We start from the raw sequence: 288358 nt of genomic DNA on the forward strand, positions 1-288358 counted from the left end.
CTGCCCTGACGAATTTATAGGCAGTCACAAGACCCCCTCTCAGCCTTCTCTTGTGAAAGCTGAAGAGATCCAGGTCCCTCAGTGTCTCCTCGTAGGGCCTTGCCCGCAGGCCTCTGACCATACAAATAGCCCTCCTCTGAACCCTCCCAAGATTTCCAGCAGGCCCCCGGGAGCTGCATATGGTGGCAGAGAGCAGGGCCCACAGCTTCCCCCCGGCAAGTGTGCAAGTCCCGGAGCTACTTGTGAACCGTGGGGAGCCCCCCATGACGGGACCTGGCAGACCTGAGCTCCGCATTCGCACTGCCCCGGTGCGCGCGGGCCCCAGGATCCCACCAGCCCCATGCTCCAGCCCAGCTGCAGCTTCCCCTTGCCCCCCACCACCACTTCCTTCCCTGCTGCCTTGTGCAAATGCTCCAGCAGGGAAACAAGGAGGGAGCGCTGGGGGCCAGGCAAGCTGAGCAGGTCCCCCAGCGGCTGCCCCATCCAGAAGCCGTGCGTGCTGACTAGGGCCAGCGCCCTCCCGCACATCAGGGTGAGAGTGAAGTGCGCAGCTCGGGCTGGTACAAGTCCTTGGTGGATGCCTGTAGGCTGGATGAAAATCGCCTGGTGGGCCAAATCCTGCCTGCGGGCAGTATTTTGCCTGCCCCCGCCTTAAGAGTTTTAGGTGTAAACATTGAGAGAAACCAGCGGAACAAGGAAATATTAATGTCACAGAATGGAAGATTTCCAAGTTTCACCAATTTTTCTCTCTCTCTCTAAAGCTAAATTAGAAATCTTTATTTCTATTGACGGATATTCCTTTACTCTCTCTCACCCGCGGCAATAATACTGAATGCCGCTTAGAAAAACGCCTTCCTCCAAGTCATTTCTTCACGGTAACTAAGGTGAGTCCTGAAAGGTAAAGCCATTAGCCCATGCAGTTGGTAGCCTGACGCAGTCACGTTTAAAGAGTGGAGCAGGTGTCACAACTGTCCGCCACTCCATGCAATTATCAATGAAGAATCTATTCAGTCTCAGAGGCCAAACACAGTGTCATCTGTTAGCCTTTGTGTTCAGAGCTGTTGCTGGAAGGTTTTTTTTATTCTAAAAGAAGCCCGTAGGAAAGAGTACAGATTTTACAAGAGTTTTGGCCCTCCGTATTGCTTCAAGTCTTTGTCTGTCTCTTTGTCCTTGATTTCAACACTTCTTTATACCAAAGACCTCTGAACCAAAGCTGTAAAGAACTTTCTGAGCTGCAGTAAGTTTCTTGAAGTCTGTTAGAATTAATACAATTCATTTCCCTTCTGCTACATCTTAAGCATTGTATTGCCACTTCAAATGCAGAGCCCACTTAACTTGTTCTGGAAGACTTCAGATGTCAAGGCAATGAGGTTTTTGAGCCTCCTGTAGCATTTACAATGCAATTTCATTTCAAACACATCCTTTTAAACAATAGCTGTAAAAAAGAAAAAGTCACTGGAAAAAAAAAAATAGAAAATGCTTTCCAGGATGAATTAATAATGCGCACACAGAGCAAGAGGTTTGTCTGACAACTAGAAGAGACCAAAATATTTGGTACCACATAAAGAATTCTCAGAGTGAACCAGAGCTCACATCCAGCACTTTTGAACAGACATAAAAGCTTCATTTCACATAGCAAAATTTAAAAAAAAACAAACAAATGAAATGGAAGATGAAAGGAAAATAGGGAGACAGAAGCGAGGACAGTTATTTGTGTGGTGCCAACACTACATGAGATACTTCACAAAGAAGTGTGAAGTTCTCCCAGAAGTTTATAATGCGAGGCTGCTAAACCTCAATGTCAATGCATCTCTCAGAGCGGAGGTTCTCAACCTCCTTAGACTCAAGGCACCCCTCGGATAATACCAGCTCTTAGCTTTCAATTGTTTTTTGACTACAGAAAAAGAATAGAGCAATTCTTCTGTTGCAAAGACTTCAGGAAGACCATGATAGGTCCAAATGTTTTTAACACTATTGATACCTATTTGAAGTCGCTGGACTTATCTTGTTAATTGTCTAAGATCAGGGCTGCCCAACTAGCAGCTCATGGGCCACATGCAGTCTACAAGGGGTTGATGTGAGGCCTCCAGGCTCCTCTCTGTTCTCCCTATAGCTCCAGTTGCTGCAGCAGGATCTCAAGGCTCCCATTCCCCCAGCTTGTGATTCCTGCTCCCACACCACAGCCCACAGCACTGGGGGAGTCCACAAGGGTCATGCATGCATGTGGTGCAGCAGTGGGCAGAGAAGGAAAGCCTGGGGGCCCACAGCTTGCCCCAGTGTGGAGCGACCCATGCAGCATATGATAGTTTAGAAGTTGGACAGCCCTGGTGTAGGTGTTTGCACACCAGTAGTTTTCAGCTGCTGTGAATAAATGTACATATCTTGGCTCTGTTGTGACCAACAACTTGAGGCTGAACTGAATACTCATACTAGCAAAGCCGCGGGTATCCTAAGCACGCTGAGCAAACAAGTGGGGAACAACAACGAACCAATTGTCCAACTGTCCGCGTATATCATCACGCTCACGTCAACACTCTTGCACAGCAGCAAATCCTGGACCGCGTGCTCTAGTCAAGAAAAATTTCTCAAAAGCTTTCTCTTACGCTGCCATTCAAAACGCATCTAATATTCGAAGCCAGATTTGAGCTGGCAGAGAAACGTGGCAGTCGGTAACAACAACAGAACGTACCTGAGGCAGGTAATAGAGGCAGACAGAAGATATGAATTGGCTTATCAAAAGCACTGAAATGAAAAATATTTGGAGAAATTCTGCTTGACAAAGTCCTGCCACAAGGATATTTTAGAAATGAAACATTAAGTACTTTTTGGAGGAAGCTGGCTACATTTCTTGAGAGCCCCTTTAAGCTGAGAAATATTAATCACTTTTCCAACAAAGGGGAAAATTTCACTACGGGGTTGTCACTTAAAGCTCTTGCTATTAATTTATGACGTTACTAAATTATAGAATGCCAGCTGATTTTCAGCACAGACAGCACTGCCACAGGAGCAGGGCGTAGACGAGCTGAGATTAAAAAGCTTTGCATACTGGTTAAGTAAAGTTATTCTAAAGCAGCGATTTCTCCACCACGGTGCTGTGGGGTGCTGCACAACATTAGCATTGTTAGGTGGGCAAACACATGCATGATTCGCAAGGTAACCCCAGGGATTTCAAGCAGGAATCCAAAGCATCAGCATCACTCTGACCTGTTGTGGACTGAGCTCCTTGCAACAGAAGAACTGCTCTGTTCTTCTTTCAGAGTCAAAAAAAAAAAACCAAGTGAAAGTTATTTGGTCGAACAAGAGGTGCCTTCAGTCTAAAACAGCTGAAGACCACTGTTTAAAATAGAACTAGGACCTTATCATGAAATGGATACACTTGATCCTGATCTCCAGAAGTGCCTCTCTAGCTCTGGAGTCAACAGGGTATGCCTAGACTTCCTCCCCAGGGCCTCTGGGAGCACTGGTCTGGAGCACACAGTGACTGTCCCCTCCTGCCGTACACTCACCACCCCTGGAAACAAACCAGTGAAGCTGCTTCAGGAGCAGTCTCGCCACCTCCCTCGAGGTCTCTGCCTCCGGGGTGCTCCAGAGGGGGTATACCTGCACTCACGTCACTACCTCGTTCCCAACTTTGCTGCAGGAGAAGCGTGCATCTGCCTGTGAAGGCAGATCTCCGGAGCCATCAGTGCTTATCCCTTTGAAAACCGGACATCTTTGACCTACTTTAGTCATCAGTTAGACAGAAGATGGGGGTCATCATGCATTCCTCCCATACAGAAGGGTAGCGTGAGATTTAACACGGGTTAGGTGCTAAGTAAATACAACACATCAGGTCTATGGGTTGGAAGTCATTATAACCCCATGACAACTAATGGTTACTGTCCTGTTCAGAGCTAGGTGCAAAGAGGAATGGCAAGACTGTAGCGTAGGACCTAAACACAATGTTCCCTGAAATTCCTGGGAAGACGGCTGACACGTCAGTCCTCGCTGGGTCCGGCTGCCTGCAGGAGGACCTGGCTAGATCCATTCCTCCCGACATTATCTCCAGCTCCCAAGCCCCGTGCAGCAAAACCGTCAGGGATCCAGGTCCTACTGCAAAATCAAACCCTGACGACTCAATGCTGTTTGAGGCTCGTACAGACTAACAGAGCTTCAAAACACAAGTAGATCCAGCGAGGTGCATTACTTACATCATGCTATCTGTCCTGTATGGCCAATTATCCATCAACTAGTCGGTAAGTAATTTTTCTTCATTAACCCAACTCAAAGATGATTAGGAATTTTGGAAGTTTTTCACTTCCCTCCTACAAGACGCATTAACCCAAATTGCCGGGAAATTACAAAGCCTTTATTTAGAGCCATTCTAAATACCAGAACATGATTCACTCCTAACGAGGAGGTAAAGCGAGGGAGTCTACCTTTAGAGTTCGTATTAAAGTAATTACCAGAGCCACACAAGTGTTATTTCGGAGGCTGAAGGCCTCTGCAAGAAACCACTTAGACAAACAGGGAAAAGTACTGTATGACCAATTCTATGAAGGATAAGAAAAGCAATAGATTAAAAGCAATCTGCTTATGCCCTCCCTGGGCTGCACCTTTTGTGTGCCCAGAGAGTCAGGACTTTGGAAAGCATTTCAAAGCCGTTCAGACAGGATTTTTAAGACGTTAAACACGAATTCCTGTTCCCTGAATACGTGCTCCCTTAGGAAGACATTTAAGGGCCTAAGCTGTTGTCTTCCTCACCTGAAGATGCTCCGGCAGAATTTTCCCTGCGGGAAGTCCAGGCAAACGCAAGAAGCTGCACAACTTGCAGCAATGCCAGATTCCCTGGCAGTGCAAATGAGGGACGGCTCACGTGGCATTCAACAGCATCCTTATCCTTCTTACCAATGCCTTGGCAAAACTTCAGCTGTCCGCAAAAAGGGCTAATAAGGAGGAATAACATGTTGCAGAAGTGAAGGTCTCATAAAAAAGCGTCCTGAGCAGACACAAATTCTTCAGGAACGAGAAGCCCTTGTGAATTAGTTTATGGAAACAGGAACACCCAGCAGGAGCCAGACACTGGTAAAACATTTCTCGGAGGCAGAGCTTACGGCAGCACTTGAACTGCTCCTCAGGAGGAGAAACAGAGCACATCGTGCTGCTGTCTCCATGTTTTGCAATGGTTGTTAGGCAACAACATGGTGACTTACCCCGACAAAAGCTCTCGGCACAGCTACGGACTGAACGGAGTCCATCTGTTGCGAGCGTCTGACTTGTTATAGTAACAGGGTCAACACGTCTACGGATGCAACTCATCTCCTGCTGCTCTTGCTATTAAATACTTACGCCAGGGAAGCGAACCCAGATCCTGCAAGAAATGGTTTCTGCCTGGGACTTTGGAACTGGGTAGTGTATAAGCACAAAAAGGTGGTCCCAGTTCCCAATGAATTTACCAGCTCAGGCCTTGATTATAAAAAATATACATAGCAGCAGCCCTACTCTCAGTACATGAAGTTGAGCAGGTACATGTCTTTGCAGGATACAGATGACAAGCAGCAGATGAAAGTATGAGAGGGTGGCGCGCACTGCATATGTGCGGTTTGATAGTTTGATACCTACATACACATTTCGTAGGAATTAAACAGCTGGAAGGGACCTCAAGGATCGTCTAGTTCAGGGGGTGGCAACCTACAGCCAGGGGGCCGGATCTGGCCCACAGAGCTGGGACATCAGCAGCTAGGGCTAGCGGCCTATTTTCCAACCTAGCTCCATTAAAGCAGACCCCCGTTTCTAAAAAGTTGCCAATCCTTGATCCTAGTCAGACTTGACTCAAAAGCAGGATGTGCAATTCCAAAACTATCCCTATCAAGCTGCTTATCCAGCCTCTTAAAAATCTCAAAAGAAGATTTGGCTTCTTTGGAGTCACATAGATTTACGTTTTCCAACAGTCCCTCAGGCCATCCCGCACAGATGGGCTGATTTCTTGTAGGTAGCACAGAAGCGGGGCTTGAGAAAAAGCCTTCGAGGTGGAAAAGACCATGGTATAAAATCAGTGCAAGGATAAGAGACAGAGAGTAGCAAACCAGTGGTCAGGACGGGACTGGCAACTCAGCCCAGAGCAGGTAGGGAGGGAGAGCAGTCAGAGGGGCAGAGCCGCAAAGGGCACCAAGGCTCAGGCCAAGGAGCTTGACCATGAAAAGAAGCTGCAACCCTAACGCTGTTTGCCTAATTAGCTAGCATGAGGTTAATATATTGTAACATCGTCAAATTTGTTGTGGGGTTATATTGTTACTGCTGAGAAGCTTGGAGCCAAGGCTAATGTCTTTTTCTAAATCCATGCTTTGATACAGGAACCTCTTACTTCACGCATAATAAGAAAGAAGTTCAATTTACACCCTCACATCGAACCCACTACCCAGTATAAGCTACTCTAGCATTTCCCATCTGAGAAGAGCCTTGAATGTGCTGGACTTTCAGAGGGTAAATGCTTAATATGATCTTTTCAAAAAAATGGATCCCTTTACAATGGCCCAAGTAGGACTCCAAAAATTATGACACCCAGAAAAAAATTAAGCCCACTTCAAGGTTTCATTTGTTTTACAATCCAAGTATTACAAATAGGTGGGCATACATTTCAGACCTTTGCCCACAATCCCCGCTAGGCTTGTGCAAGAGCCACCACAGTTGCCTGGTTTCTGTAGCAGGGTGGTTAATGGCATTAAAAACCTGCTGCTGCTAGTGGGCAGCGAGGAGGCCGGAAAACACTAAATGGGCATTTGTGCACATGCTTGTGCCTTAGCGCCGAGCGCTTGGAACTGGCGCTGAGGCGCGTTTGTATAAATGGCGAAACGCGCATCAGCACTGAGAAAATGGCAGCAGTACACTTTTGAACTAACAAAGGTGTTTCAATTCAAAAGCACACTACCCCTATTTTCTCAGCCCTGACACATTTCGCTGTTTATACAAATGCAGCGCCTGGCACGTCAGCCCGCACGTGGAGAGACTTGATTAACTGAATCCGCTCCAACACGCTGGATCTCTGGTGTGTCAGAGCAGACAAATGTACGTGTATAAAGTGCTCAATGCGTTTTTCTGACCCAGACCCTGCAGGTGGGTCTTGCAGTAAAGGCCCCGGGCTACAGGACTTGGGATGAAAACCCAGGAATGAAGCAGCCAAAAGAGAAGGCCTGGATTGGATTTTCACACAGCTTGAAGCTTCCCTTGAAAATAAAGCCGTGAGTTGACTATGACTGGAACCAAGTAGGGAAGGCCCGTGCTTATCCCAAAACACGCAAACACGACAAGATCGACATTCCTCCTAGTTGGTGCAAACCACTAAGGTGTACGTGGGCTCCTGCACTTGGAAGGAGAGAACCAGATAGTAATCTTGAAAAGTTTCCATAACCCCCTCTAGCCTTTAACATGTCATTTGGGATCAGAGCAATGTTCTCAAAGCAGATAGCCGCTCTCTCCCATGGGACGGCCATCACTGGCAAACTGAATGTTTAGGAGAGGGATACAAAACATGAGACAAAGCAGAACAGGGAAAGGAAACGTTCATGCATTTCCAGGGAAAGTACTTCCCCTTACCTCTTCTGTATTCTTAAAGATGTAGCCTTGTGGTGAAAAAGCAACTCCAAATATAATAGTCCTTCCCCCCCCCGCCCCCCACCAACTCTTCAGAAAACTTTTAAAGCCCTTTAGAAAGAAGTTTCCAGGACAAAAAAAACCCTCGCAATATGTATAATACTCTCAAAATATACCTTTGCTATACCCTTACCAAGGTCTATGGATAGTAGGGCTGTGCGAAGCTCCAGTCGCTGATTTGATTCGGTGGAGATGCGACCGGATTTGGCAGCTGAATCTGAATTGAATCAGGAGACCCTTTAATCTCTCTGAATTGAATCGAAACCCTCTGAACTGATTTGGAGAGATTCGATGATTCAGACAGACACAGCTTTAAATGTTTTTTCTACATACCTCAAGGTACCCGGTGGCTCGTGAATGCTGAGATGCTGGGGCAGATGGAGCATCCCACAGGAGCACAAGGGGGTCCCCAGCATAATCAGCAACGGACACAGAAGTGGAGTGGAAGTACTTCTGGGTCAGCCAGGAAGCACGCTGAGCCCCCGGCTCAGCAACTGGTGCCTCTTAGGTCTGGGAGAGGGCACTACTCAGGGTCCCCCTGGGGCTGATTGCTGAGCCGGGGGGACACGAGAGGGTCCCCAACTCGCTCAGTGGCAGACCATGAAGTATTTCCAGTCCACTTCTAGGTTCACCACCAAGCACATGGGGGGGCCCCCTCCCACGCTCCCGTAGGACACTCCATCCGCCTCGCCATTGCACCGTTCATGAGCTGCGCCTGGTACCACGAGGTTTGTAGAAAAAATGTTTAAACCTGTGTCTATCGCCGAATCGCTGATTCTCCGAATCAGGAAGGAAACTTCAGATTGGGCCAAATCGAATTGGGACAGTAATCCAAATCAATGAATCAAATCACTGTCCCCGATACAGGCCAAATCCAAATCGAATACAGCCCATTTTGCACGCCCCCAATGGATAGTGTTAATAGGGTCCGTTAGAATCTGAAATGCCTGTGTTGCAGGAAATTTTAGCATTTAAAAAAATGTATTTTCTGCATTAGTAGGAAACCACTATGTTTCTCCCCCCCAGAAAAGAAATTCCAAGGATTTTATACAGAAACATCCCAGTGCCATTTTGTTTGGACTTCCAGGCTGCTTGCAGACTTCATGCCACGGAGCGGGATGGGTACAAGGCCTCAGAACTGCGGCTCAAGCCAAGGCTCCTGGGTCTTTCAGACCTGTAGCTCTGCAGAAGCTAGAGAGCCCAACCAGCACAAAACCCTGGAAAATGCACCTGGTTTCTAAAAGATCTGACATCAGTCAACCCGGTCCGATGGGACATTCAGATGGTCAACGTGGCATTTTCCTGAGAATACAATTTTGCCAAAAAAATTCTGACCAGCTGAGTAAGCAAACCAGTTTTCTCTGAACACTGTCAGAAGAAAAGCCTGACGAGGTGCAGGATGACCTCTGTGTTCTTAACTGCTTTGATTGCGTTACCAGCAAATAGCAGGCAATGAGCAAAAACACGGCTATTCAAGGAAACTCCAGAGAAGAGCTCTAGAAATCCGGCCAAAATGAAGGGGGAAGAAAAGAAGGAAGTACGGGTTGATTTTCCCTCGCCTACCACAACAGAATAAACAAAAGAAACCTATACAATCAGGGGCAGGAGGGAGAACGTGATATTCTGATTCTCTGACGATTTTAACCCCCCAGGTATTCTGCACCTGTGGATGGATTACTCTGTGGGTACAAATAAAAACTACAAGACAATGCCACGGGCAAGCATCAAACTCAGGAAAGAACTTGCATTTTTTTTTTTGCTCCAGCTAAGTACTTACTTTGGTACAGAGAAACCAGAACACGGTTCTTTTCCTCAAGCTTGATAGATTTGGCAACCATTTTAAAAGCCATGTTCAAATCACTGCAATTGTTTTTGCAATTGTTGTTATTGGCCTAACTGTCTCTGCATCACAGCAGTGCATCTGAAAGCATTTGGGTTTCCTTAACATCCCAAAAGGGAAAGAAAAAAACCCCCCTCTGGCATGTTATGCAAGAAGAGAAATCTATGCTTTTTTAACATTTAGAGACAGGAGGCTATTTTTTGCTTAAAATGTTGTTAAGCTGTAACTATGCAGCATTCACAGATCTTCATAAAGCATGCCATGTTTACAGAACTATAAAAAGGATTTTTTCCTCCCCAAAGTACTGGAAGCTGAATGCACACTGCTGGAAAATAAAAAGGTAGGCGTTTGATGGCATATTTTGAATAGTACTCCCCCTTTGTGCAAGCAGGGTAATGGGACCCACGGGGGAGATAAAAAAAAAAAAAAATCTGTAATTTGCAAGTCAATTTCAAAGTCAAATCTCAGGTGATATGAAACTCAGGGTAGGGTTCTTCAGAAAAATCTCCTTGGAAAAGGTACACAAGTCCCTCAGGAAACCTGGGGATTCGCCTCTCAACATTGCTAGGCTGTGCTGCCTTTTGACATTTTGATGTTGTTTACTCTTCAGAACTAATTTTGGAATTAAGAGACATCTCAAGCTATGTCCAAGGGTTCCCAGCAGCATTGCTTTGGTTGGTTTGGGGGTTTTTTGTGGGGGGGGCAGGGAGTGCAAGGTAGAAAGGATGCAGTGCTAGACTGTTACTTTATAACAAGGTTTCGATTCTTCTCTGGGTTATGAGACTTCTTTTGTATAAAACCAGGGTCCATATCTTTAGCTTTGTTCGCTTTGGCATTTTTGTCGATTTGGGGGCTCTTGGCCATCAGAAACCTTAACGAGGGATCACTATGTGGAAGTGGCTCTCACCGATCCCCAATTATAAGGGTGTAAATCCTACTAAAACACCCATTTACCTCCTTCCTTCATACTACTTCAGAAAGGTTGGGATGGCCTGCTTTCAATACTCCCAAAACTTTTACCTCTGCATTATGACAATGCTTATAATCAAACCTCATGCTTCAGGCTTTCAGGTAAGTTGGTAGCAGGGGTCAGGAAGGATATACAATTGGCTATTTTGTTTCTCCCTTCCCCCCCACAATACACATCATCTTCTAAACCATTACAGATTGACCAGAGATAGAGATGGGACATCAGACAAGCTGAATCAATGCTCTTCAGTAGTATCAAATTCTCTCTCCTGGCTGTTTAACTGGAGCGTTCACATATCCCAGTTCAGACTGACCATCAGATTGGGAGCTAAGAAGGAATTTTATGGCCAGATTAGAGACCGGAAGAGGTTTTTCGGCTTCTTCTACAGCATCCATGGCCTGCTGGGATCATCTGGACCCGCCACTGCTGGGTAGTGTTGACACCTCTTACCTGTTCTCTGTGCTGCAGTAATTTAGTCCAGCCAAAGTCCTTATACTGAATATAGGCACCTGGATGAAAACGCCGTGTATTACAATATTTTGGACTATAGAATCTAGCAGTCCGTCCTCACCTTAAACTCTCTTGAAATTCTGGGAGGACTTAGCCAAGAGTATTTATGTATCTATATTTACTGTTTGCACACTTTAGAATAAGAAAATCAAGAAATTGTGAGGACATCTCATTTGTCAGGACCCCTGTACCAAAGTAGGATTTCTGATGCAAAAGATAATGCTACTTGTGTTTTGCCATGTTTTGTAACCCTGATTATTTTGTTAACTAACAGGAATGACATCCTGGGTGTTGAGAATGCCTTTAATTACTACTAAATAACTGGATTTTATAAGCAAGAATATGCTTCTCTCTATATATAACAGTACAGGGGGCTCTGCCACATTAAATCCATAGAAAAAAAGATTTGCTCTGTCATTAATACAACTGTAAGGGCTTCATGGGCCAGCGAGTCCACTTTTTTTGACTCATAGTAGGTGACAATATTGGGAGAGGGCAGGAAAATTAGGATGACAGTTCAAATTCCTGGTTTCCAAAAATACTGCGAACACTGCTTAACAATGAAGAAGACTACAATCAATACCTGTCTGCTGCTGGAATGCTGAAGAGGCTTTCTAAGGACTATATTGATATTGCTGAGTCAAAAAGTAAAACACAGAGACAAAGTAAAAAGGGCCTACATTATCAAACCATGTGTATCATTCATCCTGGGAAGAACAGAAGTATACCGCAACTATGAGCATAATCAAACATGGTAAAAAAGGCACAAAAACAACAAAGACTTAATTATTATTATTTAACATGTTAAAAATATGGTCACATCAAAATAGGATACACAGTTATAAAACTGTTGCAGATGACGTAAGAAAATAGTGTGTATATATTTTATATATAAAAAAAATCTACAGTATTTACTAGTGTTGATACATATTTTGGAGCAGCCTTGTGCCGTTTGCACAAAGTAAATTGTACAGCTTTATTTATAATGTATCACAGAACCATGGTTAAACTTTGGGATTATTATGCTTAGCCATATTAATATATACAGACATTTCTAAGCTGCTATAAGCAATCAGAACTAAGGTAAGCCCAAATAATATTTAGCATCACGATTTCAATTTTAGAGTTTCAGTGTAGTGCTTTGCTACTGTTATTTCTCTGCAATTATTTTTTAAATATAAAATTGCCCAGTTTATTAAAAATTACATCAGGCTCCTTATATACACAAAAAAGTTTGTGAAATATCCTAACTAAAGATTACTTCCATTAAAAAAAATTACTTCTGTACCTTACAACTTAGAGAGCCAACCTGCAGCAAGAATAGGCACTAAAGCTCAATCTTTAAAGAAAAAAAAAGTTATGTTTTCTAGTGTTCAACGTTGCATTCAGTGTATACTGCTAACAAACCCTTCAAAACACCTCCCCAACACCCAGCCTGATTTTGATGCTGCTGTTTTGGTATTTAAGAGTTAGAAATCTCTTCTGTTAAGAGCCTGCAAGGGCTCAAACTCGCCAGGCTCTTACAACCTTTCACTCCCATTAGCTTCAATGAGCGCTCAGCACCCTCCACGTGGTGTCCAGCAGCTCAGAGGACTGCACCCTAAGAATGCCGCTTTTTCATTTCACAGTGGATGAAAACAAAAGGAAAGGTAGTTACAAAAGGCTGCAAGCACTAACCAGTGACATGTAAATGACAAGAAATCTAGGAAACTTCCTATTAACAGTCTGGGTTACTTTAGTATAAGACATTACACAAATTTTTCTCAACAGCCTAACGGTGCAGAAGCATTTGCCCAGCCATGGACATGAGCCTACTGGCTCTTTGGAAAAAGGAGGGCAAAACATAATAAGGTACTGACATGACAGAGCTTAAGAGGGCTGCATGTCTTACTCCTAACACGTCAAGGGGCTGGCAATTTTTTGTACCTATAAGAGGACTATTTGGCAATCCAGTAGTGTACCCTACAACTGACTTCCTAAGTCTGGCTCCTTGGCATGAGCATCATGCCAAGAATGCAGAATTACTTCTGTATCTGGCACTTTGCATGTTGTGCTCAAACACTTTGGAGGACTTCAACAGGGACACAAAGGATCACATTGTGGAACTGGATTTGGGTGCAAAGGTAGAAAATCTGTGCCAAAAGTTCACCCATACTCTAGAGACATGCTGTCCTTATAGACTGCCCTGATTTTAAAGCACCATTGTTGGCCAGATCAGACACCGTTTTTGGCTTCATGGTTTTCATGTGCCATTTTCTTATAGAAAAGGCAATTCAATAGCCAAAAAGGAGAGGAGATTACCTGGGCAATATCATCCCAGGTAAGAATACATTAATAATCCCAAAGCATCTCTCCAACTCAGATCAGATTCTGGGTTACTGAGGCAGTTGATACCTGAATAACAGGAAGAGCCCATTCAAAATGAATGGGTTCATTTATCAAATAAATTACACATAAAATAATTAAACTGAAAAAATACTTCAAATTTAGCCCAAGAGTAAATGCATCTACATTTTAAACTCTTCAGTTCTTCTCCATATATATATATATCTCTATATGGAGAACTCTTTAGGTCTTCTCCACATATGTGTGTGTGTGTGTGTGTGTGTGTGTGTGTGTGTGTACACATATACACACACACACACACACATATACACACACACACACACACAAAGTTTATGCATACAAGCGCACACATATAATTATACAGTGCATTGTAACGTCAAACTACAGCTTGAAAATGTGTTACATGTGTTAGGCAGATAGTTCATTTCTCTACACAAGTTACTTCAATTTAAGAAACAATGGTAGTATCAGCCACGTTATGCATATGACACTATTGCTATTGCTATGCTTATCTGCATTAGATCCCTTTCAATGGGCTCAATGCAGGTGTAAGCGCTCAACTAGTCTCCATCAAACTGTGAAACTGCTCTGAAATAGATTTCTTATTTCTCAGAGACTTGCATGAACTGTCCAAATTCTGTATAAAATACTGATCTGGATAATTATAAACACAGCAATATCTCTTTAGTGTTTTTGGTTCCTGTCTTTTTCAGTTAGCATAGATTAGTTTTCACAGAAGTATTGATTCATGCATAGACAACCCATCACTTCGGCTTCTGTGGGGCTGGACATGGGATGATGGGCTTGAATATTGATATTGTGGTGAACCATATTCTTCCAAGGTTGGTGAAGTTCTGTATCTTATTGAACCATCCACGGAAACAGTTGGAAGATTATGGTCGTGAAGAGGTGCTGTCTGAAAGGATGGATATTTCTGTAAGTTATCCACGTGGCTTCGGTTAGCATCTTGGTTCCAAGGTTGCCCATATCTTTCAGGTCTGTGCACATAGGGAGCATCTGGCCACACTCTGCTGGAATAATCCACTGGAGGAATTATGAATTTTACGCTGGTAGGTGATCTAGAGTTACTGGGATAGGCATCAAAAGGCAGAACTTCTATTCTATTAGGAGTTGGAGACAGAGGATTTTGGTGATTGGCAGAATAAGAGTTCATGTGTGATTTATCAGGAAAAAACTCTGTTGAAGAGACAGAACCATACGGTCTACTAGAAGGGCTGGTTCGATTCCCATGATTATACTGAGGAGGTATAAAACCAGAATTCATTATATTGGAGGCATGCTTTGGAGAGTTTCCATGGTAAGTAGGTGGGTTATTATAAGATGGCAGCGGTGGTTTTACATTCAATCCATGACTTGATCCATCAGATTGAGATGAATACCGTGGGGTTCTCAGTTGTGAATTGAAGGCATAATTGCTGGATAATTTTAGTGGACTAGGGATTTTTTCCACTTGCTTTCTAGGAGAATTAGAGTACATTACATTCCTGGGACTGTGCACGTGAGCTCTCTCGAGCTCTTCCTCAACAAGATGCTCATTCTCATGGTCAACATCTAGAACGTTGTCATACTGTGATGCATTAGACTCTCGCTTACCTTCATCAACATCCAAAACCCTCATCTTTTGCTTTACATTCAATGGCTGTGGTTCTCCGGGACTCGGTAGCATGCCTGAAACAGAATGGATTATTGTTCTACCTTTGACCTCAGTATTAAATCCGGTGGTCTTTTCAATAACTTTGATATCTGATGGTTTATTCCACTTAGGCACAAATTCCCTTCTTGGGTTTGAAGTAGCGTTCGAATTTTGGTTAGCAGCTGCATTATTGTATTGCCTGGAAGTGTCTTGTGCTGTTGGCTGAGGCTTTTTTCTGATATCTATATCATTCTTGGAGTTCCCACTCCGTGTATCCAGGGGCCCAGACTTCTGTTGTTTGAATGAAGGCCTCTTTTCCAAGGAATTCATTCTTCTCCTGTTATTTGGTGAATTTGCTTGAACTTCTTCAGAAGACGGTTTTCTCTCCGTCCTCTGTGCTGCCTGTGTACCAGTATTGTTCTGTCCATTGAGCATGTGAGTAAGGTTAAGCACACCAGGCTGTGGGTCTGGTGGAATTTGTCCCAATGGCTTCTTGGGAAGTTCATCATCTTTACCTAAAAAGAAGACAAAGAACAGTAACATTAGAGTGCATTAATTGTTTTTGTATACATACCCACCCACTGAAATCATTACTTTAAGTAATCTTTAATTCATATCTCACTCTAGAGCCTTGCAGCCAGATTCTGTTTAAATCTTGCTGATTCATGCTGCTTAATGGCTCAAAGATACAGCTTTCTGTATGTATCCACACAGCTGAAATTCTCGTTTAGGATGTCAGCATCTCACATCTCCATTACCGCAACATCTCTCCCCCTCTGACCTTGAGAAATGGAGCCTTGCTCTGCTCATATGCATCTAGAAGGCTGCAGCAAAGACCATTTTCCTAGCCTGTCACTTTTTCCATGTCACTGTTCTTTTTCTTTGCATCCCTCCAATGGCTCTGCTTTCTCTCCTCCATCATATATAAGCTGCTTCTCTTCACTTTCAAGGCCTTTCAGGCCCTAGCCCTGCCCTGTACCTTCGCTCTCATTTAGGAAATTAAGTCCAACTTCTAGCCAATCCATGTATTTATCATGGCTTTTGTTGCACTTGCCAACAAGACTTCCTATCATGGGTTTGTTAGACTTGCCAACAAAAACCTTCATGTTGATTTCCCCCACATCTGGGGAGAAGTCCCCATTGTTATTTGTGGTGACACTTCACTGATTTCTTTAACTCTTTGTTAAAAATCTTCTTTGCTGTAGTAATAAGAGACAACATCACTTGTAGATTCTTCCCAAGTGCTTTATTTATTTATTTATTTATTTATTAAGTTCTCTGCTGTTCTGCTCATAAGAGAATTGGTTTGAATACCAAAGGACTTATAGCCTCCATCATTATAGTATTCAAATATGAACACTAAGGGTAAAAAATAGATGTCGCATTTTGATTCTGATTGATCAAAACCTGTGAGCAGCAAAGTCCTCTGCGCACACGCAGCTTATCCCTGGAACGGATGGTAATTAACTCAAATTAGCTGCGATTGTCCTAGGAAAAATGTGTTCTTTTGGACACATGAAGTGAGATGATGGGCCTTTACTGTAAGATCCATGGTGCTGGGGGATATCAGAGGTCTGCTTTTACCATAACGTTTTTGTTCTGACTGAGATGCCATTAAATGAATAGCATTTGCAAGGGAAAGATATACCTGGAAGACGCTCTCTTTTGGTTACGAGCACATATCAGACCATATGCCATGCTTAATTGCCAGTCTCTTAAGAGTCAGTGCTAGTCCAGACTGCACCCATGAAAAAGAATTCTAAATAATGAACTGATGGCTCTGCAGTCTGTCTGATGATGCTTATATTACAATTCACACAAACCTTTCTGCCTAAGGCCAAGCACAGATAGACTGATTTAAAAATGGCAGAACCCAGTGTAAGATTTGTACCCCGCTGTTTATAGAAAAATCACGCAACTTAAACTGACTCTGGCTCAGGCTTTGTGAATGTCTGTACCTAGCCTAAGTCATCCTCTCCTTCCCCAAGGGAGGTATGGGTGACTCTTGCCATTTGCAGGGGGATATGTTCTCGTATCTCCCATGAAGGGCAAAATCCGCGACTAAGGCACTGTGTTCATGAATGGCATCTGCGTTCATGAACTCGGTGCCCCTGGCAGCTGGGGCGGGGGCAGGCTGCTCTGGCAACGGCGTGAGCCCAGCAGCAGCAAGCACAGAGCTCCTGAGGAGCTCCTTTAAGTGTACTACAACGTGGGTTCGGCATTCGTGAATATTTGAAACCGCGACTGCTGAGGCTGCAAATAACGAGGGTTTCCTGTATTTTCTCCTTGTAAATTAACCCACTGGCAAATAAATAAGCCTTTACTCATATGTTCAGTAATTTCATGATATAAGTAGAAAAAAGTCAAGTATGTTATTTTTAACCGTATTGCTCAAACAAAATGATTAAAACTTTTAGCCCACAGTTATTAAAGAATCAGACAGCGCAGCCCAACTACTGCCTTCTGTATCAGGAAGATAATAAATTGTTATGTAAAACAACTACAATACCTTGGAAAGGAAAACAAGTTTGGTTTTGCTGATGTATTTTGTAATAAGTTATAGAAAATTGTTAAAAGTGGAATAATTAGCGTTTTGATCCTTACTGCTTTGCTGGAGACAGGACTGCGTGACTCTCCTTCATCACTCAAAGTCTGAGGTTAAAAGTTAATAGCTCACCATTACCAGTTATATGTATGACCAATTTGTTCTGTGCGTCTATACGGGTGCATGTGAGCGAACACTCACACATGCTCCTCTCTCAAATTAATGCAGTGCTTAGAACTATTAAGAGAGTCACAGTAATTGCACAATCAATAATATGAGTTACATCCTTGACAGCTGGTTCTTGTTAGAGGCACACCAATGGATATTTGTTATGACAGCACCTAAGAATTACCAACGGAGATCAGGGCCAGGCCATGCTAGTCAGTATGTAGCCAAAGAGAGAGACAGCCTATGTCTGAGTTGTTCAAGAGAAAGGAACGAGATGAAGGCAGGTGGAATGACAAAGTAACAAAAGAGTCCTCACCAGAAATCAGAAGTCTATTTGCCACACTCCTAAATAATGCCAATGTCATCATTTATAATGATTTTCACTCTGCTCCAAACAACTTCTATACATGCTGTGTTAGTTCAGAGACTTACCACCTTCCTGAGGTATGGCTTCATGTCAATTCACAGCGGAACATAAACTTCAACCTAAGCTTTCCAAACACAGCTTGACCAGGTTTCTTTCCATGCTACCCTGAATAGATGGTCATCTACACCTCTTGTACAAAGTTTCTAAGCTATTCACACCACAAAATGGCAGTGTAATTTCTCAGCCTATTTTTGTAGGCAGGTCAGTCGATCTTGCTAATTGCTCACAGATCCGTTTCAGGAGAGGCCAGGGGGAGTTTTCAAGTAGAAGATTAAATTTTACATTGTTCGCCCTCAGACCTCTGAGAGAAGATGACAAAAAAAAAAAGAAAGGCTTGAAGAACTGGTTGGCAGAAAGCCCAAAAACATTTTGGAGGGCTTGATCCCACGGATGTCATGAGCAGCAGGACAGAAAATTCACCGGCTCATTTCTACAGTTCTTACCGTTTCTCAACCTGTTTATGGACCAGAAGGTACGGCAATAAGTGCTGAGAAATTGGCTGACAAAGTAGCCTTCCTAAGATAATACACTTCACACTGCATCAACCATGATGAGACTCGTCCTTTATTCTTTTAGTGTGGAATTCACCTTTTGCTGATTGTGGGGTTTTTGCTGCACCTGAGTCCCCATTTACACTCCCACACAAGGAGGAATTGAGATCTTGGCCTGTTCTTCTGCACAGGGTTGTTTTTTGCCTTGACTAAATATTCCCAACACTAAAACCATACACAATTAGTGCTTCCAATCTTATTTGAATAATTAAAAGACATCAAATGCGGACTATCATAAACAAAAAGTACTTCCGTTTAATCCTGAATGCTCTATTTTAATGATCAGAATTAAGTCTGATGTGAGAAGCAATGCATACAAAACACCTTCCAAAAAACTGTTCAGACAAATTATGCAGAAGAGCTTAGTTTTATAACTCAGTTTATAACTTCCAGATGATTCATGAGGAGCTAAATGGTGGTTTTAAGAAAATGACCTGTTATCAACTATAAAATGTTTTAATTTTCACCAAGAACATTTAACGTGTTTGTACGTAATAAATGTCTTCTTTAGGAAAAAACAGAATTCCCCTGCCAGTTCTGTCTTCCTTGTTTGAAATGCAGCTAAAAAGAAATTAAATACCTATTATTCCTCTATCTGCAATTTTTTTTTGTATTTGCATGTACACATTTAAAAGCATCCACCGCTCTCTCCAATCCTTTGCAGTCTTGAACAAATGTATAAGGAGCAGTCTGAACCTTTGGTTGAACAATAAGTGGGTTTGTTTCTTTTTAAAGGTAACATATTTAAGGTCTCTTAATTACCACTAAGCTTCCATGGAACCCAAATGAGAATATTTTAGACATTTTTATTGAATTCTCCATTACTTTAAAGATTACTTTCTGTCATCTTCCCCTCACATTTCAGAACAACTAAGGCATTAGCATTGGTATGTGCAGTTTGCTCGGTTTAGCTGAAATGGGCAATAACCTGAATTACTGCTGTAAAAAGGATGTCAGAAAAAACCTCAGCCGTCTATTTTGAAGCTGTTATATTTAGAATTCATTTGTGTACCAAACAGTAGCCAAAATATTTCAAAATAACAACTATTCATTAGCAAAAAACTTTTGCATTTTAATATTAGGATACCCGGCTTTTTTTTTTTAGCTTTGTATACACATGTGATACTGGGACTTAAGAGTCGGTACCGAAGAAGACAAAAGATAACACATGGGATGAAAACAGACAGATTTATATCTCAGTCATAATAAGGCTTTCACAGAACTGATAATCAAGTTGGCCTCGCAGTCAAGACACCAGAAGTCCTGCATAGAAGCAGCGTTTCAATCTTGTCTGGAGTAGCCAAGATCATTTACACTCCCAATATTTAGGTGCAGCTACTTTAGGCTCCATTATATACTTAAGTCAGTCAAAGCCACCTTGCACCTGAGTCCCAAGCTCAGCCATGCTTGAAATAACATGCACTCAGACTTGCTCATCTCCTGCCATAACCCAACAAGAACTAACAGCCCCATGCAAAACAATGGGGTTGCAGCATGAACCCCTAAAAGAACATGCTACCTCAAAGACATGTTATAAACTACTGTCATCTCCTAAAAGGAAAATGCATTTGTTTTAAACTAGAAAAGGCATATTTAATATCCACTAAAAAAAAAAAAAAAAATGGAGTATTTAGAGCTGGCCACTCCCAGTGAGTCCACATGAAATAAAACAGAATAATTTGCATACGATTCCCATGCATATTTAATACAAACACACAGCTCAAATTCACAAAAAAGCATGCAAATCATGTGCATGAATGTTATGAACAAGCCAGAGATAAAATACCAGGTGAGACTTGGGGGGTAGTAGCGAACAGGAAGACCACGATGTCGGGTGCTGGTGGGAACAGAGGAAAAAGAAAAAAGATTGGTTCATCCTCACCTCTATTTAAAACACAAGCAAAACGAGAAAAAATCATAAAGAAAAGCAGGGTGAAAGAGCAGGTGAGTAACAGCAGAAACAGACAGGCAGCAAGCATCTCCACTGAGGAAAGTATGCAAGAAAAACGCCTTTTTGCGACTTGTCGCTGAAGCATGCCAGAGTACTGAATTCCCTTGCAAGTTGCACATCATGTCTCATTCCATCTCCCATCACAAATCAGCTTCTGCCTCACCTGCAGCTCTCGGGCATGCCTGTGTCTTCAGCTGAGATTTACGTTACAGAGGCCCCAGATTCAAACATCTGGAAATTATCAGCAGGGTGCTTGGAATGGCGTCGTCAAATCTGGAATATGTCTCTAATATTGGCCCAAGGATGAATTTTACTAGCCTTTTGGACACGCCTACCCCGTTTCACTGCAAGGATGAGAATGGGGTAGAATGGGCTTTATTTTTTACTATGCGAGCAGCTATTCCTGGATGGAGCATCTTTGCATGTGGACAAACAATCAGCTGGTACAAGTTAAAAGGGACCAGAGGATGCATTGTAGAGGAGCTGACACGTGGTAACCGTCTGCTCTGACCCCATGAGACATGACAATAAAACTGAGACAGCTTATCCTTGAATGAAAGAGCTGCCCCTGTTTAGCTTTCACGTACCCTGGGGCGAGAGTAGACAGGTGGACATTTCCCACAAAGCAGTTTTGCCAAGGAAGCCCCTGCCCTATTTTAATTTACTGCAATTTGATCATCTGTCCGCTCCCTTGATTTAGTTGGCGCGGGTTAACCAACTTTTTCTAAGATGTATATTAGCAATGGGACATCTTAAAAACTGGAAAATGAAATAGAAGCTGTCAGATTCAGGTGATGGTTGCCTTGGCAACAAAGACTAGCATTATTCACTGTTCAAATGTGGCATTTTTGTTTTCTGGAACTTTCTGGGCAATAAGATCCTTCCCAACCTGCCACGCTTGGTGTCCAGTACCAGAAGGTCAAGCATGGATTTAGATTAATTTTCCCCTCTTTCAGTACACCAAGGCACTCGACAAAAGGTCTAAATCCCTCACAAGGGGATCTACACTAGCATTTTCAGAGCTGCCACTTAACTGTAGGACTTTTGGGGGAAAGAAGAATGTAATTATTTATCCACCCTGTACCTAAGTAGTAGTAGTTTATTTACAGCTTTTGCTAAAACAATACAATACAAATGACAATAAAATTATGTAAATCATAGTACTAAAACCCCATCGTTTACAGTTTTTGGTAAAAGCATATAATAAGATTATGCATTTTACCAGTTTAAATGAAATTAAAAGAAAACCTAATGCATAAGGATATAAACAAAGAGAGAAGATGAAGCACAGAGTAAATTAAAAAAATACGAACCAGGGAATTCGACTAGATTTTGACCCTTATTCTTTGCACAAATAATCCAAATACACCTGGTGAGTGCAGGACTGAATGCAGGTTGTTAGAAAGGAGCCAGGTTGTTTTTTCCTCATTAATCTGGTATTTAAAATTTTCCACTAATGGAAAGTACCATTTTCCTCTTATTTCTTTGAAGAATGAGCAAGACCACAAAGAGGGATTTAAATGTCATCTAGCTCATTCTTCCCACGAGAACATATCCCATCTGTACCCAGGGCCCAACACTCACCTGCCTATAACGACTGCAGATCTCATTAGAGTGAATTGCAGTCTAGTTCTGGCCTCTCGCTGTTTGTAGCTTTGTACTTCAGATAGGTAGGTTTCGAGGCCAAAAGAGCGCTTTATTAATGTCAGAAAAGGGAAGCTGGAGAAAGTCTCACTGCTTACATACCTGTCTGCAGGCTGGCACATCTTTCTTTTTAAATTTATATCTTGCTTTAAATACAAGGATAATTTTGGGTCGGTGACTGCCAGCATATTTCCTAACCCTGGTGCACTGGTTGTTCCCTCTCCCCCCGCTCCACCCATACTGGGCACAGGGCCGTGATTCTGGCACCCGCTCCTAGTCGGCGCCAACGCCCTCTTCCCCCTGCCCTAGCTGCACTACTGGCAGTCACTATTTTCCTCAGCAGCTGCAAGTTGGTTGTTAAACTTATTTTTACAAAACAAAACCCATGTTTCTTCAGGAATATACATGCGAGGGATTAAGCTAATTTTTTGGTCCCTATGGCTGCCAAAAAATGTCAATTATCTTTACTTTGCCCTGCAGCTGCCAGTTCCTCCCATACCCTCATTTGATACTGATTTTTCATTCCATTACTGTAACATAAATTTATTTTAACCTTCTTGCTTTGTTGGAAGCTGGCACAATCATTTTTTCACTTAATATTAACACCTAAAGCCTAGAAACAGCATCAAAAACAGGGTAAATCGAAGGGGGGAAAAATCAATAATGTACTTGCTTATGGGTGGTGCATACGTTGAAATATGAGTGTAGCAAGGATAGGGGTCCATACAAATATTCTTATGAAGATCTGAAATTAAAGTTGTATCAGAAAGGGTTGATCTAACAAGTCTTTGTCACCACCCTGTGGAAATCAATCTCAACTACAAGACTTCAGAGATTAATTGCTTCAGTGGGTACTAACAGCGTCTTGTATTGAATAACAGACATATAATTGGAGTAAAGTGCTTTAAGTGCTCTCTCTGGTGAATAATAGTCTTGGCCTTAATTTCAGGTTAGAATATATGCACTTTGACTGTTCTAACAGTTTTCAAGGATGGAAATGGCCAGAAAAACTACTCTTAAAATGACATCTTGGTATTTTGTGTTTCTTTTCCATCAGTGGCCTCCTGTTTTTCCTGTTCAGTTTACCAGTCAAAAAGGGGTTGTTTTTCTTGTTGCTGGGGTTTTTTTGTGTGTTTTTTTTAATTTAACTTCTTGCACTGTAAGATCAAGCTACCGTCTGAAAGTCAAGCTGTCTTTTTGCTCATTAATATGTCATTGTCAGCAAAAAGGATTCCAGAATCAAAATCTGGCCGGCAGATTTGCTGCACCACATACAATGAAGCAGAATACACACTGCTTTACTCTGGCTATGCTACGTTTGCAGTGCAGGTGACAGTACAAGGTTCATCTGATAAACATCTGTATTTAGATTAAAAACAATGCAGTTAAGGAACCAAATTAACAGACGTGACTGCCAATCAATCAGAAGCTAGTCACACAGTATCAGTGTGTCAGCAAGGTGCTTTTTTTTCAGTCACTTTGCTCCATGCCCCAAAAAAGGGAACTTGGGTATCTAACTGGAATTTAAAACCCATTTGCTACCTCATGTCTCATGGCAAGAGGAGGAATCAAAACAGCTAGTACACTGAGTGAGATGAGGACAAGATGACAATGGCAAACGCTGAATACAAAGTATGTCTGATATCCTATCTTTGCATCTCCCTGCAGCCCTGAATTTAGGACCTATGTAAGACTGGGAATCAGAGCCTGAAATCTGCTGGAGTTAGGCAGTCATTCCTGATGGGAATGGAGACCTGGCTCACTGCTCTTTTAAATCAATGGCCAAAGAAAAAAAAGGTAACAATGGTGATCTTGCTACTGGTCTTTTATACAATAACTCAGCATCCAAGTACCCAAACTGGAAACCGAGGCAACTCAAAACCCCAGCCACTTCTCAAAAGAGTGCCCTAGACACAGGGATCAGCCACACTCCACTCCTCCTGTGCAAGCCATGCCACTGCACAGAGAGGAGAGGAAGACCCATAGAGATCCACCAAGAGCAGGACTCTAGTCCCAGGCGCCTTCTGCTAGAAACAAGGAGTTCCAGCCCGGTGTATATATTTTCCAATAGGAAGTAGTACTAGAAATGGTCCTGGAAGCAGAGGACTTCTCCCATTCTCTTTTCTAGCTCCATGTAATACCCTTCTGCTTTCACAGGAGAGGTGAAAAGAGTACCCCATACCCCAGTCTAACCTCTAGTCTCGATCTGAAGACCTTCAACCTGAAGGGAGCACCAGCACAGGTCTCCAACTTGCTGACACCAAATTCTGAACTACAGAGCCCAGATGGGCACACGTTAGCAGTGATGGGAGGACAAGCGATGGCTATGATCATCCCTGTGCCACTGCTTACCCTGCTGCCTGAATGGCCAGAAGCTCCTAAAGGGTTAGGTATGTATCATATGGCTTGCACTTCTCGTTTTTGACTGTCTAACTCCCAATTTAGTCACTAATTGCTTTTTTCTTTTTTTTTGTCTGAACGAGCCTTTCTGATTATAACTACAATGCGTTTTGTACCACTAATTCTACACTTCTTCAGAACATTCTAAATGAGATTAAGAACAATAGCCAACACAGCCGGCTGGATCATAGCTTCATTTATAGAGGAAAAAATATGCAAACTCAAGACCTTCAAGCAATAAATAAAGATGATTAAATCATGCAGAACCAATACCTAGAACTGCTAAAAACAACACCATTCCATACACTTACATCCTTTAATTAAGCACTAAGAAACAGTCACATCACACAAGAAAAAAAAAAAGACAGGAAAAGTATTTTGGTTTAGCTGGTTAACAACTGAAGTGCAGTTCAAGGGGGAAAAAAAAAGATAAAAGATAGCTACGTGTTTTTTCTCCAAACATATAAGTGAAAAATCCCAAATTCCTCTGAAAGAAAACACAGCAGAAAAGTATACATATAAAATCAGAAATAAGAAAGTAGCTGCTGAGTGACATAATTTTGTTGGTTTATCTGTCGGCATCATAAGCCCTACTTCCCTGGCTACCATTTACAGCAGGCATCAGACATTCTTTGACAGATGATCAGTAAAGTTATATTGCATCCACTGCCACACATTTCATTGAAAAAAATATTAAATTGAAGACTAAAATCTAGGGAAAAAAATCGCTCTCCATTAGTTTTGCTGCACACAGCAGAAACTGATATGTGGATTCAACTAAAGTGGATGAGCGTCAAAGCTGGGGTTATTGAATATATAGTAAAATGACTGAAATATCTAAGCGGACAAAGAAAAATTCTGAATCACGTCAACATTTTTTTTGTATTACCATCAATGTAGATGTAAAAAATTCTCAGCTACTTTAAACTAGCGTAAACATTGCAAGGGATTCACAGGTGTAAGGAACTGGAAGATTTAAGTCCGAGAGCTATTTTTTGGCCACTTCGTGCTTCTTGGATCAAAATGGAGTGGGAGTATGCTGTAGGAGTGGACTGCAGAATTCTCCACTTTGAATTTTGCCCTGGCTGTTCAGTTTAGGACCGTAGGTTCAGGATCCCTTTTTCTGCCCCTACGGTTGTGTTTTAAGCAGCAGCAGGTCCTCTGGAAGAACACTTATTTTATTATTGGTTCTATGACTTCCCTTGGTAAGTGAGAAATGACTCTCATCAGCTGTAGGCATTTCAAAGGATTTTTTTGACACTAACCAAAGAAGGAATCTGTGTTAAGACTTTTTTTTGGAACTCATAGCATTCCGCAGTGCTATCCCTGCCATCACCCACTGATCTAAGACGACCCATAGTTCAACTGCAGGGGTCCGGGATTTTAAGGAGTTTGGAGACAGGCATCATGCAGATGTTGAGAGACAGGGAACACTGCCAGATTTGACAAGCTGTTTGACAAGAGGGTCTTGCTTTTCTGGTCAGGGTCATATCAATCACCACATATGTTGCCAGAAAGGAATTTTTTCCTTAAATTAGATTGGCACAGACTGTGAAGGTGGTTTACCTCGCTCTGTAGCATGGAGCAAGGCACTTTTCCTAGTAACTTTGGAATAGGTATTAACAAACTACTTCCCAAGCATTGCAGAAGCATGACACTGCTCTTATCTCCCCTGGTTTCATCTATGGCATGTCATGAAGCAGGGGCAGCAGGCTGAAATAACACGGCTCAGTACAAGGTGAGCTGGTGCTTCCAACCCAGCCACCACTATGCCTGCTTCTCCCCACCTCACTATTGCCACCGCATGAGCGACTTAGCTGTCACCAACAGACACAAAACCGCCCTGCTGCTGAAATGGCCTGGGCTTTGCAACCCAGATGAAATCACTTAGGTGGGCCAGATCCAGTTTGTGGGCTGCTGGATGCCAATCCCTTCTGTAGGTTGTTCTTGATGTTCCAGGTATTGTGCCCCATGCCTTGTAGTTGTGTGAAGGCTTGAAATGGTCATTTGGGAGATTCCTTGGGTAAATGATTGCTTGCAAGTACAGGGACTAGACTGAATGACCCAGGAGGGCCTGAGTACTATAGTCCTCAAATATTCCTAATTTGGACAACAGTATCCTGACAAATTACCTGGGTAGGGTCATGGTACTGCAAATGGAATGATATGGTTAGCTTCTGGAATATAGCTGTTCAGGTAAAAAAAATTAAGTGTTTCATCTGATTACATGAAGCAAAATATTCAACAAAGAGGGCGGGAAATCAAATACTTACGTCATTCCTCCCTGCCCCGCTCCCAATTCTGTATTGGATTCCCCACAAGAAACAGGCCAGAGAAAGCTCTACCAGGAAGACTTTTGCATTACTTTAATGCTGTGCAAAGTTAATACCTCTTTTGATATTCTACCAGTCTGTCCAACTAGTACAAGAAAATCTAAAACACCCGAACAGAGATTGCCAGATGGAGAATTCCACCAAGCTTAATTAGCTCTCCGCTATTCTCAGATGCCTGATACAACCCTCTGATGGCATCTTCTATGTTTTTATGTTCTTTAGAAATGATTTTTACGTCACAGTAATTAAAGGTGTTATGACTGCTCAGTACAAGAACCTAAAGGAAGCAGCACTCCCTTCCAATTTCAGTTGAAAAACTGCGATTTTTCCCAGATTGCAGTGTGCATGCATGTGTTTTGCTACATGGCAATAATGGTATGACAAGTTTATATAAAAAGAAGGAACAAAAAAAGAGCTAGAGATCATGTGGGAAGCAAAACCCAACAGGCAGGCGTGTAAGCAAGGTTAAATGTCTAGGGAATGCTGAGAGCCCGTAGAAAAATATTACTGCCTGAAGATAACAATTAGAAAAACTAAAATGAGCAGAGTGAAAAAAAAATAAAGGCTTGTGAAATTCATACGAAGAACAAATGAGGAATCAGACTCACTCAACTAAAGATAACAGCAGATAAATAGATAAATCTACCAACTTTCCCAAGATTATGATAAAGGTATTTTATATACATTTTGTGAAAAGTTGAGCAGCAGTCCAACTTCCCCCAGCAAAAATATACCATATGCACAGAGACTCTCTCAGGCTACTGAGAAATATATATATTGAAAAGAAAGGTCTTCTCCCCCAATCTAGCACTAAGATATATTTTGGGTTGTTCTTGGTAATCCTCCTGAACGCAGCAGTGGAATGCATGCCAAAAATAATCATTTTATTCACATCAGTGTTGATTTAGATATCTAAACACACAAGTCTCAAACCACATTAAAGATTTTGGCTCAGAGTCATACCATGAAGTACAGCTCTCCAAAATGTCTCCTGACAGAGATGCATGACTAGAAACAATTCCTTTTAAATACCAAGCCCACTATGTATTCCTTCTTCTCTTTTTTGCGGCAGCCCTCCTCCACATCTCAACCGCTTACAGAACAGACTTGCTCCATCCCAAGTGAGTCTCCGATTTGATACTTCACTTCCGTTTCTCTACTAAAGGGCAAACCTGGGTCTACCCTCGCAAAGCCCAAACAGTCTGCTTTTTAAAGTGATGCCCTGGAAGGTTTGGATCAAGTGATGTTCGAATTAAGTACATTTGGATCTAAAAACCAAGAGCTCCTACTACCCGAATTAAAAATCCCAGGGTGCATAGTTAATAGTGGATTGAGTCAGCTAGGTTTGTGTGCGCTAACAACTTGCAAAGAGTTGGAGCCACAATGGATTAAGAAGCAGAAAGATTACCCATTTTGTATTATCACAAGGAAATACAGCCTAGACAGACATCTTTCCATTACCATCATTCCTTCTAAAGAAGAAAATAATCCAGGGGAAAAGTGCCCCCTACTGGGACACACATGTGATGGAAAATCACCCTTAGCTCCCTACTGCTCCCCTGCAGCAGGAGGAAACTGGTATAGAGGTGAAAAGATCTGTCAAAAGCTAGTTCTTGTTTTCCTGAGCTGCAAGACAGACACAAACCACTGTCACTACAGGCCTACGATACTCACTGAAACTGCGAGAGAAAAAAATAACAAGTGTGCACACAAATTACTGCTGTGCTGTGAACCTGGGCTTCAAGGTGTGGAGGAGGTTAAGGGGGCTCCCAAAAAGGAGTTGTTAGCTTCTCAGTACTGGGCGCTCTTCTGGTTCTGCCAGTGCTCAGTGGCTGGGCAAGCAGAGAGGGCCCTTAATTAAACCCGGAAATGTGAATAGTGATGGGCTAGGATTACAGTGTAAGAGTACACTGTGATATGCCTGCCTCCAGTAACCCAATGAGAGCAGAGTCTCCCAATATCTTGAGGAGGGGTGTTGTGCCAGAAAGCTTGCAAAGAACTTTTTCTAACTATTCAGTTGGTCTAATAAAAGATATTGCAGAGAACCTGGCTTGCCTATGTCCTTAGACCAACACAGCTATAACCAACAACCCAGTAACCCACTAACTTCCCCATCTAACCTACAGCTGCCTCCATCACCCTATCATTAAATGAGTTACAGCAGAGGTGTCTAACTTACCTGGCCCTGTGAGCTAGATGAGGGGTGCGGGGCTCACCTGCACCAGAGCCAGCACATGGGGCTGATCTAGCACAGACACCCCCTGCAGTACAAACCCCAGACCAGCCCTGTGTGTCATGTGCTGGCTCTGGTCACACACGAAGCCAGCACAGGGTACACGCTGCATGAAATGTCCATGTCAGACCGGGCCTACACGCTGGTTCCAGTGCATGGAGCCAATCTGTGGGCCTGAGCTGGTCTGGCCTTGAAGCCAGTGCACAGAGCCAGTCCAGCATGGGGACTGCATGCAGCACATGCCCCAGACCACCATCATGTGCTGCATTCATCACCCACAGCACCACAGGTCCAGCCCCACACACACATGCAGTACACACGAGACCTAGTTCCTTGTGCCACATGCAAGATGTGGCACATGCAGGCCACAGCCCCACATGGTGGAATTCAGGAGTGGCCCCGAACTATTGGAAGAGGGCTAACGTGGCTTCCATCTTTAACAAAGGAAAGAGGAACAACCCTGCTAACTATAGACCAGTCAGCCTGACTTCTGTCCTGGGAAAAAATCTTCCAAAACGTTGCCAAAGTGGCCATAACCACAAGCCCGCAACTGGTGGGGTACTGAGAAACAACCAGCATGGCTTTGTCGAGGAAAAGTCATACCTAACAAACCTGGTGTCCTTTTATGACTAGGTAACTAACCAGCTGGACATGGGACAGGAGGTGGATGTCATCTACCTAGAACTCAGCAAGGCCTTTGATACTGTTTCCCATGAAATCCTCTCAGTTAAGTTGAAGAGTATTGGCCTAGAACAGGCTACAGTGAGGTGGGTTGGGAACTGGCTCACCAGCTGATCCCAACGAGTGACAGGGTGGCCTCATCCTGGATGGCTGTCCCCAGTGGTGTCCCCCAGGGATCAGTGCTTGGGCCCGTGCTCTTTAACATCCTTATCAATGACATGGATGAGGAAGTGAAAAGAGCAAGGATTAAGTTTGCGGATGATACCAAACTGTGAGGACAAGTGGACATGTCCAAGGATATGACAAAGATCCAGGATGACCTTGACAAGCTGGTCCTATGAGCTGAACGCAAGCAGATGAGGTTCAATAGGAACGAGTGCCAGGTCCTTCATCTGGGTAGGAAGACCCCTCACCATATCTATACAATGGGTGGTGGGGTCCACTGGCTGGCACTGAAAGGGATGTGGGGGTGACAACTGACCAGAGGATGAATATGAGCCACCAGTGTGATGAAATCGCCAATAGAGCAAACAGAACTCTGGTGTACATCTGGTGTACACCAATAGATCCAGGGAGGTGCGCCTCCCCCTCTATTCGGTGTTGGTGAGGCCACAGCTGGAGTACTGCATCCAGTTCTGGGCACCGCACTTCAAGAAGGATGTGGACAAGCTCAAAAGGGTGCAGAGAAGGGTCACCCACATGATAAATGGCCTGGGAGGTAGGCCTTATGAGGGACTTCGGGATCTGGGTTTGTTCAGCCCCCTACAAATATGTCAAGGGAGAACACTAGGATCTGGGAGAGCAACTTTTTCAGAAAAGCATCCCCTGGGAGGATGAGGACCAATGGGCACAAGCTAGTCAAGGAAAAGTTTAGGATAGACATATGGAAAAACATATTTTCCGTATGGGTAACTAGAATCTGGAACCCACTTCCAGAAGAGGTGGGGCAGTCGCCATCCCTGGAGGTGTTCAAGAGGAGGATGAACAAATACCTTCATTGAGCTTGTTTGAGCCCAGCTACCTCTGCTGCCCATGGTAAGAGACAGACTTGATGATCTTACAGGTCCCTTTCGGTCCTTCTATGATTCTATGATTAAGGTGCATGGAGTCAGCGCAAGACCCACAGGCTGGATCATAGGGCTCCATAGGCTATATCTTTTGACACCCATGAGTCACAGAAATATAAGATCCTTATTCTCCACCAGCACCTTTGTAGGAACGTCCCATTCACACTTCTCAGAACACCCTATTTCTAGCAGGGTTTCTCCCTTGCCTTATTATACCAGAGATACCAATGCAGTGACACTGAAGAACAGATGGTGGTAAGACAAGATGGAGGAGATTCAACATCTTGCTGACATCCACAATATGCATGGTTTTTCCAATGCCAAAGCCATCTACAGTCTGAGCACTCAGGGACAAACACCCCTTGAGACCTAAGGATGGAGGATACTCGAAGTTTCAGTTCCTGATTCAATTTGGAGATTTGGTGGCCAAATCTCTGAATCAAATTGGGAAACCAATAAAAAGGTCTGAATCGATTTGAAGCCTCCAAATTGATTCAGAAAAGGTTCAGAGAGATTCGAAGATTCGTGCAGTCCCCACTTGCCGCCTTAGGGAGCTGGATCCAGACTCCATGCCAGTAAGCAGCGGGTGGGGAGGAGGGGCTGGAGGGGACCACAGGGGACCCTTGCCAGGCCCCATCTCCTCCTTGCTCCCCCAGCCCCCACCTGCTCCCCCAACCTCGTCAATGGCTACCCCGAGGGGTAGACAGAAGACAAGTTCAACTGTGGAAATTACAGAGGGATCACCTTAGTATCCACCACAGGAAAGATCACTGCAGGAACCCTCCTGAACTGTTTACTTCCACTTGCTGAAGAGCTCCTCCTGGAATCTCAGCGTGGGTATAGGGCATCCAGAGGCACAACTGACATGATCTTCACAACTCACCAACTGCATGAAAAATGCCAGCAACAGCACATACCTCTTTATATAGCCTTCTCTGACCTCACAATAGCCTTTGACCGTCAACTGAGAAAAGCTGCGGAAGATCGTTTTGAAGTACAGATGCCCACCAAAATTCATCACCATTCTTTGCCTGTTGCATGACAGAATGCGACCAGTGGTCCTCAGTAACAGATCTACCACAGACCCCTTTGAGGTGAAGATGGGAGTTAAGCAAGGCTGCATCATCGCTCCAACACTCTTCTTGATATTCCTTCCCACAGTGCTACATCTGACCACCAACAAGCAGAGTGGAGTTAAACTACTGAATGGATGGTAAACGGTTTAATCTCAGCCAGTTCTGAGCCAAAACCAAGACCACCCCAACCTCAATCACCAAGCTCCAGTATGCGATGATGTTGTAGCCTGTGCTCACTCAGAAGTAGACTTTCAGGCAATCACCAACATCTTTACCAAGACGTACAAGAAAATGGAATTGTTGCTTAACATTTTTTAGAAGACTAAGGTCCTTTCATCAACAAGCTCTTAATGAGCTGTCCCCAACTCTGGTAATTCAGATTCACGGTGAAACTCTGGAGAGTATTTCCTGTACCTTGGAAGCCATCTCTCTCAGAAGGCTGATATTGATGAAGAAATCCAACATCACCTCAAATGTGCAAGTGCTGCCTTCAGATGCCTGAGGAAATGGGTGTTTGAAGATCATGACATCCAATCCAATACCAAGCTCATGGTTTATCACACGGTTGTGATCCCCATCTAACTGTATGGACCCGAGACGTGGACACCTTAGGAGGCACTTCAAGTCACTTGGAGAAGTACCATCAGCGCTGCCTAAGGAAGATCCTTAGAAACCAGCGGGAAGATAGATGCGCCAACATTAGAGCCCTCTTGTAAACAAATGCCACAAGCACTGAAACAACGATCATCCAACATCAACTGTGCTGGGCCAGCCATATCATTCACATGTCCAAATCCAGACTCCCAAAGAAAGTTTTATTCTCCCAGCTCAGTCAAGGCTTACGCTTAAGAGGAGGGCAGAGAAAGCACTTGAAGGACATCCGAGGCCAACTTGAAAAAAAGCGTTATAAACATTGTGGCAGAATGCCCTCCCAGCATCTCCCCAGACCCTTCTATTAGGTTTTTCCTTGCTATTGTTTTCATACCTGTCTAGCACTCCCATTGCTAAGCAACCAGCTCTGCCTACAGGACCTGGACAGGTAAATTCCTGAGGGAGGGGGAACCTGCTCCATTGTTCAATTTCCTGCCTCTGCAGGTCGTGTGACTAGTTCTCCAACCTGTCTGTCAACCTGGTTGCCTGGGTTACCCTAGCCCCTATTGTTTGGGCACTTACCTCCTGGCAAGGGGGCGGGGGCCGACACCATCAGGTGACCAGTATTGCTTTTAAACTGATTGGTCAGCATCAGAAATACCTGCCTGATTGGACCTGGAATGTTAGGTCACTTGAAAGCACCAGGCATTAGCCAATGGGGCTGCTTCTGGTGGGAACTTAGTGATGAGGTCATGACAAGGATATATAGGGTCCCCTCTTCCTGGCAGGGGAGAGCCATTTTGGGAAACCATGGAATAAGCTCATGGCTTCTGGGGCTCTGCTGGACTCCAGATGAGCAGAGAGCGCCATTTTGGACAGCATGGGAACAACTGACCAGACAGAGAGAAGGAGATCTCTCCCTCTCTCCCTTGAAACTGGGCCCACATTTAACTGCCGGCATCCAGAGGTGGGTGTGGGGAGCTGTGTGTGCGTGGGTATGGGGGCTTGTGGGGACATATGTGTGTGGGTATGGTATTGTGGGTATGGGAACCACGTGATGCAGAGTGGCCAGCAAGCAGGCAGAAAAGTGTGGGGAGCAGAAGCAAGCAGGTATATGGGAACACAGGGCCTGCACCAATGTCCCAGGGCCAGTGCCGGCAGGACCCAGAGTGGGGCAGTAGGAGCATGGGGCGCAGGCTGCCAGGGGTCTATGGCAGTGGTTCCCAACCTTTTCATACTGTGGACCTGCAAACTATCAGATTTACATCTTTAAATTTAATTTACATGTTTCAATTTAATTTCTGTGGCGGGGCAGGGTTGCGAGGATCAGACTGGGTTGGGCCACAGGGGGACTCTGCAGGGGAGGAGAATGTGCAGGCGATGGCCCAAGGGACCCAGCTAGGGCTGCCTAGAAAAAGGGGCTCTACTGCCTTTCCTAGGAGCAAGTAGCAGAGCTACCTACCCGTACTCTGCCCCAGGCATTTCCTCTGCCCTGCTCGGCTAGGCATGGCCATGGCGGCAGGAGCAGGACAGGGTACACAGAGCCAGCTGTCTCCCTCCCAGAGCTGCCCCACCACCCGCACGTGACTGCTGGTGGCAGAAGCCACAAGCTGGCAGCCAACTTACCGGACCGCAGCCCTGTGGTTGGGAATCCCTGGTCTATGGAGCTGGGCTGGACTATGCCAGCAGAGAGAGAGAAGGGAGCTGGCCAGGCTCCATAGACCCCCTCTGAGCCAGGACCCCACACTCCTGCCACTCCACTCTGGGCCCCGCAACAAACACTGCCTGGCAGCAGCTAGAGGGACCACTTTCCTCTGCCTCAAGCAGCAGTTTGAGCCCTGTCCACAGGCTGTCCTGCCTGTGCCTGCTCTCTGTTGCCACTGCTGCCCCACAGAGAGGCAGTGATGCGATGGAGCGGCAGAACAGACCCCACATGGGCTCCAGGAAGTTACAACAGGGAGCTCTGGCCATGGGGAGAAGGAGGGCTGATTTTGCCCCATGCTGAGCAGCAGTTTCTGCCCCCACCACCACTGCTCAGCCTAGACAGGCAAGCACAGGACACGCAGGGTCAGGGCTCCTCACACTTGCCCCTGCCTGTACTGTGGGGCTGGGAGTAAGCGGGCACAGAGAAGCCAGTGGCAGCCAGACGGAAGTGCAGGGCCCACGTAGGTGTCCCAGGGCCTGCGCCAGCATGGTCCAGAGCAGGGCGTCAGGAGCACGGGGTCCCAGCCAGCAGGGGCTCTATGGAGCCAAGCTAGCTCCCCTCTCCCCCTACTGGCACAGCCCAGCCCATCTCTATAGACCCTGCCAGCCTGCACCCGGCACTCCTGCCACCCCGCTCTGGGCCCCACCAGCGCTGGCCCTGGGACACTGGTGTGTGCCCTGCACTCCTGCACACCCGGTCGCTTCCACTCCCTCCTGCTCCCACCACTGTTTTCCCCACTTTCCTGCCCACCCCTTCTTACCTGAATTTCCCACTCCAGTGCAGGGAGGCAAGAACTGCCTCACGGTCCCAAGCCAGAAGCCCCTGCTAGGCAGGGGCTTCCAGCCAGCGGGCCTTGCTACTTCCGGAGCCTGCCATGGCTTTCCTTGGGTCCTGCTTCCCCTGGTTCCTGTTATCTTTGATAGGCAGCCAGGGGCAGATAAATATTCATTTTCTAAATTTTTTAAGGGGTCTGTGGGCTGGATAGAACAGCCTGGTGGGCTAGATCCAGCCCACATGCCGTATTTTGCCCACCCCAATGTAGAGGCTATGTAGACCAGCATTAGAAGAGAAGACAACACACTTTGCCAGAGAACACAGTAGGATAGGAATAGCAGAACTCAGGAATTGTGAGTTCACTTGAGACTTGAGAGTACCACAAGCCCTCCTACCTCATCCAATTCAACTTGTTGCTCTACCCTCTCCTCTGTGATCAGATGACCAAAAAAATGGAGCTGGAAGTGCCTGGACAAGAAGATTTGGAGCTATCTGTCAAGTGAACGGGATGCAACACTAAGCATGGACAAGGAGATAGGAGAGAACAGAATGTCTGTTCACGGTAACTGTGAGTGTGGGAAGAATGAGTACAGGGGAACAGATGTGATGAGAAGCCAGGACTTTGGCAGAAAACTGAAACAAAAGCAAAGGAGAGTGAAGGCTGGGACAAGAAGCTGGGAAGTGCACTGTAGAAGGCAACTAGGTCAGCAACAATCAACCTCCTGAGCAGGAGCAGCTGAGCCTGAACCCGAGCCTGCCGACTAGTTCCAAGGCTACTCTTAAGGAGGTCTTGCAGCAGCTGGCACCTGGTGTCTGCATCAGGCCTCAGCCTGCAAGTAGTTCTCATCCATGTGACTTCCCTGGTGCCTGTTCCTGCATTCTTGTCTGTGCACCCAGTCCCTGAACTTGAAGAACCCAGTTTGGCCTTGGCTTGCTTCCCAACATTCGCTTCTGGTAACCCTCTGGCTTGGCACACGAACCCCAGTTTGATCTCAGCTCATCTCCAGACATCTGCTTCTGGTATCCCCCTGGCTCAGTAAGTGAACCATGGTTTCACCTCTGCTTCTGGTAAACTGTCTGGTGTGGCATGTGAACCCTGGTCTGACCTTAGCTTGCCCCCCAACTATGGATGCTGGTAACAACCTCTGGCTACAACCACTAGGCCTCACGCCTCCATGTATCCCAACACAGAAGCACTAGGATCTGACTAGGAGTCAGGGTGGAAGGAAGAGTGCTCCATAATCCATTTTCTAAATATCTCAGAGAATAATAACTACCTGTCTTGCTACTGCAGAGATTAAAAATTATGGGAAGGAAAGGAAGCAGTGAATTATTCAAGACCAGGAAGGCCTATTGGTTATCAAGTATTCAACAGATGGATTTATTTAAAGAAAGCTAGTTCATAGAGTCTTCTTGCTTATACATATCTCCTTCTAAAAACCTTAAATTAATAAAGAAAGTTGACTCAGTTATCTAAATTTTTAGTGATAAGCATTTTCCCAAAACAGAGAATTAGGACTAACCATTTAAAAAAAGAAAAAAGTTAAATCATAGCATAAATTCTATTTTTTAACCCAAAAGTATCTTAAAAATGGTAAGCACTTTACAGCAATGAATAAACAAATATATTAGTGACATACAACTAACACTTAAAATAAAGAGCTATACCATAATTGTAACACAGTTCTTAGTGTACAGATCAACATATCTAGAGGAAGTTTCTTACCAGCAGCTGGTAGGTCTAACTTTGCTCGTTTCAGTTCTGACATCGAATTTTGAAGCTGCTCTATTACAACGTCATCTTCACAGAAGAAGTCCTTGGCTAGCGTGTCCTGAAGAAATTCTACAAGTTCTTCCATTTGTAATTTCATCAGATGTTCTAGATAATAACAAAATATTATGATGAACAAAAAAGTGTTTTAAAGGTATCATTCAAATACAAGTCAAGACCACTACAAAGGTGATTTTTTTTTAGTTTCTTTAACAGTTTCAAAACTGAAACATTTCTATAAATGACAAAGAACACAGGGATGACAGAACATTTTCAAAGTACACAAACTGCACATGCTCATCGACCCTATAAACGTTTTCTCATTTTTACAGTAACTGCCTCCCCAGCACAGTGTCTCCCAAACTTGAAAGGTGATATCTCTTCAGAAAACTGAAAGCAATAGTACCATCCTTCAGTCTCCCTGCTTTTATGTTACAGAGCTACAAATTTTCACCTGCATTTATATATTTTCCAGCTCCTGTCCTTCCCCTGGAACATGAAGATATAGGTCTTCATAACCTACCTCTCAGAAGAGAAATTAAGCTGTTTAAAATTTTGATACTTAAGCTACTGTCATTCATAACTAAGATAACATTCACAGGAAAGAAAGCAAGAGTTTACAAGGATTACTAGAATCTTTTTTAATTTTTATTATTACTTTTTTAAGAACATGGAAAAAGTTTTCATTAACCTCATTCTAGGAAAAAAAAGAACTGTTTATGACTAACATTTTCCAAATAATTCAGCCTGAAAAGCATCCCAACATGGAAAATCTCAGTCAAAACTGTTACAGCTTGGAGCCAATAAAAAGGAATGGAATACAGATTTTTGTAATAAAACGTCAGGCAGCTTTAATAACTGGCAGTGCTACCAGTCCTCCCCATAGAACTATTAAGGAAGAAATATTGATGAACTGAGGTTTAGGGGGCATGAAGGCACCAACCTTGTACTAATCAAGTCCCAATGTACCAGCAGTGACTGCCGTCACACTTCAGAAGGCAGACAAAGTTCTTCGGGTGAATATGATATCTTTTATCAGACCAACTTAAACAGTTGGGGGGAAAAATTTTGGAAAAATGTTTTTCCAACTATTTAAATTGGTCAAATAAAAGATATCATATTCACACGAAGAACCTTGTCTGCCTATGTCCTGAGACCAACATGGCTACAACCTACACCCCTGTAACACTTCAGGAGGTGATGTGATGAACAATTACAGCATAAGTGGCCCATAAGAGAAATTTCTTAGAGACCCTTGGCAGTTAAAAGTAGATTAAGTAACAAGCCACCAAGGTCTATGCACCTACAGAAGCTGGGACTATATGATTTTGGAGAGTAGGGGGATCTAAAAGAGAAAGCAACAGTCCTAAACAATTGTGTTACTGAAAAATGCCAAGATGCTTTTTCAGGCATTTTACCTCCTTTTCAACAGTAACAAAAACTGAGAATTCTTCAATATTATAAAATCAGGGTCTACACAGGCATAGTGGGGAAAGGGAGAGAAGGGACTGAAAGATGCTGTTAATATGAGTTGTTGGTAAGAGGGGAAAAAGCTTTCTGGGAGATGGAATGAGGAGGGGATCCAAGTAGTGTAATGAAGCTTAAAAATGAAGTTACACAACATAAAATTAATGAACCATATTGTAATAACATTAGGCCACTAGGCCACGTGCACAATAGGTATTGGTGTACTTCTCTGGTGGCTGAAGATGCATGTCATGGTTTTGCTGTTGTCTCTCTTTGTCCCCCAACAGCACATTTATGCAGACCCTGCTGCGGCTAAGTGCCATATTAACCTACAGTGAGAAACTGGATGCTATGAGGAAACTATCATATCGGTTTGCTCAAACGGAAATCAGTTTTATAACTGAATTTCTCTGAAAACTACATGTCACACAGTTGTTTTCCACTGCTTACAGAAAGCGGAGATATTGATTTCTTTTAAAATACAACCAGAACAGGGCAGTTGCATGCAAAGCCTGCCTGCTGTACCACTTTACATGCAGTAAGTGACACTCAGGATGCGTCTAAACTGCAGACAAAGAACTGTTTACACAGCAGTCTAATGCAGACATCCAAGCTAGCTCTAAAGCAGCTAAGTCATGTACCACTAACAATCAAGATGGATCGACAGAATACAACAAGACACAAGATAAATGTGTCTTTGGCCCTCTTAAGCCACTGTGGACATATTTACATTACGCTGTACTAACCGAATCTACAAGTGAAGACTCAGAGTTAAAAGGAAAATTACAAAGAAAATGGGTTTCATGGCAGATACAGGGAAAGACCAGCCTAAAGTGCGGATGCTCCTCCAAAAACTAAAATCAAGTACAAGGGGTGTGTACCCTGCTATTAGAGGCATGATTACAAGCGCTGGCAGGCAAACCTATATCGTGATGGCGGCACACACGTCACTGGTACTTCACCTAGCTAACATCTGCTCCAAAGATGAGATGGCACAGACCTACGCATGCACAAGTCCATTGCAAGTGCTTCTGAAAGAATGTAACTAGGAAAAGCAAAGAACACAAAGGGTTCAACCTGAACAAGTTAGCCCTTTCATAATCTGTCAGACCACTGTATTTCAGTTATCCAAACCATGAACCTACAGTGCTCCTTTCCTACCATTTCTAGAGGCCAGATTATTTATTAACACCGTTTAAATATTATTATTACTATTCAAATATACGGGGAGTAATTTAGTCTGTTGAACAAGGTGCTGGCTCACTTGTAAGTCACTTAATCTTTTCTGGAGGAACTGCCAAATACATAAAAGTAATCTGCTTTTAAGTTGTGCCATGCAGCTGGAAACACTCATCACCATATCCTCACAGAACCACGATTTCAGCAACAGACGTACAGCATGATCTACAACAGGGTCGGGCAAAATTAGAGATGCACCAATACATTAGTCCCATATCAGATCAGCACTAAAAAAAGAAAAATTGACTGTATCGGCAATCAGCTTTTTTTGACTGATGTGGCCAATAAATGTCATGTGCATGTATGCAGCCACAGCCCAGCAGTATGGAGAACAGCTGGGTCCAGCTGATAAGCCTGTTGTGGGAAAATAGGCATGGGGGGGCCGGGGGCCACACTGAGGCCCCAGCAGTGAGGGAGGGAGTGGGGCAAGGGCAGATGCTGCCCAGCCTGGGGAGGGCATAGGACTGAGTTGCACGCAGGGAGAGGGGGCAGCTCCTGCCACTGCGCACACCCCTGGGGGAGGCATGGAGAGCATGTCCCCCCAAATCTCTGTGTGGGGCAAGGGCAGGCTGCCACTATGGGCTGGGGCCCCTAGGTATGAGCCTCTCATGGCTGTGTCCTATGCCATGCCCTGCCCCAGTTGGGCAGCACCTGCCCATGCCCCACTCCCCCCTCCCTGCAGCAGCAGCAGGCAGGGTGCTCAGGGAACAGGTGCCCGGCAAGAAGCATCTCCGACCAGCGCTGCACATCACAGCGAGGGGTGCACCCTCTTCCAGGTCATCTGTATCGCCAGCACTCCCTGCCACTCACACACAGCCACTGTGCTCACCAGACACGGGAGGGAAGCCCCAGGGACTGGAGCCACCTGTCTTCCCGCCCAGGGCCATACAGCAGGGAAGAGAAGCCCCAGGCAAGGGAAGGCAGCTGCTCCGGTGTCTGGGGCTTCCCTCCCGTGCCCAGAGAGTGTGGGGGCTGCGCATGAGTGGCAGGGACCACTGGCAATACAGACAGCCTGGGGAAAGCTGCACCCCTTGTCGCAACATGCAGCACTGGCCAGAGCCTCGCCGGGGCACCTGTGCCTTGAGCACTCCACCTGCTATTGCTGAGCCATGGGGGAAGTGTGAGGGTCCCCATACACCCCTTCACCCTCCCTCATACCCCACAAACCCACCCCCTGCCTCCACAGCCCCCTACATACACACAACCCCCCAACATACTGTATGCCCCCCAGACACAGCAACACCCTTTCACAAACCCTCCCACACACACCCCATACACACATACCCCACTCACATCCAAACCCATGCACACACCCCACCATACATGCACAATATACAAAACTAAGAATTAATTTTTGAGTTATTATATAATCACCTCTATATACATTACACAAACATAAATTATGACAAAATATTTTTAGTAATAAAATTAATATATGTTCTAATAGGTGTTTGACTTTTAGTGTACAATTTGGTTTTCTCCTGGTCCTAAGATGGCAACCCCCACTCCCAAAAAGAGTATTCCTGGGGGCAAAGGGAGGGACTTCTGGTGGCAAGTCAAGGGGCAGGGGCAGGATGTCTGGTCCCAAGATGGTGACAAGGGGGCAGGGCAACCATCAAGGGGTGGAGCTACCCATGCAGCCCTCAACAGCTCACCAAAACTCATTAAGCATCCATCCACCTGAAATAATTGCCTGCCTCTGATGCAGAAGGCTGGTTACTTAGACAGCGGGCATGGATGGACATTCATTTCACAGAAATTCTGAGTGTCAGAAAAAACAGAAAATGGAGCGTACACGACTTCCAGCTACACAGGTGAGCTCTCCAGCCAGGGGATCAGTCCTTTAAGAGGAACCCACTCATCAACAGCCTGCACTCTCCCATACCAGGGAAGCGGGCGGGCTGTCAACAGGTAGTCAGCAGCTGCTGAAAAGCAGCAGCTGCCTCAGACAGGCCTGGAAGAATGCCCCTGCCCCCACCCCACTCCAGTCAGCTGACTGGCAGGACCACAGGGAGGGTACCATTCTCCTGCATCAGGAACCAGCCCCCCACCCCCCCACCCCCAAAAGGTTTGTGGCACAGAAGAGTGGCCCCTGATCCATGCAGATTTCTGAGTCAACAGAAAGTAATGAATGGAGAAAGGGGCAGATGCACTTTCCCAGAGCCCCGGGAGGATTCCAGCCCCTGGAGAATACTGCTGCCCCTCGAACCCCAGCCAATCTTCAGACTGGCAGGAAGGGAGAGAGCTTCCTCCCACAGTGGGAATCCTCCTGGGGCTGCAAGAGAGGGCCTCTGCCCAGGTGCACCAGTTCCTTGCCTATACACCCCCCTTGGGGTCACCCAGGAAGGGTACATGGGGTGGGAGGCAGAGGTAGCACAACTATAGACCCATCCCACAGAGGGACAAGTCCAGCTCCAGGAAATGCTCTCTGCCAATTCCCAGGTCTGGGCAGAGAAAGGAGGCAGATGACTGAGGCTTGAACCCCAGGTTCTAGCCTGGGCTAATGCCCCCACCCCCTTGTACCCACAGCGGGTCCCCACAGGTTTCCCTGCATCTGTTTAGCAGCTGGGGGGCCTTAACTCCCACAGCAGGTCCCCACAGGTCTCCCAAACAGCTCAGCCCTGAGCAGGCTATCAAGGGACCAATGCTCTCCTTCCCTCAGCTCTCCTTGGAGGGAGGGAGGGAGGAAGAGCAGAGCAGGACTGTGGGATACTGGGTGTCCTCATTACCTGAGATAAGTATACAGCTATTCAAGTTAGGGATGGTCCTGCTTTGAGCAGGGGGTTGGACTAGATAGCCTCCTGGGGTCATGCAACACCTATCTATGTCCTTAACAGATCACAAGGCTCTCCAAAGCAAACCGTGCAGTTATATATCCTAAGATTATGCTGTCACCAAGAAGAGTTCAAAATGGAAGAAAAATATGTCCAATTATTTAAAAATATATTAAGACAAATATTTTCTAAAACAACACTTAAAACCCTGACAAATTCCTATTTAGCATTTAAATGGTGAGAAATCTTACTCTTGTGCAGTTTCAGAATTGTGTAAGACATAGCTGTAAGCACACGCTCTCCTTCCAGTATGTAGATATCCCATATCCTGAGGTTTAATGTAAAAGGAGTCTGTAATAACAGAATCACACAGAAATGTCAGAACAGTTAGCCCCCACGTAAGACTAAAAATTGGAATATAAGGTACAAAGATACTCACACGATCAAGGAAACACTGAAAAAACCACTTAGTTGTGTAGAAGCTTGTGGAGATCTCTTGGGCATCCTGTCAAAAGCAAGTGTTTATGAATACTCATATAAGTTTAAAACAACAAATTTCCTGGAACATAAAGGCCATTTTGCTTACTCCTTAACTGAATTTTGCTACTACTAATGTCCAGGCCAGTATTTGACCATCTTCAAATTAAATTATTCTACTTTCTTTTAACAGCATTACTTCAATCTAAAATATGCTTTCACTCGCTTATAATTTTTCTTTATCTACTAGATCTTGAGAGATGTCCTCAAATGTGCATCTTCAGTTTCACTTCCGAGCAGGTACAGAATAAAGCAAAAAATATTGTGTTTCATTGCGTTTCCACAATGAAACACAGTGATACATTCTGGAGGAGCCAGAGATCAGTCTCCACGACAATTTAATCTTTCATTTCTCTGCTGACAAGGCTGCCAACAAATATAATGATTTTGTGACATGGACCCCTATCTACCAGGAAGAAGCTTAAGTCTATCAATTAATTTCACATGGGACCTCATGAAGCAATTAGAAGAATAATGAATTTCACTTTATAGTAACAGGGGTCCATTTGAACTGGGTACATAAAAAATGAAAGGTACTCTATATTCCAACAGCCATACACCTCTCAAGTCATAATGAATGCTATTTGTATCTACATACAGGAACACAGATAAATAGGGGGAAAAAAATCGCTATGAAGATATAATGCTTTTATCAGAAGCATTAGAAGCTGGAGGCAGAGAAACTTGACAAAATTACATTTTTCTCTAACTGCGGTATCATTGCCATTCCTGCCACTTCCTTTTCTCTAGTCTACAATATTAAAAGTCTTGGGAGACCAAGCTGTGCAACATGGTGATAACCAACCAATTAAGTACTACTGAAACCATGACACAGGGATAGAATAATTCTAAACTAATTTTCCCCACAATTTTCATTTAGCTTCTTCACAAGTCTCAGAAACTAAGTACCAAATTAACAAGGGTGTGACAGTACACAAGTTGAAAATCATCTGGTACACTGTAGCAAGGGCATCGCCAGAGGAGGCCATGAAGCCCCTGGAGTCCCCTTTTTGCCCTTAGCCACTTGCCCTCACTGAGCAGTTACCCTTTAGTCTCACCTGCCAAGCCTTGATGTTTCTTGTTATTTATACAAGGGAGGCTGCCCCAGGGCTTTCCAAGCCACGCACTCTCTCTCTAATCTAATGACCACCAGGTGCCTGTGGTCATCGCCTTAAAGGCTAAGTGCATGGCTCCGTTCCATCCCTACATCATGCCCCAAGCCTTGCAGGTGTTATTACCAGGGATCCTGGCTTTCTCTGTTTAAAAATCACAGATTCTCTGATAAAATTCCAAAATTCTCTGATTAAAAACCTCTAAAATCTGCATTTTTCTGCAATTATAATGAAACGCTACTATAGTTATAGCATCAGTTGAATGCAATGTTTTATTGATAATAGTTACAATTTTAGAGTAAATTTGGAAGGCTACAATCATTATAATAAGTACCTATATACTTTGGCATTTGATTTTAGTTTATTATAGAAAATCAGGGCTCCCCCTTCCCCCAGCAGGATGCAGGTCCAGTTATGATTGTCCCCCCCCCCCCCCCCCCCACCGCTGCTTTGTGGTGCTAAGCAGCCCTGGTCTGCCAGTGCCCCTCACTCCCAACCTGCAGCCCCCTGGACCTGCTGGTGCCCCCACCCCCACCAGTGTCCCTCACACCCTCAGCCTCCTCCAGCCCTGCTGGTGCCCCTCACTCCCAACCCACTTCCCCCTACTGTCAGTGTGTGGAGCTGAGGAAGGGGGTGAAGAAATGGGGGGAACATCATATTCTTGCCATATGCTCCACCATAGGCAACACCATAGGCGACACTGGGGGGGGGGGGAGAGATGGGGAATGTGCCCCCCCCCCAGATCTGTGTGCCCACAGTGGGGCACAGAGCTGCAGCTTGGCCAGACCAGCAAGCAGCAGGAGGATGTGACAGCACTCCTCCCCAGCCCTCCAATCCATTACTCTTCATGCTGCTGGTGGTACAGCATTAGTCCATGGCAGTATGACTGTCATGGGGGTCCTGGTGCAGGCAGCAGCAGTGAGCTTTCCCACCCCGTTCTTCCTGCTCATGACAGGACCTGCCCACTGGGCTGCAGCAACAGCTGCTGCCTGGCACCAGCCTGGTCAGGCTGCAGCCTTTTGCCCCGCTGTGGGTGCAGAAATCTGGGGGGGGGGGAGGGGGCACATATGCACCCTCATGCCTCCCTGATGTGTTGCTTATGGTGCCTGACCCCTCCCTGGCTCCTTGCCAGCCCCTCCCTCTCCCTAGATGAATCGTCTGTGGCTCTGTCCTGCTCCCCAGCCAGGCTCTGCAGCCACACATTCCTGCCCTGGGCATCCGCAGCCCCAGCTGCTAAACCTGCCCCGCTCCCTCCCCCACCACAAGGACTTGCCGCAAGTTGCCGTTGACACCGCAATAAGCCCCTCATCCCCGCAGACTTTCCTGCAGGCAGTTGTGGGAGCTACTTTCCACCATGCTGCTTTGCTGTATTGCTGCCCACATGTATGTATGCGCATGCCCCCTGCATCCAATCAGCCTCCTCCCACTCCCCCCAGCCCCAAGCAGCCCTCTGGAGGCTGGGACTCTGGCAGCCTGCAAGAGGAAACCTACCGTTTCATGCATTTTTCGCCTTTAAAGAGAAAATCCGTCTTTTTCCACAGCAGACAGAAAATCTAGATCCATGGTTATCACTAACTGATGTCCCTCCTCTCCACACACAGCCCCTTCTGGACTATGGGCCCCTGGCCCCTTTCCCCAGGCTTATCACCTCCAAAGCCTGCTTCCACTTGGAACCCCTCGGGTCCCCTCAGGCCTGTGGCTTCCAAGGCCTTGCCTCATCCATGCTCATCTATTCCAGATCCATCCGTGCCAAGGTCCTTTTTCTCCCTGGCTTGCCCTGCTCCCAGGCTCAGGCCTGCCCCATTCCTGGGCTCTATCTTGCTTGTCCCAACTCAGCTGTGCTCCCGAGCTCTGACACAGCCCTCCTGCCAGGAACCCGCTTCCTGCGTCAGTCAGCCCTGACTGTCCAGCTCTGGGTTTGGGTTTACCTCCTAGTTAATCAGCTCTGTGCCACGCCTGCCGGCTGGTTTCCAAGCTGCCTTTCCTCCCATAGTGGCAGGCTCACCAACTAACCTGTCCCATAATTAGTCTCCTGCCACACCTGCAGGGTGCTTTCCAGGCAGCCTCCTTTCAAAGTGACATGATCACCATGCAACCTGTCACACACTTCTACAGATTTTGCCATTCTGCCCCAGGCCGCTGTCACTGTACTAGTTAATCCTGGGCCAACGCACACTAGTGTATAAGAAACATCAGTTTCATGCAACCAGCATTGTAGCTGCTTGCTCATTTTAAGATAATGTACTGAATATACAACCACATTTTACAAGAGGTAGAGCACTGGAAATTTAAAACTATGCATGCTCTTCTCTGGATTCAAGCCTGTAACCCTGTGACAGAACAGTTAAACTCACTGGCATTTGCTCTATTAGGTATTATTTTAATATTTTCATCCATCTTTATAATGGTTCTAGTTTTTATTGTAAGCTGCACTGAGGCTCTTTTGGGGATGGTGACCGATCCAATCCAATGGCGAAATACATAAATACAAAGAAGTGGTGCAAGACAGACAGGAATAACAGCAGGTTAATTTTATACCCATTTTCAGATTATGTGATAAATGAAACTTTATAACCCACAACTTCTATTTGAACATACTTACTTGCAGGTACTATAAGTAACGTGTAGTATATCCATAGTGAGTAATCATAAAAATTAACTTCTAATACATCACATCTGAAGCAGTTTTAGAAGAGATGGGTTTTGTTCAGGGATTTCCTAGTATAACAGACTAAGCAACAATCTAGTAAATCAAGTACAGCAGGACAGACCCTCAGCTGCTGTAACCTTATGTAGAGCCATTAAAATCAAAGGCACTATGCTTGTTTTTCCAAACACAGGCATCTCTCCTGACACAATTAAAAAAAATTCCTTTGTCGAGATTTCAGCTAATCCTGCGTCAAACTGGCCAGAAACTCCATCAGGAAGTCATTGCTCTTTAGGATAATATAGATTAGGTGTCTTATTTACTTAATTAGCCAACTATCTGCAGATCTTTCTCAAGATTAAAAAACCAAGCAGCTATAAGCAGCGTAATTTCCATGAGTAATACCATATCAACAGAACAACAGCTCACCAGGAGTTTTTGTCACCTAGACTTGTCTTACCTGAATGCTGTCTTATTTCAATGTATTTAAAGCATTTATTCATAAACTAAATCCCAAGTGTATGCAAGTGTTCTCCACTGTAACCACTGAATCTATCCCAAAGTATTATAAAATTTGTGCCTGAAAAAATGAAACCCCCCAAAATTTAAAACAAAGCCAATCTGCCCCATAGTTCTAACCCAGTGTTCTCAACCCTTTTAGACTTGGGACACCTCTCATTAGACTGAAGACACCCATCAGAAAGTGCTAGCTCTTAGCTTTCACTCATTTTTAACTACAGAGAAATAAGAAAGCAATTCTTCTGCTGCAGACAACTCAGAAAGACCCTCAGTAGGTCAGAATGTTTTTCACACTACAGGTTTATCCTGCAATCTCTGGTTTTATCATGCAAATTACATGTAGGTGACTGCACAACTATAGTACAAATATTATGTGGCACTCTTAAAAGGATCTCAGGGTACCTAAGGGTGCTATAACACCCTGGCTGATAATCACTGATCTAGCCCCTTTACTTGCCAGGTAAATTGAATCCACAACTTCAGTTTCAAGAACTGCAGACCTAAAGAAGCTGTCATCCCTAAAAAGAAGTTTATAAATATACAACATACACCCATGACTTTGGATTGATCTTTTAATGTAATGAAGGAGTTCTGCATTATTATACTTTGTCCACTAGCCTGAATAAGTCTTAGCATGTTTTAAAAAATATAGATCAAACTTTAGTGTGCAGTATTAATATCCAATTGATTCCTGCAGAACCAGTGCCCACCACTGTCTGAATTTACATAATATTTCTATTAAAATATGTAAATGTGCATGTAGTAAATTGCAGGAGGCCCTAAGCTGGATGGGGTAAGCAGACACTTATGAGGACAGGATCAATGTTCAAAATAACCTTGATAAATTGGAAAAACAGTCAGAGATGAATTGAATTAAGTTCGGTAAGGACAAAGTGCAAAGTACTACACTTGTGATGGAACAATCAAATCCACAATGAGCTATGACTACTTATAGACTACAAGCTGAATGAGTCAACAGCATAATATCACTGCAAAAAATCTAATCATTTAGGAGGATGATAGGCAAGCCATCAGAAGTGACTTTTTCACTCTACTTAGCATTAAGAAGGCCTCACTTGGAGTGCTCCGTCCTGTCTTAGACACTGCACTTCAAAGACATGAACAAACTGGAAAGCATCCAGAGGAACACAACAAAAATCATTAGAAATCTAGAAAATATGACATGAGAAAAAGTTGGAAAACCTGGAACTATTTGGTCCAGACAAGAGAAGAAGGGATTTAATTACAGTTTCCAAATACAAAAAAGATTTTTATCACAGGAAACAGTAAGCAGTTGTTCTATGCAGATAGGGGACACTGCATATTGATACTGCAACAAGTTTTAGGTTACATACGGAGAACTTTAATTATGAGGATGAATAAACACTGGAAAAGATTACATCAAGTGGGTCAGAAATACCTATCAGGAACATTTTTTAAGTGCAAGATGGGCTATGGACAGATAGTATGTTTACAGTGCTATATACACACACCCTTGTGTAACAGGACTGGGGCTCTGACCCTGGAGTCTGACTCCCCGAGTGGTCAGATTTGTCTGCTTTGCTCTCTGGTCTCTGGAAAACCTTCAGTGCTAAATGTTATGATAAATCTGGGAGGCTGCATTTAGAAGTCAGAGTAGCCCCTTTAGGTTCTTTCCCCTCCTAGCACAGTCTTCAGGGCTTCTCTGCCCCCAGCACAGCCATCCGGGCATACCTCCTGCTTAGCACTGTTCTTAAGGTGTGCCCCCAACACAGACCTCTGAATTATTCACCCACCCTCGCAGAGTTATCTGGGGTACCTCACACAGTTATCTGGGGTATCCCCCCAGGACAGTTCACAGGGTGTGCCCCCAGCACAGTCCTTTGGGCTGCTTCACCTTCAGCACAGTCATCTGGGGCATGCTTCTCCCTCCCCTACCAGCATTCTGGCCCTCAGCACCATGCACCAGGGCCCTGGTCCTATATCTAGGGTAACCCCTGGGCTCCCACACCTGCCGTCAGCTCCCCTTTATTTTATGTAATGCAACACACACCAGCCAGCACAGTCTTCAGGGCACCCTTAGTAGCCTCCTTTACTAGACACCACATGCCTCACAGCTGGCACTTCAGTGTTTAGCTGACCTGGGGTATGCCCTTATCAGAGAATCATAGAAAGGTTTGGAAGAGACCTCAGGAAGTCATCTAGTCCAACTCCCTGCTCAAAGCAGGACCATCCTCAACTAGATAATCCCAACCCTTCCCTTGGCTCTCGCCCACTTAACTGCCTTTTCCAGGGCCCTTCCCACTTCTGTACCTCTCTCTATGCCAAGGTTTGTCTTTCCCTAGCTTCCCTCCTTTCCACCCAGCTTCATCCCTGCTGGGTGGCAACAGCCCTGCAGACTCAGTCCCATCTGAGCACATTTACAGGGTCACCCCTCAATCCCATCCCCTCCTGGTCACATGACTCTAGCTTTCAATTGCATCTAGCGATTTCTCATTAGCTCTACCACCGCCACCACTTAAATAGGGTGCAGAACTCCAGGCATCTATCTATCCAGCACCGTATCCTATTCCTGCTTGCTCCGGGTAAGTGGCTGGCAGCTTGTTACTGCCTTGGAGCTATGGCTCTTAACTCTCTCCTGTTGCCGGGGGGTGAGGGGCAGTGCTGGGAGGGGTTGCTACAGGGGGGCTAGGGTGAATTTTGGGGTGGCTATAACCCCCCTAGCACCACCCCTGATTAGGGACCTACCAAATTAACTAAAGGACTGGGCTGCGTAGCGGTTTCTTTAATGCTGAAGGTTCCCCTATGCGCCCCCCACTGTTGATTGGTGGAGGGGCCCCACTGCTCGGGGAGGCAAAAGCTGCTGGTTTTAAATATAGCACCGGTTTTGCCGCTTGCTGCTTATTGGCCGAGGGACCCTGGCGGCCCCGCTATTTGTTGGTGACCAGCAAAACTGGTTAGGCAAAAACTGCAAAATATTTAAAACAGCAGTTTTCACCTTCACACTGATCAGGAGCAGGCAGCAAGTATTAGGGGTGGGGAGGGTACATGGGGGAATCTGCAAAATCAGCAGGAATCAGCAGCTTCTTTGATGTTGCAGGTTCCCCCGTGCACCACCACAGACACGGAAGAGAGGTCAGCAGAATGCAGACAGCATCCCTGCACCCCACGCCTGCTACTGCACTGGGACTTGTCGCTGCTCCAGAGAGGCCAGAGCAGCAGCTTAAAAATATATATGTTTTTTAACATTTAAATGTTTTTAAATTTCCTTGCCATACCTGCCTTCTGGTGCCTAGGAAAAGATCTCCATGTGCCACTAATTGGTATGCATACCGGGGGGTTGCCTCTTCCTTGTCTAAAATGATTTAGATTGAGATGCTCCGTCAAGTAGGTGGCTGTACTAAGTGACCTCATGGGTCCCCTCCAGACTTATTTGGCATGATCTCTCTCCCTCTCTCTGGTTTCACATGCCTTGGAAGGTGGTAATGAAGGCAGTTATAAGCTGCCATCTTATTCTCTTTTGTGCAATCTCCTTCCCCTTTGTTGCATCTTCACCTACCCCTTCCAGATCAAATGTTATGCTATCTTTCTCAGTCTACCTCGAAGTCTGAGACCCTTCACCTCAGCTTCCCAACTCTGCCTCACATGCCTTTTCTCATCAGTTCTTGCAATATGCCCTGCCCATTACATTCTCAAGGCTCGTTTCTTGCTCAAGACAACAGCTCTTTTGTAAAGGGCCACAAGCTCCTGATTACGTCTTCTCCTCCATACTCCATTTTCATATTTTGTATGATTCTATGATCAATTTTTGTTCAGCCCGAATTCACTTCACACAGGAATGAAAAAACAACAGAAATATGGTCCCTGTTCCAAGGATCTTTTAATCAAGTAAAGAAATGTCTCAAAGTTTCCTGTATGCAAGTTCTAAAGAATCCTCAGGTGTTTGTTTCATTTTTTTAAATAAGAAATGCTCCTTGGCTGAAGAGGAATTTACTTAAGTACAAAGTCCTTCTTTCCCACAGGCACTGAATTCTGGTTCTTGATGCGATAAATTATTTTCAAAGATGTTAAATATCCAAGAGTTTACTAAATACCATCCATCCTAAATTGCACATTCTCAGGAACCGAGAATTCAAAGTACTGAGGTTATGAGTCTCGGCTACAAAACCCCAACTAATCAACCAACCTCCCAGCTCAGCCAAGACTCCCAGCAACTTCACGGCTCCTTTGCCTGTTTGAGCTTGGTGTCTCTCCCTGTAGTCAGTAATATTCTAAAAGAGGAGATTAAACTGTGGTGAAACAGGAATTTAATTAAATTAATATTGCTTTTACCTGGCATGACAGTAACTTACCAAATGTTGCTTAAGCTTTGACAAAAACTTCTTCAATATTTTGTCATGATGCTCTTGAAACCGCAACAGTTTTGGAAAGCCAGGAACAAAAAAGCCTAAGGGGGAAAAAATAAAACACACACATACACACCTCAACAGGGATATGTTCCACAAACTTCCATCTAAAATGTATTCATAGTGTTAACATGTTGGGTTTAAGTCTAGATACTCAAAACAGTAAGAATCAAAATAATTTACACAGTAGCTTTTGGCACATATATGCCAAAATAAGTTTAGTTTACTCTCCAAGACACCATGGTTAAAAAAAAAAAAATCACACCATCGTTTCCTCTGAAAAATGACCATAGAGAGGTACCTTCTTACTTAGCAAATTTGCCCTTCCGGTCAGAAAAGATGCAGACAGCTGCTCAAGCAGTTACATTAGAGAAGGTAGGGAAGGTTCCCCTGTTCAGGCCAAGTATCATAGAAGCAAAGAGGCATGAATCTGTACAGATATTATGTGTGAAAACAAAGGCACCCAGTTTTCCTGCCTTAGCTGAGTTTGCACTGCAGGCAGAGAAGGGGTAAACCAAGTAGGTGATTGGAGACATATGGGCCTTCTAAATATTCTGTTAAGAGTCTCTATTCAGAATAGAACCAAATTTTAAAACTCAAAAATGACTTCTGTCCAGGCTCCAGTTCAATAATTCAGTGCAATATTCACAGCCACTTAGCAGGAAGGGCTGATATTCCAGAATGAGATGGGCGCAACATGCCACAAAATGTTCATCAAAATTATGATTCCTCTATCCCATGAATAAAGAAATGTCTGCTAGCATATTAATTTAATTTCACTTGACTAGGCAAGCTTTTTTTTTTTCCCCCTTTACATAAACTCTGAATGAATACTTCAAAGCTAATTATGCATCATTAATAATGTTCAAAAGGTGCAGTTGCTCTTTCCATTCATGAACACTAATTCATTATCTTCAATCTGTAAGATTATGAAAATCCTGAAGGAAATAGCTTTCAAAAAATCTGAATCATTTTCAGGGTCAGATACCTATATTTTATGATTTAGAGACTTCGTGTCATACATAAAACATTAAGGCTCCAGTTCATCCCTTGATTTCAGCAGAGTTATACTAGGAATTAGTCTGGCTGGGTAGGCTGAGACATACTTGGCTGCACCAAAAAAAAGTCTGAGTCCCAGGTGACAGGTGGATGACAAATGAGACAGATGAAAGTGCTTTGTTTATAAGGAGGAACTTCAACTCTCCTACTCTTGGCAGCACCGCTTTGTAACTGAAGTTTCCCACTATCACTATCAGTCCCGTAGACAACCATTTATTTAAGAGTGCAATGCAATAACTCATATTAAGCAACAGAAGAGAGACTTTCAGAGTTGAGGAATCTTTCATCGGAGGTTTCCCAAAAGAGTGTACATAGATGTTCTTCTCTGATGGTTTATGAATAGTGCACCCAGCATCTATGCAGGGAATTGGAGAAGATGATCCTCAAGGTCCCTTCCAACTTTATGATTCTCTGTTATCCCCACGATTTCACTTAAAACTCATGCACGTCAATAATTTAGGCCCAACATAGTTTAGGTTTGAAATGTAAGAGTTTAAAGCTACTTTTCCAGAGAATAAGTGCAAATAGCAACTTGCATATATATCAATATCTAGATATATATAACATTCATAATCTCCAGTAGCATTTATCTTTCTATAAACTGATTTTAAGCATCTATACCTAAACAAAAGCAGAGCACTTGATCATCTAGAAGACTGCAGTCACTCAACAAATAAATTAAGAATATGGTAGCACATTATTAAGCACAAACCTCCTCCCTAGGGCATTGTGAAGCTTACTTTTAAAGAACTTAGCATTTTCCAACTGAGAACTACTAAGTAGTATTTTATCAAGCAGCTTTTATGTCTACCCTTATGAGAAAATTTCTGTACCAAGTTGGAACTGGTTAAGTGACAAACTTGGCCTCAGGGAGAATATCTTAACTGGATTTAATTTTAACACATTTCATTTATTTTTCAGTTTACACAAATGGAAGGAATAGAAAGAGGCGGTGAGGACCATGGTGCAGTAGCAGCAAAGGACTTTGAGTCCCCAAGGCAGGTCAGATTGCTCCAAACCGTGCTCTCAACACCCTTCCCCACTGATGCTCAGTAGCACCACTCCTCTCCTCCTTCCACCTGTGCCTAAGGCACAGACCCTGTTAATTATGCCTCTGGGCAAAAGAGAGGAGACCTACCTGTTGTTATCACGGTCTCTGGCTGACCCAGGGATGGGGGGAGCCAAGGGCTGTGGGGAGTAGCTACATAGGGCACTAAGCTCAGCTGGAGAAAGGGGGAGAGAAGCAGGTCCCCCATTTCCCATGCCAAGCTATATTTCAAGGAAAGCTGTGCATGTGTACTCAGGGTGCATGAGGTCCTCTACCCCACACAGGCTGCAGTGAATCTCTGCCCAGGGTTAGGGATCAGCAGTAGCTGGGCAAGAGCACGGAGTCACTGAAAGCTTGGCTCAAAATGCAAGGGCAAGGGGCTCCCTACCCTTCCAGGGCTGGCCCTGCCTGGGAAGTATTTCACTGAAGTCATGGGCAATGCTGCCACTCCCAAGAACACCTGCAACCCACCCTACACTTGAGCATTAGCCATGCCAGAGACCACAGCCCTCAGCAGAACCACATCACCAGCCAGGATGTCCCCACAAACTGCCCTACGCACCTACAGGGAAGTGGGTCTTGCCTACCACATATGGCCCCACAGCATCTCACCAGCCCAATCAGACTCTCCCACAAGCCACTGCTCTGGGCTCCTGCTTTAGCTTGAGGTCACAGCACAACTGGATCCACATCTCCTCTGCATCATAACCTGAGCACCTGACTGTGCACTGCAGAAGGGGGTAGCTTCCATACACCAACCACAGCTTGTTCCTCCCTCTTGCACTTGCTCCTGAACTGGCAGGGGACACCCGGGGTCTGGAACAGGAAGCACGCACAGGAAGGGGAACCCACCTGCTGCTGCCGCCACCGGAGCTTGACACCCTGCACAGCTGATCCCTGCACCCCCAAGCTATGGCAGGAAAGGCCCTGCTCCATCTCAGATACAACCCTTTACCTTCACAATGTTTTTGTTTTGGTGGAGATGCAATGTAGATGATTGCCACCTAGTAATTCATGCTGCAAGGAAGAAAGCTTGGGTATATTTCAAAGTCACAAGAAGAGAGAGGGGCCATGCAGCAACCAGAACAATTTGACTTTACTTTCACAGGCTTGCAAGAGCTAAGGATTTCTAAATCACTTATTTGCTATAAAAGAAGCTCAACCGACTGGAACTTGTGGGTACAGAACGCATAAAAATACTGATGTTTAAAAAATAAAGGCCACAATAATAATGAAAGTCACAAAATGTTTGGAACCAGGAAATCTAAGAGCCAAAGATAAAAGCCAAAAAACTCCCAAGTTAAGCCTAGACATAAGGTCAATTTTAACTTCAGAGTTTTCTGTCTGGCCAACTGGTACCGCAGCCACAACAGTTTTTTGTGCATTTTTTGGGAGGGATTTTTTTTTTTGGAGGGGGGCGGGGGGAGTTTATGTTTTGTTTTCATTATTACTACACTGCTATATAAATGTCTATATAACCAGCTTTCAATCCTGCAAGCCAAAGATCATAGAATCATAGGGACACACCACCAAGGGAAGTGGTGCTGGCTCCTACCCTGGGGGTATTTAAGAAGAGGCTTGATGCCTACCTGGCTGGACTCATTTGAGTCCAGTTTTTGGGCTGGTTTTTTTGTTTGTTTGTTTTTTGGGGGGGTTTCCTCCCACCCAGGTGGGGGGGGGTCGGACTTGAAGATCTACAAGGTCCCTTCTGACCCCACTTCTATGATTCTAATAACATTTATAGCTGAAGACACAGCACATACAAAGACACAAAACCTGACAATTCTAAAGGAACATTATAAACAATTACAATTCCCTAATTCATAAGGTCAAAAAAAAGAAAAGAAAAAAGAGCTTAGTCTTTGAAAAGGACAAAAAATAATTTAAGAGAAAAGAAATGGTCTAATTTGGAGAACACAAATCTACAAAAACTATCGCATGTAACTATAGATAAGCCTCAACCAAATTGATTAAGAAATTAATAAATATTATTTATATTGATGTAATATATCATAGTCCCAATTCAGAAAAAGGCCTCGCTGGCTTAGACATTGATCCACACAAGTAGACAGGATCTCATTTCTCAAAGAATTTGCAGTATTATGAGGATAAGTTTAAATGTAATTTGTGCGACGTGAGCTAGAGTTCCATACCATGCATAGCGTGCTTAGGACCCGAAAGCAACTTCACCAGGGCCCAGAAGGCATCTTCTTCATTCATATACATAAGGAGTAAAGCTGTGATCTGGCTCATTCCCTGACAGTATCCAACCTCCTGAAAATTAGACAGTAAAAACAGTAACAGCAAGAAAATCATTATGCACATGGTAAGTGTAAAACATTGTATATACATGCACACACCCCCAACCATATTTATTCAATTTTAAGACAAGGGTTTTTCTCTTCATTTAACATGGGAGGGAGCAAGACCACTGGAGGGAGCAAGGCGCCTCCCTGCAGCTTGGGCTGCAGCCTCCAACCCAGGATCAGGGCAGTATTTGTAGCCTGGCCCCTGCCTCGGCACCCTGTCACTAGTACAATATATTTCTACATTAAATACTTCTACAGATAAACATTTTTTAATAAATACATGGGCGTAAACCCAGAACAGATACTTAATTTTGTTCTTTGTTTTAATTTTGTACTTTTATTTAGTAAGGCCATCATACCATTCTGAACCAGTCAGTTTCCCAAGGTATCACCCTGCCCTACCTTCTACCTGACTTCAGACTAATACAGCTTATCACCAGGGATCCGGGTTTTCAGTTTGCCATGGAAAAGCATGGTAAATGTGGATTTTCTCACAGGCTCTGCTCCAGCAGTGCTGGGCTCCACACTCCAGTCCACTGGCAGCAGCTGGGGCTCGGGAGCTGCTGGGGAGTAGCAGCAGGCTGCAGGCCTGGGTTCCTGGCCCCATAGCCCTGGCAGCTGGGGGCCCCCCCTCCAGCGTGGCTTGGGGCAGCAGAGGCTGTGGGTCAAATTGAGAGGCACCAGAAGGGCCAGAGAACTGTGCATAGTGAGGGGCACCAGCAGGGCTGGTGGACTGTGGCTTGGGAGTGAGGGGCAATAGCACGGGCAAAATGTCGGCATATCAGGGCTGCTCAGTGCCACAGAGCAGTGGGAGGGGACAGCCACAGCTGGACCCGCATCCTGATGAATGAAGGGGGCAGAGGGAGCTCTACTTTTCCATGATAAAAAACCCCAAATCAAATGCCAACATTTATAGGTATTGACATTTATTTTATTATAGTGATTGAGGCACTGGTAGGCTTCCTAATTGCTTTGAAACTGTAAATATATCAATAAAACACTATGTTCAACTGATACCTAAATATAGAGTAGCATTTCATTTTAATTGTGGAAAAACGCAGATCTGGGTTGTTAATCAAAGAATTTGCCATTTTTAATCAGAGAATTTGCAATGTTTAAACCAAGAAAACCAGGATCCCTGCTTATCACCTATGAACACATGTATAAAAGCACTTGCTGAATGAACCATCATGTACATGTTTAGACATGGGTACAATGACAATATTTACATCATGTACGCGTTCAGTAAGTATCTTAGATGCTCTACAAGAGGGAATTTTCTAACAGCTAACATGAAGTCTAATAACCAAATTTAGGAAAGCATCCTCATATTCAGCATTTCAAAGTTTTAAATGCCAGGCTGGACTTAAACAAAAGTTTGAATGCACTCCTGAATTGGGGTCAAATCACTCAGGTTTCTGTGGTATTTTATGTACCTCTCAGCTTTAATAGGAGACATTGCTGGTTGTAAAGCACTGTGACCCCTAGAAGAAGGGTGGCATAGAAGCACAGGATATTAATTAGCTGCCAGTTTTTCCCTATGAAGAGCACCATCCTACAAAAAGAGTCTGGCTAGCTCTTTCCCCCTCCTCCACACCTTACGCCACCATTTTAACTTTGTCTTCTTTCTCTTTTTGTGTTGCTGCTTACCTCTCTCTTTGTCACTGCTTAGCAAAATATACTTGCTTTCTCCCCAGAAAGATGCAGGAAATGATGGCCCACTTTTCTTCCACAGATTGAACTGTTCAAGAATTACTTTGTAAGCACCCACATCTCCTCAAATTCGGTTCACACTGGTTTTCTAAAATGGACTACTAACATTGTTAGGTACTGTTTTTATCCGACAATCTCAGAGTGAGATAGTGGCAGTAGCTAGTGGTCCCACATAACCTAGAGCTCCCACAAAGTAGACAAGTCCCAAAAACCAAGCCCTTCACTTGTGTTGTATCCCTGATTACCAAGGAGAAACGCTTAGACTGGGTCTGAACTCCAGGTAGCCACGTAACAGTCAAGCTGAACTGGCAGCACTTCGGACTTTTATGTATACTGAGGTTTGGTTTCAATAATTTTTGTAGCCTATTTAAAGAAACTATGTTTAATCTTAAGCATATATGCAAGAAGACTTACCGTGTTATATATAGAATATGCTGCTAAAACATGGAATAAAGCCTGTTGCCTGGAGTAACAAGAAAAAAAGAAAAGCATTTAATATTGAGTTTGAAACAAAAAAAATGAAGATACCAATTCATTTTCTGGATAAGAACCTCCAGTTTAATTGGTCTCATTTCCAAGGCTTGGAAAACACAGTCTCACTGTCAAAACTTGGGTTTCAATGTCTGCTGTTGCATAAATGTTAAAATTATTGTGTTACTAGACATTAAAAACTTGAGTCTTATTTCACTAAAAGGAAAATTTCTGCTTTTTATTTTATTTAGTTTTTAATTGCACTGGCTGATTAAACCATGCTATAAAATATTCCTCTAAAAAAACCTGCTTTTAACTTCACCGCTCTTATTTTTTTTTATCCGGCACAGACCTATCTTACAAGGAAAAGAAGGGACAGTTTAAGAAAATCTGCCCTGGCAGATAGAGAGGTGGGCAGAAGCTCCATTCATATGTGTGAAGGCTTTATATACAGATTGTATTCTGCATTTTTAAATGCTGCATCATATTTCATTAACTCAGTGTAAGAATTTTAAAACAAAGAAGAACATTCAGCTTCCTCTCAAGATTTAATGTTAATGTATGGACAAAACATTATAGTTTCATATGCTAGCCTGATGAAAATTAAATTAATAGATTAGTTTAGAAAAAAATCTTGGTTGCATGTCTCCCAGGATGAAAGGAATGGGATTGAGCTGGATATAAAGGCATCTTTGATTAAACATAAAACTGGTCTTTGTAGTGTGAGGTTCGGTCTGCTTGCCTGCAGACAGATATACACTATTATTTCCCATACAAAACACACAAGGTTTCCTTCACTCTTTGCTCCCTCAGACTTTCAGCATACGCACAAACAAAATAATCATACAGTTTTGTTATAGTAGCTGTCTTAGTGATGAAATACTGAATATGCTTTTTAAACTTATGCCTAGCACACAGATTAAAAACTTTTCGGGGTTTTTTTTTTCAGGTACAGAAGTCAAACAAAATAATGAAGTGCATCTCATTTGGAGGTTTTCTGATTATTTAGAAAATAATTTAGAAGCCATGCGATAGTCAAAAATAATAATGAGTCTTCAATTAATTTTGCAGGTTTTTTGCATATATAGCAGAGAAAAGATTGGAGCATAAAGTGAAAACTAAATGGAAGGGGCAAAATACCACTATTATTGTTTATCATCAGGTTGTTTTCAATAACGTAACAATTTTATGCTATTTACTTAAAATGCTACCACTAGCACTTCATCATAAAACAGGATGAACATTCAGAAGAGTACAGAGTGTTGCAAACAAGCAATTTAGTTTCGGGGAGAAAAAAACTCAACTGAATTAAGATATTTTGGTACAATCCTTTCCCCAAGTACTCATAGAGATGCACACTATGCTCTACCAACGATATGGTTGTCCAGTTTTCTACAAAATTTCAAGTTTTCATTCAGACTCAAAGTTCTTAAAGGAACAAGCTATTTTCTGCATACCGAGTACAACATATGAACAATAAAACTATCATATATTCAAATCTGTAGCTGTTATGACTAAATATAACTTGTGCAAAGCAGATCAATGTATTGTCATCTTCCAGAGACTTTGGGGAAAATATTACTGAACCACTTACTGACAGACGAAATGTGCCCCACTCATCACAAGAGGGTATTGATGCAAAAACTGACAGTGTTGAACACTGATACAGTCAATTATTTCATTACTAAATAGGTAAAACTCCTGCAGGAAATGTAAAGTGTTAGAGAAGTAATAATTGTGTTTTGTTTTTCTAAACAAGGGTGGGTGGTAGAAAATCTTAATATGTTTAACTATTTTCCCATGAGGATAAAAAAAATCATTTAATAAATAACTCAGTTAACTCAGTATTTCCACACACTCTGGATCTGCTTTACGAAATTCTTGATTTTGAACAAGATGACATTTAAAAAACAGGGTCAATGCATATGGCTAAAAATAATCTAAAATTTCTTTTTCTTGCTTTTCAGTCCCCAAGCCTTGCATTTTAAAGAGATAAAGCCAAATGGTTGCTAGTCAAATACCTGTTTTTGAAATATGGAGAAGTAAAACCCCCCAGTAAAATTATGCACTGTAGTGTCTAATATCTGCATATTTTAATTCACAGCCCTGTCATAATTCCTGGGTAGGTCAGAGGAGTCGATTCTATTTGAAAGACAAACAACAAATAACTGAATTTAAAGTACTTTGATGTACTTACTTAACACCATATCTGTCTCTAAACATGATATGATCTCTGTATGTCCGGTTTACATCAAGATCAATCTGTCTGATATCCAGTGAAGACCCTCGTGCTCGATATTTCAGTTTCTAAGAGAAACAGCAATAAAGACTCTAACTTCAGTTAAAAATGAAAACATTTAAAACAGAGAAAAGAACCTGTTTGCAGCCACTTGGTTTCTGCTGAATTAAACAACTTGGAACTTCTCAGCTTAAACCGCTTACTATGGAAAAGTGTCTTAAGAGTGAACCATTTTCATAACCCAGCCTGCCCATGGATACAACAAATGCTATAAAAGGTGCGTGCTCACATCCACCTACCACAGAATTTATGCTTGGGAAGAGGCACAATGTACACTAGGCACCTCGCAGCACCAACAGCCACTAATACTTATGCTCAGAGCCAAGTTCCGACATTCCCAAGCCCCAAGTAGACTCAGGCAAGGTGTGGGCACGCATAACTACTAAACCAGTTCCCATCTGACGCAGTTCAGATGTCTGCATGTGTGCTCCTAAGGGGTCTAAGTTCAATGGTCCCCTTTTAGGCATTGCAAAGCTGCTGAACCATGGGAGTGGGAGTGCAGCACACCCTGCAGTGGCACATGGCTAAACTTTCCCCAGGATTTCCCTAGTGGGGGAGAAAGACCGCCACTGGCTGAACAGGGAGATGGGATAAGAGGGCATCACACGGACTAATGCTTTTGCATTCCTGCACGGCTGGATATTCTAGGGGCTACCCAATGCCTCTGTCTCAGGATGAGGATTTAAAAAAAAAAAACTTCACCTAGAAAGCTGCTTAATTAATTTCAGTTCATGCTCCCTATCGTGAGATCAGTAGGTAGGCAGGTGTATCCCCCCACACCACTCCCCCAAACTAGCCTGAGGGCTGTGACTCAATTGTTTCTGCTTCCCAGGGGCAGAGAGTACTGCAAAGCCAAATCTGCTGGCACAAGTTCTCCATGGGTACGGTGCTCCCGCCAATCAGACAGCGAGTCCAGCATGTTTGCAAATCACTTTGAAAGCCTATGGGGAAAGCAGAGAACTTAAAAAAAAAAACCCCGATGTTCAATCTAGCCCCAAAGTCAGAGTCACGGAAGACCTAAATCTAGAGCCTACTGAACCTAAAAGGTACCCAAGTGGCCCGGGGTCAGTCACAGGCAATGGAAATAATCGAGCAACTTTATACGTAAAGTCCTTTTAAAGCCAGAGAATGAACCAGAAACCCTGGAAAACCCAGAGGCATCCTCCCCATGTGACTTACCCCCGCCACCCTTGCCTCCCATCCCAAATCAGCCTTGGATGCTAAAGTCTGTGGTCGAGAGCAGGCAACAGAGGTTGGGGCAGGAGAGTCCTGTCTGTGCACCAGAGCAGCCAGCTGCCATGCAGGAGTAGGAAAGCTGGGGCGAGGGGAGGAGGTTAAGGAGTGACACAGCGTGCGATTCCTGGAGAACCAACCAGACACAAAGTTTGTTTTCCACACATTAGAGTGAACTGGTTCACTCTGAACTGGTTCAGAATAATACCTCACTAATACCAGGTATACTTCTGAGGTTTCAGACAAGAATTCTTGGGGGTGATATCTTTTACTAGACCAACTGCATGGGTGGGACAGACATAAGTAAGCTTTCAGGTATCCTTCTTCAAGCTGCACCACTTAAACTGTTTAAAACCAGGGGCTGGCTAATCTGTAGCGCGCATGCCAGAAGTGGCACAGGCAGTCTATGTATGGCATGACAGATCATGGAAGAGACAGCAGCAAACAGGGTAGGAAGCAGAAAACAGAGTAGGAATACAGATAGGGAGCACAGAATAGAGAACGGGAAGCAGAGTGGCCAGAGGAAGAGATCAAAGTGGTATTCACAGAGGGTACAAGACTAATTTATGGCATGCTGGCCAAAAACGTTGGTTCCTACTGGTTTAAGCCATTCTAAACTGGCTTGTATATCTTGACCGGGAAAGCATACGTAAGACTTGGGGCCTAAGGGAGGAGTAGGATGGAAGGTGAAGCCTAGTCAGACCACCACCTCCCCAGATGCATACCTATTCCAGCACTCCCCCAGCACTAGGCCTTTTGTTGCATCATGCAAACTAGAGGAAAAGTTCCTCTTTGGCAGAGCTTCATTATGCAACACTGCCTTCTTCCATGGGGAAGGAGTCTAAGTGTTAGCAGCAAAGCTACTACTGATCAGACATCATAACTTCAGAGCTGCTCTACACTAGACACCTTCAGGCCCAACTCAAAACCAATGGCATGGTTTTATACCCATCTAGTTAAACTTGCCTAAATTCATATGTGCACCCTCTCAAAATGATTTAAATTTGGCTTATATCTTGTACCACTCTAAATTTACACAAATTAATCCAAAGCAAGAGTGTAGGTAATAGTCTGCACAGGTTTGACTCAAATCTGGTTTCTAAAGCAGTTCAAAAGCAGCTGAACCACCTTGTGCATGTGGACAAAACGATATCACTGGACTTCACTTTCTTCCACTCTGCTCACTAAACCTGAAACTTGCATTTTTTTTTTTTTAATTAAATAGACAGGACTCCAAGAACAAACTCCTGAATTTCCTCTCAGAGTAAGATGGTGCTACTTCTATACAGTCATTTTTCACTGTAGACCTGCACTTAAAGAGTCTGTGAGGTGCTCTCTGGGGGAAGGGGCAGAGGTGGAATCAGATCAATTACATAAACTACAAAACCACAACACAAGTTGGTCAAATGTCAGGCCTGTAAATTACAAGGTTTTTCTTCCACGACAGAAAGGAAAATACAGTTAAATATTAGTTCCATTAATCCTATTGCTCAAGGTTTCTTATTTCCCAGTACCTGAGAGCTTACAATTCTTAATTCTACAGAAGATTTTTACAGACTCACATTATAAAAATCTTTCATTTCTTCTTTCATTTTAGGAACATCAAGTAGTAAAGACCAGACTTGACCTCTGAGCTGTAGTGGGATTCCTTTATAAATTCTCCTATGAAACTGAAAAGGAAAAAAAAGGAAAAAATTCTGTAAATGCCAACACAAGCAAAAAAATCCTGAGTTAATGGCATAAGTGCATCAAGCACCGAGTTCAAATAGAAGCCGCATAATAATATCAATTACCCAAATAAGGAGAACTATTCTACATATTTTGGCTAGTTTTAGAGTCTAGTAAATAGTAGTAAATAGTCCCTGATGGCACCTTTACTAGAGAGTGGCCAAGGACTGGATGGAAATGGAGACTAAACTAGAAAGGGCCCAGGTTAGGGCTAAAGCACATTGACATAACACCCTGTAGAAACTTGTAACATTTCTCCTAGACCATGCTCGTTCCACGGACAGAGCAAAGGGACTAAAGTTTTTGTGAACGGGAAAACAAAAAAAAGGCACCCCAGTAGAATAACTCAACTGCATTGAAAGTGAGTGAGTGCTCAATATCATTTTTGAGAAATTTCCCATGAGACTGAGCGTAAGGACACCAAAGAATAATCACAAATGCATGCAAGACCACTACCAATGCAGGAAACATTACATCGCAAGCAGACTTCAGGTCTGATACGCTGGTTGTCGTACTTGGATTTAATCCAATGGTTCTCAGACTTTTCAAGGGAGGGTACCCCCCTCCACCACTTATGGGAATGTGGCAGCATTACTGTTGCTGCCTCAGCTTAACTCAGTGTTTCTCAGGTGGGTTATGCTGCCTCCACATAAAATTGCCCTGTACATCTGCTGGATTGGCCATGGTACATGCACACGAGACTACTGCATTAGGGCAGTGATCAACCTAAAGTAGAAAGAATCTGCCTCATACTCTGCAGCCCTTCTCAGTCTGGCCCCCTTGATCATCCTCCCAGACACAGATGTTCAGGTAGAATATCCCACATGCCTGTTTCTGGGAGGAACGTGGGAAGGTCCAGACTGGGAAGGCTAAAGCCACGCAGCTCCTACCTGCTTTAGGCTGACCACAGCACTGAAGCAGCAGACGTGCACACGGCGCACACCTTGAGGGGGCTCATGACACCCCGGTTGAAAACCACTGATCTAATCAGTCAACTAAAAATGATCAAACAATTCTTCCTCCTTTTAATTGATTTACAAACTGCATACATTTTGTGGCTTTGATTCCTGAGACAGATCCCATATGGTAGCCAGAAGATTCAAAAAAATAATTCCACGCCACGAGTGCTTTTTAACTACACAATAGAAATTAAATCCCCACAGACACTGAAAGACATAAAGCAAGCACCGGAAATAGGCAAGAAAGTGACAAGCCTTGCACCCATCCTTCTAGTTAAGCAACAGAAGGATTTAATACCATTTAAAACAACAATGCTACTCCATTGTATTTTGAAGTACTGCATTTAAAACACGCTATCCTTGGGTTTGGGGCCAGGGTGATTTGGAACTTAGCAGACTAGTTTCTGCATTGATAAAAACAAAAATGTTATAATTAAGGTGAGTAAAATACAAGCTACATGTAGTAAGAGGGAATCAAAAGGAAATGATCCTCATCTCCCTGCCCCACAATCTCTTAATTCTGAAAGGCCAAATGAAGAAAGAGGAGTCTGGCACCAACCGGGACAAGCACAAGGCCAGACGTAAGGAGATAAAAACAAAAGCCTCTCCTGAATTAAGGGGATTCAAACACTGAAAGCAACCGTCCTCCTTACCCAAATGTGAAAGCAATTAAAACTATAAATCAGTGAGTCTCCACCAAGGTGCCAAGGCATGGGCAGCATAGATTGGATCTGTTCAGATCCTGGCCAGATAATTTACTGATCCAATAGAAAGCCCTCTGAGGGGGCTGAAAGGAGATGAAGACTAGGAACAGAGCATGCTTTCTACTCCTGAAACAAACTGAATCCTTCTTAGAAATGCTGCTTAAGAGATGGTATCTCCTTCAATAACACCGCTATGAGCCAGCGGTGTGCCCTTGTAGCCAAGAAGCTAACAGCATCCTGGGCTGCAGCGGTAGGTGTGCTGCCAGCAGGTCAAGGGAGCTGATTACTCCCCTCTACTCAGCACTGGTGTGGCCACATCTGGAGTCCTGTGTCCAGTTTCGGCCCCCCGCTACAGAAAGGACGTGGACAAAATGGAGAGAGCCCAGGGGAGGGCAGTGAAAATGGTTAGAGCTCTGGGGGACAGGGCTTGTGAGGAAAGACTGGGGCAACTGGGATTATTTAGTGTGGAGAAAAGAAGACTGAGGGCGTTTAATAGCAGCCTTCAACTACCTAAAGGGAGATTCGAAAGAGGACGGAGCTGAACTGTTCTCAGTGGGGGCCGACACTAGAACAAGGAGCAATGGGCTCACGTTGCGGCAAAGGAAATTTAGGTTAAACATTAGGAAAAACTGTCTCACTAGGCGGGTAGTGCAGCACTGGAACAGGCTATCTGGAGGGGTGATGGACTCTCCATCCTCAGAGGTCTTTAAGGCCCGGCTAGACAAAGCCTTGGCTGGGATGAGGTGGGGGGGCTGGTCCTGCTCTGAGCAGGGTTGGACTAGACGTGACCTCCTGAGGTCCCTTCCAAACCTAATTTTCTGCAATTCTAAAATGACGAACTGTAGGAAGCATGGTCAGGCACAGAAAAGCACCTCACCTACATACAGCAAGTCTGCATGCCACTGTGGCCAAGAGGGAGCCCTCTGAACTTAACACCACCAACGTACAAGTAGAGAAGCCGTTCTTGACAGGAGGCAACAACAATTACTAATCGGGCGATTCCGCTGCTTCTGAATCTAGCACAGTTTCCTATTCCCGTTGCATAAACTGTATGCTTCAGTGCTTGTACAGCTGAAGACATACATCTGACTAAGGGTGAACAGAACAGCTTCTTTGCAGTTCGTATAGATATTTTAGCTACCGGAAATTTTAAAATCTCCTTCTCTAATTAGCAGCACACAGGCTAGAGGTGAAGAAGTAAGAGTCTTTTTATTTCTCTAGTCTCAGAAACGTCTGTTGGGGGATCTGAGCATCTAAGGATTCTGCGGTTGGTTCATCACAAAAGCTAAACGGACTCGTATTTCCTTGCATCTAGCAGACTATATCACAATTAACTATATGAGACAGGATACAATATCAGCATAACTTAAAACAGATTTTTCTTTTGGAACCGATGCCAAGTTCTATAGCAACGTCATGAAGAAAAAACAGAATATAAACAGAACTAGACAGAATTCAATAACAGATTGACCGGGTTTTAATTTGCATTTAACATGCGCTGAAGTTTACAACAGCTCAAATGATAAGTTACAGGATATATAAAGGATTTGTATGAATTATGGTCATAATCGAGACAGCCTTTTAAAACAGCTACACCTGACCCCTGAAAAAAAGAATTTCAGTTTTTCGCAATGGACCTTACATTCTGTTTCCAGAGGCGAAAGGGAACGAGCCAGGTCTACACTATTTGTCTGGGAAATAGACTTCCCAGTGCAAAGACACATAATTAACTGGTTCAGACCCAAAGTTTAGATTTAAGTACATGGGAAACTGGAAGAAGACTCATTAGTCATATTATGTATGGATTTAAATACACAAATTTTGCAGGTGTTCCACACCCTACATTTCTATATGACTGTAAACTTCATGTACGTTAAGAAGCAGTTAAAATGCTCAGGTGAGAATTTTCTTTCTATAACTTTTTGGCTAAAATTTCATGTCTGTAAGAGATGCTAGAGAGACAACCCAGGAAGCGGCAATTCTGTTTAATCCAGATATGCTATGGTATGCACACCTGTGTTGTAAGACCTTGTCCACACGAACTTTAACTATTGGGAAAGAAGAGGTAGTTGGCCATGTTAACCTGAAGTGAAGCAAAAGGCAGGACGGGGGGGGGCACCTTAGAGACCAACCTGTTCAGAAATGCAGACACTATATTAGAATAGTTAAAATAGCACCAGACTCCTGATGCGGACAACGTTGCATCAGGAAATGTTAATTACTTCAACACGCAGTCATGCCTCTATATAGTAAAACCTGTCAGCAAGACCAAGCTGTGAGCTCAGAGGGACCCATCACCACATTATTTCAGGCCTGATCTTCCAGGACAACCACAGTGTAGCTCACGTAGACATCAAGCAGTTGAGGTAATATTGTTTTCCAAAGTGAGCACCCATCTGGCTATTAGAAATGGGAATGATGCAATTCTTTATATTGCAGGTTCAACCTTGGTAGCCTGCAAGTAGCACACTTTCAGGACCATGCAAGTTGCTAATCTGGTGATAATTATAAAACCACATCATATCTAGATAACTAGCTTTTTGCCAAACCATAACAGTGCTGTTGTTCATTCCCTCACCCGTTCCCAACAGCTACTCTCTTCATTAACAATGTGCAAAATGGGGAAACGCCTCCTACCAGTTTTATATTCTAAGTGAGGCAGTGCTGGGAGATGGGGAAGAGAAAAGCCAGCAAAACACTGAAGAGTTGTATTAGAAGCATTTTTATTAATCCAAGGCTTGCAATACCAAACTCTTTTTGAAATAAGACATAATCAGGTCATATCCAGAATAAATGAAACATCAGATGTGTAAGCATGACATTATTAAACAAGATACCCTTGGGAGAGAAATCTCCTTCCAGTTCCAGGGACTCAGCGAAGGTCTATCATCCCTGCCCTTGAGGCCAATACAAACAGTAAGCAGACTCGCTCTCCGATATCCTATTCAAAGGCTGAGGAAGGAGGTGACAAGAGGAGGACGGAGAATGGATGGAGGGAGTGTTGAAAACACGGTCAGCGCAAACTATGTGAGCAAAAGAAGTGAAACTGCATAAAGAAGAATGGGGAGTATACTTAAAAAAAACCAAAACAAACCACCTGCCAGGTCCTTCCAGAGCTATTCAAAGACATAGGATGATACAGAATAAAAGCAAACCTTTTCAGCTGGTGAAACAAAAAGGATTACAGTACGCATACAACACAAAGCCAGACCACATTCTGGATTTCCCCGCTGGCCCTAAAGATAGACTAAATTGACTTGCTCTCAAACCTATTGCTTGATTTTGGCAGAGTAAGAATCTCTCATTATTGAAAAATGTTACAAGATCCTGACTGGAAACACAACAGAAAACTGGATGGAGAACTCCCATTGTCTCTCTCAGGTTTCAGAAACAGAAAGTCTCGAGGATTGCCAAAAATAAAGACCAATGCAGCCCTACAAAGGAAAAGAAAAATTAATAGAAAGCTCTTTCTTTTTAAAAAAGAAAAACGTTATTTATTAATCAATGAATCCAACTTATACAACAGACCCAACATTCAACACATCCAATCCCTCAAAGCATACACAACAACAGATCCCAATCTCCCATCAACAGCACTGCCACAACCCAAATCGATGTCCTTCCTCTGCCCCCCAAGTCCGACAGCTCCCCAGCGCCGATCAATTTAAGCTTTTGTATTTCTTTATCTCTATATAATAATTCCCCTCTCCTCGGAAGAAGTCCGCATAAAACAGATCTTACTGGCCTCCACTCATCTCTACTCCCAAACTTCAAATTCATTCCCAATTTATTCCCATGTGTCACAGGGCACTAAGGTGTGCCTGCTCCTAGAAGAGCAGAGGCAGCTTAGCTAGGGAGCCCAGAGAGCTAGGCAGAGCCCTGCAGCTGCAGGCAGCCTTGGCACCAGACTAATCGGGGTATCAGCTGGCATCTGCACCCGGTCAGCTGACCACATATAAGCCCCGGGCTGGGACTGGCAGGGGGTTCGTTCTGTCAGCAGCCACGGGAAGGAGCTATTTCAGAGATGCTTGGTTGCCTATTCTGCTGCTGGTAAGACTGATGGCTCTAGGACCTCCTAAATTATCTGGGGCCAGGAGGCACACATTGAGGGAGAAGCTTTCAGGGAGTGACATCCAATATTATTGTTGGTGTTTTGTTATAGCCCAGGGGCTTGTATTTACACTGTTATTTGAGTCCATCTGGGGAGAAGGAGGCCTCATTTAGGGCTGCAGCACTAGAGAGGCTGCGGCAACCAGGGCTGCGGGGAGCCCAGAGCCAGAGAAGATGTGGTGACTGGGGGCATGAACGACTGGTGCCTCCTGTGACCAGGGGTGGCGCCATGGCAGCGAGCGGGGACCGCCTGCATGCAGCCAGTGGTGGCAGGGTGGCGATCAGCAGGTGGTGAGCAGGGATTACCCGCAGCCACCGCTGGCCACATCAACAGCAAGCAGCTGGCTCAGCAGCAACCAATTTCGGGGGGGGGGGGGCACGTGTCCCCCGTTTCCCCCCCCTATGCTTCACCTATGACAGGTGCCCAGCACTAGAGGGCACCACTACTGGGGCCAAGAGCCCTGTAATGACAGGAGGCCAAGCTAGTCTGCGGCCTCAGCAAAAGGGACATTTAAGTACAATCTGCAAGGCATGTGGCATGGTAAAGGGACAGTTTTGGAGCCAGGCATCTAGCCCATTACGCTTAGGGTGTCTTGGGAGGCACTGACTTTGAGTGAGACCCAGCAACGAGTCCATAATCAGCAGGGTCCAATGGGGTTCAGCAGGACTGTGATTCCACACATACAAGGGAAAAGAGGCAGAGTTTAGAATGGTGGGAAAGTCACTCGGAGTCATTTACGGACAGAAATGAACTTTTTTCTTGAATGCAAAACTTCTATAATGAGCCTTCAGAATGTAAAACTGAGAAGTGCTGCCCAAGACAGTGAGGAAGGCCACCAACTCAAAAAATAATCAGTCATGACAAGAATAAGAATCAAATCCTAAGGTCCTAAAGAAAAGTATGGTTCTAGTACAGTTTTTGGAGGTTTTTCCATGTTCCATGGGTTTTGCAACAAGAGGAGGGTGAAAGTCGCAGATCTTATTCTGAAATCTCATGAAGAGGACAGCAAGCCGTTATTCAGCCTTTGGCCACTGAACATAAATCAAACAGAGGTTTGACTTCAGTATCCTCTATGAATTCTAAAATAGCTAGAGTTCGCAAGCTATCTTTGCTTGGCTTTTTTTTTTCCTCTTTCCCCTTCCCCCTCTCAGGCTGGATAGCTTCTCAATTAGTGCTAAAGCCAGACTGCAAAAGGAAGTAGTACTTTGGTGGGGGAAAAAAATCAAATGGGAATACAGTAAGTGGCATTTTTATTTAATCTTTCCTGAAAGTTATGACCACATGAAGACAGGAAAGCTTTAATATCTGTAGTGATTGATGGCTCAATGTACCCTGGCTCATTACACAGCAGAATACAATTAGGAGGTAAAAGCATAAACTAGCAGAGCTGGTGCCAAGAGCTAGAAAATATCACATAGCAACACAAGAACTTTGTGACTTTATAGACATTTCCTGCATAAAAAGTTGATGCTGGAGGAGGCTAGAATTTCATTTTGACAAGCATCAGCCATGTAAAAGGCACAGGGCAGTTTATACAGTTTCACAGAGACCAATATGGAAAGTGCAAGAATAATTATGAGACTGCTGAAGAGAATAAGCATTTAGAAGCCAAGAGGTTTCATTTTGACATGCGTCTGTAGTTGCGTGCAAGTCGATTTTCATTAAAGCATCTTTACCTTTCGGTCATCACTTCCAGTCTGAGGGAGGCTAGGTATAGCTTTAAGGCTAAAGTGGTTTATTCACTGTCCAGTTCCTAGTGATTAGATAGATGTTCATAACCCGCACAACCAGAACCATTGTTAGCAGTTTCAGCATACAAAGAAAGCCCTATATTCACTTCCCTGTAACAAGGACTAGGAAGGTAGCCAACCCGGTAAGTTAAGCATCATGTCAGTGTCTCCTGATATAGACACTTTGCAATTTTAAAAAAGGGGGAGGAAAAAGGAAATTCTGGGTCCAGAACTGCCTTGCATCTCTTACAATCTCTGCAATATCTAGATCCGTCATTTCAGATTTAATTTAGGCTAAAAGTCATTTCTATCTCACCTATACACAGAAAAAGGGTGTGTAATGAATGCTTTCCCATTAACTCCTCCTGGAAAAGCTAAAGAGGACAGAATTAAAGAAGAAGTAGATAAGCCACTCTAGAAAAGAGAAATAAAAGGAAACTGTATTTTGTATTCAATCAGCCATTTGAAAAAAGTGCCAAAAGCCCAGCTGAAGCGCCTGCTCTATACAGATGTTGGACGAGCCGGGTCAAATTGACCCAACGCTTCTTCTAGGCACGTGCTGCTCTTGGCACAGGGGCGCACCGAGCTTAAAGTGCTGTTTTGGTTTGGTTTTTTCATGTCTGTAAACAGCTAAAGTTGCATGTTATGAAGGCTCATTACACAAAATGCTGCTTAAATGAGTATGCTTGTTCCCACATTTCTATCTTTGTTCTATCCTTCGGGGTGCACTTCCTCTCTCTTTCTGCATTCTTGGAAGAGATTATTACTCCATTTCCCAAGAGCTTCCACAACTACAATTATAACCCACAGCACTGCAGCAACAATAATAATCATAATTCGATGCCATTCTTTTCAAAACTGCTTTATAAACACTGCAGATTTCCAGAGAAGAGCTAACTGCCTGAAAACCACAGGCTTGCCAGGTAGGACGAAACCCTCTAAAGGTAATGCCTGTAAGTTTTCTCTACTAGTACTAAATCTAGCACAGACAGAAAGAGAAGAGTTACTCTAGCAACTGTTGTGCTTCTGTGCTTCAGAACAGCAGGGTCAAGAAGCTGCCATGGTCAGCACTCCTCAACACATCATCTTAGGGACAAAGATGGTCTCCATCTGAGCTCTGTATAACACTGAGCATCATCGTGAGCTCCAAGATGAATAGCAGTAAACACTCCCGCTTTCTTCTAAATATTTTGAGTGGCTCAAGTTCTACGCACTTTGTGCTCAGTTGATGCAGAGAAGAGAGAGCAAATGAAGTACATGAAGTATTCAATCTTTTCATTAATCCTTATACACAGTCAGATGACTAAGGAAGCCACTAGCAAAGTTCATTCCCATTCTGATTAAACCTGTTATCCATGTCGTTTGTGGTATTTCTCCACAACTCGTTAGATTTACTGGAGGATTCCACGTTGCATTGCTGAAGTCTATTCTAATGGCACCCACAGCGTCGATGGTCATTGTCTCAAATCAGACCTATCAATCATGAGGGGCACAAAAACACCCTGAACAACTACATATCTAATCGTCTTAGTGGGATTGGCATAGTAGGTGTTTGGAAAAAAAAAAAAATGTATGCCAATAAAAGGACTGCTCAAGCTCTATGTCCTACAGCCAGCACATTCATGATCCAGCTTGATTCATACCGAAGATAAAGTAGCAGCCAATTTCCTGTATGTAGAGCCACAATGTTCTGCACCCTTACATTTTAGCAGTCAAATGCCAGCAGCTGATTTCTTGAAAAACCTGAGTTGGGCATTGACCTTCTTTCCACGTTAAACAAGGAAACCCAGGTGCCTAGGACTGGGTCTCAGACACCCAAGCAGTTTAGGCAGCATGTCTGGGTATCTCTTTCAAACTTTGGTGCCAAAATATTGCTTAAATCTCATTTAGGTGCCTACATCCCTTGGGGCATCTTGCCTCTAGCCTCCAGAGTAACAATATACTGCATTAAAAATTTATACTTATTCTATGACACCTTTTTTCTGTTAATAATACTTGTCTTTCAAGAAATGCAGAAGTAAACTGTTCTTCTCCCAGATCAGCATTAAAATAGTGAGGTTCACAGTCTGAATTGATAAAGGTGCTTCTTACACAAACACCATCTCTATCTCAGTCTCTCTCTCAGAACTAGCTCCTGTACCACTTAAGGCTACTGCTGCTAAAGTTACTGGGTAGCCTTTTCAAATCACATATAGCTCTGCAAAACCTGCAGATAAAAAACAATACTCTTGGACAAGCCCAATTTGTGTACTGCCCTTACAAGTAGCATTAAAAATACCCATAAAGATGCATGTAAGAAGGAAAGCTAGTGGAGCTAAAGGTACATCCGCTATTTCTTTCTGGAGAGGTAACAGGACTGCAAGTAAAATTGTGTAAATACTTCAATGATTAAAACAAAACAGAGATGCACAGACAAAAAAGTGTTTCTATTTAAGGAAGTTCTTAACAGGAGCAAAGCAGCGAAAATGAAGGGCTGTATTCACGCACCCATCTAAAGACAATGATGGTGGTAAGCACACATTCAGGATGTGCTGGACCCAGCCCTCTCCACTGACTGAGGACACTTGAGATATTCTGCTACTTCCTTTGAAGCATCTCAACTCTGCGTAGAATACTTTCATCTTCGTTTAGGGAGTGAGCAAGTGTGTGCACATATGAGAGCATGATATAACAGCTAAGTGAGAAGGGCGCTCCTATGGAACTTGGGACAGTTCTTGTATAAAATTTCTGTTCATTGAAAGAATAACAGTATCATCAGAAGAGACCAAATAGCCGCACTTCGTATTACCCAGAGCTGTCCAACCGGCCTGTGCCCACAGCCCCTGGGGGGGTTAACCTGCAGCCCCCAGGCTCCCAGTTCAGACGCTGTTCCCCATATCACTCCAGCTGCTGATGCCACCACTAAAAATCCTCCCCCTACACAGCACAGCATGCAGCCCACGTGGCAAATGGCTAGGGGGCCTGCAGCCCCACCATAGCCTAATATAGAGTGGGCGATTATTAGGGCCCAAGAGCCACTTAGGCAGTTTTGGTGAGCTGTCAAAGGCCGAGTCAGCACCCCCCTGCAACAGCTCACCAAAACTCCCTAAGTGACTCTGCTCTGCACTCAGCCAGGTATCTGGGATTGGGCCAACGTCAGGCAGGGAGTAGCATCTGGGAATGGGATAGGCAGGCACGGATTGCAGGGCCATGATAGCCTGAAGCCCGGGGCAGAGCCACAATCTGCTCCCAGCATGGCCCTGCAATAGGTGACAGATCCACAGGCAGGGGCATGCAGGGAGCAGGTTGCGGCTCTGCCCCGGGCCTCGGCCCCATGCTGTCAGGCCCTGCGATCCTGGGCTCTACATGGAGACCTGTTGAGACCCGCATGGTCAGGTCGTGGAGTCAGGATGAGCCTGCAGGTGGGGAGCTGCATCCAGGAGTGGGATAAGCGGGCAGGGCCAGAGCCAGGATCTTGGGGTGGTGACAGCATGGAACCAGCACCTGTTGCAGGGATGTGTATGCGGAGGATGATGGCTCTACCCCAGCCCTAGCCCCGTGCTGTCACTGCCCCATGATCTTACCCTGTGACCCCAGCTCTGCCCGCCCATCCTGCTCCCAGATGCCACTCCCCACCTGCCCACAGCCCAATCCCATCCGCCCAGCTGCGCGCCCTGCCTATGTGGGTCCTGCTTCTGCATTGGGTACAAGGTGGCTGGGCTGGCATGCCTAGGTGGCAGGGCTGCCTGGGCAGTTGCTCCCAGCAACAACCATGGGAAGACATGAGAACTCAAAGAATAACTATTCCATTTTTCCTCCAGAGGATCAGAGTGTATTGCAGCTGCAAAAAGTCTGCAGCTTACTTCTTCACTCACACAAAGGTCAGCTCTTGCCAGTTGAGGGGCACAGCTATAGCTCTGCCTCATGTTCAGCCTTTTTCTAACACTTCCCAGCCACTTACTCAGGAAAAAGAAGGTAGGGGTGCAGTGAGAGTTCAGGGGTGGTTTACTTCAGCAGACCAAGAGCAAGGATCCAAGTCTTACACAGCCTTATGGGGACTGAGGAGCTGTTCAAAACCGGGGGAGAGGCAAATACAGGTTTCTTGACTCCCGGTCCAATATCTTACTAGTCTCCCTATATGCAACAGACATTTCACAAATAAATATGTACAACTAACTCCTCACTCTCATCACCTCTCAGGACAGTTGATAAATAAGTTTCTAATCACTTAGGCTTCATCTATATGAGCAGGGGCATGCATCAGCAGAGCACAAATAGCAGTGGCGCACATTTGGCCACAGCACACACCCCTGCCTGTGCACTTTGCAGCAGGACACATTGTCCCACTGCTCCATGTGCTGCAGGGGGGAGCTGTCTGGCCGCCACGCTGAGTCACCCTGTGCCCCAGCCAGCCAGGGAGTGGTACGTGGAGGGCTGCCTGCTCTCCTGTCTCCAAGTGTCTCAGTATGGGGGCTCTGCAGCAGAGCCCCTGCGAGGAGGCACACGGAGACAGGGAAGCAGCCAGGACTACCTACTCTTCCATCTCTGCATTTGTCCCAGCACACACTGCTTTGGTGTGCTTTGCACCACCTTCTTTTACCCAGTAGCAAATTTTGCCCCAGCATGGTTTAACATGCAATGTGTGCAGTTTGTGGCACCGCAAAGGTTTGCCATGCCACAGACCGTGCATGCCTGTATGTCTGGAACCTGCCTCAGAGTTATTAAAAATCCCACAGCAATTTTCAAGAGCTTTAGTGACATTAACATCAGAATCCTGAACTAAATACGAAATGGATCATTCCACCTACTTAAAACTCCCTGTAGCATCAAGCTAGACTGATTTTCTTCACTTTGTCCTGAGCTGCTATGTAGCACTGCTATATGCTGTTGAATAACTGCCATTGGCATTTCAGGAAATAATGACGTGATTCTTACGTACTAATTTATCAAAAATAGCCCACCAAGATGCAAGAAACACTCTTAAAATAGATACTACATGCACCATAAAAAGGATCTGCCTTCATAAAGGTCAAGGTGCCAAAAAACCTATTCCACTCAGGAAAATGAAATCACAACAAGGGAAATAATTAAACTGTATTTAGAGGTGCATTTTCTTTTCTTGTTCTATTACAATTTATTCTACTGCATCCCCACTCTTAACACAACATGATCACAGATCTTAAGGGACCACTTAAAGGACAGGCTCACTTAATATCCAGTTGCATATCACAATTTATGAGTAGTCATTCCTTGGGCAGTTACCTAAACCAATTTTATTGCACTAGTAACAGGGGTTGTCTTAGCCCATTCTACAAACCCTTGCCTGAAAAAGGAAGGCTGTTTGTCTACGTGACTACCTAACGAACATTACATAAAGAATAAAAGATTTGACATTTAAGAGCCAGCAGATCTCGTGAGACATATTCCTGTCCATATCTCATGGACATTTCTAATGCTACAAATGCCTTTATGGCACTAGAAAAGCTGATGGGACAAATGTTCATGCCCCCTGTAGTGCCACAAAATTAAACAAGTGCTACAAAAACAAAACCTACCTGTAGCAATATATTTTGTAATGCTTCATATCATGTCCGTACTATTATGTGTAGTGCTGCAGTGGATCTCTCAACTCCTGCATCCCACCATGCTCTACTATGACCCTCCAAAGATGCCCCCACAGCACTCTATTTTTACAGCTCTACAAAGTGCCAAGGCAATTTTTCCCCCCTCCGGAGTTTAGATTTTTGGATTCAGCTTCCCTCTGCTCAAGTCTATGAAAGCATTTTAAAACGTACATCAAATGTAGCTGCGTTTGAACTTAGCAGACCAGCTACCTTCCTAGTCTTCCTAGCTGAAGACTAGTAGCTCACTCTTTGTTTACCTACTCATCTTGCCACATACAGTACCTCTTGCACTTCAGAATTTAGGCTACACATACATAACTGTGTATGGCTCTTCAATCCTAGATATCCTAATCCTACTCCATGACAATAACGCAGTACTGGAATTCATACGTGATTATGGTTCGGAATATGTCACGTGGCCCATACAATAAATATTGTACATAAAAATCTCTTTATTAGAACAAACGTCTTTATTTGTTTGTTACATATTGCCACACCATGCAATTAAAAAAAAAGAGAGAGAGAGCTTTTGAATTGTATTTTGCTCACTATATATTAGGAAAGAATCACCATACTTTATTTAAGTGTTATACCCAACACGATAACTGATCACAACCAGGTGCAACTTTACCTTCTCACTGTTCTTGTATTTCTCCCAGCTTTTCAGCATTTTCAGCCATTTTGCGGTTCTTTCAATTTCAAGGTGCTTTTGCTGAAATAAAAGTATATGTCAATATTCTTTCAAGCCTGATTCCTTTAAGAGATCTATTCTAGAAACTTCTAAAAGTAATTAAAAACAAAAAATAATATTAGGCAATTATCTTCTACCACAATCCAATAGCAGGCATGATGCTTTGTCATGCTGAGCGGCATATTAACATCTGGTTGTATATGGATGTGTAGGTACGTGCCTATATGGTGCCAGACATTGCCAGCTAAGACACCGTGTACTAGCTTTGTGCAAAGCAGCTTCCAAAGCAGAAAGCTTAGAGAAACATTAGTGTGGCTACATCGCATTCAGGTCAAGAACTAGGACAAGTTCTCATGTTGGCTCAGCCATTAACTGTGCAGGCCTACCCATGTAAAACCACATGCTAAGGTACATACCAAAATGTCATGCATACAGCCCTTAATTGAATGTGACCTAGTTACTCGAGGAACTGTCACCTTGCCTGTGCAATTCTGTCACAGCTGTAATCAGCACCCAACATACAGGGTAGGTCTGCAAGGCAGACACTTTCAGTGAAGCTCTTAGGCTCTGTAATTTGCTATCAAATGTGGTCCTCCAGAGTTACACATCTTAGGTATTCAACGAAGCCCACACTTTTCTCTCTCATTCAGGTAGAAAGCTGATTGAGGAGGTGGGAACACTGTATGCGGTGCTGCTGTGAAGCGGATAGGTTGTCTACTGTTGGCACTGATAGTCCATTAGCCCTGTAACTGGTTTAACTTTTGTAAGAAAGGGTTTTCATTGTTGTAAGTCTTCCCGGCTGAGAATCAGTTCTAAAAAAAAAAAAAGTCAAAACAAAAACAGGAAAACATTCAAGTTTCTGGCTTTCTCTTCAGAAATAAATGTGGGAGAGATTTTGCTTTTTGATAAAACGCTGTCCTACACCTCTGACCTCAGATCTGGGGCTTGATAAGACACTAAGCATATTCTATTATATATGGGCAGCGATGCAACTTTGCAGATGGTATAAGGGAGTTTAATTTCAAAGCTCTGCAGGACACTGAAAACTGATTAATGCTTCCATTAACTGTGACTTTAAAGAAAAGTTGCAGAAAAAATATTAATGAAAATTACTACTTGATGTCAAATGGAAATTCTAATTTTACGACTCGCCACCTCCTATTTTCCAACAGATTGTGCGTATTCCTTCTGCCTCGTCAACATGGGAAAATGGAAAAAGCACCTGCCTAACTCAATGCCTTGAAAGCAATAAGCCTGAGCTAGAATACGTATAGCTCAACGATGTTACAGTTCTTCTCCACCTCTAATTCCTGGACGATACTGTCCATGAAATGTCCTGGAATGGAACTTGGTTTTAAAGCAGTTATTTTTACCTCCATCCATCTGGTCTAAGCCTGGAAGCAGGAACAGTCTGATGCCTGTATCTGATCTCTTACAGCTATGACAGCTATTGAGCTATCATACTGTACAAAAAAACCATATCCTACCAGAGGGCTGACTATTTCAGAAATGCCTTTAAGAGCCATACCCAATGGCACAAAAGGCTTAAGGTTCACACACAAAGCTTCCATATTCTTACACAAGCATTTTCCTAAATTACAGCATATAGGTAATTGCCACACAGGGCGTGTGAGACACTTAAGTGCCACTGCGTAAGCTAATGACAGCATTGCTCTACAAGGCTGCTGCCAGACAGAAACCATAACAGTGATTTTATAGCATTTCAGGACACTGTAATAGAGCAGAAACATGATGTGCATTAGAATAATTTTCTCAGGTTCAGGCTCTCACCTATGAAGGCAAGGTATCGTTAGTCAGAGTTTGATATTAAGAAAGAAACCTTTATGACAGCATTAGAAAAAATATGTGCGTGCTTGTACAATAAAAAACTGGTTTTATTTTAATATGTTTATCTGTAATGTCATAAATGTGCTCCTACTGTCGACTCTGCATGAATTTGTACTTACTTCTCAGACAACGGTTAAGTTCTGATAAGCAGAATTTATGTACGAGTAAAACAGACAGATACAACTACAGGCCTGGAAAGCCAACAGAAAGCATTAGGAAGCAAAATGGTGGCTAAAGAGCTTTTTCCATAATAATGACAGTGAAAAATGCGGTCACAATAAATATATGAATGCTATCATAACGTGACAATTGTGTCCGCATTTTAAAGTATCGGCTCTGACTACCTTATGGAATAAGGCATTTTTACTGTCAGCCTTACGTATCTGACTTTTCAAGTTGCAATTAATTGCCCCGAGGTTTTTGTAGAGTTTCATGCTGTGCTTAAGGAATCTTTGTGAAGTTTTCTAGGCAGTTACTGGCATCTTTGACTTTCAAATAGGTTCTTGTTACCTATTATATAGCTTTTAGCTTAAAAGGGAAGTTGTTGCCTTCTATTTTTATACTTGTAGAAAAGTTGCTGCCTTCTACTTTTTTTAAGTTTAAAATCACTGCTCTTAAATGTTTTCAGGTCAGATGGAAAAGCTACAGTACCCAATTTTAATATCCTAGCACCAGGGTTCTGTGTATTGATTTCTGTGGGTATAGCTTCGACTAAAGGACCAACCTGCGTACAAAGTTTCCAGTGCTGCAAAGAAGTGGGTTATTCAATTAACCATCAAGAAAAATAAAATCCCCATTTGACTCACATCCTTGATGCTGGACTTTAGGATCTATTTCGAAGATCTCCTACCTTTTCAGCTAGGAAAACATTTCAGGTCAAGGCTCATTCAGATCTCTTGTCTCCTACATCAATCTATCCTGGTTCTCAGGAGCTTCATTTATCAAAAATATCAATTCAGTTCAGCTTTTGAATAGGTTTTTTTTTTCCCCCTGACTTTTTTCATAAGCCGAGGGACATTCCCTTTCATGTCTAACAGGCAATGCATTGTGGGCTGCAGGGAAGATGGATGATGCTGTTCCCTCAGACAAGCAAGACCCCACATGGTAATCTCAAAAAAGATCCCTCATTCTGCCTTACGAGTTGATTTTAAACTTCGGGAATAAAACAAAAAAACAAAAAAAAAACCCAAACTGAACCTGAGAGAGTGTCTTACTGGAACTTAAAGAAATAAAAGTAATAATTTGAAAGGTAAAGACATGAAATTTAGCTAGCAAAGGTCTGCTCGGTGTATAGCTTTCCTTTATATTGCAAACCTAGAGTAGAAAGCTTGAGAAATGCCTTTGGTGGAAGACCCAAGCAACTTCAGGACCCCAGCGTGAAATATGCCGTATCAACAGAATAAGGGAAACTTAGGTGGAAGAATTTACAACCTAAATAAAGAGGAGAAATTAAACACAGAGAGGTGAAGCGACTTGTACAAGGTGGCACAGCACAGGAGGCAGGGCTGGCTAGAGAATCCCTGTCTCCTGACTCACAGCTTAGTGCCCTAATTTTACATTTAAGAACATTGCACAATTCATATGAAGTTTAATTAGTTTAGATCATGGGGTTTGGGCTGTTTAAATAACCTGGTAGCTAAGTTATGGAAGTGTAAAAAGTAGTGATTCTGGATTCACACTATCTCCCTTCTAAAGCATTTTACATTTTAGGTTCACACAGAAATGCAGTTTAGACTGTGCACTAGAATGTGTAAGGAGGACAGATAATGACTGAAGGGAAAAGAGATTGTGACTGAATAGGTGAGTAAATGCCTTGCTATATGCAACTATGAATTGGATGAAAATATCACTGATCCTTGTTTCTTGACATCACACAAGAGCAGAAAAGAAACCTATGCAGTCCCTCACTGTCAAATAACTGAGCTAAAAAGTTAGTGCCCCCCAAAACTTTGGGTTTTCTTTATTATTAGCCTACAATTAAAGAACATATCAACTGTCCTATGGAAACTACAGAAAAGAGCCATACACTATTAACAGAATTAATACGTAAGCCTCAGGCCAGTAGAGGTCAGGATATCACCAAAATGTAAAAAAGGATATACTGCACTTATTTAAAGCAATACATTTGCAAGTGAACACTGGAAAGTAAAATGATTCAATAAACACAAATCCTATGCAGTTGTCCTGTATAGCTTTAATGAAATTTGAGACAAAGTCACTATTTTCACTCAGTGAGTTATGGGTGAATACGTATCTAATGTAAATCAGAGCTTTGAGTACCACAAATAACAATGAAAAGTAACTGAAAATTGTCTCATGTTTGACCAGTGAACATTCATGCCTCAACACCCTGCCGGGTACTTCCAATGAAAATGAAACAATATATACGATCAGCATGCTATTAAGCACAGTGGAACAGGAAAACTCAATGCAACTTCAGAAAAAAACATCTGAAAAACTAAGAAGGATCAAGGAGTTCTTATTAAAAAAAAGAAAAGGAAAAAAAACACACTCAGGAATCCTTCATCCTTTAACAAAAGCACTGTCACCTCTCTAGCCCTATATGTTGATCTTTGTCAGCTTCTCCTGGTGACCCACATCTTTCCCAAAAGAAACAGTTGTTAAATGCTATTAGATCCTTTGTTTAAACCAAATCAACTACTCCCACTCCATGCACAAAAAGATAATCTGAAAGGCAAAGAAGCCAACAAAGACAGCAGCAGAGGGTGTTAATTAATAAAAAGCAATTGAACTGGGGGGAGGAGGAGGAGGAGGAGAGAGGCAAGTGTATCTTGAAACATTTAATGAGAATTATCTTTCGATGATGCGGTAACGTGAAGCAAGAAGACAAATTTGAACTTAATTCAACCAAGTCAGAAGAGCCTGCAAACAATAATAAAAAGTACGAAATTTTCGTGGGTGACCCAAGAGAGGAGTCAGTGGTTCCTGGGAGAGCACCCAGCCTACATGAACACACGTGCAGTATAACTCAATGTGCGATTTTAATAAGACTTGTATCCCAAAGGAATGTGCTGCCATGGACATGAAAATCAGAAAATGTAACTCAATACCCCCAGGTCTACAGCAATATTATAAACCAGACTGGCTGTCCTGCTGTATGTGTGCCAACCTGAGTGTGTGGCATACAGCATGTCAGAAAATGGACAGAAAGCAGCAGCAGACAGGACACAGAAAGCAGAGCAGCAAATCAGCTAGGGAGCAGAAAGCAGATCTGCAGACTAGGCAGGAAATAGAGGGCAGAAAACAGGAAAGGTAAGCAGATTAGGCACGGGAAGGGAATCAGAGTGGCACTCAGGGAGCATGGGGATAATTTGTGGCAAAATGGTTGACCCCCACTATTACAAACACGTCAGTTTTACAGAGCTAGAAAGTCATTAAACTTACCTTTTCTATTGCTGCATCGTGGATAGGAAGTTCCTCTGAACTAGGAAACAAAGAAAAAGCTCTTATTAGTCCTGCTTAATCATGGCCCAAATTCATCATCACCATACATTCAAAATCCCCATCGCTGCAGTAGTTGTATGTAGCAACTGAACCATCAGCAGAGTTCCTGCAGGTAATCACAACTGTATGCAACAAGGCTGACAATCTGTTTGCACTAAAGAAGTCCTGAGGTTTCAAAGAACAAAACAGGCCTCTAGATAAAAAGGAAATAGTCTAAACCAGGGGTGCTCAATCTGGCCTGCAGAGCTGTGTCACCCAGCCACAGGGCTTCCCATGAGTCCAAAAATTTGGCAGCAGTGGTGCAGTGGCAGCTTTAATGCCCACTCCCCTGCTGCTAAACATCCAGACTCCTATGTCCTAGGTTGGGGCAGCTCGGTGCGCAATCTGGGCACATGCGGTGGGACAGTGTGAGGCAGGGTCGGGGCATGCCAGGCCTGATCCAGGCAGTGCAAAACAGGGTTCAGGCAGCACTGGGCAGGTCAGGAGTCAGGTGCCAGCCATGCTGATCCAGCCACAGCCCAGCCATGTGTCATTCATGCGGCCCAAAGGAGCAAAAGGTTGAGAACCACTGTTGTACACCAACATCGAGTAACAGAGTTGCTTTAAGAAGATAAAACTCACTTTCTATTGGAAAAAGGTACTTTTCCCACAATGGAAACTCCCAGCAGAACACATTTTGAATTCATTGCCTTCTCTCCAGATGTACACAGTGCAGTTTCAAATAAGTAAAGCCTTTCTGATGAAGTGTTTTTCACACAAGTAAATATTTTCATCTTTGTTCTGTCTTAAAAGACTAGCTATTTCTAAAATAAAGCTTCTGGCAATCCTTACTCCATTCCATATGGTTTTCAATCAGCAACATTTCTGTTGAGTCTATTACTTTGAGCTAAAGCATCCACCGTATAGAAAGGTTTTTCCTCTTCGCTATTTTACTCAATAACGCGACTCAAGAGGGCTTGAAGAGTCTCAGCTACAGGGGAAAGCTCCATTAATTCAACAGCCTAGAAAACTCACTCTGATAGTGGGGAAAAAACCATGTCGGACATTCAGTAGGTTTCTAACATACAGCTTAGGTTAGCCAGCTTCCAGGTTTTATTCAATATGTACATTTTGCAGGACTCCAATTTACTCCATGCCCTCTCGCTCAAAGGAGGAGGACACAACTTGGTCTCAAATGATGTTCCCTTCCTCTGTATGCAGCAGCTTCAGCTTTTGCAGAATTCAAGATGGTGGTTTACAACAGCCTGTGGCACAGCTCAAATTAGAGTCCAACGGACAGACAGCCCTCTTCATTATGCCTGCAGTCAATACTGAACCAAAGAACACAGAATCTGACACAAAGTGGTAAAGTTGCATATGGTTGCACACGCTTCATGTAAAAGATTCTCAATTTTCAAATCTGCGGAGCACCTTTGCACTTGATACTGATGATATTAATACAAACCTTACCCCAGGCAACATATTCCATGAAGTTTGCTTGTTTAGGTCACACAGCTTACACCACACAGTAAAAACCTATCTTGAAAGCCTGAGCAATGCATCTTTTAAACAATGAACTTAGGCCCCCTCTACACATGCAGGTAAAGGTGAGATAGGATCGAATGCACTGTCCATGCAATTGCACCCTCTGCCATGCCACATGTGCAAAGCAGGAGGCGTGATTATGGGATTGTGCATGAGAACCCACTGAGCCTCACTGCCAGAGGGACTGGGCTCCTGCTGCACTGGCTAGAAGCAGGCTCCTGCAGCTGGGAGGCCCCTCTGCTGATGGGGCTCCCCCCTTGCACCCCCACAGCCAGGAGAATGCAGAGGCTACAATCTCCCAGCCATGGGTGTACTCTACAAAATCCCCACAGCTGGAGGTTGCAGCTGCTGTGATCTCCCACGTGTAAGGCACCCCACACACCCCTGGTGCCGGGAGCTCCAGGCAGCTCCCCACACCACACTGCCAGGACCCAGAGTCCACAGCTGCCAGGTGCTGCTTGAGCCAAGAGTCCGCTCAGCTGCTGGACTCTCAGCCCTGGCTGCACCCCATGCACAACCAGAACTGAGTCCCGTCAGCTGCAAGAACTCTCCGCCTCAGCAGCCGCAGGCACTGCTGCAGTCTCCCAGCACTGGGAGTGCATGGAGTGCCCCCACACCGGAGAGATCACAGCAGCTGCAATCTCCCAGCCATTGCCTGGAGCACTCCAACATCTGGGATGCTGCAATAGCTGCAATCTCCCAGCCCCAGGGGTACACTGTGTGCCCCAGCAGCTTGAGACTGCAGCAGCTGTGGTCTCCCCGCCCTGGGAAACTGCCTACACATGCAAATTAAAGCTAGACAGAAACTAGCTATAATGTTACTGCCCAAAAATGTGTAATTTTATAGCTGGTTGGACCTTTTTAAGGTGCCATAGTTAACTGGCACATGTGCAGCTAACCAGGTTATTGCATAATACATGTAACACGTAGAGGGCCCTTAGGGTGTGGACAGACATAACACTTAACATGTTCTGAATACACTTTCAACTGCAAAAGTCTAGAGATGAGGGCCACTTAAGAACAGTTTCAGCTTCCTGGAATGTTTTAAAAGCACACCAGGAAAATCAAGTACTACTTTGAGAGCCAGTCTTCTGCGAGCCAGCTCAGTGTTACGTGGGGCACAGGGCATTCTGCCTAATGTCTGGTCAGCAGGGCTGACCCTGGAGGGGTACGGGGCCCCCTTAACACTGCGCAGGGCCTGTGGGACCCCCACAAAGCCAGGTCTCCCCCATGCTGGGGAGGGAGTCACCGCACTTTTTCTGCAGCACAGGGGGGGCCACCATCACCAGGTGGGCCCCGCAGGAGGGGCCATGGCCACTCTGCCTGGCTCTGCGGGGCCCCCCAAAGTGTGAGACCTGGGACAGGTGCCCCAATTTGCTGTACCCTAGGGATGGTGATGCTGGTCAGCCATCCAAAAATCCTCAGCTGCATCACTACTCACCCCACAAAATCCATGCAGGCAACTCTAGGATGCAGCCAGAACTCGACTGCCCGAAGATCTACTGCATACAGAATAGGGGTAGGGAAGCGGAAAGCCTCAACCTCGGCTTCTCTTCCCTGGTAGGGACCCTGGTTGGGGCCCAGACTTTCCTGGGGAAGGGTGGGAGTGGAGGGGCTTCGGGTGCTGTGTGACCTCCTGCTTGTAGTGCCGGAGAGGGCTTGGTGTTCTGGTGGCCAACACCCACCAAGAACCCAGCTTTTTTTGTTCCTCCAAGACCTAGTCTGGAAACTCAGTTTTGCTTCCCTGCTATGGACTGTGGGTCGGGTGGGGAGCAGCAGTGACAGCCTAGACGCGGGGGACAAGAAAGGTCCTCCCAACACCTGCCTACCCCTCCTCCTGGCACCCACCGGAGCTTGGGACCCCTCCCCACCACCACCAAGATCCCGACCAGGGAAATGAAATGGGCACGGTGACTTTCCAAAGCAGAGGGAGGCCCCCAGAGACCCCAACCCCAAGAGCCACAGGCAGAGTGTCTCAGTCTCCCCCACCCCAGCACCTGGTAACCCCTCCAAAGCCTGCCCAAAATGGGCTTGGGACCCCACAGGGCAGGGTCTGCAACAGAGAAGTGAAATTAGTTACATGCTTTCTGGGGCAGGTCTTGTAAAAAAAAAAAAAAAAAAAAAAAGCAGTTCTTGGGGGGGCCTTGGAGTACCCAAGTCCCCTGAGCACCATGAGCAGGGGGCTATACAGCCCCTGACACCCTTCCAACCTACCATGTTCCTGTCCCCTATGAGCCTGGGACCCTGATGAGGGGCATGAGGGGGGACAGCCCAGCCCCAATTCAGCTGCACCAAGGGTAGGGCAGAGAAGCCCCTATCCAGTCACATGCGGCTTCAGGATTTGGCATCAGGGGAAGAGTGGCAGCATTAATTCCTACTGCTCCCTCATGGCCAGATTTCCTGACCTGTGGGGAGCCTCGCAGCTCAGATGCCATGGCTCCATAGGCTATGTTTGCCCCGAAGGCCTGGAATTAAGCATCCCTAATCTAACCTGTTCAAAAGAGTCAACTACCTTACGGATTACTTAGTAGAACTGTGTGCACTCGGTTACCACAGGTTTCTCCATATATCTCAAACTAACCTATACTGAAAGCAGATATTCCAAGTCTTCATTGTGACCTAAAGAAAAATATCGCAATTTTTTTTTTTTTTTTTTTTTTTTACAAATAAACAAAATATCTGCCCAAACTGGTCATTCTATGGTGTGAAAAGGTTTAGATCTTCATTTAGAAAGAAAAAAAATTAAAACCCTTGCTTTTGGTTCTTTAAATCAGTGGTCTCCAAACTTTTTTGATCGTGCACCCCTATCAGTAAAAAATTTTTGGGTATGCACCCCCAATATATGTATATTTATATTCACGCACCCCTATCAGTAAAACATTTTTGAGCACACACCCCCAATATAGGTATATTTATATAACTACAAATATAAATAGAAGTTCTAATATTTTCTTCCCGCACCCCAATGGATAGTCTTGCACACCCCCTGGGGTACATTCACCCCACTTTGGAGACCACTACTTTAAATCACCATGTTCATTTGGACCCAGAGACCATACAATTCCCACGTGGCTTGTGCAGTTGCAGACAAGGTTTGCCAGCACTGGGAGATACCGCCTCATTTGGATGGCAGTATCCATACAGCACAGTAACTCAGTCTGCATAGCCTTATGGATTATGCACTTTCCCACGTAAGAAACTCTCTTGGTGCCAACGCACATCACCACTGACAGCATGTAAGACAACACTCTGAAGACACCATATTCCTACAGATCTCATGTAAGACAGTGATTATACCACTGTGTGTCTCTCTTCATGTCCTGATTGGTCATGGAGGCTTATTCACTCTGCTGCATCTGAACAATATTGCCATACTTTGGTCCATGACACAAAATAATTCCCATTTTAGTGCCATCTGTTACAGAACCTGACTTACTCAGGAACTGAATTATGTACCCCAGCACGTCTGCACACACAAAGCCAGCTGGTCCTGATGAGCAGACAAAAGAAGGCTCCTTTCTCCTATGAAATGCACATTTCTCTGTTGATAGACTGATTTAGATAAACTGATGAACAAGTTAATCCTTTAGTGAGAGACATGAATGATAATACCCAACACTCATGCTGCATTTTTAAAAACATCCATGCTCTGCGTAAACACCAACTAATCCTCATGACACCTCTCCAAGGTGTTATTCCCACTTGAGCAATGAGAAACTGAAGCAGAAGTTAAGTGACTTGCCGAAGGCCAGTGACTCAGTAGATCAGCACTCAGCAGCAGTGGTGTAACAAGCAGAGTCGGCCCCCAAGGCAAACACTGCGGGGAAGCGGGTGGGGGGAGGGAAAGACGATACTAAGAGTGGGGAGGGGCATGGCTTTCCAAAAGCAGGGAGAGGGGCATTTGGCTTCTGCGAGCAGGGGCGCAGCAGTCTTACCCATGTCAGGAACAGCTGGACAGTCCCCAGCCCAGCTGCTGCTGCCGCCGTAACACCGTCTGCCCACTCTGGCTGTTGCTCTTAAAAGCAGCAGCAGCCACCAGAGACTGTTTTGGAGTCCCTTAACAGGTGTCCTACCAGGACATGGACTTCATGGGGGGCAGAGGCAATTCCAGCACCCCTCCTAACTGGGGCCAGGAATAGGTGCTCCTTTGCCCACACCAACTAAGTACAGACAGTCAAAAAGCCTGAGGCTGAATCCATTCAATCTTCACAGGTTAGTCTAAGCTGTGCAGACTGAACCAATAAGCAAGTGGACAGTCACTTTTGATTCCTGAAATGCAGCCACATGCTTGCAATGGCCCAGGCCAGAAGCTGGGGGAAGGACGCTAGAGTGCACCTCCCTGCTTGGCTGGGGCAGACAGCTTAAGCCAAAGCTAGCACACCAACCCTGCAAGAGGGGGTTTGCAGGGGAGGCACAAAGCATCCTAGGATGTTGTGGGACTGTGAGCTAACTTGAATCTGGAGCAGATCTAGGACAGAAGTTCAATAAACTAATCTAACCTAAATCAGTTAAGTCTGGTACTATATCCATCCAGGTATACCTTAAACCAGTTTTGGACATTTTGAAAGCAGTTTATGTACACTGAACTTCTGTTGTGTTACAGATTTGAACCAGTTTCCAATCACTTATACTGGTTTGTGTGTAATTTCTATCCCTAGCTCCCTAGTTACACTATACTCAGCAGCTCACAATTGCTAAACCTGTGCTCAGTATACTAGGTTACCTTGCCTGTTCACATATGCCCATACAGCAGGGGCGGGCAAAATATGGCCTGCAGGTAGGCCATTCTGTCTGGCCTGCAGGGCCCCTAAAAAAATTCAGAACATTAATATTTATCTGTCCTTGGTTCCTGTCAAAAATGACAGGAGTCAGGGGCAGTAGGACACAGGGGAAGCCCTGACGGGCTCCTGCAACAGCAGGGCCTGCCCATCTAGCCCCCCCAGCCAGAAACCCCATGCAGGGACCATGTGGCTCCTTGTGGCTACACCAGCATGGGAAACTCAGGTAAAAAGGGGGGGGGGGGAAGGGCAGGGAAGGACCTGGTGCTGAGCATGGGGAAGAGCAGCGTGGCCGGCATTCCCTGCTGCAGCCGCTCACAGCCTGCACAGGGCTGTCCTGAACAGGCACACGCAGCCCCGTGCAGGCTGCAAGCAGCTGCAGCATGGGGCGCTGGCCACGGGGCAGGGGCGGAGCTACTTTTCCCCATGCTCAGCTTGTAACCTGCCTTCACTGCTAGCCTGGGCCCTGCACAAGCCAGACTCGCCCGTCGGGGCTGCACTGCGGTGGCAGCAGCTGCTCAGCACGGAGGAAAGCAGGCCCTCCCCCACTTGCTGCGCCATGTTTGCTGCTGCTGCCTGCCCAGAGCTCGTGCTAGGTTGCGGTGAGGCTGCTACCACAGCCTCCGTGCTGCCCTGTACTTGGGTATAAAATGGTATTAAGCAGAATCACAAAAACATAGCTAACAGTCAACCTACTTTTCTTGTTCTCTTTTTTTTTTTTTTTGCTTTAAAAGGTTAAATCTTCTTTTTCCCAAGTTTGCGTGAAGTTACACAACAGATAAATAAGTATTGCCTACCAATAACATGAATCTGTATGTTAACATGCATGTGCTTCTTGGCTCAAAGAGACTATTTTCCTTTAAAAAGCTGTGGTGATATGCATATTTGGTTAATATGCTTTTAAATAACCACTACTTGATAGTCAGAAAGGAAGACAGAGAAGAAAGCTTTAGCCATAGAAAACTTAACATCTTCAAAAATAAGACTTTTTGGTAACAGCAAAAAAGAATTTTATTATTAACTGTGAAAAGGATCTACCACACTGTGCTGTACAGTTAGCTATATATGCAGCACATTTAGAACATACCTAGACCGTAGGGATTGACTAGGTTCAAAACTAGGGGTTCAGAGTTTCTGAGCTCAAAGCCTAGCTCAGAAACAGGTTTTGTGACATTGACCAAAACGCTCATTCCCATCAATAAAATTGGGATACCATCATCTCCCTGCCTTAAAGGTTTTGAAAGGATTAACTCATCTTTTAGAGTGCTGTGTACACTAGCATGCCAAAGTTAGGATTTATTTTTGAAGATCTGTGTGAGAGGGGAGAGAGGAGAACATACTCCTGGAGAAGGCGAGTATTGATTAGCTCTGAAGTAATGAGTGGATTGAGATCCTTGAGTCAATCCTAGCCTCTGCAGTAGCAGGTACAGGTTCACATACATTTTTCAAAATAATTGGTAAAGAGAGGGTTACATTGCTTGTAGTGAATATCATAAATGCTAACAATGCTTTACCGTGCTTGACAACATTATGACCAAAGGTATGTGGATTTGGTCATTACTGCAGTGAGCAACAGACTGTAATTAGCAGGCTCCAGTATCAGGGACAATCTAAACACATTTCCATATTACAAAAGAAAAAACAAAGTATAAAGCTTAAGACTGCACTTGTATACAAGCTTACACACAAATCCATGATTATTATTTACAGTGTAATTTTCTTTGAGCAAACAGCTTCCTCTATATACTTGAGAGAGATAAAAGAAAAGACACCTTCCACTGTCTCATATTATCTAAAACACCCTAAGGTTTATAACAAAATTTCACTGTCAATTTAGCTCAAAACATGTACTTTAAGAATGGATACCTTCCCTTCCTTGTAATTCAGAACTTCAATTTGGGGAACCCCAGATTTAAAAACCTCAAATCTGAAGGGATACTTGATGAGCTAAAAATCAGTTCTTGTACACTTACACTTCCTAAAACCTTAACTCCAAATCCTAAAAGGGTCGAGTCAATCTTTCACATGTCTAAAGCACATAAAAACAATGAACCGCACAAAGATAGTTATAGGGGTTTTGGGGGGGGGGGTTGGGTTTTTTTGTTGTTTTTTTGTTTGTTTGTTTGTTTGTTTTTGGGGGGTTGTTTTTGTTTTTTTTGTTTTCGTTACAGGCAGGCAGCCTAAAAGTGCCAAGATTATCCAATATCCTTGTGGAAAAACTGAAAGATTGTGGGCTTAACTGTTCAACAGTTCAGCGAGTGGAAAACTGGCTGCATGGTAGGACTCAGTTCTCAGGAACGGATCTGTGTCATCCTGGCAAGAAGTGGCTGGTGGTATCCCTCAGGGGTCCATGCTTGAACTGGTGCCTTTCAACATCTTTATCGATGATTTGGACATGAGGGTAAAAAGCTCACTGGCCAAGTTTGTGGATGACACCAAATTATCAAAGAGTGTGGCCATGCCAGAAAACAGGTTGCAAATACAAGCAGGCGTGGACAGGCTGGAGAGCTGGGCAGACCGGAACCAGATAAAGTTTAACACGCTGAAGTGTAAAGGGCTCCATCTGTAGGCAAACAATCCCCAACATACCTACAGGCTCGGTGGCGACGTTTTGACTTGTACCACAGCCAAGAGGGACCTGGGGTCACGATTGATCATCTCATGAACATGAGCCCGCAGTGCAATGCTGTGGCCAGGAGGGCAAACACCACACTGGCATGCATTAACCGCTGCATCTCATGCAAAACTAAGGAAGTGATACTCCCACTCTACTCCGCACTGGTGAGACCACAGCTGGAGTACTGCGTCCGGTTCTGGGCACCACACTTTAACAAGGACGTGGAAAAACTTGAGAGGGTCCAGAGAAGAGCCACCTGTGTGATCAGAGACTTACAAGACAAGCCATACGAAGAGAGGCTGAGGGACTTGGGCCTCTTCAGCCTACAGAAGAGAAGACTGAGAGGGGACTAGGTAGCAGCTTATCACTGTATCAGAGGACTACATCAAGAACTCAGTGAACAACTGTTCACCAAGGCACCCCTGAGGAAGACCAGGAGCAATGGATACAAACTCCTGGGAGGCCACTTCAGGCTCAATTCCAGGAAAAACTTCTTCAGTCAGGGCATCCAGACTGTGGAATAAACTCCCTCCAGTGGTGGTGCAATCGCCTGCCCTGGAAATCTTCAAAAGGAGACTGGGCAGTCATGTCTCTGGGGTCACTTGAACCAGCTGTCTTTTCCTGCCAAGTGCAGAGGGACTGGACCTGATGATCTACAAGGTCCCTTCCAGCCCTAACAATCTATGAATCTATGCATCTATGAATTTCACCTACAACACAATTGTTATCATCTAAAAATGTCATCAAAATACCTATAGCCCTCTTGACAAGAATAGGCTCAGATTTCCTCCTCCTGATCGTTCACCACCACTTCTATGCATCATTTGTCCTGGCTTTTTCTCATCCTACAGTAGTGTGCAGCATTATCAGTAGAGTCTGTAACAGATTTGGGGTCTTGTACGCTGAAAGATGCTTGCTGCACACATCCAAAGCTTACTCCACTTTTATTTTTAAAACAGTCAACTTCAAATGTTAATATCTGTTCATTTTAAGAAGTCAATACTCCTTTAGTGCTAACCTGTTTGTAGTGCCCAACATGAGCAAACGCGATCTGGTTATACATGAAAACACATGGACCACCAGAAAAGCTTCAAACATACAAAATGCTGCAACAGAACAGTACTTTGGAAAGAGGGATTTAATTTTGCATGCAAAATCTCTAGATGGGGCAAGCACCTTTTGGAACAGCCAGCTCCCTTCTCTCATGTCAGGCTGTAAACACACAGGAGGTCAAGCTCCTGCATTTGTGATGCATGTCTGTCATATTCAAAAAGGAAAATGGATTTGCTGCCGATACAGATTTTTTTTAAAGCATCTGAGACAACACAACAGCTAATTGCAAAGTATATGCTGCAAGTATTTTGCAGGGAGGCAACAGCGGTAAAAATTTCAACACAACGAATTTAATACAGCACTTCAAGATGCACCAGCCTACTGAATACTAAGATTTCCTAAAGATGACTACAGAAAAGAAAGAAGCAGGGCAGGAAAAAGCTGCGCCAAAGCAACTACCATTACACAAAGCACTAGAACACTCACAGAAATTTGGGAGTGGAGATGCCGGGGCTAAAGAAATGACTAACCATTTAGTGGAGTTTGTAACTCTGGATGAGCAGCCGTTTTCCATCATAAACAATACCGGATTCCCCCATTTCATTGAACGGAGCCTTGTTACACACTGTCCAAAAAGTTTATAGCTGAGACTGCACTGCCAGAGCTGTGCAGTGTTGTTGTAAAATGCATACAGATGCTGGTGGAAGATGATGATGCATCAGCACTCAGCTTTATGACTGATATTTGGAGATCTGATGTGTCACCTATGTCAATGCTGGGTTTAACTGCACAGCGGATAGACATGAATTACAATTTACAGAGGGCAGTACTACAAGCCCAGGAGTTCAGTGGTTCCCATATAGCTGAGGCTATTTCATTGGTGTTTGACAAGATGTTTGCAGCATGGAAAATCCCAAAGACAAAAGTTCATGCCATTATCAGAGATAACGCCAGAAACGTAGCAAAGGCAATGCAAGACTTCGGCGTGCCAAGCTTACCTTGTGTAGCACATACAATCCAGCTTGTTGTGAATGACGGTGTGTGTTACGACAGCGCAGCATATCTGACATACTGGCTATCAGATGGAAAATTACTGGGCACTTCAAGCACTCTCCATGGGCCTATTCTTGTCTTCAAGGGGTGCAGACTGAGCTCAGAATACTTCCCAAGAGGTTACAGCAGGACGTACAGACAATGCGGAACAGCACTTACTATGTGTTCAAAGCCGTTTGGAGCAGAAGCGTGCATATAGAGCAGGGGTGAGCAAAATGCAGCCCGGGGGCCAGATGTGGCCCACCAGGCCATTCTATCCAGCCCGTGGGGCACCTAAAAAATTTAAAAAATTAATATTAATCTGCCCTGGGCTGCCCATCATGCGGCCCTCGATGGCTTGCCGAAACTCAGTAAGTGGCCCTCTGCCCAAAATAACTGCCCGCCCCTGGTGCAGAGCGTACGCAGCTAACTATGAACTCCCTGCAACTCTCACCATAGATCAGTGGGGGGGTGATGGATAAAGTAGTGCTAGCTCTAGCGCCTTCTGAAGAACTAACAAGCGAACTGAGTTCATCCTTGGCCTCTGCTTCTAATGTCATCTGATTTCATCGTAGCTTTTAAAAAGGTTATTGAGCAAAGTTACAGATTCAGACCTTGGAATTAAAACTATGAAAGTTACTTTGCTGGAAGCCATGAAAATGCTTTGCTGAAATGGAATCGGAGCCTCTCTACGGCCTTGCAACGCTGCTGGATCCAAGATACGAGGACAGGTACTTTACGGATAATAACAAAAAGCTGCTGGCTACACAAATGTTGGTGACATCTGGAAAAAAATGCAAGCCGATAGGAATGACACAGAATAGACAGAACCCGCCACAAAGAAATCAAAGGAAGCAGATGACAAGCACTACACAACCAAGCTCCCTGTCTTTGATGTATGATGAGATGTTGGAGGAAAGTACCTGTGGGGTAGAAACTGATAGGGGAAAGAGCAGTGCAACACTTCAGAAACATACCTATCTGAGTGAGCCCACGCTTCCAAGAAGTACAGAAAAACTGAAATACTGGGAGAGCGACAATGGGTGATTTCCCATTTTGGCTGAAGCTGCACGGAAATTTCTCTCTGCCCCCTGTGGCAGTGTTGAGGGAACGGCTGTTCAGTGCAGCTTCAACACGCTGTGGATGGAAGGAGGAACCGACTGATGTGCAAACAAGCAGAAATGTTGCTTTTTGCAAGAAAAACCTTCCGCTTACCCACTTGCTATGTTCAAGTTATGAGTAAGCAATGAGGAAAGTATAAACGTGTCTTTTTTTTTTTACTTTACGAATGCTGTAAATAATTTATTATTACTACAATGGTTTCTACTACTACAAACTGTACCTGAAAAATTTCTTGTTTAGAATTTTTATGTCTTGATCTGCGTTTCTTGCAGGTTTATTTTGAAGCCAAAATTGCTATGATTATGCCATTTTTTCTGACTTGGTTGGGGTGATTTTTATTTTAAAAAATTGAATATCGAGTTTTATAATGACTTTGCTGTCAAATGAATCATTATGTAAGTGTATAAAGTTTATTCAGCAAACTACCATTTTAAAAAAGTTAAAGTTAATATGTGTTTGTTTTTACTTAGCTACGAAACGCGAGCGTGTGAGAGAGAAATGTGAAACAAACAAACAAAAAAAGGTTTATTTACGTCAGTAGTTTATAATGCCTCGCACTATTACTAAATAATCTGTTACCGGATCAACATCAGCCAATATGGTTGGTTAATCAGTACACCCTTTCTGTTTTGTTTAAATGTACTATTGAGCTCTGAAAACACAGAAGGTCCTTTTGTATGACAAAACTAATTTTGAGATCCATTCTGGTTATGAGCTGCTGTCTTGGCTTTACAAGCCTTGGGTAGACATTAAACAGCAGTAGTATCATCTCCAGACCACCTGGACCTGCATCTGGTTGGACAGTCTGGTAAATTTTATTCTAAGTAACAAACAGCAAGGAAGGAAACTAGTTCAATGAAATAAACAATGCATTTTTCAAAAGATTAAATTTACTACGAACAGACCCTTCCACTCCTCCAGCCTTGTTTTCAGTTACATAACTTAGTTTTACCCTACACCCAAAGTCACTGGAACTTTGTTACTGGCTTCAACAAAAACAGGAGTGAACTATTAACTTCTATACAAAGTTGTTAATGCTGGCATATTTCAGCATTGGTTTTAGGAGATTAAAAGCAGCTACTTGGGAGTTTCATTAAAATTCACAAACAAGTCAAAGCAATTAATTAGTATGTTGAACAGATAAGCCTATGCGCTATTCCATAGCATAGCAATTAGAAAATATGCTGCAAGGGGAAAAAAAAATCCAGGGCTGGCAAGGAGATATACTGTATGAGATTTTGTGAACTACATTTTTTTTAAATTATTTGCTGAATGGTGCCAATATGCACAGCACTTCACAATACTAAGAACATATGGTACTAATTGAGAAGAGCCTAAAATCAAAGTAAAACAGAAAAAGATTAAAGTAACATATACTGATTTTTCACATTCAGTTCAGTCTCAAAATAGTGAACTTTCATAAAATTACACTATTACTTTCGAAAAAGAAACTGCAACTTAACATTATCCCTCAAAACAAACATATGTAGGAAATTATTACATTTCTTTTGTTGTATAATTAAATCCAAGATTTCCTTAGATCCTTAGCAAGCCACATTCTGAATGCAGCCTTTAGCACTGTAAGACTGGCGTCAGATGATTTTTCAGAAGGATTATAATACTAAATAATATATGGGAAACGCTAATTGCATGTCACCCAAGTTATTCTGACATGAACCTCCAGATAAGCATATCAGGGTAACAAAAATATGTCATCTCTTTACATACCAAATGTCTTGAACAGAGGTCATTCAGCTCAGAATTGACTTCAACATTGTAGAGAGCCAAAAAAACACAAGCAACATACAGAACACACCTCTTACCAATGCTGTTCATCGCCATTCAAGATTTCCTTAACCATGTATGCACAGTGCTTTTATCAGGGCTGAACAATAGGTATTATGCAGATCAGTGATGCTGTGTATTATTAACAATCCAAGATAGAGATTTAGAACATGAAAGGACAGCTTCATCTATGCTAAAGTTCAGGGGTACACTCTATCAGCCTTCAAGATACAGTGTTCTGTCTAGCAATTTAAATATACAATTAAAATTGTATTATTGCTAAAATCTTCCTCTCAATTTTCCTTTCAACACTTCTCTAGTGATCAGCCGAAATGTAGCATCATCAGAGCATCAAGCATTTTCAGCTGCTCAGAGACTCACTGGTTCCTTTTAGGAAAATCTTGTTTTCCACCAACTGACCTTAGGTTGCACTGCATGTCCTGAGCCATCCAGCTACAACCAGTGTCTGGACAGCAACCCTTGATGATGACATGCAAAAATCCTACAGATAACTTGTGAGGAAACGCATCTGGTAATGCTAGAGAGTTACATATGAGGAGTGACAATCTCAAACAAAATACATGAAATACAATTTTTATTTTTTTTTTTTACAAGAATTACCAGATATTAAAGACAAACCTAACCGCTGTGGTTCCATTAGAATATAGTTTTGAACTTAAAAAAATGTAACTGGTGACTTTGCACCTACATCACAGAAGCTGTTCATATAAACATACAGCTTCTCCTGACATGGCAAGTTTACCTGCTTTAGTACCGCATTCTGCAATCTGATTTTCAGGAGTGGACCCTTATCAGCTTCAACAGCATCCTCCATGCATTTAAATAATGTGGCTCTTGCTCTGCTCGACCAACCGACCGACAGACCAACGTTGGCCCCAGTTCTCCTTTTAGAACCACCTAACTTCATACAGAATTGGGCATTAGCTGTGGACTTTTCTGCAGGGCCTGTTTGTAAAGATATTCCATTTTTTGAAAAGTGGGCTTCTGGACTGCAGAGGACAGAAGGTTGTTTTCAGCATGTGGAAGCCAGACTGTGACCGTATTGTAAGTAGGTTTAAAATATTTTATGGTTAAATAGTTAAGTTGTTAAATGCAAGCACTCTGTGACTGAATATTACCATCACAAGGTATGAGGAGTGAATGGATTTGAGAGCAGCCAGAAGATCTCAGCAGGTTTCACACGCCTAAACATACTGACATCAGCAAAAAATTAAGACTGCCAGCAAAATTATGGTTTAAAGGCAACAGGGAGGAAACATGGAAATGTTTCAACACAAGTTCTTGTTGCACGTGACTACAGTCAAGACAGAGGCAACAGGTGGTGCCTGAAACCTGTTCTTTTCACAACTGGTAAATGTTGGAGTGATGGGGTAGCCATGATAGTCCAGGAAAAAATGCAAGACACAAGGATTTATGCAAGTGATGTCTTCTATTGGACAAACTGTATAGTTGGGAGGGACCTGGACAAGCTTTTTGTTACCAAAGACTTGAGAAAGGTATTGTTATACCCAAAAACTTGTACATGCTCCTCCCAAATATATTACTGATCCAATAAAAGACATCACGCACAAAAATCCTTTTTACTACTGCAGCTCTACATGTAACTAATGATTTTACTAACAGTACTGAACCTGATAGGGTCCCAGCAGACTTTCAATTTTATTTTGTACCAAAAGGAAAAAGTGCCGAGGGACATGTTACAGACTAGAAGCAGCTCAAGTGCTAGTCTGTCAATTTTGCCATCCTGAAAAAACCCTAAGGAGAAACAGATTGAGGGTGTCCTGAAGAGATGGAAAGGCTTAAGTGTTTTGGCAACAGATTCCAAGGAAAGTTCAAGAAATGCCCTGCAAATCCACAAGCCTAGAAAATAGGCAAATTTGCACTATTGGCTTCAATTAAAAGTAAGCACAGAAAGCAAACAAACATCATCAACAAACCGAACATCATCAAGGACTGTACTGGACAGTAAACAAACCGTACATCATTAAGGACATCACAAGAAGCAAACCATACAAAGAAAGCCTATTCTGAGAGATTTTCTCCCATCAGAATAGAAAGGTAACATAAAAAAAAAAAGAGGAGCATCCTGAATGCTGCCCTGCTAACCCTGAAAGAGCCAAACACAGAAGCCCAGATCCACAAAGGCATTTAAGGGTGGCAGCCAGCACGCAGCAGAATTCCCAGTTCCCTATATAACGCACCAGGGGAGAGTCACGTTAGGCTGCTAGACACAGATTTACAACCCTCAGCACACTGGGTTGTCTTAAATAGCCAACAGGATGTGCTGCAATAAGGAATTTCTGTAATGTTCTCACAGACACAGGCAACAGGTGAGAAGGGATCCAAGCTTGAAACCCTCTCACTGGCCTTCCAGGTTGCCTCTTTGGGCATAAACGACAGACAAACATGGTTGAAGAGAATTCAGTGGTCCCCACCCCTAGCTGTTAGAGGAGTCAAAAAGAAAAGTGGCAAGCCTGGGTTCAATGTCCTCCACTTGAAGTGTATCAAACATGTCTCACTTTAGAAGAGTGCCATGTACTACGCCAGGACAGCAACTTAGAGACTAACTGGCTCAGAGAGGAAAAAGCTTCTTATAGGCAGCCTGTTCTGGCAGAGGTTATCAATGGACATTGCCATCACCCGGTCTACACTGGACACTGCCCTGCTTCCTGCCTGACTTCAGACTAACACAGCTAGCTACCTATAGATGACCAATTTAAAGACTAGGTGAGAGGAGGGGAACTCAAATCCTGGTGTTGAAACTGTAACACCATGCAGCCAAGAATGAAAGATTCGTAATGCCAGTGAGAAAGTGTATGCGTCTAGGGCAGTCACTCAGGTAAAGTCGTCCTGTGTTCTGGTCCCTGCTCTCAAGACAGCTTATGCATTTTGCACCAAATGGTCATTCACTAGATATCATGTACCCAGACAGTTAGAACAGACAAACTCTTAAAAGGGAGCTTCGGGAAAGGAAAAAGAGTGGCCACTGACTAATTCTTCACAGTATTTGTGACCACATTTCAGTTTGAGAAGCAAGTGCAATAACCAGTATTACCAGCAAAGGAAAGACAAAGAGCTGTGGCATGCACATCGAGGTACAACACTGACTCCCAACAAGGTCCCCATGACCCCCTGGGAAGTCATACGATCCTTTTAGGGGTACCATGCAATATTAACGCTGTTAGGAGTACAAACACCTACACATGATTCACAAGATAAACTCAGACATTTCAAACAGGAGTCCACCCGATCAAAACCATTCTGACCTGTTGTGGTCTTTGTGAGTTCTTCGCAACAGGAAAACTGCTCTATCATTTTTCCATATTCAAGAAGTGAGTGTAATCTAAAAGGCGGGATTTTCCCAGGTGTGTCTCAAGTCTAATAAGGTCAAGAATCACAAGGACAAAAGTTTAATATGTATATATGGAAAGAGAAATATATGCAAGATAACTGCTATGTACGAGTGAGTGTGTGTTCATTACCCACCATTGTGAAAAGCAGGGGTCCTCACCTGGAAGGGACAGAATATAAAATGGATGAAACTTATACCAGGTTCAACATATTGCTGTGTTATCTAATGTTTAAATAAAGCTAAAATTTAATTGTTAAATACAAAGCTCTCCATGCCTTAACATTGGAGCACCACAGCAATTTCACAATTTGAAAGGTCATTAATATCACTGTTCTCTGTGCCTCCACGGTTTAAATAAGCAGTAAATCTAGCTGAATAAATTTTTAAACAGGAGTCATAAGACAAAATTATAAAGAAAATGGCTTAACCTGAAGCGTGTATGGAGCACTCATAAATGTTTACTATATTGTTAGTCATGTTTGGATGCTGTCATCTGTAATCCTTCAAAGGCTGTAATTAAAATATTCTTTATTAAAAAAAAAAAAATCACAGAGTGCTTTGAAAGAAAAAATGGATCTTCTCAAATGCTAATAAAATGAATCTTGAAATGTTTTTTGCATTTCAATTACTAAACTAAAAAAAAAAAAAAATAGAAATCCTTCCAGCATTTCTCATTTTTTAAAAAATATCCTAAGCGCATGCATGGTAGGTTAAAAAAGGCCAAAAGGTTAATTGGAGCCCAATTTGCTTTTTAACAGCATTTCCCAACAATTTCGCTGGTGCTGATTAGCAATGTATAATTCTAGAGTAGAGTCTGTCTTGAAAAATGCATCACATTTTAAGGCTGAATTTGTGGTGTGCCGTACGTGAGGTTGTGTTAAGGGTTTATAGTGAAAGTTCTAATCTCAGGAGGAAAAAACACTCTGTGAGAAAGATAAAATGGCATATTAATGGATTTAATACAAAAGATAATAAAAATAAAAGAAAGACAGACACAATCTCCAAGGTTAGAGTTGCACTTTTTTAAGGTCTTGCCTTCGGCAGCTGCAGGACGGACACTACTATGGCTTCCCCAGGGAGGGAGGAGTCAAGTCACCATCCTGACAGACAGGCCTGACCCTGCCTCACAGACGGCTGAGAAACCAAAAGGAATGACAGCCAGCTTGGAGGACAGCTAGAAATACCACTATTTTAATAAAATCTGAATTCATAATCCATCTGTGTTGGGGCAAAAAAAAAAAAAAGGTATAGATCTTTCTGCACATCTTTGTGCCACTTAATGAGTCCATTAGTCCCTAAGTTGGCCTAGAAATTGAATGACATTGGTTATATGTCACCATGAAGTATTGCTTTTCGACCTTCCCTAACAATCTTAGTGTTCAAGCTATTACAGCTCTGGCATCCAGATTTATTTACATCTGCTTCCAAGATCAATGAAGTTGAAATTAAAATTCTTCCATTTTTATTCTCTCTTTCCTTGATACAACAACCGCAGCAGCCTCGCTCTCCTCCAAGTTACATTCTGCACAACTTGCACATGCCTCCCTGTACCTCACAAACACATTTGGTTTCCGAGAGCAGTCAGAGACCAATCCTATAAACCCAGTGAATCCCAAAGGGTGGCCCGGAGCACACAAAAGTGTGCCGGCAGATCCTCCTGCGTGAGGAGGTAAGTGTTCTTCTCCCCGGTACAGCACCATGCACCTGCCCAGCTACTCCAGCAGCATCTGTGGTTGCTCCTCTGGGGACTACTGCCTTCCCCACCGCCAAGCAGCCCCTTGGCTAGCCCCACAGGCTCCCAGCAGTACACTCTGCTGCAAGCGCTGCAGCTGCATTTTGCAGCCCGGCTTGTCCCCTCCACTCCTTTGCAGCAAGGACGACCAGGAAGGGGCAGACTATGGAAACAGTAGGGTGAGGTCCTGGCCCCGCTGCCCTAAAATGGCCCCAGGTAGGGTCAGTGATTCTCAACATGCTATATATGAAACAGTTATATATTTGTGATAATTTTCCAGGTACAGAATCGAATTATTGGAGGTTTGCCCCCAATCTGTCCCTCTCCCACTGCTATAGCAGGGACAATAAGAGTCAGTGCTGAGGGGGACTGAACATAATGGCCACTGCCATATGTCTCTCTCAGACAGGCTACAGCAAACCTATTCTTGGGGTAGGTTCCCATCAGCATTTCTGGCACCAGGGGAGGGTGTTGGACTTACTCGGGCCTTTCCAAGTGCTGCCCTGCTACTGCAGTACCTCGAGGCCCAATGCTCTCTCCCCCTTGGGGAAGCAACTGCCTTTTTCATTTTTTTTAAGGGCTGCACAAAAGAAAAATAAGAGGTTCCCATTAACACGTTTGCTCAATATAGGGCATGTATTTGATAGTCATACTCAGTGTTGACTGCATTGTACCAGTTTCATAGCTGCTTTCCATTACTAAAAACATGCTGCTTTTAAAAGCAGGTTAATGATAGTCTATGTACTTAATGAGGTTTCCTTGAATGCAAATGAAAGACAAGGGACTTTATTCCACATGCTAATTGGACAAAAACACATCATTTTTATTTGAGTAAATATGGTAGTTTAGGATGGTTTGGATAGGGATGATCCTGCCTTAGGCAGGGGGTTGGACTAGATGACCTCTCAAGGTGCCTTCCAGCCCTACTTCTCTATTACTCTGTGACTCCTTTTCAGATGTGAGAACGTAGTGTGTTTGTTAACTACTTTAATCTGGAAAATCCTGTGTTCCAGGTATCAAAAGCTTGGTAAACGTTCCTTTAGTCTCTGGCCTGGATGAACATTTACCTGGGTGGACATGTTCACAATCCTATTACAGAAAATGACACTTTTTGCATGAATAAGAGTTTGCAAAACCCAGTCATGTATCTGCTTCTGGACATCAGATGCTTTAATGTAAAGATGACATGAGATGTATAAAACAAAGCAGCAATGGTGTTAGAATGCGGCAGGCCATTGTTTCGGGTGGGGGGCCGCTTACCAAGTTTTGGCAAGCCTTCAAGGGCCACATGGGTAGCCCCGCCCATTGACAGGTGCCCCACCACCTGGTCACCATCTTGGCACTGGAAGTCCTGTCCCTAACTTCTGACCTTTGCCACTGGAAGTCCTTCCCCTTGCCCCTGGAAGTATTCCTTTGGGGAAGGCGGGTTGCCATTTTGGGGGGAGAGGGGGGAACAAATTACATACTAAGACTATTAGACACCCATAATAATATATTTAAATTTAAATCTAAAAATATATTTTTGTCCTGATTTGTGGGCATTCGTGGTGTGTGTACAGAAGTGATTGCATACGGGGGGTTGTGGGGATGTGTGGATACAGGAGCCATGCAGTGCAGAGTGGCTGGGCAGGAAAGTGGGGAAAGGAGGCCGGGGGGAGTTGAAGCAAGTGGGAGCGCGGGGCCTGCACCAATGTCCCAAGGCCAGTGCCAGCAGGGCCCATAGCAGGGAGGCAGGAGTGTGGAGCACGGGCTGCAAGAGGCCTGTGGAGCTGTGCTGGGCTACACCAGCAGAGAGAGCGGGGAGGTGACCCCGGCTCCACAGAGCCCCTGCTCTGGGCCCCGCTAGCGCCGGCACCAGAACACCAGTGCAGGCCCCGCGCTCCCACCCACCTGCTGCTGGCACCCACGTGCCCCTGCCCCGCGGTACAGGCGGGGAGCAGCGCGCAGCCCCAACGCCACATGCTCCGCACTCGCCCACAGGTTACAAGCTGGTGCTCGGCGCAGAGAAAAGCAGCTGCTCCCCCTCCCTGTGGCTGGCACCCTGTGCCACAGCCACTTGCAGGCAAGACAGCCCTAGGTGGCCTGAGAGTGGCTACAGCACAGGGCACCAGCCACAGGGAAGGGGAGCAGCCACTTTTCCCTGCACTGAACACCACCTCGTAACCTGTGAGCGAGCGCAGGGCGCATGGGGTCAGGGCTGCGTGGTGCACACTGCTCCCCGCCTGTACCGCAGCAGCCAGGCAGGAGTGCAGGGCTTGCGCCACTGTCCTAGGGCGAGCGCCAGAGGGGCCCAGATCAGGGCAACAGGAGCGTGGGCTCCCATTCAGATGGGGCTCTGTGAAGCCAGGTCAGCTGTCCCCTCTCCCTGCAGGTGCAGCCCAGCCGGGCTCCACAGATGCTGCCAGCTCACACCCCACACCCCTGCTGCCCTGCCAGCACTGGCCCCATGACATTGGTGCAGGCCCCATGCTCCCACTCACTTCCACTCCTTCCCCACCCTCTCTGGCTGCCAGATCCCACCTGCATGGCCAGACTGTGGGGCTCAGTAGGAGCCAGCCCAGCCCCAAGGACTGGGGTAATCTCCACAGTTCTCCCCCAACTTCTTACTCGACTTTCCCGCACTGGTGCAACCACAAACAGCCCCATGGTCCCAGGCCAGGGGCTTCTGGCTGGGAAGGGCGGGGCTGGGAAGGCCTTCCTGTTGCAGGAGCCTGCTGGGGCTTTCCCTGGGTCCTACGGCCCCTGGCTCCTGTCATCTTTGACAGGGGCAGATAAATATTAATTTTCTAAATTTTTTAGGAGCCCTGCAGGCTAAATAGAATGGCCTGGCAGGCCAAATTCAGTCCGCAGGTGGTATTTTGCCCACCCCTGTGTTAGAAGATCTCATTGTTTGAGAGACTCAGGACAATTTTCCAACAAATAAACTGAAATGAAAAAGAGGGACAAACCCCAAAAGCCACATGTGCAAACAAAACACAAAATCCCAATAGAAAAAAACTCCCACAAATTTATGCCTATCAAAGTGCTCCCTGCTAAAGCTATATGGGGGGGGAGGGGAAAAATCAATGGCTTCATTTTATGACATGTAATGGAATATCTAACAGCTCTTGATTGAAATCCATTTATTTGTTTCATTATTTTCATTTTTGCCCCATGCTGCAAAAATGCATTACACAGCTAATAAAAAGTCAATACATTTAAAGAATACAATGTGATAGAAAAAGAACAGGTAAGTATCCATTCCTCAGCAAAGGGAAGAGTACTGATCTCTGCTGCCTGATATGTGCCCCAGGCAATGCAATAATCTTAAGCACTAGCAAACTATTCTGAAACCATGTTTAGTATTTTAACAGAGTCTTAAGATATAAAGAATAAAACTACCAGCCACACTTTTCAGCTGATGTAAATTGATGCAGCTCCACTAAAATAATTAGAGATGCAATGATTTGCACTGCTTGATGACCTGGCCCTTTTTTCTTCTTTTTAAGGAACTCAGAACCGCAAAGAAGTCACATTTCTATATTCCAACAGCACTGGGCAGGTATTTGACCATACAGTTCTATTTTTTAAAACTGGAGAATAGACATGGTGCAGAATCAAGTCCTAAAAATGCTCAACGCCCACATTCTGGTCCCACAATTTCAATGCTCCAATCAGCGCATTCATACACGTTCAGGTTCCCCTCAGAGACAAAGTGATCAAAGACAGGCTTAGACCAAATCACTCAACTTAAACCACAGAACACTTGTCAATATTGACTGAAAAACATTCATAGGGCATGGGTGGAAAAAATACAGCTGTGTTAAAACCCCTGAAATTGGCTAGTGCACATTTCTTTAATGATATACACTGCTTGAAGCATGCCTTCTCCTTAACACATACAGATGCCTATGCTCTTTACAATGTATAATCCTGTGTTATTTATAAAGAGGACTATAAAACAATGGTTTCACCAAGTGGGTCATGGAAGGAGAAAAAATAATTTAAGACAGATTATAGTACATCATTTTGTAGTTATTTATTACATGCAGTACAGTCATTTCTTAACTTGCTTTTTAAAAACTACACTGACATAATGCGCTCTGCAAGTTGTCATGTTACTATATATATATTTTTTTTTTGGCTAATAATAAGGTGGGGGAGTTCACAGTACAGCACAGCCTTTTCCAATACATCCATCTCAGAATTACAAACAATTGATTTTTTATTTGAAGAGGAATATATAGGAATGGCCTTCAAGAGGTTCTCTCTCTCAGAGGAAATTATTATATATTATGATAGGTGACAGAGCTAAAAACACATTCACATCAAATATATATATATAAATAAATAAATAATGACATTGAGAGAGATGAGACAAATATATACAAGCCTGCAGAATAATTATTAATGTACAAATTCTCTCAACAGCTGGTTAAAAAGGAAATGGGTGAAGAATTTGTGATAGCTGTTACTTACAATTTTAATAACTCATCAGGTATACAATGAGTAAGTGCCAATCAACATATTGTCAGGCATCCAATTTGTAGCCATATTGGTCTAGAGCAGGAGGTCTCAATCCCCAGGCCAGCTGCTACTCGGCAGCCAGACTGGAAGTGGCCATGGACCAGCAAACCACGGCCCCCCAGAGCCGGGCGGACAGGCGGCGGCTCCTTCTGCAGCGTTTGCAGCAGCACAGGGTTTGGCCCACACTCCCACCCAAGGGTGGGGTTATCCTTACCCGTCTTCTGGCCAGAAATTCTAGCCACGGTCAGGTGCGACTGCTGGGCCGTGGCTTGCTGGGCCATAACATAAGAACTTTGGGAACCCCTGGTCTAGAGGAAAAAGCAATCAGGACTCATAGTAGAGGTGATATCTTTATTAAACCAAGATATTTGCAAAAAACATTCTTTAATTGCACGCTTTCTGGCACAAATGCCCTTCATCAGGCATCGGAAAAAAGACTGTAAAAAATTCTCCTGGGTAGAAATGAAAGTTCATATTTCACAGGATTTTACTGAGGAGTCAATAGATGAAATACTGACTCCTCTGGGCAGATGGTTCTTGGCTGGTAGGCATCTCTCAGCAATCTTGTGAGGCTCTGTGGCGATACGAAATCACCTTAAGCAAAGGCAGGGGCAGTATCTCAGGTTACAGGTGGTCAAAATTGCTTCATGCTTGGGAAATTATGAAGATTTCATTTTTTTTTTTTAAATCGGCTAAAATTCATTATCTTCCATGTGTCAAAAATATTTTTGCAAAAATCTTCTTGGTCTAATAAAATATATCACTTCTACTATGAATCAACATATTGGCATTCTGTTGAGTGAGGGTGGCTAATGAGCAAGTCCTTCAGTGATCTGGGGAGTGTAACATGGAGGAGCACAGTTTCTTGCCTCTGTGTTACCACAGCATGCTGAACCACTGCACTGACCAAGGAAGAGTCCCTTTGTGCTGTCCTGACTTCCCTACAAAGGGCCAGGGGCTGTATCTCCATACCACCCAAGGAAGCTGCTTACTCTGCTGTGTTTATATTAGTCTTTGATTCTCTCTAGCTCTCTGAATAGCCTGAAGATTATGAAATGGAGATGCTACCTTCTGTAATCCTATGCCACTGACCTTCAGGGCCAAGCAGGGCTGCTGCTTCTGTATCTGCTCTATGTTCCTGGAGCATGTGCAAGTTTACAAATAAATGAAAAACACATGGCAGCATAGGACATGTAGACTGGGATTTGCACAGGAACATGCAAGGACATAAGCATGCAAGTGGAAAAGAATTTTACAAAACTTGTTATGCATGTAGAAGAGGCTGGGGAATAGGTAATACACCATTATTTGAGTACCATAAGGTGGTAGTGGACTACTCATCTTTAATTTGAGCATTTCTTGAATACCTAAATGCTTAGATACTCTGGAAGAACATTCCTGTACTGGAGTTTTTAACAATAACTGGCAAAACAAAGCTCTATTTAGGTAACAAAAGAGAAAACGTGTTCCAATTCACAAATGAAAATCTTTTAAAAAGTGCTCAAAGGTGTTCAAGCTAACACCTGCGTAAAACTTTAGCCTATTTATAAAAACACTGGCTCCTTAAAAACAAGCCCCCACTCCGCGAAGCATTAAAAGTCTGAAGCCAAACAGTAAAGGAATATAGCCAGTTTTAAACAGCTTACAATATGTCCGCTTAATAGGTTAAGTCTTTAAAAAAAAATTCAAACATTCTTTTAGCTACTACAGGAATGGTAGGATGCAAAATCAGAGTCTAAAAATTTTCCAAGGATCACTGGTGACCTTCAGAGCAATTGCTTGTGGGCCGATGACATGATTCTAGCTCTCCTTACTTCCTGCTGCTAAAATGCATTAACAAATCAGCTACAATATTAAGCATGGAGTCCTGGCTCTAATGGCATGAGTGGGAGGTTGGCCAAGAAGGCTCAATCACACCTTTTCCTAAACTGACTGATCCCTTAAGTAATTGCTGAAGAACTATTAGGCAACTGCAAATGGGTGAAGTGTCCACAAGATAAGCTCCACAGAGCCAAGGTCAACAATGAAAAGTCTGGGAACATTTATACAGCCATATACTAAACTTAATTTAGGGCACTGGGCAAATGTATACTTGGAGGGGTTTCAACAGCAGAGGCGAAGCTGCTGTTCAGTAGCACAGCAGCTGTTCTGTCCTAATGGTTAAATGTGCACAAGCTGGGCATGATGCGAATGTGGCACAACTGCTCCAGCTTGAAGCACAACTGCAGGATGAAGTTAAAGCTGGAGCAGTTTGGCTACTCTTGTTTTTGTTCCCCACTTGTGCACATGTAACCGTTACAATGCAACAGGTGCTGCAAGGTCCAGATCAACAACTCCCCCTCCCCTACTAAAAACGCTCCAAATGTACATTTGTCCATACTGTAATAAAGCCAAAGGAAGAAAGTCACTGCTTTCCTCAAAGGAAACAGGGTTTTCTGAGCTGTTCTGTCCTCGTGACTCTCCCATTTGTGCATATGCAATCCAGCACCAGAGTTAGAATCTGTGACCAGCAGTGTCCATCTTTGTTCCGCGTATCCCCACCCCAATCCCTCGTCCCCAAGGAAGAGCCCAGCTCCTTCACCATCCAGAATCACAGTCTGTATGGCTCCACAACAGCAAGTAAATGAGGGGAGGGGGAAGATGAGGATGGCCATGAGAACTAAAAGGAGAGATCATATACTGTGAAGTGAGTAACTTCATTCTTTTTGGAGTTTCCATCCATGCCGGCCATGCTAGTGTTAATCTCCCAAGAGGGCAGGAGATAGCACAGGAGTCGTACTAAATCAGTGGTCTCCAACCTTTTTAAAGTAGGAAATCACTTTTGGCATTTAAAAACAACCCAAGATCTACCATGCGCAGCCACCACCCCCCGCCCAGCAGGTATGTCTGTGGAGAGGGAAGAGGGGGGAGGCAGATCAAAGCAGAGGGAGAAAAAATTATTTAGGGGTGCGCCTCCCCATCAGGTAAGTCTCATCTGGCTGGAGCCCCACTCAGCCTACCCCTGCTCCTGCAACTTACTGCCCTTCACCACAGGGACCTCGATCTAGCCCCCACTCCCACTTCTCTCTGCCATGGACTGACATGGTGGACTGGGGTGCACGCGTGCATGCCTGCAGGCACTCAGTCCCCCACCCCAGCCTCGGATTGACTTCAAGACGCTCCAAGATCTATTGCAAGAGGCTCCGAGATCTATCAGTGGATCAAGATCCACTGCTTGGTGGCCACCGTGCTAAATTAACTGTAGGAACCATCCTGGATCTCACTGGAATCAAAACAGATATAGAGCACATACAACTGTGGTTCTCAACCATTGTAGACTCCAGGCAGCCCTGGACAGACTCAAGGCACCCCTTGCAAAGTCCTGGCTCTCAGTTTCACTCTTTTTTACCTAAAGAAAAACAACAGAGAAGTTTTTCTGTTGCAAAGAACTCAAAACAGATCACAGCCATGCATCTCTGTTTGAAACTTCTGGATTATCTTACGGATCATGTTGGTAAGCTTAACACCGCTAACACTGTGTGGCACCTCATGTCATCCTTAAAAGGATCTCAAGGCACCTCGGGGTATAACAGCACTCTGAAAATCACCAACATGGTCCTAATCAATAATGTCATGCAACAAGCTCCAAGTAGCAGTCCTGCAAGTCTCAGACACAGAGATGCTTTGAGCATGCCCTACAAGCTGCCTACATTCCAGTCAAATAAGATTTGAGCCTGGGAATATCATCTGTTGAAATCATGAGTTCATAACACAGTAAGACTGCCACATAACAGATCATGTGCTCACCATAATAATTCAAGAATGTATAGTTCAGCCTAAACCGACTTTTCTAAAAGAGGAGTGTGATATTCCTGCTCTAAGTAAATTTCTACTATTAAGAAGTACTGCACAGCTAAGAATAATGTAAAAGAAATGATCTGGAACTAATTAAGAGTCAAGAATCATGAAACTGCCCTGATGATACCCATAGATGAGGGTAAGTTCATAAATATTTATGAACTCCACTCACAATGAAATGCAGCTCAGTACACTAGTGGATAGATAGTGAGGAGCTGTACTTTGCAAATACTTGAGTAATTTATGCAGCGTGTTATAAATCATTTACTTTGCATCCTATTGAGCTGCCTATACAGCAATGGGGGCCAACCTTTTTTGGCAGTCATGCCACAAATTAGCCTTGCACCCTCTCCAAGTACCACTCCAAATACCTCCCTCTGCTCTGCTGCTGTTTTCTGTTCCCCATTCTGCTCTGCCTACCCAATCTCCTGCTTTCTGCCCCATCAGCTGTTGTGCTGCTCGTCTCCTCCCACACCTGTCATGTGCCACACAGAGGCTGCCTGTGCCATGTGCCACAGGTTAGCAACCCATGTTATACAGTATCAAGTTCCAGTGGTAAACATCAACAGTGGAAAGGAAACATGATACTGTGATTAAGGAAGGGCGTTTCTACACTTCAGCATCAAAGCAGTGAATGCACTGTGGAGAGATATCAGCGGTAGCTTTAACCTACTTATATTGGGTACCAGTGTTCTTGACAGTTTAGCTGCATCACTACAGAGCTCAGCACAAGCTAATTTATCCTGCTGAGAAGCATTTCTGTGACCACAGCACAGATTTACTCTACAGCACTAAACACTACAGTTCACAGAAGCTGAGTTCCCCAAATGCAGAGTAACAGAAGAGAAAAAAAAGATAAAATAAAAATAAGGGGGGTGGTCAGTTCTCAGAGGTTAGTCAAGGAAGGATGTTAATTCAAATAGCAAGCATTAAAAATCAACTAATAGAAGTATAATAAGCAATATGTAAGTGCAGAATCTGTTTGCAACTCTTTTAAGGACTTGACTCAGCTCCCACCAAAATCAATGAGAACCTTTCCAGTGTCTTCTACGATCTCTGAACCAGGTCTTAGGAAACAACAAGAAATAATTCCCCACCCCCCCGCCACCCCTACTGCCAAGTATTTAATTTGCCTCCTTCTCATCCAAAATATCTGCAAAGTGAAAACTGTAGTCTACAAGATACAGAGTCTTTCATCCCAGAAGACTCCAATACAGTTTACAAATCATATGCACAAGAATCGATTACACTCACTAATGAAGTGAAACCATTCCACAGATAAAATCTGACAGCTAATTAGCACCATATGGCAAAATCACAACAAAGGCTGGCAGAAGTAAAAAAAAAGAGATTAGTATTAGCATATTTTTGTTAGGCATCATAAAAGTCATTTCTTCATCAGTCAGAGACCATTCTGGACTTCTCAACTTCTAAGCTTCTCTGAACTCTGATAGACAAATATTTAATAAAACCAAACAGTCAGTCAGAATGGAGTTAAGTTAGCCAATCCCAGCAAATCATTCTACATTAATTCAGTATCTGTAAGTCTCCTCAAAATATATCATTAAACCAATCTAGAACGTCTTAAGGAAGAAAACCAACTCCGCTGAAGACGCATACAGATATTCAAAACTTATTTATAGCTTGATCCAATAGTCAATTAAATCATTAGAAAGGGTTCACTATATAAACAGATGTCATTAAGAATGACTGCCAAAGAGAGTTGGAAAATAGCTCAGTTAAGATCACCTACATAAAGTCGATGCCACCTCCCTTCATACCTCCTTTATTCTAGTGGTCTTTACTCCCAATATCACATATTATGGACAGAATTTAATGATGTATTGTTTGACAAACAAGTTGTGATCAAATCTATATTGAAACACAGAAGCACCTGGAGGTATATGTATACTAGGTTCTAGCTTGTCCAACTGTTTAGGCAATTTTAGGCTTCAACCCTCCAATGATTTATTCGTGGGCTTAGTTTTATACATGATGAAGCATCTCAATAACTTCAAATGGGTCTACTCAAACCATAATGTTAATCACAGACACGTCTTTTAGGATCTAAATCTTTGTCTTTTATAAATGTAGAATTTCATGGTATTTCCTACTTTTTTTAAATTAAGATAATAAATAAAAAGAAGCTTCTTTCTCTGGGACTTTAAACATTTGCTCTTTGCAACTTTTAAGCATTTATTTTATCTATACTATTTATTTTATATACAATTCAAAATAAATTATAATGCAGCTGAAGTATCTCCTTTAAATTGCCACACCTAAACAAAATACTTCAAGCCTTTTCCTATTACGTATTTATTACAGATCAATTTCAATCATGGAATTAAAAAAGCTAGGAATAAAAACCCCAGGGCACGACCATTTAAAATGAAATTTGCAGTAGTTCTATTAATAGCAGCAATCGATACTTTCACCAGATAGGCATGCAATCACCAGACAGACATGCAACAAAAGATACAAGCAATCAGTGGCAATCTTTGTATCACCTTTCTTTTTCAAATTATGAACTTACTGTAGAAAACCAAATCTATCTGTGACTTTGTAAAGACGGTAGTCAGCATCTTCCCAGGGTTCAATCTGTGCACCCTCTCGTCCCTGAAATAAAAAAGAAAGGAGTTAATGGAGGTTTACATACCACCACAACGTAAGCTATGGCAAAGACTCAAAAGAAAAGCCCTAAGCTCTGCAAATGTTGTATGGGGGCATTCTGGAAGAGGAATATAGAAATCCCAATATGGCTTAAGAAGGAAGAGACAACACCACTCCACCAATTTTCACTAACTGCACTTCCATAGTAGAGGACTATAAACTGTCCCTTTTTAATAGTGATTTATGTCACTAACTAATAGCCTAATGATTGAGTTAAAGAGCACTGTGATTAGACAAAAACCAAGAAGCAGTGAAGGAAAAAGTTTTGAAAGGTTTTGAAGGAAACATCATCTTCAACTTGATTTGGTAGAAAGGGGAGAGACAGTAAAAATATTCAGAGGATGGGGATTCACAGGATCATACAAACAAACAAAGAATATTTCAGCAACTGCATGTTGTTCAGATTAAATTGAACCAAACTTGTCAAAGAGGCTGAAGAAGGAAAAACTACAGTAGTCAAGACAAGGAGAATGTGAATGGTCTATCGGATTGGGAAGAAAAAAAAAATGGGTCCTAGGTGTGTGAGAGAAAATCCAGCCATACGTTAACGCTTCCTAGATAGAAGAGATGAGCGAGAGGGAGAAGTCATGGATTCCCCAAAATTCCTCTTAGACTGTTAACCCAAGTGACAGAGATGATGATTTCCAAGAAATCAAAGTTTCCAGAGGTAGACACACTGCACACTTGTCAGTGACAACAGCAGGGATGTCTCCGTGAGGGCCTACCAGGACCACCAACTGGGGTAAACACAGTCTTCATACTCATATACTCAGTAATATACATTCTGAGACTGTATTGGAAAAATCTCCCCATCGATGTCTCCTTCATGTAAATTCTTGCCCATCAGAGACCCAAATACATTAGTGGATTCACTGCTGTAGCTATCATATTAATCTGAATGCAAGACTACTTTGAATTGAAGAGGACCTCCCCAATAATTAGATTCTATACATGGACATTTATAAATGGCATAATTTTCCGTGTATAGAGTCTAATTATTGAAGGGTCATCTTAAATGTGTTCCCCTGCACCACTGCAGCATGGAAAAAAGACTCCTGCCCCTTGTTTCCTGCTTGGCCCCCCAGTCACTTGACCCCCTCCTTGGCACCTGCACCCTGTCATCTGTCCTCCTTACCACTTGTACTCCCATGATGCCTGCCCCCTGCCCACCTGTTCCCCCATGCCACTTGCCCCCCTCGACCACTTGCTCCCCACCCGCCCCCACTACTGTTTACCCTGGGCAGCAGCTCTGGCCCTGGCCCTGTCCCCAGCCCCAGCCCAGTCAGGCACCAGAACCACCCTGGCCTCAGCCCCAGGTTAGAGGCAGAACCGGAGCCCTTCCCGTACCGCTGCACTGTCTCCCCCACACTCCTTCCCCTGCATGCCCCTCTGTTGTCCTGCCCATGGACTGTGCACGGTGTCATCTCCCCTATGCTACCTGCAGGCGCAGCCTCGGCTCCAGCACTAGGACTGGAGCAGCCGCAGCCACCCATTCCAAGCGAATGCTCAAATCCAGGAAGAGGGGGTTCCCCTCCCCTTTGTTGAAGGTGGAGGGGGGGGGGGGGGGAAACGTCATTTGGGATCTGAGTGTGGTGAATCTCCAAAGGCTCATAAGGTGGTGACAGCCAGAACTACTTCCACTGGCCATCATATTCCCCAAGTAACAAAGATCACTCATTATCAGGGATCCACATTTTCCCGGTCTCACAGAAAAACAAAGCAAAACACAGATTTCCCTCCTTACCAGAGTAAAATGCGGATTTCTCATTTTAGCAGAGAAACCTATGGATTTTGCAGTTTTGCAATGAGCTCTCTGCAGGCTGGCAATGTTCCAGCATGCAGGGGGCTGGGAAGGGGCGAGACAGGCACAGGGCGCCACAAATGGCTGCCAGGCAGCTTGGAGAGCAGCTGCCACGCATAAGTGGCAGGGGGGCACTGAGGCCTCCATAAGGAGAGAGGGAGTTGGGCTGGGGCTTCTGCCTAACCAGGCAGTGTGTGGGGCTTGGGCCCCGGGGTTGCAAAGCACGGGTGCAGGCCCCTGCTGAGTGTGGGACGGGGCCATGGGCAATTTGTCCAGGGTGGGAGACATGGGGTTGTGCCCCTCGCTGCAGCCCCGTGCACAGGGGACATGTCACCAGGGCAGTGCAGAGCTCACAGCAGCAAACAGCTTTCCTGCGTAGCCCCACTCCGCCCTGCAGCACTGGGTTGCCCACAACAGGCTGTCTCCAAGGGAGGGCAGCAGGGCAGGGGCCCAACCCCACAGTGGCCAGCCTGCCCCACCCCTCCCCCACACACAGATCTGGGGGGGCACAAGTCCTTCCTGACCCCAAAAGAGTGTGCACAGCAGGGGGAGCCAGCCTTCCCCGCCCCCACCTGAGCCCACAGCAGGCAGTGTGGGGGGAGCCAGACTCCACTCTGCTGTAGCAGCCACAGCCTCCTCCCAGGGGCAGTGGACCCAGGTCCCTGGCCCCATAACCCTAGCAGTTGGGTACCCCCCGCAGCAGGACTGGAGGGGGGCAGGGGGCTGTGGGTGGGGGGCAAAGGGCACCAACAGAGCTGAGGGATAGTGGTTGGAGTGAGGGCCATGACCAGGCCTGAGGGGGCTATGGGGAAGAATTAGGAGCACCAGCAGAACCGGGGGGAGGGGGGGAGAAGGGAGGGTACGTCCTTTCATTTTAATCATGAATTGCAATTTTTTTTTTAAATCAGAGAATTTGTGATTTTTTTTTTTTTAAATCAGGAAAAAACAGGATCTGCGCTCACTATTCACAAAACTAAATTGGACTTTTTAAGCTATAAGGCTTAGGATAAAGATAGCAGTAATATCACTATAAAACAAATGTTGCCAACAATAAAATGACCAAGCTCCCTCAAATCAGAGAGCTGCCACACTGTACTTTGTATAACATTATGTGCAATGCTGCCCTTAATTCTACAAATTTAAGTCAGTGATTGTAGAGTAACAGTGCCAATGACAATGCAATGGGAACATGCAAGTAGGCTGTTGGCATATTCATCCCAGTTGCATTTTGCATGGTCTTGTACTAGCTAAATGGCTTAAAGAACACGACATGGTAACTTTTGTTTATACGAAATTATTTACTATCAGAGTTCGATATGAGTATATTTTTGCCTTTTAAATTAGCACTAGTGATTTAAACATTCAATTTCTAGTACCATATATTAATGATCAACTTAAAAAGTAAATGCACAGGCATAAAAACACTGGTTTAATATCATACAGAATTATTTAGGAAGAGCTGAGGGAGACTATATTCCCATTTCTAACAGATTATGTTAAATACTACACCATTAATCAGGATGCTTACCCTGTCATACTTGGCAACTATCTCTGCTCGCTCTTGGGCAAGTTTGATAGCAGCATCCTGCTCGGCATCCGAGTCTGTGGAGGATTAAAACAAAAGGTTATTTAGAATTACTCTCCCTTTAACAGAAATTTGCAGATAAACACTGAGTATAAATCTCAGTTTCATAGAGACTCTCAGGCCTGAGAAGCACCAAAACGAATGTATCAAATAAATGAGACCTTGGCACTGCAATCTGACAAGTAACAACTTGAACAACTGTTTAGAACCATTAAAAATATAATGTCATGTTCCAACTGCTGAGTAGACATAACTTCAGCTCTCAAACCTGTGATCTAACAATATGTTCTGTTCCCACAGCATTATGAAAAACTACAGAACTAAAGCTTGCATTGCAGCAAGATACTGTATTTACTTGAATATAAGATGACCCCAAATGTAAGATGACTCCCCCCAATAATTAGATTCTATATATGGAACATTTATAAATTTGTTACATTTTTCCAAGTATAAAATCTAATTATTGGAGGTTTGTCTTGAATTTGTCCCCCTCCCACTGTTATAGCAGGGGCAAGAAACCAGAGGTGAGTGTCAGGTAGCCTCCTTTCCCTCTACCCACCCAACCTCTTCCCCCTGCAGCCCTTTCCCTCCCCCCCTTCCTTACTGTCAGCACATGGAAGTGAGGGGCAAGTTTAAAAACACTGACTTTGAAATGAACATACCAGCACTAATTTGCATACAGTCAAATTATTACAAGTGCCCAGAAAATTAGTTCCTCCAAAATGGATGCATTTTTACCTTTTTTGAAACTGCTACACATTTTAGCACAGGTAATCCATAAACACACTTTTAAGCAGCACTTTTATGCCTACTTGTACGCAGTACAAACCACACATGTTATTACTCAAGAGCCAAGAGGATCACGATCTAAAACATAGTTCATTGGGCTGGGCCCCAGCAGAGCCAACTGTATTTCAAACCATGGTGACCCCGCCGCTCAGCACATGCTTGTATTCTAGTTACCAAACAAAGGAGCCATGTGCTAATTAGCCTCCAACTCATGACTGGAACCAGGTGTTCTTGTCGTGGGATCCTCCAAAAATCTGCATGAAAATGATGCACAGGGCTCTACCCAATGGAGGGTGGGGCCACACTAATCATATGCAACAGGCTGAGGGAGGGTGCAACAGAGGGATTCTGAGTGAACCATTTAGGGCCCCATTTGGTGATGCTTGCCAGGCTTTTAAGACTGGTAAAAAAACAGGAACCACTGGAAATGGGGAAAAAGGCACAGCTCAGATGCGAGTGAAGAAGAAATTAAAATGTATTCAATGTAGTGGTTCACCATGACTTGAAAAAGGATTGGTGCTGAGAGAGGCTGCACAAATGGGCACTACCATATATCTTCTTCGGGCGGGCTGTACTACACTATCCTTGTGGTAGGTTCCCATCAGTATGGTTGCTCAATTGGGGTCGTGTGTTTTATAGTCATGCTTAACATTGGCTGCATTTAATCAGGTTCCTATTACTGAACATAGGCTGCTTTCAGCAGCACTTCAATGATAGACAAGGTATTTAATGAGATTTCCTTTTATACAAATATAAGATGAGGGGCGTTTCCCTCCCATGCCGGTTCAGAAAAAAAAACCTTGTCTCGTATATGTGTAAAAATAGTATGCAAGAGACTTCTAAGATATAACTGAGTTCTTGACAGTCATCTGTATTTTTACTACGTGCAGCATGCCTTCTTTGCTTATACCCAATTACTATATTAATTTCCATGCTGCCAAGCCAAACCTATATTCTTTTCCCTAACCTTTCCAGAAGATCACCATTTAAATGTTAAAAATAACCAGGACACCAAAGGTTACAAGGAAAAAAACTTCTACCTTTCTTATAAGGTACAGATATGGCAAATAATATTGTGATACAACCATCTCCAACTTAAAAACAGTCTAAAGTTAATAAAAATCCACACTGTGAGTGATTTCCAGGAGTCAAAAATAGCAGGATTACCATGCACATGTAGTGCTAAGAAGTGCTGCTTGCTTTACCGCACAGGTCCCTGGTTATTTACAAGAAAACACCGAGCAAAAAAATGGATCTTGTCAGGAGCTAAAACTGAGGCAAGTAAAATCGGGCACAAAGGCAATATCATGACACATCAGCAAGACAGAGTTGACAAGTGAGACAATTTGGATGGACAGGCAGAATGGGACCTGCCAGCCCACTGATGAAAAAGCAATGTTTCAATGCTGTGTTGGGGTTAGAGTAATAGAAAGGGATTCACTTGATTGAGAGGAGAGAAGGGAAAAATCAGAGGCAGACAACTAGACTAGCTTACTTGGCTGCACTGTCTAAGTAAAAGTATATTCATTCCTTAGTCCTCTAGAGACAGAGGGGATACCACATAAGATGAAAGGTAGTTAAGACATCATATCAAACAACATTTGACAATGAACTTCACTTAACTAATCCAAGAGAGGTTACAGCACCAGAATTAATGAGGCAAATCATCTTCAAACAATGGGAAAACTTTAGCCACTGTTTGCTTTCTATTGAACACCAATGCATTTTGGGGAGGGAAAAAAAAAAAAAAAAATCAATAATGCGTTTTAAAAGTACTAAACCTTTTTGATTATTTTGAAGGGAGGGTGAAAAGATCTGTTTCTGCTCATCATTTAGTCTTTGAAATGGCCATCCTCAGAGTATTCATGCTTTAGCAAGAAAACACTAACCATAAGGCTCAGGCAAAAGATAGTATTAGTGGGCTTTATATACAACTTATGCTCAAGAAAAGGCCTTTGAAACAATAACAAGACAAGAGGTAAAGTGCTGCTTGACCTGGTACTGGCTATGGGGGGGATAACCTAATCAGTGACCTAACAATCAAAGGGAAGTTGGGTGACAGCGACCACGAGCTGATCACCTTCACCATCCGCCGCAAAGCTGGCAAGTCAGTCAGCAATACAGAAGTCCTCGACTTCAGGAAAGCTGACTTTGACAAGCTCAGGAGGCTTGTCAGCGAGGCCCTAAGGGACCACAACCCAAAGGGGAGGGGAGTTCAGGATGAGTGGTTGCTCCTCAAGGGAGCGATCCTGGATGCACAAGCTAAGTCTATTCTGTCTTGGAGGAAAGGCAGCAAAAGGGCACAGCAGCCCCTTGGCTCTACAGGGAACCAGCAGACTTCCTGCATCTAAAAAGAAAGACCTACAAAGGATGGAGGACTGGATCCACCTCCAAAGAGGAATATTCTGCACTAGTCCAGACCTGCAGGGTGTGAACCAAGAAAGCCAAGGCTGCAACTGACAATAAAAAGTCCTTTTTTAGATATGTGGGGAGCCAGAGGGAAAGCAAGGCAACATCGGACCCCTGCTAAACCAGATGGGACAACTGACAACTGATACCCAGGAAAAAGCCAGCTTGCTAAATGGGTACTTTGCATCAGTTTTTCACCAGTCCCAAGGGGTGCCCCTGCCCATTACAGGACAGGAATGCCTGGGTGAGGGCGATTCCTTACCCTCCCATCAATGCTGCCCTTGCGAAGGAACACCTTGAGAGGCTGGATACCTTGAAGTCAGCCGGCCTTGACAGTTTACACCCCAGGGTACTCAAGGAGCTGGCAAGCATCATAGCTCAGCCCCTGCATGGATCTTCGAGAACTCCTGGTGCTCTAGTGAAGTGCCCGAAGACTGGAAGAAGACCAATGTGGTGCCTATCTTCAAGAAAGGGAGGAAAGTGGTTCCGGCAAACTACAGGCCCATCAGCCTGACCTGTATCCCAGGGAAGATCCTAGAAAAGATTATCAAAGAGGCTATTCTTAACAGACTGGCCAATGGCACCATCCAGAGGGATAGCCAGCACGGGTTTGTTTTGGGTAGGTCTTGCTTGACCAATCTTATTTCCTTTTACAACCAGTTGACCTATCACCTGGACAAAGGAGAAGAGATTGATATCAGAAGGCTTCTTTAAAGTCAAGATATATATCTGGTATCCCACAATCATCTCTTAGCAAAACTGGCCAACTACGGCCTTGGCTTCACTACGATCCGCTGGCTGGGGAATTGGCTCCGCAGCAGGACCCAGAGGGTGCTGGTCGACAGAAGTCAATTGTCGTGGTGCCCTGCGACTAGTGGGGTCCCTCAAGGCTCTGTCCTTGGGCCAACACTATTCAACATCTTCTTTAATGATGCGGACATTGGTGTCAGAAGCAGACTGGCCCAGTCTCCTGACAACACCAAACTCTGGGGTAAAGCGTCCACGCCTGTGGATAGAAGGGCAATCCAGGCTGGCCTTGACAGGCTCAGCAAATGGGCGGATAAGAACCAGATGGCGTTTAACACCGAAACATGCAAGGTTCTCCACACTGGGAGGAAAAACCTGCAGCATGTTTATAGGTTCAGCAGTGCTACGCTGGCTAGCATTACGGACAAAAAGGACTTGGGGGTCATGATTGACCACAAGATGAACATGAGCCTTCAATGAGCTGTTGCAGCTAGTAAAGCAAGCAAAACGCTGGCTTGCATCCATAGATGCTTCTCAGGCAAATCCCAGGACACCGTTCTCCCCTTGTTCTCGGCCTTGGTGAGGCCGCAGCTGGAGTACTGCATTCAGTTTTAGGCTCTACAATTCAAAAAGGATGTGGAGAAGCTTGAGAGAGTCCAGAGGAGAGCCACGCGCATGATCAAAGGTCAGGAAAATAGACCTTATGATGACAGGCTGAGAGCCATGGGACTCTTCAGCTTGGAAAAGCGTAGGCTCAGGGGAGATCTGGTGGCCACCTATAAGTTTATCAGGGGTGACCACCAGGATCTGCGGGAACGGCTGTTCACCAGAGCGCCCCAGGGGATGACAAGGTCAAATGGTCACAAACTCCTCCAAGACCGTTTCAGCCTGGACATAAGGAAGAACTTCTTTACAGTCCAAGCCCCCAAGGTCTGGAACAGAGGTGGTTCAAGCACCCACAGTGAACGCCTTCAAGAGAAATGTGGATGTTTATCTTGCTGGGATCCTATGACCCCAGCTGACTTCCTGCCCCTGGAGCAGGGGGCAGGACTCGATCTTCTGAGCTCCCTTCCAGCCCCAGTATGTATGAAATCTATGAAACAGGGGTTTTCTGTTTCTTCAACCCATATAGTATTACTATGACATGAGGAAAAATATTTCCCCAAGTATCATAAGAAGGTTAAATATTAGGAACAAATTTCTCACTAGGCAGGTAATAAAGCACTAGAACAGGTTACCCAGAGAGGTGGCAGAATTGTCATCTTTGGAGGTTTTTAAGACCCAGCTAGACAAAGCCTTGCCTGGGATGATCTAGTTGGGGATGGTCCTGCTTTGAGCAGGAGGTTGGACTAGATGACCTCCTGAGGTCCCTTCCAACCCTGATTTTCTATGATTCTATCTTCAAAAGCCTGATTATAAGCAATTTTCCACAACTAATATCATGTGTAGTTAGGTATCAGTGAGAAGAAAGCGTGTGGGATTGACAACGATGTTCTCTGATTTAGACGCAATGAGTAATAAACAAACATTAAGTACACCTTATTCAAGAGGGTGATAAGTAAAAAAAAAAAAACAAAAAAAACCCTACATGTCTAACGCATTGAAAGGCAATATAACTGGGGAAAAAAACCTTTTCAAAACTACGGTTTTAAATTTGAGGTCTCTTTTTTAAATCGCTGCTGGTATGATAAAATATGCATGCTGAACTTTAAATTGCAATTTGCCCTATTTGGGGGAAGCGGCCAGTTTTTTTGTTCCGTTTGTGTGGTAACACAAATGATATAAGAAACAGTATTCAATACTTCCAGTTTCCCAGGTAACGATCCATTTTCACGCAGGATTTTATGCTATGTTCATTAGCACCGTCTAGACAGGCTACAATAATCTACAGCCTTTAAAAAATGTTTGAGTGAATTAGTCAATCACCCTTTAAACAACATAAAAAGAAAAATCACACTTGACAACGAATAATAAAAGATTCCCGAAGCAGTTTGTGAAGGTTATTTGAGTAAATGTGATATACTTTATTAGACCAACTGCTAACTGGAAAAATTGACTAACTGGAAAAGTAGTTTGTTACATTAATGAACTTTATGTTATTAGCAACTGAAGTAGTCTGACAAAACTACCTCTTTAGAGAAAGAGGAGCTCCTATACACGAGCGGCAAGGCTGCTCCGACACACTGTAATTATAGCACAGTGGAGCAGACTCAAATCAATCATTAATGTTAATTACCACACTCCAGCAGCCTCCAGTGTCTCATGTACCAGCATCTCTGCACTTAAAAATGACACCGGGGCATTTCATCTAAAGCTCATTCGATGAGCGAGAGGCTCTGGGCACTTTAAAGCAGCTCCAAGAGCCACTCTAATTAAAGCGTCTTCTTCCCCGCCTCCACCCCAGAGCACCAAATTCAGCCAGGTCCTTGGAGTGCTGGTGTATTTTTGCTCTGTTTTCCTGTCAATTTTATTTCTTTGAAGCACATACTGAATCTGGAAAACAAGTCCTGAAAATCTAGAAATCTATTTCTGAACTGAAGTAACGTGCATACAGCATTACAGGGCGCACAAGGTCTGTATTTAAATGCACTACCCTTTACTAAGGGCAGAAGAATTTATTTTCATGTTACTAGAAGATGTTTTTCCATGCCTGCTATGGAAGGGGCTGCCCACAGTCATGATCTCCAAAAAGCTGTTCTCTACCGTCTCCCCTCCGCTCCTCCACATTGCAGAATACAAACACTGGCAAGGATGGGATTAGTATGAGCTAAACCAGAGGTTCCCAACGCCTGGGCCGCGGGCCAGAAGGGTTGGCTGCCGGAGCGACCACATACTACGGTCCAGCAGCCAACTCTTTTTTGTACTGAATATAAAAGAAGGTTGGCTGCTGGTCCGCAGTACTGTATGCTGCTCCACAGTTTCCCGGTCTGCAGTCTAAAAAGGTTGGGAACCATCGAGTTAAACTATAAAATCTTTGGGCCACGGAGCCAGACTGGTGCATTGTTTTCGTGTAATATAAAATCGCCTTATCTGAAGGAGGAAACAAAGCAAGACTAGGATTGCTACCTGCCAAAGCTACATATCCCTGTTCTTTAAACAGAGAGAGATTTACTTGTGAAAAGCCACGAGGAGAGTAGATTCATGAACCAGGACTGCAGCCCTTCACGCGCTGCATCCGGCTTTCCGGGGCTCGCCGTTCCTCCTGCTGCCTCGGCTGCTGTGTCCAGGCTGACGCCAACGCTTCACCTGTTCTCGTTCAGCTCGCAGGCCGGCAGGACAGGCGAGTCTGGATTTCAAGTCCGCTTTATTTGGCGCTGGTTTACAGCTTCCACAGTGGAGACCTTGTTTTCCTGCAGCCTCCCCAGCTAACCGAGCGCTGACCATGTAGACCAAGGCTTTTCCCATGCCTGCCCCACCTCTTCTAGAACTTTCTCCCCAGGGCTTTACAAAGTCACAATGCACCGATGCACGACAGATTCTAACTTCCCCGAGTGGATTTACAAATCGTATACTGCCTGGGCACCGATCATGTTACTGGGGAGGACTTTAATGCTGCTTACCCTATACTAAGCTGACATGATCCTCCAAAACCACCATCTACCCAACACAGATGATATATTCAAGCCACACGAGCTGCCTGGTACTTCAAAAGAACAGCAGAAATTCAAATGGAGACTGTCCGGATTGAAACACGGCCGCGCTTGACAAAGCAAAATCATTTTTTAAAAAGTGGACCTTTTACTACTTGTGATGTTGAATTCTTCTCATTCTGTGCAAATCATCAGTTTCTAACCCATTTTCTCATCTGACCATATCTGGGTTGAAACTCTCCAAGGAAAAGGTTTGCTTGCTTAATAAACAGTTCCTGCCGGACCAAAACAAATATTAAACCATTTCTGTTATTCCTAGATTGAACGAGCTTTTTTCCCCCGCCTCAAAACAAACTTTCGGCTTGATTTGATCCAAAACAGTACATTGACCTGCATGCTAGTGATAGTGCTTTTCATTAACAGAACCTGGAAGTGTTTCAGGAGAGCAAGCACATCCAAATCTTTTAAGGAGCTTTTACATTTGGGGGGGGCAAAAATCAGAAAATGAGAACTTCAAGAACTTGAAGAAAATGAGAAAAATCAAGAACTTAAGCCTTGACATCTTTTGTCTTGCATCAACAACATGGAAATCTAGTCTGACATGTTCCAAACCTCATGACAATTTCCAAAAGGTTTACTGTATAAAAACGATCCAATTCACTGCTTTCATGTCATCCTCCTCCCTTCTAGTCAATATTTTATGCTTTTACCAAGCCAAATCCAGATCACAGGATCATAGAAAAGCGTGGCTGGGAGGGACCTCATGCTCGAGACAGGATCATTCATCACTAAACTATCCCAGCCAAGCATCTGTCCGAACTGTTCTTGACAAGTTCCAAGGACGGAGATTCCAGTTTCTCTAGGCATCCCGTTCCAATGCTTGCCCACCCTCAGTCAAGAAGTAGATAGAGAATTTTTGGGCCGACAGCAATGGCCAATTTTTAACAAGCCATATCGGCCAATACTGATCTGATTCTGATTAACAGCCGGGCAGCATGGAGTGGCGCCCGGCTGGTAAGTCTGTTGTGCGGAAAGGGGTGAGGGAAGGGGCGCCTCTGTGGCGAGGAAGGGAGTGGGGCTTGTGCAGATGCTGCACAGCTGGGATGGAACGGGGACGGAGCCGTGAGTTGCTCATCTGAGAGATGCAAGGGTGGGGCAAACTCCTGCTACTGCACATACCCCAGGAGGGTGTGGGGGGGGGGGGCGGCATATGCCCCCAGATGTGTGCGCAGGTCAAGGGCGAGCTACTGCTGTGGACTAGGACCAGGGTGGCGCCAAGCACTTCCCAGCGGGGGGGGGAGGGTTGGCCCAGGACTTGTGCTTGGGGCAGGCAGCAGCAGCACTGAGAAGGGGCTATGGTGGGGGAGGGTTGCAGCCACCCCAAAATTTGCCATAGTCCCCTCCCAGCACCACCACCACCCACCCCAAACACAGCCCCAGCCCAACCCCCTGCCAGGAAGAGCTCAACACTACCCTGGCCCAGCCCACCCTAATCCCGCAAACAGATCCAGAGGTGCATGCCCCCTCTGCTCTCCCAGGGGGTGTGCACAGTAGCAGGAGCCGCTTCTCCCCCACCCTCCATGAACCACTCGTGGCTCTATCCCCAGATCCACCCCACCTGTGCAACACCTGTCCCTGCTCCAGCCACCCCATGCCCTTTCCCTCACAACAAACTTACCAGCCAGACCCGGCTGCTATCCATGCTGCCAGACAGCACTACTGGCTGCCTGTGTGCTGCGCTGAGGCTGCACATGCACAGGGCATTTATCAGTCACATTATCAGCCACATCAGCCAAAAAACCTGATTGCTGATACCGTCAATTTTCCTTATATTGGTGCTGATCCGATATGGGACCGAGGTATCAGTGCATCTCTATCAAGAAGTTCCTCCTAATCACTAGGGCTGTCTGAAATGTCACCAGGTGTTTCATTTCAAAGCTGTTTCGATGCGTTTCGAGCTCAAAACAGCAAAATCAAAATGAAATAAAAGGCTTCAAAACAGCTCTCTTAAAGATGGGCACTATGCGCGCCATTTTCCAGTCATTTGGGACCTCACCCAACCTCCATGACTTCTCAAAGAGGATAGCCAATGGCTCCGAAATAACCTCAGCCAATTCCTTCTATATCTTAGGGTGCATTCCATCTGGCTCTGCTGACCTGAAGGCATCTTGGCATCTCTTAAGTAATTCCTAATCTGCTTTACAGGCTGTTTGACTAATTCCCTGTCTTTGGCTGCCAACTGTTCATCACCTGGCACTTGTCCCTGTTTGCGAAGACTCAAGTAAAAATGCATAGAATATAATGCATAGAATATAGTTAAATGGCTTCTCTGAAGCATCCATAACTAGATTGCCTTCCACCCACATACAAAAGCTGGGAAATAGCTTGAACTGGGAATAACAAGTTATATTTTAGAAGATAAGGACACATATGATGCTCTCCATAAGAAAAATGTTGAACATTGTGTAAATTAGAAGTTTTGTAACAATTTGGGATTCAGTCAAACCTAAACAATGGAAACTGAAATAACATTTCCTCTCCCTCTCAAAAGACATTTCACCAGTCTACCTGAAAATCAAAATAAAAAGTTACACCCTCAAATCAGTTGCACTTCTTATTGGAAATAATGTAAGTGAATAACAACAACAAATGATTCAATTCTTTGTTACAGTATTCTTGTATAGATGCGGTATTCTTAAATTTTTGGTAGGGATGCACCAATAGAAAGTTTTCAGGCCAGTACTGATGGCCGATTTTTAACAAGCCATATCAGCCAATACCGATCCAATTCTGATATGCAGCTGGGCAGGATGGAGACCGGTGTCTGGCTGGTAAGTCTGTTTTAGGGGAAGGGGTGAAGGAGCAGGCAGATCAAGGGAGTGGGGCTGGGGCAGGGGAAGGCACTGCCCAGCCAGGGCAGAGTGCAGGACAGAGCCACGAGCAGCCTGTCCGGGGGAGGAGGGGGGGCAGCTCCCACTGCTGCACACACCCCAGGTGGGTACGGGGGGCATCTGCGCATGGGGCGAGGGCAGCCTGCCGCTGTGGGCTGGAGCAGCAGCGGGCTCTTCCCAGCAGGAGGCTGGGGCGGGCTGTGCTGTGGGTGGGCAGTGGCAGCATTAGGAAGGGCATCCCAGGGGGAGGGGGCTGCAGCCACCCCAAAATTCACCGCAGCCCCGCTCCTAGCACCGCCTCGACCCAACCCCTGCCAGGAAGATCCTGGCACCACCCCAGCCCCAGCCTGCAGTGGCAGCCCACCCTCACCCCACACAGATCTGGAGGCACCCCCCCCCATGCTCTCCTGGGGGCGCACACAGCAGCAGAAGCTGCGCCCCCTCCCTGCACCCCCCAGATGGGCTGCTCGCAACTCCATCCCACATCCTGTCTCAGCCCCAGACCCACTCCTTCCCACACTATTGGGGCCTCGATCTGCACCCTTCCCCACCCATGGCACCTTTCCTCATAACAGATTTATCCTGGCTGCTTTCCATGCTGCCGGGCTGTGCTCCTGGCCACCTGCATGCTGCACTGTGGCTGCGCACATGCACGGAGCATTTATCAGTGGCATTATTGGCCACATAAGCCAAAAAAAGCCGAATGCCAATACATTGTTCCCATATCAGACTGGCATTAATAAGGAAAATTTACTGCATCAGTACATCTCTACATTTTGGCACTGTGAACTATATGACTCAGTAAACAGTTAACTGCTAAAGCAAAGAAATGAAGTAGCTGCCGGACTATTATCTACTAGTTAAGTGTCACAGGAATCTGTTCTTGGTCCATGGATGACTTAAACATTTTATCAGTTATGGTGAAGAAAATACAAACTCCACGTTAATTAGGCTTGTAGATGACAGCGACTGATGGTACGATAAATAGCAAGCACATTCTTAATGCAGACAACTAAGATAACTTGAAAAGGTGAATGAATGGAAATGTAAAAACAATTTGCTTTTTAATACTATTATTAAAATATGTAGCAGCAAAGAATGTATACCATGCTTTCCGGTCTTGACAGTATCCTGAAAAACTCTAGGGCTATGTACAGCCAGTCAAAAACCCTAAGGCTGAACCTCTTCAATCTTTGCAGGTTAGTCTAAACTGCGTAGCCTGAACCAAGAAGCAAGTGAACAAATTTTCCTACAGTGGCTCAGGCTAGAAGCTGAGGGCACTAGAGCAAGCCTTGCCTTCCCTTCCCTTCAGCAGGGGCCAGAAAACTGGAAGCAAGCTGAGAGAACACCAGGCTTTTCTCATTCCCTGCCGGCCACACCCCAGCAGGCCCACTATGTACGATTGGGGTGGGAGGTTTAAACCCCCACCCTGGCCTACGTGTCCCTGGGGAGGTGGGGGAGGAGGAGGAGAAGCCCCTGCCAGGATTTTCCCCTGCTCCCCACTGAAGCAGGGGGAAGGGGAAGGGGATGGCCACGCCCCTGCAGAGATGGAGGGGAGGGGTTAAAACCCCTCACCCACATGGGACCCACCCTAGCAGGGGTCTGCTTGACAAGGACACAACAGCCCCTGCCAGGCTCTTCCCCACTCAGTGCTCAAGCAAAGAGGGCAGGGCACAACCAGACACCAGCCCTGGACCGCATGCTAAAGAGGGGGGCAAGAGGGGATTTAAACCCCTCTCCCTCCCTCAAGCAGGGAGCGAAGTAAAGCCTGGCAGGGGCTGCTGCACCCCCAGCAGACAAACCCGGCTGTGGTCTGGAGCCACGTTTCCCAACCCCAACCCCTTCTCAGCCAGCCAGAGCAAAGATAGTGCTCTGGCAATGGAGCCAAGGGCGGGAGGCAACCCTGCTCTTTGGAGCAGACAGCACGGCCTGGGCTGCAACGCATGCAGGGATGCTGGGGAACCGCGAGTTAACTTGAACCAGGAAGGGGTCTGGGACAGAATTTCCATAAAACAGTTTCACTTCAATCAGTTAAGTCTGATACTACATTCACCTCGGATTATTTTAAACCAGTTTCAGCCATTTTAAAAGTAGTTTATGTGCACTGAACTTCTGTTCTGTTACAGGTTTAAACTGGTTTCTGACTACTTAAACCACTGTGTGTGTACCTTCTGTCCCTAGTCTAGGTTTTTAAGAATCATTGTAGACAGACCTCTTCAGAGCACCCGCTGCCTGAGAACTCATATGTTTTCTTAGTTAGTTAACACAATAAACAGACTTACTTATCAGGATATGCAGGCATAAATTCTTATTTCCCCACCCAGTACTGATAAGAGCAATTGAAATTTATGCCTATACTTTCAAAAAGGTACTGAAGGGTATAAGGGAACTGAGGGCAAGAAAAGCTACAGGAATTTTATTGTAAACATAAGAGAAACCAGGACAGACTTAACAGAAGGTCCAGAAGTACCCTGACTTTCTAAAAGCCAATTTAAATCCACCCATGCTTTTGGGCTACATGTGGAAATCCTGGGGTGAAGTGACAGGCCTGCCCCTGATATGAAATCTAGATCAAGGTCTTAAAATAAAGGAGCTGCTGTCACCACCATTATTTGTTTGGCTCTGCAGTGTTACTGGTTGGGTTTCTATTAATTAGAAGATACTTTAAAAAAAAAAAAAAAAAAAAAAAAATCAGCTTAGCTAAAATACATACACCTTCCCTGAAAAGCAGACCTCCCAATTAGTTAAATGCTCCAAATCATGTAATCACTTGACACTCCACCCTGAGCACAAGCTTCATAAACTCTGTGAAAAAAGATATGGGATGGTGGAGATAGAAGAGCATGAATTTTATCTTAGAATTGAAAATATAGCAGTTCTCCTTGTGCTGTTTTCACATTGAAACCATAGACTGCTTTTAGGTAATGAAGGATGAACAATATGCTTACTTGCAGAGAGAGACAGGCAGGTCTGTAGAAAGAAGCACTTTATATCTACAGCAGGTTTCTAATCCTCCAAGTGCCCTTCAAACCAGACCTGAATAATACAAGAATTTTTAAACCTATTTAATCCTAGACCTCACTTCTGAGTTTACCAACAAGGGAGTCAATGGATGCTAACACTCTTCAGAGAGCTCACTTGTCCAAAACCATCTGCATTCCAATTACAAGCTCAGCTTTTATATATGGCACCACAAAGCAATAACATTACTTTTACTTTCGAGTCTCTACTGACCCAGGCCAAAAATAAACGTAAAATCCTCAATTTTTTTTTACTACTCTTTTAAACTGTTTACCCCCTTAGGATTTTTATTGTAGTATAAGTGTTGTCAAAAGTCTAACTTTTAAAGCAACCATTTTTTAGAATAACCTTTTTACAAAATGCTGAATATTTAAGCAAGCAGGAAACACAAGCCAAATTTTAGCAATGAAATGCTTACTATACCATCTCTCAATAAAGGTTTGCATCTTTTCAATAAGGTAGCCACAATTAAAGTGGTTCTAAAACTTCAGGGTTCTTGACCGTTTTAAACTGCTTTATGATGCAACATAAATGAGTATACTGAATACTGAAGCAATAAAAATCATCAAAATAATTCCCATTCAGTATCAGCTCACCATCTTTCATGTCCACTGGGGACTACTGCAAATGTAAGAGCTTCAGAACTGCATACAGGTGAGTCTTTTTTATTTTAATGTGATCTTTGCAATTAGTACAAAAGCTTTCAGCACTGATTGCTTTGAATGGGCCTAGCTGTTGTCTTGTCTACAGCTCCTCTACGAGTATTTTACACTAATTAGAGGAAACTCAGGCCCTGTTGCATTAGACAGCAGTGGAATGGCATCAGAGTAGGTATTATAGCAACCTTTTTCCATAAGCAAATTTAGCATAGTTATTACTTTATTTCTCCCCTATGTCACGCACTGAAAAGATCTTCTTGTTTATGGGGGAGGAAAAAAAGAACACCTCCAGTAGTAAAAAGCTGCTTACATTTTCTGGTGAAACAGGCCAAGAGGAGACTAAGAGCCCTACTGAAGACACACAAGATGCCTATTCAGGAGTCAAAATTTATCTTCTGTAAAATGAAAGCAAACAAGTTTTGGATCCAAGCATGATTTAGTAGAAATGAAGCCATAAATGAGTTTGGATGTCATCCCAAATAAATGTAGTACGAGATTTTTTTTCTGGATAATCAGCACATTATGTGGCAGTAAGAGAAAACAAATATTTTAAAAGGTTTCAAGGGATTTCTAAAAATCCTGAGCCTCCCTTAATTCCACTCTGCCCAGCAAAGCTCAAGAAAAGGAAAGTTTAAAACTAAAACGCCTCTAAAATTGACGTGCAACAGATTTTCTGTATGTAAAGGCCAATATTTTAATTAAATTCTAGCATAAAAGTAAGATTTCCAAGGCCACACTTAAACTCTCAAGTAAATGTGCTTATTTGCAAAAATTCTGAGTACCTTGAAGCTTTAACTGAAGGGGAAGGGAGAAACAGACAACAAAAACAATTGAGGAAAAAAAAACACTGAGAGATACAGTGAACCTCTGATGAAGGGACATTAAAAGATGCAATGAAAGCAACAAATCTAGTATAGAAGAAGAGACCACTTTTGTCTATCATTGAAATGCATTCATCTCTGGAGAGGAACAACAGCTACACAAGAATGCATCTCTAAAGGAAACTATTTTTTTCATAGATTTCATAGACATTAGGGCTGAAAGGGACCTCGGAAGATCATCGAGTCCAGCCCCCCGCCCAAAGGGCAGGAAGTCAGCTGGGGTCATAGGATCCCAGCAAGATAAGCACCCAGTTTGCTCCTGAAGGTGTTCAATTACAGGATTACAGATATGTGGACACCCACAAATGGGTAGAATCTCTATTTAACAGCTGTCCTTTGAGATCATTTTAAGTTAAGAGCAACTCATCCTTCAGACCAAATAGGTTTCTCTCTGAAAAAATATAAAGCTAGAGCAGGGCTCAGCAGAGTACCAAAACCACCTGCAGCCTTGACTTGTAAAATATGGCATGACAGGGGAGCTGCAAGAGGCCCAATCCTTGTTGTGGTGGTACAGCTCCAGCCACTTCCAAGACACACATGTCAATCAAAATGCCTTTGTGCACCCCACATGCGTGCTGGGGGTTGCCTACCCCCGAGCTAGAGAACAGTTCAAAAGCTCAAACTTTTCAGGCATAATAAATAATTAGCATAATCCTACAATCCTCACATGCAACTAAACTCTAATTGATACTTTGAATACCACATTTTATTGCATACACCACACAGCTTTTCCCTGAAAAATCAGCACCCCTTCAAAACTGGGGCACATGTATTAAGAGGAGAAGCTGATTTTATGCTGAGGATAGAAACACCCTGCTTTGATTCCCGCTCTATAGTGCGGAAGCAGTGGTTGGCATTTGTTCTAATGACTCAAGACAAAGTAATGAACTCCCATCCTCCCGGAGGCAACCAGGCCTCCCAAAGAACAGAAAGCCACTACTGCGATGTTGCATCTGGGAAAGCAAACAAAACTCTGGCTTGCACCCATAGATGCTTCTCAAGTAAATCTCAGGATGTCATCCTCCTGCTGTACTCTGCCTTGGTGAGGCCACCACTGGAGTACTGCATCCAATTCTGGGCTCCACAATTCAAGAAGGATATCGAGAAGCTTGAGAGAGTCCAGAGGAGAGCCACACACATGATCAGAGGGCAAGCAAATAGGCTTTATGAAGAGAGGCTGAGAGCCAGGGGACTCTTCAGCCTGGAAAAGTGCAGGCTCAGGGGGGCCTGGTGGCTGCTTATAAGTACATAAGGGATGTGCATCAGGATCTGGGGGAACGCCTATTCACCAGAGCTCCCCCAAGGAAAAACAAGGACCAACGGTCAGAAACTCCTCCAAGACCGTTTTAGGCTAGACTTAAGAAAAAATTTCTTTACTGTCCGAGCCCCCAACGCCTGGAATAGACTCCCTCCAGAAGTGGTGCAGGCACCTACTCTGGACTCGTTCAAGAAACGCTTGGATGCTTATCTTGCTGAGATCCTCTGACCCCAGATGACTTCCTGCCCCTGGGGCAGGGGGCTGGACTTGATGATCTTCGAGGTCCCTTCCAGCCCTAATGTCTATGAAATCTATGAAACAATGGAAGCTTGGGGCAGGTCCCACAGAGGACTATTCCATGACAGCCTGCATTTCCAAGGAACAGATAAGACAGGCTACAGTGGCAACCAGATTTAGATTAGCACCGGGAATCAAAGACAAAAAGAAGTCCTTCTTTAGGTACATAGGGAACAGGAGAAATACAAATGGGAGTGTGGGGCCGTTGCTCAACAACTCAGGAGAGCTGGTTACCAGCACCCAGGAGATAGCTGAACTCCTGAATGACTACTTCACCTCAGTCTTTACCAGACCATGGGGAAAACCACGCCAGGTAGAGTAGAGGATAAGCATGTAGGAATAATCACCTCCCTACTGCTGCCATAGAATTGGTGTATATGTCTAATTTTATTAATCAGTCATGCAAGTCAGCAAAACTGAATGATTTTCATCTGAGAGTGCTGAAGGAGCTGGCCACAGTCATTGTGGTACCCCAGCACAATTCTTCCACAACTCATGGCGCTCTGGAGAAGTCCCTGAGGACTGAAAGAGGGCCAGTGTTGTGCCCATCCATAAGAAGGGCAGGAGGGAGAACCTGGATAACTATAGGCCAATCAGCCTAACTTCTACCCTAGGAAAAATCCTAGAAAAGTTTATCTGCAATAAGCTTGCAGAAGGTAGGATTCTGAATGACAGCCAGCATGGCTTCGTTGTGGGCAGGTCTTGCCTTACCAACCTCATCTCCTCCTATGACCAGATAACTCACTACCTGGACACAAGAGAACAGGTTGACACGGTATACCTAGACTTCCAAAAGGCCTTTGATCTAGTATCCCATGATGTCCTCGTGAGAAAATTGGAGGATTGTGTGCTTAATTCCAAGACAGTCAGGTGGGTGAGAAACTGGATGCAGGATAGGACCCACAGAGTGATCAGATCTGTGTCATCCTGGCGAGAAGTAGGCAGTGGTATCCCACAGGGTTCAGCGCTCAGTCCAGTACTTTGCAACACCTTTATTAACAATTTGGATGTGGGGGAGAAGAGCTCACTGGCCAAGTTCATGAGTGACACCAAGTTACGAGGAAGGGTGGTCACACTTGAAGATAGGCTGCAGTTACAAGCGGACCCAAAACAGGCTAGCAAGTTGGGTAGACAACGCCAAGAAATGTAAAATGCTCCACCTCAGGATAAGCAACTCCCAACACGCCTACAGGCTTGATGGCACCAAACTGACTAGCACCACGAATGAAAGGGACCTGGGGGTAATAATAGATCTCAGTATGAATGAGCCGGCAGTGCGATGCTGTAGCCAGTACGGCAAACAATACTCTGGCATGCACCGATGCATCTCCAGCAAAGCCAAGGAGGTGACTCTTCCCCTCTGCTCAGCACTGGCGAGACCACAGCTGGAGTACTGCGTCCAGTTCTGGGCACCGCACTTTAACAAGGATGCGGACAAGCCTGAGACAGTCCAAAGAAGGGCCACCTGTGTATGATCAGAGTCTTAAAAGGCAAGCCGTACGAGGAAAGGCTGAGGGATCTGGGACTCTTTAGCCTGAAGAAAAGAAGGCTGAGAGGAGACCTGGTAGCAGCTTACTGCTACACTAGGGGAGTACATCAAGGGCTCGGTGAGCAATGGTTCACCAGGGCACCCGAGGGGGAAACTGGGAGTAATGGCCACAAACTCCTGGAAGATCGATTCAAGCTCAACATTAGGAAAAACCTCTTCATAGTCAGGGTGTCCAGACTGTGGAATAAGTTCCCTTCAGAGGTGGCACAATTGTCTACCCTGGAAATCTTCAAGACAAGATTGGACAGTCACCTTGCTGGGGTCACCTGACCCCCACTCAGCTTTCCTGCTTGGTGTAGGGGGCTAGACTTGATGATCTTCCGAGGTCCATTCCAGCCCCTTACAATCTATGAATCTTCACCTGCTTACAATGCCTGCTGGCTATCTACACCGGACAGACAGGGCTCTCTCTATGTGTAAGAGCAACTGAACACTGATCTGACATCAGTTGCAGAAAGACACGAAAGCTTCCACGGCTACTCCATCGCTGAGCTCAGGCTTACTGTTCTCAGGAAGAACAATTTTGAAAACCAGAACAGGAAACTGAGGAACAAGAAACCATCCCAAACTGGACTGTGTTAAGTATGCTTTAACAGGGACTATGGGTTCTTATCGTGTCACCTGGATTAGCTTTTTTGTGACCCCCTTGTTCCTACGGATGCTTGTTTAACTGTCTACTTCCCTCCCCCTCTCCCCACCTTGTCTTTTGTATTCTAATTTCTCTCTCTTTCGTATCCTGTTTTCTGCATGCCCTTTCAGAGCATCTGACAAAATGAACTTCGGCCCACAAGAGCTTGTGCTCCAATACACGATACAAAGTAACTTACTTTCATAGTAAAATCTTTAACGTGCTTAAAACAAGGTGTCTAGATATCACTGCCCATTTCATAGTTTCATAGTAGCTAGAGTCGGAAGGGACCTAGGAAGATCATCTAGTCCGACCCCCTGCCTTGGCAGGAAAGAGCACCGGGGTCAGATGACCCCGGCAAGGTGCTCATCTAACTTCCTTTTAAAAATCCCTAGGCTAGGAGCCTGCACCACTTCCCCTGGAAGCCGGTTCCAGGCCCTAGCCGCCCTGACTGTGAAGTAGCGCCTCCTAATATCTAATCTAAACCTACCCTCCGCCAGCTTGTGACCATTATTCCTGGTCACTCCTGGCAGCGCACGGGGGAACAGGGACTCCCCCAATACCTGCTGATCCCCCCCGACCAGTTTGTAGCAGGCCACAAGGTCCCCCCTTAACCTTCTCTTGTGGAGGCTAAACAGGTTCAGGTCCCGTAGCCTCTCCTCATAAGGCTTGCCCTGCTGACCCCTGATCATACGAGTGGCCCTCCTCTGGACTCTTTCCATATCGTCCACGTCCCTCTTGAAGTGTGGCGCTCAGAACTGGACGCAGTACTCCAGCTGCGGCCTGACCAGTGCCGCATAGAGGGGGAGGATCACCTCCCTGGACGTGCTCGAGATGCATCTGTGGATGCATGACAGGGTACTACGGTTGGCCTTCTTGACTGCCTCCCCACACTGCCGGCCCATGTTCATCGTGGAGTCAATGACGACTCCAAGATCCTTTTCCGTCTCCGTGCTGGCAAGAGGGGAGTTCCCCAACCTGTAAGTGTGGTGCCGGTTCTTCCTCCCCATGTGCAACACCTTGCTAGTTAGTACAGACTCATCTGCTAAAGAAGAATGCTCAAAACTTTGAGAACAAAAACCAAATCTTTCAAACCGTAAATCTGATTTTAATACAAGCTCCAGTTTAATAAAAATGACTTTTGTAAAGCTTCCCCAAGTCCAAACTGATTAAAATGTTTTCTAAATGTGATCTAGCCATTATTTGCTGCCATTGTTTATTTAGAGAAATTAGAATGTATTTCCCATTACTTCACTCACATTCTTGCTTGTTTGCACATGACATATACCACCGCACCGAGAGCTGTACTAGCATAAGCTACTGACTGCAGGGACTATCAACAGCTGTTCTACCTCCGCAACAATACATTCAGAGCTTGTATTCAGGCGGTAACAAAACATTTAAAAACCTGTGGTCAAAACAGAAAGTCCTCTTGATATCAAAGGTATTTGTTTCCCCTTCCTTTCCTCCTCCACACAAAATAAAATTAAAATAAAATAAAAAAATATATATCAGGATAGATTTTTAAAATCACCTCCAAATGCTGCAATGTGGGTAGCCAAGATTTAAAAGAGAAGAAAATATTACCATGATAAAGATCTACATCCAGAAACCTGGATAAACTCGTTCTAAACAACCTCGGAAATTATTAGATATGACTGCTGTATTTCTTTTCACTTCAAACTGCTATTTTTAAGCTGTGAAAACAAGAATTAAACCTTTATGGTTGGAAATTAAAAAATGCCTCTTAAATAAGACGCCTTTAACAGTAACGTTATTAACATTTAACTAAATTTCTTCAAATGTCACCATTAATCCCAAAGTCATATAATTTAACACCATTAAAATTCAAATCTTCACCCACCAGAAACTACGTAAGCAACAATAACAACAAGCCTCTCAGTCTTAAAGGATGGCATACGAAAACTTTGATATATATGAGAATTTAAACTTAAAAGTTATTTTACCATTCTTCAGATTTTGATTTCCTTCCCAGTCCTGGTAATACACAGTTTTAGTCTTCATGGATTAAAATTTAAAAGCTTCTAGATCATATTCTAAATCACCGATTCAAGTGAAGGAGCAAGAGAAAGTGTGTTTGAAGCTTCTTCCTCCTCCGCTTGGAAAACCCCACTTCAGATAAGCAAGCTACTATCTGTTGGTCCATGTTCTTACTGAAGAAATGATCCCACTGTAGCTACATGGACTACAGACATTCAAACAAAGACGTTATTTGTTCCAAAGAAGGGTCTTTCATGCTGCACATGAGTATTATCCACTGCAGCCTACAGCCTAGCATTCCAGCTAATAATGAACAAGGGGATTAGAACAAGCGGCTTCACAAAATGCTATTTTTACAGCACATCAGCACAATGGCACTCCTGGCTAAGAATTCTTACCGGCATTTACTAAGGACTAACAGGAAAGCATCTTCTATTTAAAAAAAAATAAAAATAAAAGTTTAAAAAAAAAGCTTTGGGGGGGAAAAAAAAAACCGCACACAGAATTTAGGCATCCTATTTTCAAATTTATTCCTTTAGGAAAAAAATGCAGTTTGAAATCCCTGTAGACATCATACAGGCCACCAGACTTCAAACCCATGCCATAGCTAAAAACAAATCTGGAAGTTCTTGATCAATCTTCCTCAGTCATGGTATGTGGACTAAGTTTATTGCTAGAACCATGCATCTCTCTGAAATATTTAATAAGATAAAGCTTTAGATAGTTGCTGGCAACCTTTTCCTGGACAAAATGGGCAAAACATATTATTCAGAATTGACAGAACTAATCTGTCCAGAAAGCCTGCAAAACGTGAGCACTACCAGGACTTGAAAGCAACTCCAGATTAAACATTTTCATGCACAGTTCTGCAAAGGAGGTGCAAATGGTGTGATGCATCACTGCAATTAATACAACACATACTTTTACTAGTTACAAAAGGAAACTAGAAGCTTTACTAAAATACCAACGGCCTAGGCTTATACAATTCAGTTTAAGACCAGAGCAAAACCAATGCAACTTTACTAGAAATGTGGATTACTTTGCTACATGATACATTTTGTATTAAAAAACAGAACAAGCTAAGCAAAAAATAATTTTAAAATACCGTTTCTTTAGTCCTATAGTCATTAGGATTAAATGTCCATCTCTCTCAGATTAACAAAACAAAATCTTGAGCATTTTGACAGTCCACCCAATACTTCACTGAAAGTTATTTTCATACAAATTAAAATGTTTCCACACCTCAGTTCATGTTTCTAGCCAGAGTTAAAAGCAGTCTGCAGCACTGTGAAAGAGGAGATATAATTTATAAGAGTAAGACTGCAGAATTGCAGAGAAAAGAGTATCTTGATTAACACCATTAAAAAAGAGAGGGACATTTAACACTCACAGAATGAGGAGCTTTGAAAGAATCAGGTAGATTATAATGAGCCATGAAGTCAAGTGACTCCCTCACTGCTGGATGAAGAGAAATGCTACTGCTAGACAATTTGTTTTAAATTTGGAATCAAAGGGGTGGGGGTGCAACTGCACCCCTCCCCTGGATCCACCCCTGTGTTTATGCATAGGTCAGGCTGCCTATCTACAAGGGTGTTTCTGAAAATAATGACAGTTTCAAAAATAAAACCATTTTGTAATCAACGATCACTTACTGGATCGCACCATTTCTCTATACAGTTGTAAACAATGATCTGACAATGAAGCTTTAGTCTTCCCTGCTGCCCTGTAGTTTCCCACTCATGGCATACAAAATGGTTTCATTTCAAAACTGCTGTTACTTTCTGAAATACTCTCATAAGTACATCTATTTTATTTTCTTAAACAAAGTTCTAGTTATTATCCAATAGTTGCAACTGGGGCCTGAAAAAATTGCCACGGACTGTTTCCGATTCACTACGGCTGGTCACAGACATGGGGAAAAGAACAGAAAAATTGCTTTACTGGAAGAGTTACTTCAACCTGACTCCGCAGCATCTATATAAATCGCACGCTTCAGCGGGGCTTTTTGGAGCTTTTATCTAATAGCCGATTCAAAAAGCACCAAAAAAGCCCAACTAAATTGCCTGATCTATACAGATGTTGGGTGAGCCAGGTCCAGCTACTGCAATGCCTCTTCTGGGCATGCACTGGGCTCAGCATGGGGATGCACCAAGTTTAAACTAAAGTGACACTTTGGGGGTGGGGGGGAGGGGGTTACATCTATAAGTATCCCATATGTGCCTCGTACATGAGATCATGAACCACTGTTTTATTTTTCTTACCCAACAGTGCTTCATACTGAATCAATTTTATTCCATTTTTTATTACAGCTCTGAATCTCCCAATAATCTTTAGCTCTTCGACTACACTGATAGAGATTTCGGTAGCTGATACCAGTAGCCATTTTTAAGGAGGCGTGTCGGTCGGTACTGATCCAATTTCCAATACGCAGCCGGGCAGCTTGAAGAGCTGCATGCAGCTGGTAAGTCTGTTGTAGTGGAAGGGGAGGGCAGAGGGAAGGGGTGGGCAGATCAAGGCCCCTGTAGTGAGGGAGGAGTGGGGTTGGGGCAGGGGCTACCCAGCTGGGCCGGGCCCAGGCACAGGATGGAGCTGTGGCTTGTCCGGAGAATGCAAGGAGTGGGACAGTTCCTGCTGCTGTGCACACCCCGGGAGGGCTTGGGTGGTGTATGCCCCCCCAGATCTGCACAGGGCAGGGCATGCTGCAGCAGTGGGCTGGGGGCTCTTCCTGGCAGGGGGTTAGGCTGGGCTGGACTGCATTTGGGGCGGGCAGAAGCAGTGCTAAGAGAGGGACTAAAGGGGGGGGGGGGTTGCTGCCACCTCAAAATTCACCGTAGTTCCCCTGTAGCCTCCTCCCAGTGCCACTGCTGCCTGTCCTGAGCACAGCCCCAGCCCAACCCCCTCCCCAGACGCTGGGAAGAGCCTGGCGCAGCCCCAACCCCAGCCCGCAGCTGCAGCTCACCCCACCCTGCCCCGCACAGATCCAGGGACACATGCCCCCCCCCCCCTTACCATCCCAGGGTGCATTAAGTGGCGCGAGCTACCACCGCCTCCCCCACACCCCTCAGACAAACTGTGGCTCCGTCCCACGCCCTGCCCCAGGCCACCTCATCTGGGCAGTGCCTGCCTCAGCCCCAGACCCACTCCCTCCCTCACCGCAGGGGCCCTGATCTGCCCCCCTACACCTCTTCCACCAAAACAGACTTTCTAATTTGAACACCGCTCTTCAGGCTGCAAGGCTGTGCTCCTCACTGCCTTTGTGCTGCACTCCAGCTGCAGGCATCCACGGGAATTTATCGACCAAATTATTAGCTATACCAAGCCAATATTAGACTGATGTATCGGTGGACCTCTATTTAGCTCCAATGCTTTTCATACTGAGGGTCTCTGTAAAATCCTCCGGAGTAGCCAATTTCTAGTGTTCATCTTCTCAACATGCTGTGTTGCTAAAAATATTCTGATAGAAAATGCTTTTATACTTACCATGAGGATATATGGTCCACCAACACAATGAGAAACTATAAAATGAACGAGAACTGGTTTGACCTGCTCCCCACCATTTCCCATGTTTGCTACAGGAAGTACTGTTTACTTATTAGCAACAGCCAACACAAACTGTTTAATCATTTTTCTATACAAGCACTTGTCTCCATGTTTCTCATGATAAACAAACTCAATCAGTCTCATGAAATTAATTATGTATCTGTTCCCTTATCTTGCAAGGTATCTTACAGTATACATGCAAAGCAAGGAAGTAGAAAAAAGGAATATCCAGAACAGCCACATGCTCTCATTGCATGGTGTAACTATGTTTCACAACAAAGATACCAGGGTCATGTAAAAATAGATCATATTGTTTGTTTAATAATTAAACATGTTCAAGCAAAAAAATGTATCTTCCGCATAGATAAAAGAGATCTAACAGAGAGAGAAAGGGATAGTTGGGGGGGAGGGGGTTCGCCTAAGAGCTTGAATAATTTCTCCAGAATAGAAGTCAGCCAAGAGAAAACCAAGAAAGTTAAACGTGTTTTTATATTGGCCCATGCAATTTATCTTCTAAACTGAAAACACTTTCAAGTGTGCAAAAATGTCTGGCATGAATGTTCAATGTTTCCTTAGTGTAGAAGAACCTGCTGCAGGCACGGTATGTTAAGAGAAACTTATATAAGATGAGAAGATAAAAGATTTAAAATTTGCCTGCAAGGAACTGACTGTAGCTCACCTTAATGAAAAATCCAATTTCATTACAGAAGTCGACTGACATTCTATAAGATCTCCTGGGAGATTCTGCATATTACAGGCTTCATGATAAGCTTTGTAATAAATGCCACTACTTCAGCAAATGTCATTGCTGAAGCATTTTTAAAACAATCCTTGAAAGACTCAAAATACTAGTTTAATATATTTGCCTCAGTTTCCCTTACTCCAGAGGCACTTTGCATCAGAAAGACGACTTAGGAGGTTATTATACAGTTACAAAGAATGTAATAAACTGCCATCACCACCTTGCTCTTAAAAAAGCAATTTATCCAAGGACCTAACACTACTTTATTAATATTAAACAACCTTGGAAATTCTTCTGAGGGGTAGCCAACAAAGAGCTTCTATAGCATACCCCTGCTAAAAGTATAATAATCCTGCAAAAATGTAAAAGTTACTGTGAAAACACTAACATAGACTCACAATTTTTATAAAACGAGTGAATACCTCATAACAAAATGTATCCTGGATATTTACCACATGCTGTATGTTTTCGGTTTGTCATAACCGGGGATCCTGGTTTTCTCCAATTAAAAAAAATCCCCAAATTTCAGGTTAAAAAAAGTAACCCAAAATCCACACTTTCCCATGATCATGGAAAAATATACCACTATATAAGTAGCATTTCATTTTAATCATGGAAAAATGTGGATTTTGGGTTACTTTTTTTAACCTGAAAATCTGGGATTTTTTTTTAATCAGACAGCCAGGATGTCTGGTCATAAATCACTTTATATTAGTAAATGCTTTCTAATAAGGGTTTTTTTGAGCAAGTAAAATGTCACTATTTAGTACTCATACCACATTTTATATAATTAACCAAATCCCACTTGAAAGCCATAATCTGAAATCTCTCTGCAGCACGGTACTAGAAAGTGTAGTTAAAGATTTAATAGTATGTGAATTATGAAATGGGGAGACCAAGAAAATGGAAATTAGCAAGGTTCTACAACATAAAGGGCAATAGAACGAGGATGGAGGTAGACTTTTCTCATGAACACAGGGGACAAGACTAGGAGCAACGGCCTCAAACTACAGCAGGGGAAATTTAGATTGGAGATTAGAAAGACCTTTCTGATTCTGGGGAGGGTGAAGCATAAGAACAGGCCACCTAGAGGACCTGTGGCATCTCCATCCTTGGAGAGTTTCAAGAGCAGATGAGATGCGCATTGGCTGGGACGGTTTAGTCAAGGGTGATCCTGCCTTGAGCACGGGACTGAACTAGATGACCTTGTGAGGTCCCTTCCAACCACAGGCGGCAGAAGTGGGGGGCTAACAGGGCTTAGCCTCCACAAACATGGAGCAGCCGTAGGGCTGCGAGGAAACTAGGCTGAGGGCTTCTGGTGGGTGCAGCAGGGGAGAGGCAGGTACTGCCCAGCAGGCAGCATGAGACTGAGTGGTGAGCAGCTCATCCAGGCAGCATGGCTCCTGCTGCTACACACACCCCAGGAGGCATGGGGGGGGCATGCCCCCAATCTGTGCGGGGCAGGCTGCTGCTATGGGCCAGGGCTATGCCGGGCTTCTCCCAGTGGGAGAGGATCATGCTACGCTGGGAGCGGCTGGCAGCAGCACTGGGAGGGAGGCTACGGGTGGGGAGGGCTGCTGCAGCCACCCCAAGAGTCAGGATAACACACCTGACCTCCCTTCCCAGTACCACCGCCACCCACCCCAGTATAGCATGCCCTTCCCCTCCCCACCGGAAGAGCCCAGCACTGCCTTGGTCCCAGCCCACAGCAGCTGCCCCGCCCTGCCCTGTGCAAGTCAGGGGCATGCACCCCCCATGTCTGCTGGGACATGTGCAACAGTGGGAGCCACGACCCCCTCCCCACGCCCCTGGCTCCATCCTATGTCCTACCCCATCCCGACTGTGCAGGGCCTGGCATGGTGGGCATAGCAGTCCTAGGGGCTCCATCCCCTCCAGCCCGGGGGGCACAGCTGAAGCTGCCCCACTCTCGCTCCCTGCTCCATGTCCCCCCAAGTGGTGTGGAGCCAGAGCCGAGAGGCAGCCAGGGGGCAAAGGTTTTGTTGGCGCCGGCACCAGGAAACAACCCTGAGTGCAGGGGAAAGGGCAGCCACAGCAGATCCCAGCCCCAATTCTGGGCCTTACATGGCTCAACTACCTCCTGACCCCTGCCTGGTCCCAGCCCCAGCCCCTTTCCTTCCTCCCCATCCCCCACAGACTCTCACCCAGAGGCGCACACGCGTGCACATGCTCAGCCCCTCCCCCCCCCAACATGTTCTCCTTCCACCTATGCTTCCAACCTTACTTTCCTATGACCCTGTGACTTTATACACCCATTTTATAGTAATGGTCTTATCAACTAGATGAGGCATAGGATAATTAATGTCCTAAATGTCAAATTACTGAAAATAAGTTGCAGAACCAAGACTACATGTTCACAAAAATTTGCATAAAGGATTAAAATTGAGATATTCATCCATATTCTGCTCAAGGGGACTCCTACCCCCAACACTACATGCAAATACAGGATTCTAGAAATAAAGTCCAAAATAGTTTCAAGTAAATATACTACAATATATAGACAGACTTTGGCTGGGTGTTACTTAGGGCTTGTCACCATCTGTGGACCAGTTCTGCTTGTGTTACACCTAGCTAATTGTGTGTGTAAGAATAGTACTCATCTTTGATTCTCCTTCTTCCAGAAGGGTGTAGTTAGTATCTGCCCTTATTAGTACTTTATTATGTTTTCGCAGTCTCACTGGTACGCAGGATTAGTGCTTTACAAACTGGTCAAGTAGCACTTACTCACTGCACTTCGAAAGCATTTCAGCCACAAAAAGTATAATCTCTACTCTGGCTATGTTACTAACAAATCTGCAACCACCTGCAAATGTGGTTATCAAAGATGACTTATTACTACTATTCAGTGAGACAGAAGAGCCTTGTTTCCACTAAATACTATAACCAGAGGCATAGAAACCGCAGAGCTGAAAAACAAGCTCCATACAAGGATACAGTATCCTCCTACTGAATAATTTTCATGGAGGATTATAAAACGCATGTTAATTTGACAAAGTTCGAATTCATGGAACTCCTACTCTCACCATCATTTACATTATTGTCACATGCTTGGAATAGCCACCGTGGTGACTCGAGACATCAGCAGACTTCAGTATGGATTTCATGGCTTTTCCTAGTTTGTCATAATCCCTACATTATCTTAATATACTAATACAGCAGTTAACCTACAGAGATATTACACAGAGTTGTTCTCACGCAAACAGTATTAAAATTCACAATCCCCAAAGTATTTCAGGCATTTCATAATAATCCTACTCTAAGCCAGTTCCCCACCTCCTCTTGCTCCCACCCTTTCATACCAGGTACTGTTTAAAGCGGCAAAAAAAACATCACAGGCATGGCTTTCTGTGGCCTTAACACATGCGTGTGCCTTTGTATCTCTCACCTACCCAAATTATCCCACTAATAAATTGACTGTATTCAACCACAGTCAGAGTTACACTTAGCTCTGGCTTTTATTCGATACCAATGCTCCTGCAGAATTAATATTCTTTTCTAGCCACTTACAGTTCTGAATTTGGCATTATTATAACCTATCATATTCACAATAGTTCACTGTAAACTATATTTTCCCTCATTGATACTCCCTGACTGTGAAGTGGAGATGGGGTTACCTCTGCTGTATATGTAATTTTACATTGGTTCTTGGCCAGGAAACAGGAGAGTCTCTCTCTCCCTCATTCAATTTACAACGGACTAGCTTAGAGTGCCTGGACAGGACTTTGGTGACACTGATTGAATACTGATGATTGTATAGGTGGCCAACATGTGGCATGTGTGCCACAACTGGCATGGGTGTGGCATGGGACACACTGACTGGTAAGTAGGGATCCTCATTTTCCATAATAAAAAAACCAAAATTATCCAATTAAAAGCCATAAAAATCCACACTCTCATGGTAGGCCCTCCCCATAAGGCTGACTGGCCAAGAGGGCTGCCCTTCAGGTGACCCCGCCCCTTGCCACTGATTGGTCAAGGGCTGCTGATTGGAGGGGACAGGTAGCATAACTGGCAACCGTCTCAGCCAATCGGCAGCAGAGGGAGGACAGACAGATACCACCTTGGCTGCTTCCCTGCATGCCGGTGGCTTCTCCTCTGCTGTGGATTGCCGCAGCAGCCATGAGAACCACTGGCTCCCACTGGGGACACTGGGGAGCCAGCATTTTATTGTCAGTAAGTTCCCCCTCCCCACCCCTAGCGATTCTAAAGATTCTCCGTACAAACATAAATTCCATGCTTTTCCACAGCAAACAGATCTCTCGAATCCCCGCTAAAGCAGCATGCACAAAATGTTTGTGTGTACGTGCGCACATACATGCACGTGCAAGAGAAGCTGATGTACATATATAAATCAAAACAGACACCTGCATGTACACACAAATTTCCACATAAAAAATAAGATTGTTACAGCTATGGGTGGTTGCCTCATAGGCTAGAAGCCTTCAGAGTGACATCATTTATATCATGCAAACATTTAACAGCACTACAGAATTAACAAGAAGGCTTCTAGATGTTCAGTTAGTGCACGGCACTAATATTTATGTAATATACAATCACGTCATCTAATTAGTTACATGCATTTTGTAAATAATGTATATTATTCTTACATTATATACTAGGTCACTGTTAATAACATTATTTGTGCGTATATTTAGAAGAGGCACATTAATTTACAAATATCCTCTCAAACTTTTCAAAATGTAAGTGTTTATTTAACATTTTCTTTTCGGAAACAAAATGGGCTCATTTTTCATTACATTTACTTTTACATTTATTCTAGTAGTCGATATCATCTGCAATTCATTTTACTGCATATTCTATCAGTAATAGGCTGTGAAGGCTTTATCATCAGTAAGATTTGCTGCATCATAATATACAGCTGTAACAGCAACCCAGTTCTAGTATTTCAGACTCCAGCATAAAACCCTGATCGTTTTATGTAAAAGGCAAACTATATTGATAGATTTAAATGCAAGTAGTAGGATTACGCATTGTAAGTATTCATCACTGTGTATCCCTACCAGTCATTCTTTTCTCTCAGCAGTAGCCAAAAGTAATAATAAAAAAGGATTAATGCAAGCTAGAAATTCATCATTTCTAGCGTCATTTCTATTTCTGCCTTAGACTTCGTCCATAACATCCGGATGAACAGAGGCAGTGAAGGCAATTGTCAGGGAAACGCTTTCTTTTTCTATTAATGAATTTGTGAAAGACTCTTCTCACAAACATGATCTTAGTAATACAAGACTGATCTATGACCATAAAATTCTACAGCACTCTCTCAACTTTCAGCTGTACAGATATCAAGAGAAAATTCAGAATCTGCTGTCAAAACTGCACATACAGGGAATGTTAAGGAAGAAAAAAAGAAAACCCACACTGAATCAAGTTACACTATTGGGAGTCTAGCAAGCACTGCTATACAGAAGAGTCGATTCCTTCCAAAAGTCTACCTGTGAAGAGTGGGACGTGACTGCACAGTCAACTTTGGGATCGTACCATACAGCACTGAAAACCAAATTCAGAGGTATAAAAAGTTGCTTTCATGCCACAGCAATGGCAGTGGCTGGACAACAACAGCCATCACCCATTTTACACGTCCTTCAAGTCTGGGCCTGGGGCTGCTCTGCTGGCCCACCCCTAGTTATGCTATTGACCAAGTTAATCTGAGAACCTGAAAATTTCTGAACTAAACCAGTCCAAAACACAGATTTTACTCTTTTGACATGGGGTAGGTGCAAAGAACTCAATGAGAACAAAGACCCTACCATCCAGAGGGAAACGAATACTCCTCCAACACTTTTGGCTCTACTACATAGAACTTATGGGAACTAATACATGACATGTATCACAGGATCATGAGAAAGTAAGGTTGGTAGGGATCCTTTCCACTGGAAGGGACTTCACAAGGTCATCTAGTCTAGGGCCTCTCTCAAGGCAGAATCATCTCAGACTAAATGATCCCATTCAAACTGCTCTTGAAAATTTCCAGGGATGCAGATTCCATAATTTTGCTAGAGTAGCCTGCTCCAATGCTTTACCACCCTCATAATCAGAAACTCCTTCCTAATCTCCAAACCTAAATTTTCTCTGTTGAAGCTTGAGGACATGGCTGCTAGTTCTGTTCCCTGTAGCTCCAGAGAATAATCTATCTACATCCTCTCTACCCTTTCAGGTATTTGAAGACTGTTACCAAATTCTCCCTCAATCTTTATCATCTCCAGACTAATAACTCTGGTTCTTTCATAGTAGGTCTGGCTTCCCAGGCTTCTAATATTTTGTCACTCTGCTGGATTTTTTCCAATCTGTCCACATCCTTCTTGAAGCGTGGGGCCCAAAACTGGACACAGTGCTCCAGGTCAGACTTCACTAAAGCTGAACAAAGAGAAAGAATCACATCCTTTGATATGCAAGCAATGCTCCTGTTAGTACAACCCATATACCGTTGGTCTTTTGTGCAACAAGAGCACGCTGCTGGCTCATATTCAGCTTCTGGTCCACTGTAACCCCCGGATACTTCTCTGCAGTACTAGAGCCTAACTACTCCTTGCCCAGTCTGTATTTTTGTATGAAATTATTCCATCCCAAAGGCACAATTTTGCACTTCTCCTTCTTTCAGGGATGTTGGTTGTAGCCATGTTGGTCCAAGGACATAGGCAGACAAGGTTCTTTGGGTAAATGTGGTATCTTTTATTAAACCAACTAAATAGTTGGAAAAATTGTTCTTTGCAAAGGTTTCAGGCACAAACACCCTGAAGAGTCATGCCTATCCTTCAGCATCATATCTTCTGTCAGTCTTTCACAAATGGACTTCTTGATAATTTTTTCCAAAATGTTACCCAGTACCAACATTCAAACTAACCAGCCTAGTTTCCCAGATATTCCCCCCACCCCGCCCAACTTCTTAAAGACTGGCACCACATTGCCACTTTCCTAGTCTTCTAGGACCTCTCTTGAGCACCACAGGTCTTCAAAAAGCTTTACCAATGGTCCCACAATGACTCTAGCCAATTCCTTCAGCACTCTCAGGTGTAATCCATCCAGTCCTGCTGACTTGAAGCCACACAGAAAGTAAGCTGTGTGGACATGGCCTATTATGGCAAATAGGTTGAGAATCACTGACTTAGAGGCCTATAGGGATTGCTTCTTGGGCACAGAAGAGAAGGAATCTGCAGTCACTTTTTTTCCTATGCTGCTTTCCTAGATTAAAGATCTCTGCTACTCCTTTCTCCACTACTCTAAAGAAGTACAACTGACCCAGAAAGAGACTCTGTAATATCCCAGACATCATATTGTAATCCTGGAGACAAAACTAAGCAGTTAATATCCTGGGAAGTTTTTCTACGTTTACAAAGTACTATTTACATGCATGGGTTAAAAAATAAATAAATCAGCCCATCGCAGGGCACTAAGGGCAGAAACTGCCTAGAGAGGGGGCCCCAGGAGCCCGACAGAACCTCCACAGCTGCAGGTTCCCATGGCAGCAGGATAACAAGGGAATTAGCCTACACCTGCACCCAGTCAGCTGACCAGAAAGCAGCAGGACCCTGGGCATATATAAGCCTCGGAGCTGGAACTGGAGACTGTTAGTTCCCCAGCAGCTACCAGGCAAAGGAGCTCCGGCAGAGAAGAACTACCCAGAGATGCTGTGGCCGCCCAATATGCTGCTTACAGGACTAATGGGGCTCCAGGAGCTCATCACGTACCCTGGGCTGTGAGGCACTTAAGGGTCAGGGAGGAGTTTGTCTCTTAAGGGACAGAATGCACCCTGCACTGTTTGTATTATGTTATAGCCCAGGTGCTCATATTTGGTTGTTGTTTGTACACTGGTGGACTGGGATGAGGCTATTTGGGGAGGAGAAGGCCTCATTAGGGCTGCAGCGAGCCCAGCACCAGCAAGGGCATGGAGATAGGGCTGCAGGAAGCCCCATACCAAAGAAGATGCCGCTACAGGGGCTATAGAGACCCCAGCACCAGAGAGGGCACCACTACAGGGGCCCAGGGCCTAGTGACAATGGGAGGCAAAGCTATTTTGAGGCCTTATAAAAACGGACAACATTTAATTACCACCTATGAGGCATGGAGCTTAGTAAAGGGGAGGTTTTGGAGCCACACATCTAGCCCATAAGGCTTGGGGTGTCCCTACCAAGAGCGTGGTCCATCAAGTGAGTCATCTACCAAGAGAGTGGGACCCATCAAGGAGTCCAAAAACCCACAGGGTTTAAAGGGCGTCCATCAGGACGGTGACTTAGCTGCAACTCAAGGGCAGCCTCCCTATTTATTATTTTCACCAGCAAGGCATGGCAGGCAAGATTAGAAGGTGCCCATAGCGTGAAGCCGGCATGGTCACGGAGCCCTAAGGACATCACGGCCGTCCCTGGGGACCCCGCACCATGACACAGCACAAGAGGGAAGAGTCAGACCTCAAGAAAGTGAAAGGAAGGAGAATTCCAATTTAATGTTTTTAATTCACACAGTTTTAACTTTAATGTTGTATTTCCTTGTACTACAGTGGTTAATAAGGCAGTCTACTTAGAGGCAGGAAAACACTGTTTACACATGTTCTATTTTTATGCCATTTATTTTATACCACACCATTTTTAACTATAGTTCAGTTGTTTTGTAAATGTTTGACAAATTGCTACATTACATTTACTTCTTATTCAACAATTAGCCTAGATAAAATGAGATAATTCTCATAATGCATTTCAATAGAACCAGGTCCCTATTTGTTTTTTCCCCAGTCAGAAGGAAAATTACCTTTCCTAGGAAGTAACCTCATTCTAGCTTGCAGTTAGCTTTCATTAAATGACCAGGTAAAACATTTATCAATTAAAAAATACAAATAAAAACGACCAACTGAGCCACTCTTCTTGCCCATTACTGATCAAATTAACAGCTCCAATTACTGAGAGTAAAACACTGGAGAAAAAAGTATGTCAGTCCATTTGACAGCACTATTCATAACTACCCCTTCTGTTTAGCAGCTGCCTGCTCATATGGCTGAGGTCTTTTACATCAACACTTAGGCTATGGACAGACATTCAGTACGAGTGCCAAAAATTTCTAGTGCCATCCTAACATGGTGGAAAGCTGTGGACTTTGTGAGCTCTCTAGCAAGGGAGTAACAGCAGGGTTGCTCCTTGACCCCCAATTCCCCTGCAAAGGTGTCCAGTCCTTGACAGCTTGCCTTCTCCCCTGCCAGGGAAGGAGATAGGCTGTCAATGAGCAGCTGGCAGCTGCTGAAAAACAACAGTCCTCCACACCCTCCTCATCCCTGGGTATTCCTCCCACCCCCTGCAAAAGCCCAAGGAGACCCAGAACCATCCACAAAACTGGGGGCAATGGCACTGCCATTCAAGTACTACCAGGGAGCCCTGGCGATATTCAAGGAGTGGGAAGCCATGCCACCACCTGAACAGTTCCGGGGCTTCTCAGGACTGTTCACGGGGACCAAATTTAGATTAGCATCGGGAATCAAGGACAAGAAGAAGTCCTTCTTTAGGTACATAGGGAACAGGAGGAAAACAAATGGGAGTGTGGGCCCATTGCTCAACAACTCAGGAGAGCTGGTTACCAGCACCCAGGAGATAGCTGTTTGAACAGTTCTGGGGCTTCCCAGGACTGTTCACAGGGGGCTTGGTGGGGAGGCGAGGAGGGAATGCCTGATACTCTTGAACAGCCCTGGGTATTGGCACTGCCATGTAAACAACCCCAAGACTGGGAGTTCTCATGGCAGTGGGAATTGGTGCCAGTTTGAACAGCCTAGGCATTGTTTAAGTGGTACAGCAGGGTCTCCTCGGGGCTCCTTGACAGCTCACCATCCAGTAGGTTATATGGGAACCAGCACTCTCCCTCAACTCCTTTCCCCTTGGTGCAAGGAGGGAGGGATAGCAGACTAGGAGTCCTAGAGATGCCAAGATAAGCATATAGGCATAAAAAGGTGGCACTAGAAAACCTCTCTCTCAGCAAAGTTGCTGCTTAGAAGAGAACAGAGCAGCTGGTTTTGTTCTGTGAAAAAATGCCTGTACACTAGCCTTTCATGCTGAGAAAAAGGTGTTTGCTCTTAGCACAAACCTAACACCTGTCTGCGGTCTCAGAAAACTAAGCTGATCCAAATTGGATTCATCTAATGGTTAGAAAGCTCATTTCTACCCTAAATTCATGACCAATTTATACTCCACTGTTCTTGAGCCAACATTGTTCTTTAATTTAAATAGTTCTTCGCCGTCCCCCAGGTTTAATCTTCTGGACATTAACAGAGAAAGCAAGCATATGCTTTTCTGTATAGAGAGGCTAAACAAGCCTTATAAAAGAGCCCTCCATACCCATGATCATCCTGGTATCCCTTTCCCTATGCTTTCTCCAGTTTGAAACCATATCTTTCCTGAACCGAGGTTATCAAAACTGCACACAGTATTCTAGACACAGCCTCCCCAGTACTCTGCACACTGGCAGTAAGGCTTTATGGTTCCCAAGAGTGAATAGGTGGGGGATTGCGAACAGAAAATGTGGAAAACAATTTTAAAAAATTAAACATTGCCAACAGGTACCAGAAAGTAAAGTACAAGGTGAAAGTCAGTCAAGGTTCCATTTCTGTTCATGTTAAAGATGTGCAGGGTAAGTATACAAGGTCATCTGGGTAAATGGTGCTCTCTTTTACTGGACCAACTGAATAGCCAGAAAAAAAATTGTTCTTTACAAGCTTTTAGGCACAAGGGGGTGCTTGTAAAGAAATTTTTTTTCCAACTATTCATTTGGTCTAATAAAAGTTGTCACATTTACCCAAATAACCTTGTCTGCCTATGTCCTTAGACCAACTTGGCTCCAACCAACACCCAGGATAAGTATCTAATGCAAGTTCTGATGATGGAACAATATACAAACTCCAGTTTCCACTGATGTTCACTACAAATGGAGCTGGCGCACACCACTCCCTTTATACTGTTTCTGCTATTTAGAAGTAGAAGAATGTAGCCCAGTTCACTCCCATTAAGGATTTCCAGGGCGGGCATGTCACCAGAAGTGGGGAAAGGTAATATAATCAGTTCCTCCCCCTCTCGTTGTTCCTAAAATGATAGGCAGGAAAGATCACAGTCTGATCTAGAGCTGGCCGAGAATCGTCCAACAAAACAGATTCTCATCGGATAGTACTAATTTATTTAAACACCTCTCTACACAGGAAACATGCCAGCTTCAATAAAGCTTTCATCAGGAAATGATTCTCAACTCTCCAGGTGGAATTTCTCACTGAACCCAGTGAGAAGACATGCACCCACTAGGAATACAGGAGGCACAGCTTCAAATTTGTTTGGCCTAAGTTAGTCTGCCCAGACTCTGGAACAGACTCCCAGCGGTGGTCGTGCAGGCACCTACCCTGGAGACCTTCAAAACGAGACTGGACATGCACCTTCCTGGGGTTATTTGACCCCAGCAGTCTTTCCTGCCCAAAACAGGGGGGCTGGACCCCGTGATCTCATGAGGTCCCGTCCAGCCCTAAACTTCTGTGAATCTGTGTGTAACCATCAGTCCCCCACATCTCAGGTAAGCAGCCTGACCACCAAAATAACAACTATGCTAACACAGGTGAGCCTGCCTCCTCTCCTCAGCCTTCCCGCCCAACTTTTTGCTTTGTTTTGTTTAATCTTTCTTCAACGCAAATGCAGAATGGGAAAAAATAAACTTTTAAACTAATAATTTGCAGGACAGGAAAACCATTCCCTGCTCAGCTCTGACATATAAAACACAGTGTTCCAGCTGCCACTGTGGTGGACACAGGGACCCACAGCCACCAGGTGTCATTTAAGGCAGCCCTCAGATTGCTAGCCTCAGTTTAGATTATAATGCAAAACCAACACTATAAATCAAAGACCTGCAACCAAGTCACTTGTACTCGGTCCCTCTCAGGACATAGCTAAGATAGCTAATTCTGGTTCCCCAACCTACCAACTTGGCAGGGTGGGGGCAGAATATAGTCTCCACTAAACCAAAGTGAAGAGATTTCTCAAATTATATACTACTGTTCTTGAACAGTGTTCGTTGCAGTTTACCTAACCTTCTTCTACTTTGGTAGGGGGGAGGGGGGGGGTTAAAAAAGGTAATCATCTTTGAGCAGATACATTTTAGCTCTTCTTATACCTTACAGTACACGTAGGAAGCCTGTGGGTAAGGTCTGTGGGAAAGAAAAAGTTTGAGTCGCATCAGGAAGCTTCCTTGTCACTTTATCTATACTGGTTGGCTTCAACTTGAATTTGAATCAACCTGTAGAAACATATTAAGGCAGATTTAGATACCTGCCTGCTCATAAATCAGTCATGTCTATGTCAGACTAAGTACAATTTATTGAAAATCTGAGCAAGGAAAATATTAATCATACTGATTCTGTTAAAAAACTAAATGGCGTGTAAAGTAGAGAAGACAGAGATCCCCTTAAAATATTGTAAGTGATCTTAATATTCATGCAGGACCAACCTCATTATTTTTATGTCTAGAAGCCAGCTAGAGGAAGGGCAAGAAGTGACAGAAAGAAGAAAGCAGATAGCAGGCTAAGGAAGGCTGTTAGACAGGAAAGGCAGCTCCGGAGGAAAATACTGCACAAGCTTTCAGCTTTTCGGCTTCTCTTCCTTCCTTCTGTCCACCCTTCTGCCTGAGTGTCATCCAGTGAGCAACTCTGAAGCACAGGTCTCAAGGATTATCTTGTACTCCTTGAATCTAAAAAGACAAGCCCCAAGCTCATGGAAGGTACCAGCCTAATGAGGCCTAGTCTACACATTTTTTCCTTTAACTAAAGCAGAGCAAAGTCAAAAAGCAGGCACATGCATACCAGTTTAAAGCAGTTTATATCAGTGTATAGCTCATATTAGAGATAGTGAATTTGCATCCATATGAATCATTTCCACCATTTCATTTTAAAATGGCTGTCTGGAAAGTCCATAAATAAATTTGAGCAGTCTGTAAAAGCACAAGGCCTCCTGTCTGCTTGCTTAAAGGTCCCTCCCAAAGAGAGAGCTTGAATAAAGGACAGTGAGAGCAGAGTAGCACCACCTGGGATCAGTGAAAGCCCAGCATCCAGCAAAAAGTCTTCTCTCACGGCCCTAGAGCCACATGCTGGCGTTGCTGGTTCAGGGAGGCTTCTTCAGGGGTCTGTATCAAGAGAGAGGGAGCGGGGCCAGGAGGGATAAGGGGGGGGGGGGGGCGGGGAAGGCCAGTATGGATGACACTTCTTTCTGGCCCAGGAAACAGAAGGGGGAAAAGTCCAGCATTAACCCTCACACGGCCACTAATAGCCACTGGCTGAGCACAGTACCTTGTACACAAAGCAGCAACGGAGCTGGCTCAGGGTGCATGACCAACTGCATGCGGTCTGTGGTATCTTATGGAACAGCTTGTGGTGTGGACAAGTTTCATAGATTTCATAGACATCAGGGCTGGAAGGGACTTCGGAAGATCGAGTCCAGCCCCCCGCCCAAAGGGCAGGAAGTCAGTTGGGGTCATAGGATCCTTTGGGTACATTTGATATCTTTTATTAGACCAACTCAAATAGTTGGAAAAATTCTTCCTTGCAAGCTTTCGGATATAAATACCCTTTGTCAGGCTGAGAAGGCATCTGCAGTTGGGTGTGTGCTCTTCCTGGATGGTATGAATAGTAAAGAAGTCAGATTTCAGGTATTTATACCCAAAAGCTTGCAAAGAATTTTTCCAACTATTGGAGTTGGTCTAATATAATATATCAGATTTACCCAAAGAACATTGTCTGTCCATGTCCTTAGACCAACATGGCTACAACCTATAATCCTGTGATGTGGAAACACATTATTACTTACAGAAACTTATATAAGGAGCTATCTACAGAAAAGATCAGTGTTGTTATTGCCCTTGAAAGAGTCTGGGGCCTCGCCTTAATGGATCCTCCCACACCAGGAAGTTCCTGCTCCCTCACCCAGACTGTCCCCTGGGAGGTCACACTCCCTGGATGACTCATGGTATCATGCAGTCAGCCAGACTCTGAAGGGGAAAAAAAAAAGCTACTTTCTGCCTTCCAAATACAAAGGTGTGCGTCTTATTGGGAGCATGTCATATGCAAGAAAATGTAGTACTTCCTCTCACCATCTACTCCAGGGGTGGGCAAAATATGGCCCGTGGGCCGGATCCAGCCCTCCAGTTGATTGGATCCAGCCTTCAGGCAAGCATCCATCAATTAACTGTATCCGTCCCCACCTGCTGCACTCTACATAGGGCCGAGTCCTGCCAGCTACTGCCTAGAGCAACATATGCTGCACTCTCAGCCTCCCCAACTGGAGAGCTCCAGTCCCAGCTGGGACACACGGACTGGCCAGAGCTGCTGCAACGCCTCCTCCTGTCTCTGCTGCAGCGCTCCGGGCAGCAGGCAGGGAGGAGAAGCTGCAGTGTTGAGGGGAGCAAGGCAGGGGTGGGCTCTGCCTGCAGCTCACTTTGGTTCTGCTTATGCACGGCAGGGCTGGGGAGCATATAGATGGAAGGGAGGCATGAAGGAGCTCAGCTGATCACAAAGCCCCGCTGGGCAGGCATGGGGACAAGCAGGTGGAGTGGAAGCAGCAGTAGCAGCCACCACCAGCACGGGTTTGGTGCTGCCCTGCTGGGCAGGCACAGGACAGGCAGATGGGATGGGAGGGAGCAGCAGCAGGAGTCAGTGCAGGCTTGGCTGCAGCCCCACTGGGCAGGTGTGGGACAGACCAAGAGAGCCGGTGGTACCAAGCTAACCTCCCTGCCCCCACCTTTCTCCCAGGGGCTTCTCTTGCTGAACGTGGGCAGCAGCTGCTTCTCCACCCCTTTGCAGCATGCTGCAAGCGCTGAACTGCCCCACACTCCCCGACCTGTGGAGGGGCCGGGCTCAGCCACATCACAAAGAGCAGGCGGGGGGGGAAGACCCCCCACAGGCACACAGCCAACCCACCCACATCCCAACCACACCCCACACATGCACCCACATCCCCTCACAAACCCCACCATACCCACACCCTAAACTGTCCCACACACCCCACCATGCCCACATACACCCATAACCCACCCACACTCCACACACACACACAACCCACCCCACCATATCCACACCCCAATCACACTCACACCCCACACACCCTCACTCCACAAACACACATCCACTGTCCCACACCCACCTCCACCATACCCACACACACCCAACACTGTCCCACACATCAACCTCACCTACACACACACAACTACATACTCACTCAGCCACACACACACACCCCCCACAAAAACCCCCTAACCTCCCCCCTCTCCAAAAAAAGTCCTTCCTGGGCAAGGGGAGAGACTTCTGGTAGCAGGAGTCATGGGTTAGGGAGTGGGATAGGGTTACCATATTTCCAGTTTCAAAAAAGAGGACACCTGTGGGGGGGGAGGGATGGAGGGGAAGGAGAGGAGGAAGAGGTATAGGATTGGGAAGGGCAGTGATATGCCCCCTGCCCCCCAGCCCTGTTGGTGTCCCGCACTCCCAACCCGCAGACCCTGCCCTCCACAGCCCTGTCAGTGCCCGCACTCCTGTCCTGCATCCCCCTGCCACCCTCCAGCCATGCCAGTGCCTTGCACCCCTAAGCCACAGCCCGCTGCGTGCCCTCTCCCTTGTCAGGGCCCCGTATGCAGAGCATGTGATCCTCCAACAGCCAATCACTTTCCCCTGCTGCCCCCAGCCCCAAGTTAAAGCAAACACAAAACAAAAACCCAGACATTTGCTTGCATTTTAAAAACTCACCTGGACAGAGTACAAGGAGCCAAAACAGAGGACATTTCTGGGAAAACCCGGACATATGGTAACCCTAGAGCAGGACTTCTGGCCCCAAAAGGTGACCATGGGGCAGGTCACCTCTCAAGGGATGGAGCTACCCTTGTGACCCGTGACAGCTTACCAACATTTATTAAGCAGCCCTCCAGCCAAAATAACTGCCCACCCCTGATCTACTCCCTACCCTAACACATCTTTTTCTCATTATTGGTATGAAGTTCAGGATACTTTTGCTCATCCCAAACCTTCTTCACTGGTCTGTCAGGGAGCTTCTATGTTACAATATAATGGAACGGGCAACAGTATCATTTTCATTCTATCAGCTTCTTAAATTTCATTTCAACTTTGTTGCAACTTCAGTATTTTTATTTTTTATTATAATTTTAAACTGCACCCAACAATGTGTGCTATGTGCACCTCCAGCATATATGGTGACAGGCAAGAATGCTAGCCTTCCTTAACTGAAATTTGAAGGACATACAAGTGTCTAAGTTGGGCTCAGCTAAAGCAGAATTACCACTCAGATTGTGCTTTAGGCATGCTTTATCGCAGCCACAAGCAGCTGAGCACAGAGCAGAAAGAAAAGGAAAAAACAGAAAAAGAAAAAAAGAGGGGGAAATAATTTTAATTTTCTAACGGAATTTAATTTAAGGAGCCTGTTCGTAACTTGCTCAGTTGCAATGAATCTTTGACATCTCTATATTAGACAGGCTTTACATCTTTTTGACCTGTTTACTATAAGTTTATTAAATATTATGATATAATTTAATGCCACCACTGTTACCCTCATGTTAAGCCTGCAATTCTGTGTCCTCAAGGTCATAAATATTTTTTACTTCTATCAACACTAAAAGATTCACTGCAAAATATGTGGGTATGATTTTGTTTTATTTCATTATTACCAGCCTCTCTCCAGATAATAATATACTACTATGTTTTGAACAAGCTGTTCTTGGGCACTGCATACATATAAAACTCAAGAGGCCCAAAGAAATATATGGTATGGGTCAAGATCTAGCTGGACCAGCTGAAGACACAGCAGTTAAACAGTGTTTGTGTAACCCAGAGATCAGGAGTGGATCCAGGGGTCTGCTGGGGGTGCAGCTGCACAGGATCCTTTGGGGAGGACCCAGTGCGGTGTAAACTGGGCTCTACCTTGACAGCAGCAGAGGCACGAGCCAATCTGGAAAAAGGTGCCCATGGGGAGAAAAGGAAATTAGAAGATCTGAGGATACAAGCTGCCCCTGAACCATGAATTACATGAATTGTACTCATCAGAAATCTTTACCAGTGAAAGTTAAACAAATCCATCATGCGTGAAAAAAATCTCAAGGATACTTTCCTTACAAAGGAGATGTATTCAGTTGCAAAGTTCAAAGATATTTTTTCTGGGTAGGCTGAAATCCCAGTTCAGCTTTTCTTTCACCTAAAAATCATCCATCTGTAAACACAGGCAAGATGCTTCTTAGAAAAAGGTAGCTGTAAAGCAGTAAAAAAGAATGTTTCCATCACATTTACAGAGGCATGCCCAATATACCTCACAAAAGAAGAAGAAAGCAAAAGGCTGAAGCTGTTGTTGTATTTATAGAATGACAGAAGTTACAGTTTAAATAGTAACTCAAATAAGCATCAAATGAACAGAGATGTAATAATTAGTTTTCACTGATATTCACTCCTCGATATTCACAAAGAAAAGGCTGCCTGCATAAAATGGTAGCAAGTTAAGCAGGTCAAGAACTTCAAAAGGGGTTCAAAACATGCATGAATGCAACAAAAAGCCTGGTCTTCACCTGCATTATACTTTCACTTAACCAACATAAGAACACAGATTTTTAAGGGAATATTTTGCCTTGTGTACACTTCGCAAAGGCCAACAAAGGGCTTGACCACACTAAAAAAAATAAATCAGGTGCATTGTTAAACAATACCAGCATCTAAAAAACCTTTATGTAAACAGGGCCAAGTTTAGCTTCATCATATCCAGCAGACGCATTAAAAACCAAACACGGCCCCATCTACATTACAATTTTAAAAGTAACCATCTTATTCCAAAGAGATGTCTACCTTCTTCAGAAGCATAGACAAGCCAAAAAAGAAAATCTGAATTAAACAGCACTGACATGTATTCCCTATTTATCAGCACGTAGGTGTGAGGGATTCATGCTACTCCTAGAAACTGGAGACAAGTGACAGCCTTGCATCGCCACAGTTATTAAATTCATGACTGACAGTGGGCATTGGCAGTTCAGATGCCGTAGGGACATGTATTATAAAAATAGACAAAAAAAAGAATTAAAGGAAGGCTTAATCAGTAACCTGAAGTTGTGTTGGCAATGTTAAAAGATTGTTGAGTCCCTCTCCAAAAAACAACCGCTGAGGGGGCTCTTTGCAAATAAGTCAGATTCAATTCCCAGGGAATTGTTGTTATACGGCGTTTATTAAAATAGCATTGCTATCTGTTATTATTCTGTCGGCTACCATAAACCAAGGCAAAGCTTTACTGAATCACACTCTTTAAAAGAGACTTACTGCTATTGTGTTTATTTTATATTAACTAAAAAGAATACATTTAAAAGAAGGAAGCACACGGATCTACAATTAAAATAATCAGATCCCAATATACCAGAAGGGTCTCCCTAATGCACGTAAAATAATTGCACTACTATCACAAATGCTTTGAATTAACAATGATAAAAGGTACATACAAGTCAAAAAAATATATAGCCATAAAAGCCAAAATTGCCTTTCAGAGCTGTTCAGACTGGAGTCCACAGTACAATTCAGCTGATAACACAAAGAATCACAATATATAATATATGCCAAATTATATCAATTTGATAATACAGAACATTGCAAACGTGAAAAAGCAAAAACACTGGGCATCGAAGCCCTACTGAGCTCAAAAAAATGTATAAGGGATATGAGAGAAAAGACACCAGAAACAAACAGCACCAGCATTAAAAATTGTTTATGGGAGATAAAAAAAAAAAAAAAGAGTCTAAAAAAATTAGGTAACACAATAACTCAATTCAGTAAATTTTCAACTTTTCAACTATTTTTAAATTAAGCCTTCAAGTGGCAAGCTTTACGCAGGGTACAGCTACAGAGAGATAAGGAGTGAAGTAGAGAAGAAAAAAAAAAAGTATAGGGTTTTTGAAGTATTTAATGTATAAACCAAGTTGGGGATAAGTGAAGCCCAAATGATGCACCAAATCAGACTGGTATCCTGCTGTCCCATCACTGAATCAAATTAGCTTAGATACCATGCCCAGTTCTCTGCCTTGTACCCTGTTGATCATCTGCAACTCAAGTCAAAAACAGCAACGTTTTCCCACTACATGCTGGTGGAAAACAAGAGCGAAGAGCAGAAGCCTCAGGAAAGCTCAAAGGAATTCCCTCCTTTTGAGCCTCCAGGCAAAAACCCGAGAGATACGCCTGCAGCTCCAAAGGAGCAAACCAGGGAGAGTTGCAAAGAAAGATGCTGCTGTGGGGAAAGAAAGCAACAAAAGGACACTCATATTGTTGCCAAGAATTGAAGATGTAAGAGCACAGCTGCTGCCCAAAGCCTACACAACATATTCTCAAGAAAGGGATTCGAAAATGATGGATAAAAGGGAAACCATTCCAGCTTCATTAACCAGAACTGCATTTGTATGCAAGTAGTTACCTTCAAAAATGGATAACTACCATGCACACAAGTCAGTGTAACCGTTCAAACCATTTTAGCTGCTCTGTTTTTTTTAAGTTGCTTATATGTTTAATGAAGTTAAGAGACACAATTTACATTTTTGTACCACATCCTAGAGAAGGGGTGGCCAAAATATGGCCCACAGGTAAACTAGCCCAGGCATGGTCCTGCCGTGGCACATCGTGCTGCCCCCTGGCCGCGCAGCGGGGCTCGGCAGCTCTATGGCTGCGCCGCCTTTCCAGGCAGCCCCAGGGGTAGGCAGAGTGGGCTGAGTGGGGGCTGTGCCCAGGTTCTGGCTGATCTGCTCTAGTGAGAGCGAGTCCAGAGCGGGCATGGGGCACACTGTTGGAGGTGGCAGGGAGGCGCCGCAGGGCACACAGACTCCAAGCTGTTGTAGAGCGAGGGCAGTTGCTGACCAGCTCAGTGGAAAGCTCAGGGGGACTCCCATGCACAACCCACCACACTCACAATCCCCACAACCACACGCTCCCCCACACAACCCACAAACCCCATGTGCACCCTCCCATACACACACACACACACCCGTGCACCTCTGGGGGTGGGGTCCCTGCTCACTGCTATGTGCACATACCCCACCTCACAGGTGCACCACCACCCCCCACACGCACACCTCCAGCCACCTTCCCCCTCCACAACTCATGCCCACCCACATACTCCCACAAATACCCCCCACGAGCCCTGCCTACCCACCCACATCCACACATACCCCCACACCTACCCCGCCATACTCCCCTACAAGAGTAAGACCTCATTTTAAGCTATTATGCAATCACCTCTATATATACACCACACAAACGCACACAAATCAGCACAAAAATATTTCTTAAAATTAAAGTGTGTTATTGTCAATGTTTGATTTTTAGTATACAATGGGGGGGGGGGGGGGGCTTTCTGGTTCCAAGATGGCAACCGCCCTTCCCAAAAGGAGTAGTTTTGGGGGCAAGGGGAGGGATGTCGAGTGGCAAAAGTCAGGGGTTACAGGACAGGATTTCTGGTCCCAAGATGGCAACCAGGGGGCTGGACACCTGTCAAGGGGCAGGGCTACCCTTGCGGCCCTCAACAGTTCGCCAAAACTTGTTAAGCTGCCCTCCAGCTGAAATAACTGCCCACCCCTTTCCTAGAGAATCCATTGCTTATGCAAGTTCCACAAAGCTTGGAGTTCAAAATCAGGCCTTTCCCAGGAGAAACTGAATATCTGTACAAGTCACTGCTGTCCCAGAAGAAACCACAACTATACAGCTGTACAGACTTTTCCTCCCAGGCTAAAATTGGTCACTCCAGGAGAGAAATAACTTGAGAACAAGCAGCGTTAAATCACTCTCAGGAGAGGATCTCCTGGGAGAATGAATGTGTGTACATAACATGGCTTCTCTCAAAAGAGAACTCTGTCCTCTCCCTACCCCCCAGGGAGACAGCATGTTGCTTGCTGGACTCTGCTGGTCCAGAGCACTCACCCTTTACAAGCTCCACTTTGTGCTATGGGGAATACTAGGACAACCATGGAAGGCTGCAGAGCATGCTGAGATGCATGCATAAGGCTGTCCACTTCCTTTCCCCACCCAGCAACACAGTGCAAATTCTCCACTCTTCACAATTCAAATGTCTGTACGCACATCTCTGGGCAACTTACTCTACAAGGAGAACAAACCCGGAACAATTATCCAGGTTATCTGAATGTGTATGCCACCTGAGAGAGGTTTCTAGTTTGAATGATGTATCAAACAGGTGCAGACTCTTCTGCAGAGATCCAAGATTTAAAAGAGAAACCAAACTAAAATATTATTAAACAGACTAGTTCCAAACCATAAGGTATACTCTGGAGATTTTAATTGTGAAAAATAGCCTATTAAGTGACCAATAAAAAGAGAAAGAAATATTGTCCTTGTTAAAGCAGTTCTGTAGGGCTTTTGCATAAAAAGTTCTTTTAAAGTCTAAAGTCTAATGCTGAAAATGTTTAAGAAAATCTTTTAATTAGAAACAACAGCTTTCCTCCTAATAATGAATTTAATAAACTAAACTAATAAAAGCCTCATAATATATAAAAGGCAGGCAAAAGGAAAAAAGAATGCTGCCACAGACTACTATAGGCAAGCTCTCATAAATTCAAGGCACTAGAAATTAAAGGAAGAGACATGCTTTTTGATATACATTTCATAGCTGTGGGCATGTTTAAAATCCATCTCGAATAAGTTTTGCCTTACAGCAAAAAAAAAAATTACATTTTACCTTAAAAAAAATTACATTCAAGAGTATTCTACATCAATTCCAATCCAATTCTCTCTTAAAAGCTCCTTGTATCCCTCAGTCTTCTGTTTCTTACAGCCTCATACTGTCTGCTGTATTTCTCAAGACACCTGCATTGCAGTACCTCTCCTACCCACTGGGTAAAAAACTGCTGAACAGATCAGCTGGCACTCCAGTAAACACTACTGGGTGCATATACACGTACTAAGTCAACTTAAAATAAGGCATCTTAACTAAGTTGACTTAACTAAAATAACTTAAATGAAGCCACATCAGAGTCTACATACGTACAGCTTCAACGTGGTGGCAGCCATCTTGTAAGCTAAGTCAACTTAATTAATGCGACTCAGGTAATACACCTTGCAACTCAAGATAATACATTGCATTTAAGTCAATTCTGGGGTGCGTGCTCTGACAGATAATTTTAAAAAGTTAAATCCACTTAACTGTCAGAAAGTTAGCATGTGCTTACATACCCATTGAGACCAATTATTCCACAGCAACTTGCCCTGATTCTCTTGGAAAACACGATTCCTTTTAATTAGAAAAAGACTACACGTATTAGCGCATGAAGAAGATAATCTGGGAATGAACAGTTACAAACTTCTTTCAGAGAACACATGAAAATTTCTCATGAAATTCTGTGCTTCACAACGTTAAGAATCAAAAACTACAAACATTCATGAGCCATAATCACTGTCTTTGGCAACTTCATAATTACACACAAAGTGAATTTCATATTTCTCAACCCTTACAAAACTTAATTTTACCCCAGCTGAATTCACAAAATATTTTGTTCAACTTCAGGTTTTATATATGGCTGATATAAAATTTTCATTATTAATCCATTACTGGTACACCGGGTGACACTGTTAAGAAGCCACTGTTGTACATGTTTGTGAATCAAAATCTGCTTCACAACTCGGTCTTCTTGCATTTAAAACTTACCCTGGACTAGGATAAACGAGGATGAAAAGAAACATGGAGAGGAATCAAAGGAAAAAATATATCCAGAGACCTAAAAACATAATAGAAAAAACAGTTTCTCTTGAGACTTTCAAGGAACATAAAAAATCTCCTACCAATGTAAAAAAAATGTGTTTCTTAATTTCTACTGAGCTGAGAAGGTTTATTATGCATACTTTTCTTGTGTTTGTACTGGTATTCACCACTGGAACATCTAAACAAAAGGTCCATCAAAACATCTGTAGAAATAATATTGTTCATCTTTGGAAAGAGAGGGAGGGAGGCATAACTAATATAAAATAAAGTTTAAAAATAAAATCAGCGTGACAAGAAGCAACAAGGCAGGCAGCCGGAGAAAATCCATTTAGACCTCCATTTTTCAGAGAGCAAACAAACAAAAAAAGAAGAAAAAGATTACGTTCGCCCCCGCCCCCATAATACAACTTCATATTTTAATGACATTTGATACACAATTAATCCATAGAGAAAAGATGCGACAGGGCAGCTTCAGTGCTCCACCACTTTAAGGGCTGGAGCAGGCAGCCGGCAGGCGGTTGATTAGGGTGGCCATTTTAGAGCCCGGTGCCCAGGGCTGAGAGGGCAGTTTGCTACCAGCCAGCATGGCAGTAACATCATCCAACTGAGCTGTTCCTCCAGGAACACTTTGGAGGTTAGGGCAGGTACTATGCATAAGGAGGCGGCCCCATGGTCCTGGCCATGATCTGAAACTGCACCCTGCTGGGGTAGGAAAACCTGGTGGGACTGCCTGTGGCAAGCCAATACCATTTAAAAGCCAGGACCACTCACCTCCCCAATGAAAGGCAGATAGGGGTGCCTTAACCCCAGCCCCCACCATCTGGTGGGTCATAGACAGTGGCGGGCCAGGCACGCTCAGAGAGGAGCACCTGAGCTGGAGGGGGTGTTCAACCCCGGGGCCCCAGAGTAGGGACGGAGTGATGGCCCGAGGAAGGGGTGGTGTGACCCAGTGAGGGGCTAGGGGCAGAGGCAACCCAGAGTCGGTGAATTGACTGGCAACCACTCAGATGAGGGTTGCAGGAGGGACCCAAGAGGCTGAGCCAGGGCCACTCAAGGAACGAAGAGTCAAGCCTGATGGCCCTCTGGGATCGCTCAAGGGAGCAGGGCAGGGTGAGCGAGGCCTGAACAAGGCAGTAGGCGAGAGGCCCCTGTGAGAGAGGGGCAGAGTGACAGTGAGTAAATGTGACCTAGAATAGAGCGGTATGTAAGGAGCCAAACTACGTGCTGAGTTTGGCCAGGCCTTATGCCAGAGATAGAACAAACGATATGTCATCTGCGAGGCATGGGGCATGTATAAAGGGAGGTCAGACCATGTATATACCGCCTATTGACAGCAGGGCACTCAAAGGGCAGCCTCCCGGCTGATTAACCCACCTCCTTGGCTCACACTTGCAGGGAATCAGTCAAGGCAGCCAAAGCAGCATTAGAACTTAAGCTGGCGATAAAAATTAAGAAGAACAAAAAGTCCTTCTTCAGGTATATAGGGAGCTAAAAGAAGTCACAGGGCAGCATAGGACCCCTGCAGGATAGACCAGGGCAGTTGGTGACAGATAGGAGAGACAAAACAGAACTCTTCAATGAGTTTTTTGCCTCTGTATTCTTGAGCTCAAATCTAAAATTATTAAGGATCACATGTGTGGGAGTCCAGCCGGAAATATAATCCTCAAGAGCAGCCAGCACAGATTCATAGCAGGTAGATCCTGCCCGACTAACCTTGTTTCTTTCTATGACCAAGTCACTAAATGCTTAGATGCAGGAGTCAAGGTAGATGGTCCTTGGGCCAGTGCTGTTCAGTATCTTCATCAGTGACCTGGATGAGGGTGTGGAAAGCACTCTGTCCAAATCTGCTGATAACACAAAACTATGGGGTGAAGTAAACACACCAATGGGAAGAAACTGAATCCAGGCAGACCTGGACAGGTTAGAGAACAATGGGCAGGAAACAACAGGATGCAACTCAACAAGGACAAGTGCAAGGTGCTAAACGTAGGTGTGCTGGTGATTCCCTCTCCCTATAGGCTGGGAGATGACCTTCTCAGCAGCGGAAAGAGATCTTGGAGTCGTTGTCAACTCCAAGATGAATGAGTCATCAACGTAACAAAGTAATTAGTAGAGCTAACTGTACTTTGTCATGCATTAGCAGGTGCATCACAAACAGGTCCAGTGAAGTGATGCCTCCCCCTCTATGTGGCACTGGTTGGGCCACAGATGGAGTACTGCATCCAGTTCTGGGCGCTGAAATTCAAGAGGGATGCGGACAACCTTGAGAGGGTCCAGAGGAGGGCCACCCATATCGTTAGAGGCCTGCAGGGAAGGCCCTATGAGGAAAGACTAAGGGACCTGGACCTTTTCAGCCTCTGCAAGAGAAGGCTGGAGGGGGGGGTCTTGTGGCATTAGGGAAACTCACTGGGGGGAAGAGGGGCAGCAGGGAATAGGAGATGCTCCGTTTACCAAGGCACTCCTTGGAATAACCAGGAACAATGGCCACAAGCTGATAGCGAGTGGATTTAGGTTGGACATCAGAAAGGACTTCTTCACAGTTAGGGTTACCAGAATATGAAACAGGCTTCCAAGGGAGGTGATGCGCTCCCCTACTTTGGGGGTCTTCAAGAGGAGACTGAACAAGCACCTAGCTGGGGTCACATGGCCCCAGCACTTTTTCCTGCCATGGGCAGGGGTTCAGACTCAGTGATCCACTGAGGTCCCTTCCAACCCTAGCATCTATGAAACAGCCCAATTATTTTACATCAAGGTGCAGCAGGAAAGCAATGCAGGCAGTTTACCCACAGACAGGCAGCGGGCCAATACCGAGATCAGGCTTGGGAGTTTGCCCCTGTCACAGAAGACCTTAAACCCAACTCAGACAGAAAAGAAGCAACTGAATTCAGATGTGGTTGTATATTCATAGCATGCAAAAATAAGCTACATCTAAAAAGGTGATATGATGCTGGCAGCAAAGTCGCTGAAAAAATATGCTTTTGTTTTTTGCCTGTAATTTCAGCTCTCCAAGAATGATCAAGCACACTGACTTCACAATATTCTCAAACTGGTCTGGTTTCATCAAGATATCAAAATGAGATGAGAGACAAGATTATGAGACAACAGAAACAAGGTTATGATGTGTAATGACATCACATGTTCAGGGTCCACCTGAAAAGGAATGCACAAAGCATTTCAGAGGATTCTTGAGCACACCCATAAGCCCTGTTTGGGCAGAAGTATCGGGTGACTGACAACATCAAAATTTTTCTAGCAGAATAAATATGAATAAACTACCTCTTTCTATACACGCAAGTTGGTATTTTGCAGTCCGAACCTTCACCGTTGATCTATCTAGACTTATCTTATTCTCTGGAGGTGGCAGAAGAAGGGAAAGGCAAATACAGTGGTCAGAAGAGATTCTTGTGGGCTGCGCAATGTAGCTATCCTAGTGCAGTGGTGCATGCAAGTTAATTAGCTCTGTTGAGGGAAGAGCTAATCAACCTGAGCACACAGTTCCACTTGCACAGCTCTGCTGCTTCCCATTCACACATGCAGCAGTAGGAGGTACTTCAGCACAACGCTGCCTGGCAGTACAGAAACATTTGGGGATATCCAACCTCCTCTACCGCTACCCTATGTGCCCTTCTACCTGACAGAGAGGTCCAGGTCTCAACTGACGGTTTCTGTAAGATCTAATGTGACACTAGAACTTTAGTATCCAAGTGTCTTCCAACTCTGCATTAAGCAACCCAATCTAACATTTGTGAAGTTGGTTCTCTTCATTCTCTCCTGATGGCCTAATGTGTGCATGGGAAAGCATTTCCGCGCTTTTTTCTTTTGTTGATTTTACAATATGTTGCTATGCATCCCTGTTAGGAAAGAAGAGATCAAAGCACAGGGCTGGAAATGGTAAGGACTGCAATGTTCCTTAGTTCCTAGAAGAGCTCATTCTGCAGTTGAGGATCTGCTTCCCACAGGTGATTTTTTTTTACCAAGTGTTCTCTCATATCTATTTTATTAGCATGATATAGCAAGAGAGTTGCGCATTGGTTTGCCTACTTTCCCATTCCCACAAATAATTACATTGACATTAATTCAGTTTTCTGTTTGATCTTCAGGTTCAGTCTGACTTAACATTCTTAGTGGATGGCTTAACTGCAAGTGCTGATTTGCTGATTCTGGGAAGGAAAGACTGTTTGGGCTTACAATGAGTACTTATTGAAAGGCACTTCTGTTAACATATAATAATTTTCTGATCCCCAGACTGAAATCACTGTTGCTGGCTGGGAAAAGAAAAAAATATCTTCCATTGGGAGCATAATATGTTCCATTGGGAGTACACTTCGTATTTACTATAAAGTAACTGATTAACAGCGGGGACTGCTGCCTAGCTGAGCATGAGAGCTATCACTCACTTCAAGGAATCTGGATGTTTCCTAAAAACATACACAGACTGTACAACGGGGTGGGCAAAATGCGGCCCAGGGGCCAGACGTGGCCCGCCAAGCCTTCTATCTGGCCCACAGGGCTCCTAAAAATTTAGAAAATTAGTATTAACCTGCCCTGGGCTGCCCGTTATACAGCCCTCGATGGCTTGCTGAAACTCAATAAGCAGCCCTCTGCCCAAAATAACTGCCTGCCCCTGCTATACAAGCTAACGAGGCCATCCAGCATATTTGGAGAAGCCAGGTAACCCGTCTAGAGAGTTGTGTGAATGATGAAATTTGCCAAAATATCATGAGAGCCACCAGGCCAATATAATTATGCTTGTCTTGCATAACTGAGACCTCACTAGAAAAATTTACCACGTTCTAATCCAGTAAGTAAACCTCCTTGCTGACATTTATTTCTGCAACACTTTCCATCCCTAGTCACTGTAGTATAACACATACATAAACACTTACCCTCCTCAGCTGTAAATGGATTTTTTAAATAATTTTGTATACATTACACAAATGCTAAACCTAGAGGCAAGTATTCATATTGAACATTAATTCCAAACTTGATAAGCATGAGTACCAAAAAATTGCTCACAGCTTACAATAAAAGCAATGTTTTTTTTAAATTAGGTCACCTCCAACTGTTTTTACCATATGCATCATATTAACACTGAAAGTTTATCTTGAGGGAGAATAAGAGCCTTTTAATTGCCTAATAAAAAGGGAGCTATTATTGTGTAATGTATTATACATGCAACACTGATGGTCCAAAAGAAAAACTGTGTACCAAAATCATCTTTGATACTATTAAAAACCTCATAAAATTCCTGCCATCTCCACCAAGCATAAGTATCAATTAAATGTTTACAGGAAAATACAATTGTATCCAATCAGTAAAATTATTCTTCAAATTATTAAATAGTGCTCACATATCATACACAAATACTCAAGTTCAAAGCCATGTCTCATAAATTCCCATTCTTTGTAACTAGTGATGTGACCAAACTACAAAATTCTTATCAAAGGGCAGCAGCCACTGTAAAAGGAGACAAGGTTTTTTTCCTCTGATATCCAGAACTGAGTTTTGGTCAGCCCTCTTTAAAATCTCCAATGCAAAACAGAAGCTCAAGATTTAGCCGCAGCATCGCAAGAGACCAGAATCCACATGAAATGCATCACCCATAGCCTTAAGCTCAAAAGTACTTGACATATTAACCATGCAAAATGATAAGAATATACCTGAAAAAGTCACCAAGTCCCCACATGATTTCTCCCTTTTCCAAGTCCGTCTTTAAAATCAGGTCGCTTCTTAAACCTGCCCCAGTTTTGGTTAGTCTTTGCATCCAGCTACCAGGGTCCCTCTACTACGGCAAGAGTCTGAAGGACAGCTTATTAAGGAGGTACTCTCTTTGGCCAGAAAGTAAAGCTGCTGAAGTCAGGAACCCCCAAAGATTTAAAAGAGAAAAAAGTGTGGGTGTACAAAGTACGTGGCTGTGTTTGTTAATATACTTTAATTCAGGGGTGGGTAAAACGATGGATCCAGCCAGCGGGTGGACTCTATTTCCCAGCAGCCCCGCCCACATGACTGGGGCTGATTTCCATGGAGACCCCTGCCCCAGTGTCCTGGCAGCCGCACTGTGATAATGCGGGCCAGGGCTTCCATGGAGACCAGCCCCCCGAGCATGCAGGCTGCAAAGCACAACTCTGCCCTGGCTCCGGACCGTGCTGTCACTGCTGCAAGGTCCCAGCCAGGCCCTGGAGCAGCTCCCCACCCTGCCATGCGCTCTGCTAGCGCTGCTGGGGACAGTGTCCATGGAAATCCTGGCCCTGAGCTATCACCGCGCAGCTACTGGTGGGGTCTCCATGGAAACCAGCCCCAGCCATGTGGGCAGTGACTGATGGAAGTGGAGTCCACCGCCAGCTGGATTCAGCTCATGGGCCGGACTCTGCCCTATATTGCTTTCATTCATGGCAGCAGCATAACACTAAATGAACCACCATTTCCTCCAAAAGAGAAAACAGGAAGAATCAGAAAGCCCTCGTTCCAAGTCCAGTCCTAGAGCTCTGTGCAACTGAACAGGTGCACAAAGCTAGAGCGCTAACCTGCCCGTACGGCTGGTACAATAAAATACCTCCCCAAAAAACCCTTGCTTCTCTCATGAGTGTTGCCACTCACATCTACAACAACACTCAAGCCCTACTACAGCTAGAGGCAGATGTGCCCTTACCAGCCTCTGTGCAACTAGCAGGATGCACATACTCTGCTCCTGTGAGACCTTTATCAGGCACTGGCCTCAAGGAAACGCAAGACCAGTCCCCACCTTCTCTGCTGACTTCTCCAAACCAAAGCAAATAACTGGGTTGAGGCTCTGTATCACTGCTGAAAATGACTGCTGACATACATTAAGGATTATCACACCAGCATGCAAAGTGCCAGCTAAGTACCTTTAGTGAGTGACATGATCGCTGATTATTCATGTGCTGCTATGTTGTAAGCATACATGTAAAGGCCTTAACTAAAGTTTTCCAAAGCCTTCAAGACAGACACAGCTCGGACCCCCTTCCCCTCCCCGCAAAGGGAGCTAATGAACTTCTGAACCTTACTAACAGGGAATAAGTTTCTGCTATCAGATAAGGAAGGAAGCTAATAATGGACAATGGACACCTTACAGACTATGATGGTTCAATTAATGGTAGAGGTTAGATTTCTCTTAAGCCTGCCTGAAACTCTCCAAGGGCCATGAAAAGAAACTGTTTCTTAAAACCTGAAGCCAGATGCCCCAAAGTAAAGGAGCTGGCTAAACTTCCTAGGATAGCTGCATTCCCACAGAAAGCTCAAACATTCACTCTAGGAAACAGACATAGGATTAGACATCTACCATATTTGGTGCCTAGAGAAGGAAAAGAAGGAGAGGTGGGGAGCCTAGACCTTGGACAGTCATATATCGCCTTCCTTTCTGAATTCTTAGCTTATACTGAAGCCCCGAGTCATTTAAAAATGAATGGCAAAGGGATAAATAGGCACAGCTCAACTGGTAAACTGGCCAGTAATTAATCAATTCCTGCCTTTGAGCAACAAAACACCAATACTTACCTCTGGCCCATTTGGATCTGGCTCCTCCACCACCAGCCAATCTGAATGGTTACGTGGTAACTTATGGAAGACTCATTCAGTACTGCCACATATGGTAACTTCGCCAAGTTTCTCTGACAAAGGAAAATCCCTGTGTTACCACCAGAACAAAAAAAAAAAAGAAATAGCAACTTTTTTGTCCTTTAAGCTTCTACTAGCGCAAGTTCCTATACTATGTTTGAATGAAAGAGCAGCAGGTCCGCAACCGATCCAATCCTGTACTAATAATACAGGGCTGTCCAACTTCTAAGAGGCCAGGGGCCGTGTGCCATCCCAGGCCACATGCCTCAAGGGCAGTATGCTGCAAGGGCTGCATGCCATGCAGACTCCCCACTTGCCAGGAGAGGGGTTCACACTCCCCATGCATGTCATGTGGGTAGTGCAAACACTCCACCCTTGCCATCCCATGGCAGTGAGTTCCCCTCAACCCCCAACCCACTGTTGCTGTGAAAACCACTGCTTACCAGCCTGCAGCATAAGCTCCACCCCTCCCACCACGCTGCCCTGCCCCAGAGACCTCACAGGCTATGCATTAACTCCTCATGGAGCAGACAGCCCTGTACTCATATATCTGATTATCTATTCTTCCCAACTTGCAGGCTGAGCCCTTCCATTTCTTAGAGCTTTCTATCAACAGAAGTTAAAGTCACGGCCATATTGCTGTATAACAACGAAGAGCTGTGCATCTGACCAATGCCTATTGTAGTTTAAGGTTTGCAGCTCCCTATTACACGGCACTTTAAGTGTAGCTACAGAAAGGAACTGAACCTCTCTGGTGGTAATAAATGCTAGCCCCACAGCATTGGCAACACGTAGGGAGTGCATGCGGGTGCACACGCACCCCCTGAAAATGGCAGCTGCGAAATCGAAAGTGCCAGCAGAAGTGAACTTGTTTTTGCTGCTGGTGATTTCAGGCTCAGCGATCTGCTGCTTGGGAGCACCCCCCAGTCGGTGATCTGGTGCCCCCTAGACTCGGGAGCCACCAGTCGCCCACGCCCCACACACAGTTTAGCCAGTGCTTATCTGGCTTACAGCTGCACCATTCTGCAATGGTTAAAACATGATCCAAGGCGCAGTGGCTGGTGCAACCACAGCGCTCACCTTTCAGTGGATTACGTCAAGTGAGATAAGATCTTTGCTGAAAAAGAAAACATTCCCTTGTCTGCTACTGAACAAATGCAGAAATGCTTACCTTACCTGTGCTGTCACAAAAGAGGTCTCACCAAGACTCTTATTTAACCCATGGCAAAAACTGTTGAACTTGCCTAGTCAAGGTAAGCAGCTCAAACTGGAATCACCCACAATCAGGTCCGTCTCTTATTTACAAAAAAGGATTGCATTTAGCATTTGAAAATGCCATTTCACTGAAACTAAAAGTAGTGGCTCTTGTAAAGGCCGGAATCGCAGCATTACATTCTAGTGCTACTGCGACATTTCCAAATGTATCAGGTTCTGCAGAGGCTTCCCTGAAAGGGTGACTATAGGAGGATATCTGCTGTCCACCCCCTCTTCCCTCAGGACTCCTATGCCACGACTAAGGAGCTGGAAAAAAGGTTTGATGTTAAACCCTGAAGGGAGGGATAAGAGACACCAGACCACCCAGTGGAATGATTTGCTAAGTGTCAGTTTTATTAAAGTGGATACAACATGTAAGATTGTGCTAATTGCCTCATTAGCATGGGGGGGGGGGCTGGATCACTGCTTGGGTAAACTGCACCCTGTCAGCTGCTCCAATGCTGGTCGAGCCAGCCGTGCCTGGAGCCTGGTCCCTGGGGTTGTGCTCCTCACTATTCCTCCCTGGGGGTCTGGCCTGCCAGCTACTGGCCCCTGCCCCGGGTGGGGCTTCTTTGCCACTCCTTCCCCAGTCATAGCCATTTCCCACCCCTTCGGACGCCAGCCAACAGTCCCAGGAAATCGTCCTACGAGGGATCGCGTTCCCCTCCTCCCCGAGGTCCTGCCGGCCAATCTCCAGCCACTGACCCCGCAGTAAGTGTTCCCCCCACGTCTTACCCATCTAGGGTCATCTTCTCATGCTCCCATTCACAGCTTCCCTTACACTTCAGGCAACTCCGCCAAAACAGCTTCTTCTTCCTTCGAGTGCCTCGAGGACGTCGTCTGATGCCTAGCCCTGCCTTTTATGTCCGGCAGTTGTCATTATCTCTTCATCTACTCCCAGTGTGTGTCCTAACTCCCCGATTCACCCTCAGTAAGAGCGGTTCTGCTTAAGCCCCCCATTACAGTGACCATTCAGCATCTAACCAAAACCACTAAATTAAATTAACTAATTTTTTTTATTTTTCTTTCTAATCCTTCAAGTAGTAGGAAATGAAAGGGGTTTTGTTTGTTTTTTTAATTATGTTCAATCTGCAGCTAATGAAAACCTTGCAAGGACATTCCTTGTACAACTTAAATGGCAACTTTTTTATTGCTTTTATAGAGGCACAATTCCTGTCCCCCCTTTCACAACACCAGCTGCAACAGATTTGGATGCAGCCAATTTTTGTCTGATACAAACAAGTCCAAGTTTACTGCTTTTGCTTAAGAGTACTGCAGTCTTAACTTTCATTAGAATTTGCCTAGATATCCCAATCAGGATTGAGCATTATACAAGATGCTGTGAAAAGTAGCAAAAGGAACAAAAGAAGTGAGCAGCAAATAAATGGAGATGTGGAGGGGAGCAGAAGGGAAATACAAGATAAAATAGAAGATGAACTCATAGCGGTCCATAAGAATCTTCAGGGGGGTTTCCACTCCATTTTACCAACTGCACAAGCACAACACATGTACAAAGACTTGCTTCTAAAAAAGGACACAACTGTATTTTTAAAACCAAGGAAGCGCTCAGTAATGAATGGTACAGAAATGCAGAATTACAGTCAAAGAGAGGGACGACAGGGTGCATATATTCATACTTCTACCACCATGCTGGAATTACAGAGTTTCTGTTTAAAAACATCCAAAACATAGGGCTAGTGAAAAATCCATGCTATACAGAAACATCTCATTAGTTTTATCACTATCACCCAAAAACAGAGGAAGATGGCGAGCAGATGGACTGACAGGGCTCCACCAGGTCCGGGTGTTGTAAGGTCCCCTCTCGCTGCAGGCAGCCTTGGCAGCAGGTGGGGGGGGACGCAGAAGTGCCCCTCTTCCCCCTGAGAGGGGAGGGGGGTTGTAGGTCCAGCCAAGCTGGCTGGGGGGGGGGGCGACGATGCAGGAGCCTGCAGCAACTAAGCGGGGCTCCTGCTGCTCCATCAGCAGCTCAGGGGAAGTGGTGGCACCCCCCCATGGTCACAGGAGTCTGGGCAAGATGGACCTATGGCCTGACCCAATAAATGGCAATTCTTTTGTCTCTTATGTGTGTCCCTGCAAAATCTCCTAAAGTCACCTGGTCTGATGAAATTCCTTTCCCAATGGCTAGGCAAGACCAAAAAACACATTCTCCAGTGTAATAATATGGATAAACGCACATCGTAAGACCATGCAGCAGTGCATGGACTTTACCTCTCACTCATTCTTGTAAAGATCAGAGATTGTTACGAAGCATAGACCAGCCCAGGTAAATAGAAAGGGAACAAGGTAATATAAGGAATAGCGGGGTGGGTGGGGATATAAATTTTTCCTCCCATTTTGGGGATATGATTTAAATTACATTCTCAAGTTACCCTGTGTACATGGCCAGTTGTTTACCTTTTTAATCTATTTAAACATATTTGAATGCCAAGCTGTGATGAGAAACTTGCATCCCGCTTCACACATTAGACCTAGTTTAAGGCAGCTGCTACTGACAACACCAAGTTCACAACCAAGAGGTGCTTTCCCCCCACCTCATTTTTTGGTTTTCATCAGCTAGACTCAGCTTCAATACAATAAAAAGTGGTTGAAAACCCCCCGACAGGCAAAGAGTCATGGGGGGAGGGAAGAAAACAAATCTTCCTCGCAGATCAAGTAATTATAGCAACAGAACAATTTCCTGTACAAAGAACAAAACAAGAAATCAATATTGCCTCATTTTTCTGCTGAATCAAATCCAACACATCTGAACCAATTCTGGTAAGCTGCACATCAATTCCCAAGATACAGCATCTAAGCATTTTTGTTAAATGATTCAACATACCTAATAATCAAAACACTGAGCAAACAGATGCTAAGGTAATAGTCATTAACAACCACACATGGCTAAGCAGCACTGAGACCTTTTCTAATCACTACATCTGGTGCCTGACAAGTGAGGAAGCAAGATATGTCTAAGCAAACTGGTTTTAAAAGGGCAATAAATTATCTGGATAAAGAGTGAAGTAGTGGTAAGTACATTTACATTCTGGACAGGATAGCAGTACTGGAAGTCAAAGATACTGAATGTGAGGGAGGAAAAGATTACCTGGAGTAATACAGACCATTTTAGATAAAAGTCCTCTTGATATATCACTCATTACAAGTCCAATTAACTCGCCAGTGATCATACTGCTTAATTATCTGCATACAATCACATCAGTCTGAGGTGAAATACCCACATTATTCTGTATGCACGCACATTAGGTTAATGAAACCTCTCCCATGCAAGAACGGCCATGCCAGAAAATCTTGTAACACCACACTTCAATTTGTCGTGAAGACAGGACCTGACCTATGTTACATAACAAAGTTAAGCCCTTACATTACCAACTGTGCAGAGTACAACATATTCCCTCAACAGACTTGGGTTAAACACACAGCATTAAATTGTCATAGGAAAAGGATTTGATTTACAGTCCATGTTCCAGGGTTACAGGCACAAAACTGCTCAGAGTGCACCAGCTTCCCACTGTTGTTTGACAGAAAGCAGGATCACGGAAAGAAAAAAAACAGAAGCAGTCCATGTGTGGTAACTAGGATCCGAGTTCATAAGGTTGCAGTTCCACTCAATATCACTCCATAAAGAAAAAACAATGAAAAGTGATCCTAGAAATCACAAAATATGATAATTTATTTAGTGTTTCACTGGTATATGCAGTTCAATAGTTTGCACACAATTTCATAGTAATTATATGCGTCTGCTAAGGGTGTCAGAAGTTAAGGGTCTCGTGGAAAAAATCATGAAAAGTTCTGACTTTTCCTATGTGGGAGGCTAAAATAGTTTCTTCTGGTCCACATAAGATTTTTTCCATTAGACCCTTACCGACCGACCCGAGTAAAGCCATAGGGCATTTCTTCCCATTTAATAGAACAGTAGTTTAAGTAGTCCCTTACATGGGCAGGAAAAGTTCACAAATTTGTTTCAGCTGAAAGGTTAACCACATAGCTCAGGGGTAGGCAAAACACGGCCCGCAGGCCAAACCCAGCCTGCTAAATCGCCTGCATCTAGCCTGTGGCTACCCCACTTCCCCCACAGCACCCCGCATGGGGCCATGCCCTGCCCACTCCCACCCAGGGTAGCTCACACCACACTGCCATCCACATCCACTGACAGCACCACCCAGCCCCAGCCACTTTGCACAGCTTGCTGGCAGGGCTGCTCTTGCTGTGCTACAACTGCCCAGGTACTGCTCAGCTCCCTCAAGCTCTCCTCACAAGTCACGTGTCCCAACCCCCTAACCATTTTCACTGCCCTCCGCGGGACCCTCTCTAATTTGTCCACCTCCTTTCTGTAGTGGGGGACCCAAAACTGGACACAGGACTCCAGATGTGGCCTCACCAGTAGAGGGAAAGAATCACTTCCCTTGATCTAGTGGCAACACTCCCACTAATGCCACCTAGTATGCCATTAGCCTTCCTGGCAACAAGGGCACACTGCTAGCTCACATTCAGCTTATTGTCCACTGCAGCCCCCAAGACCTTTTCTGTAGAGCTGCTGCCACGAGTCAGCCCCCAGCCTGTCCTGGTGCATGAGACTGTGCTTTCCTAAGTGCAAGAATTTGCACCTCTCCTTATTGAACCTCATGAGATTTCTTTTGGTCCAATCCTCCAATTTGCCTAGGTCTCTCTGAATCCTAACCCTACCCTCAGCCATATCTACTACTCCCCCCAGCTTGGTGTCATCTGCAACCTTGCTGAGGGTACAATCCATCCCATCTTCCAGGTCGCTGATGAAGATATTGAACAAAACCAGCCCCCGGACCAACCCCTGGAGCATTCCACTTGATACTGACTACCAACAAGACATCAAGCCATTGACTACTACCCTCTGAGCCCTATGATCCAGCCAGTTTTCTATTCACCTTACAGTCCATTCATCTATCCCATTCTTCCTTATCTTGCTTGTGAGAAGGCTGTGTCAAAAACATATAAAAAAACACCTTTCTAAAAATCAAGGTACATCACATCCACTGGTCTCCCCACATCCACAGAGCCCGTTATCTCAACACAGAAGGCAATCAGGTTGGTTAGACAGGATTTCCCCCTGGTGAATCCATGCTGACTGTTCCTAATGCTCTTTTCCAAGTGCTTAGGAATGGATTCCTTGAGGATCTGCTCCATGATTTTTCCAGGGACTGAAGTGAGACTGACCCATCTGTAGTTCCCTGGATCCTCTTTTTTCCCTTTCTTAAATATGGGCACTATGTTTGCCCTTTTCCAACCATCCAGTACCTCTCCTGATCACCATGAGTTTTCAAAGATGATAGGCAGCAGGTCTGCAATCACATCAGCCAACTCCCTCAGCACCCTCAGGTGCATCCCATCAGGCCCCGTGGCCTTGTACATGTCCAGCTTTTTTAAACAGTCCCTAACCTGTTCTTTCACCACAGCTGGCTGCTCACCTCCTCCCCAAACTGTGTTGCCAGGTGCAGTATTCTAGGAGCTGACCTTGCCTGAAAACTGAGGCAAAAAATTAATTTGAGTATTTCAGCCTTTTCTGCATCCTCGGTCATGACAATCTTCAAGAACAGAGACTGGTGCAACCATGGAAATTGCAGAAAGATCACCCTGCTGTCCACCACAGGAAAGATCATGAGAGCCTCCTGAACAATCTCCTTCCACTTGCTGAAAAGCTCCTCCTGGAAACTCAGTGTGGGTTTCCGGCATCATTGTGATTGTGCCTCTTAAATCTTGACTGCTCGCCAGCTGCAGGAAAAATGTTGAGAACAACATAAAACTCTTTCCTTGCCTTCTCTGACCTTACAAAAGCCTTCAACTGAGAAGCATTATGGAGGATCCTTCAGAGGTAAAAGATGCCTGCCAAAATTAGTCATCATTCTTCACCTGCTCCTTGACGGTATGAGCGCAGTGGTTCTCAGTAACAGGCCTCTCTCAGACCCCTTTGAGTTAAGACGGCAGTAAACAAAGGCTGTCACGGCTCTAACACTCTTCACCATGAGGCTATATCTGACCTCCATCTCCACCCGTTGGAGTGCAGCTAAACTACCAAATGTTTGGTAAGCCATTTAATCTCAGCTGATTCCAAGCCAAAAGCAAGACTATCCCAACCTCAATCACCAGAGCTCCAGCACGCTGATAATGCTGTAGTGTGCATTCACTTGGAAGCAGATCTTCAGCAATTGTCAGCATCTTTACTGAGGCATACAAGAAAATGGGACTGATGCTTAATCAGAAAACAAACATTCTCCATCAACAAGCTCTTAATGAGCAGTCCCCAGATCTGGTAATGCAGATTTATGGTGAGACTATGGAGAAAGTGGAGAATTTCCCATACCTCAAAAGCCATCTCTTGCAGAAGGCTGACATCAACAAAGAAATCCAACATTGCCTCAAAGAGGCAAGTGCAGCTTTTGGATGCCTGAGGAAATGAGTGTTTGAAGATTACAACATCAAATCTGAAACCAAACTCATGGTTTATCAAGCAGTCATGATCCCCGAGACGTGGACAATGTACAAGTTGCTAGAGAAGTACCATCAATGCTGTTTGCGGAAGATCCTTCAAATCCAGTGGGAAGACAGATGCACCAATGTCAGTGTCCTCTCGCAAGCAAACACCATGAGCATTGAGGCCATGATCATCCAATGTCAACTTTGCTGGGGCAGCCACATCAACAAGATGTCCAACTCCACACTCCCAAAGCAAGTTTTATTCACCTGGCTCAGTCAAAGGCGTACAATCAAGAGGAAGGCAGAGAAAGCTCTTTAAGGATGTTCTCAAGACCAACTTCTTAAAAAATGTCGACATCAGCTCGTCAGAAACTTTACCCAGGACTACCCCAAATGAAGAAAGAGTCTGTTGTGAGGTTTCAGAGTACTGAGATCCTTGCAACAACAACAGGAGACAGAAAAGCAGGCGTGGGAGAAACAGCATGTTGCAGAACACACCAAGAATCTGAAGTCACCCACCCTGCATGGAAACACATGCCTGAGTTGCAACACAATCTGTTGATCCCAGATTGGTCTTGTCAGCCACCTTCAGACCCATAGACAAGGCAACCATGGGAGACAGTCACCAACAACTGTGATTGCCAGGGATGATGATGGAATAATTTACAAATTATATGCATTGGTAATTCTGAGAGGGAATTCCTTTCTTTATTTGTAAACTATGACTTTTGTCATGGTGGTCATTTTCTCTCTGTAGTAAAATATGTTTGCTTTGTCCTCATAGCTGGGGCAGTGCAAATCAGATCAGTATGCTGTAAAATCCCATTGGAATAGTTTTAGCATCTTAAGTATTTTAAATGACCAAGGATAAAAATAGACCCCATTAATACTGATAGAAATGGAGACACTGGAAGTCCCCATATATGTGGCTGTTTAAGATGTTAATGGAATATGCCTAACTTCACAATCCTAAATGGCTGATGCATGTGTTGCCAGACATTCCTTGAAACTACTTAAACCTAAATAAATAAGTAAAACAAGGGGAAAAGACTTCATATACTGTGAAGTATATGACTTCAAATCTGCCAAAACATTTCAACCTTGCAGCATATAATATAAGTGTAGTGTGATCATTCTACAATAAAGAGCTAAGCTAAAACACATATTTGTTTAACAGTTAAGGATTTAAACTCATAATTCCAAAGGCAAAAGATTAGTTCAGGAACAGGCCAAACCAAATAACACCCGTTCAAGAAATTCAGGTGAATCACTATTATGTTTATGAAGTTAATTTTTCCAGAACCTCTCTCAATATAGGTCCTGCATATCTTTGGGTTTTATATAAAAATACAGATCCCTGGAATGACTGAAACGGCACTCCTAGCAAGTATGGGCTAGTCACAGATATGAGTTTGACTCTACTCAGAATTTCAGTACAAAATAATCCCAAGATGAGGCCACGGCAAAGAAACACGACCCAGCAGAAGTCAGTTTCAAAAGGGCTGTACCACCACTGAACAGATTTGAGAGCAATAGAAGGTAAGGAGCAAGCATGGCTATCTAGGCATAATAGCTGGATTTCCTTGGGATTAAGTAACCTTAAAAATCATAATGCCATTTTTAGAAGGAAGATTCAATGGTTATATAATGTCTCTCTGAATTAGAATAATTTTTAAGAGGTTTTGTCTACTTTATTTCTGATGTTAGAAACCTGACACAAAACCCACTGAATTGAAATGGGACTATCAACTCCAGCTGACTTTGGATCAGACCCAAAATGATTTAAATCATTCTTTTTAAGAAGTGGGATCTTATTTTTTCAAACCAAGAGATCTTTAAAAAAAAAAAAAAAAAAAATAGTATTTTTCATAATACTATATTTATGTGCATACCACATACTCCCAAATAGGACATGCACCTTCATCTTGGGATGGCAGAGTGAAGAAAAAAAAAGATTTTTCCAAAATTTTAACTGCCATAGCAAGGGCTCACCATGCCTGAATGCTGGGATAACGGTAACTGACTGCTCCCAGCCACATATGCTGATGAATGGACTCCACCCCTTCTGCTTCATTCACCCTCAAGCAGCCAAAAGCTGCTGACAATCTGGCAGAGGTTACGATAAGATTAAACCTGACGCTCTCAAACTGAAGATAAAGAGTGACTAGTGCCGATAAGTAGGCACATTAGTTGTCATTATATTAATGTAATGCAGTAGGAGTTTAGGGGTAGCAAAGAATACATAGAACTTTTTTTTAAACAGTTTTTGGAGCTTTGTGTTTTTGTTTTGTTGTTTTTGTTTTGGGGGGGGGGTTTGCTTTTTTATTATTCTCAAGTTTCAGCAAAGAAACGATTATGCAAAGAATTTCTACAAAACCCTGACAGCAAGCCTTAACATAAAGCCTTAATCTAAAAATATTTTTGAGGTTATGAATTTGAATTACTATTCAGTATGGGTACTTACTTATCAAAACTTTTGGGAGGGGCAATCCATATTGCAAATTTTTGGCAAGCATTGAAATGGCATGGAAGAAAACCAAGGTTTATATACAAACAACAGGTATGAGCCCTAGCCTGGAGTTATTACATATACAGTTTTTTTTATTCACATTTATGTGAATGTGTAGGATTTAGGCCTAGATCTGTTAGATAATTTGTTCATTCATTAAACTAAATCCAATTTGACCGGTTTCCTGTGTCACCTCAGGGCTGGAAACATGCTCTATGGCTCCCTTTGTAGCATACAGTTATAACGAGCTGAATAAGCAAAGTGTTCAACTAGCTTATTAAATTACCAGTGCAGCCCACGACTTAAGAACAGGCTGTATAAGTTTCTTTTTAGGGAGCTTTCCTAGGTTCTCCTAGGAAGAATGCTTATTTATTAAAGTAGGTAGACCTGTCACTAGCTTACTCTAAACTCTCATTTTCAAGCCTTCATATCATGGCTGTAAAAGAAAAATAAAGTTACTGGCCAATATTTACAGTTTCAGGATTCAACCTAGAAAGTAACTTCACAAAAATTCTGCTTTTTTTCCTAATTTTCTGTTTCAAAAAGTCAGTCTTAAAATATAAGCTTGTAGATCATGAGCTCCATTTAAAATGTTGAACTGGAAAGTAAATGGACTTTAAAAAAAAAATCTATAGACAGGGTATCAAATTTATAAAACATGATAAATTATTTTGTAACAACCCTGCTTTTACTGAACTTGAATTAAACCAGGTAGATATGAACAAATATGTTTTCCTTCCACCATGTGCAAGTCTCCACCTGACAAAGTTAATTCTCATTCTGAACTTTAATTTTTAGGGTCAATCATCAGATGAGGACTGAGTCATGACAAGTTTTAGTCTGAGATTTTGAGCAGAAAATAAAGTAAATATCTTAAAAGTTTAAATTATGTATACACATATTGCATTTCTGCAGGACAGGGGAGTAGTACCTCTTAGGGAGACTAACAGCATTTGCAACTCAAAAGAAGTCTGAAAGCACACCGATACAAGCGTCACACATTATCCAGCGTGCCTCGATACATTCACCTCGCATTCCAGTATGTTAGGCTTCCTAGCAACTCTTCCTTTAAAAATGTATTTCCCCCACCTACAGAAAAAACGAATGAGAATGACGCATTCTGTACAATGCAGTCCTTCACATACGCCAAATGCTCAAGGTTACATTCAACAGCTTCAAGTGAAATAAATTTAATGCCTATTAGTACAGCTGTGTTTACAAGTCAGCCTATTAGCATTTTCCCCATTTTGGGGGATGCTTTTTTCAGAGTGTTATAACGTTTTTCATACGTAGTAGAATTTTAATACCTCTAAATACCTTTTAACTGTATTACCTACTTATATAAAATACATCTAGTTAGTTCAGTTGCCAGTAATTTGTGAAGCTCGCATAAACATCAACTAAGAACTAGGAAGAAAAGATTTAAAGCCATTTAACAAGGAGCAACAAAAACCAACCCAACACTAGGACCTTCCTCAGCTTTTTGAGTGCAATCAAGAAAAATCATTACTTCAATGTAAAATCTCCATAGTCAAGTTTTTAAACCACTTATTCCACTACCTTTTAAAAAAAAAATATCAAGCACAATTTTAGAAATGGACTAATTAGCTATATTCGTAAACTATCAAGGTCTATTGTCATCAATGCATAAAAAATATGTTGCCACAAATGGAGGCTCAGCATATTGGTACCAGGATCTACTCTCCTCAATTGCAATTATGATTACTTTCTTTAATTATAAAATGGACATTGATTTCTTCTTTCAGAAACTGGCTGAAGGTACTTGACTGTACTGTATAATTCCACTAATCAAAATAAAGTAGCTATTTCACCACACAATAAGGCAAAAATTTCAGGAAGTTCTGCTTTATTAACTACCTGCCGTCTTTGAGCAACAGGGTGCAAATTAGGCCTGATTCAGTGTTTGCACTGGTTTTTATGAAGGTGCAGTTTCAATTCAGCATTACCATGGATCAACACTGCTGTATGCATGATTTATAACCAAGTCCTTAGGCCCTGGCCTCCCAGCATACTTAAGGGATGCAGGGACAATGAGACACAGATATAGGCGGACAAATCATATATAGGTTCTAAGTTACCAGTGACACATTCAGTGCAAAGTAATGAAGTAGCTCCACTAGGTAATTTTCTTTAAATGGCTTTTTAAGAATAGATTTCTTTGGTAATAGGTCTCCTCCCAGCCAAAGCAATCACACATTCTTTTTAAAAAAAATAATGGGGTGGAAATGCAAAATGAAGAAAAATGGACAATCTAAGAAGTATTTTAATAAGTCCCTAATTACACAGAGTACATCCTGAATAGAATTCTACCACTTTAAGAAAAAACATTTAATGTGAATTTTGATCTCTTCAGTATATGAAGTATTTTCCCCTTGTTTTACTTATTTATTTAGGTTTAGTAGTTTCAAGGAATGTCTGGCAACACATGCATCAGCCATTTAGGATTGTGAAGTTAGGCATATTCCATTAATATCTTAAACAGCCACATATATGGGGACTTCCAGTGTCTCCATTTCTATCAGTATTAATGGGGTCTATTTTTATCCTTGGTCATTTAAGATGCTAAAACTATTCCAATGGGATTTTACAGCATACTGATCTGATTTGCACTGCCCCAGCTATGAGGACAAAGCAAACATATTTTACTACAGAGAGAAAATGACCACCATGACAAAAGTCATAGTTTACAAATAAAGAAAGGAATTCCCTCTTCAGCACAAATGTGGATAAGGATTCTCCTCCAGAAAGCTGAAGTTGTAAAATGATACAGGTTTATTGTAGTTTAAAGCCAAGCTACAGTGCAAACTATTTGTGCACACATTTCAATGAACCATATTCAACCAAACAAATATATAAATCCTAATTTATATATATATGTATCACTTAAAGAGTTAGGAATATTTCAGTGCTGATCCTACCTTTCTTCACAGCATCTGTTCTACGTCTTGCCGGCGACACCAGCTCCTTCACAATCTGCAACACTTGAATCATTGCTAGTAAACCAAGTCAAACACTCAAGCAGTTCCTTTACAATGCCAACAGGTTTCATCGCTCCAGATTACTACATCTCTGTCTCCAATGAGCTCAAGCAAAACTGATGCAGGAACAACAGTTACCTTTCAGAGAAATTTTTCTGCAAAAAGACTGTACAGACTAAAGTGATGTATTTAAAGTGCCTTCAGCACATGCAGACAAAAAAAAAAAAAATACTCCCAGCAGGGCTTCCCATTTGTATTGCCACAGAGCGTTTTAAATTGAGTTATGTATAGAAATCAGCACGGATCTTTTCAATTCACAACCCTTCAAGAAAACATGTTCCCCCAAAAGTAAACTGAAGGGGAAAAAACCAAGCAAACAAATGAACAAACAAGATTTGCTTGAAATAGGTGGTGACAGGGGAAATCTAATCCACAGAAAGCGTGTTTGTACCTTCTTTAAAACCCCTTCATGAAAGATTCAAAGAAAAAAGAAACATGCGTCAAGGCTATTAACAGAACTAAAAAGAAATCAAGGCTGCTCAACTCCAAGTCTGGGCAACACTGAAAGCACCAGGCACAGCAAAGCACCTGCTAAAAACGAGCCCTTCGATGCTTTCCCCAGCCCTTCCCACACACACCTCTGCCACTCGTGTGCATGACCAGAATTGTGATACGTGACGCTGCGCGCCGGAAACCCGAGGAGCGTTTCAGACAGCCATCTCTCTCACCACCAGAGGCACAAAGAGCACCTTTCAACTGAAATATTATCATTGCTTCTGTCAGGTAATTTTAAACAGAAGAATGACAATAAGTGCCCAATACATTTTTAATACCTTTTGCAGAACAGACTTCAATCATTCAGGAATCCTTCGGGTCAAAATAATCCACGAAGTTAACAAAAAACCAAAGAGGAAATCTGGCTTTATAAGAGTGCATTAAAACCGATCGGCTCTTAGAACAAAGGAGAACCTTTGAAAAATTGAATTCCCACAAAAGTTTGTGGCCTGGATGACACAATGAAAATAGTTAACAGAAGCCAACTGCATATCCCAGGAAAACCATAAACATTCAAAACAAACCACAGGCCATGACCAAGACACAGCAAGCTGGATGCTCTGGCCTTAAACTGTCTATTCCCACACAATGCACGGGTCAGGCACCGGACGGGGTGGGAAGGTCAGTTGTTTCCATTTCTAGCTCCGGAGTGCAAATATTTCAGATTTTATTTTTCCCCAACACATTTGTGCCTCTCTCAAAACATTTCTGCACACACACAGACACTCAAAGTTACCCAAGGTAAACTGTATTTACTATGTTCGCCCCATCTGCATTCTGCCCATTAATTCATTCTCCACCAGAAGTAACACAATCCCAAACAGGCACCATGTTTAGTGTAACTAAATAATATTTAAATTCAGCCCAGACTGTCCGGGAAATACTTTGTTCCCTCACCCTATAATTACTCAAATGCTAACTGCAGAGGAAGCCTAGAGGTCACTACCAAGCAACTTAGGGCTAGGAAGTTTTATGCTCCAGAAAACAAGAAATCTTCCATTCAAAACAGAGTGCTCGTTTGCAGCTCTATTGAATCCTCTAAAATCCCAGGCTTTACATTAATGACTTTATTATAAACAAAAAAGTTACATCTATGCAAGCTTTTCTTTTCCATAAATGTGTTGCAATCTCTCTCCCTCCGAGCCTCCTGGAGGTAAGATGGTGAGAAGGGAAATGGGTATTTCTACTGGCTGCTTTAGAGAAAAAGACATGCTCTCAAATGCATGATAGAACCTCACTTTTCCTGCTTAATTAAATTGCAAATGCACACAGAAAAAGCCAATTTCCAAGTTTCCTGTTCATGACAGAATACAAATTATTAAGCTAGCACCGCTAGGCTCTGTGCAAAAGTGCCACTTCCTGGTTCCTAAGAGCTCCCTAGATACGCTTTAAATGGGATAACGAGAAAAAGTGAGGAAAGAGTGAAAGAGGGTGAGGGTTCCACTAAATAAGAGAATTCAGTAAATGAATCAAAGCACGAGTGTATCTTGATTCTGTAAAGCGATTAAAAAAAAAAAGATTCTCTTACTTCTGCAGAAGAAATTCTTTGGAGCATTAGAATAAGGAGAGGAGGACAACCTGGCAAAAAGCAACATGAAGAAGATGGAAGCAAGAGAGAAGAGAGAGGGCATTTACTCTGCACTTAAAATAAAAGATTGCTGCTGTGCAAGATGTATTTTCAATATTGGTGAAGTAAGCCAGCGGGGCAGAGACCAGGAAATGCAACCACAACCCGTTTCAGCACACTAGGATCAGAGAGCACCGTGTCGCACATGCTGATCTCCATCCAACAGCCTGCTTTGCGGCTCCTAATTTTTCACATCAGCGAAGTTCTACCATAGCAAAAAATAAGCACTATAAGCATTAATGTACACAAGCCCATCCAAACATTTGTTTGCCAAGAGCACACGAGTGAGTGAAGAAACCAACATGAGTCTGAAGCAGATTCATATTACTATGCATAATAAAACACTGCAATGAATAATTTAAGGAAACTCAGTCAAACCCTGCAGAATCAGAAACCAATTTTCTTGGCTGCTATCCCACCCACAGATCAAAATAATCACGTTACACAAGAGACAAGCAGGTTTCCTCAGGCTTCGTGTCAACAATGGTGTTCAAGAGCGTACAAAGCCAGTTCACCAATCAGTCTCCTCTTACTCACGGACACTGATATCGCAATCGTTCCCGTTTCTTTTCTCATCTTTAAATCATCTGCCTCCATAAGTGTTCCTGGAAATATGTATTCAATACACTTGTCATTCTTCAGGATGTACGATCATAACAAAAAGAACAAAACAAAACCACCACTGTGACTCACCTACAGGTGGCAAAGAAAAGTCTGTAGAAATTCTGAAGATCGCGAAAGACTGATTCACAGCAGGTATACAGAGCAAATTAAAAGCGCACCTTGATTAAGTTTACTACATAAAAAAAAATTAAAATTGAATTGATTCTGTTCACTGTCCTCAGCGTAATGTGTGTGAATGTAATGAATGGAATTCCATACAGCCATCAAGAACTAGTTTAATATCGACTACACAACTTCCTGTCTTGACTGCAACATTGAGGAAGATAAGGTGTACTCGTAACTCCCTGAACCTAACAGACACATGGAGAAACAGCTAAATGTTCAACTTTAATGGATCACCACATTCAGCTCTTAAGGATCCTTCATGTAACAGGAAGAATGGCCTCTTTTATCAGTCAGCTGTCATCACACAAAATCCAAACTGTCTCCATTAACATAATTACAATTAGTTTATCTTTGAAAGCAGCTTTTTATGCAGTATATTGCCAGAAGGCAACACATTTACAGCATAAAGAGAACCAAGAAACTATTCTTCGAACCTATATCTCAATAGAAATCTGTCAGAATCAGTTGCAAAGTCAGTTTTTAATTTTGAGGAAATCCCAGCAATGTTGTCTCCTTCTCTCTGCCCCTCCCAACATGTGGAAAATTTTAAATACTTATGAAATACTGTCTAGACTTTTAAAAAGCCATCAAGCACCTTAGTGCGCACGTATCCAGTGTTACAGCTGCTGGAAAAAGCACTAGTGTTCTGCCCTCATTTATAAAGAGAAAGATGTACATGCTAATAAAGAAAAAAAAAAGCTTAAGGGCATGCATTCAAGGAACAATAAAACCGCACATTTTTTTTCCTAGAAGCAACATTATGATAGGCACTAAGAGCCAGCCCCGCTGGGAACTGAGCTGTATGCTTGCTAACAGACAGCTCACAGATCAGAGCCAAAGAATGCGCACACATCTCTTACACGGCCTCTCTTCCACAACACAGATGGTTTTAGGGCAAGTTGTGTGTGGCCTTTGCTGCAAGAACTCTAAACATGGTGTCCACAATTAATCAAACGTAACATCCCAACAAAGTCAAAGATACAAAGAGCGATAGCAATCACGGTTAAAGGTTGGTGCTAGGTTTGCAGGATTCATCCTGCAAATGAGTGTCAGCAGCGATCCTGACCTGCACTACCAAGGAATAAGACCAAGTTCTCTCCCAACTTGCTCACTAACTTTGGGTGATCCTCCACAAGATGCTTCAACGTACCTCATTTCTTCTACCTGGACACCACAGGCAACAGTCCTAACTTTTGTATGTAATGCATTTCAGATCTGCTAAAATGTGCTGCATAACACCTGGGTGTCTTTAGTAGTAATTAAAACTTTTCATTACCATCATAAGTATTTGGTTGTCAACCTAGAAATTGCAAGTTGCAACATCTGTTCAACTTCTCACCAGTCCCCAGTACAGGCAACCCCCGCTTAGCGCTCTTAATTGGTTCCTGAAAAACCAAGCATTAAGCAAAATGAGCATTAAGTGAAACCAAAAGTATCTGAAGACCCAAGATGATGACCGCAAGTTTTTTTAATGACCCAAGATGGCGACTGCAAGCGTTATAGCAAAACTCGTTGGGCACCAAGTGAAATCAGGTATTAATTTAAAAATGAACGTTATAGTACAATAGCACCAAGCAAAACAGCGTTAAGCAGGGTTTGTCTGTAGTCAGGACAGATGTTGGCTCAGAAAATAAGGCGAAGCTCTAAGCAGAAGCAACACCATTTATCCGCTATCAAGGGAGTTTCCTCCAACTTCTCACATTTTGAAGTGAACATATTCCCAAATTTGTAGAGACAAGTCAAGCTTTTTGCTTCAGAAGACAAAAAAAAAAAACCCTTTTTGGATCTAAATTACAAGCACTGACACAATGACAAGGCCTAGTAAGGATGGAGGAAACACTAATCCAGTACTGCCAACTCTCACAGGGGTCAGCGTTGTTCTTAAAGTCTGGGCTTCGGGAATGCGAAAAACTTAGCTCTTTCTTTTCTATGTATATACTTAAATATACATTAAAAAAAGAAAGAGCTAAGTTTTTTCACATTCCTAAAGCGCAGGCTTTATTTTTAATATAATAAAATTTAAAAAATAGTGCGTATTTATACAGTCTATGCTTCCGGAACGTAAAAAACGTGGCTTTTATACTGGTAAACCAACAAATTACCTGTCAAGAGCACGGGGGTGGGGGGTACAATGGAGGCCTGAGTCTAGCCCCCTCCCACCCCCCAACCTCGGGCTGGGGCTGTGGTCACCCCCCACCTCCCCGCCGCTTTGGGCCAGAGCCACGAGGACCACAGCCGTGACATCAGTCGCAGCCGTGGTGGCGGCTGCGGTGGGGCACAGCCCCTCACTGTCCGCCTCCCCCACAGCTGTCGTTTGCGGGTGGCGCTCCCCGCCGGCGCGGAGGAGCTGGGGTGCAGGGTGACCCCAGCCCCCACCGTTACGGCGGCACTGCGCCACGTGCGGCCAGCACCCCTTGCCCCAAGGAGCAGCGCCGAACTCGTCCTCCCACTCTGCACCAGGTCGTGGCGGCCACCTGCCTCCCCCGTGGGCTGTCGAGGCCACCGACCCACGCGCGGATAAAGCGCGAGGGGGCGCGTCGTACTGGAACGTAAAAGAAAGGGTGAAGTTTGTGCACGCGAAGCACACCGAGCCCCGCGGTTGTGAGTGTGTCCCAGGGAAGTGAGAGACTGCTCGGCGGGGGGGGGGGGGCAGCGCGGCCTTTCCCCCCCAGCGCGTGCGCGGCACTGACCTGCTGCCGGGCGGGGCCCGCGCGCGGCGCCCACCTCGTCCCGCGACAGGCGGCCGGGCCTGGCCGGATCCATCCGTGCCCGCGGCCCCGGCCCGCAGCCTCTTGCCGGGCGGGGCGGGGCGGGCGGCAGGGCCGCGTGTGGGCCGGGCGGGCCGCGCGCGTCACCGGTGGGGGGCGGGGCCTCCCTTTGGCCCCGCCCCTGCCCCGGGGGGGCGCGGCTGGTTGGTGCAAGCCCCGCCCCGCGCCGCGGGTACCTGCTGCGTCCGCGCGTCGCGCCTGGGCCCCGCCCCGGGGAGGGGCGGGCGCTGCGCCCGCGCGGGGGGCGCTTCCGGCGGGATTTGCGCGTTGTTTTGATTTGTGAAATCACGTCAGACCTGGTGCGGGCGCTCCCTCGCCCGCTGGTTTGCGCTTTTCGGGTTACTTTGCTCCGCTGTCGTGCTCTCTGCACCTATAACGGAGCGAAATAAACTGGTTCGTGATACTGATTCGTGTTCAGCTTTTGCTCCCTCTCCACCTTCATCAGTTTATTTTGCTCCGTTACAGGTGCAGAGGGCAAAAGCGGAGTATGAATCGATTTAACAGAGCAAAATTAAGCAGCTAATGTGGAGAGAGAGCAAAAGCTGAATATGAGTCAATACAACTGACGGGTTCATTTTCCTCTGTTAAATGGATTCATGCTCCACTTTTGTTCTCTCTCTACATAGAGCAAAATCAACTGGTTAAGGGGGAAAGAGCACAATTGGTGAATGTGAATATAACAGAGCAAACTAAGCTGGTTAACTGAGTCACGATCAGCATTTGCTCTCTCCACACATTCATCAGTGTATTTGGCCCTGTTAAATCAATTCACATTCACCTTGTGCTCTCTCCCAAGCCAGTTCACACAAATCAGTTTATTTTGCTCTGTTAAATCATTTATTTGGTTTTTCACTCTCTTAAACCATCTCATATGTTTCAGGTTTTTACTTTATTAAAACCGTCCATACTAAGTTTATTTTGATCTCTCTACTTGGCATTTCTTGATTTAAACACTTCATATTGCTCACTTTTTTTGTGTATTTTTCTGCTCTCTGATTGCCTTCTTGGAAATACTTACCCAGTTTTATACAGACTTCAAATAATTCTATTCTTTCTGATTTTCTGTTTGCCTGTTTACATTGCTTGTCCCACCGCTGGTTTGTGCGAACTTCAGGAAATTTTGCAGTTAGAAGGCGGCATATACTGTGGGTATATAACTATGGAGAGTAAATAAAACAAAGGTAGATATTCCGAAGTTTCAGCTGGCACGGAGAGATTGCGTGGTTTTGTGCAGCAAGGGGATTGCATCGTCTGTGCAGCAGAAGTGGGGTATCTCGTAGTTCCAGCGTCCAGGGCCATTAGGCAACCAAGCATGAAGCCAAATTTTCTGGAGTCGATGAAGCCGACAAACATGAATCCATTAGAAAAGCTGTTCAAAAACAGACAGCCATCTTTTCTAGTTTTGTAACAAGAAATACTCTTTCCACATGGGCAAGTTACATTGCAGCTCTAGCTGTAACTCGGAAAGGCAAGTGTTTTACAAATGGAGAATACTTAAAGGACACTTCTTTAAAGCATGCTGAGGATCTGTTGCAGGATTTTGCAAGTAAAACAGACATCATTGCTCGTATTGATGAAATGCCATTGTCATCCAGGACTGTTCAAAGGCGAACAGATTAAATGGCAACTAATGTTAGGGAACAAATGACTCAACCTCCATGCTTGTGATGTGATGAAAGCACGGCCATAAATGATATAACTGTCTTGATATAATTGTTTGATATTTTATCTCTGGGGAAGTTTGGGAGGAATTGTTTTCTTTGAGTGCTACGCATAGCACAAAGGCCAACGATATACTTAATGCTGGCAAAGATATTTTCACACAGCAACAAATTGACCTGCACGAAGTGATCTCGGTTACCACTGATGGTGCACCTGCTATGGCGAGTAAAACAGGTGGATTTGTAAAACTTCTGGAAATTGAGATGATGAGCTTCCATTGTATTATTCATCAAGACAGCCTATGCACTAAGATCTCATCTTCTGATTTAAATAAAATCATGACAATGGTTGTGAAAATCATCAGCTTTTTCATTGCCCGCTCCTCTGACGCACAGGAGATTCCATGAACTTCTAAATTATATGGATTCTGCGTATGAAGACTTAGAGCTGCACAGTAATGTACACTGGTTGAGTCGAGGTAACGTGCTCCAAGCAATTTGTTGCTTGTCTCAAATCCATCATTCTGTTTCTTGAGGAAAGTGGTCAGCAATATGTAGACTTTACTGATGACAGAGGGCTAACAAAACTGATGTTTTTGACAGACATCACATCTAAATGATTTGAATACTAGGTTACAAGGAACACGGAAAACCATCCTTCAGCTGTCTGAAGACTGGAGGGCTTTCTGTGATAAGCTGTCTGTTTTCAGATGAGACATCGAAACATCTGCTGTCCATTACTTCCCCAGTCTGAAAATCCATTCTGAGCCGTATCAGTTGAATAATAGGGATATACGCCACTACATAGGGCAGCTGGAAGATGAGTTCACAAGACAATGCCAAGACTTTTGCAGCAAAGGACCCATGTTTTCATTTCTTGTGTACTCAAACAGGACTAGGGAAAGTGATGTAGAGCTGCAGACTTTAAGTGGATGAACACTGAAGGATCTGAACTGGAACTGACTGATTTCAAAGCTCGTGCATCTGGGTATCAAAGTTCAAATTGCTGCGAGGTGAGCTTGAGAATGAAAGGGACTGGCAACTCAAGATTACAGCATTGTTAGTCTTCCCTTCCTGAAAAGTATGCCAGCATGAGAAAAGTAGCTTTTGCCTTCCTTCCTTACTTTCGATCTACTTATTGCCATGAAAAAGTGTTTTCATAAATGAAAGCCACACTCTGGCCTATGAGAAACTGTCTGATGACTGACCATTCAGATTCAAGTTTGTGTTTGATAACCAGCTATCAGCTTACCATTGCCAAACTCAGCTGTCAGAAGCAGGGCCAAAGCAACTACTAAGAAAAGATCTTTTACTTGAGATCATTTTTACTTGCTTGCTTATGGCAGTGAATCCAGAGCATCTATTTTAAGAAATTAAGTTAGCATATCCTTGAAGAACCAACATCTTCCATTCCAACATCTCTTTGGAAAGGTGGGCACAATGTAGGGTTGGAAGGGCTACGTTGTTAGAAATGCACAGCTTGCATCTTGCACCCGATAAGAAAGAAACACTGCCAAGGACTTTTTTCCTTTCCCAGCCTTGCCACAGCTTTTCTTATGCTAAATCACAGACTCTCCCCCCAGCTTCTCCCTAGCCTTTCTCATACAGATTACAGAAGCTGGAATTCAACTGACTGTGTCCTTGAAAGGGGGGGAGGTTTGAACTCTTGGTGACCTATAGTAGTCTCTGAGCATGCTTAATTAGCTGATGCACATTTACCTCTCCGCCCTGCATACTTAAGTAGTTAATTATACTATACACGCGATGTATGTAGTGATGTAACCACATGTATGCTTGTATGAAACGGAAGTGAGCTGTAAGAGTTCCTGTTTCTGCACACGTGCCCAGGAGGAAAAAGATAAATACAGCCTGCAAAATTCCTTGGTGGGTTCAGAGTAATCTGAGTTTTTGACTCTGCTCTGACCCTATTTGCAAATACACCTTTTGTGCCATCTAATGCGTGTGTGTCTGTGATTTTTGTGGCCTCCAGAGAAACGAACCGCTTTATGCATCAACGTGAAGACCCAGGATGTGATCTTCCATGTAAAGGCCAAGGACAAATCAGGTGCCAACCCCTGTTTCTCTCTATTCTACCTACCATTTAAGACCAAAGTATGGTGGGTGAACAAAGAGAAGGTAGGAGGGGGGTAGGACCCTGTGACCAAGGGCCTACTCTGCCCCCTGCCACAATATCACCAGGTAGTTAGTGCTTTTCTCTGCTCTCCTCTTTTTCCCCCCTTTCTCTCTTTTTTTTTTCTCCTCTTTTCTTTTTCCTACCTACCATTTCTCTCTCTCCTTACCCTCTTTTTCTCTCTGTCATCACAACATACTTAAAAAAAAAAAAAAAAGAATACACAAAAACAGAGGTAGTATATGAAGTTTTATTTATTGTCACCAGGTTTAGAATTTTTAGAAAACCTGGTATTGACTGCAAGAAAAAAAAGGAACATCTATGATTATTAACTATATTAATATGCAGTGTGTCCTGCCAGGTACCCCCACCCTGGTTTGGTTTTTCTGGCATGCTGGCACTCTGGCACCTTACAAGGTAGATATTGCAGTTTTTTCAGCACTCCGGCCAAACACGTTGCCTACCCCTGCCCTAGCTCTTTCAGCCTTTCTTCATAAGTTATGCTCCCAGAAAGCATTTTTGTTGTTTTCGGCTGGACCCTTTCCAATTTGACCACCTCCTTCTTGAAGCGTAGGGCCCCAAACTGAACACAGTACTCCAGGTGAGGTATCACCAGTGCTGAACAGAATGAAATTTAATTCTTCGCACCATGTCTTTCACAAGAGGTGTCTCACAGAAAAGACACTAAACCACATTAACCAACAATATTAGCCCACAAAAAAAAAACCAATAATAAAAAGAATCATGAAAATGTCTATTTTAAGTTATATCTAAGCAGATAATTTATACAGCAAATTATAGCTAATTATCCTTTAAGAATACAAAATGTAAATTAATGGGAATACTAATAAGTACCCAGATATAAGATCTAATCTTAGAGTACATATGAAGGGGAAAAAAAATATATGCACACAAGATCTCACAAAGGAATCTAATGCCAATGTACTTTTAATTGTGTACTCTAACAATTAAATGGACTTAGAGAAAAAAGCTTAACTTAGAAGACTCAAATAGAAATAATGAGTTTTTATAAAAGCTGAGTTATAGCAACACACTAGTCCAAACAAAATTAAAAAAATTAAGACCACAAAGTACAGCAAATGTTTCTTTAATTTTGCACTTCTTGTTCTGAGTTTCAAAACTTGTCACTAACTATATTTGAACTACAAGTATTAAAATTATTCTGTAAAACAAACACCATGTCAAAAAATGAGAAATTAAAGGAATGTTTTGTCAACTGAGGAAAATGTGAAGATGAACATCCTCAGATCAATTCAAAGAAATAACAGAGAAAAAGAACCCATCTTTGCTTTTAAATTCCATCTTTCTTTGATTTTCTGCTGAGAAAGATATTAACAATATCATTACTCTCTTATGCACTTCCAGGAAAACACGAAGGTAACCTTCCAATTCTGATTGTCACTGTATATTAGCAAGATGAAGATCACATTTTTCACTGCGTGCAACATGCCTGTGTTGATATTTAATTCAAGAAATAATAGGATGCAGCTGTCCACAGTCACTAGAGACAGAATATCAGACCTTATTTAACCACAAAAGATAGGGGATTCATTAGCTGCAAAAAGAAACAGACAACAGTAATAAAAACGGTTCACTGAAGTATGAATGTCCCTTTATGGAATAAAATTTAAAAATATATATTTTAACTGAAGGCTTCTGAATGTATTTTACTAGACAATTTTTTTTAACAGACTGGGCACGTCTACATGAGACGCTGACTGTGCAGTAGTCGAAAAATACTGCACGGTAGCATGTCACAACATGGACACTGCTAATACATTACTCCACAGTATTATTAGTCTATTGCACAGTAGTGTCACCTAAAAGACATCTGCCAGTGCTACTGTGCAGTTACTGTGGTTATTGCACATTGGTTTAGTACTTGCTAATATGAGTAGTAAATAAATGCACAGTAGCATCTCGTATAGATGTGCCTACTGATGGCCTTTTTCTTTTTTTCCCCATAGACACTTCTTTTCATTTACCCACAGAACCATGAACTCTCTTTACGCAGCAGTTAATTATCTATGTGAGTGGCATAAAACATAGATTTAAACTATTGAAAACACTTATATTGCGGAACTCACTTCCAGGCTACAAACCAGTGTCCAACTTCTATTTTGAGGAAGCATACTTGTCACCCTGTGTGCTGAGTGAGGGTGGCAAGTAGGATCCAGACAGACTGAGCACCATCCATCCAGCCCAAGGAGGAAAAAAGGTTGGGCACCACTGCTTTCTATCATGACCTAGGAACAATTCCCTTGTACACTGCCTGTGATGGAGCTACACTGGTGTTGCACAAAAGGGCAGGAAAACTCCCAAGGCAATCAGATTAGTCTACAAGAACAGCCAACTCTTACTTGTTCGGTAAGTAATGACAGGGGAACAGACGCCTGCCCAAAGAGTGATATTGTACATTTTCTGCTCTCACCTAAGAGAGCAGCCTTAGTCTGAAGCGCCCCAAATGAGTCAAACCCAAGACTGTCCCTAGTTCTTGACAGCATGGTGATAAATTACTACACTGTGCCTAACTGTGCTGCCACCTTTGTTACCTCCAGCACTGCTGGACCAGTATTAAAGAAAAAGGACAGAGAAGTGCTGAAAATTCACACTGAACAGATGCAAAGACTTTGCCCACATGTAGCAACGTGCACCATTGGGCCTTCAGAACAGAAGCTGTTGAGGCAGACAAAAAGAGCAAAACTCAAATCTGGGTTTATTTCTGCTAAATGGTTACCCTACCTACACTTTTTTTTTGTGCTTAAAAAAGGTTGTCCCAGATTTTGTTTGCAATTCAGCTCTTTTTAATCTCCTACTTTTAATCCAGGAGGTAACATCAAATCCTGAATTCTTTGTCACTAACAAATAAACCATGAGCCTTAATTTGTCTAGCTTTCCTTCTATATATTTTCAAGTATGAACTATGGACATTTTTTGTCACAGCTTTTGGAGTAAAAACGAAGCTGACCTTTACCAGGTTCAACTCTAATCCCTTCAAGGCCGAGCATAAAGCTGACCTTCAAATGCTGTTGCCATGGCTTGGCATCACTGAGAAAGCCAGAGGGCTGCAGCTGACAGAAGGGTTACTTCCAACTAGGAAAGTGAGCAGGGGCAGTGCAACACAAAGATGCTCAGGGGCAGAGATGCAACCATCCTATTCTTTTAGCAAGTATGTAATAGCAACTTACTTTACAGAAAGGAAAGCTCTCTGCTGACTGAAAGAAATCAGCATCTGATGCGATTTGTTTTATCTCCATGTTCCTGTGAACAGAGAGCCAGCCCCTCTATGCTCTACCCCTTGGAGGGCAAGTGCACCTCTGCCCCCGCAGACAGCATCCTACTATACCCTATTCCCAGGACTTTGCCCACCACCGCCCAATAAGTGTGCAGCATGGCACAAAGTACTAGCTTTAAACTTCTGGCTCTAACCAGAAGAATCAAAAAATTAAAGCTTCTTATTCTTCCCTTGGCTCTCACTGTGTCTACCTTGGACAGCATACTGAATAGCTAAATACAGTTAAACACCATGGGCCTCCATCTTCCCACCTCTGAAGTGGGTGCGAGACAGTTGTAACACTGGAACTGGTCCAGGAATGTGGGAACCCGTTCACGACTGCCCCTGGACATACGAGCTCCAAGGAGCACACTCGCCTTTTAGGAACTGCACTGTAGCCAAAATACCCCTGGGGGTCATAGGGTACTCAGACCATTATGCCTTCCAGGGATCATGAGCCATTTTCCCCCGGATTCCCCTGAAGGAGAGGAGGATCCAGATTGGGGTGGGGGGATAGAGTAAAAAGGCTGCCAGCTCCTGGAGGGCTGTGTGGCCCCTTGCTTGTGGTCCCCAGGGGGTGGGTTTGGGTTGAGTGATCCCCCCACAAGAACCTCCCACCTTTTCTACCTCCCCCTTCCCCCCATCCTGGAAAGCTGCCCTTCTCAGTTTATCCTCCCTGTTCCAGACCCTCGGCAGTGGGGTTCCAGGCTCAAATGGGGCCAGGCAGGGTGGGGTTGAAGGGATCATCATGTGTTTCTCACCCCGTTTCTTGGCTGCCACTACTGCTCTGCACCCAGCCCACAGCCCAGGCCTGTTTCCCTGCACACCTCAACTTGCTTACACACTACCCAGCGCTCTGTGGCGATACTCGGATGGGGGAAGGAGGGACACACCAGGTATGTGTGCATGTGGGTGGAGGGAAGAGGACTTTTCATGACTACCTGGACCCTGCTTCTTCATTCCAGAGGCAGGTAGTTTTGGGACTTTCCACAGTCAGCACCTCCACTGTGGTTTTCAAAGCCACTCAAGTGCTTGCCAGCAAGCACATAGAGCTGAGTGTGCAGGGTGGAGCCTGCAGGGTAGGGCTCCAGCACAGAGGGTGAGGAACAATTAACTGTGGGCAAATTCAGTTCACATTGAGCACGGTATTGAAAGCCATTCTGTCAACAGCTATCAAATGCCCATTGTGCAATGGCTCCTTTCCCCCACCACTACCTCGCAGCTGACGGATGTTTGTTCTTACAGGCACAACCCACACAAACTTGGGACACTGGCCCAGGGTATGGCAGAATACCATCTCTGGTCTCCGCCCCCAACTCTGCTATGTGACCATTTGGTTACCATGGTCACTGCAGAGGGCAGACTCCTCCGGTCCCATCTGCTCCAGGTAACCCTGAGTTGTAGCATGAGCTGGATACATGCCTGAGGGAGGGGGAAAACCTGTTCCCTCTTCCTAGTGACTGGCATCACACACCTGGGTGGGGGCTTAAGCTCCCTATTGCTCTAAGCAATGCCAACCTGACTGAGAGGGGTCTAGAGACCCTGCCAGTCTACCCAGCAACCAGTGATGCATTTCAATCTGGTTGGCTGGCAGCCAACAGTTGCCAGCCTTCATTGGACCAAGTAAATTAAGTCATAAGGGCTATAAGTGAAGAACTGCCCAGGAGGAGGGGCAGTAGCCATGATGAAAACTCACAGAGAGACACTGGATCATCTGAAACTCATGATCATTGAACTACCTGCCTCCAGAGGGAATCTCCACCTGCCTTGGGGTGATACTTGTGAGTAAGCTACCTGAGATCTAACTAGAGATATAGCTTGCAGTAACTCAGATGCGTAATCAAAGGCTACCATGCCACTGTTTGCTCTGAGGTATTTCTCTGATATTGCTCTACCCTGTACCCTATTCCAAACCTACTCCTTGTAACCAATAAAAGTTATCCTTTGTACCTAGCGTGGCAGACTTATTGGGAGAGAGTCTAGATTATGCCTTGGGGTCCGCTTGGTTCAGCTGATTAAGGGAGACCACTATTTGTGCTTCAGATTGGAGGAAGCACCCCAAGTTCTTGCAGTGGGTCAAGCACCCTCAAGGACGACTAGGCCTGGGTTTCCCGGAGGGTGCAGGTCCTAGATCAGTCCAGACTCTGGGTGGTAGTGGCGTTACCCCCAGGCTTCTTCCGGGTTTGCTCCAGGAAGGGGGTCGGCTGGACGTGAGGCACCCTGAGAGAGGCACTTGGAGCCTGTAAGGTGGTCAGGCACAGTGAGGTGGGTGGCTCAATGCCAGAGCACCCCCTACTGGCCGGCCCCTGTGCTTATGGGGGCGGCCAGGAGATGCTGCTCGGGGGCGGGAGGGGCCATGATCAGGATGCCTGACACAGCATGGCAGCACCAGCCTAGGGCAGAGGAGTGCCATAAGCCTCTCCTCTTCCCTCCAGCCTGTGCTGGGGTGGGACTCACTCCATTGCCACCCACACAAGCTGGAGCTGCTGCAGCCACTGCACTCTGGCCCAAACAGGACGGGGGCAGCTGGGGACCTCCTCCAGCAGGGCTGGGGGTGAGGTAGGGGGCTGTGGATCCAGAGTGAGTAACACCAGCATGGCCTTGTGGGAGCAGGGCGTAGGGGACTATGGATCAGACACAAGCAGGACAAGGGAGTGGGTCGGGACAGATCATGTTTCTTTGCAAATGGGTCCCACCAGGAAAAAGGTTGAGAGCCATTTCTCTAGGCAATAGATCTTGGTGCAGTAGAGTCCTAGCTGCATCCCACAACAGCCCCACTGTCCTGGATTGGGGTCCATGCAGAGAGGATGAGTGGTGCAGTTTCATAGTCAGTAGGATCCGAAGAGACCTGAGCAGATCATCAAGTCTGACCCCCTCCCATGGCAGGAAAGAGTACTGGGCTCAAATGACCCCAGCCAGGTGTTCATCCAGCCTCCTTTTAAAGACCCCCAGGGTAGGAGCCAGCACCACTTCTCTTGGAAGTTGGTTCCAGATCCTAGCTGCCCTGACCGTGAAGTAGCGCCTCCTGATATCTAGCCTGAGTCTACCCACTGCCAGCTTGTGACTTATTTCTAGTCACTCCTGGCAGTGCTCGGGGGAACAGGGACTCCCCCAATGCCTGCTGATCGCCCCTGACTAGTTTGTAACAGGCCACTAGATCCCCCTCAGCCTTCTCTTGTGGAGGCTGAACAGGTTCAGGTCCCGTAGCCTCTCCTCGTAGGGCCTGCCCTGCTGCCCCCGATCATGCAAGTGGCCTCCTCTGGACCCTCTCCATGTTGTCCACATCCCTCCTGAAATGCGGTGCCCAGAACTGGACGCAGTACTCCAGCTGCGGCCTGACCAGTGCCGTGTAGAGGGGGAGGATCACCTCCTTGGACCTGCTCGAGATGCATCTGGGGATGCATGACAAGGTGTGGTTGGCCTTCCTGACTGCCTCCCCGCACTGCCGGACCATGTTCATCTTGGCATCAATGATGACTCCAAGATCCTTTTCTGCCTCTGCACTGACGAGAAGGGAGTTCCCCAGCCTGTAGGTATGGTACTGGTTCTTCCTCCCCAGGTGCATCACTTTGCACTTGTCAGCGTTGAAATCCATCCTATTATCATCCACCCACCCCTGTAACCTGTCCAGATCTGATTACAGCCTATGCCTTCCTTCTAGCATGACCACTTCACCCCACATCTTACTGTCATCTGCAAATTTGAACAGGGCACATTTTACCCCTTTGTCCAAGTCACTGATGAAGATGTTGAACAGTGCAGGCCTGAGGACCGAGTCTGGGGGACCCCACTTCCCACATCCCTCCAGGTCAAATAAGACCCATCCACCACCACTCTGGGTGCAGCACTTTAGCCAGTTAGTGACCCATCTGACTATGTAGGCATCAACACCACAGTCTGCTAGTTTTTTTAAATGAGAATGGGGTGAAAGACTGCGTCAAAGGCCCTCCTAAAGTCCAGAAAGACTATATCCACCGCAGCACCTACATCCAGGGATTTGGTGACCTGGTCATAGAAGGCCACAAGGTTGGTCTGACAGGACCTGCCTCTAATGAACCCGTGTTGATTGCCCCTAAGCATAGTCTCCCCTGCTGGCAGTTTGGGATGCCTGGAGGACTGCCTAGACACTAGGTTTGGAATGCTCTGTTTCTGCATATAACTTCGAGCCAATTCAAGAAGGACCAACAAACTCTGCTGTGACCGATTCAGGTTGGACATAAGGAAGAACTTCTTCACTGTCTGAGCCCCCAAGGTCTGGAATGGACTGCCACCAGAGGTAGTTCAAGCACCCACTTCGAACGCCTTCAAGACATATTTGGATGCTTATCTTGCTGGGATCCTATGATCTCTGCTGACTCCTCCCCCTGGGGCAGGGGGCTGGACTCGATGATCCTCCGGGGTTCCTTCCAGCCCTAATGTCTATGAAATCTATGAAAATAGTACTTAATTTTTCTGGTGTGCTTTTGAAACATTCCAGGATGTTTAAACCATTCTGAAACCCAGGGAGAGCACTCTCACAGTGCCAGATACCAGGTAACAGGGAGCTGGAAGATAAGCATAAGGAAGAGACACCCCTGGATGACCAAGAGGGGGCGGAACGCATCCAGAAATTTGTTCAACTTTGGTTTTTGTTGGGAAGGGGGGCTTGCTTGTTTGGGGCAGCACTGGGAGGGTGGCTATAGTGAATTTTGGAGTGGCTGTAGCCCACCCTATAGCCCTCTCCCAGTGCTGCTGCTGCCTACCTCAGCCCCAAGTGCAACCCCTGGTCCCAGCCTGCAGCAGGCAACCTGTCCTCACCCCATGTACAAATCCAAGGGACACATATCCCCCAGGCCTTTCCCAGGGGGGCTCACAGCAGCGCGAGCTGCCCCCCTCCCCTCCCCAGCTCTCTGCACAAGCCACCCATGTCTCCGTCCTAAGCCCCACCCCACCTCAGCTGGCCAGCACCTGCCTCAGCCCCACTCCCTCCCTCCCCATGGGGGCTTCAATCTGCCCCCCACGCCCCTTCCTCCACACAGACTTACCATCCAGATGCTGCCCTCCAAACTGTTGGGCTGCATTCCTGGCTGCGTGCATGCACTCTGCATTTATTGGTGACGTTATTGGCCACATCGGCAAAAAAAGCCGATTGCTAATAATGTCAATTTTCCTTTTATCGGTGCCGATAAGATATGGACCAATATATCAGTGCACCTCCACCCATTTCTTCCCACTCACCCTCTACACCAAACAGGTCGTCTTTAGGAAAACAAATGTTGTATATGGCTTAGGATAAATTTTAATGCTTTGTCTTGTCTTTTAATGCCACTCAAAAAATAAATAATAAGACATGTTTCCTTTCATACCTGGTAGTAAGTAGTCCACTCTCAAAAAAACTTGATGTTTATCATCATTTTGCATACACTTTTTAAATGGGACACTTTCAGACTGCTGTAAGTTAATCATATTTATCAGAAAGAGCAAGATCATAAAACTATTCACCCTCACAGGGGAGTTCTCAAATCCCTTCATGTTGTACACAAATTAAAACACAGTGCACACAGCACTGGTCCTCATCACATTCATACGGATTGCACACAGGCACACCACTCTGAATAACCATCTGTCTAGTTTTTTTAGTAAGGTCAGCCATTTCTATTGCCAAACACCTCAGAAGTAACTACAGAAATCCCTTATATTGCCACCAATGCCAATACTGTATTTTAAGGCAATATACTAACTGAAAACTAGAAGGAGACCCATCCCCATATGACCACTCTGCTTTCTAAAGACCACAAAGTCAACAGGCCAGTTTAAGAACAGCTGGAAATTTTTTAGAGGGTCACAATCTTATGTAAGAAAAGAGAAAGTAAGGGACCTGAACAACATAATTTTGCTACAGAGTTATTCATTCAAGATTCCCACATTTAAGGTCCAGTTAGAATTCAACACACACACCAAAAATATATCTGATGAGTTATTCAATATTCTACCCAAGAATTAAGCAGACTTTCAGAAGACTTTTAAACAGTAGTCAGAGGACTGTATTCAAGAATAGTCTCATAGGGCAAACCCAACTGCATTATTTAAACAAAGTATTCTTTCATAGCAGTGTAGTGATCTATTGCATACAAGATTTAACTACTGCATGGACAAAAAGCATCAGGCAGTCTACAGCATACTGCTATCTTTTCTAGAACCATCATTTACGGCAACATTTATTTTAAATTTATTTTATATAATAAACAGCCTTTAGTTGGTTAGCCAGCCTGAAATTCACTTCAGAAAGCAAGGTGAACATCGGCATGCCAATAGCCAGGAAAAAAACCAAACCAATGCTGTCTGGCCATTCTCCTGTATAATTTTGAGGTAAGGATCTTAAATTATAATTTTTCCAGAGATTACAACTCTATAACTAGCTGCTAGATAAGGTATCACCTAAACATAGGTACTTTGTATACAAGAGTATCTATGAATACTCTCTAAACAACAGTAAAGAGAAATCTGGTCTTTTAAATTTAACAAACTCAGAACCAGTCACAAAATCCTGGGATTACTTGCACTTCACCACATAGGACATCAGTCCCCGCTACCTTCCGCCTAGACTACAAGTCGGAGAGGTTATTTCTGATCGGCAAAACATGCAGAGAACTGTGGAATGCCACAAAGTTTTTGTTTCAACACAATTCAACAATTGTAGGTGAATTAGAAAGTATTAGCAATAAGAAAGATAGCCATTTAAAGAAGTGGTTGCCTAGTATCATGTATTCATTTCTAATGGTCCACTGATGGGAAACAGCAGGTGAGTATTTTGAATGCAACTGAGCTGTACGCTGCTTGAAGTCACAGACAAAATGAGAAGAACACTATGATTCTTGCAAGAAGTCTCATTATTCGCTTATCTAAAATACCTCACTTAACATTAGTTTTTGGAGAAGCGCTTTCTCTCTCTCTCATCCAAGTTTCCCATCCCTCTATGCACAAGAGAAGCCATTTTCTTATAAATTATCTAATCCATTCATGTTCCCATAACATTATTAATATTACTGTGGCATGGAAGAGGGCCAGGACCTTGATGTACTAGGCACTACACAACCACAGAGCAAAGAGTTGTGGCCTTGTCCCAAGTTTTACATCTACAGCCACTGGGTTTGCCTGTATTTTAGTTATGAGCTTAATTTCTATGTCCTTTGTCTTTGGCAAGTATTTGAATGTGAGACATTCAATTTATTACAGGATGATCAGGATCTCAGAAAAATTAAAATCTCTTCAATTCATGGTGGCTATCTGAGACGTTGTTTGATTCATGCAGCTGTTTTGCACTGTTCTTTTATTAATTGTGGCAGTGGTTCAAATCAGTACTGAGCTAACCACTATCTAAAGAAATGCAGAGATAGAGCTTGCCCTGCAAACAGGTGAATCTAGGATTAGGTTGAACAAACCAGCAAGAAAGAGGGCAAGGTTACTGTGGCAGGCACCAAAGGGAGGCACCCGCTGATCTGCGGGGGAGCATGACCCTTCCCTCCATAGTGGCAGTGCCCTGCGGGCCTGGCCAGGCAAGCTGCCAGCGGGCTGGGTGCTGCCCCAGCTCAGGGAGGCCTGATTGAACTCTTCGTTAAGCCTGGGCTTCCAGCACCTTGCAAGCCAGCCCCGCAACCAGCATACCCAGCCACACTCCTACAACCCCGCAGGACAAGCCAGCCCCCTTCCAGGCAGCCCCAGGTGTCCTGGCACCCACAGGAGCCTGCTGAAGGCAGAAGTGGTGAGCAGCCCAATCCTTTCTTTCTGCAGAGCCTAGCCATCTCTCCACCAGCACACCTAGCCACTTCCCTGCTGTCTCCCCACGCTGCCCATGGGACAAGCCTCCCCTGGACGTAGCTCCGGTAAGGCAGGGTCAACTTATATACAGGATCTATGAAAATCCTAACTTTTAGGATCAGAAATATGGACTTGACTTATATACACACACCATATAATACAGTAACTGAGGGAGAAGTAACTAAGCACCTGGAACCAGAAATTGCTGAAAGTGATCAATCAACTTTTGACAGCTGTGGCCTCATCTGCCGGCGCAAAGACAATACTGTCTTCATTTCAGTTTATTCAGTTCAATAACTAGTTCAAAGTCAAAAAACTAACTGGGAGGTGAAAAAGCAGAAAAGTTTGTATCCCTTGGCCAATCTATGAATAGAAATTAAGTGAAAAAGGGGCTGAGATCCACTAGTTATGAAATCTTAAAGGATCTGGTGATGAGCTAACTATCAATTCGATTTACAAGAAAAAGGGAAGAATTATCAATAAATATGTTCTGCATTAAATCTCACTTATTTTAACAAACTAACTCTCACGTATCAAGCATATTTTACTCTATTATACTAATAAGTATTCAGTGCAACCTCTGTGTTTGGGGAAGCCAAATAATAGCTCCCTAGATAGGGTAACAGTCCCAGTGACTCTTACACAATTAAGATGTATTTGGTGTCACAGGACAAAAAGCACCTGATGTAACCAGAATATGAATCCCAAAAGTAGTACAAGGGTCCTACCAGCAAATGCAGGCTTCTGTTTCCCTGGGACTTGTTGTCCTCCAATTCCTCTTCAAGTATTTGGCTGTGGGCTAGGAAGAAACTGCAAAAGTATCTTGGGTATTGCTGACACCATTGTAATAGGAGCCAAAATGCCCATAAAGTTAGACAGAAGCTGCCACTTGGTAATGGGAACTCTTCATCCTTGCACAGCTCAAGTAGAAAGGATTGAAGACTCTCAGTGTATAAGCCAGACAGAAACTTCCCTTCCTCCCAGAAAAAAAGCAAGAGTCAACAAAACATCTTCAGTGCAAAGACAGACCTTTAGAAGGGAAACAAAAAGCTTCCAAAAATGTCTCCAGTAAATAAAACAACTAGCGAAAAGTCAAGCCACAGTGATGAAGGAAGCCTCCATCTTGTTCCACTTCCTCAGTTAAGCAGGAAATATAACTGTCCTGCGGAGCACAAAGCCAAATTAGCTTTTTGGATAGGACCAGACCGCTTTTTTTGTACTGACAGAACTCAAAGGCATTTCCTTATCCGCAAAGGTAACACCAAGCCATGGGAAAGCGAGTTGTTTCTTCAAATAATTGTTGGGATGGAGGGAGATAGAAACACGTGCAGTCAGTTACCTCATCTTCTGGGACAGACTTCATAACATAGCATTACATGTTCTACGACTCTTCACGTCAGGGGTATAAATCACTAAACAGGGTCATCTCCGCAGACCGGTCCCCATTAGCAATTCATTGCTGTGATGCATGATCATCACTCCAGGCAGCCCGCGCCATTCGCGGGGGATACGTTCTCGTATGCCCCGTGAATGGCAAAATCCGTAAATAAGGCACTGCGTTCATGAGCGCCGTCTGCGTTCATGAGCTCAGTGCCTCTGGTGGCTGTGGGGGGCACGGCTGCTCTGGCAGGAGCCCAGTGGCAGCAAGCATGGAGCTCCAGAGTAGCTTTTTTAAGTGTATTTAAGCGGGGTTGGCATTCGCGAATATTTGAAACCCCAAATGCTGAACCCGCAAATAGTGTGGGTTTCCTGTACCTACAAACTGCAGCTTGCCTTGCTAGCTGACTATCAGTACGCTGAAAGTAGGAAGAATACTTAGCACTTTGTGCTCAACGCTTGCAAAAAAAGACACTGAAATTAAAAATATCCATCAATTTTGGCAAAGGGCTACATAACTCGGTTACAAAAAAGACATCTACTGCTGACCTCAGAATATTTAAAATGCAGATGCTATTAAAAAAAGCAACCTATCATGCTTAATATGCCAAAAAAAAGATTATAGAATTAAAAAAAGTGACAGGAAAATGCAAGTTTCTACATATCAGCTAATGAGAGAAAGACACCCCTCTTTCAGATGCTGTATAAGAAGATACAGTACCTAAATCCAATCTCTGTCTAATTTTCCTAATGACAGCTCAGGCAAAGCTATTTCTGCAAGTCCAGAAAGTTTTTGCATCTTATTAGCTCTGACTTTGCAATACCAACTCCGCATTTTAGCCCAGCGGCCTGCTTCCAGCATGCTGTTACCCACCACTCCCTAACTGCTGTGCAGAGATGCCAGACAGCTGACCCAGCATTCACAAGCAGTTTCTGAAGAGTGGCAATTAGCAACTAAAATACCAGAGAGTTAAGTAGCTAGAAAGGCAAAAACAGCCAAGAAAAAGAGCAAAAGAGTGCAGAATATTAGCTTCAAAAAGGAAGAGTGCTTAAATTAATTTAAACGAGTTACTAGAAACAGATTTAATCTGACTGTTTATGCTGTCTTTCCCTCCCCGTCTCAATTCTTCTTATACTTTCACTTTTGAGCTCCAAGAACCCAACTGCAACATCACATAATAGCAAATATTCTATATTTGATTATTCTTCCGTTGTATTAATTCAGAAAGAAGCAGTTTATGGGTCTCTTCCAGCAAAACATGCAGTATTAATATTCCCGATGCAATGTACTAAATGTTGTCAGCGACAGCTTTCAGAGACAATAGAGCAGGGGTGTGCAGAATCCAACCCGCCAACTGACTGGATCCAGCCCACAAGCAGGCGCCTACCATTTAATTGGAATTGGCCCACAGCTGCCCCCACAGCGTCGTGCATGGGGCAGAGCCCTGCTCAGGGCAGCCTGTGCCATGCTCCTGCCAGCCCTGGCCAGCAGGAACAGCTCCCTAGCGGGGCTGCTCCCCAGTGTGGCTGCATCCACCTGGGTGCTGGTCAGCTCTCCCTACCCTGCTTCCAGCAGCTTCTCCTCCAGCACCACCCTGGGTTGGGGGGGCCAGGAGCCCTGAAGCTGAGTGGCTCCTGCCCCAGCACACAGGGCTCCAGCGACCACCTTCCACCCACTCTGCCCACCTGGTGCAATGAGCAGCCACCTGCAGGTGACCAAGTGGGTGGAAATGCACACTGGGGCAGGAGCTGCCCAGCTACAGCTTCCTTCCAGCCTGGAGCAGGGGCAGGAGAAGGAGGAGGAGTAGCAGGGGGAGCCAAGCTGTACCTGAGTGGCTGCAGCAGCACCAGGAACAGCCGCGCCAGGAAGATACGCATGCTCACCAGGGCTGGAGGGCATGGGCTGCCCTGGGCAGAAGCAGTTGGGGCTCAGCCCTATGCAGAGTCCCACAGGGACTCTGCAGGCCAGATGGTGTGGGAGCGGGGCCAAACTCTGCTGCATGTGCCCCCCCCCCCCAACACTACCACTGGTGGGCTCCCGGGGTATGGCACACTGGCAGCTCCCCACACACATGCACAGACACCCCCCTACACGCACGCACGCACCACCCCCACACACAATATACAAGAGTAAGACTTCATTTTGAGCTATCATGCAATCACTGCTACATGTATACACACACTACTCAAAAAACACAAACCAAGACAAAAATATGTTTTGAAATAAAATTAAAATATGTTATAGTAGATGTTTGATTTTTAATATACGATTTGTTTTTTATCTATAATTTGTTAAAATTATATCTTCTAAAAAATTTTATATGTGCAGCCCTTGACAAGTCACCAAAACTTGTTAAGTGGCTCTCCAGCCAAAATAATTGCCCACCCCTGCAATTGAGGTTAGCAGTTTACTAATCTTAAATGACACTTCTACATTTTGTTTTATGTGTTATGATGGGGTTTTTCTCAATTCAATCCCTAAAATATTCCACTATTTTATTACAAAGTATCTGAAGTGTTTCAGTTCAAACTTCTGGGAATCTGCATTTTTCACAGCTCCTTAAAATTCAGATTTTATAACCAAACCTTTGATATTAGACTGTTGTTTCCAATTTCAATAATGAAGAGTTGGGCATTAAAGCTTCTTTTTCATCTCCATAACCTTTAGAAATACTATAATTTGAGACTGCACATTATCCTGTGAAGTCAGAAGGGCAACTCTTGGGAAGAAAAAAAAAAAATTAATAAATCACCTCTCACGCAACCTAGATTTCATTAGAATTTAAACACTGTGCAGTCTCGATGCAAGAGTTTAAAAATGTTAATACATTACACATAAGAAGAAAATAACAATCTTCCTTTGCAGCTTATTATTATCCTTTATAATAAGGACATTTTGACACACTTCATTTTTCTAAGGATGCAATTTATTTTGTGGATGAGAGGCATTTAGTCTCCTTCGTTTTTAACATTATATTTCAACTCACTGGCAGCAGCTGTAATAAAGTATTTGAAAAAGCTGTTTAATCAATCAGCCTTAGTTATCTGCAAAACTCACTATGCAGAATACACAAAGGGCACCCACACACTTCAAATGATGCCTTAGAGCAGGGGTAGGCAACACTTTTTGGCCAGAGTGCCAAAAACAACACAATGTCTACTTTGGAAGGTGCCAGAGTGCCGGCATGCCAGAAAAACAAAACAAGGGCAGGATGCACTGCATATTAGTACAGTTAATAATCATAAATATTCCCTTTGTATGGTAAATACCAGATTTTCTAAAAATTGTAAACCTGGTGATCATAAATAAAACTTCTCATGCTACCTTTGATCTTGTGCGTTTGTTTTGTGTGGGTTCCTCCTTCAATAGCCCCCCAGCCCTGCTTGTCCCCTTGCTTCCCACCCAAAGCCCCTTCCCCCCAGCTGCCAGGGCTGTGGGCCCAGGGGCCCAGGTCCACAGCTCCCTGCCCCCAACAGAAGGCAGTGGCTGCTGCAGCAAGAGCAGGAGCCAGCTCCCGCACCCACTGCCGCTGCCTGCTGCACGTTTGGGTAGGTGGTGGGGCCAGCTCCAGGCAGCAGTGTTAACTCCCGGGGGGCAGGGAGGGCTTGTGCCCCCCCAGGTCTGTGTGAGGCTGGCAGTGGTGTGCCGAGCAAAATGGCCTCGTGCGCCATGCTCAGCACAAGTGCCAGGGGTTACTGACCCCTGCCTTAGAGAAAAGTTTACACCACCTTAACCTGACCATGCACATTCACTCCAAATGTAATCTGGTTTACAATACTTGGGGAGAGAAGGGAAAAGGAGGAGGGAAGAAGACAGGGTAGGACAAGTCCTTTGCAATACTTAGGAAATTTTATGAACACAAAAAACCCAGAATTTTCAGTCATCTGCGCAAGATTTTGGATTTCTGCCCTCTCCCCCCAGTTATCTCTGCCCATTTTGCTTGGTTTATGTAGATGTGAATTTTACTGCTCCTAAAAAGGTGACAGTCGAGTTAATTTTTTTGGCCACAGGAAAAAAAAACCAACATTATTAAAACAAGCTTTCCACACAGTAATAACAAAATGGTACATCTTATCTGGAGAATAATTCACTTGCCGTGCTCATACAAACTAAGGCCTCTCTACTAAGAGTCAATGAGACTGTCAACTGTAATGAGGAAATGAAGCCGCCAGCTAACCAAATGATAGCAAACTTTGTTTGCTACCAAGCTGTCTGATCAGAGAAATGCACAGCTTCACATCTCCCTATCTGTCCCGTCTTGTCTGTCTGTATATGTAAGACAGAGACTGCAATAGCCCTTGCTTTCCAGATAGAAGATAAGTTTTCTCTACATGTCTACTAGGCAAAGAAAAGCAAACATCTGTTCTTGAAGCATACAAACACCAAGTCATGCTTCCAAGCTTAAGGTTGTAGAGTGCAGGACACAGAACTAAGTACAGAAATGCAGTCAGGGCAAAAAACATTTTGTCCAATTCATTATGAGACCAGAGTTTATTTAGGGGAAATAATACTTGGCAGTGGATGCCATGGGTTTAAAAACTTGAAGCAGTCAGCAGGTTGTTGCAAGAATGATAGTATTTAGTACAACAGAGCCTACTAACATTTAGTTTAATTGTTTCTAAATTCCAAATTTAATGTAGCAGCCCAAGGAACAGATTAGAATCACTGTATTGACCTTCTTTTTCTTCAGTGGAGAAATCACAGAGAGGGGAGGAAAAAAAAAGCACACACACACACTAAGAGTAGAAAGCCTGTAATCACAGGGGAAAAAAATGTAATGAGAGCCTGTGAATCATCCTGCAGCTAAATGTTACCAAGACGAGAAAACTTTAAAAGCTTGAACAGGCTCCTTCTTGTGGGATTTTTGGAAGGTTAGGTATAGCTAGGATTTCTGTGATAAATATTGCAAGATAAATTGCTTAAGTACAAAATAAATTCACAAGAGTCTACTTTCAACCTGCTATACCTCATTATCATGTCCTAAATGCATTATGTAGTCGAATCACTATACAAACAATTTACTAAAAATATTAATTGAAATCTAGATTTACTGTAAAAATCAGTAAGATATTAATAAAAGCACTGGCGATCCATGTAGCAATATAAAAGCTCCAATATGTCACCTACACATTTTAACTTGTTTATAGCGTAGCTAACATGCTATACAATCCAAGAGTAACAACAACTGCCATGCAAGTTGAACTGTACTTTCCATAAATATTCTTCACTTATTAAGATACAATCCTGAAAGCATTTACATATAGGTTAATGTTTAAGACTGGAAGTGTCCCGCTAAGTTCAAACTACTCATGTGCTTACAATTAAGCTTCTGAGCGAACATTAGCAGTACCAGGGCATTACATATTAACCTTTTATATTCAGTCAGGCCATTCAGATTATAAAAATAAAATATAAAAATACCTCACAGCACACTATAAAAGTATATTTTACCAAAAGGAAGGGAAAGAGCTATTTAAACTCCAAGTCCATGCTTTTATAGCCATGAATAAGTGGCTATAAAAACCTGCCATAAATAAATTAAAAGATGAAGATCAGATGGGTGAAAATTTTCAACCATCAGATAGGTGAGGTTCTGCAGCCTTCCAAAAGGAGTAGTGGGGGCAAAAACCCAAAACAAGGCAGAGCTTCAGAAATCTATTAATGAAATTAAACGTTGTGGTTACCTGTGATGGAAAAAGAAGAGACTGACAACCTAGACTGCTGCATCATACATCATACTTGAAACTGGAACTTCACTTCTAAGCATGACAGTTAGGTCTGCAAGAACTGCATACACCGTTTAAAGGGTTTCAAATTGCAGGTTTAAGGCTCCAGCCCTTTTAATTGATGTTTATCTGTGGACATAATTCTCAGAAGAGGTATGTAAAGGAATGCTTCCACACTGAGATGAGAAATATTTCTGAATGTTCAGGGTATTTAGAACAAGGGATTAGAATATTACAGGCTTATTTAAGAAGAAAAAAACCTTAATGTTAATACTTCCATCAGATAGTATAGTTCATAGCCACACGTACAGAATCTTAATTAAAGGAGAAGGCACCCAACTCCCTGGTATAGACACAGTTCTCCCAGTAAGAGGAGTTTTTCTGCCATCAGGCCACCAGCCTCAAATGACAGAGGATCTGTATCCACACAAAGGTGCGACTGAAGCTTTGGAGCATAGCATTGTAATTGAAGTCTGTTTTCCAAAGCTGCTAAGGACTCCCACTGACTTCAGCTGAAGCTCCAAGTCCTCAATACTTCTGAGATACCAGGTCTCATATCAGCACCCAAGGTCTGTGGTCACATTGGACAATACTAACCATTTAATTGAACTGTCCAGTTTACTGAACTGGCTTTTCATTTTTCCCCCCCAACATCAGACCAGAGTTCCCAATTAAAGCTCAAGCAACATTCCTAATGAATTCAGTGAGATTTTGCCAAAGCAATAACAGCACTAACAGGATCATAGGAAAGTTGGGTTGGAAGGGATCTGACATGGTCATCTAGTTTAGCCACCTGCTCAAGGTGACCAAACCATCCCAACCAAGCATCTGACTAATCTACTCTTGAAATATTCCAGGGATGAAGATCCCACAACTTCTCTTCTAGGTAACCTGTTCCTATGCCTGACCAGCCTCAAAGCCAGAAATTCCCTCCTGATCTCCAACGTAAATTATTTCTCCTACTCTGCATAGTCCATCTTCCTTCAGGCATTTGACGACTTATCAAATTCATGAGCAATAAATAACCCTAGCCCTTTCAGCTTGTCCTCATAAGTCATGCTTCCTAGGCCCCTAACCATTTTTGTTGCTCTCCAGGATTCTTTCCAATCTGTCCACATATTTCTTGCAGTGAGGGGCCCAAAACTGGACACAGTGCTCTAGATCAGGTCTCAGCAGTGCTGAATAAAGTGGAAGAATCACTTCCCTTCTGTTGATACAATCCACTATGCTTTCTTTGCAACAAGAGCACACTGTTGACTCGCATTCAGTTTACAGTCCACTGTAAGCTCCAGGTTCTTTTCTGAAGTGTTACAACCTAGCCATTCATTCCCCAGTCTGTATTTCTACATGCAATTATTCCATCCCAAGTGCAGCACTTTGCACCTCTCCTGGTTGAATTTCATCTGGTCGATTGTGGACCATTTTTCAATTCTATCCAGGTCATTCTGGCTTATAGCTCTGCCCTCCAAAGTGTCTGCAACTCTGCGCAACTCAGTGTCAGCTACAAAGTTGTTAAACGTGCATTGATCACATCGAAATTGTTAATGAAGATGTTGAACAGTACCAGACCCAGGACACAAGCCAGGGGAACCCCACTTGATACTTCCTCCCAACTAGACACTAGGGCTGTGTGAAGCTTCAGTCACTGATTTGATTCAGCAGAGATTTGGCCCAATTAGATGACCGAATCTCCGAATCCAAAATGAATCAGAGGATCCTTTAATCTCTCTGAAACAAATCGGAACCCTACAAATTGATTTGGAGAGATTTGATGATTGGCATAGACACAGCTTTAAATGTTTTTTCTACATACCTCAAGGTACCAGGCAGCTTGTGAATGTTGAGATTGTGGGGCGGATGGTGTGTCCCATGGGAGCGTGGGGGGGGGGTCCCCAGTGCACTCAGCAATGGACCCAGAAGTGGACCAGAAGCACTTCTGATCCACTTCCGGGTCCACTGGGGAGTGCACAGGACCCCCCCTCCCCAGCTTGGTGACTGGTGCCTCCTGGATGGATGGGGCACTTAGTGTCCCCCTGCAGCCGATCGCCAAGCCAGGGAGGGGGCACAGGGGATGACCCCTATGCACTCAGTGGCAGACCCAGAAGTGGACTGGAAGTACTTCCTGTCCACTTCCAAATCCACCGCCGAGCAGATGGGGGGGCTCTCCTGCACTCCTGTGGGATGCTCCATCCACCCCACCATCTCAGCATTCACAAGCCGCACCTAGTACCTCAAGGTATGTAGAAAAACAACATTTAAAGCTGTGTCTATGGCCAAATCACTGATTCTCCAAATCAGCATCGAATCTTCAGATTCGGCCGAATCAAAGTCAGGACAGTGATCTGAATCAACAAATCGAATCGCTGTCCCCCGACTTGGGCCAAACCTGAATCCAAATCATACCCCTACCAGACACCGAGCCATTGATGACTAGTCATTGAGCACAATGATCCAGCCAGTGTCAGTACTTCCATCTAGTCTCTATTTCCTTAGCCCTCTGACTGATCCACAAAGCTAATCACCTTATTGCAGTAGGAAATCAGATTGATCAAGCTTGCCTTGCTCCTGGTGAATCTATGCTGACTGTCACTGACCATCTTGTTCTCCTTTAGGTGCTTTACTATAGATTCTTCGAAGATTTTCTCCATGACCTTTCTAGGTATTAAGGTCAGACTCACTGGTCTATAATTCCCCAGATGCTCCTTATTCCCTTTCTTAAATATGGAAACTATTATTTGCCCTTTTCCAATCATTTGGGATCTCATCCAACCTCCAGGAGTTCTCAAAACCTGAAGCATTTCTATAAGAAGCAAGGCCAAAAAATATCTGTATACATCTCTGTTGATATAGTAACTATGCTCCAGAAGGAAGGAAGATGTGTCTGATGCAACAAATATCGATTCTGTTCATTGGGCACCGAAAGCATGCTTGATGTTGTATAAAACAAAGGAAGATGAACCCAGCAGAGATCAACAAACCAGGATATATAGGTTTATGAAATGCCTGGATTACCCAGAAAAAACTACCATGTACGTAATGCTATAAATATTTTAAACGAAAGCAACTCACCAGATGTAAACAGCTATGTGAAAGAGAACACTGCTAATTTTACACAAACCCTCTCAGCCTACTAACAGATTCAGCCAGAATAGCTGCTACATGACAAAGTTTCACAAATTGAATAAACTAAGCCTGATTGATAACGGTTAGCTGACTGACATCCTTTTTTTGCAAGTTAATCAACATTTCCACCCATGTTGTCAGTTCTTGCTTATCAGTAAAAGACATTTCTCCTTTATGAATAAATGTGAAGTTAAACAATGGCTCTTCCTTTAGCCATTTTATGACCATGAACCAAGTTACAAGTGAATGGGGCTTTTGCCGTTGACTTCAACAGAAGCAGGACCAGTGTTGTTAAAGATATCTTAATGTTACGTGCATAGTTTTAACTCTTCCTGCACAGCGGTAACAGCAAGCTTGGAAAGAGTAATAATAAAGTGCTAACAGATTAATAGAGTAATAACAAAACTAATGACAGGACTCTCACCTATCATATATATATTAAACACAGATTAAGCTCTGGAACTAGAGCTGACACTTTCCTTTGACTTCTTTCTGCATCTCTGTTTGCGAGATCAAACCGTTACCATCATCATCCTCAGATTATCCAGTCCAGCCCTCTTGCACACGTGCCAAAATTCTTTTGCAGTCACTCCTCTGCAATGGAGTCTGATTAATGTACTTTCTTGTTCCCTTAAAATTAAATATTCATTTATATAATGAGTTTTTCCAATGTTTTAATTTAGCCAACACCACATTTTCTACAGTTCTTAGCAACAGTTTTCTACTTTTGATTCAAACAGAAAATATGTTCAACTAGTTTCAGAAACTTCTTTCATCCAAAAAGATACCAAATTACCATCTTACAAATTAGCATATACCTTTCGGCTGTTCCATAGTCAATGTACAAAAACAAACCTCATGTATTTGATAAATAGATTTTCCTTCCATTTAAAAATAATTGAGCAATTTTTTATACTAGGAAGAACTTCTCCACAGTTAGCATGTCCAGACTGTGGAATAAACTCCCTCCAGAGGTGGCGCAATCATCTACCCTGGAAATCTTCAAGAGGAGGCTGGACGGTCATCTCACTGGGGTCACCTGGCTCAATGATTGGCCGCAGGAGCACCCTGGGTGCCCCCCCCAGACCCAGGAGGTACCAGCCGCCAAACCAGGGGGGTTCCCCCACTCACTCCCCGGTGGATCTGGAAGTGGACCAGGACTGCTTCTGGTCCATTTCTGGGTCTGCTGCCAAGCACACTGGGGACCCCCCCATGCTCCTCTAGGACACTCCATCCATCCCACAATTTCAGCATTTGCAAGCCGCCTGCTACTTTAAGGTATGTAGAAAAAAAACATTTAATGCTGTGTCTATGCCGAAATCATCGAATCTCTCTGAATCGATTTGGAGGGTTCCAATTTGATTTGGAGAGATTAAAGGGTTTCCTGATTCAATTCAGATTCGGCCACCGAATCGGGCTGAATCTCCGCCGAATTGAATCACTGACCGAAGCACGCATGGCCCTAATACCCGAGTACTAAAAATTATGAAGATATGGTATAATGAAGGAATATACTCACTCATGACTGGAAGCGTCTTTGCACGTAGTCCAAATTAATTATTGAAGCAAGGTATCTTGTTGGAGAATATTTCTCAGAGGTATACATGTCCTGACCATCAACGATATTCATTGAAGAGGGGTGGGAGGAAAAAAATAAATAAATAAATGGAGAGAAAGAGAGAGAGAGAGGGGGATCGAATTTAAAATTGTAAAAGCAATACTAACAGTTAATGCTTCAGATTTTCATCTTCTTTGTAAAAGTACCTCACAGAAATAAATCAAACAATTTTATCATTTTGTGATATGAAATAACATTTTTAAAGTTTAATCTTCCAAGTTTTCACTCTCGTAAGTAGTGATTCTAGCAGGTCTTCAGGGATTAGCTCATAAAACATAATGGCTTTCTTATGGGTAATAAATGTTCACAAAACATGAAAGATACAAGATTGATCCATTTTTTCTAGTTACTGTAACAATTATTATAATACGTCACATTCCTGCCCACTAAATTCAATTAAGTAGGAAGATTTAATAAGAGGAATTCTGTATAATGATACAACCACACACAAAATCTAGCAAATATAGTTTTAACTCCAGTTTCTAATATTTTTCCCGGAAACTAAATCCTAAAAAAAGTGACAACTCCATCTAGTGAGTGTAAAATATCAGACTTGTCAAATATATAAATCCAAATCTGAACAAGACATCTGAACAACATATCCAGGCAGGACAGATGTTGATCCTTTAACAATACGTGCCTGGTTTTCCCCAGAGCTAAACATGCAGCACTAAACTAATCTACAACAGAGAAGGCACAGCAAGTACACCGTAGAATGTTTATTGAATAATCTCCATCCTGCTGTTATAAAACAATTTCATACAAATGTATAAAAGTGGATAAATAGGTAGGGATGACTGAATTTCATAGTTAAATTAAAACTAAGAAAGGGAGAGAGAAAAACCCAAAAAATCCAATGCTAAGCTCTCAGGAGAGTTTTCTTTCAATACCTGCTTAGAGATACTCTTTCTGTAAACTAAACAATATTCTCTAATATGAGTCATTTCTTTTTTCCAGAACCAAATATACCTTGCACAGCTTGACCACCTGTGCTAGTCAAGCTAAATAATTCCTTCTGCTGACTCAGATTTTGAGACTCAACTCTCTTGATCTCATAAGCCTTAAAGATAATACAAACATACAGAGCCAATTATCCAACTTCTTTAAAAAGTGTGACTGAGCATAACATTTATGGATTCACAGAAAATGTCAACAACAACAAAAACAGTGGAAAGATTGCATTTAGATGGTGGCGATCAGCTCCAACTGCTGTATCAATTGCTAAAACAAGCATTAGGATTGAACACTGTGGCACTGCAGTACTGTAAGAGTGCAGCACTCTCACAGAGCACAGAAAGGAAAATACAGCAGAAGAAAAATGCAAAGAGGCGGCTTGCAAGAGTGTAGATATGCTGCCATACTACAGAAACACTTACGTTACCATATTTCAGCAGTGACAGCAGTGATGGCAATCCCTGACGATCAAGGATGATCACCATTCAAGGTGCACCCATATATCGGTCACATGTCAGATCAGCAACGATAACAGGAAAATTAACATTATTGGCCATCAGCTTTTTTTGACCGATAATGTCACCAACAAATGCCATGTGCATGCATGCAGCTGCAGCATGCAAGCAACCAGGAATGCAGCCTGGCAGCTTGGAGAGCAGCATTTGACCAGTAAGTCTGCAGGGTGAAAGGGGTGGGGGGGGGGGGGAGGGCAGATGGAAGCCCCCACAGTGAGGGAAGGAGTAGGGCGGGGCAGGGGCTACTCAGGGCTCCTCAGCCAGGGTGGTGATATGACCCCAAGATCAGGACAGATCCACAGGTGGCTCATCCCAGAGGTGTGGAGGGTGGAGAGGGGGGCAGCTCCCCAGCACTGTGCACATTACCAAGGGAGGCATGGGGGGCATATGTCCCGCCCCCTCCCCCCCCGATTTTTGCATGGAGGAAGAACAGCCTGCCTGCTGCGGGCTCGGGGTCAAGGGCTGTGCTCGCCTCTTCCTGGAGGGGGTGCTGAGCCACAGCTGCACTTGGGGTGGTCAGGAGCAGGGCAGGCAGCAGCGGTGCTGGGAGGGGGGACTATAGGGAATTTTGAGGTGGCTGTAGTCCACCCTGTAGCCCACCTCCCTCCCAGCAGCCCCAGCCCAGCCCTCTCCCCACTGGAAAGAGGCCAGAACAACCAACCCCTGGCCCCGAGCCCACCCTCACCCTGCACACAAGTCCGGGGACACACATGCCCCCCATGAGGGTGCACACAGCAGCACAGAGAAACCCCCTCTTCTCAGTTTGAACACATGGGGTCAATCCGGAGACCCACAGGCCAGATCATACAAGTCAATGTATTGTGTCTGACGTCCATGTTACAATTCATTTTAAAGAACTGTATTGCATATATACTTTTCAGATTTATGCTGGGAGAGAAGCACTTTGGGGAGTCAGATTTAAGGGCATTGCATGGTTACCAAATGTGCTTTTATTTTCACATCAAAAGAACTGCATGTTTATTACTGTGTAGTAAGATTCTGGGGTTTTCTAAACCAACTATATTGCCAGCAGGTAACACCCTTAATTTAAAAAGAAAAGTTTCAGCGATGAGAGATTATTCTCTTAGAAACACTAACATTAAGAAGTGCTATGTAATAATCTTCTTGTAAGAGAGGCAGGAAGGCACTGGTACTTGCTTGTTGTGAAGGCTGGCTCCTTAAAAAAAAACACCCCCTCTTTTTGTAAAATATTGAACCAAGGTCCTTTTATGCATCCCTTATGACTAGGCTGATACAAGGTAAATATCTTATACCACTTCCTCTTTTCCAGAAGTGTTAATCCTAGTATCCTAGTCAGTATATCTCCATTAATAAAGTTACCATACTTTGTTGAAATGCAAATTACTTAAGGGCTCTGCAACACTGACATTTGCCTCTATATTACAAGAAACTAGCTCTTATCTTTAAAAAGAGCATTGGGGTATCTCAACTGTGAGAAATTGTTTAGATCAACAAAATCAATTTTTACTTAAAAAAATAAAAATAATTCAAATCATCTAACCACACCCAGCACTATCCAACCTTACATTAAATGTTCCCCTTGCAAACTGTAATTTCCTCTCACAGCGTCATAATTATTAAATTCAATTACAGGATATTACATTCTTGTTCTAAGCAGTTTGTGTCTATGCAAAGATAAAACATAAAGCACAAAGAGAGACTATTACACCTTTAATTATTAGAAATTCAGCTGTTACAAATCTGAGCATACTCCTATTTTTGTACAATTTTAACTTAACTTGGAAAAAGTTTCAACTAAAAATGTCTCTTTCCAAACTCCAGGAAGCAGAGAAGATTGTATGGAATAGTCACAGTTTGAGAGTGAATATATAAAATCTTGATAAATTTATCAAGCCAGAGCCCATTACAGGCAAAGTACCATAGTTCACTAGTGTAATCTACCTTCCCCATTAATCCAAAATGTATTTCCTTTCAAAGATGACAAATGCACAACTTTCCCAAGAATCTCTCTAAAACTTTATATTTCATTTTTTGCTTCCTCTTAGTCATATATTCGTCGTTTCCAAGTCATGTAATGAGAGGGCAAAGAGAATACTGGCTTACGGACAATTTCAATAACTAAAAATTATCGTACAAACTCAGTTTGAATCTGCAGTAAGAAGTTATAATCAGTAAAAATAAATGAAGTTCTATAGTTAAAAATACGAAGCAAAATCACCTAAGAGCAGCATCACTAAAGAGAAACTTGTTAAATCTTATTTGTGCACCTAGTGCTTTGCTGTTCTAGTAGATCACAAATGCCCAAAACTGATAAAAACACAAATTCCTTGATAAAGGAGTCCTACTAAAAACCTAGGCACAGTCACTGACACACGAGGAAGCACAAATCAACGATGACACACCCTCTTCTTTGTTCACTGCAGAAATATTTACACTACAACAAAGTGTTCAGCAAAGTGCTTTCAGAGCTGGGCAATGCTGACTTAATATACGGCAGCCCAAACAAGCTCAACTCGTGGGTCATGACCCAAAAGTGGATTGCAAGAATATATGAAAGGGTCACAAACAAACTTTAAAAATTTCTTTTCTTTAAAGGAGAAAAGCATGGGAAATGGTGGGTTTCCCCTTGCAGTCTGGCAGAGTTTCAGGCTGCTTGGGCCCCCCCGCACTACACACTGCAGGGCTGGGGCCTGGGGGAAGAGGGCAGTGGGTCAGGAGCGAGGGGCACCGGGTTGGGACTTGCCATCAATGTTTTCAAATGGGTCCTGGTACCAAAAAAAAAAAAGTCTGAGAACCACTGGTTTAGAGGCCAGAAATACACAAGTTTGCTCAGATGCTTACCAATCATACAAAAGTGATTTTAGCTAGCTTTATACACAGCTGATCCCCAATGAAAGGGGCTTTTCATGATGAATGAGGACCCTATTTTCCCTCCAACAATATCCCCTCTAAGAGCAAAAGCCCAGCCAGTCTAATAGTGGAGTTTCTAGGAAGGTGCCTGTTCCAAACCAAAACGAAACAAGTAGAGTTATTCTTTACAGTTCAAGAGAAAGGTGTCAGGACAGCATTTTACAGTGGTTGCAGTCCAGATCCCTGCAGACAGGTGTCCACATGACCAAAACCACCCTAAGGTTCAACACTCGGCTCCTTTGTCAGCAGGCTCAGCAAAGCCCGGTAACTGAGAGCACCAGAAAATCTGCCAGCTGGGTGGAAAGCTTGTTTAGCCACACCACCCAGATCTCCGCCAGAAGCGCTCCACTCCCCAGGGCTGCCAGGCAGGCACCTGCTCCCACAGGAGAGGAGCCCAGTCCTGGGCAGCTCCACCATTATGGGTGCCAGCATTCATGCGAGTGCCTCGTGTCGGCAGACCCTGCTTAGCCAAAACCCCCAGCCCTCGAGCAACAACACCAAAAAGCCACCAAAAAATGCTTTGTTGCCCTGGTACGAGCCCCTGTGGCTTAGACAGAGAGAGCACCAGAGAGACCCCAGGTCACCCAAAATGCACCATCACCCTGGTGCAAACCCCCAAGCTCCCAGCAGTGAGGGCATCACAGAGATTTGGATCACCCAAAATGCCCCATTGCTCTGGACACCGCTCCCAGATTAGCCAAACCCCTGAACAGCATCACAGCAGTGTGCATGAGGGGGCTTTTGGGCTTCAACCTCCCCCCTGCAGCCCCCCACCTCTCCCTGCCTCCTCCACCCCTGGAAAGGACAGGTCCTGCCCATAGCAGGAATAATACAGTCCTTTCACCTTCTGTAGCACAGGGGCCTACCCGCCCCCATGCAAACAGAGTGCTCTGGCTCCGCACCCCCGTGGGAGGAGGAATGGAGGGGTCTGCCTCGTCTCAGCTCGATCCAGTCCAACCCCCGCCCCCCCCCAACAACTGCCATGAATGGAGGGGTCTGACTCACCCCCCCCGCCCACAGCATCAGCAATGGCGGCATCCAACTCCTCTGTGACCCCCCATGAATAGCAGCACAAAGATGGGCCCTGGTCCCATCCCAGTCCCGTCCCTACCTTGCCTTGGCCTCGCTCCTCCCGGCCTCCTCCCCACATCACTGCCCTGGGACTGGCAACCTCCCACCAACCAGGAAGTAGCCGGTGCAGCACCTACTCCATGCCGCTATGGAAACACACCTCCCCTCCTTCTGCCCCGCCAGACACACCACACCACGCCACAAGACACTCCCACCATCGCCATCTTGGCTCACAACAAGGCTAGGAGCACCAAACGCTGCACCTCAGAGCACTGCTGCCACCATCTTGGCCTCACAGCAAGGTTGAGGGGGGCCCAGCTCGTGGAGGAGGTACCCTCTGCCAGGCTGCCTGATCCTCACCCTGCCCAGGCCCCAGCTTCACCTGAGGGGTGAGTTACCTCAGCACTGCCCTCAGCCTGGGCAGAGGACACCTCACCCTCATCCACAGTCCCCCTCTTGCAGGACATGGGGGGGTTGGGGGGGGAGCATTTTTTTTTTTACCCAGTTAAAAATACCACCCTCCCCATGCAGAGGTCAACAAAAAGGACAAGGCACAGAGGACAGAATAGCATTTATGTTGGACTGTATCTCCATGCCAGTGCTTCAGGGGCTCAGCTGGATGGCTGCCCTGGTGAAAAAAAGTGCACTGGCAGTCAAAAGTTGGCAGGAATAAAAGATGTCTCAGGTTGGCAACAGTGCTTGTGCCCCACCCAGCAAGGGCCCGTATTCACCCATAGTGTTATAGTGAAACAAGCATTCCTTACGATTCCCTTTAATTTAATACATCAGCAGCATAACATTTCAGATATTGTTAACTATTTCACAATATGCCCCCAGCCCCAGGAGGGGCCTCTACTCGCACACACACCCTGATGCCCCTGATTACGTCATGCTCATCCCTCAGCTTTACCCACGCCAGCTCTGTTCCCCCACCCGCAGAGAAGTCTACCGGGGATGCAGCTGTATTACAGGTAGCCTGGGGGACAGCAGCAGCATGTGGCTGAGACAACGCTGCCTGTAGGGCACTGGACTCCAGCTGACACACGAGGCAGTACTGCTGAGCTCTTTGGAGCTTCAATCAAGCTGTGGCTGCTTTGTGTTTTACTGACAGATGAAATATTTTTATGGACTAACAGCCATTTTTAGCCTGTTTTTTTTACTAGCAGTCATTAAATTTACTGGTGGTTTGGTAACCCTACTCTGGAGGGTAGGGCTAGCAGGCAGAATAACATAGGTAGACCGGACAATTGGTCTGCAATCAACTGCATAAAATTCAGCGAGGACAAGTACAAAGTTGTGCCATTGGGATGGAATAATTACATGCACATACACAGACTGGAGAAAGACTGGCCAGGCTGCAGTTCTGCAAAGAAGGACCTGGAGGTTATAGTGGACTGGAAGTTAAATATGAGCCAACTGTGTGCTCTTGTTGTAAAAAAGCCCAACAGCATAGTGATTTGTATGGACAGGCATGTCACTTGCAAATTAAGGAAAGTGAATCTTCCATTCTATTCAGCACTGCTGATACCTCACCTAGAGTACTATGTCCAGTTTTGGGCCCCATGCTTCAAGAAAGAGGTGGACAGAATGATAAGAGTCTAGCAGAAAGCAACAAAAATGATTAGAGGCCTAGGAAGCATAACTTATGAGGAAAGGCTGAAAGAGCTAGGGTTATTTAGTCTGGAGAAGAGGAGATTGAGGGGTGGATTTGATTACAGTCTTCGAATACCTGAAGGGCAATTACAGAGGATGGAAATGGGCTTTTCCCTGTGTCTCTAGGGGACAGGATAAGGAACAACAGCCTCCAGCTACAGCAGAGGAAATTTAAATTGGAGATTAGAAGGAACGTTTTGACTCAGAGGGTGGTCAAATGTTGGAACCGGTTATCTAGGGAACTTGTGGAATTTCCGACCCTTGAAATTCTCAAGAGCAGGTTAGACGGGCCCTTGGCTGGGATGGTTTAGTTAGGGACAATCCTGCCTTGAGCAGGGAACTGAACTAGATGAGCTCATGAGGTCCCTCCTAGCCCCTATTATTACATCCTGACTGACAGATATTATTCCCCTTTTAGAAACAGGGACAATGAGGCACACGAAGAGTAAGCACTGGAATGGGTTACTTAGAGAGGTAGTGAAATCTCTATCCTTGGAGGCTTTAAGGCCTGGCTCAACAAAGCCCTGGCTGAAATAATCTAGTTTGGGATGGTCCTGCTTTGAGCAGGGAGTTGGACTAGATATGACCTCCTGAGGTCCCTTCCAACCCTCATTTTCTTTGAGTCTATGATTTTTGAGGTGATGCCTACCTAAGTAGCAGACAGACATACCCAGGAGAACAACCACCCTCATCCCACACCTCAACTACTAAAAAATACCATCTCCTTCACTTGGGGACTGCTGAAATTTAGTGTTCAAACTTTTTACTCTTTTCTGCATAGTCACTAACAACATTGTGAACGAGCTTTACACAGTATCATCAACTTAAATTTTCATGTAGATGAAAACTGTATTCTCTGTTGAAATGTTATATCTAGTAATGTAAGTCTTCAGAACCAGGACAGCCACGGGTCCCAGCCTACAGCTGCATACACAAGAACATAACATACCATATGTGCAGCAAAAAGTATGGTAGTGTGGCATCTAGACTAACTGGATCAGAGATACAAGCTTTCATAGGCAATAGGCTACTTCATCAATACTATGAATGGACAAATGGAAAGAAGGGGTTTTATATAGAGGGGAAAGGGACAGAGGGTTGGGACACTGCTGAGACAAGTAAAAAGTAGGTGGATTGGATCAGGTGTGGTGAACACAGTGTGGCAAAGTGGGGCTCCCCACCTAGCCACAGTGCTAGGTTCCCCACCTGCCTTTGTGCACACCTCCTAACTGCCCTTGGGCACACCTCCCACACCTTGTTCTTATCAATTATGATGTTAATTAAGTGGGAGGCTGCCCATTTTATGCCCCGATGTCAGGGGGCGCTATCTGTGGCTCTGAACCTCCCCTACACCACAGCCCATGCCTTGCAGATAGCATCTAGCTGTTAGTCACATCAGCCCCACACTGAACTCCAGAATCCTCCTATCAGGACCCCTCTTTGATCCCTCCACTCAGGTGGCCTACTCTGCCATCATTCAGGCTGCTGAGCTCCCTGTAGCTATCTCCCCTCTCGGGCATGGTCCCCCCAAGACCTTTGGCCACACAGGCCCTGGCCTCACCTCCAAAATCAGGCAGGACCCCAGGCGCTCTGCTTGGGCATCCCTCGCAATGGGCCCCTGGCCCTTTTGACCTTCCTGGTCCTGGCCCCAGCATTGACCAGTCAAGGGGGTACTCTACCTTCAGAGTCTCTCACTAGCCCCACACTCTCTCTCTCAGGTCCACCTTCCTGGATGTGGGAGCTGGGGTACCTCACATTATGAGTAGTGCTGCAGGGTCTCACAGTGGACTCTCATACCCCACCTGGAGCAGCAGGTCATGGTGCTACTTAAGATCTTACTTTTGACCCACACTTGGCTTCCCAGCAGTGGAGGACTTACCGGGGTTAGGACTCGCCCCTCTCTCTGGGGCTGATCCCCCTTTACTCAGCCTCTGGCCCAAACTTCAGCCTCCAAAGACCTACCTGGGCCTACTCCCCTCACTCGGGGCTCCACACCACCCCCCTCCACTCAGGGCTACTCATCTCTGCTCTTTTCCCTCAGGGCTCCACACCACTCCCTCAGCTGGGGCTACTTGTCTCTACCCCCTTCACTCAGGGCTCCACACCACCCTCTTCACCTGGGGCCATGGGGCTTTCCTCCCCAGTGGGCTCAGGTGGTCACCGCTATGCCTGGTCCCCATTCTTCTCCTCAGGGCTTGCACCCCCACAGGGCTTAGGTGTCCGTAGCCGTGCCTGGCCCCAACTGCCTCCAGTGTCATGCAACCCACCCAAAGGTGAGGGCTAGGGTTAAGGCATCCCTACCCACCTTTCACCAGGGTGATCACTGGCCTGGCATTTCCTGGGGGCTCCTGCACCACTGAGAGCCCCACCAGGCCACCCACTCCTAGCAGGGTACAGTTTTAGGTCATGCCCAGGACCCGGAGCCTCCACCATCCCCTACAGCTCCTGCCCTTACCTCCAGGATGATACCCAAAGCCTCACAGCCAGGCAATGTTACTGCCTTCCCAGCCAGCAGGGAACTGAGCTCTTTATAAAGGCAGCCAGAGATCTAAAATGGCTGCCTTAATCAAGCACCTGCTGGCTGCTTAGCTTTAGTCTTAAAGTGGCAGGCACCAACAGTGCCCAGCCACACACAGCAGTCAGGGGTAATGTTCCTTATGGCTTGTAATCTGTCCTGATGTATGCAAAGATGTAGCATCCATGGTAGCTAACATGGTGTTTGCTAGAAGTCTGTCAGTGGATACTAGCTTTTTAAGGAATCTGTGGTGTCCTTCAAATAGATGGTATCTCTCTGTAATCCTCTTAGCTGTGTGCAAATAATGTATGTATTTGCTCACACTCTATACTTTATTGCAAATAATTCTGAACACAAGTAATTAGAAGGAAGAATTCTCCATAACAATGTGATAGCTAATATGAATATTTGAGAATGTTTTATAAGCTGCTCAGAAAGCCAGTTATGTCATTACCAGAAAACCTACCTTAGGTAAAAAAATAAATAAATAAATTGTGGTTAAGAGGGAAGTTAAAGCAGCAATTCAATCATGTATGACAAATAAAAAGCAATTAATGCAAATTAGAAAATAACAAAAGTAGAACAAGGATGGGGGGTTACCAGTGAGAAATAAGCAACCTCTATATTAGAAACAAGAATGTTTCTAAACGTATCAAGGATAAAATAATGAAATGGGCATGTTACTTGCTGAAGGTGGTTAAATTGTCAAGAATGACACAAGAAAACCTAATATTTAATAAATATTTTTGTTCTGTATCTTGAAAAAACTCTGGCTAATGTACTATAATGCTTATGAAATTACCATATTTATTCACATACCACACTTGCCATTTTCCTGACAATTAGCAACTGAAAATGGAGGTACCCATCTTAAACAAGGGCATTAGTTCAGAATAGTTTGATTAAATAAGAAAATACTTTTTTTCCCTTCATTCTGCCATCCCAAGATAAGATTCATGTCTTATTTTGGGGTATGCTCCAACAGTAACGAAAGAGAATGCTAAATGTAATCTTGTGACAGGGGTATTGCTATGTGAGCCTTTCTCTTGGTGGCTGCACCCACCTGTTATGGGCCAACCACCTGCTTACTTGCCTGCCATGCCTTGATCTTGATTGATTGTAATTAGCAGGAGGCTGCCCACTTGACACGCCCCGGTGCCAGGGGGTGCTGTCTGCCGCTCCTTTTCCTCCCCTACACCGCAGCCCAAGCCTCGCAGATGGTACTAATGTGGTATTCAATCTGGGCCCTGCTGGGACTTGGCCCTGTCCTTGCTTTCTCTCAGGGGCTTCTCGCTGCCCCCCTTGCTCTGGGGCTTCTCGCTGCCCCCCTTGCTCTGGGGCTGGGGTTAATGCACCCTTTCTGGCACCAGGGTCCCCACGCTACTGTGGAGCCCCTATGAGGCCTCCTCCAACCCCTAATAGCCTCACACGGTCCTCCGGTCAAACAGCAAACACAAAAACACAAAGCCCCCGGGCTACAACATAAAAAGCTAAACCATCCGGCCAAAGCAAACATTCAAGCTCTACCAGGAAATACTCCAACCCATAGCAGCAATCAGGGGATGCTTATGCAGTCGGGCTTTTCCCCCCTGTCTGCACTGGCCAAGCTCCCCCTCCCTTGGCCACCAGAGGGGAACTGCCCTCCTGGCCTCACGCCTGGGCTTAAGAAGGGCCAAGCCCTGCCCCTTCCTGTCAGCTGGCTCCACCAGTTGCCCTAGCAACCAGCACCTGTGACTCTGGCTGCCCTGGTGACTTGCAGCTGAGCCTCCCCCTTCTTGCCACTAGGGGCCTCTCCTTAGCCATTTCTGCTCTCAGGCACAGGCCACCTGAGTGCTCTGTGACAAATCTACTCAAATATTTTTAAAGTAGCAGGTCCAGATAATTTGGACATATTTGTGGAGCTCTTTCAATCACCAATACTAATTTTTGCTAGACCTTGGATTATTAGTATAGTTCCAGAGGACAAGAAATACAAGTAAGGTTGTGCCAATATTCAAAAGTATATAAGATGACCTAAACAATTGTAAGTTAGCCTGATGTTAATCACAGGAGAAATAATGGCGCTGTTGATATGGCACTCAGAGAATTAAAGATTGATAATGCAATGAATGTATTAACATTACGTCATGGCAAATAGATCTTGTCAAACAATCTAGATATTTAATAGATTACAAAAATAGTCAGTAAAGGTAACCTTTTTTCTTACTGGTGTTAAGAATTACGTGCATTTTACAGTTGTTCAAGTTCTTGTACGCTAAGCTTCAATGGCCCCCCTCCGCTTCCTTCGCCCCACCCTGATATTGCATAAAAAATAATTGAGAGATCTCACATGGTCATGTTTCTCAGAGCTGGAACTAGAAGTCAGGTGTTTAACATAGCAACCACCAGCTCAGCTGCACAACTGCTTAGAAAGAATTTGGCTGATCTATATGCTTGGATGTGAGATGGTAGCCTTGATTACCCTGTTTGATGCGAAGTAAATAATTACAAAAGATAATGCAACAGAGATTCAGACTGGCATTCCTGTGCATCTTATAACATCATCTCAAATTAAGGAAGAAAAACAGTGGAAAATGGCAATGATTTGCTGGATTGCAAATATTTCAAAAATTAATTGTGATTAAGTGGCCTGTCAGCACCCCAAAAGTCCCATGGGGCTTACGGTAGCCCATCCTGACTACTTCCAATTTAAAGTCTTAATTGTCTTGTTTAAAATTTTAGAAGCTGTTTGAATATAAAAACAGATTTAGGTTTCTTTGAGCTGGGGATTTGTTCCTTCCCTGAATGGCTAATTATTTAAGATAAATGTCTTCCAAAGGGAGCTTTCTCCTCGTTGTAAACTGTCTCTTTCTACTTCCTACACTTCAAACTATATATCATAATTTTCTGCTTTCCACGTGATCTTTGGTTTTTTGATCTAATGTTATAAGCAGCAAATGTGTCAAAATGGGAGTTTTCGGAGAGGATACAGTATCATACTTCTGTTATCAATATTCTTATAAATTCACAGATGACATCTACGCAAACACTCCATTTTTATGTCAGGTCTTAATCTGAGAAATATTGGTGTAATCATTCTTATTTATGCAGAATCAAGAATGGGTACAGTTCTTTATGAACAAGAGAGGCAGGGTCAGCTTCTCAGCTGGTCTCTCTACTGAAGTCCATAGAGGTGCCTCAGTTTACATCAACTGAGAATCTGGCACATGTGTCTCACTTATCAAACAGGTTACACTCTTAAGTACAGATTATGCAAAGTCTGAGATCCTCAGTTCTTCCTCATGTCAGAGGAGGTGGAGGCACAGAGCATCTTGCTGAACAGCGCCTCGTCCTGTAACATCTTTATTTAGGACCAATGCCGCAAGATCCTGAGCACCCTGTACCGCCACTGACATGACTGCTGTAATAATGAAACGGCTCTATATGCCATAGAAGAGACTATCAGACTAAGGTCTGTCTAGAGTAAGAGAACCTCTTCCCTGTAACTTTGTGATCCTTTCTGCTAACAGCAAGACAGAGGTCACTGATCTTAGCATAGACTGCATGATCTTTATAAGCAAGTGGTTCTCAGGATGCTGGGCCCTTTGTCTTTACCCTTCCATAAAACCTATAAAGCTGGTTCCTCTTTTATTTTTTTTATTTTTTAAAAGAACAGACTTGAAAAAAGGTTGTGAAACCATCAGTACATGTAGAAAACCATCCAAAGTAATCACAACTTACTACACCCATCTTGTCCATTCTCAAACCCTTTATAGAGTCTGGCACCATAGTATCCAGGGACTTCCCAAGGAAACTAGCTTCACCCTGGTGGACATCGCACTTACTGGAGGCTGTGCTTGGGGTACAATTTTTAGTGCCTTCATTGTTCTACTTAGGATGAAAAAATTACTAAAGAGAAAAATCTTGCAGTGTGGTGTAGTCTTCTGACTCTCTGGACTTGCCTCATCTCATTTCACAATTGAACTCCTTCAGCTGAGTGCATCTTATTTCTAGCTCTTACATGCTGTACCCTGGCCTTTGTCAGCTGATTTGAGGGTCATGGATAAAGATGTAATCACTGATGTAGTTAAGTTCCAACACACTGATGGCTTTCAAAATCAAATTGGCAGCAAGAGTGGACTTGGGAGCCAAGAGAAGAATCATAGTAGCAACATTTGCAGCACTGAGGAGGTCCTATTGTGCAAGGAACTGGACAAATACATACAAAGTCAGTGCCTGGAAGAGCTTAGATGATGTATTCTTGGGCAAAGAAGACTGAAGAAATGGAAGCAATGTGCTGGATATAACAAATGTTAAAACACTGTCAAGTGAACACGTTGAAATTCAGCACATGCTTTTCTGGCATGAGGAATTTCCACTTTTGTTTGCAGATCACTTATAAGGTGTCTGATTTGCTGCTTCAGTTTGTGCCACTAGAAATATAAACCATTTATTCACAGCCAGGTAGCCCTGAGAGTGGCTTAAGAGTACCCGTAAGTGTCTGAACAAACACCAGCAAGGCCACTTTTTTATTAGCCTCATATTCAAAGTCACTGTTCATCCTTGAAGGATTGTCACTTTTAAAGTCTACACTAATCATTACAAAGGATACCATTTGCAAAACAACTGATTTCATATGAACTTGTTATAGCCCTGGAAACAGTAAGTGCTAGACACCTATTCAGTATCATGCAGTACTGCAAATCAATATTTTATAGGGTTAAAAATACTTAACTTCAAAATATTATGGGCTTTTTTGTTCCCTTCCTGCCAACCTATAGTGTCAGGGGGTATGTTCATCTCTTGTCTGATCCTGTTCTCTTGGTACACACCAAACTTCCATGGACATCAATGGGTACAAAAGAGCCTAATCCCACATGGAGATGAGCCCGCTCCAGGCCCCAGGTGGAAGTAATTAGAGACTAGGATGAGCCACGCTCCAGTGCTACAGGAAGTAGACTCTGCCCATTTAAGCCTTTATGGGCATTTTTACCCATGTATGCACCGCACACATTTGTATAAAGAGCAAAATGTGTGTCAGCATGCAGAAAATGGAGGTGGCCTGCTTTTGAACTAAAACATATCAAAGGTGTTTTAGTTCAAAAGTGCACCGCTGCCATTTTCTGCACACCGACACACGTTTTGCTGTTTATACAAATGCATGTGGTGCAGCACCATGCATATCAGCTTGTGTGCAGCAGTTAATCAAGTCTGGTCCGATGCGCTGGATCTCCAGCTTGCTCCAGCACTAAAAGGTATGTGTATACATGCCCTATAAGGCCAGAGCAAAGAGTGGCAAGCTGCTTGGACAACAGACCACCTTGCTGTGCCTCTGGCCTGCTTTGTACTCCTGGCTTGTGGTATCTTGTTCTTGGTCCCCTGGCTCGTGCCCTTGCACACAAGTGGCCTACCCTGACTGCCATGACCTGATCCCTTACAACAGGATCTTGGCATCAGGCAGGAGTGCAAAATCTTTGGTGATGTTAGTTGCCCATGTACTCTAGAACAGGGGTGGGCAATTATTTGGGCTGGCCGGACCTTTAACAGGTTTTGGTGACCTGTTGATGGCCACACCTCTCTCACTCACCCTCACTCCCTCCATCCCTCCTGTCCAGGGCTGTGACCAGCATGGAAGTGTGAACAGTGGCCGCCCCCCGCCTTTCAAGTCCAGACTCAGGAGCTGCGGGCTGCATCCACAGCTGCTCAAACATGACCAGCAGCTTTCAGGTCAAGCATCTGGGCACGGGGTGGGGGACTGAGGGACAGGCAGGGTGCACTACCGCTGTGGGCTGTCAGAACCTGCCCACAACTGTTGCACACTCCCTTTCCCCCCATACCTGGAGCCCTGATCTTTAAGTTGCCAGCTGCATTTGGGCAGCTGTGGATGCAGCTGGCAGCTGCTGTGTCCAGATTCGGGGGGCAGGGGGGCAGGCTGTGCTACAGCTGCGCACAGGTTTGTGCTTCCACTTCCACACTGGTGGCAGCCCTGGCCCAGACAGCAGGGAGAGAGAGGGCCCAGCGCACCAGACATAGCCCCGGCTGCCTGGCACCACATGGCTGCCAGAACTGCTGCCCGCCCATGGGCTGGATCCATTCATTTGGCAGGCACCTGCCCACAGGCCAGATCCAGTGAGTTGTGGGCTGCGTCTGGCTGTATTTTGTTCTCCCCTACTCTAGGGTCCCCCCTGGAGCTCTACTAAAACTCCCCAGTTTGTAGCTGAAGGTGGCTGCTGAACCCCTGTGTGTTAGAAATGGAAATACAACACAGACTTCTAGGGGAACTACTTGCTTTTGCCTTATTAAGGCTTTCCGACTAAATTGGGGCCTCCTTATATTGCTGGCTGCCTAGATCTTACTTTTGTCCCCTTTGGTTCTGATTATTCATTTGGCCTCTTAACGCTCCCATTGTCAGCTCGCTTCATCTGTTTATTTTTATTTTTTTTAGGTTCAGCTCCGTTGATTCAGAGGCCGGCTCCTGCATTTGCAGTCCCCAGCCTACCAGACTGGTTTTGGATTATATAGCACTTTCTGTCACTGCCTAATAAAAGGTCTGTTTCTGTCAAAAGAGATTGTTCTCCATCTCCCTGCTTCCCTCTCTTCTCCCGATTTTCTGTCACCTCTGCCATTTTCTCACTTGTCTCCATTAACCACGTCTTGTCTCTTCCTCCCTGTTACCTCTGTTTCATATTCTGTCTCTCTCTTTTTTGTCCCTGCCAGTCTTTATTTGTTCATTTGAATTCAGCCTTCAGTACATTTGAAAAGCCTATAAAGCATATAAACTTAATAAAGCATGGAACATACCCCCACTTTTTTCTTGTGATACCAACACACCTTTCCAGCAAATTGAAAACCGTACCCAGATACTAAAAAGCCCCGGATAAGCTGTAGGCAACTGGAGGCAAGGATATTACACTACAGTTCTCCCCAGGAACAATGTAATGAAAGGTAGCTAGGCATGGAAGTGTGCAAAAAAATCAGGGCGCCTCATTCATTAAATCACTTAAGCAGCCAATATATGCTTTACTGGTATCCTGAATAAAGGCTTTATGATGTTACCTGATGTGATCCTGCTTCCAAAGCACACAAAAGAAGCAGATCATTAAAGAGGAAAAGAGTCCATAATCAGATTGTTTCGTGTACATATTGAGGATAGCAGGGTTGAGCTGAAGCAGAAAAAGAAATGAGCTAGATGTAAGGGGACTGAAGCTAAAGCAAAGGGTTACTGGGTATAATGCACAACAAAGGAAGATGGTTGCTTGGATTTTCTGATTCCTGAGCATGTAATGCTCACTCAGAAAGATGCCTTTTTGTAAACTGAAGATCTGATATGGACAATGAACCGGGAATCCCAAAAATCCATTTTTATAACAGCTTTACAGAACACAATTACACTTAAATCTGAAAAAAATATTTCTATCACCTATCCACTTCCTCCCCCTCTCCTCCAAATCACTGAAATGTTTTCCTTCCGAATTAGCAGAAAGATTTGCCTCTGGGTGACGGAAAGTTTGAATCCCAAAGAAGATATTTTTAGAAACCTATAAGGGAATGAAAACAGAAGGTTAAAGTGTATGTACCCTTGGCTATACTGTCTGTAACTGCCATGGATATAACTGCTTGTCTAATGTAGTACAAAAATGAATCTTTAAAACCTTTGCCACTTGCTCCTGAGACAAGCAGACAGAGAAGTATAAATGCTTCTGATGGATAAGGGATGGATTCAGGTCACCCAGGTAAAGTTCCTTGCAGGAATATCAAAGTAAATTTGTTCTTGAGCCTTTTTCCTGACTCTTCTTTTTGCACATTTTAAAATGAACTTATTGAGATTTTTTTAACCGTAATACAGAATATTTGAGAAGGGAGTCAAGTTTTCTGTTCAACCACAGGCGATGCAAAGAGACCCCACTGAAGCTGTAACTTGCACATCTTTTTCTTCTCTCCAGCGGAAAACTCAGCAAAACTCGAGATGAGGGCTGTAAAAGAAGCTCTGGTAACAGGGCCGCTCTGTCAGGTCACTCCTCTGGGTAAGCTGAGGCAGCCTGAAGGTGCCCAGGAGGGGCACAGCCACAAACACCCTACCAAAAGAAAAAGAAGTCTGGGCTGCTCCTCCTTTCTCTAGCCACCCCTGCCTGCCAGTCAAAGCACAAAGTTGGTGCAGCAGCCACTAGCAATAGCTCTGCCCTGTCAAATGGTCCCTCTGCCGCTGACAAACAAGGCCAGCTTTAGGGGAGCCTTGCAGCACTGAAGCCAGGCAAAGCTGTCTAAGCATAGGGATCCACCTAAGGGGTGTCAGCATTGCTTATCATCTCACAAAATCATTAACAAAGCAGAAGTTCTGTGAAAGCCGAGGCATCAAATATCGGGTTTTCATTCATCCCAGATCCCTATGTATCCAAGTAATTTACTGTCATCACTGCCACAGATAGCTGGGGCGGGGATTCTCCGAAATCCAGCTCATATTCTGGAGTCAATCTGACTTCATTTCAGATCAATCAACCTCAAAAAGGATCAATCTTCTTAAAATACCTGGGGGGAAAAAGTGAATTTGTGCAAGGACACACGTACTTCGAGATATATGAGCCAATCGGCTTAAAATGTTGTTTTGCCCTGACCTGACAAGGCTGGCTGTCTGTGGCAAAACATAATCTCTTTTAATATACTACCAGCAATGTGATGGCTGTTTGGAAATGCTTCTAAAATGCAGTTTATCTTGAGGGCTGACACCTTAATAGAAACTATACCGTCTCTTTGGGAACTCTGTTACAAGCCAATATTAATACGGGTTAGTGTTGATTCAGGGGAGAGACAGATGGCAAGAGATGCTACATCAACTTGTCACAGGTTTTGAGCAGGAGTTTAAAAATGATGTGCCTGGCATCTTAATGATGTGCCTCCACCCAGACGAGGCCAGTGGAATCACCTCTTACCAGCCAGCGTTACGGAGGTTTGTCCTTTGCATCAATGGCTTTCGTAAGAGGCCCCTTCTCTCATTCGTCACCCTCAGCACGATTTAAAGTTGTGCACTTAAGTCCCTGGTAAGCTTCTTTACAAACTCTCTTGCGCGTAGAATCATAATGGGGATAGATTATGTGTAATCTAATTACGTTACGTTGCATTTGAAATACCTCCATATACAAGTTAAAAGAATACGAGGCTGCATAACGAATACATGCTGCAGCTCAGCGTGAAATACTGGAGCACATCAAAACAAGGGAATGCACGGGAAAAGGTCTCATGCCGAACACACGTCAAAGTTGTCTTTAAAGTGTCTGACCTTGAGAACTGAGATGACTCTGGGGGTTAAGAATAGATTATAGGAACTTTTACCCTCTAGGTAAAGGGTGTTTTGAATGTGACCCCTCCTTACCTAGCAGTCATCACACAAGGCACACCTTTGTAGCATTCACATTTGCAGCTTTAACAAGGCTGTAGGGAGGCTGAACAAGCCCTAAGACTGAAGACTGGGGCCTGCAGGATTTTGGCACTGAATACAGTCACCGAGTCCTGCATATGGGCTGGCTTTGGGACATAAAAAGTTGCACTGGCCTGGCTCTGCCATCGCTGGGCTGTGGATAGACAATGGACTTCTGCCCCCGGGGGCCTATAATGTTGCAGCCGCAGCACTGATTATATGGAAAGTATTGAGGCCAGAGCTGAAAGGGAAACTAACCGTTAAAAGGCATTTAGGCCCATCCTTCATTTTCGCAGCAAAACACAGTGAGTCAAAAATTAGTTTAGGGGAAAATGAAACTGGCTTTTCTGAACCCCAAAGTGAATTAGACCCTAACAGTGCTACTAACCTGAAGCTCTGCTGGTCCCCAGAGCTGCAGTTACACAGAAAGCTGTAAGTACCGTTTTAGTCTGGTGCATGCCAGGGATTGTGTGTTCAGACCTTGCTGCGCTTAGGGCAACAGTCTGGAATTAAGCCATCCGGCCAGGTAGCTGGACCCCAGAAACTGTATTCAGGATGGCAGAAAGCTCGTGAGATCACCTGTTCTAGTGAGATTTCCACCACCTTGAGTCACATCAAAACTGGATCCAGAAACAGGTCCTAGGTAGTTGTGACTTCAACCCAAGAATGAAAGATATGGTTTTCAAGCCTAGCTCTCAGGGATGGTATTATTGGATGAGAGGTTTGAGTTCAGTCCCTTCTCTAATTTTAGAGAATGACTGAAACTAAAAAACAAAAACAAAAACGTAGATCTGGATTTTGTACCTACCTGTGGGCTCCAAGATTTTATTGTGGTTCATTATAAAATGTAAAGACCAGAGGCAGAGGCCATTTTAGTCCATTCCCAAAATGCTGGGCTTTCGGCCTATCAAAAAAAAAAAAAGAGGGAGGGCATCTTTGCAGTAGATGCCCCCCAACAACAGAAACAAACACTTTGCGTCCCAGTTGCCAGCCAGATGGTCCTATGCATTGTTATATTCCACCAGGGAAAGAGAGGAAGGAAATGTTTTAAAGGGAGATTATGTTATTTTCCCAAAGTCCTTATTATGAAACCTTCCTGAAATGAACTTAAAACCTTGGAAACTCTGCCAGGGGCATGAATGGAACCAGGCAAACCGGAGGCTTAAAGGGAGCAGTTAATAACATGGGAAATGTATAGCAGCATGCCACTGAAGTCAAGAGCAAACCCAGAGCTGAGTTTCCAGTTTGGGAGCACGTATAGAGAAGCACACTTCCAATTTTTTTTAAAAAGTGAGTTGTAAATAGTTATATTAAAATACATGAGGCTGGTTTCCCCTGAATGGCCCCCAGTTGGGCAGCAGCTGCCTTCAGGCTGAAAGCTGAGAAAGGAGATAAGATAAGCAATTGTGCATGCACCTCGCAGGGGTACTGTAAACTAATTCCTGTTTGTAAAGTGCTTTGGGAACTCTACACAAATGGTGCTGAAAAAAGGAATCAGGTTATTGCAGCATTGTTTCAGAAAAAAAGAGGGGCACTTCACGAGGAAGCCCATCTTACCTGGCAATGCTCTTGTCCAACCAAATACTTAAATACTAGTTCTAGCCTCTTCTACAAGGCGAACTGAATACAGACATCCAGACTATTTTGTGGCTATTCATGCCAGCTGCGAATCTGATCCATAGTTTCAACTCAGTTATAACCAGGAAAGGTGAGTTTCAAATGTGCAGCACAAGGATACAAACCAGGCCTGGTGCAACTGGCCTGCTCTTTCTTCCAGGTCAAAGAAGGAAAATTGCATTTGAGAAAAGGCAGAGAATGGCAGTAACTCCTTATATTGGCTCTCACCTAAAATTAATCCACCATCCCTTCATAGCACCAAGGGCTCTGACAGGAGCAATAGCTCCATTGTGCCAGTTAATTAAATTGTAGGTCATTTGTCGCGTAAACTAACATTATGGATTTTTCATACAGCGGTACAGATCTGTGTCACACCGGCTATGTCAGCCTTTCCTTGATTTTACTCTGGGACATCTGGGTTCAGCAGCAATTTTTCATATGTACAAAGTCATAGTCAGGCACCAGCCATCACGACGGTCGTCCCCACGGGACTCCATTCAGAAGGCAGGACCATAGGTGGCACTCCCCACCCTGTGCAGAAAAGGACTTTAGCTCTCTCTCTGGCACTGTCTCTTTTTACCTTGTGTCCAGGCAAGGACAGATGGATGCACATGGTTTCCCCCCTCCAGCTTCAAGGATTTGCTCTCCTGTATTATTTACTCTGTGATCTCCTTTTCACATTAGAAGATCCAATTAAAAGGGTCTCTTCACATTAAGAGAGGCAATAGGAACCTGTGATCGTGCTGTCCCAACGCAGTCGAGTTGGCAGCAGTAAGTGTGGGAGGCCGCCGAGCACACAGAGTTGCAGCGGAGCTTGCTCAGAGCTTGAGACCCTGGTTTCCAGTGGATTCCTGGGTTTCTGGACAAGCCCCACAAGAGCAGGGATTTCAAGGTTAACCTACCCAATCTTACTAAGAAACTACTGAGATTACTCACCCAGAGATTGCAGGGTTTGGCTCTTTGGCTTGTTTGCAGATGCAGAAGATCACACTAAAAGATCTACTGGTCTCGTCTGGCCTTTAAATGGGGGGAAGTGATGTCTCAAGGAACTGCCTTTGAGGGGTATGACTGATAACTACTACACTGAGAACTGAACACAAACAGCACATGCACCAAACAGGAAACAACTTCTCATGGGAATGTCCCTTCCCCCTCCCCCAGCCCATCCTGCTCATCTGTTTCCTTGGCAAAAATATCCTAAAGGAATCTGCCTTTGTAGAATAATATCTGGTTCATTTGCTTTCAAGATTATCAGCAACTTGTCTAGCCCTGGCTATGTAAAACATGCACAGTGCCTGCCTGTCTTCATGGAAAAACAGACTGCTTCCTTCACTGAAAATCACTGCATGGTTGACGCTGCTCACTTAACAATTAGCCCCGTGACTCTCAGCCTTCCTGCTGCAGACTACAATCAATGAGTTATACTTCCTACCATCCACAGGTGGTGTGTGCATACCTGGGTACACTCAACGTAGTCCCTGTTTGTATGCTCCAAAATACCAGTAAAACCATCTACACTGGCCTGCAATATGGTGCATGTGTATGTGTCTGGGTATATATGTTTTGAATGCTAATTATGGCGTTTGCATACTACAGTGATAAGCTTAGTGCAAATATCTTGCAAGCAGGTGGCCCTCCAGCTCTGCTTCTATCACACTCACACTCAGTGTTGTCCTTAGCTACCCCCTTCTCAATGTCTTGCTTAAAATAATAACAAGCATAAATACCAGCCTTCCTCCCGAGACCAGCTGTTTCCTTGTGTAGGTCAAGGACTAACTATTTTTTAGGGTCAGGGATTATTTGTGCCCTCCTCAGAGGTGAGTGCAACATGGCTAGCAAACTGTCCTTGGGAAATCAAAACTCAGCTGACACAGGGAAACCACGTTAGCATTTTGATCTCTACCATCTGGCTTAAAGGGGTGTGAGGGTGAGGAGGGTGAAGGTTTTTCTGTATCCAAAGCTGCCTCTTCCTGCTAAGTACAAGGGACTTCTAACCAGCTACAATAAGAGCCTGACACTAAAAACAGAAACCCTTTGCTGAGCCCATCAAGCCACCTGGATCCAAAGTCACATGTTACCAGGTTTTTTTACTTAAATTGGTGCAGCTCCTCCTGGATAAAACCAATGGGAACTGAGTCCACAGAAATGAGCAGAATATGGCCAGAAGCTGTCATCATTTACATCTACCTACTATGGCATCATCAATTATTAACATACTCAGAAGAAAGGGGGATTCCTGGAGAAAGACCATAACCTTTGTTCTGGCAATGCAGAGCAAATAAAAAAAACCCAGCCCAACCTGTTACCTGAGGTTTCAAGGTTTGAGCCAATATTTTTACTGTGATTGAAAAGTAAATTGAGCTCTTCTGTTCCATTCCTTCCCTTGTGCCTTTAAACAAGTGTAGATAGGAGGGAAATATTAACAGCAGTGTCCTGGCTAAGGTCTAACAATGACCTTGTGTGTCCCCTTGATGTCCCCCTACACTGGGGAAACTTGGGTCCTGCTGATGCCATTCCCCACTCCCCAAATACACTGGAGTCTTAGGGGACGCTGCAGAGAGGAACCTGCCCACAAAGCAGCTGCAGAGCTCAGACTGGGACCCTCGGGCAGAGATCTTCCTGCACTTCTGACCTGTCTCTGTCCTGTGTGGACTCTCCAGCCCTCTTCCTCTCCTCGCTCTCAGTCTCTACGCCTCAGTGTTGCTCCAGACCTGCTCCTCTTACCCTCTTCTCCCCTTTCTGCCCCTTCTTCTCCCTGCTGTTCACTCCCCACCCTGTGTCTGTCTTTCCAGTAGCCATTCTCAGCTCTTTGGACAGGGACTATCTGCTCCTGTGTGGTTATACACAGCCTCCCATTCTTGACTGGCATTGCAGAGATCAGTATGATTAATGGTAATCTTCCTTTTCATCATAAGCCTCCCGTAATTTTGTTTGGACAGAGTGGTCCTTTCTTCCTGACCTAAACTACCATGTAATGTTGCTGTGTGCTGAATTAAAGCAGTTACCTCCCAGAGCAGACTATGGTAGGCCCCCAGCTGCTTAACAGCAATATGGTATAGCATTTGCTTGACCAAAGTTTGGGTAAGAGAGGAAAAGGCAAAGGAAATGAGCAAGGGAAAGAATGGCAGAGGTCAGAATAATTTTAGAAAGTAAAAGCAAGACAGGTTAAAACTAGGTTAAAGGTTGCTGAGAGTACATTTACTGATTTTATGCCAGTTAGATCTGGTTTAGGTCAAGATAGAGCTTAAACAGGTGATAAAAATAGGCATTTGGGTATTAATTACAATAGATCCTATTAGGAACCTTTTGAAAAAAACTGGGCGTATTTAGTAAGCTTTTTGGTATTGAGCCAGGCAATTCAAATATAATAAAAGCCTTACCACTTCCGGCTGTGTGTCTGTCTGTCCATAACGCTCTGGGCCAACTGCGCGTGCACTGCCCGGAGCCACGCTGACCGGTAGACAGATGGGAAGAGGGGGTGGGGGCCAGGGTGTGCTCCACCGCACCAGGGGCAGGAGTGGCGAGCAGAGTGGGGCATGGCTTGCGGCCCTGCGGGGACGAGCTACGGGGAACCTTATGCCCAGGCGCAGGGTGCCGCGCAGGGAGTTGGCACGGGGTACAAGGGGATCGCCCACTGGTTGCAGCCATGGGCTACACGGGGCATGTGGGGGCGCATAGGGCACAGGGGAGACATGGCTTCCAGCGGGAAGTGGCACGCAGGTCCCTGGAGAGCTGGCACAGGGGGTATGCAGGTGGCGCCTGCCGACTGCAACACATGGCCATGGGGTGGGTTGTGCCCCCCACACCTGCTTCCCGTGTGGAGCGACTGCCAGCTGCAGCCAGGGAGCACATTGGCCAGGGGGTGGGGCATGGCCGCAGGGTGCTGCAAAGGGGGGGTGCATGGCAGCCCACCGCTGCTGCCAGAAGGGCCAGGGAGGACTGGGGCTGAGGCTGCGCCCAGCAGGAAGTGGGGCTGCGCTCAGGCCGGGCCAGGCTGCAGGGCCAAGAGAGTCTCATGGCTCCTCCAGGGCCAGGGACAGGCAGCTCCTGCCACTGCATGCACCTGGGGGTGTCAGGGAAGGGGTCCCATGCTGCCCCCTTGGCTCCCCAATGCTGCACCCCTGCACAAGCCACCAGGCTCTGGTGGCCCCAACCCAGCCCAGCTGAGGCCCTGTCACAGTGAATGCAGCCCCGGCCGGGCTGGGCCGTAGCACACTCAGAGCCCGACGGCTCCTCCCAAGGCAGTGCCAGGGAGCTCAGGGGGGCATGTGGCCCCTGGTCTGTGCATGGGGCAGGGGCTGCTGCAGCTCTGGCTTCAGTGCCACCTCTGCCCCCCCCACTGCCCCGGCTTTGACAGCAGCATGGCGGCACCTGAGTCCCACCGCTGGGCAGGCCGGACCAGGCAGCAAGGCATGTGTGCATGGAGTGGGGCTGGAGGTGGCATGTGGCTGTGGCTGTGTGGCTGGGTGTATGCTGTTTGCACTGTGTGGCTGGCTGGCTGAGTGTGTGTGGCATGTGGTGGGGTGTGTGGCTGGGTGGGTGCGGCATATGGCTGGGTGTGGGTATGTGCCATGCGGCTGGATGTGTGTGTGGCGTGTGGCTGGATGTGTGTAGCGTGTGGCTGGGTGAGTGGAGGTATGTGGCGTGTGGCTGGGTGAGTGTGGCATGTGGCGTGTGGCTGTGTGTGGCATGTGGGTGCAGCGTGCAGCTGGGTGTGGGTAGGTGTGTCAGTTGTGGGGGGCGCACAGAGCTGGACACAATGCTGGGGGGGTTGTGTGTGGTTGGACGCCTTTGCAGCAGCACGGGGCTGTGGGGGTGGTGCTTTGTCCCCGTCGCCCACCCATCATTCTTGATGAGCACTTTGCTAGGACAGTATAAAACTAGGGGTTCAGCTCAGTATTTTTTCACTTCAGCCCTAAATCATGGTTCTTGTTGAACAGCCCACCTCTAGATGAGCTAAGGTAAGTGCTCTTTTAAAACGTAATTTGCAACCTAAGAGAGAAGTCCTTCTCCCTAATGTGCTGGCCACCTGCTAGAGGCCTGTTAAGACATAAGAAAAATTCTCTCAAATGTCAGTGATTGGTTATTTCTTTACCTGTGCTGTCTAAATGGCAATAATTAATACTGCAAATATAGTATTCAGTGTTTACTCGCAAGTACTGCATATCCATAACAATCAGATCATAGTTTCCTCATGAACCTCAAATTGCCAGTAGGTTCCACATATGTATTGATGTACAAGAAATGCAGACTCAGGTCTATAAAAAAAGATGAATCCCGACTCTCATGAAGTCAACAGAAGTTTTGCATTGAATCTAATAAAGGCCAGAATTTCACTCAACAGGTCTGCAAAATCAGAGGCTTATATATTCTTAGCATTGGGAATGAAACCTTTTTGCTGCAGTCAGATGCTCCATTTGTGTTTTCTTCAAAAACAGCAAGTCTTCGAAAAACTTTATGGCTGCAATTAATGAATTTTAAAAGATCTGTATTATCTCAGGCATCCAAATGCATGGCGCTCATCTCGTGGAAAATTCCTGCTGAGAATCACACATCAAAGCATGCACAGAGCAACAAGAAAACAAGTGATACAGAATCATAGACAATTTGGGTTGGAAGAGATCTCAGGAGCTCATCTAGTCCACCCATCAGCTCAAAGCAGGACCATCCCCAACTAAATCATCTCAGCCAAGGCTTTTTCTACCCATGTCTCAAAAACCTCCAAGGATAGAGCTTCCACCACCTCTATGGGTAACCTGTTCCAGTGTTATACCACCCTCCTAGTAGGAAAATGCTGCCTAATATCTAATCTGAACTTCCCTTGCTGCAATTTGAGCCCATTGCTCCTTGTTCTGTCATCTGCCCCCACTGAGAACAGTCCAGCTCTGTCCTCTTTCAAAACCCCCTTCAGGTAGCTGAAGGCTGCTATTAAATCCCCTTCAGTTTTCTCTTCTCCAGACTAAATAAGCCCAGTTCCCTCAGTCTCTCCTCATAAGTCATGTCCCACAGTCCCTCACCATTTTCATCTCCAGTTTATCCACATCCTTTCTGCAGTGTGGGGCCCAAAGTTGGGCACAGGACTCCAGATGTGGCCTCACCAGTGCTGAGTAGAGGGGAAGAATCACTACCCTTGACCTGCTGGCAATGCTCCTACCAATGCAGCCCAGGATGCCGTTAGCCTTCTTGGCAACAAGGACACACTGTTGGGTCATCTTCAGTCCACTGTGACCCCCAGGGCCCTTTCTGCAAAGCTGCTGCCAGCCAGTCAGCCCCCAGCCTGTACCAGCGCATGGGATTATTTCATCCTAAATGCAGGACTTTGCGCTTGTCCTTGTTGAATCTCATGAGATTTCTTCTGGCCCAATCCTCCAATTTGTCCAGGTCACTCTGAACCTCAGCCCTACCCTCCAGGGTATCTACTACACCCCCCAGCTTAGTGTTACCTGCAGACTTGCTGAGGGTGACTCTATGCCATATTCCTGGTCGTTGATGAAGACATTGAACAAAATCAGCCCCAGGACTGACCCCAAGGCACTCCACTTGATACCGGCTGCCAACTAGACATTGAGCCATTGATTACTACCCTTTAACCCTGATGCTCCTGCCAGCTTTCTGTCCATCTTACAGTCCATTCATCCAGCCCGTACTTCCTTAGCCTACCTACGAGAATGCTGTGGGAGACCATATGCGAAACATTGCTAAAATCAAGGTATAGCATATCCACTGGTCTCCCCACATACACAGAGCCAGTCACTTCATCAGAGAAGGCAATCAGGTTGGTCAGATATGATTTGCCCTTTGTGAATCCATGCTGACTGCTCCTAATCACCTTCTTCTCCTTCAAGGGCTTAGAAATAGATTTATTCAGGGTCTGCTCCATGATTTTTCCAGAGACTGAGGTGAGGCAGACTGGTCTGTAGTTTCCTAAATCCTCCTTTTTCCTCTTCTTAAATATGGGCGCTATGTTTGCCCTTTTCCAATCATCTGAGACCTTTCCCAACAGCCACGAGTTTTCAAAGGTGATGGCCATCGGCCCTGCAATCACATCAGCCAACTCCCTCATGTACCTTCAGGTGCATCCCATGCGGCCCCGTGGACTTGTATGCGTCCAGCTTTTCAAAATAGCCCCTGCTGGCCGCTCATCTCCTCCCCACACTGTGTTGCGAGGTGTAGCACTCTGGGAGCTGACCTTATCTGTGAAGAATGAGATGAAAAAGGCATTAAGTACTTCAGCCTTTTCTGCATCCTCTGTCACTAGGCTTTCTCCCACATTCAGTAAGGGACCCACACTTTCCCTGATCCTCCTCTTGGTGCTGACATACTTGTAGAAACTCTTCTTGTTCCCCTTCACATCCCTTGCTAGCTGCAACTCCAGATGTGCTTTGGCCTTCCTGACTTCATCCCTGCATGCCTGAGCAATACTGTTGTACTCCTCTCTGGCTGTTTTGTCCCAGTTGTCACTTCTTATAAGCTTTCTTTTTGTGATTTAGTTTACTGAAGTTCCCTGCTAGGCCTAGCTGGTCTCCTGCCACACTTACTAGTCTTCCTGCACATTGGGATAGTTTGTTCCTTCACTCTCAGTAAGGCTTCTTTAAAGTATATATATAGCTACATAAAGTAATAGCCAGAAATTGTTTTGCTGGACTTCTTCCCTGAATGCAAAATTTTGAGGAAGGGGAAACGCAGTGAGATTAGACAGGCATTTGGGGGAAAGCCCAAATACAAGTACATTGAATAGCAAGTGAAAATGAATATAAAAAGTAGCCAATCAATGTAAAGTCCAGTAGTCAAGGTGAAAGAAGTCCTAAAGAAGTCACTAGCATAGCTGATGAAAAGACCATTAGTGTGTTAAAACCCTTGCAGTATTAATAATCCCTGTTCTTAATACAACTGGAATTGCCGTATCCTGTAGAAATGATCCGAGGCACAATTAACTTCCAACCCTGCTACTGTGGCAGTGGAAGCCATTCTTATAGAGCACAATGGTATTTTTAATAGGGAGGTGTTAACAATACTGGGAAGGATATTTTTAAAATGAAAATCCTGTAGTATCATAACTTCTCCTCTAATCTGTGGTTTAAAATTCTTCCAAACACAGATAAATTTTCTTTGCTTGCTGTCTTTCAATGTTTCCTGTGCCTGAAAACAGACACTACAACCACTTTGATTTACAGAGGGAAAGGATGTTTCTCCAACACACCACACAGCTGTGCTGGATCAGGCCCTTGCCTCTTCTTTAAGCTGGTGCCAACATACCATTCATTTAATGTGAAAGATCTTCAGAAAGAAAAATAATGCAGCTGTTCCAGCTTCCAGAGCAGTTGCACAGAGTAAAGGGAGCCATCAGATCCAGCATAAATCCTGTGGCCATTCATCCAGCCTCCTTCACTTCATCTGTGCAGAACAGGAGCCAGCACAGAGGCTCCTACAAAGACATAAAGGAGGGACATGATCCAAAGCCCACTACATGCAAGAGAAAGTCTCCCATTTATTTTAGCTACTCAATTTTCATCCCATGTCCACAAATTGGGGCTAAACTAGGGCTTCACCTGATGCCACCTCTCCAAGCCATGGATAAATTTCACTGATTTTACCTTCTGTGACCCTTTGCTTTGATCACCCATAGGAGTGCTAAGCCATCATGTTTCCCCTCTCCCCCTCCTCATCTGAATCAGATCAACTTTGAAGAGCCTGCTCTCCTTATTGGTCAAAAAACCTATTTTGATCCAAAGAAACCAAACAAATAAATTCCCCATCAATAATACAACATCTCTTGTGCAGTCCTGGGCTAAGAAAGAAAAGGAAAAGATATCACATACTGAACTGCCAAAGGGCAGGAAACAAGCTAACCGGAAGAGCGCAGCAAAATGAATACATCTGGCCAAAAAAAAAAATGCTGTAGGGGAGGAGTAGGGTGAGGACTAGCTTCACAGCTGAGCTTACTGTCTACAGAAGTGACTTGGACCAGGCGGCCAAAGTGGACATGGCGAGTCCAAAATTCAGAAAGCTCTTAGGTAAAAGTCTGCTCTCTGACCCACAGGGCACCTCTCCCTTCAGAGCAGATTTATACCGGTAAGGGCTCCACTGACAACAGGTGATTCCTGATGTGTGGGGCCAAAGGAGATTTGGGCTCAAAAGGTCTTCTGCAAACACTGAATGTCTGGAGCAATTAAGGCTTTGGTGCACATAAGAGCAGGGAGCAACTCTGAGCACAAATGTTTTGTTTCTAAGTCTTATTACAGCCTTCCACAAATGGATCACTTTGATCAAAATGCACAGGACACCCACCTTAGAGATGGAAAGGGCCTAATTGTATAACCTCTGAAATGTGTATAGTTTTTAAATCCGCACTCGGAAGCCAGGGAGATGAGGAAAGAGAGTGACCAAAAACAAGGCAAGATGAATGCAAAGGGCAGCAGGCAACAAGCACTGAGAAAAATGGCAAATAATGAGAAAGAGCACAAAGGACAGCAAACAGGTTGGCTTGGATTATCCGGCGGCTCTCCAAGCAGAGAATTAAAACAGGCAATGTCTGTCAAATGGAGAAGTGCTGCCACACCGTGACCAGGAAAGAGATCTGTGGAGAGAGCCAGGAGCTTTATGTCTTCAGTGAAAAAACCAAACAGGACGTGGACTTGTTCGCTGAAGGAACATTGTGTGCAAGCACAAACCTGTTATAATCACGTAAGGCAGCGGCCAGCTGCTGTACTAGGCTCCTGGGTTTACAGGTTAAAAAGTGCCAGGACCAACTTACTGATAAAGCTTGGGGCAAATTCCTTTAGCAGGCATGAAGAACAAACACTGATCATGGCCACTTCCTCTTATGGCATGGGACAAGTTTTTAGGACAGTGTGAAGCAAATCTGTTCTGTCACTGAAATGATCCCTTTTTAAAGGGAAGAGCTGGCATTTAAAATTTGCTCAGAGATCCCTCCCATCCCTCGCAGATCATTTGTTTGAAAAGGCCTGGCTTGCAGGTGGGGCAGATTTACATAAAATCCTATGCCCAGGCTAAGAGATAAGCAAATCTATTTAAAAACACAACCAAGGCTAGTATTTCCAAAAGAGGAGTGAGAGCTGGCATGAAAATCATATAAATCTCAGGAAACAGACACACCAGGGAGCTCTTAGCTGACTGCCATTAAGACCAAGTTATCAGCACTGTGTGACATTAATTTTTACATCCCAATTCACAGAAGCCAAGAGAGAAAAACAGTAATTTTTCAATGTCAAAATATAAAATTTCATGCAATAAAATTTCAAATTGTAAGTTCCAGCAGTGAATCCTTTGCATAGAGAGGAGCAAGTAAGGAGAGCAATAAAAGCTGTTACTCTCCAGTGACTTCTAGGTAGCCTGCAAGAGGCAAGGATTTTTGTGATATCTTTTATTGGAACAACTGCATGGTTGGGATAAAGGTAGACCAGCTTTTGAGTGCAAAGCACTCTCTGCCAGATCACATTTCAGGACCGTAGTCTGCATTCAGTGGTCCCACATCACAGACATCAACTTGCATTAATCTGCCCCTTTGCTGGCCACCCATGCAGAATGCATGAGGCTCGGAAACCAACTATTCCCCAACCCTACTTGTCCTACTGCTGCTTATCCCATGCCTGCTTTGAAACTAGAGGAGTTGTGCTGTCTTTTCCAAGGTGTTGTATACTTGTAGTTCCCAGTGGGATTTGAAGATGCTGATCACCCTGAAAAATCAGGCCACAAGAGCCTCCAGAGCTGTCAGTTTGGCACTTCTCACCAGCCAAAAACGTGCAAGAGAAATAACTGGGTATGTGGAACCTCAGGAAGGATTATAACAGCCTCCGACACTTGAAGTCAGTAACATATGAGCCTGAGCACTAGGTAATATCCTTCGCAGCCTCTGTAACAACCTACCATGAAATAACCTGAAGTCCCTTATCATGCACTTTTTCTTGTATATGAAAAAATCAATAAAAACAAAGGTTAGAAAAGCCTTATTGGAGCTTCCAGTCCTGTCTCATCTCTATCTTCTGTTGAAAATAAAACTCAACCATAACTACAACTCAGCTAACAGAATGCTATAAAAACCGAAAACTGTCTGGAAAAGGAATACTCCCTCCAGGTTTTTTTTTCCAGGTAAGAGACCAGCAGACCTCTTTAATGAGCTGAGGAAGCTGTGGCCAAAAACCCCAGTCTATAATAGTGGGGGCGGCAAAGAAAATGTGAGTGAAAGGAGTGTCAATCAAAGTGAAGATGGACAGAACTTCCACTGAGCTGGAAACACTTGGGTATTAAAAAAGAAAAGGGTAGGTGAGCCCTACAGAGATTATTCAATTAGAGGTGGACAGAAAAGGGGCTGGAGGGGGAAGAGCCCAGGAAATACCTTGTGAGAAAATATATTATCCTTGTAATACAGAGGGGCAGCTTTAGACAGGGACTGGCTGAGGAGAGATCTGAAAGACACTCCCAGGTACAAAGCAGCATCTGAGAACCGCGCAGAATTGAAACACCCATTGGCAGAGTCCTTGGCTGCACGAGGCAGATTTAAAAAACCGGATTGTGATGAACTCAATACAAGCCTGTCTCCCTCCAAATGAGAGTCTTTGCTGTGGAGTATCGCCTCCCCCTGGAGACGGGCACAAGACAGCATACCTTGGGCAAATGCAAGGGGCTTTAAACTAGTCAGGGGCCCCTGTCCCATTGGGGTATGTGCTAGAGTGTGTTAGGATAATTAGGACAAAGAAGAGGGCCTGAAATTGAACCTTAGCTGAGGTCCACCAGATAGAAACTGTGCCACTGCCTTTCATATAAAACATGCAAAGTTTTAGCACAACTGAAAACAGGTGGCCTTAAGGGTAAAGGAGCATTAAGAAACAACTGGGGTGAGGGACAGGAAGTCTCTGGCTTGCAGGTGGGCTGGCTCGGGGAACAGGGGTATTCTGAGTCACCAGGTTACCCTGACCGCTCTTTCCAACACACAGCGAGAGCACCCTGGAGCTCTTCTCAGTGCCCAGGCCCTCGCTGTGCAAGGCACAGAACAAAACCCACAGCCCTGCCCTGAGGTGTTACTACTGAAGGACATTCATAATCTTTAGATTCGTATGGTAACGGCTCCTTCTTGGGGCCAGGTTTGCAGAAGGGCTGAGGTGCAGCAATGACAGCTTCTGCAGGGACCTCTGGAAATCTCAGATGTTTTCCAGATCACAACAGATCAGCAAAAGTGGGGAGGCCTGGGGATGTTTGAGGCAAGCCAGGGAGTGAGAGCACATACTCGCACTTACCATGCACGCATGCTCTGCTGTGTGCTTGTATTTGTCTCTGTGCACTACTTCTCATGCCCCAGTCACACTGATATTTAAACAAGCAGAGATAATGAGACACCTTTATGAATAAAGTACTCGCACTGCCTGGATCCTCTCTAAATGTTGCGGGGGGATGCAGAATGAGCAGCAGCAATTAACAGATGAGGCTGATTTCCCCTAAAGGTAAGCGCGTGTTCTCTTCTAGGTTGGCAGATCTCCTCCGGCAGGCTTTAAACTAGGCTCATCGGGGAAAGGGGAAGACGAGGGAGGAGGAAGCCTTGGACCGCTAAACCAAGCAGCACTCACAAGTACAGCCCAGCCTAGACTGACAAGCAGAACATATACACAGGTAAGCGACAGGCAATGCTGAGATTAGGGGGCCAGTGCACACATCCACAGGAGGCCTCAAATGCCTCTACACAAACGCTTGTAGTATGGGGAAAAAGCAGGAGGAACTTACTTGACACCAACCCAGACATAGTGGGGCTCACTGAAACGTGGTAGGACCCAACGCACAACTGGGCAGTGAATATCAAGGGCTATGGGCTGTACAGGAGGGACAGGACAGGGAGGAAAGGTGGGGGTGTGGTGCTCTACATTAAGGAGGAATACACATCCTCATCAAGTCGCACAGAGTCAGAGGAGGGGCACACAGAAGTGCTCTGGGTTAGGATACAAGGCAGTCGAGGGGAAAGGGACTTAACGGTGGGGGTCTACTACAGACCACCCAACCATAGGGAAGAGCTAGACCAGGAATTCTTAAGTCAGCTCATGGAGGTAGTTAGGTCAAAGGACGTGGTCATCATGGGGGACCTGAACTTTCCAGACATCTGCTGCCAGCCAGGTCTGACTGCTCACGTAGGTCCCTAGCCCAAATGCAGGACCTCCATCTAACCCAGGAGGTGCACAGCCCCACCGGGGAGATGCTTTGTTGGACCTGGTGCTGGCCATGGGTGATGACCTGGTGAGGGGGCTGTGGGTGCTCGACCACCTGGGCGACAGTGATCAACGCCTGCTGGGATTCACCAGCCAGCGCAAGGTGGCAAAGGCCTGCAGCAAGGGAGCAGCCCTGGATTTCAGGAGGGCAAACTTCAGTGAGCTAAGGAGAATAGTCAGGGAAGCACTGAGGTCCTGGAGGGGAGGGGAGCCGGGTGTCCAAGAAGAGCAGTTGTTCCTTAAGGAGTCGATCCTCCAAGCCCAAAGGCTTTGATCCAACACGGATCAAAGGGACCAGGAGGGCACATAAGCCCCCATGGCTCCCCGAAAGCATCCGGGAATGTCTTCTAGCTAAAAGGGAGGTGTACACCCAATGGCAGGGAGGGGCCATCCCCAGGGAGGACTATACCTCGGTTGCTCGGGGATGTGGGGGGGTCAGGAAGGCCAAGGCAGAGATGGGACTGGGACTAGCAACCAGGATCAAGGACAACAAGAAGTCCTTTTTTAAATACATAGGGGGCAAAAAGAAGGTACCGGGTAACATGGAGCCCCTGCAGGATACGCTGGGAAATCTGGTCATCGCATCAGACGACAAAGCCAACATATTTAATGATTTCTTTGCCTCCATTTTCCTGAGCAGGGACCGGATCAGCCCCCGCACCGGGCTCCCCTCAGGCCCCAGGGGAGGTGCACGCAGGCCATGGGTCAGGGAGGATCTAGTCAGGGAACGTCTGGAGGGACTGGATGTATTCAGATCAGCTGGTCCAGACGATCTCCACCCCAGGGTGCTGAGGGAATTAGCGGAGGTCGCTGCGGGACACTTTGCACGGCTGTACGAGCACTCGTGGTGCTCTGGTGTGGTGCCAGAGGACTGGAAGAGGGCCAATGTGGTTCCCATCTTCAAAAAAGGGGAGGAAGGAGGACCCGGGGAATTATAGGCCAGTTAGTCTTACCTCGATCCTGGGCAACCTTTCTGAGAGAATTATCCTGGCACATGTCCACGAGGGGCCTGCAGGGGAGATTATGCTCCGGGGCAACCAACACGGGCTCATTAGGGGCAGGTCCTGTCAGACCAACCTGATGGCCTTCTACGACCAGGTCACCAAATCCTTAGACGCAGGGGGAGCAGTGGACATAGTCTTTCTGGACTATCAGAAGGCCTTCGACACTGTCTCTCACCCTGTTCTCATTAAGGAACTGGGGGGCTGTGGTGTCGACACCCACACAGTCAAATGGGTCGCCAACTGGCTGGAGGGCCGTACCCAGAGAGCGGTGGTGGACAGGTCATTTTCAACCTGGAGGGATGTGGGCAGTGGGGTCCCCCAGGGCTCGGTCCTCGGGCCCGCACTGTTCAACATCTTCATCAGTGACTTGCACGAGGAGGTGAAAAGCACCCTGTTCACATTCACAGATGACACTAAGATGTGGGGGGATGTGGGCACACTAGAAGGAAGCAACAGGCTACAATCAGACCTAGACAGGTTACAGGGGTGGGCGAACGAGAATAGGATGGGATTCAACACAGACAAGTGTGAGGTGCTGCACCTGGGGAGGAAGAACCAGCACCATACCTACAGGCTGGGGAACTCCCTTCTCATCAGTGCAGAGGCAGAAAAGGATCTTGGAGTCATCATTGATGCCAAGATGAACATGGGCCGGCAGTGTGGGGATGCAGTCAGGAAGGCCAACCACACCTTGTCATGCATCCCCAGATGCATCTCGAGCAGGTCCAAGGAGGTGATCCTCCCCCTCTACGCGGCACTGGTCAGGCCGCAGTTGGAGTATTGCATCCAGTTCTGGGCACCGCACTTCAGGAGAGATGTGGACAACATGGAGAGGGTCCAGAGGAGGCCACTCGCATGATCAGGGGGCAGCAGGGCAGGCCCTAAGAGGAGAGGCGATGGGACCTGAACCTGTTCAGCCTCCACAAGAGAAGGCTGAGGGGGATCTAGTGGCCTGTTACAAACTAGTCACAGGGGGCCAGCAGGCATTGGGGGAGTCCCTGTTCCCCCGAGCACCGCCAGGAGTGACCAGGAATAACGGTCACAAGCTGGCAGAGGGTAGGTTTAGGTTAGATATCAGGAGGCGCGACTTCACGGTCAGGGCGGCTAGGACCTGGAATCAACTTCCAAGAGAAGTGGTGCTGGCTCCTACCCTGGGGGTCTTTAAGACAAGGTTTGACAAGCACCTTGCCGGGGTCATTTGGCCCCAGTACTCTTTCCTGCCATGGCAGAGGGTCAGACTCAATGATCTGCTCAGGTCCCTTCTGACCCTACTGACTATGAAACTATGAAAGAAAGTTGGTTTTTTTGCAAAAGTCTTGTTGGTCTTATTGGAAATTGATGTCATATATTTTGACTTCAAAAAAGCGTTCGATCTGGTATCCCATGATCACCTCTTGGCAAAACTGGCCAACTGTGGCCTCACCACAATCCGCTGGCTGGGGAACTGGCTCCACGGTGGGACCCAGAGGATGGTGGTTGACGGAAGTCAATCGTCATGGTGCCCTGTGACCAGTGGGGTCCCCCAAGGCTCTGTCCTTGGACCCGTATTGTTCAACATCTTCATCAATGATGTGGACATCGGAATCAGAAGTGGACTGGCCAAGTTCAACAATGATACCAAACTCTGGGGTAAAGCATCCACACCTGAGGACAGGGGGGCGATCCAGGCTGACCTTGACAAGCTCAGCAAATGGGCAGACGAGAACCTGATGGTGTTTAACACTGAAAAATGCAAGCTTCTCCACCTTGGGAGGAAAAACCTGCAACATCTTTGTAGGCTCGGCAGTGCTCTGTTGGCTAGCACGATGGACGAGACTTGGCGGTCATCATTGACCACAAGATGAACATGAGCCTGCAATGCGATGCTGCGGCTAGTAAAGCGACCAAAACGCTGGCTTGCATCCATAGATGCTTCTCGAGCAAATCCCGGGACGCCATTCTCCCCTTGTACTCGGCCTTGGTGAGGCCGCAGCTGGAGTACTGCGTCCAGGTTTGGGCTCCACGATTCAAAAAGGATGTGGAGCAGCTTGAGGGAGCCCAGAGGAGAGCCACGCACATGGTCAGAGGTCAGGAAACAGATCTTACGATGACAGGCTGAGAGCCATGGGGCTCTTTAGCCTGGAAAAGCGCAGGCTCAGGGGTGATCTGGGGGGCACCTATAAAGTTTATCGGGGTGACCACCAGGATCTGGGTCCTGGATCTCCAGCCCGACGCGGCTACGACCTGCATACAGCGTCTCTCTCCGCTCCAGGGTCCTTGCTCAGGGGCCCTCATCCCGCCTCCACCTCTTGCCGGTGCCAGGGGCCGGGGCGGAGCGGCGGCTTTCCCCGCACGGAAGAAACCGGCAGGCGGGGAGCCGGGCCTGCCCCGCGCGCCTCGCTCCCCGCTTCCTTCGGGGCCGCTGCCCTCCCTCGGGGCGGCGGTGCCTGCAGGGGCCGGAGCCCGCCGGCAGGGGGCAGCGCCGAGCAGCTCCCGCCCGGCCACCGTCATGGCGGCCTGCGTGCGCCTGTGGAGGCCGCGGGCCGGGCCGCGCCTGTGCGCCGCCCTCAGCACCGCGCCGCGCCAGCACGGCGGCATCCGGTGAGCGCCCGCGGTGCGCGGAGCCGCACAGCCCGGGCCTCTGCTCCTTGTCCCCGGTTTCCTCTCGGGGGCCGCATGGCACCGCGCGAGCCGGGGTCGCGATGCGCCCCGCCGCCGGGCATGAGAGCCCGTCTGCAGGAGGCTGCTGAGAGACGAAGGATGGGGCACGGAAATGCTGTGAAAGGTCGTTTTCTAGAGTAGTCCCGGGGGGTGGTTTTGGTGTGGGTTTTTTACATGCAGTCCTAATGTGCATCGCAGGTCACGGGCTGAAACCTCCTGGAAGAGATGCAGGGGGGGTTGGCAACCCAACCGCTGCCCTGGCCGTGCCCCTGGCAGGGAGCGGGGCCAGCCGGATGCGAGTCCAGGCCCGTGAGGTGGGAGGGGGCGGTTGTTTCTGCATCTGCCAGCGCAAGGAGACAGTGTGTTACAATAATACCCATACAAGAAGATATAATATACAAGGAATAATACTAATGCAAGGAAATGAGATGTTGGAATAATGCCAGTCGTCGCTGGCATTGTAGTATACAAGGAATAATACCAATGCAAGGAAATAGTACGCTGGAATAATACCAATTCCAGGCAATACAGTATACAAGGAATAATACCAACACAATAGTACACTGCCAGTGCCCAGGCAGAGGTTGTGACCGCGCTGACCCTCTCTTAATCCAATGATCTTTACAGAAACATTATCCTGAACAACCCCAAGAAGAGAAACGCGCTGTCACTCGCTACGCTCAGGTCTCTCCGGGACGACATCCTGCGCGAAGCCGATAGCACAGATCTCAGAGTCATCATCATTTCAGGTAGTTCCTTGATCACCAGGGAAAAAATAAGAAGCGGGGTGAGTTGCCGTGTTTGCACAGCTCTCTAAGCGCTGGGTCCTTCAGTGTTGCAGCACTGAGTGCTCACGTTGATAATAAACAGCGAAGATGTAATTCGTAGTGACTAGAGGCCCACTGCAACAAAGCACGTGCTTCTTTTTAAGCATCTTTTTAAGACCATCTCTCTCCAGCAAAGCCACTGAGGTCGTTCTTAAGTGCTTTGCTGAACACGAGTGAGTTTGAGGCTTCGGAAAGTGCTTTGTGTCAAGCAAAGATTTACAGGCCTGGCAGGAATCTGGAGGTCAGGTCTGTTCCTAGCCCCTTCATGACTGGCATGGTATTGGATAAGTTGCATGTGGCCAGGTTTTAAGAAACTTTGGGAAACCCACTGTGTGTTAGATACCTAAACACTTCTAAAAATCCCACCTGAATACCTTTTAAGTGGCTAAATACTTGTATGAATCACACAAGGGTACAGGCCCAACTGCTACTTAGGGTACCTAAATCCAAAACTGAAACCCTAAAACTTCCTGTTCCCCAAACCCTGCAGGTGTCTAAACCCCTAAGCATGGAAGTGTTTTATCAGCAAAGTCCCATGTAGACCTAAATTCCTGCTGTCTAACATGTGCGCAACCACTGAACTGATGCTGCCGAGCAGGGTGCCTAAGTCTAAGTGAGACTCTCACCCATATTGCCTATGGGACCTAATCCAGATTGCGTTTTCTGGCCCCCCATACTAAACCAGGCCCCTCACAATACTCTGAGGAGGAGGTCCCCTCAAAGCCTATGTTCAAGTTGTTAGGAGAGATCTGGATTCAGATCCTTCGTCTGTGAAATGCATTGCTGAAGACATCCTGGGTGCAGCAATACTTGAGGCCTCCAGTGTCCAGGAGAGGAGCTCTTGGGAACAACCCTGGGACAGCCTCACCAGCCTGTTTCTGGATTTGGCACATATGTCAATATAGCAGGTGAGCAGGACATGCTGGACAGTATCCTTGGAGAAAGCATGTACAGCCCCACAGAGCTGAAACTACCCCCAAACATATTCTAGTAATTCTTTTTACCATCATCTTAGTACTGCATGGCCTCAGCACTGACCAGGTGCCCATCATTGGGTGTGGATTTCTGCTAGGCACTGAGAGGGCCGGGAAATGGTGCAGATGGTTTTTGACACACAGGTGAGAGCTTCAGAGCTGCAGGAAGAGTTACTCAGAACAACCCTCCTGGTTCCCACAGGGAGGAGAGAACCTTTTCCATTGCTCTCCTGAACAACTTGGCAGCAGCATCTCTCTATTTATTTGGCATAAATGAAACATTAACCATGAGTGCAGAGCCGTGGGCACACACAAGGTCTGTACAATAGTTATTTACCCTGCAGTTTACATTTCAGTGAACAATTTTGTAGCATTTTCTAAGAAGTTAGGCAGAGTCCTTTAAACCCTCATCACTTCCAATTGACTAGAGTAGAAAACTTTGCCAAACAGAGACCAAATACTTACCACCCACAGACAAGCCAACATGGGGCATTTATGTGGGGAGCCAATTCCAATATGCTTTCATTTGCCTCCCTGATCCTAGCACACCTGACTCAGGAGCTACATATTTGGTTCACTGCCTTTTCTCCCAGCTGCAGACAATGTACAACAGAGAGCATGAACTCCCATCTGGGTATCTCCTAGGAGACCCAAGTGTGGAAACTGCTAGGGAGCCCTGCACACACAGCCAACATGTGACCAGTTGTGATGGGCACCAATGTGACACAGACACCTTGCATCTTGAACTATTCTGTAGCATTGCTGTGCACTGGTAAGAAATTGTCACATTTCAACCCATGGATGCATTTGAACAGCAGCTTAAGAGATCCAGTTGTCAAGTTTGTGCCTCAATCTAAGTTTATAAAAATCCTTGTGAAACTTTGAAATGTACATTTTAAATCATGACCATGGTGACAGTGATGTTTGGCATCTGCTCATTGCCATTTGTGATGACAGTTGGAAACGATGAAAGATCCCTGGTTGCATATCACGGGCTACTGAAAATGAAAGTCCCAAAAGTGAAAGTTCAAGAACTTTGTCCACTGATTCTTCCCTAAAATGCTGTTAAGTCAGGGGTGTTTGCATGTTTAGATACTGTACATCCTTCTAGATAGTCAGCTAAATTGATCTGAAAACCCCAAGAACCAAGGTGTCAAAGTTTCTTGCAAAATTTCCCCTCCTTTAACTGTCATCTGTTCTTGTGCATTTAGGACTTGGTACATTTTAAATTGTTACCAGCCCTGGATGCTAAAATCCTTCCAATTGACACAATATCAAATGTTTTTTCTTCATTTCTTTTAATCCTTCACAGCAGAAGGACCTGTGTTTTCATCTGGCCATGATCTTAAGGAACTGTCAAGCAAACAAGACACAAAGCACCATGCTGAAGTATTTGAGACCTGCGCTGAGGTGAGTCAGGCTGTCTAGCCTGTGGTAATGCCACCAAAGAGATATTGGCACAACACCCTGTTCACATGATGAGTTTAACAGAGCAATGAAACTGCAAGCATAGGGAGATGGTAGTGAGATGATGGTGATTACTTTGATTCTATCCATAGTTTACTGATGGATCCTGGAGTTATATTCCTCTGCATTTTCCCCATGTGTTGGGTCAGGCCTGCCCAGGACAAGGCTGGAACCTATAACAGGCCAGTGTCCTAAAGTGTATGAGCATTGTGCTTCTGTACCTTGCACTGTAGGCAGTAAATTTTTGTGCCCTCCATGCCTGGTTCTTGCACCTTGAGCACAAGGCACTGCTCCATGTTTGTAGAATGGGGATAATACAGTGAACTTACCTTGCATCAGTTGGGATTGGTTTGGCTAGGCCCCGGTGCTTAGATAGGCAACCTGAACCAGTAGGAACCAGCTATAGTATGGATTGGTAGTCTATGGCCCATACAGCCTTTTGATCTATCCCATGGACATGGAGCCTTGGTGGCAGGGTGGGCACTTGAGCAGCAATAGCTTTCCGCATGTGCAGGGACAAGGTCAGCAGTGGCAGACATTTTCCCCCAGGCTGGAAGCAGGGAAAAGTGGCAGAGGCTGGATCCTTGTATCTGCTCACTGTCCATCTGCCTCTGACTCAAACTGGGTCAGACCAGTCCACAGCCTTAAAAGGTTGCTGACTGTTGAGCTGGAGTATGTGACTATAGCACCCTGGGCATACTGGAGATGCCAACTGGCTGTAAGGGGGTGGTTATTCTTGTTGCTAGAGCATAGGACTGGAAGTCAGGGAGACTGAGACAATGTCCTCGTTGAAAACTACGGTAAAACTCCCATTGCATTAAGCCAATATTTCACCCGTTTCAGGCTCTGCCACTAACTGTCGTGTTTATGTGGCTAGTTGGTCAGAGATGTGTGTCCCGGGGAGATGCTACACACCTATCGTACATGGGAGTCCTCTGGCTTACTTCATTCATGTGTGCAGGCACTTTTTTACAGGAATCTGTCATATGAGGATATCTTGCTGGATATCATCATATCTATCATATGAGGATATCATATATACATACAGGATTTCCCAGTATATACCTATACAGAGTTTGCCTGTTCTCTTTATTTTACTGCTAAATTTGTACTGGGGGGTGAATTTAAAGGAGCCTTTTGCTCTTTTCCATTGAAGAGAGTCATCACTCATTCATTCAGCATGTGCCTAACCGTCTTTGACCAGTGTCCTGCCATGCTGTCAGCAGGCAACTCAGCAAACAGACACCGGTTCACAGAACAGGGCAGATCCAGCTAAAGAAATAAAAAATCTTCTTTCTGCCACATGAAGTGGAATCAAGAGTCGTAAGTTGCTTTTCAGCACTGAAGGAAATTAAGCTGTCCCATGTGTCCAACCAGTGCAGGATTTCACTAGTGGCTCCAGCTCTAATCAGCAGGCAGATTGGAAGAATGGCTCAGCTCTTTCATTCTTTGAGGCTCTTGATATAGGAAGTTAGGCTTTCATTTAGTAAACAAATCAGCAGGGAGGATTAGTAGGCAACTCAGGCTGCATAAAAGTTAAGCATGTGCCTGAATCATCCACAGGAATGGGGAGTTAAAGTAAAACAAATTAAGTGATTTCGCTCTAGGTGGAAACAACAAGTGATGCCCCAGGCTTCAAAAGGTTCAGGCAGAAATGAAAGGCAAGGGACCAAAGTAAATATGACTTTGAGGATGACAGTGATATTATCTTGAACATCTGTAGCCCCTTTTATCTGAGCATACTGAAGAGCCCGTACATCAGAACTCATATCACCCCTAGCTAGGGATATGAATGGTAAATATGTTAGCTTTATTTTATGCACCAGAAACAGAAAAGTGACTTGATCAGGATAGTGTGGCCTCCTGAAGAAAGCACTAAACCGGGATTCAGGAGGTCTGGTTTTCTAGGTTCTGCCTCTGGCCTTCTCAGCAAACTTGGACAAGTCACTTCACCTAGCCATGCCTCACTTTCCTCAGCCACAAGACAGATATAATGATAATGACCTCCCTTGTAAAGTACTTCTGATGAAAAGTGCTACATAAGAACTAGGTGTTATCTTACCAAAAGTTTGAGACAGCTGGGAAAGGAAACCTTATCTCTTGTGGAGTTTTAAAAACAAAATATAGCAAAGTAGGGTTTTTATAGTTTTGTTTTCTTAAAAAGGGAAGTTTTATTTTATAAACCACAAAGAACATACCTGTGCATGTACTAGCTTAGCTGGTTCCATTTCTTTGGATGTGCTGAACATTAGATGTTAAACACGGACACAAGCACTGAGGCAGGTGCAGAGCTAACAACGTTGAATTGTGAGATGTTACCTAAAGAGTATAAAATATGATTAGAGCAGTAGTTCTCAACCTTTTCAGACTCAAGGCTTTGCTCACTAGGGTCAGGGCACCCCTCTCAGCTCTCACTCTTTTGTTGACTATGGAAAAATAATACAGCAATTTTTCAGTGGCAGAGAACTCAGAAGTACCATGGTAGATCAAAATGTTTCTGGGACTCTGGATTTCCATTTGAAATATTTGAGTTTCTTGCGAATCCTGTGTAGGAGTTTGCACATCTAACAGTGCCAATAATGCGCAGCACCTCGGAGCACTCCTAAAATGATCTCACAGCATCCGAGGTGCCACGGCAGCCTGGATGAGAGTCACTGGATTAGACAGAAATGATTCCCTTGATTAAAGGAGAGATTGAAGGAACCAGAGTGTATCACCCTGTCACAAAGTCTCAATACGAGGACATCAAGGTAGTGATGACACTTATCAGTTCAGAAGCATTCTCTACCCATCAGAGGCATAAAGTTGAGCAGCTTGCCCAAGGTGAGCCAGCAGGCAGCTACCCCTAGAAATCTTGCGATGCTGAGCCCTGTATTAAACTTTGAGACAGGCCTTTATTGGATATTGATCCAGCTCCTGGCCCAGAAGAATCCCGATCATGGCTGGAGCTTCAGGCAGCTAGCACGGGACAAGTCATAACCGGTGAATACAACAGATCTTATCTGTGTGACTTTGAATACAGAAAATGGGGGCAAAAAGCATCTAAACCTCAGTGACCAGGCAACCACTTTTTTTTCACATGTAGGTCATGACTCTGCTCCAAAAACTGCCAGTGCCTGTGATAGCCCAGGTGAATGGCTTGGCCACAGCAGCAGGCTGCCAGCTGGTGGCAAGCTGCGACATAGCAGTGGCAAGTGAGAAATCCAGATTTGCAACTCCTGGAGTGAACATTGGCCTGTTCTGCTCTACCCCAGCTGTGGCTGTGGGGAGGTCTCTTCCAAGAAAGGTAGGCTCGGTTCCAGAAAGGACCATTCTTTACAGCTCGTGGGCTCCTGGCTTAGCTGCCAGAGCTGGGATGAATGAACTGCCTTCCCTAGTGCTGTGTAGTTCAAAACCTTCCAATGCTGAATTCAGCTTGTCAAAGAAAAGCCTCTTTGGACAAGGGGAGTCTGGTCAAGAATCATAAAAATGACCTATCATCCAGGAAAGCAGTCCTCAGCCCCTGATCACAAGCCATGGGAATTCACAGCAGCACCAAGCCGCCACAGTGTTATGTCTTCCCTAGCAGCAAATGTCTTCTCTTATGCAATGAGGCTTCCTCCCTGATAGAAGGCCCCTGCAAACACCAGATGCTGGTCCTACTAAAATATCAATCCCTGCCAAGCAGTGACATTTCATTGCCAGCACTGTCTGCTGAGGTTTAGATCTAGTTAGATAGATCTATAGAACCTTCTGCTGCCCAACTATGTTTCCTACTGATTATGCCTACAGGCATCCCTCACTGCATCAATAACACAGTGCACTCTGCAAGGCTCGGTGCAAAACATCCTCATCCTCCAACTGGATCTGGGCTAGGCCTCGAGCCCCTGAAAGACCTTTCTTTCCCTGTGTAGTAGGCTACACCTCCAAGGGCAGGTGGGCTGCACCTGGCTGCCTGCTCTGGCTCCCTTATCTGGCTCCTTTCTCTCCTGCCTACCACATCTTGGTGTTATAATTGAGATGTTGTTTCAGGAGGCTGCCTTTAGGTAACCAAAGTCTAGGCCGTAGGTGTTTGGCTTCCCCCAGCCACGGTCCTGACTGGGCAGTGCAGGGATCTGCCCTTCTCCCTTTCTCTCTTTCCATCTGTGGATGGGGGTTCAGCCCCTGTTGGGCTCTGGCCTGACTTAAATTAGGTAAGGCCCTGGCCTTTCTGAGCTCTGACCCTGCCCCAGGCCTCCTGCCCAAAAAGTGGTCTTTGCCTGCCTCCTGCTCCAAAACCAACAAAAGACCTAGAAAAGCAGAAAACAGCAAAACAAGGAAAACTGCAGGGTGCTGGGTACTCTGCTCTGCAGCCTCTGTGCTTCCCCCATCCACTGAGTGTTACTGCCAAAATGAGCAGAGAAAAAAAAGAAAAGCAGACCCGTATCAGGCTCTGATAAACAGGCCTTGGTCCTCAGGGTACTCCCACTGCCTCGAGCCCTTTCTGGGCCAACACAAATAGTCCTCAGTCTTCTTGGGTGCATTCAGTCCCGCAGGGCTCCTTCAGGGTCAGCTCTCCGTATGCAGCCCTCCCCAGGGTCCTCCCAAGGGACCAAAAACAAGTCCTTAGTATTTACTGCATACTTGCTCCCTCACTCCGCCAGCAGATTGCTCCTCTTTGCAGCAGCTCTTCTGGCCAGACTTAAGTTCCTCCCGTGTCTCCTTGAAATGCTTCATCCCCCTTTGTCACCGGGGCCAGCCTCCCTCCTCTGACCTGAAGACCATTTATATCCCAGTCTGCTCCCACCTATGGCAAGCCAGTTGCTCCCTCCTGTCCAGCTGAGTGCTTCCCTTGGTAGCAGAGATGTCCACTCTGACTGTCTTGGGACGGTCTTTCCTTGCAGCAGGTAATCCTCCACTCCTCTGGACTACAAAGCTGCTGGCCCTAACGTGGCCCTGCTGACTTTTCCTTGCCCTCTGTTACACCAGGCCAAGGCACTCCAATGCAGATCCACTTGCAGGAAAAGGGCCTGAACCCAAATTTCCTGTCTTTGATGCCACTATGCAGACACCTTTCTAAAAGTGTGTCTCTAGTTTGATATTACACATGCCCCTGGACCATCCATCTAGTAGTTCTAGTTTTACAGTTCCATTTGCATCCATTGTATTTTGCAATATGCCAACCAATACCCCCGTGTTATTACATATATTACACAATTAGCTGGTTAATCATGCGATAAATGTAGACCAGCCACATGTGCAAAGTATCACACAATAAAAATGATTCTCCAGCTAAAAGAGAAACAACCAGCTATAATGTTAGTGCTTGAAAATGTGTAACAACTCTATAGCTGGTTTTTATACAGCTTTCATTTGAACATGTAGCAGGGCCCTCAGAGTGGCCAGCCATCCTTGCAACTCTTAGGACTTACAATTTACCTCTCATCAAATAAAACATGGCTGAGATGTTTGTACTGGTAGCTGCTGAAGAAAAGATGGTAGTGAGAGCCATCAGCCGTCATAATTTGGGGCAGCACCACAAAATCAGTCACATACCTTACGGGTTTTTTTTTCCTGTGCATTTGGAACCGCAGGTTTGGTCACAGCAGACATGGCGATCTGGGAATAGATGTACCAGTGGTTTAAAGTGAGAGATCAGGAGCTGGTATTTCAAAACCTATGCAGAGATTTGGCTATTTTTGTGCCCAAGTTACAACATCAAGTTGTGCCTCATCTTCAGAAAAAAAAGCCAAGCACCCACATTACATATGGACTCCTGTGGGAATCGTTAGGTTTCAGGACTTCAGAAAAATCAGGCCCAGGGGTGTCAGTTTGGACACCTGAAATCAGTGGCTTGTTTTTAAAAACTGTTGTTTTTGTACCCAACCCTGCTTCCACAAGCACCCCTGAGATTTTTGCTAATGACTTTATGAGCAACAATGTGGGGCTTCTGTGCCCCAAAGCAGTGAGCTGTACTAGAGGAACATTACTTGCCTTACAGACTAAATCAGTAAGGTAACTGAGTAGCCTTATGTGATCTCTTTTTGTCCAGGTTGCTCTGGAGATGCTGTTCACTGGTGAGCCTATTTCTGCCCAAGAAGCACTGCTGCATGGCCTTCTCAGCCGGGTGGTACCTGAAGACAAGCTGGAAGAGGAGACCATGAAAATTGCACGCAAGATATGCGAAACCAGCAAGTCTGTTGTGGCCTTGGGAAAAGCCACCTTTTACAAACAGATGGCACAGGACCTTGAAGCTGCCTACAGAATGACCTCCCAGGTCATGGTGGACAATCTGGCCCTAAAGGATGGGCAGGAAGGTATAGAGGCCTTTATTCAGAAACGCAAGCCTGTCTGGTCGCATACGGTGGATAGAGCTTACAAATGAGTCCATGGGAAATTAATCCCATTTCTAAGTAGAGTTTGTGGTGTGATTCCCCATACCAATGCCTTTTCTGTCAAAGCTATAGGTACTGTTGAAATTACTTGTAAATTTCTCAATTAAATGCACCAGAACCAATATGACGAGGTTTCTAAGGACACACTAAAGTTAAAGGAATCAAATCGCACGAGCCTTTCAGAACTGACACTTGCGCTGGCCACTGTTAAAGGGCTCTGCTCTGCTGGTGTTATGAAACGATCAGACTCGTGACAGACTAGTGGTTTCATGGGACTCGACAGAACCTGCAACAAGACAGCTCAGATTGTTCTGTCCCATCCTTTGCCCCTTGAACTAAATGAAAATCTTCACCAGTTATTATTAGCAGAGCGTCTGTACCCAAGGTACAAAGGTTCATCCTGGAAAGGCCAGTTGCATCTAAAGACCCTATAGGTTTTTAGAGCATTAAGACTGTCCAGTAAGGATTTAAACAAAAGCCTTCTAGAGCCATTTCTTTTTAATAAAATACAAGGTATGTGCCATACTAGTCATGAGCCCATTTCCTTCAGGCAGTGCAAGATCCTTCCATTCAGTTCATCTTCTAGTACCTTATTTACTCTGATTTCAAAGACATAACGTTTGCATCAGATGAGTCCCTAAAATAGAGGCTGGTCCAGAAATCTGTTATGTGTACAGCTGCTGCCTTTGAAATGAATGACTGTCTCCTCCACAAAACCATAATCTTCATCCTACTGAAGTCAGGGAAAATGTTGCCATTTACTCCCATGAGACAAGGACATTGCTCAGGGAAGAAACTCAGCAGTTGTTAGCTGGTATCATTCCATGGAGTTATCCAGTCCTCTGCTATTCAGAGCTAACCACGACTCACAATGGCTCAACTGTTTGTGGTTCAGCACAGAGAACACATCTCAGCAAAGATACTTTCCCCGGGTTTTACATAATCAATGCAAATACCAGAACCACACACAGGATTCACCAAAGAATCCAAGTGGTTTTTAATCCACTTGCTTCCCACGACAGTCTAAGATCCAGTCAGTTAAACTGGCATGTTAGTGATGCCCAACTGGTGTGAGTAATCTCCCCATTAGGGACACTGATGTGTTTTGAAAAAAAAAATAATGACTAGTTTCTGTACCACTGGGGTCAAAGTCTGTTGTCCCCTTTTCTGGGACAAACTTATACAGCCCTGGGTGGCATTCAGCTACCAGCCTATACATCTTTAGTTCAGATTATTAATATCAACAGCACCATTTATAGACTGCCTGGAAGCTGTTCTCCCTTCTGTCCTCAATGAACACTCAGTATTCAAGAAAGGAGTCAATATATTTTTAACTGTCTCAGTAGTTTGAATAAACATTTGGAAACCTTCAGTCAGAACATATTGTATGCACAAATTGCTTTATTTACTCTCAGGATGCTAAAGAAATCTGAATGGTTGGCAATTACATTTTTCTTTTAAAAGTATTGGATTTTCTATTTTAATTGCTGATAAAGAGTTATGTAAGACCCTTTAGATGGATAAATAGAGGGAGAGGATTAAATTTAGAGCCAACCAACCTTGACAGAGTCCTTCTTACTACTACATTACTACTTAGTTCATCTTTCCACATACTCATCTGAAAGCATTTAGGAGGGGTTTTTTTTAAATTATATTTAATGGAGCTCATTCAGGTACTCAGCAAATTCCTACTGGCTCTTTTGTTCCATGCTTTTAAGACTAAATATAAATCTGATTTTGGCTGAATAGTGCTCTTTTTAACTGGCTGGGGTGATCTAATGGCTATTAGCTCATCCTAGAGGGCTTTTATATATTTATCCTCTCTGTTTGTATAGATGTATACTATTATGTATAGAAACATGTATCGGTATATTAGTTAGAAATTGTCCTGTTCTACTTAATAAGGAGCTTCACACCTGCTTTTTAGATGCATCCATTAATAAAACCTTGAGTTTGTTTTTTTTAAGAAAATTCTGTTTAAATAATTAGAGGGGCAAAGGGGGTTTACTAAATTGGAGTTAGGTCCATAGGTTCATAGATGTAGGGTCGGAAGGGACCTTAGCAGATCATCAAGTCCGACCCCCTGCCATGGCAGGAATGAATACTGGGCTCATTTGACCCCAGCTAGGTAATTGTCAAGCCTCTTTTTAAAGACCCCTAAGGTAGGAGGCAGCACCACTTCACTGTCAGGATCTGGAACCAGCTTCCAAGAGAAGTAGTGCCTCCTGATGTCCAGCCTGAACCTACTCTCAATCAACTTGTGGCCATTATTCCTTGTTACTCCGGGAGGCGCTTGGGGGAACAGGGTCTCACCCATTCCCCTCTGGTCTCCCCTGGTAAGTTTATAGACAGCCACTAGATCCCCCTCAGCCTTCTCTGGTGGAACAGGTTCAGGTCCCGTAGCCTCTCCTCGTAGGGCCTGCCCTGCTGTCCCCAAATCATGCAAGTGGCCCTCTTCTGGACCCTCTCGATGCTGGCCTCATCCCTCCTGAAGTGTGGCACCCAGAACTGGATGCAGTACTCCAGCTGCGGCCTGACCAGTGCCGCATAGAGGGGGAGGATCACCTCCTTGGACCTGCTCGAGATGCATCTGTGGATGCATGACAAGGTGCGGTTGGCCTTCCTGACTCCATCCCCACACTGCTGGCCCATGTTCATCTTGGAGTCAATAATGACTCCAAGATCCTTTTCTGCTCCTGCACTGAAGAGAAGGGATTTCCCCAGCCTGTAGGTATGCTGCTGGTTCTTTCTGCCCAAGTGCAGTACCTTGCACTTGTCAGTGTTGAATCCCATCCTGTTCTCATCCGCCCACCCCTGTAACCTGTCCAGCCCCAGTTGTATCCTATCCCTCCCTTCTAGCATGCCCACCTCGCCCCAAATCTTGGTTCGTCAGTGAATTTGAACAGGGTGCTTTTCACCCCCTCATCCAAGTCGCTGATGAAGATGTTGAACTGTACAGGCCCGAGGACCGAGCCCTGGGGGACTCGACTGCCCACATCCCTCCAGGTCGAATATGACCCATCCACCACCACTCTGGGTGCGGCCCCCTAGCCAATTTACGACCCATCTGACTAGGTGTCGACACCATAGTTGCTTAGCTTTTTAATGAGAATGGGGTGGGAGACAGTGTCAAAGGCCTTCCTAATGTCCAGAAAAACTACATCCACCGCGACACCTACATCCAATGATTTTGTGACCTGATCGTAGAAGGCCAACAGATTGGTCTGACAGGACCTGCCCCTAATGAACCCATGTTGGTCGTCCTTGAGCATGGGCGGGCAAATGTGGCGCAGGAGTCGGAAGCAGCCTGCCAAGCCATTCTATCTGGCCTGTGAGGCCCCTAAAAAATTTAGAAAATTAATATTTATCTGCCCCTGGCTGCCTGTCATGTGGCCCTTGATGGCTTGCCAAAACTCAGTAAGTGGCCCTCTGCCCAAAATAATTGCCTGCCCCTGCCCTTGAGCATCCTCTCCCCTGCTGGTCCCTCCCAGATGTGCTATGAACCTATGTGCTCCTAGATAATTTTCTCAAAGAGCTTCCCCAGGACCGAGGTAAGACTAATGGGCGTATAGTTTCCTGGGTCCTTCTTCCTCCCTTTTTTGAAAATGGGAACCACAGTGGCCTCCTTCCAGTCTTCTGACACCTGGCCAGAGCACCACGAGTGCTCATAAAGCCATGCCAGGGGCCCTGCAATGACCCCTGCCAATTCCCTCAGCACCCTGGGGTGGAGAGCATCTGGACCTGCTGATTTGAACACGTCCAGCCCCTCCAGAAGTTCCCTAACTCGGTCCTCCCTGACCTTAGGCCTGGCAGAGTCTCTCCTGAGTCCATCCTGAATCCCGATGGGGGAAATGTCCCGTACCCTGCTCAGAAAAATGGAGGCAAAAAAATTGTTAAAAGGTCTGCTTTTTCATCTGGTGCGACCACCAGATTGCCACGCATATCCTGCAGGGGCCCCACATTGCCTGGTGCCTTCTTTTTACTCCATATGTATTTAAAAAGGACTTTTCTGTCCTGCTCACTTTATTTCTGTGAACAGGTCTACCAACATTAATGGAGCTATGTGAATATGTGGGCAAAAAGCGGAGCTTGCACACAAACAACTTATGAGATAAGGAAGGGTATGAGCTTTAAACACATTAGTTTCCTAGAGGCAACTGCCCAGCCTTAACCCGTAGTACGTACACGGTACCTTTATCTTACCCCCCAGTGAAAGTGGAGTAAGCTACCAGTAACTCAGCCCTGCTCTGCCCCGCTCCCCAAACACACAGATTGGGTCGGGCCACTCCTTTCTTGAAGCAGGGCTACTAAAGGAGGCTGCAGTAGTGCCCTACCCCAGGTGGTAGACTAGGTGTTAAAGCACTTGCCCAGAAAGTTGGACATGCAAATTCAGTGCTCTCCTCAACCTCTCCAGGAACAGTTGGCTATGAGCTAGTCTCCGGTGTGGGTGATTTCCACGTCAGCTGCCGCTCCACGGTGTAGCCATGAATGCAAGACTCATAAGGCCAGGAAGTGGGAGTAAGCAAGAAGGACCCACAGCACAGTGGTTAGGGCACTTACATGGGAGGGGGAAGTCTTGGGTCTTGGTCCCTGCTCCCAGGAACACTTATGCATTTTACATTGAGTAGGCATTGGATAAAAATCAGAAGTAATCCGAAGGGATGGTCTCCCCATAATGCCCGTTCCTCAAATTGCCTTTCACTGCACAAGGCAGAGCTCAGCCGGCTGTCGAACAATCCTGCTCTGGCCCCTTGGGATTGACAAAGTGACCTGATTTTTCCATTTCTAAACTAGCGCACAGGGCTTTTATTTTTACCCATATCTGCTTCTATGATTTCATTCCATGGTTTTGCTGAATATGATGGTGAAGCAGAATAATTGCAAGTCAATTAATTAGGATCTACAGCCAAGCAACAAGAAACCAGAGGATAGACTGAAAGCCCTACTGCTGTGCCTATCTGCTGCCTGAGGAGAAAATTTGCCCTGGAATAACTAAGAGTTTCTCTCCCTCATTGCTCCATTTATTTCTATTAAAGAATTTGCTCTGGAGCAGTGAGGCAACCAGATTATTAGTAGAGTTCCAGGTGACCCTAATAGCAAGCGACATCCCCCTAGACTCCACTGTCAACCTCGTACCCTCTTCATCTGTGCTGGGTCTGCCAGGATGCAGTTCAGTCATTACAAATGACAGGAAGGGACAAGCTTTCTGCTAACTACAACATGCACAGAATGGATCCAATAAAGAAAATGCAGAACAGACATTACCATTTCAGGTCAGAGCAACGGTCCAGATAGCCTGGTAACCAGTGTCAGTGAATGGCTAGCACTAGATGTTTTAGACAGGGGTGCATGAGTCCCCATCATTTCACACTGGAGGCCTCTGTCCTGAAGTTTCTAATACCAATAAATGCTTCTTATGAAGAACGCAAGCAAGCAAGCCACCATGCAAGGAAACTTGTGGTATGGGTAAAACCTATACTATAGGAACAACTGCCCCACCTAGAAGAAAGATGTCCTCTGGTTTAAGACAGGTGTGCTCAAGGATGCAGCAGCTCTCAAGATAATGAATAGGGCTGAGTGGATGCAACAAGGTGCTGCATCACGGGGCAGCTGAAATGCCCCGTTGGGGCCATCCTATAGCTGGTCTTCAACTCCAGTTCATAGACTTACAGAAATGTAGGGCTGGCAGAGACCTCAGGAGGTCACATCTAGTCCAACCCCCTGCTCAAGTTGGACTGCGTCACTGCTCCAGAGCAGTGATTAATAGACTTGCGATCATATTCAGGCCCCCTTGTCTCTCATTTGCATCAAGGGGTGCCTTGATGTCAAAAGTTAATACAGTTGGGAGGCTGCCTTCAGATGCCTGAGTGTGGCATTTGGTGTCTTGCCCTGCCTGCTTATGATTAGGCTGCCAGTCAGCTCATCCCTAAGTGTAGCAGGGCTCTCTCTTTCTCTTGTCCAGGCTTTCCAGGTCCAGCCTCTCTTTCCCACTCATCTGGGCCCACTGAACCATCCAGGCTCCAGTCCCTCTCCCTGAGCTTTAGCCCTAGCTCCTCCCCAGGTCCCTGACCCTCTAAGCCTTCTCCTGCTGCCAGTCCCAGACCAGCCATCCTTTGGGAGCATCTACCCCTCCAGCCTCACCAAGCTTTTGGCTGGGCCTTGGCCCTCTTGGCTATAGCCCAGCTCACTCTGCCTGCCTCTTTGTGGGGCTTGGTACCCCACGGCACTCTGCTGCATGGCCTCCTCCTCCCCTGCAGCCACATTCCGGTTCTCCAGCATAACTCAAACCCCAAACAACAACAAAAACCAAATACAGAACTTGTCTCCCCATGTGTAGCCTGCCTGTAGGGCTCTCTCTATGGTGAAGGTCTAAACCATGGGCTCCTGGCTTTGGCTTATATGACCCTTGCTCCTCTCCCTCCTGATCTCCTGACTTGGCTTACTGTTAACAGGGCCCAGGTGCTGCTCATGCTCTGTTCAGCAGCCCCATGCTGTTGTCTGCCCAGCAGCCCACTTGGCAGCAGTTGCAGCTAGCACAGCTCCTTCCTTTCAAGCTTTTCTCCCTAATTGGGCAGGATAGTCCCAGAATGGGAACATCAAGTCCCAAGCCCAGGTTGCATGACTCCAGGACAGCATTTGTCCCAGATTCGCAGTATCCTGAAAGGATCCAGGTTTTCCATTCACCCTGGAAAACTGAAGGAAATGGCAGGTTTCCCCTTGCAGGGTGGCAGCGTTCCAGCCTGCAAGGGGCTGCTTAAGGCTGGCGGGAGTGGAATGCAGGGTGCATGACAGGGGGGCAAATGCAGGCTGCCCACTGTGGGCTCAGGGATCCCTGCCCTGCTGCTCTTTCCCCAGAAGCCCATCCCACCAGCAGCAGCAGGGGTGGTGGCATGGAGTTGTGCCCTCCGCTGGTGCCAGGTGGGCGGGGGGCATGTGGGCAGCATGGGGCTCCTAGGGGAAAGACAACAGAGTGGGGAGTCCCAAGCCCTGCTCCACTCAGGTTTGCTCCAGGCATGTGTCCCACCTTTCCATTTTGAAATGGTGGTCACCCCAGTTCCAAGTAACAGGGAGAAGGGGTCCCCTGTTCCAGCAGAAATCAGGACACAGCCTCCATGTTGCCAACATTTTGGACTTTGTCACAAGTCTCACAAAAGTTGGTGTTTCTCTTAAAGCCCCCAGCTCCTCCCCAGGGTGGGGAGGGGGTTTAGTACCTGGTAGTTTCTAGAGTTGGTAGTTGTAGAGAACAAGTTTGAAAATGTGCAGAAGCCAAATGAAAAGAACTATAACTGCAGCAATTTCACAAATTTTTTGGTTATCAGGGCAATCAATCTTGATTTTGAGGCCTGGTTCTTGATTTGACAATTTGGGGTTGCAGTAACCAAACAGTAACTAATTACTGGTTAAGAATCATTGCTACCGTCTTACAGATGGGAAAAGTGAAGCCAACTCTTTTGCTGTTGCTTGATCTTGGGCAATATAATAGCTAGACTGCAGATGCCTGCTCTTCTTGCTTCTTCAGCAGTGAAGTTTTCCATGAAAACAGCAGCAGCAGCAGAAGGGAAGGGCAGAGGCAGGCTCTGAAAAGACTGCACAAGCTTTTTGAAAAGGAATTATGAGCTACTGTATCAAAGGCCTGATGCTTGACATTTATTGGCTTTTTGATAAATGTTGGGGTAATTTTACTGTCAACAGTTTCTCATTAGGAACCCAGCAATGTTCTTTCTGACCATTATCTTGCTCCATATCACGTCAGGTTGCCACCAAGAGGAGAGATTTTATTTAAAAACCATCTATCTCTGTAGCTGCAAAATGTTCCAATAATTCAACATTTAAATAATTCCATGAAAATGTTGGCAGCAGCCTCTAAACGATAAGGACAATAGACAAATAGCAACATATCCATGAAGAGCTAACACTTATTGGACAAAATTCAGACTGAGGTTGATTTCAATGGCATTGCCCCCAGAAACTAGCTCTGAATTTAACCCCGTCTGTCTAGAACATGTTTTTTTAACAACAAAAAACACGAAAAAAGCAGACATACAAATGAAGTGGGGGGGAGTGCAGCACCTCTCTTCCATCATTATGATGTGCAAAGAAGGCTTCTTTTTTTTTTGCTGCTTGTTTCTAACATTAAGAACATAGGTCTTGTCCAGTCTTGATGTCTTTATGGAAACCTGGTAAGACTAGAACATCAGAAATCCCTCTAATTGACTGAAAAGGGGGAAGGCTAAATTAAGGTAAAAAGTTCCTGGAATCATGCAATTAGATGAGTGCCTCAAGCTGTCATTGTAAAAGAAAGAGCAGCTGGCCTTCACTATTGCAGAGATGAGATGAACCCTACAGATCCAAAACGCAGAAAATCAAAACACAAGATCAGCCATTTACTTCTCAAGTAGTGTGTGTGGGGGGTGGGGGGGTTAAGCAATTTGGATTTGCAAGGGCACGACTTGAGATTTGTAGATGGATTGTGCAATACAGATCTTGGGATTTTTGCTTCATGTTGCTAACAGCCAGTGGCAGAGATAGCAGGAAAGACTCTCCTTTTCTCTCCCTGCATTTGAGAACAGTTTAAATCTATCTAGATTAGCATTTGCAATGACCCGATGTGACTCAAGTTCATTAGCAGCCCATTCGCTTCAAATGGAAACACACTCATGGATGGCTCTTCTTCATGGGTTGGATCCATATTTCTCATCTATAACAAGCACCCCAATTCCCACCAGCTTGTTTTCGGGAAAAAAGGCGCATTCTGTATACAAGAAGATATGGTATCTGCATCTAATGCTTCTATCCTAGGTCTTTCTGCAACATCCATCACCATAAGAGCTGAATCAGTTCCCACAAGCAATTTGTTGTGTAATTCTGAGTAATCAACTAGAGAAAACAACTGGCTTGTGGTTAAAGTCTGGACTGCAACCAAGAATGCCCTGGCGTTGTTACAAACTCCCTTGGTGACCTTGGGCTCCAGTCCCTTTTCCAGAGGTAAGAACAGCCATTCGATCATCCAGTCTCACCTCTCGTACAACACAAAGCATTAATTTTTACTCGCTTTCCACCCCTACGCTGGGGTGCAAAGCGCTCTCCTATAGAGCTTCCCCGGTGCTCTAGAGTGTGCCTCAGAGGACCAAGTGCCTGCTCCTGACCTCCATGTGACAATCCTGGGAATGAGGCAGAGCAACCCCCCTGGTGGGATTGAGCGCGCAAGAGTGGAGGCAGGAGGTGCTGTTGTGGGTGGCTGAGTTGGCCAGGCCCCAGCCCTGCACAGTTCAGCTTTTGGTCCTGCTTTGCTGCATGCATTACTAGCAAGCTTAAAGGACAAACACAGTGACTGTAACAACAGTGACTTTAATCACTGTCAGATGTCAGTGGCATAGGGGTTATACATCCAGTATACTATAGAACAATTTATAACATCAGTGTTATACAGTGACTAACTACAGAAACCAACTAGAGCTCACATACAAAAAGCTGTCACTACACAGACCCATATAGAAGAAACCTATTTCACCTTTATTGTTAAACCTCCCCATCTTCCTGGAAGGTGTGTGACTCCCTCAGTGCTGCTTGAAGAGAAATGCTGCTGCCCCTTCCAGGAACTTGGTTTTAAAGTTTGGGTAGAAAAGGAATCAGAGGAGAGTGCAACTGCACAACTGCTCCCCCCAGGACCTGTCCCTGCCAGGGGTACAAGGCCTCCTCTAGTCTGACCAACACCACCATGGCCACTCAGTACCAGCCTGATCCAGTAAATGGGGTTGGACCTAGTGTGTGGCCCCAGCACAGGATCAGTCCAAGCCAGGGCCCCATCAGATACACGGGGCTGGCAGTGGGCTTCATTTCCACGTTTGAGACAAGGGAGGGTGCTTCTCAACCGTGCACTCATGAGTGCCTGGAAAACACATCTCTCAAGCCACCTCTCTTCAAGGGGGCCTAGGCTCCTTTCTGTCCTTTGCCCGTCTTAATCTATTTTAAACTATAAGCGTTTCAGGGCAAAGCCACTCTTACTACACATCTGGCACAAGAATGCTCTGATCTTAGCTGCAGGGCAATCAGAGCAATCAAAGTCTGCAGATAGTTGACAACTGGGAAAAGGGGTACAAATTCGCGGGACAGGAACCAAACGCTGTCGGTTTATTAATTGATGGCAACATCTCAAGATTCCTTCTCCAAACTGCAGCTGTTTTTAAATGTGGGGAGCTATGCAGCAAACTGCCAGCAGAGGGTAGTCGCAGCTCATGTCTTGAAGCAACCCTCGCCTGTGTTCCCCCAGTACATAAGCAGACAAGGTTCTTTGGGTAAATCCGGTATTTTTTTTAGACCGATTCAAATAGTTGGAAAAATTCCTCTTAGCAAGCTTTCGGGCACAAACACACCTTGTTCTGAACCCTTCAGGACTGAAGGAGCTCCTACATAGACTCCCAGCACCCCTCAGAAAGTGCCAGCTGGTGGAATTCACTTTTTTGACAAATAGAGCAGTTTTCCTGTTGCAAAGAACTCAGAAAGACTGCAGCTATGGATTTCTGTTTGAAATCTGTGTGAGTTTATTTTGTATATCAGGTTTGCAAACCTAATAGTACGAATATTGTGAGGCACCCATGGCAGCACCTTTGAAAGGATCTGGTTGAGAAGCACTGCCCTAGCTCCTTGCCCGTTTACCTGAAAGTCCCTAGGAGCATATGACCTAAGTAGCAAGGTTGAAGTGTTCTTGCCATGATGGTCCAGGAAATGTATGAGATATGAGGGTGTGTCTTTGTATTTTCATCAGACCAGCTGCATGGTCGGGAGAGACGTTGGACCAACTGTATCAACCTCTACAACTCATCCAATAAAAGATAACACAAAAACCCCTTGCCTGTGTTTGACTGCACAGCAAGAATGAGAGAATACACCAGCAGTCCAGACTAGAAAGCATGGTGCTCAGCCTGCTGGGGTTGGTGCACACGTGACCTCCCATGCCAGATCCAGCCCCATGGGCCACACCCCACATGCTGGATCCCGCTGTGAGCACTGACCCAATCCCAGGGCACAGAGTGACCCTCAACACCAGCCCCACTGCACACCACTGCCATCCAGCCCAGGGGTTCCCTACAGGTCCAGAAATCTGGCAGCAATCAACACTGCCAGCACTCCACCACTGCCAGGTTTCCAGAGCTTTGGGATGGCTTGCAGCCCTAGCCTTGCTGGCTGGATCTGGTTTGCAGGCTAGAGGTTGAGTACCACTGCTACAGGGATGCTGATTTTCTCCTCCCAGTCTCTGTTAGTTTCCTGAGATTCTTTTAGTCCTTCCTCACAAAGCCTGACCCTGTGAGCCCTCCCACAATCTCCAATGGGGCGGGGGTTACCACTTGCAGGTGTGTGGGGTCAGGCCAGCACCCACTGCACATTGTCTCACCTCTAAGCTGTGTCTTTTGGGCTATGTCTGTGTAGTAGTAGGCCAGGGCAGTACTGGCAGTCCTCAGACTAATGACACAATTGGTTCCTGAAAACTACGGCTTAAGTTGAAACCCTGCAACTCAGAACTGATTTTCCCATAGGAAGCAATGTTATTGGTTCCTGAACCAAGGCCCAATACCCTATTTTCACCAAAAATAACCAAGAAGTTTGTACTCAATCAATTATAGATGGATCATATAGCTACACTAATGTAGTTAGACTGTAAATAGCAATCATATTGATTTGGAAGGACTTCTTTGAGGTGACTTTGCTGGACTTTTTGAAGGGTTCTTGGCTGGAGTCTTCTCAGGAGTCTTGGCTGCAGGTTTTTCTGGAGTCTTGAACTCGTTCACTGGCATGGCATCGCATCAGATCAAGCATTGTAAAGTTGAAACTGATGTCAGAAAGTTGAAATAGGGTGTCAATTTATAAAGGCTGTAAGTGCAAAACGTTACAATTCAAAATGTTCTAAGTCGAGGACTGCCTGTATATGGCTGGCAGGTAACCTGCAGGAAACCTGCACCACCTCCTACTCTAAGGCCCCTTTGGGCTATTAGAAAACAGCTGCCACTCAGACATACTTCGCCAACCCATCGAGACAGCTGATGGAGGCATTGTGCAGCAGGCACTCTTTGAAGATCCAAAAGGAAGCAGACATTCAAAAGGAAAAACAGGAGTTTTAGACCAAGGTTCTTGGCTCTGCCACTGATCTAATGGGTGGGATACCTTGGGCCAATCAATTCACTGCTCTGTGCCTCAGTTTCCCCACCTATGACACGGAGCCAATGTTACTTTTTCTTGTAAACAACCCAGAGATCTGCTCACGCCTAAAGCGATGATCATTCTAGTAATCGAATATGCTAGCCACTGCTCATGTATCAGCAAGTGTGCCTGTCACACTGGTCTGGAGTTTACAAGGAAGAAGTGAGTGCTTAAGGTGTTACTCCAGATGGCTTGTAAATGATAAAACTCAGCAGGACCTGCTGAAAAGAGAATATTCTGACAAGCCTTCGCCAAGCAGGAACAACATTCAGTTTGTAAAGCGGGTTCCTGCAGAGTCCATGCCCCTGCCTGGAAGGATGAGACTCTTGTAAATATTAAAGAATACAGATTGGGCGTCTCAATCAGAGCTTGAATTTTCTGCCTGGCCTCACTGGCAAATACAAAAGCAATGCGACCAAATTATGATATCACTACTGTGAGTAGTTACCTGGAGGGGGTGGGAGGGTGGCATGGTTGTTCTACAAACAACAGTGAAACCTCACAAACACTCCCTGATGCAGGAAACGGGAGACTGAGGACTGTTTTGCTCATGGCAAATTTAGAGCTGCTTTATCTACTTCCCACCATGCTGGAACTAGAAGGAAAGAAACTTGCTAGGTGTAGCTGAACCTAAGGAGAAATTCAAGTAAAGAACTACTCACCCTGGAATGCAACAAGCCCACCTGGCTCTGCAAGCGCTTAGAAGGTGCCGTGGGGTCCAATGTCTTGCTATCTTCCAAGGTCCCCAGGAAAATGGGGCAGATGCAGCTTTATGCCAGCTTGACATGCTACAGATTCTCAACTACCCCAGAAGTTGAAAAAAGTAGCTCCCAGTATGGAGGAGAGTGTCACGCAGAAAAAGCTGACTCGGTTTTGAGCATGCTGGCTGCTGCATCACTAGTGTAGCCACTATCACTTCTCTTGGTTGTAACAGAGTTCAACTTCAGGGGCAGCCATGATACCCCTGGAGCCCCTTAGCCCCTGTCAACCTGGCTCTCTTTGAGCAATCTCCCCTTCTCTTTTCCTGCCACACCTTGATGAAATTTTACTTTCAGAAAAAGGAGGCTGCCCCAGGGCTTCCCAAGTCAGATCTCATGGGCTGCTCATCATCTTAATAGCCAATTACATGGGCTCCATCCACCCCAATACCCATGCCCCTGCCTCACAGGTGTCACCCATTATAATCAAATCATAACTGTCCCTATGGGCTACAGGCTGCTGGCTCTGTTCATCTTTAAACCAGCCCCTCTCTAGGCTATAGGCACTCTGCCCCCCTTCATCTCTACCGTGGCCTTCCTGGCCTTTGCCCCTTCTGAGCCCTATCCCCACTCCTAAGCCTGTTGAAACCCCTGGGCTCTCCAGCCCTGCCAGTCTCCAGCTGTGGTCCTTCTTGGCTTTTGGACCCTCCTGAGCCCTGGCCCCTCTCCTAGGACAGTGATCCCTATGGGCACTCTGGACCTACCTGCTCTCTGGGCCTTCCAGCCCCCTGCTCTCTTTCCAAGCCCTCTAGCCTTTGCTCTCCCTGGGCCAGCTGAGACCTCCTTGCCTTCCCTTAGTCCCTTCCACAAAAAGTTGTCTTCCCCAGCTCAGACATTAATCAGGAAATCTGCTGCAGCCCTTTTGCTCCAGAGCTACTCTCGAGGCTAAACTGCCTTACCTGCTCAGGTCCTGATCTCATATCCTCCTGGCCCAGCCCCTTCTGACTCTCTAAATTGCTCTTTGGAGCACCTGAAACCTGCTTCTCCTGCCCCCTGCCTTCTCTTAAAGTAGCAGGAGAACCCAGCCTCCTGCTACACTGGTAAACAATTAACAATCCTCTTTCTGTTCATTCTTTAGGAGTGCTTCATCCACCAGTCAAAAAGAAGTTCCCAATCCAGTGTTGTGGATGGCCCTAGCATGGATTTCATGATAAGAGCAATAGACTGGCAACATCATCTGTACTCCTGGACAATTTTGGGCCAATCCAGTTTGACCATGTAGTTAGATGGTGGCACACCTAAAACTTAGGTGTTCCAGAAGGACAATTATTTTGACTGGGTGGAGGTGGCTGCAGGTGTTTTCCTTTAGCAATATTAACATTTATCCAAATCTCTCCCCCACCCCCTAAATGTGGCAGCAAATACACTGATCTTGTTTAGTTTAAAACACTGGGATTAAGTGTATGGTTTGAAATGGAGTCAGAAACAGCATCTGCAATTGCAGAACAGCTAGAATTTTATTGTTCCCAAATACCTAAGGTTAGTGTCCAGACAGAGGCTGTTTAGGATCCCCAATCACCAGGGCAGTCTGCTGCAGAAAGTTATTATTACTTTCAGAAATACTGAGCCACAACCACTGGGAACTTTAAAAAGAAGGAGTTAAATCCAAGTTATACCAGCATTACATGCAGCAGCTACAATTGTAGGCCCCAGGTCATGCTGGGTAGGATAAAATGCAAACCAAACGTTATGGAGAAGATTATCAACTGAGGATGGTGGGTTCAAGCAGCTCAGCACTGTAACTAGAACTGTTTGGAAGGTGGTTTTTGGATGCAAAATAATTTGATATAAATGAAACATTTTTGCAATTTTTCCCCCAAAATGTGTTAACTGTCCATCCAAAAAACCCCAAACTAGAAAACTAAAAATGCATTTGACTTTTAGTCAATAGAAACGGAATATTTTTCCAGTTTTTACCTAACTGGAAACTGATTTTTAAAAATGATAATTAAAAAATGAATATTTAGGGACTGGAAAGAAGAGGAGAAAAACAATACAAGACTCCTGTTGACACTGACTTGGATTAAGGAAGCATGGTTGAAAAATGTATATGCATGTACATTTATGTGTATTTTAGGGGACTGGACATATCTTTCAATGTTAAAGTTGTTATTTGGTAAATAAATAATAAATACATTTTTTTAAAAATCTGTATTTTTTTCAAAGTTGAAAATGGCCCAGTGATTTAGGATTACATTTTCATTTAGTTGAAAATTCATTTCTGTCAGATGGAAAAGGTCTCACTGTGGTAATATTTTATATGGGATAAAAAATGATCAGTAATATAACAGGGCAGAAAAATTCACAGAGGATCAAGCAATAATGGAACACCTAGGTATGTCCAGGCAGCTCACAACTGCCCCATGACCATACACTAGTTCTGCTAATGCAATCAGACGCAGGCAGAGACAGAATAGCTGGCTTTACTCTGTCCCTTTGCAAGACTGCAGGAGACCTGCATGGCATGTTCCTGCAGATGAAGGGGGTTTGTCCAGTGGTTTCCTATATCCCAGCTAATAGATCAGTTCACAAGAACAATTAGCAGCTAAGCGCAATTTAAGGCATGCCCTGTACACAACAGCAAACTATTCAGCACCAAGGAATTTAAACTATGGCACAAACCCAAGTTTGCTTTGAGCATAGTTCTGGCAGGCATGTGATCTTGGGCCTTCCGTCACAGAGGTGAAAGTCTTGACAGCATAAAAGTTTGCCTTCAGTTACACTGCATGATCTCAGCAACTGAAATCCCATCGAATTCACTGAAAGCCTATAACAGCTTGTTAAATTACATTGATAATGTCAGTGCCAGTGAGGCCATGTGACAAGCGCTGTCATGGAAAGTTGTGCTATAGCTCCTTTGAAACAGGACTAACAAGTTACTAGCAGTAATAAACTACTCGCCATCTACCCTTTACACCAAGAATGATTTATTGCTACCAGACACTGTCCTGCTGGACTGCTGATGCTCTGCAAAAGGTTGAAGGTGCCTTTCTTCTCAGGACCAGTGACTTTGGTAAGGCTGCATGGGAACAGATTTGGCAGATTATTTTTATGGGCCAAGGAGCCAACAGGACTAAAAAGGAGTCAGCATGCCCTAGTGAACAGCCCAAAGGTCTATGACCCAAGACATCTGCTTTTTATGCCCTGCTTTTTACTCTGTCACTGGCCTGCTGAGGGGGATAGAGTGCTATACAGGAGCCAGATATTATTACTTCAGAAATAAAACACTACTCAGTGTTTGCATAGGTCCAAGGTCAATATAGTTTTCTTCTCTCCAGTGCTGTTGTGTTAACCTTCACTATTTTATGGCAAGTCTCATGTTATGTGACCTTTTCCTTTAAGCCCTATGTTGGAGTCCTGCACATATACCACCTGACACTCAGCTTTCATCTTTTCCCTTCGTGGCTATGGAGGAGTTCTGCAAAACAAGATTCTCATAGTGCAATGCCCAGAAAGGCCCCACACCTATTACACTGTAACTTGCAGGATGTGTGTGTCAATAGATTTTGGGGCCTGACTCCTGGAGTTTGAATTCTGGGGTTTGACAATCCCCTATTTCTGCCCTTGCCTTTTATTTCCTCAGAATATTTGCAAACTAGATTCTTTAACAAATAATGTTATGGATAGGTTTGGATCATTGCCTCTCAGCTGGTTATGAGGTAGAGGATATTATCACCCCTATGCAAAGAACAGTCTATTTTGCATTACGCTAGTCTAGTGCAGAATTACATATGACACTTTACTTTCTGGAATGTTACCTGTACGGGGTAACCTGCCAGCTAATTAATTACAAAAGGCACATGGAGTTTGTATTTTAAAAGATAACGAAACCACATATCCTGGGGCTCCTGCATGATCCTTTTTGCCTCCTTGCCAGGTCTACTGAGGGAGGGCTGAATGTTGGTTTGCTTTTATCCTGCTTCTTTTTTGAGCATTAGTCATGTTTTTCAAATTGAAAATATCACAATGTCAACTCTAACATGAGTATGCTGGAGCATCTGTTACTTCTCCTACCTTGGCTGAAGGCATGAAAATGTTATATCTTCAGCCAAAATCTAGTCACTGAGGTTAAAGCAAAGCATTCAGGGCCTCTCTACACAACATTAAAAGGGAGCAGGAACGGGTTTGGTTTTTTTCCCCCATCTTTAAGGCATAGCAAAATCTCTAGATTTATTCCCTTTGTTGGCATATTTTCATCTATGAGAGACAGTGGATATAGCAGCCTATGACATAGATGGTTTGCAGCGTCTCAGGTGACTTTATAGTCCAACCCAAGATTGGCACGATCTGTGGCAGTGGTTGTGAGTAAATGTATCATGGTTGGGTGGTTCAGGAGCTGCTTGCTTCCTACGGATTCTTTTCTCTTCAAGCTGTTCGAGCCAATTCCTGTCATGGATGTTGATTTCCTGGTGGAGACGCTGACACCAATGATTCCGATTGCTTGCCAAAAAGTTTCCTATTGGTCAGGATCAATTCCAAATGCCTTCATATCTCGCTTGCATGCATCTTTGTAGTGAAACTTGGGACATCCTGTTGTTCTTGTTCCCTCTGATAGTTCCTCATATAGCGTGTCCTTGGGTATACATCCTTCCAATCTGCTCAGATGGCCTAGCCAGCACAGACATCTCTGCTTAAGTAGGGCTGTCACACTTGGTAAACTTGTGCCTTGAAGAACCTCTGCGTTGGTAACTTTATCTTGCCATTTGATGTTCAGCGTGTGGTGTAAACAGCACAGGTGGAAGCTGTTTCAGTTTTTCTCCTGATGTGCATAAGTTATGCATGGTTCCTCACCATACATGAGTGTGCTGAGTACACAAGCCTTGTGCACTAGCATTTTGGTCCCAATAGCAAGCTTTAAGCTAGTCCATGCTCTTTCAGTTAGTCTGCTGAAGGTGGTGGCAGCCTTTCCAACGTGAACACTAAGGTTTTCACCAGGGAGAGGCTGGTGGTCGCTGTAGAACCTAGGTAGCTGAACTTCTGGACTACTTCTAGCTGGTTCTCATTTAGGGTGACTGATGGATCTTGTGGAACTTCTAATACAACTGTCTTCTTCCTGCTAATGGTGAGAGCAAAAGCTTGGCAAGCTCTTAAAGGCAATCCATGAGTTCTTGTAGTAAGTCTTCATCATGAGCTGTAGGGGCAGCACCATTGGTAAACAGAAGCTCCCTGATAAGCACCTTTCTAACTTAGTCTTTGCCTTAATTTGTGACAGGTTGAAGAGTTTCCCCATTCAGTCTTGTGTGGAGGTACACTCCACCTTCCATGTCTTTAAACACATGGTTCAGGGGAACCGAGAAGACGATTCAAAAGAGCATGGGGGCAACAACGCATCTTTGCTTCACTCCGCTTTCATCTCAAAGCTGTCCAAAGTGGACCCATCAAACTGAACAGCTGCTTTCATGTTACTGTGGAAGGAACATCTAAGACTTAACAGGATTGGTGGACATCCTATCCTTTCTAGGACTGCAAATAGGCCTGCTCTACTAATGCATGTCAAATGCTTTGGTTAGATCCATGAAGGCGATATACAATAGTCGGTTTTGCTCTCTGCACTTTTCTTGAATGCGACGCACGGAAAATACCATGTCTATGGTTGAGCTTCCAGCCTTGAACCTGCACTGAGATTCAGGGTAGACACAATTCACCAGCTGTTGTAGGTGCACCAAGATGACCCTTGTGAAAGCTTTTCCTGCTATACTTAGTAGCGAGATGCCTCTAGTTGTTGCAGTTGTCCTTCTCTCCTTTATTTTTATACAGAGTGATGATGTTTGCGTCATGCATGTGTTGTGGTTCCTCACCCTCTTTCCAGCATTTGAGTAGCAGCTCATGAGATAGCATAGAGAAATCTCTAGATTCATTCACTCTTGAAAGAGGATTTGTAATACTATCATTTTAGCATGAGAATAAATAAATCCTTCTGTAGCAAAGACAGTCCTGCGTTCATTGCTCCTGCCAGCTGCAGAAAACTACGAAATTACAAAGCACTCACTTCATTAAACAATTAAGCAATAAGGCTGAACAAAGACTGTGGTTTCCCTGCCTTCTTCTGTAGCTGTATCCTCGAGCATTAAGAGAAGTAGTGGTGTGGGATTAGTGCCGTGATTTAAGTTATGATCATTCTGTGAAACCCTAGTCACATGGGATTAAGATGCTGCCCCAGTGGAGTTTTCTTCCGTTTTCTTGGCTTTAAATAAAAGCAGTCATGGGTGTCACACCTGCATGGAGTCACAACAACAAACTGGAAAGTTGGGTTAAAATCTTGGCCCCATTCAAGTAAATAGCAAATCAACCACTGCCCTGAGTGGAGTCAGGATTTCATTCCTTGTTTCCTGTGTGTGGAGGGGGGTACCTACAAGACCTTTAATTCTGACTAAGCCATAAAAAGCAAGGCTTCATCCTCAGGATGATGAGTTAAGGAAAGAAAGGGAGGTGTCTAGACCCCATGGTAGCAGATCACGGAGAAAAAATCAGGCACACAAAAAGGATGAGCCAAGAAATTTCACATCCTGAAGGAGTGCCACCTTGAGCTAGCCAATAGGCAACTGGAGCACGTAGTCCTCCACATAGTCCAAATCCAGGCTACATGCTTTCATCTGCTCAAGATCTGGCACCCAGTGTCCCCTTGTGAGGTAGATACCTAACGGAAATGGGCTGATTATTTTTTAAACACAGGGTGTAGTGGTGTCCCTCCCCACTTTTATGTCATAATCTTGATAGTAGAATACTCACCATGGATCCTGGTTTTCTTTGACTCAAAAAATCCAAAATTCTCTGATTAAAAGAACCCCAAATCTGCATTTTTCCACTATTAAAGTGAAATGCCGAGACACACACGCTCACACACACTCTAATATAATAAAAGCCTTAGTCCGTTGTCTGTCTGTCCATAATGCTTTATTCGCACACTGATTGGTTGTCTGAAACAACCAATCAGTGTGCTCCAAGAGCGTTCTGAACAGAAGGTGGCAGTGGCGGCACAGTGGAGCACCACCATGACAGTGGGGAGGGAGAGAAAGGAGCGGGGGGGGCAAGGCCGGCAGTACTGGCCTTGCCCCCCACTCACCCCCGACCCTGCTCCCTGGAAGCAGCAGTGAGGAAATCGATGGAGCAGAAAGGTGAGGCCCCAGACCCAAAGTGGGTGGGGGGAACAGGCCCAGCCCTGAAGCAACAGGGTGGGAAGGGGAGGGGATGGGAGAGCAGCCCTGGCACAACAGGGGGAGAGGGGGGGAGTGGGCCCAGTCCCAAAGTGGGAGGGGAGGAGCAGGCTTGGCCCCAAAGCATGGGCCTCTGTCCCCACCTGCCCCCTCCATCATTCTTGATGGGTAATTTGCATGTGTGTGCGTGTGTGCATCAGTTGAACACAATGTTTATTAGTATATTTACAAATTTAAAGCAGTTTGGAAGCCTACCAGTGCCTCAATCATTATAATACAAATCATTCTAAATACCTATATATTTTGGCATTTGATTTTGGTTTTTTTTAATCACAGCAAATCAGAGCTCTCCCTGCCCTTTTCACACACCATGTGGGTCCAAGCTGCATCTGTGCCCCCTGCTCCAGCTGCTTTGTGGTGCTGAGCAGCCCTGCAGGACTGTGGGGGGCAAAAGCTGCCTCCCTGTTCCAGTGGGAGGGACCTGTGGTGTGGAAAGGAGCACCATGCTCCCATGGCTGCCAAAACGAGGCACAGCCACACAGAGTTGTGGCCCTCACTGCTGCAAGGCGGGGGGTGCACCTCACCTTGGCAGCCATGGTAGTACAGTGTTCCCTCCCATGCCTGGTCCTGCCTAGAAATGGTGCAGCCAGCCTGCATCCCCACACACCATACTGTGCTGTGGGCACAGAAATCTGGGTAGGGCATGTGCCTCCCCCATCACCTATGCCCCTTCTTGGTCCCAAGTTTCTTTAAAGGAGTAAATCCATGCTTTTGCCAGGTTTTTCTGTGGCAAATGAAAAACCTGGATCCCCAGTACTCACTCAAGAAGGTTGGGCTGTGGACTTGCCTTTCCTTGAGGGGTCTCAAACTGATGCCAGGACAGCCCTGTAATGACAAGGCTATAGGATGAGCTGGACAAAAATCAACCTCTGCCCTGTCTGTTGAACTGGACTGCTGTGTAGCTAACAGCATATGAGTCACATGGCCCAAAGGAGAGCAAGCAAGGGGAGCCTGACTCTGGAGTACTTGGGAAGGGAAAAACAACACTGAATTTGTCCCCTTTGCTCAATACTACCTGTTTCAACCAGCCCAGCCCAAGTGTAGAGAAAGGCCCCAAAATGAAAACTATTACTGCAAAAATCTGATAAGAATGAAGATGGATTTTTTTAGTATAAAACAGGTTTTCCCTGCATCTAGTTTCCCAATGCAGTACACCTAGACTCAATCATTTAGCACAGTATCGACACCATGTGGGACGCAGATATGATTTTGGTCTGGACACTGAGCGACCTCCTTCACTTGGGATCCCAAGGGATGGTTTCACAGATCTGTGCTTAGTCCTACACATAAAATTCATGATTGATGACAGGATTTGGCCCCAAATAGATACAATAGCACTGACTGTATCATCAGGTATGCTTAGTTGTTGTGCTTTTTTTCTGGATAGTTGCCGAGCAATGCTAAAAGCACACACAGTTCTGTAATGACTTGTTCAGCAATGACACAAATGCCAATACCCCATGCTTATTAGCAAGCAGTGACATAGGAAGGAGTTATATGCCTCACATATTCTTAAAACAAGTATGACAAGTTATTAGTGCTGGGTGAGGAAATGCTCTATAAAATATTCTGTCCAGGTCACATGCAGGTAACTGTACACCATGAATTTCACTACCTTCAAGAGTGCAGGCAGATCATGTCTCTGGGCTCCCAGAATAGCACTGGCCCTTTAAGATGAGCAATTAAGCTAACAGACTATGCTGAAGAATGAGGAAAGAAGACCAAAGCACAAAGTTAAATAAAAATATTTTTAAGAATTCCTTCCAGATACGCCACAGGCAAAAGAAAAAAACGTAGCTAGAACCAGTTTCTGTGCATAGGAACTGCATTTTGTTCTACCAGACACTGAATGACGTAAGTAAATCACAAAGAAATGTTGTACTGGATCCACTAAGTTTTGGAAAGAGATGATCTTCCTCTATGTCCTCACCCACCCTGATAAGAAGTCTTCAGCTCACTGCATATGGAGTTAAGATAGGCTAATCAGTATGCAGTAAGAATAACACTTTGCAGTTATATGTTTCTTTAGTGGATCTCAAAGCATTTTAGAAATGCTGTACAAGAGCCCCGATTTAGAAAAGCATTCAAGTGTGAGCTTAACAAGAAGCACATTCTTCAGGTAGACACATTCCTGAATTCAGATGCATTTTCTGAATCAGGGTCTAAACACTCTGTGAGGTGAAAATGGGGACAAGAAGCATTCCCATTTTTCATATCGACAGCCTAGGGCTCATTTGTTAGTAACACAGTTCAATAATGGGAATGTGTGGGTGACACCTGTCCAGGATTATATAGCAAGCCACAGGCAGAGACAGGGGTGATGGGGTCTTGCTAGAAATTTCAGATGATCCATTTCCCCAGGAGTAGCAGTGTCGTGAAGAGGTTCCCTCTGTTGGTGATATGCATTTCACAGCACCCCACACATGCATCTCAGTTATGCTCATTTAGGGGGAACTTAGCCCTTTCTTTTGAAACCTCTTTCTGCTTCTCTTTGAAGTACTACAAAATCATTGTGTCATGGGAATAGGTAGAGAGTCAAGATTTCCACAAGAGCAGTATAAAGTCCAGTTCAGATAATAGTTTGAAATCTCTACTCTGGTTTGGAAAATAAAGGTGTTGATCTGATGACTATCATAGAGATACGACAGCTTTCTATTAATACCTCAGGGCTAAATGCCAGGAAGAGCTATTTAAGATAATGAATCATGTTGGCACAAGAAAATAGTTATAAACTAACCATTGGTTTAAGTTCAGGCTAGATACACAAGGTTTCTAACATCTGGGACAGCCTTCCAATGGGAGAACTAGGGCAAACACACTAACTAGTTTCAGGATAAATGTATGAACAGGATTCAATGACACTGTTGCCAGGGACAGGGCTGGACTTGATGACCCAAGAGATCCCCTTCAGGCCTCTCCTATGCTCTTTTGACCACATGCATTGTAAAGTACTGTGGCTGTAACTGGACTATCACAATATATGTTTGTTAATGTCATGACTTACAAGGGCCTTCACAATTGATTTGGTTTCTACGCTACTTAGTTTAGAAACTTATGTCAATAACCAGGGTGTTTGAGCAAAAGTGTTATGGCTACTTTTGAAATGTTTTATATGCATCAGATCTAGGACTCTAACACATGCTCACACACACTCCCTTGCTTAAATCCAATTTAGACCCCTGTCCCCAAACTCACGCCACACAGAGAGATCTCCGTACCCACACCAAGCCCCATATAAGTTTGTAAAAAGTCTCTCTTAGATTGCAGGTTCTCTGAAGCAATATTGATAGATTAGAGAAATGGTCTAAAGTCAGCTTCATCAAATTCAGTAAAAGACAAGTATAGTATCTTGAGTCCACATTGACCGGAAGAATTTAGTCAGTTTCAAAGCCATGTGCAAGCCTCCGGCCTTGCAGACATCTCCTGGTATATACCCCAGGAGTACAAGGATGCATCCATCATCCACTTGTACAAGCAGATGTACAAGCATCATCCACTTGTACAAAGGCAATAGACAATCCTATGACAACTATGGGGGTAATCTCCTTGCTGTCAATAGGTGGTAAAATCCTAACCAGAATTCTGTTGAATTGCTTTGTGCAACACATTAAACATGGGCTCTTGCCCGAGAGTCAGCGTGGTGTCAGGAAAGGACACAGGACCATAGACATGGTGTTTGCAGCTTGTCAACTTCAGGGGAAATGCCAGGAACAGAACTCCAACCTGTACATGACTTTCATTGACCTGAAAAAAAGCATATGATACAGTCAGCTGGGAGGGCCTGTGGAAGATCATGGCAAAATTCGGCTGCTTGGAGAAATTAATTGCAATAATTCGACAATTCTGATGGCATGCTGTTTCGTGTTGTGGATGAGGGAGTTATTTGAACCATTTCCAGTCACCAGAAGAGTCAAGCATGGCTGTGTTGGTCCCAACCCTCTTTAGTATGATGTTCTCTGCCATGCTTACAGATGCCTTTCGTTACCGTGACACTGGGATTGAGATCAGTTACTGGATTGATGGCAAACTCTTCAATCTGAGGAGACTACAGGCAAGGATGAAGTTACAGGAAGTGACTGTTCATGATCTTCTGTTTGCTGATGTCCGTTTCCTGAATGCCAGATCTGAGTCTGGCATGCAATGGAG

At 44.8% G+C, this 288358-nt stretch overlaps 2 protein-coding genes and 1 long non-coding RNA gene across 10 annotated transcripts; 1 reads left to right on the forward strand and 2 right to left on the reverse strand.

Moving 5' to 3' along the window:
* Positions 1-11725: 11725 nt before the first annotated feature.
* USP6NL (USP6 N-terminal like) lies at positions 11726-216950 on the reverse strand. 6 transcript variants are annotated; one of them, XM_090041766.1, is made up of 14 exons: positions 216863-216950; positions 115876-115949; positions 112410-112492; positions 82458-82497; positions 77145-77225; positions 63241-63348; positions 60344-60453; positions 58090-58138; positions 55807-55927; positions 51493-51587; positions 42786-42851; positions 42598-42697; positions 36822-36974; positions 11726-15464 (listed from the first exon to the last, which is right to left on the reverse strand). In XM_090041766.1, the coding sequence occupies exons 1-14, from the start codon at positions 216864-216866 to the stop codon at positions 14026-14028; spliced, it is 2523 nt and encodes an 840-aa protein (XP_089897892.1). In that variant the 5' UTR covers positions 216867-216950; the 3' UTR covers positions 11726-14025. The 6 variants fall into 6 exon arrangements, with proteins under 6 accessions (XP_089897892.1, XP_089897889.1, XP_089897890.1 ...); XM_090041763.1 differs by lacking the exon at positions 216863-216950 and adding an exon at positions 190155-190348; XM_090041764.1 differs by lacking the exon at positions 216863-216950 and adding an exon at positions 184434-184558.
* Positions 216951-242667: 25717 nt separating this feature from the next.
* LOC149865475 (uncharacterized) lies at positions 242668-254024 on the reverse strand. Of its 2 annotated transcripts, none has more exons than XR_016441704.1 (3): positions 251734-254024; positions 245826-245994; positions 242668-244763 (listed from the first exon to the last, which is right to left on the reverse strand). It is a non-coding gene; the product is annotated as an uncharacterized LOC149865475 (long non-coding RNA). The 2 variants fall into 2 exon arrangements; XR_016441705.1 differs by having other exon boundaries at positions 242669-244763; positions 252352-254024.
* Positions 254017-265603, forward strand: ECHDC3 (enoyl-CoA hydratase domain containing 3). 2 transcript variants are annotated; one of them, XM_090041771.1, is made up of 5 exons: positions 254017-254364; positions 255052-255173; positions 257538-257635; positions 260778-260978; positions 263703-265603. In XM_090041771.1, exons 1-5 carry the CDS (start codon positions 254273-254275, stop codon positions 264033-264035), a joined length of 846 nt encoding a protein of 281 aa, XP_089897897.1. In that variant the 5' UTR covers positions 254017-254272; the 3' UTR covers positions 264036-265603. The 2 variants fall into 2 exon arrangements, with proteins under 2 accessions (XP_089897897.1, XP_089897896.1); XM_090041770.1 differs by having other exon boundaries at positions 254196-254364; positions 257541-257635.
* Positions 265604-288358: the final 22755 nt, after the last annotated feature.

Source organism: Crocodylus siamensis, chromosome 4 (genome assembly GCF_052110815.1).
Source record: "Crocodylus siamensis isolate JL-2025a chromosome 4, ASM5211081v1, whole genome shotgun sequence".
Lineage (NCBI taxonomy): Eukaryota > Metazoa > Chordata > Crocodylia > Crocodylidae > Crocodylus > Crocodylus siamensis.

Coding starts and splice junctions, on each gene's coding strand:
- USP6NL (XM_090041763.1), bottom strand. CDS start 190,227: ATGGATCCGGCCAGGCCCGGCCGCCTGTCGCGGGACGAGGTGGGCGCC. Junction 112,493..115,875: donor TAGTTGCCAAGTATGACAGG/GTAAGCATCCTG, acceptor TTTTTATTTCAG/GGACGAGAGGGTGCACAGAT. Junction 82,498..112,409: donor GATAGATTTGGTTTTCTACA/GTAAGTTCATAA, acceptor TTTGTTTCCTAG/TTCAGAGGAACTTCCTATCC.
- ECHDC3 (XM_090041771.1), top strand. CDS start 254,273: ATGGCGGCCTGCGTGCGCCTGTGGAGGCCGCGGGCCGGGCCGCGCCTG. Junction 254,365..255,051: donor CGCCAGCACGGCGGCATCCG/GTGAGCGCCCGC, acceptor TGATCTTTACAG/AAACATTATCCTGAACAACC. Junction 260,979..263,702: donor GGAGGTCTCTTCCAAGAAAG/GTAGGCTCGGTT, acceptor CTTTTTGTCCAG/GTTGCTCTGGAGATGCTGTT.